This window comes from Antechinus flavipes, chromosome 5 (assembly GCF_016432865.1).
Source record: "Antechinus flavipes isolate AdamAnt ecotype Samford, QLD, Australia chromosome 5, AdamAnt_v2, whole genome shotgun sequence".
NCBI lineage: Eukaryota > Metazoa > Chordata > Mammalia > Dasyuromorphia > Dasyuridae > Antechinus > Antechinus flavipes.
In genome coordinates this window covers 272,304,166-272,592,523 of record NC_067402.1, presented here as the reverse complement: position 1 = coordinate 272,592,523, position 288,358 = coordinate 272,304,166, and the positions used below count along the sequence as shown (strand labels likewise).

Below are 288,358 nucleotides of genomic sequence, written 5' to 3'. Positions count from 1 at the left end.
AAATGTTTGAGGATCCCTGCTAGAGTCAGGGTAAGCAAAAGTCCTTGGTCTTTATTCTTGGTTTTTAGGAGTAGAAATGAACAGGATAAACGCAGGATTTCCATGACCTCCTTCTTCCTCATCTACCACCAAAGTCCCCCTGGCTTGTCTTACTCCACCCCCTAATCCCTCCTACGATACTCTGTTTAAATCAAAAGATCGAACCAGCACAGAATAGTGGGGAGGGCCATTTTCCAAGCATATGCTAATAGAGTATTGTCCAATGGGTAATTAGCCTTAAGTGCTCAGTTGTCCCACCTCAATGCATCAACTCAGAGTTTCAGCCCTTTACAAAGTCCCATCTTCCTAAATTCAAATGTGACCCCAGACACTCACTGGGCAAATCACTTCACCCTGTTTGTCTTAGTTTCCTCATCTGTAAAATGAACTGAAGAAGAAAATGGCAAACTACTCCAGTATCTTTGCCAAGAAAACCCCAAATGGGGTCATAAAGAGTTAGATACAGCTGAAAATGACTACGTAAAAACTATATTTTATCTGGTTTGACAATATTCAAGAGTGTTTGGAACCCTCGAGTGTTGTGGATAGAATGCTGGATTTGGAATCTTTATGACCTGCATTGAATCCTGCTTTAGCCACTTACCTGTTGTGACACTCTGGACCTCAGTTTTCTCATCTTTAATTTGAAAGAGTTGGACTTGATGGATCCATTTCAACTTGAAATGGAGCATTTATCTTAAGTGTTTATTATATGCCAAGCACTACATTTAAGCACTTAAGATATAAATATAAGCAATAAGACAGACCCTGCCCTGAAGGAACTTATATTCTAAAGAAAACAAACCAAAAAAAGGAAGGTTTAAAAGTTGGGGGTGGGGGGTGGGGATAGGAATGAGGAAGAGAAAGAACCCACATGAGATTTTTAGAAGTCTAAAGAGGCAGAAGCAGAGATGGCCTGAAAACTTACTAAAAATGAAGATTATTGAGAAACTCACCAGTCAGGGCAGAGATGAAGGGGAGGGATGTATCTTTCAGGGCGAGAAGAGCATTGAGTCGGGAGCTTTCAATCCATAAACCTATAAATAAATGAGGAAATGTCTGTACCGTGCTTTGCTGACCTTAAATCACTATATAAATGTTGACTATTCTTATTATCACTGAAAGAGCAGCTTCTGATCTGCATTGCTAAAGGGAGTTTCTTCACTTGAGTTCCCTGTGCCAATGAAATCATGATTCCCAACCAAAAAATCCAGAGGTATAGCAAAATATATGTACATATAGCAAAACCAAATGCCATGACTAATCGATAATATTCATATGGAAATGAGAAACTGTCAGCATTCACAAAAATTCTGACCTCCATGCTTTGGGTTTTTCAGTCCTTAAAGCTTACTGATAATTTACATACTGGCCCATGAAAACTTAACATCTCTATTCAATATTCATAACTAAATTAGCTGGCTGCAATCAGATTTGGGGGATCATCATAATTATTCTAAGAATTCACCATGCACATTGTGTTTAAAAGACACCAAATCTGTGATTCAGATTTCAATTAATTTTTTGGAGTTGAATGCTTCTGAAATCCCTTTCTGATAACAGGAACAAAAAGATTTTAATGATCTCCATGGAATAAAATATGGTTAAATACTATTCTGATGCTGAAATGGAGAGCTTGGGAGCTGCAGCCTGTTTAGAAAGCATTTTTCTGCTCCAGTATGAATTTACTGGTATGCAGCCCTTCACTTTTGTCATGAGTTGCTTGCATGAAAATAGGGGATTATTTATTGCTTCTTTGACTATTGGCAACTCTTAATTCCACACCTGATTAAACAGGCCTTGCTCACTCACTCATTTTCAGCTTCATCAGATGCAAAAGCTGTGATTTCAATCAATTTGAGAAGGGTTTATTAAGTAGCTACTCGATGCCAACTACTGGGGATAGAAATACACAGATGCACAAGAATAAAACAATCCTGCCCACAAGGAGCTTACATTCTGCAGGAGGAAAATACATTTATGAGCTGAGCTTGTGATTTTATTTGTAGAAGGAACACTTAGTAAGGAAATTTCTTCTACTATTGCTAAGTGGCGCAGTCTTAATAGGGCTGTCTAGAGAACTTCAAGATTAGCTGACTTACCCAGAGCCATAAAACCAGTACATATGAGTAGTTAGATTTCAAATTGAGTTTTCCTGGCTTTTCCGCTAACTCTCTAACCACTCTCTCACACTGCCTCTTGATACATAAGCAAGCAACCAAGAAGCATTTATTAAGCATCTGCTCTATGACAAGCACTATGGGTTAAAATACAAAATATGAAACAGTCCTTCTTGTTAAGGAGATTGTCAGTATAGAATGAGTAAGTGTCAAATATACGTGAATACAGATTTACAGATGAGGAAATTGAGGTGACTTATCGGAACCAAAATACAAATTAATTTCAGGAGGAGGGTAAAGCACTTATTATTACTGGAGAAATGGGAACACCTGTGGGAAGTGACGCCTTAGTTAAGCCTTGAAATGAGCAAGGAGAATATTCCAGTCATGGAGATGGCAAACAGCAATCAAGTCAATGCATCCTGGATCATTAGAGTATATGAAGGGATATATTATGGATTCAGTTTAGAAAGCTCATTTGGAGCCATATTATGGCAGATTATTAAATGCCAAAATGAAGGGACGGTATTTAAACTATTAATACTAGTCCCTTGTGAATTTTCTTAATGCCAGGGCATTAGTCACAGGGCATTTCTGTGACTAAAACTGACCCACAAACTGGAATAGGTCACTTGGAAGACTCCTTCCTTCCTTCCCTCTATCCACATAGGGTATCATACCCTTACCTACAGATGCTTTTTAAAATAATTTCTTTTTCCTCTTTTGCACCTTTGAACCCTCCCAAGATATCCTGGGACTTACTGACTAGATTTCTTTCTTAAGGACCAAACTGAAATCAATCTGATTCTCATTGGCCACCAATAGGTCCCAGGCCAAGCCCCATTTGGTCATTGTTTGGGTTCTGACTGGCTCTGATTGGATGTAAATAGCAATCATTTCTGCTTTGGCCAGAAACTTCGAGAGTCTTCCCCTCCCAGATTCATTCTTTTATTCATTTAGATTTGGGGGGGGGCGGATTCTTTGCTACAATTGCTATATAGCTTCAGTCACTAAATGGGTAAGAAGGTGAAGGTGTTCTTGAAATAGGGATCTTTTGGTTGGAGTGTCATGAATTATACACAAAAGGGAATAATGTGAGAAAGAATTGCAAAGGTAGAGAGAGGAATAAGGACCAGATTTGTGGTCTAAGCAACTCCCAGGTGAGAAAACTCCCATTAGCAATGCAGCTCAGTACTCTCCCTGAAGTTTATCAGCTTGGAAAGCTGCCTGGGGCCATTGAATGCTTCAGTACCCAGAATCCCATAATCAGCATGTATCAGAGGTAAGACTTGACCTTGGGCCTTTCACAATCCAAGTCTACTTCTCTATCCACTACACCATGATGCTCTTCAAGTTAGGCTGGCAGTCCCTTGTGGAGGATTCTAATCAAGAGTTTGGAAACACATCAAAAGATTTAAATGCACTAAAAACTCAGGAGGAGCCAATGTTTGGGATAAGACAGCTAATTTGATTTAAGGAGCACAACAGTCCTGCTGTCCATTACCCTAGTCAGATCACACATGGAGTATTGGGTCCAGATCTGGGACTTATGGAGGATGTAACCAAGATAGGAGCACCCAGAGGAGGACATCCAAGCTAGGGAAGGATCTTAAGACCATATCACAGGAGGAGCAACTGAAGGAACTAAGAAGAGAAGACTCAGAGAGACATAATGGCTGTTTTCAAATGTTTAGAAAAGGGATTTGACAGGCCCTAGAACTGGGGATAAATAATAGGTCAAAATTGAAAATATACACGTTTATGTCTCACAATGAAAACCTTTCCAACAATTAAATGAGCCCTGAAGTGGTTTGGTAGCCTGAATAATTAGCATCCCCACACACACACCCTTTGGAGGTCTTCAAGCAAACATTAAATGCCCACTTTCTTGACTTCTGAAATATAACAGAATCCTATAGAGATTCACAGTTTCACATGTAGTCCTTGTAGAATTTTAGAATTATTCAGACCAAGTCACATTTCAATTCTGGAGAACAACAAAAAAAGTCAATATGTGAAACTGGGGATCTCTCTGTTGAGGAGGGTTTTCGGTCTATTTCAAATCTAACACAATAGTTCCAGAGCTACCCTGATGTCTATGTCCCTTGTGAATAAAAAATGTAATTTCAAAGATGAATCACAGCAATAATCCACAAGAATCCTTATAATGACAAACGCTTATGGGATCATCCACTTCAAGCTGGAAAGGTTGGAGAGGGCAATAAGAGGTTAAGGGAATTGTCTGGATTTTCTATTTTAAGATAAGAGTTAATTTCAGGTATCCATCAAAAAGATTGGAAAATTAACACTAGCTAAAATAAACACCTTGGAAGTTTAGGAAAATCCAATGATTTGCCAAAGATTATGGGGTTAGACTTAAATCTAATTTGGGTAAGCTTTCTTTGATATTCTGAAATATTACAAGAGTTTGCTTATCCAAGTATTTCAAATGATGAACTGTTTCTTCTCAGAAGAATCAAGAAATGACTTTTCTTTATACTCAGAATGTTTAGTAAATTTGATGATGATGGAGTAATTTCCAACTTGATGTAATGCTTCATCATCTTATCAATTAGTCTCTCAACATTAACAGTATCAAGATAATTTTACATTAATTTCTTGGTATTTTCATTTGGCTTCATTAATTTAATGGACTGAGAATTTGGTATTGGGTTTCATTATTTCTGAATGTACAATCAATAATGTGGTTATTAAGCACAAGCAATTGTGTATAAACACATATCTATGCACATGCATATATGATTTCATTAGCATAGGAAATACCATTTACTAAAGCAGATGAGCAGCCGACTCATTAGAGAGTTGCAGGAATTGGGGGAAAGGATGGTAATGAGAGACAAAATAACTCCCTCAAGGTCACACAGCCAGTATGTCAGAGATGGGACTGGAACCCAGGTATTCTGACTCTGAGATTGGCCTCCAATCTACTATATTACATTGCCTCAAAGTGTTTGTGAAAACATGTAGGAGTTTGAAAGAAAAACCTGGATAGATATTAAATGCACCAAACTACAGTTTAAAAATTAATTGAGAAATCAATGTTTTGATGAATGACTTAGAATAATTTGAATCCATTTACGGGTAAAATATGTACATTAAGAAATTTTTTCCCACCTGCGACAAATACTTAAATTTTTGGTTCAACTATTGACAAAAAAAATTCAAAATTATATAAATCCTTTCTGATTCTAATTTGGGGGGAGTTAAAAAAGACCTTAGGATAATACTACAAGGTTCATAAAGATTTTGACTCAAAATAGCCCAAGTATGAAAATACACCAAGTATTATTATCCCTACTTTGTGCCCAATTCTGTACTAGGCATTGGAGGGCCTACGTGCTACTGCACTGTCCTCAAGTCCAGATTTTTTTTAAAGAAAAATTACAAATGTATATCTTATCATTAGAGTCTTACCTTCTGCGAATATAAAAGTTTAGGAATTTGTTGTTCCAGTCACCTCTGACTCTTCGTGACCTTTTTTGGTGTTTTCTTAGCAAAAGATACTGGAGTGGTTTGCCATTTTCTTCTCCAGCTCATTTTAGAGATGAGTAAACTGAGGCAAATAGGGTAAAATGACTTGGCTAAGGTCATTCAGTGAGTAAGTGTCCAAGGCCATATTTGAGTTCAGAAAGATGAGCCTTCCTGACTCTAAGCCCAGTACTATAGTACCCCCTTGCTGTCCCTTTTAGGAATTTAGGGTTAGTGTTAGCTACATGAGTCAGAAAAACTGAGTTAGAATGCTGCTTACTATCTATGTGACCCTGTACAAATCATTTAATTTTTCTGGACCTCAGTTTCCACATCTATCAACTAGGAGAGGCTCCTGATGATCTCTTTTCATTAAAAGAATTCCTGCAGATTATTTTTATTCAGAAGGGGACATAGACAAGCACAGAAGTGATGGAACTACCAGGTTAAATTTGAAACATCTTCTCAAAACTTAAAAGCTCTACCTAGTGAGGACTTAGTTTCATAGATAGTTCTCTTTTTTCTATTCTCTTTTCAATAGGGAAATGCTCTTGTTTGTTGATATGTCAAGTCTAGAATAATAAATAAAAAGGAAAATTACACTCTCAAAAATAACCACTCTAGTGTGGCATTCTTGGTATCATCTTTCAAAAGTTTTTGGAAAATTTATTAAATTTTCCACTACCAATCTTAAAGCTCTTTCCCTTGGCCTCCTGTATTTTTTATAATGTATGACAAAAAACATTTGTAAGTACTTGTTTTTAATACATGGTGAATGTCTAGGGAGAATCTGGCCATTTTTATTTGTAGTTTTATACATACTCATGCCCTCCAGTTGCAGGCTGAAAAAGGAAATTAAGATTTTCCCAAGATCCAACCAAGTATAATGTTCAAGCCCCAGGTTTAGCTTGCCTTCAGCTCTCATAGTCACGTAGGCATATAACGTTCCCCTTGGCCCACCTTAGCGAAGATTTCTTCTCAACCTCCAGGTAAACATTTAATATTGGTTTTTCTGTCTGTCTTCTGTGATTCATTGCTACACAAACCCCTCTAGGTAGATCTGGGGCAGTACATGAATCTACCAACAAACAGACCCATTTCATGGTACCACATATTCAGCCTTACTCATAAACTCAATATTCATGGCCTGGAATTCTGCCCAGGAGTGGAATAGCTATAACTTCTCTTCTGCTCCCTCCCACACACATTGTTTTCCTTCTATTTTCTTATAAATTTATATGTTGATTATTCAGTTATCTGGGGTTTTGCCATATAATCCAGAATAGTATATATCCTGAATCCCTCTCCATTGCAAAGTATGGTTTGCTTTTTCAGTCTTTAATTTCCCTCCTCTCCAAAGATCTGTTTCCAAACTTAGCACTTACATCTTTCTATCCATCACTTGCCTAGATGTTTTCCCTGTCTCTATACAGAGAGCTGCCCAGAATCATTTTTAGACCATCACTCACTTTGGCAGGGAAGCAGGCAGTTAATTAATGTCCTCCTTACTCCTACTTCTCCTTGTCTTTCTCCTCCTCCTCAGAGCCTATGACTTTTTCCCCTCTCCCTTTCAAAGGGTTTCAAAAGGAGCCCCTTCCCAACTGCAAATCCTCTATCCCAAGAAAAGAAAGATTCCATTCAGGTTTCCCAGGTCAATACAAGTAAGACTGTTACCAAGAAATGTGTTGCTTTCTCTGCCTATTCTCTCCTTGGTTGCACATACTTATTATCCTAGATGCATTGATGGATCAGGGGTTATTAGGGGGCTTGAAAAAGCCATACGTCTCCAAAGTGCCCATTAAATTACAGAACCCCACTTAGATTGAGCCATAATGATACCAGATGAGTCTAAGTAATTTCAGTCTGTATTTCATTAACTTTGCCTCTAACCCCAACACAAGGTGCAGGAAAAGTTTAGGGTGATAGTAGTTGACTTCTAGTGTTTGAAAAACTGGCACTTAGAAAAGAAATTAGATTTGTTTTCCTGATATTTAGAGACTGACAGAGAAGCATGACAAGTGAATTCATAAACAGCCATACAGGAATAAAAATTTCAAAATAATATGATATTTCTGCCCCTCTTTCAGAAAGACCTCTAGTGTAATTATTAAAAAGAAAGAAATAATCAAAGAACTTAGTAAAGAAGACATTATCAATATGGAAAAAGAACAAAATGGGAGAAGTAGGGAAGATCATATTTTTAAAATGCAAACAAAACTCAAGAAATTGAGTATATAATTAAGCATAAAGGCAGCTGTAATACATGCTTATCAATTAGTATAGGCTAATAAATTTAGGAATTTGAGCAAATTAAGACTCTTTACAAAAATAAAAATTATTTAAATCAATACATACTCACTAAATATATAGTAATTACTTATACTTTATGTATATATACTTTATATATACTATATAATTACATAGTAATTAGTATATACTTGTAATTCTAAACCCTGAAGATGTGAAGAAAGGCAAACATATGGTCCTTGCCTTCAAGGTATTTATGTTCTGATAGTGAAGACTACATGCAAACAGCTTTGTACATATAAGATACATGGTCAATCCCAATTAATCTGTTAACCAGCTGATTACTCCCAATATAAAACACACATATCCCAGATAGGATCACATGGGAATCTCTCTAAAATTTCAAAGACTATTGTTTTAGCTATACATACTATTTCTAAATCATAGAGATTATTATATATTGAATTACTTGCCATCTAGGAGTGAGGGAAGGGGGGAAATTGGAACACAATTGTAAGAGTCAATGTTGAAAAATTATCCTGCATATGTTTTGAAAATAAAAAGCTTCAATAATACAGAAATTTTTAAAAATAATAAGAAATGTTATTTTTATAAAGCAAATATGACCTTGAATCTAAAATCTGATAGGGACAACACTAAAAAAGAAAATTATAGGAGAATCTAATTAATGAATATATATAGAAATACTAAACAAAATAAAGTACCATATTTTTAAAAAATTATTCACCATGACCAAGTATGAGTTATACCAGAGATGTAAGGATGGTTTAAAATTAAGAAAATGATCATATCACCAAGTGCATAAAATCTATTCAGTAGTATTACTATAATACTTACAAAGTACTTACAAAGAGTAAGAAACAGAAATGAATTTAAACTAGGATTCCTTAAGACCAGAGAAAGTAAATTTTCTACTGTATCATGCTATTTCCTGAGTATTATTTATAAAGGCTCAAAAGTTATTTTTAAAATAATCCTCTTTATAACAATAAAATGACTATTCTACTTAATCTCTTCAATTAAGAATTTACTAAATGCCTTCTTATGCAAAGTTCTATGTTAGACATTAGAGATATAAGGATGAAAATAACTTACCTATATCCTCAGAGAGCTCACAATCTAATGGAGGAATATATGCTTGCAAAAATATATGTGCTACAAGGTAGGATATATTAAAGGTACAGTAGAAATTGATGGAAATTATGAAGGGCAATTTGAAGCAAAATAAATCACTTTCACTACAGATATCAAAAATACAACTCCCGAGTTGGATATTGAAGAAAGAAAAAGATTCCATTAGCAGATAGATATCTAATTAAGTCACCTAGATATGTTTAGCTTCTATTAAAGTAACTATAAAACTGCATTAACAGAAATGAAAGGAAAAACAAATAAATAAAAGTGAAAATAATGCTTCTACTGTTGATTACTAGAGTTAAAATTATCACATACTCTAAATTGTCATAGCTGGAATACCAATAAAAACGTCAATAGATTTCCTTATATAACTGGTTAAAATCATTACTAAAGTTACATTGAAAATAGTTTGTAGTAAACTGAAAAAAATAGATACCAATCATTTAAGAAACGATTGAACAAATTGTGGTATATAAATGTAATGGAATCTTATTGTGCTAGAAGAAATGACGAGTATGATCAATCCAGAGAATTATAGAAGAGTTGTGTGAACTGATGCAGAGTAAAATAAGCAAAACCAAGAGAAATACTTACAAAATGACTATAGTAATAATGAGGAGGGGAATTCTAAAAACTAATAACTCTGACTAAAACAACCATGACTCCAAAAGACTTAAGATAAAGCATGCTCCTAACTTCTTCAAAGAACAGTGATGAATTATAGATTCATAATGAAACGCATGCTTAGACATAGTATATTGATTTGCTTTTGCTGGCTTATGCATATTTGTTAGTTATTAGTGATAAATATGGAAAAAGCATCAATAAAATGTTTTTGCAATGCAAAGTAAAAAAAAAAAACAGAAGGGAATATCAATGAAACCAAAACTTACTATGTATTACTTTTCAAAACTATATAACAGTTTACAGTTTTTTTAAAAAGTGTCTTTGGGTAAAAAAAAAAAGAAAAGAAAAGAAAAATTAAGATGCAAGAATTTTGAGATTTCATTTGGAATTAAGACAAAGAAGGTAGACTTTTCCCTAGACTTCAGAATATATCATAAATGACAACATTAGGTTGTCAAATAAATGTCAAAAATGTCAAATAAATGTCAAACTAAATAGAGAACTAGACCCACAAAGTAGAGCAAAGATCTTATCAATAAAAGGAGTAATGTAAAAAATAAAATAAAATAAGAAACCAAACCATTGAAAAACCTCTGGAAAAGACAAAATTGTGAAAGGAGTCATTGTTAAATAAATGTTATTGAAGAAACGCATGTTGCTAGGATAGCCCCACCTTCAACCAGGAGATAAAATAAATTCTAGCTATGTAAGACTCAAATATAAGAAGTTCAAAAACAAATTAAAGGTTTTCTATTGTAGAGATGATTTTTTTCCTATTAAACAAATAAAATTATAATCAGTTTGAAGGGAGGAAGAAGGAAGTTTAGAAAATAGAGTAAGCCAAAAAGTAAATGAAGGTGAAATACTTTCCTCAGATGACTGCAGTTTAAAAGTCTTTTGTTTTTTATACCTAACAAATAGCTATTAGCTATCATTTTGTATAAAGATATATAATATATATAATTTTAGTTTTAGCAAATTAAATATGATGAATTAAGGGAGTAGGTGGCAAGTTTCCCATTGTATTATGTTGAGTTCATATTGTTTAGCAATTAACAGCTACATTGGTTTTTTAAAATTGTATCAAAATAAAGGGATAATGCACTGTTTTATGTAAATTTAATTAATAAAAATATTTGAATCACATAAAATGAAAAACTATATTATAAAGTAGATGAATTGAATTTTCCTTAAATTTTTTTCTGTACAATAAAATGTTGTGAAAATATCAATCAAGATTTATTAGACACCTACTATGTGTTTAGCTTTATAAGTGGTAGGGATGAAATAGACCAAAGGAAGACAGTCCCTATCTTCAAGGAAATTACAGGAAAAATAAGAGAATAGGAAATCTTTGCCAGCACGGGTATGAAACAACAATTTAAATTTTACAGATAGTGAGGAACTACATAGATATTGAAGAACAATATCCAATTCTTATTGAACAAATATCAAAAAATAAATAGACAATTTACAAAAGAGAATACACCTAATAGAGGTTACTTGGAAATTTTTTCAATTTGATAACTAAGAACATTTAAATTTAAATTAGGGACAGTCACGTGGGGCAGTGGATAGAACATCAGCCCTAAAGTCAGGAGGACCTGAGTTCAAATCTGACCTCACACACTTAACACTTCCTGGATTTTTGACCCTGGGCAAGTCACTTAACCCCAATTGCCTCAGGGAAAAAAAATAAATTAATACTTTTAAGTAATAATTCCCAAATAAGGAAACTTTCTATACCAATACATATTGAGCACCTATTTTGCAACTCTTAGTCAAAGCTAGAAAAGTGTCTAGATCACTGAGCAATTAAGTGACTTACCCAGGACCACACAACCAATCACATTTGGTATTTTTTTCTAGTTTCCAGACTAACCCTCCAAGACAGTTGTTTATTCAATTCCTCTTTGACAGGATTGTTGGGACACGTGTGTCCGTGTGTTGCTGGTGAATTTATAAATTGTTAGGTATTTTCTTTTTTTTGGAAAGCCTAGAAAATGCCAAATTTTACAGGCTTACCTCTACATAACATTCCCTCAGTCCCACTAGCCTTTTTTCTGTCTGCACTGCAAGCTTAATATGAGTCAACAATAGATGACAGCCAAAAAACTCGTGATTTTAGGCTACATTAAGAGAGACACCCTCCAAGAATAAAGAAGGAATAGTTCCACCTCTGCCCTGGTCTGATCACATCTAGAATATAATGTTTATTCCTCAGCAATTACATCCTAGAAATGATGGAGAGATAAATGGGATGGTGATAGGACACCAGCCCCTGGCAAGTAAGGATCAACAGAAAGATCTAGGTAGCCTTGAGAAGACTTAAGGGCTGTAATCTTAAGAAGTTGAAAGGCTGCAGAAATAGAATTTGGCCTCAGAGAGCAGATCTAGAAGTACCTAATAACATTTCCCAAAAGCAAATTTAGGTTTGATGTAATCAGAAATAATTTCTCAGCAATTAAACCTATTCAAAAGTGGAATTGACTTCCCAGGAGTTAAGTCCTTTTTCTTGGGAGTTCTTCCATCAAAGATTAAATGGCACTACGTCAAACTGTTTTGTAAAAATAGCAACCTTTTTGAAGGGTATGGGTTAAGCAAGATGGCCACTGAGATCCCTTGCAATTCTGAAATTTTAGGATTAGTCATACCCTTTCTAACTCAGTCTAACTGGATAAAGTAACATTGTTGTTAAGTTGTTTCAGGCCTGTGCAATTCTTCATGAACTCATTTATAGTTTTCTTGGCAAAGAAACTGTAGGGTTTTTTTGTTTTGTTTTTTACCTTCTCTAGCTCATTTTACAGATGAAGCAATGGAGGCAAGCAGGGTTAAGTGACTTGCCTAGGGTCACACAGGTAGTAAGCGTCTAAGATCATATTTGAACTCAGGTATCCACTGCACCATCTAGCTACCTACAGTAAGTAAGGGAGGGCTTAGTTTTAGGGAAGATGCTGAAGACCAAGAGTCCTTAGGGAATAATGGCAGGAGTCTGAAACATCAGGATGCATGGAAAAGTATAAAACCCAATGGTTCACCATCTTACTCAAAGGATTATAGTCGGTGATTCCTTTAGTTGCCGTGTCTCCTAACAACCAATATATCTCTCTCCAAAGAACAGCTCACATTTACTCTGAACACAATAGATTCCTAATAAATATTTATTAAACAAATAAATGAATGACCCAGTCATCCCATCATTGGTAATATCCTCTGACTGTTACCATAAAGGAAAAACAAAAGCATAAGTGTTCAAGGATATTTATAGCAGGGTTGTTGACAGTTGAAAAGAACTGAAAATAGCCTTTCCATACAATATAGAATAATGATTCCATACAATTCCAATAAAATGGCTGCATGAACGGGGGTTTATTAGTATAATGGAACATTAGGTTGTCAAATAAATGATAATTTCATCAATCACTTATTAAAAATGTAAGTCTATAATACTCTCAAGTGGTGAGGGGAGATTGGAGTTGGGAGGATTAGAGATTTCATGAAGGAAGTGCTCCCAGAGGCAAACTTAGAAGAGATGAATTTGAATAAGAAATTAGTAGTTTCTAGATATGGAGAATGGCCTGCAACACGATGGCAGGGAAGAAGATAGGGTCCAGATTGGGTAATAAGTGAGAGCCTGAAAGAAATTTGGGAAATCTTACACATCAGCACATTTTGTACATTTGCAATTAAAAAAAGAACAAAGGGGGACCTCAATTGAATAGCTAATCAATTATTGGGCATTTTATAAGTTTTAGGATAGTATTTTTAAGGATAAAGAGTTGTACATGCACATTTAATATCATTATCTCAACTTAAGTGTGTACTTACACACACACACACACACACACACACACACACACACACCCTCTTAAATCAAACTTTACTTGGGAATTAATATCATTTGCCACGCACTGTAAGTCTTAAGTAAAAAGGCCCACATTCAGTGCAATTAAAACAAGCCAAAGATACACAAAGGAGAAATCACACTGGTCATCAGGTATTTAGTCACTGAACTAGACACATTCTGTTGGAAATCATTGCTGGGTTGCCAAAGAAAGGAAATGTCACATTCCCTGCCTGTGTGTAGTTAAACCAATTTTCTCCCTGTACTGATTATGGGACACAAATGGCTTCTTTGTCAGGAAACATGTTTTTACAGAGGTTAAATGAAACATCAAAATCCAAATCACCCTGGTTGTAAACTCCCTGCTAACATTACTGCTTTCCTATTACAGGGATGCCCAGGGTCCCTGGCTAGAACAACAAGAAAATTATAAATTCCCCACAGTATTTCGTGATTGGAGTATTTCTTAATGTCTTAGAAATGAAGAATCAACTCGGGAATTTCTTTAAGCTACTTACGGCATGGCTCACATAGCATGTTTGCAAAGATAGCAAGGAAAACCATGAGAAATTATTTTTATTTCATAAGAATAAGGTGCCCCCTCTGGATTCTTCTGTAAATCTCTCTAGGGAAAGGCTCTTCTTTCTACTGCTGTATGATCTTAAGCAATTACTTTTATTCTCAGTTTTCACGTATTTAAGATGAGGAATTAGATTAAATCATTGATGTGAAACTCAAGAAATGATGGCCCTAAACTATACATAAAGATTCTTGCAGCCACTTATTGATTTAAAAAAATCACATATTCACATTGTTTTTGTTTGGTCATTTGAGTCATGTCTAATTCTTTGTTATCTCATTTGGGGTTTTCTTGGAGAGAATTATTAGAGTGGTTTATATTTCCTTCTCCAACCCATTTTATAGAAGAAAAAACTAAGATAAATGGGGTTAAATGACTTGCCCAGGATCACACAGCTAGTATATGTCTGGGAGCAGATTTGAATTCAGGAAGATGAGACTTTAGGTCTAAATAATCAGGATAATCCCTCCTTTCCTTCATAGCAATTCTGCCCTCTGTTATATGATCCTCCACCCCCTTTGTTAAGTTTTCTCTATCACTTTGCATGTACTTGCCCAAACTGTATATACACATTTGTGTATATGTCATGTCCCTCCAAAGTATCAAACTTCTTGAAGACAGTAACTTTCATCTTTGTCCTTGTATCCCCAGTCCCTTGTACATAGTGGGGGCTTTAATAGGTATTTATTGAATTACATTTGCATTTGATCATTAGGAATTCTGGAAAGATCACTGCTTTCTTTTATATCTCAGAGAGGAACCATAAACCACCCCCCAATAAAAGGAGGGAGGACTTTGAGCATCACCTTCCCTGAGCATCCTATAGGGGAAAATAGGCTAGGAGACATGAGCTCTGATCATAAAAAAGTAAATAAGACTCATTACAAAAATCAGCATATGGAGTTCTAATTGTCCAAAGACTCAATGAGCTAGTGTTGCGAGGTCGAGTAAATTAATGGGCCCCCGCCAATCAGAGAGGATGTTTTGGCAGGATTGCACTGGAGAAGCTGACGTGTTCAGAACAGGTGCTTTCATCCCCTAAAAGTGGGGAGGGGAAGCAGTGATTGCAGAGGTGAGAGGGAAATGGGAAGGAGCAACAGTAATCAGCACATGCATGATTGAAATGAATCTGTTGTCACATTCTGATAACTATAAAATCTTAAAATGGAATAGAATACGGCTGCTGGAAAGATTTTTCTTGCCGCTCTGATTGCCATCTTCTCCAGAACCAGGGCTGGTTCACTCTTGGGCTTACAGTGAACATGCACCTGCCCTCGGGCTCAAGCAGGGTGTCAAAATGGAAATTAAAATAAATAACCTATCAAGGCCCCAGTGTAGAGTTGGAAGAAGCTTTGGGAGTCTGAGCCTTTTACAGATAAGGAAACTGAGTCCCAAAGAAATTAAATGACTTGTCCAAGATGTGACCCTAGGACCTCTGGATCCAATAACCAGGACTTTTCCCACAATGTACAATATCAGTCAAAATTCATAATCAAATGTCAGGAGTAGAATTTGGGCCCCAGTTTTTGGTGATTGTTTGATGATCAGATGATAAATTAGGTTTAATACCACATTCTTCCCTATCTTCATTCATGGACCATTAAAAAGGCATAAGTACCTTCATCTGCCAAGGAAAATGTGCACACTTCCAGTTTGAAGAGTACAGAGTCTACTTTGGAGACATCAACCAGAGAAGTTACTATGTCTGGGTTTGTTTAGAATTGGAGCTTAGGAAGTAGAAAGAATATACTAGTTTGTTCAGAAAAATCTGGGGGTTCCAGTGGATTCTGAGCTCAATTTATTAATTTATATTTATATATTTGTTATATAATTTATATATTTATTATATTACATTATAGATAATATATTATTATATAATGTATCTATTTGTTAATTTTAATATATAATAACAGTACAGTATGGCAGCACCAAAGTCAATGCAATCTTGGAACTATTCTCACTCTTAGAAATAAGGTGACCATCCTGTTGGTCAAATGACATCTGTAGTCAGTGCAGAGTTCAGTTCTGGCCACCACTGGTTAAGAAGCTTATGCATAAGATGGCAAGTGTTCAGAAAAGGGCAAGGAGAGTCAAGAATATTCTTAGCCAGCAAGCATTTATTGGGTGTTTACTGTGTACCTGGCACTAGAGATAGAAAGACAAAATGAAATAGTCCTTATTCTTTAAGAGCTTATATTCTTCACTTGTATTCTATGTGTGTATTTTTATGTTACATTTTAAAAACTCAATCCAAGTACCCACTTTTTATTCAAAGCCTTTCTTTACACCTCCAAATATGAGGACTTTCTAACTCCCTCAGCTGTCTTATATGTCTTGTATGTACTCTATGTGTGTGTTTGTACTCTAAACTACCAAGTGTATATGTGTATATTTATATGCATATTATGTATATATATATATATATGTGTGTGTGTGTGTGTATGTATACAAATTTACATATTCTGCATATATAAGTCTTAATGAATTTTTTGCAGTAAGTTTTAAAGTTGTGGTACTAAGACTCTGGGGACACCCATACATATGCAGAATAAATACAAGTTATTTTAGATATATATGTCAAATATACTCAGACAGGGAAAGCTAGATGGTTCAATGGATAGAGCATTGGCCCTGAGTTCAAATCCAGCCTCAGATGCTTAATAATTCCTTGCTGTATGACTCTGGGCAAGTCACTTAGCCCCAATTGCCTCAACAACAATAAAATATATACTCACACAGAAAATTAATATAAGGTAGTTTAAAATATATTTATGGGTATATGCCATATATATACACACACAATAATAAATACAAGCTAATCTAGAATACATATATGTGTATGTCGTATATGTACATATATATGTAAATGTAACATGCAGAATAAATACAAAATAATTTAGAACAGATATGTTCACATATTTATTTAGAATACATTTGTATGTGTATAATATATATAGAACAAAAATAACTTAGAATAGTATGTAGTCACACATTTAGTATAGATATGAATACATTTGTATATATTATACATATATATACATAATAAATAATTTAAAATACACACAAAATAGTTTAGGGAGGGAAGAACAGGTGTTGGAGAGTGGTCATGCTTTGTGTACAAAGTGATATTTGAGCTATATTTTAAAGGAGGTGAAAAATTCCTTGAAGCAGAGGTCAAGAGGGGATACATTATAAGTGTGGAAGATAGCCAGTACAAACATGAGATACTGTTTGATAAATGGCAGAAAGACCAGTTTTTAATAAAGGCAGGAAGAAAAAGACTGGATGGAGTAGTGGGAAAACCAGGCGAGGCCAAATTGGGAAGAGTTTTAGACTCCAAACGGTTTTTGTTGGCTCTTAGAGGGAATAAAAGCTTCTTAAGATTTTAGAGTAAAGGGGTGAAATAATCAATGAGACCGTCACCTAAAGAACAGTGCTTTAGTAGCTGAGTGAAGGATGGATTGGAGTGAGGGGAGTCTTAAGGGGAGAACTGTTGAGAGACTAGTCCCACACATGAGAGGAAATAGTCCTGAATGAAGATGCTGGCTTTGGGAGTCAGTGAGAGGTTGGGAAGTTAGGATGAGATCTGACAACTGAATAGGTAAAAAATCAAGGGCGATACTGAAGTTGTAAATCTGAGAGACTAAAAGGATGGAGATGTCCTTGATAGTACGAGTTCAGAAGAGGGTGAGTTTGGGAAGGGGAGCAAAAACTGCTTTCCCCCTATTGAGTTTAAAATGCTTATAGAATATTTCATCTGAGATGTCCAAGAGGCAGTTGGTGATATGGGGCTAGTGCTTAGCAGAGATTAAGGCTGTATATATAGATCTGGCAGTCATCAGCATAGAGATGATAATTAAACCCATGGGAGCTGATGAAATCACAAAGTGAGAGTGTGTAGAGGAAGAAAAGAGAAGAAGCCCCAGGACAAGATTAGTTGAAGGAAGTGGCCGTGTTTAGTCTGAATTCAGGAGGGACAGAATAACTGTTTTCAAGTACCTGAAGGGCTGGCTCATGGCAGAAGAATTACATTCATTCTCTTTGGCCACTGAGTACAGCAGCAATGTAGGCAAGTTAAAAAGAGGCAGAACTTCCTAACAATTAGAGCTGAACAAAAATAGACAGGAGCTAGGGGGCTACCTTGTCCTGGAAGTTTCCAAGTAGATTCTGAATGGTCATTTGTTGGTTAAGTGATAGCCAAGATTCTTTCTTTTTCCCCAAAATGAGTTCAACTAACTGACCTCTGAGGAACTGTAAAATTCTGTTTTTCTCTAATATTCAGCCCTATGAAAGATGGTAAACATTGTAGTTTACAACAGGACCAATGTAGTTTTCTTAAACTTCTATGAAAAAAATGGATAAAAAATTGACATTGTAATGCTATTCTTTTCATTATATATTGTTTTATGCTCTCACCGCATGAGAAGGTTTATACAAGCTCCTAATTACACAAAGAAAAGATGGACTAGAAGGTCACCTTGTGAAATTCCACCTAATTTCTATAATCTCATGTTTTTCCCCTTTGAGAGACAAAAATTTGCCATTGACTGGATAAAATGTCATTTTATGCATGGGTAATTGTCTGCCAAAATGTTAATTCCAAAGAAATTAGCATGTCGTAGCATTATTGTGATTGTTATTATTATTATTACTACTACTACTTCTGGTTGTAATGTTAATTCAGCTTGTACTGTTTCTACTTTGGTTGGGGAAGAGCAGGAAGGGTGAGAAGCATTGGAAAGGATGGCAAAAGTAAAGCATTAAGGGAAAAAACTTTGCCATTCTAAGTGATGATCCTCTGATGACATAGTAGACTACTGATTTTGTTTTCTCTTTTTAACAGAAATGTATGTGACAGATGGAAATGTAGATAGCACAGATTTCAGAAAGAAGAATATAAGATGCAGTTTTAGAGTCAGGGTGAATCATAGCATTATAGATTTGGAACTGAAAGGGTCTTCAATGCCATTTTGATCAACCCCCTCAATAAATAAGGAAAGTGAAAATTGCCTAGGAAAGTTGTGACTTATCCAAGATCTTACAAGTGCTAAGTATTGAAGGCAGAATCTAAAGCCTGATCCTCTGAAGTGAAAGCTAGGTCTCTTTCCATGACCTCAGGATTTAAGATCATAGATTTAGAGCTGGGAGAAATCACAGAATTATAGAACTTACAGGCCATCTGGTCCAATTCCTTCCTTCTACAGGTGAAGAAACTGAAATTGGAAAGGTAAAATAATTTTTCCCCACTCACATAATTAAGTGGGAAAGTCAGGATTCAAACCAAGGTCCTTTTCCACCATACCACCACCATGCCTCCTGGGTTCTGGATCTCCCTTTGATTTATATTTTCCAGTGTCTCAGGAAACTCTTTATGAGTTATAGAGCAACTTTGGACAAGCCACTTAACCTCTCTGTGCCTCAGTTTCCTCATCTGTAAAAATGAATGGGCTAGATTAGATAACTTCTGAAATCCCCTACAGTTGTAAATAGTAATATAGAATAGAAAAAAATAGAAAATAGTAAATAGTAAAATGTGAATTTCTAATTTTCATGGGTAAAGGGAGTTTCCACACTCAGAGTTTCCTATGTAAATGAAATCACAATTCCATGCGCCCCACAAAAAATGGAGGTAGCAGCTATCATAAAAGAAAAATGACAAATGGAATCATTGCAAATGCCATTTCAAAACAGAAAGAAAACGGCTACTTTTTATCAGTCCAGTGTAGACTATCTAATAAACTCTAAATAGAACAATGGAAGCTTAACATTTGAGTAATTAGTTCTCTTTATGTGGAAGGCTATACATGTTTGCTAAAGAACAAAAACGAATGGCTGACTAAAAGACACTATGTCTGAAGAATGAGAAAAAAAAGATTGTCTAAATTATAGTGAAATGGCTGAGGTGAAAGATTCAATTGCATAATCATTATTGAATTGAGCAGGTTTGGATTCAAGCTGTGTCTGAAAGGATCTTCTCCAATTCCTCATCCCATTTTAGAGTTTTTAGAAATAAGCTTGGGCAGTGGCAGCAGACAGCCAGGAAGAAAGGCTAGGTATTTTTCCCTCATGAAATTTCACATGAAAAGGAGCCAAAAAGTTGGCCTACATAAGGTAGTGAGCTGGGTGCTAGGAGCTCAGAACAGAAGGCTCCAGCATGTCAGTAGTGGGACAGCCGTGCAAATGGAGTAAAGATGAGTAAACAGAGAGGAGAAGAGAAACCAGGTTGGTAAAAATCCACAGCAGTTTTTAAAATGAGAAGGCTTTGGACCAGATCTTGGAAAGTATCCATAGGTTTTCCCATTTTGCAAGATTATTTAGGGATCTCGGTCCAGAACTCTTAGGAACCTTAAAGATAAATAAGTAGATAGACTGACAGAAGGATAATTTTTAAGTGCTCCCCATGTACTATACACTATTCTAAGGTCCCCTCGCCTAAGTCTCTCATTTAACAAATCAAGAAACTGAGGCCCAAGAGGTTAAGTGACTTGCCTAAAATAGTAAGTGACTATCTTGAGCAAATTGATTCAGCTTTTAGTGAACTGCTAAGAATTTTTCTCTTACCTTTTCATGTGTTTTCTTCCTTGTTTTCCTACCTGTTTTACTTGGAAAATCCATCAGGCTAACTGTCAGGTAGGTCAACTTTGATGTTTAATGTAATATTGTAGAGGGAGAGGGTGTTGGTGGGGAAAATTATGTTTAAAAAGATGATTTGGGAACAGTAATAAATAATGCATCTGGAACAAAGCTTCTTAAACTCTATATGGAGTCTTCTAACTAGATGTGGAGGTCAAATTATGTTTTTGTTTTATCAGTAAATGCTTGGTTTGTATACCTATTTTATATATCTATGTAACCAGGGTTGTATAAAAATTTCCTGGGTGGAAAGTGATCACAAATGGAAAAATTTTTAGAAGCCCTGATCCAGAGGAATATAAATGCATGTTCACATTTATATACAGATTCATATATATATATACACATATGTGTATATATAGAGAGAAAAAACATAGATACACACAACACTGAAGCCAAAAAGCAAAAGTACTTGATCAATTTTATGCAGAGCTAAAAAACTGATTACCAAGGCTAAGCACAAAGGTGCTATGGTTTCAAGTACATTGATTTAAGGAAGGGGAAAAAGGACATTGCTCATAAGAATTTAATCTAAGAAAATGAACAGGTCTAAATGATGAAGGAACTCAAGCAAGGGCTTATGCATTTTCATTTTTACTTGTTACTGATTACAAGACTTTCTCATTGATCCAAGGGATAATGGAATGGCTGGTAGACCCACTAAGATTCTGTTGAAAATGCTTATTTTGGGAGGGGGAACGATTGGCCCAGTTCAAGAAAAATTCAGAAAGTCATTGTTTTCGAGTAATGGAGAATGAATATTACTGAATTATCATGGGTAAAGAATTCATCCTTAAGTGGCCAGTCTACTTCTGATGAACCTCTTTGAACACATTTAATCAGGCTGGACCTCAGCAAATAGACATAGTTCAATGTTAAGAATTTACATAAGGTTAATGAGTTACCAGAGGAAATAAAATAACTAATTCTATTGGGAATCTCAATTTTCCTCTCTCACAACTAGGTAAATATAACTATAAAATAAACAAAAAAGAAGTTAAAGAGATGGGAGGAATTTTAGAAAAGTTAGATATGATAAATCGCTGAAGAAAATTGAATAAGAATAGAAAGGAGTATACCTTTATCTCAGTTGTACGTAGCACCTTGGCCATTTATTATGGCATAAAAACCTCACAACCAAAGGCAGAAAAGCAAAAATATCAAATGCATCCTTTTAATGAATTTATACAAAACTTTTCTAACTGGCGGAACTTTATACAGATTCTTCAAGGATTGATCTATTAACTTAAATAAGAAACCACCATATGTGTTGCATGAAGAACATAGGGCTAAAGAATAATATGTACTCATTATATTCTTTTTAAAGCCTGGAACTTCCCTTTATGAGGTGTTCTTAATCTTGAATTTGGAAAGGGTTTTTTTTTTATATTTTGATCACTAGATAATTGGTTTCCTTCATAATTCTATGTATTTAATTTAAAAGCAGTATATAAAAAGAGTGGCGGTAGGAGATCCAGGTTAAGAACTCCTGCCCTAGGGTGAACCATAGGTGGTTTCAGTAATAATAGGAACAAGAAACTCTATAAATGCAGAGAGGAACAGAATTCCCTGATTTCCTTTAGTGCCAGAAAAGAAAAATATTTCCATGGATTGGCAATAGAAGCTTTTTTTAAGCTTTTGAAGTGCAAGACAGATACTTTATAAACCTGAAGTATAGTCAGAACCTAAGAGAAGAGAGACAAACATGTAAATTAGAGAGTGTTTTGTAGGGGGATACATATGTGTATGAGAGAGAGAGAGAGAGAGAGTAATGTAATGCAAGTTTAGTTCATTTCTATCTTTCAAGAGGAAAAATTATGTGCTTCAGTTGCCATGCAACATGTCCTGTTCTCACAGCTTTCTAATTTTATTTTCAGAAATCTACAGAGCAGATGAAGAAAGTCCCAACGATTATTCTTTCAGTCTCTTATAAAGGAGTCAAATTTATCGATGCGACAAATAAGGTATGTGAGGCTGGTGCAGCAGTAGATTAAGAACAGTGCCTGAGGCTACTTTATAAGTCAGTAGACACAAGGCTAAGGGCAGATTTCCAGTGTGGTTGCAAACACCTAACAGTATCATGGCCGTAGTGAATCAAGGACACCCGAGTTCAATTCCTACCCTGATGCTTCCTAGGTGGGTGATTATGGGCCAATCACCTAATAAAGGGGCATCCCAAAATCTTAGTGCTAATTTATATTTGCATATATTGTATAGATTAGATAGAATAAATAAAATAGATTAAATTTGAATAAAATTTTGGGGACATCCAGGTTATACAAAGTTCTTTACTTCCTTCATCCTTTTGTAGTCCTTATCACCTACCAGTTCTTCATCATTCCTCCAACCCCTTAAAAATTACCCAATTTATTTTTATATATTCTGTATGCCCTAGATCTTATACTATGGTGCAATAGAAAGATGCCCTGGTGAAATTCAGATTCCATTTCTATCACTTACTAGCTATATGGCCTTAGCCAAGTCACTTAATCAGTTTTTTCATTTGTAAAGGGATTAAACTAGAAATTCCTTCTGGATCTAGCATTATAACCCTTTAATACACTATGTCATCGATGGGGTTATAATCTGAAGGGGACAGAGGGAATTCCCATACCAGGAGTTCCCCATGCTAATGATATCCAAGATTACGTCTTTATTATAAGCAATGACCTGGGAGGGTCAAGAGAGATCAAATAGCCCAGTTTTTTTATAGATGAGAAAAGGGACCTACAAAGGTAAACTATTCAGATTTTAAACCTATTTCATAATCCTTTGTTTTCTACCATAGCCCATGAACCCTTCTCCCTAACTAGACATTCACTTTATTTTGAGTTTTTGTTAAGTAGTTTTTTCTTACAAAGATTCCCCTTCTTTCCTTCCCTTGCTTTTTAAAAAGGATCATAAGACTATAAGAATGCAAATTTAGAACTAAAAGAGGTCTTAGAGACTCTTGAGTCTGAACTCATTTGTAAAATGAGGAAACTGAGGTTTAAAGAAGTTCAGTAACTTGCCCACGTTAATACATGTGACTTTTCCTGAGGCACCCATCCCTCCCCCAGCCATTAGTATTTCTCTTCTACAAAAATGTGCTTATTGATTACTCTGTATTTTTTATCTATTCATATATATATTTGAATATTACTGCAAGTATTTTGTCTCTTCTATAGTTACAGGATGTTTTCTCCCAAGTGAATGTTTCTTGAGGGCAGGACCTGTTTCAGTTTTATCTTTGTATCCCCAGTGGTATATATATGGTAGCTACTTAATGAATGATTAATCATGAGCTCCATTATCACATATTATTATCTTTTATGCCATACTGGATTAAACACCAATTCTAATCCAATTGACCAATACTTCTGAGAAGAAAAAGGCACAATTTTTAAACCTTCTTTCTCAGAGAGAATGTCACTAAATAAAGAGCTTTGTACATGCACCTATATAGTCATTCATTTATATATACTCTTTTTTGATAGTTTCAACACATAAGCAGATCAACTGACTGGACACTAACAGTAAAATTTTCCATAGTTCACAATGATGTCACTTTGAAGATTTACAAAACCTTTTTCCCAAATAAAGCCATTCATTTCGACTTCACAGGAACACTGTAAAGCACAGGCGACTACAGATATTCTTATCTCCATTTTACAGATAAGATTAAGTGAAATCTCATAATCTTTCTGAGCTTTATTCCTCAACTGTAAAATGGGGATAAGGATATTTTAAAGAGAAAGGTTTTAGGTGCCTGTGGATCCTCATGTAAGAGTTAGGGGCAGTGTCCAAACCCAAGTCTTTCTGACTCAGCATTTCATTGATCAGATTTTTAAATAAAACTCAAGATTCAAGTAAAACATAAGCAGATAGAGAACTACTTGTGAGGTCAGAAAGAGCTGGATTGTGGACTATGGCACTAGACAAGTCACTAAAACTCTCAGGGCTCTAATTAACTCTTTAAAACTCTTAGTAACAGAAAAGGTGCCAGTCTGCATTGGTAAGGGTCTCACCTGTAAAATCCCTATGGCAGAAAAACTACAGGTTAAGTCCCTATCCCCCTATTTTACTTAATTTTGCAGATTGGAAGATGGACAAAAGAGCTTCAATACTCATCCTACTGAAAGACAGTCAAGAAAGGCTCAGAAAAATAATAATAGCTTAATGGGGCTGCACACCATCAAAAATTTGGGGTATATAGGGAAGCTATATTCTGTCATGTACCAGGGCTCCTTCCCTTTCATTGACAGCAAGAGGATATGACTCATGCACAAAGCTCCTGAGCCAGCACTGCCCTGCATCTCAGATGGCATCATCTTGGAGCCTCTCCTGGCAAAGTGAGATGCTTTTACCTATAATGGTACAGGCAAAATTTCACTTGCTTAAAGCTAAGCATAGTTTTATTGGCTGATTATATCATCAAGTTCAAATTATACAAATCCAGAACTTGGTGATCCCAATGTATTTCCTTCTCTAAAGCAACTACAGATCTTGGATCATGCAGCCAAGAATGGGGAATGCCGGTATGTTTTTGATTCTGGAATTATACCAGTTTATAATTATATAATGAGCAGGCAGCATGGTGTACTGGATAGAGACCAGGGAGTCAGGATTCAAGTCATGCTTCTGACACATATTGTTTGAATGATCCCATATGGATCGCCTCTCAGAGCTCCAGGTAAGTTAATGCCATTAGTCCATCTGAGTTCTAAAACTGCAGAGGAATAGTAAGAACAATAATAAAACCAAGAAATACAGGTGACTTATACATTGGCATTGGTGAAAGGAGTTTCCACACCAGGAGTTCCAGATGTAATCAGACTAGGACAGAATAAAATGGTACTTTCCCCATCATCATTCCAGTCATGATACCCTTCTTTTTTTGTTTCTTTTTTATTAAAGCTTTTTATTTACAAAGCATATGCATGAGTAATTTTTCAACACTGACCCTTGCAAGAATGTATGTGTATGTGTTCCAAATTTTCTTCCCCTTCTCCCCACTCCCTCCCCTAGATGGTAGGTAATCCAATACATGTTAAATATGTTAAAATATATGTTAAATTCAATATATGTATACATATTTATACAGTTATCTTGTTGCACAAAAAAATCAGATAATGATATCCTTCTTAAGGTAGCCTAAAATTAAGCTAACTTCTTTGGGTTCTGTGCCACAATAGGTTCATACTGAGTTTATAGCTTACAAAAATTCTAGTCACACATCTTTCTCTGCCTGCATTCTTACCTATATAGTTTATTTTTTTAACCCAAATATAGGATTATATGGATATAGCTATATATAGATATATCCTTATTAAATTTTATCTTATTAGAGTCAGCCCATAATTCTATCACCTCAGACTCCCTCTGGATTCTCTCTCTTATTTGTCATCTAGCTATTCCCAGTAGTTTTGTATCATCTGAGAATTTGATAAAAGTATCATATATGTCTTTTTCTAAGTCGCTGATAAAAATGCTAAAAGGTTCAGGACTAAAGACAGATCCTACATACACTCCATAAGAGATCTTCCTCCTGGTGGACAGGCCATCAACAATGAAGACTCTAGGTTTGGTTTTTCTAGCAATTAGGCATTCACATAGCTACAATCCATCTCTCCTTTGTGGGAAATTATTTTTCAGAAACGTTGCTGAAATATTGGAATTCTGTGACTATAGTATATTCCCCTGATTGATCAGATCGTCAAAAAAAAAAAAAAAAAAGCACCTACAATGTGCCAAGCATTATGCTTATACTGCGAGCTTCTGGAATCTAAGAATTGGCTTTTGCCTTTCTTTGAATTCCCAGGACTTAGTACAGTGCTAAATAAATACTAGCTGGTTGGCTAACTAATAACTGCTGTAACCATGTTTTTAAAAAGGTAAAGAAATGCAATTGGTCTAATAGAACCAGTTTTTGCTGGACTTTAGTGATCATCATTTCCTTCTTAAGTGTTCACAAGCCATGCAGTTAATGACACATCCCAGATTTAGAGCTAGAAGGGGCCTTGAAAATCATTTTTCCAACTCTCATTTTACCGATGAGAAAACTGAGGTACAAGGAGGTAAAGTTAATTTAGACTTCTAGATTTAGCACTAGAAGAGACCTCAGAGTCTTATCTAGTTCAATTCTCTAGTTTTTACAAATGAGGAAACTGAGACATAGAAATTAAGTGGACTTTTCAGGTATGTGGTAAATATCAGATGCAGAATCTGAACCCTGTACTTTCACTATTATATTTCACATATCTCCAGTCCCTTCACCACCTAACTAGTATGTGTTAGGGGCAATTCTTGAACCCAGGTTTTCCCGACTCCAAAACTACCCCATTTTGACACTTTCAGTAAGTTAATGCTATTAGTCCACCGGAGTTCTAGAACTGCAAAGGAAGAGTAAGAATAACAATAGCCAATCAATTGATTCTGGACAAGTAACTCAGTCTCTCTTACTTAGCTTCAATTTCCCCAATAGGGAAAACAACTCCCAGGATTGTCATGAGGATCAGATGAGATAACATAAACAAAATAATTATTTGTCAGCCTTAAGGCACCATATAAATGCTAACTTCATTATTATCATATCATAAATTATTATATCACATTATTTATGCTTATTATTTGAAAACTAAGAGGTTCTGATTTTTCCATACTTCTACAGTCAATATATGAGGTCAGATTTGAACCCAAGTCTTATGACTTCCAAATTTAATTGTTTTTCTACTGCATTAGGCCATCTTCTTCCTTCAGGATTATCTCAGTCCTATCATAAGTGAAAAACTTAAAACCATGTGCCAGTCTTTAACAAGAAATCTCTCAAGAGCCAGAGAGTCTGTGTGTGAATCCAGACTATCTTTTTGTCTTCTGGGCAACTTTGATCAAATCATGGAACTTTTCTGATGATTGCATTGTTCATGAATAAAAAGTGCAAAATCAAGTGTAAGGGATTCAGAATTGTTGAGTCTTTGAGATTCATTCTACATCTAGATCCTGTCATCCTAATCCTTTGCAGAAAAGTGAAAGGTGCTGCTGAACTCTGCTGCCTGGAAAGCATTAATGTCCAATAATGTGCTGATAAGTCAAGGAGTGATCATCATAATCATAGCTAAATTTATGGGGATTTGCAAAGTACTTTGCATATATTATCTCATTTTATCCTCACCTTGGGATGTAGGTATTATTAAAATCCCTATTTTGTATTTTTAAAAATTGGGGCTGAGAAAAGTGGACTTGTCCGGGATCACAAAGCTGGTGAGCATCTGTGGTGAATTTGAACTTAGTTCTTCCTGGATTCAAGTCCAGTGTTCTATTTTCTGTGCTACCTACCTGATTCCATGTAGAAGCTAAATCAAAAAGAGCACTATATCCTAAAGTCTTTGCAGAGTATTCCATCATTGTATAATACAAAGAAAAGTTTAAAGAGAAAGAAATAGGCATTGGGATATGGTGGGAAAGAACTCTGTGCTTGCTTTCCTCAAATCAGTGTAAATTGTTTAAGTTACAGTTAAGTTAAGTACAATTCACTCTCAGCTATTCTCTATACCATCTCCCTTGAAAAGCAATATTGCCAACAGTATCCTTTCCATCCTTACTCTGCCTTTAAGTGCATTGTCTCAATATGATGAAGAACACAGTGGATTTGAACTCAGAGATTTCTGTTCAAATTCTGCCCCTGCTGTGATCTTTAACAAGTCTCTTCATTTCCCCTACCCTCAGTTTCCTCATCTGTAAAGATGGCTTCTGAAGTTCCTTACAGCTTTAAATCTATAATCTTGTAATTATAATTAGCTTTACTTTTGTTGACCACTTACTTCATCATTTCCAGTTCTTTGCTTTTACCAAAAGTATTGCTATGAATATTTTGGTGTACATAGGTCCTTCATGTGTTTGATTTCCTTTGGTTCTATGGCTAGCAATAAAATATCTTGAACAAAGGATCAGAGCATTTCATTTCAGCCCAATTCCAAATTGCTTTCCAGAGTAGTGGGACCATTCATCATCTATAGTGTATCAGTTCTATCTCTATGGCTGTCTTCCCACAACCCTCTAACATCGATTATTCCCATCTTTTGTCATCTTTGCCAATTTTCCGAATGTGAAATGATTTGAATTTCTTTCATTTTTAGCAAACTGAAGCAAATTTCCACATGGTGGGTAATAATTATTGTGAGAATTATTTGTTGACTATTTTTTCAGTTAACAGCTTTTCTTCCTAGCTTAGTTGCATTGATTTTGTTGGTATAAAAGATTTTCAATTTCATTTGATCATTTTCCTCATTTAAAAAAAAAACAAATTTGCACTCAATTATCTCTGCAGTCCCTTCTAGCTCTGATGTTCTATTATTCTGTAATTCAATGAGCTTTTATTAGGTAGTTCTGCATGAAGAGTATGCCTAGTCTATTTGAACCAGTTTCCTTATCTGTAATATGGAGATGATAATCATTGTATAATCTCCCTTAGAGAATTGTGAAGCTCAAATGGCATAATGCACAGAATCTATGACTTACTTTATGAAAGTAAATTATCATGACTATAGAAGCTAAAAAGTTAGATGTTTTCCTTATCTAAAGTCAACCATTGTATCAGAAATATTTAATAGTGAGCAACAATACAGTGAAACCAATATAATGTCTTCAATGCATTCATACTGCCTGCATTTAAAACGCTATTCAATTCAACTTATTAAACACCCATTATATGTGCCAGGTATAATATAAGGTACTTGAACCCTGTATGAAAATAAAGATTCCAAATGGCAGAGATGAAAAAGGATTCAATTCCCAGTACAGGGGGTAGAGAGGCTGGACCTTAGATTTCATTATTGATTGGAAACTCCCAGATGATAAAATTTCCCCTTTATAATTCAAATCAGCCTTTGCTTTGCAATTTAGCATCTCAAGGGGCCAAGTTAGTGTTATCAGAGTTAACCACACATACATATCAACTTAGAAATCCATAAATTAGCATTATCTACATTCTATTGTATTTTTATTTTTTGTTGAATATTTCCCAATGAAGTTTTAATCTGGTTCACATTCAGGAAAGTTGCTAGATCCTTGTTTGATAACCTCTAGACTAAGAGATGAAGTAACTTATATGCCTAGGGTCACATAGTCATTATCAATGGAAGAATTTGAACCCAGATCTTCCTCACCTTAAAGCAAGCTCTTTATCTTTTAGGGATTGGTGCTTTTGTGGACTCAATGTGTAAGGAGTATCTGTGATAACTAAACTCCAGTCCCAACACATAATTAGCTGTGTAACAGTAGACTTGTCACTTTACTCCTGCTCAGTCTTGGTTTTCTCATCTTTAAAATATTCAAAACAATAATAAAATATAAATAAATAAAATATAAAATGTAAATAAATTATCCTTGCACTCCCTAATTCCTGAAGTTGGATTGAGGAAAACACTTTACCTTAAAAAGATATAGAAATAGGAATTGTATTTGTTATATATTTTATCATGGAAGGCAGCATGGCAGAGAGAATAGAGACATGATCTCAGAATCAGGAAAACTCCCTATGATACTCATTTAACATAGATAATTCTCTAAGACTGAGTTGCAGAAAAGGGCTCATGCAGGGTTACAGAGCTAGATCCCTTATGCCTTTTAAATCTTACCTCCAATTTCCCACAAAAAAAAAAAAAAAAAAAGTATAAGCCTTGTTTCGGGTCTAGCACAGTGCCTGATACATGGTACGTTATTTCATAGCTGTTTATTAGTTGACTATTCAAAATTCTAATTATTACTTTAAGCCATGATTTTACCATGGAGATTCTGTTATGGAAGTGTTAACTTAGCTTGACCCTCCTATATGAAATATAAGACTTATGAAATCCAACCCTATGTATGGAATATGAGAACAGTTTCATTTATTAATGTCCATTAAGCCTGTAATCAAGACAGAGCCTAAATGTGGGCATTTTTTCCTGGTAGTATATTGATGTCTTTCAGAACTCTTTCACATCCAAGTATTTGGACCCAAGTTCAACTCTGACTTCGGACACTTAGTAGCTGTGTTGCCCCTGAGCAAGTCACTTAACTCTGGCTCAGTTTTTTCATCTGTCAAATGAGCTAGAGAAAAGACACAGAAAACCATTCCAGGGTCATTGCCAAGAAAACTTTCCTTTGATGCTTATTCCCTGGATGATCTTGGAAAAAAACATTTAACATCTGTGAGTTTCAATTTCCTAATGAATGAGGAGTTTAGACTTCATGGCCTCCAAGATCTATAATCTAGTGGTCAGTCCTTATGGATTTATGGATAAAACTCTGAGGCTCAGAAACCTCACATGATTCATCTGAGGACACTTAGCTAATTAGTTAATTGTAGACTTTCAAGACTAGAACTTATACTTCTTAATTCTCAAGCTACTGTTCTTTCCACTGCCTCATTGATTTCTTTATTCCCAACAAGGAAGTTGGGTTTTTTTTTTAATGTATAAAGAGTAATTAGTGATTTTCTAATTTCCCTTTTTCTCCTATGAACACTGGCTTAGATGGTGAGAGACAGGGAAAAGTTTGTTTTCTCAAATAAGTTTTTTTCTGGTTTTTCAAACAACTAATTTGCATCTAAGTTCATTGGGTGTGGGTGGGGTAGGAACAAATACTTAGGAAGCAAATTATGAGATTTGAAATTCATTACCCAACAACTTGGGAAATGGAATCAGTCATCATGAAGTGAGCAGAGAGAAGCTGCAAATTATCTTAAATTAAAAATTGAGCTCAGAAAAAGATTTCACACAAAAATAGTTTAAATCCAATAAGCTTCAGCAAGGCTCATGACCCAGAGGTAGGAAGAGCATCAGACATCTGCAGACTGCCATAACTGAGTTCCCACAGTGCCCTCACCTCAATCTTCAGATTTAGCAGATCCCTCAAGAGAGAGCAGAAGGTGCGGACCGAGTACTTGGCTGGAAATTGGAAGATTTGTGTTTTATGCCAAATTCCTGTTCGGAATCGGAACGAAAAGGCCCTGAACCCACCAGGGCCGCAGTTTCTCCATCTGGGTAATTAAGAAGACAATAAAAATTTTCCCCCCAGATGCCTTGCTCAAATCAGCCCAAGACTAACAAGATAATTCGGAATGTTTGTGAAGTGGGAGAAGTAGGAAGCCCAAAAAAAGCCATCCTTTTGTTTTATGCAAATTTATCACCTTCTAAGAACTTGGGACCCAAATTAAGAGCAAATTAAGAGTTGTATACTGTGTGTGCCAGCTTTCAGGGCCTGCTCCCTAGGGAGTCTCCAGTTGGGCTTTTGAACATGATTCTGGCTCCTGGCCAGCCCTCACTGTTTGCCGTTACGGTTCCCCGGGTGGCATTCTGTGTGGGAAGGGCCTCAATCTCTGCCTCAGAGAAAACCAAACAGAATTGAGAGGAAATAGATGCCTTATTTTGCAGAAAGAGAAAGAAATGGGAATCATGGCTCCTTCTTCTTTACTGTAACCTGATCTTATGCAGAACAGCTGTATTCGTTAACTAGATCGGATAATTCTGTCGTAAACCCCCCCCCCCCCCGTCAGAAAGCAAATAGCTTTTTAAAAATAATTTTTCTTTATTTTATTTTTCAAAAGCCATGGGGGTTAAGTGACTTGCCCAGGATCACACAGCTATTACATGTCTGAGGTCAAATTTGAACTCGAGTTTTCTAAACTTCATCCCTAGAGTTTGACAGCTTCATTCCAGGATGACAAGACACCTTAATTTGTTATTTTTGATGAAGTTAAATTTATATATTGTGTTATCTAGCTGACCCAAGCAAACAGCTTTTCATGAAGAACACAGAAAGTGAAGGGATTTATGCATGGATATGTGACGGGTGGGATTTTTTTAATATAAAGATTATTTCTACTAGACACACTTATTCCTTTAAAAATTAATACAAAGAGTTAACAGAGAAAATCAATCTGACCGTGTCATTCACATCTAACTATTCCCAACCCTTCTCTTCCTCCTCAGCAATCAAAACCAAATGCCATCTCCTCCACTTGTTTCCCTCCTAAGGGAAGACATTTAAAAACTCTATAGATAAAGAATAAAGGAACTCAATTCATTGAAAATCATAGGGACAATTTTTCCTACAATTTAATTGCTCCCTAGCGCTCTGGCTTGTCTTATGGGTCCCCAGTTAATGTTCTAGAGAGTGCAAATGAAATACCAGTCTGGTTAAAACAATACACAAAAGAAAATATCTATGAATGTAATGAAATAATAGTACTCTTGGGAAAAGACAAATGTGAAGAATTCAGAGTAGCAGGCAAACACATGTCAACTCATATAGCAGGAAAGAAGGACCAGCAAGGCAGTCTAGAAAATGACTACAGCAAAGAATAACCAAGAAAAAGGAAAAAAGCAATGAAATTGAATCTTATATAATTATATTAACCAAGTTTGGCCCCAGGGAAGAATGGAGAAAATGGAACTCTTCCCCTTCTTCAATATAGAGATGAGGAGACTTGGGTAAATATCATTGGGGTTGGATGAAGGGTGCTGAATTTTTTAAAAATAATCTATTTTACAAAAACATAGTTTGTGGGGCAGGAAAAGTTGCAGATAGATTCATAAAGTTGTCTTAAGAACAAAAGGCATCTCTGAGCAAATTACTTTAACCTACCAGTGCTCTGGACATGGGCAGCTAGATAAAGCAGTGGATAGAATGCCAGACTGAGAGTCCAGGAGACTCCTTTTCCTGCATTCAGATGTGGTCTCATACTTACTAGCTATGTGACTCTGGGCAAGTTACTGTTTGCCTCAGTTTCCTCAAATGTAAAATGAAGTAGAAATGGACATCGTAAAACACTTTCTTCTTTGTCAAGAATACCCCAAATGAGGCTATAAAGAGGCTGATGCGATTGAAAATAATTGAACAACAGCAAGCTCTAGGTATCTTTCTAAGACTACAAGTTGCAAGAAAAGATACTGATTTGTATCAGTAAAACAATTTTCCTCACCCAAGAGTACCCTATACCAATGAAATCATAAGGCCAGTCCTCTTTCCATAGTTCTTTTCCCTATCACTAAAAATAAGAATTTTTTAAGTGCTTGTCTATGATAACTGAAATTTAAATTTAAAATTACTTAAAATTAAATTACTTTAAAAAATTAAAATTACCTAAAAGGCATTGTCCCTTTCAAGCCTGCATGATAACTTTGGGAAGTAGATGTTGTTATTGCTCTCATTTTACAGAGGATGAAACTGAGGCACAAAAAAGTCCAATCATTTGCCCATAGTCACATAGCTAAGAAGCATCTAAGACAAGATTGGGATCCAGGTCTTCCTGACTGTTTCCAAGGCCCTAACCATTGTGCATGCTGTCTCTATATTGCCAATGTGACTCTGTCCTAGGAAGGTGAAATCAATACAAGAGGTACCAGCTTGCCATAGTGACAGCAGTATCCAATGGGAAGGAGAAAGAAGATGAACTTAGAGACTTTACTTTTAGCAAACATTTTATTTTTTAAAAATACATAAATAAAATATTCATTTACAAATGCATTTTAGAACTTCACAAGATAATTTTTTTGCCCAGTTTGTCCATCACCAAGGACAGACAGGAACAATAGAATGAGTTTGTGACCTTCTGTGGTACTTCTGAGATTTTTGGAAGAGACCATTATCTGGTTGTAGGACTCCAGCTTTCGTCTGAGCTCATTTTGACTGGCATCATCCCTAGAGCTTGCCAGCTTCATTTCAGGATGAAAGACACCATATTTATTATTTTTGATGTAGTTAATTCTTTGATTGTTCCCCCACCAGTGCAGCTGTGCCGCGTGCAGAACATGAAGTGTTTATTGGTACTGTTGGCAGTGGACAGTTGTTTTTAAAGTATTTTTAGGTACCAAGAGGCAGGCTCCCTCCCTCATGGAAAGCTGCCTAAGATTTATTTCAGATTGTGCAATTAGAAAGTAATCTGGTTACAGAAGGAACTTTTTCAAGAGATAAGGGTTAAGAATGCAAAGAGACTACTCTAAGATAGCAGAGCTGGATTTTATGTGAACCTGTGGGCTTTTAGATTTCATCTCCAAGGCACCATGACAAAAAGAAGCATTTTTTTTTTGGCCTAGGAATGTTTGCTGCAGAGATAATGTGCTACACATGCTCCAGGCTCTGGAGAACTGCTATCTTCAGGAGTTCAAAATCAAAGTAAAATATGGGATTCAAGATATTTAAGTGCCAGGTTCTGAAGATAAAGCCACCCCCCCCCAAAAAAAAAAAAAAACAGTGTCTACCTCAAAAAACTTTCATTCCAATTTTTCCATTTCATTCCTGTCATCCTTTTTCTTGCTAAAGTTGTATAGATCATATTCAAGAACTTTCAATGACTCCCTATTGCCTCTATCATAAAAATTACAAACTCTTCATCATGGATCAAAACTATATAGTGAACCCTAAATAATCTAACTCTTTCCAGATTTATTGCCATAATGATACTCTACCCTCCAGTCAAATTGTCCTGCTTGCTTTTCCTCTGAACTCATATTCTATCTCTAGGCCTTTGCAGTCTGTTTCTCATGCCTTCCCTCCCCACTGCCACCCCTCAAAATGTCTACCTTCTTTTGAGATATATCATCACCCATGGAAAAATCTTTCTTTATCCCTTATTACTCTCCCCTTTCTTCTGAAAGAGAAGAGGTGAGGGTGAGAAGAGAGAAAAGAGGGAGAGGTAGGTAGGTAGATAGATGAGATAGATATACATATGCATTTGTATTATATATTTGCATAATAAGATTACAACGATAGGTGACATTTATATAGTATCTACTATTTTCCAGGCATTATGCTAATGAATTATATGCCACGTACATCCCTACACTCAGTTATACACACACATATACATACATATATTTCATATAAATATGACATCATTATAGTAGCTAGAATTTACAGAATACCTATTATTTGCCAGGTAATTGTGCTAATGAATTTATACACATATAGGTATGCCTATAAACAAATCCATACTTACATATATGTAATAAAATTATATTAATAGCTAGAATTTACATAGTAACTACTATGTGGCAAGCATTGTGCTAATATATATGCTATATATAGGATGAATATATATAATGAATATGTATCATCTGCATATAATGAATATATATTGTGTGCATGAGATCAATACTTGTAAGATACTTTTGCAAACCTTAAAATTCTATAAAATGCTATTATGATGATTATCTGTTTATATCTTCATATAAACAGCAAATTTACATAATAGAAAGTAAACTCATTCAGGGAAGGAACTATTTTTCATTTTGTCTTTGTATCTCTGTTCCTAAGACAGTGATTTGCATATACTAGTTATTTAATAAATTCTTAGATTGGTTTGGATGTAGTGAAATAATTTCAGCACGTAAAGCTACTACAAACGCCTAAATGTTGTTCATTTTTTCTTGTGACTAAAAAAAAAGTGGGAAATGTGGTCTTTTTTTCTTCTTCCAGAACATTATCGCTGAGCACGAAATCCGGAACATCTCCTGTGCTGCTCAGGATCCCGAGGATCTCTCCACATTTGCGTATATCACGAAAGACTTGAAATCAAATCACCATTACTGCCACGTGTTCACAGCCTTTGATGTGGTAAGTCCTGGAATTTTGTTTCTATTAAAAGTCCCTTTGAGTAACAGAACTGCTTTGCCCAGTATTACACCCAGATTGACTGTAGGTTGGGGCTTAGGTAGGATTCAGAAACTTTCCTCTGCAAATTAGTGTAAATTTCTTTCAGACATATATACCACACACACACACACACCAGATTCATGAGCTTCAGAAGTCTAATTTTCATTTGTTTGTTTTATTGTTTGTTTTTATTGCCCAAAATTTTTGGTTTATTATTGCTCCTTCCCCTGGTACCAAAGACAGCTCCTTTCCCCTGGTACCAAGGACAGTTCCTTTCCCCTGGTATCAAGGACAGCTCCTTCCTTTTTAACTTTTTTTTTCCAAGTCTCTTCCAAAATCCAGCTGGAAATTTGTATTATTTTCATTGCCTCCTACATTGTTTTGAGTTGTCTAATCCCATTAAAGCCAAAAACTAGCAACAACAAGAAGAAAAAAAGAAGTTGGCTACATAAGATGTATCCTTGACCCATATAATCATTCTGGAAGGGATTCTATAGAACGCAGAATGAAATCTGTTGAAGGATCCAAGGCTAATAGATCTCAGGTGTTATTAGTCCAATCCCTTCATTTTACAATGAGAAAATTGAGGCAAATAGAAATTAGATGGTTTACCTAAATTCACACAGTTCAAGCAGAGATGAGATATAAACTCAGGTACCAAGCCTCTGAGTTCAACCTTCTTTCCCACTGTATCATGGAAGATAAAGGATGGAGGAAATTTTTTCTGAGTGAAGGAGCGAGCCATCCAGCTTAGGTGACATAGAAGTTAAAGAACTGGACCTGAGTCAGGAGACTTGAGCTCAAATATGATCTCAGACACTAGGTGTGTGGCCCCAACACTTAGTGGCACTTATCTCCCATGGAGTTGTGAGGATTAAATGAGGTGATATTTGTAAAGCATTTTAAGAACATTGTATAAATGTTCTATCATTAAGGATCCTAAGCTGTTACGTTTTCTAAGACAGGACAGACAAGGTGTATGTCCTCCATCATCTCTCTTCCTCTTTTTATCTTTTTAAGTCCTTGTACAATGTTTCTTCAGCTTGAGTAATGAGGAATATTAAATTCCTTAATTTATTAAGTGCTTGTGAAATTTTTAAATAGGCTTAAATAGGGTGAAAAGTTATTTCCCCTTTCCATTTGGGGCACAAGGATGGTATCAAGATCTTCTCCTATCTCTCTACTTATCAGAGATTTGTGGACAAGCTCCTGCCTTAAAATGTAAATACGTGAGTATTAGGGAAGGGGGAGGGAAGGAGCAAGGTATTGAGTGAGGGGTCTTAACATGTTATCTTACACACACACACTCCCCTCAAACTGTTTCTTTTTTAAGAAGGTTTGTTTAGTTGATTTAGTTTGATTGAAGCTATTGTGTAGTAATTTTTCAGTCATGTCAAACTGGACCCCTTTTGAGATTTTCTTGACAAAAATACTTCAATGATTTGCAATTTTCTTTTCCAGCTCATTTTACAGATGAGAAAACTCAGTCAAACTGGGTAAAATGACTTGTCGAGGGTCACACTTCCAGAAAGTGTCTGAGGCCAGATTTGAATTCAGGTTTTCATGACTCTGGGCCCAGCATTCTATCCACTGTACCACTTACCTGCATTTATATAACTTATAAACAGATGATGTTTTCCAGAACCCTGGAAAAGCAAGTCACTTTAACCTCTCTGTGATCTGGGCAGCCCTCTAAATTGCAAAGCCATTTATAAAGAAATTCTCCTTACTGCTTCCCTAAAGAAATCAGATTTTTAGTATAATCCTGGAACAAGTCACCTAATCTCTCTCTGCCCCAGACACTTTACTCATCTCCTAAACCACAGAGAGGTGATAGGTCTTATAAGTTGAGGGACTCCCTACACCAGGAATTCCCTCAGGAGAGCTTTGCCCTATTAATGCATTAATTAAAGTTGCTCCATTCAATCCACAAAAGGATAAATTCTCTCCTTCTCCCTCCCTCCCTCCTGTTCACAACCCCATTAAACCTGGCAAATTAAGCAATTAGTCAGATCTTGCCATTCCCTGAAATGCAGTTGTTTTAATTTGCAATGAGAATTTAGTCTCTCTCCCCATTTCCAGATGTGTGCGTGTGAAAGAGAGAGAGAGAAAGAGAGAGAGAGAGAGAGAGAAGGAGGAAAGGAGGGAGGGAGGGAAGAAGGGAGAGAAGGAGGGAGGGAGAGAGAGAGAAAAAGAGAAAGAGAGAGAGAGAGAGAGAGAGAGAGAGAGAGAGAGAGAGAGAGAGAGAGAGAGTGTGTGTGTGTTTCAAGATTACCTCTCTTCTGACATCTCAGCTGGAAATTTGGCCTTTTTCTTTCACCCCCTTTCAAGAAAAGCCAGACTGGTTCTCAGGAACCAGCTCCAGATGGTCAAAAGTTGGCCCATTGCCTTGCCCCAGAGCAGAGCCTCAGCTCCCTGCTGTGATGTTAACAAGAAAAAAGCATTTTACCCAAAAACCTTGCACATCTCTCAGATGATGACCTCACTTTAATTACACTAAGATCTCCATTAAGAGGCACACTGACATCGACTCTATTTTAACTTCCTGACCAAACATAGCGATCCCTATACTAAAATCAGAAATTTCAACTTCAAAAAACAATCCTTTACATAGTTGTGTGAATACTTTTTTTTTCCTCACAGTGAATCTAAAGGGACAGCAAATTAGAACACTCAGATCTCCTCATGCCATTTAACTGGCTTGGAGTAACCTTGGAATCTGCAAACCCGAGTTCAAATTCTACTCTTGCTGTGTGACGCAGATTGTGACATCAGTGCTCTAGAAAGATGGTGATTTGCATTGATAGATGAGAATTCTTCATATCAGATCTATGAAATCACAACTGTCATAGCTTTTTCCCTTTGGGATTTCTCATAATTTAAAAATATATAAAATAAAATACATAGGATGGCAAAGGAAAACAATTATAATTGAAAAAGTTATCAAAACGTTGCTCATCCTTCATTCTCGGGGAACCTATGACATCTCAAGAGAGATGTCCTTATTTGTTCATGACTTGGATTTAAGTGAGAAAGAGTCACCAGCATCAGTCTCTCTGCCAAAGCCATCAAAATCCATAGCAAGACAACAAAAGTCAAGGTATTGACGAAGACTCCAATTATCAAATTATTCTTCGTAACTCAGAAAACTCCCTGAAATCTATCCATCAGAGGGCTTTCTGGGCCCCAGGTTAAGAATCCTTTATGTAACAAATGGAATATTGGTCTTAGAGTAAGGAAGATGTAGATTAAAGCCGTGCTTTTCACAGTGGCTTTGTGACTCTGAACAAGTCGTTTAATTTCAGTGTTCTAGGTAAATAAAATGCTAACTTGCACATAAGGTGCTGATTGGTCAAAGGAATTTCTTGACTGGCAATTCTCTGCACCAATGAAATCACAGGTCACGGTAAGATATGTGAGAAGGAGAAGAAGGAGGAGAAGAAAAGGGAGAGGGAGGAGGTATTTTGGGCATGAGGCAGAGTACGATTTCCCCAAGGATTATGCCTACTTGTATAACAATACCTCCTTGTCAGATTTGTAAGAGTCAAATGAAATAGTATGTATAAAAATCCTTTGCAAGCCTGGAAGCCCAATGTAAATGTGCCAGTTTTTGAGGATTATTGGAATTTTAAAACAACACAACTGTTAAAAATTATTTTTATATTCAATTGAGAAAAAATTAATTTTTTAAATGGAAAAAAATAATTAGTGAAAGTCACTGGGTGTTACAGTAGACTTGAAGTCAAGAAAACCCAGAATCAAAGGAGACAGCATATGTAAAATGCTTTGCAAACCTTAAAGGACAATATAAATAATTCCCAATATTATTAGTAGAAAGGTCTAGATTCATGACGCTTGGGGTAATGGCTTAAATTTTCTAGACCTCAGTTTTCTGTTTTGTAAAATGGGGATATAAATACTTGTACCATCTACTCCTTGGGAAAGTACTTTCTGAATCTTTTGTTTGTTTTTTGGGTGGTTAGTGACTTGCTTAGGATCACCCACCTGGGAAGTATTAAATGTCTGAGGGCAGATTTGAACTCAGATCCTCCTGACTTCAGGGCTGGTGCTCTGTCCATTGAGCCACCTAGCTTCCCCTGGGCTTCCTGAATCTTAACACTTATCCATATGAACTATATAAAAATGGTAAATTTGTCAGAATGTTCTAGAAACTCCAAAACTTTAGCTTTCCCCTTTTCTCCCCCACTGGCTTCCACCCTGCTGAAATCCACCATTTAAATAATCCTTGGGGAAACCATACTCTGCCTCATGCCCAAAATACCTGCAAAGGTGACCAGCTTGGACCTGGGGCCTTTGAGCAATCTTTAAAGGTGAGACAGCCTTTGTTTACCCTCCCCTTAATAAATTTAAACCACCATTTCTCCTCTTTGACCAGAGACCTTCTATCTTTATGTAGGGCAGCTATATATTCAGTCCAAGTTTTAAAGCCTTTTTAAATAAACATCTGTAGAAGTCTCTCACATGGCTCCTGATGGGGAATCGTGAAGAAATTCACAGCATAATGGCCCGACCACATCCCTAAATCAGCGAGGGCTTATTTTAAAAGAAAACGTAGTTCATTAGAGAGGCTGTTCACTGCCTGGCGGAGCCCATGGACATTTTGTAGGTCATTCTTCCAATATCTCTCGTTACCAACAAGGTCAATTGGCAGGTACATCATGTGCATAAATGAATATACCGCCCCTAATCATAATAACTGGACTGGAGGTAACACGCTGCAGGTTGCCATGTGCTCTATCTACATGATTTCCTTATTTCTATGAGACAATGGCTAGAGATTACACCTAGGATTTCATCAATATGAGGAAGTCCCAGGTGGGAAAATTCCCATTGCCAATCAAGGTCAGCACTTTTTTTTTTCAACTTAGAATCTTAAAGTGTCACCTGGAGGAACAAAAAGGGAAGTGATATTAAGCTCCTGCCGTGTGCCAGGAATTGTGCTAAGTATTTTACAATTATCACATCTGATCCTCACAAAAACCCTGAGAGATGGGTGCTAATATTGTACCCATTAGACAGTTAAGGAAACTCAGGTGGACTAGTGTTAAGGGACTTGCCCAGAGTCACATAGCCAATCAGAGGCGGGCATTTGAACCCGTCTTCCTGACTATTCTGTCATAGATGTAAATGCATATATTTAAAGTGGCACAATCATGTGTATCTATATCTCTTTATTAACATTAGATAATATAGCAGTTTAGCCTTATAATCAGAAATACTTGAAGTGAGTGCTTAAATGAAAGGACAAAGAATAAAATAAATCCTATTCACAGGAAGCTTATATTCCAATGAAAGAGGAAACATAGAGAGGGAAGAGAGGGATAGAAACAGATGGGAGGGAGAGGGAGAGAAAAAGAAAGACAGAAACAGAGACAGAGAGAGAGAGAGAGAAAGACAGGGAGGAAGGGAGAGACAGATAGAGAGACAGAGAGGAAGGAAAATCCAGCCTCAGACACTTACTAGCTGCATGATCTAGGCAAGTGACTTAACCCTCAGTATCCTTATCTGTAAAATGAGCTGGACAAGGAAATGGCAAACCATTTCAGTATCTTTGCCTAGAAAATCCCAAACAGGATCACAAAGAGTAAGATCTGACTGAAAAGACTGAACAACAAAAGATACAAGATAGTTCGGTGGCATTTGACCTCAGTCTTGAAGGGAGGAGCTCTCTGAGGTAGAGAGAAGGAGGGAGTACCCGACAAACATTCCAGTACAAATGCATGGAGGTGAGAGATTGAGTGCCTGACAAACAATCCAGTACAACTGCACGGAGGTGAGGAGCAGATAGAAAAGGCCAGTCCTGCTTCTAACATGGAACAATTCTGCTAGCACCAGCACCTAGCTCAGCACTGGCATACAGTAGGCACTTAATGCTTGCTGCAATATGTTGTTAGCTCTTCCACTAAAGTGCACTTAGCGTATAGGTTCTCTCCTGAGCAGAGATGACCCTGGATTCTTCAAGTCCATATCTGAAGCTCTTGAAGACCCCATCAAGATGGAAAGGCTTCAGGATGAGAGCCTATTTATCTACTAGCCAATCTAGCTAAATTTAGAGATGTATAATAATAATTGTCACACATTTACATGCTGCTTTAATTGCAAAGCATTTTGTATATATTATTTCATTTATATTCACAACAGGAGAGAGAGGCAATAGAAAAAAAGGCACTGAACTTGGAATGCCAAACTAAGGATGACATCAGCTATATGCTCCCCATAAGACCTTTTTCTCTCTGGATCTCAGTCTCCTCTCTTTGTAAAATGAAAGAGCTGGACTGAATCACTTCTGAGGTCTCTCCCAGACCTAGGTCTTTGGGCCTGTGAAATAACCCCGTGAGGACAGTGCTATTATGTTTTTATAAATGAATAAACTGAAGTTGAGAGAAATGACTTGTTCAGAGTCACAGAGCTAGTAATAGTAGGGAAAGCATTCAAACCCAGACTGTATCACGCTGCCTGGCTCAATTAAGCTTGAAGTTTGGTCATCAAATGATTCAGTTGTTCATACATATCACCCAAAAACCATCTGATAGATAAGGAGTGGAGGAGCCATTCTCTGCATCCCTACAGGAGTAGCCAGAAGAAGGAGACCACGACTCTCCTAAAGTGTGTGTCAACAAGTCAATTCTTTTTGATAATCCTCGAGCTGGTTTCCCATAAATAAAACTATGCTCACTGGATGAGAAATAATTCAGACACATCCTATTATAGGAATATCTAATTTTCTCACGCTCTAGAGACAGCTACATTCAGGAGATCTGAAGCATAAAAAAAAGATTATTTTCCCCTCCAACCAAAAAACAAAACAATAACACTGAAGAGACGTGACTTTGCAGCAAGACCCTCGTTAATTCTCACTTTGCTAATCCTCAGAATACATGTTGCCCTCACTGCCTTTGATATTTTTTAATCAAGCTTGTCTTTCCGTTGCCTTGCAATGGAAAAATTCAATCAAGGGAAGGTGCACCAGGAATTGTTTGAGGAATTGTCACGATGGTGGGTGCGTGAAGGACAATATTCCCCATCTTCCTCCTCCATACATTCTCAGAAAGATCTTATATATAACAGAGACTACATTTAGTGAAACACAAATATTAACCAAAAAAGCAATCTTGGCAGTAGCTAGGGAGTTGGGCTTAGATTCAGGAAAACATTAGTTGGAATCCACATCTAGTAGGAATATGAGCAAAGTCACTTCACTTCTCAGCATTTCTGAGCAGCTCTCGGAGACTAGAAGCTGGAAGGGCAAGTGCCATCTTGAACTAGTAGAAGTTCTCTCATCAAAAGTCCATGACTACCAATGAAATCAAAAAAGTCCAGTACTTAGCACTACACCTGGCCATAGGAGACACTTGATAAATGTTTATTGAATGAAAAGAATGTCAGTTTTTACAGAAAAGATCCCAGACAGAACAGAACAGTGGAATATTATCCTGATTCCTCTTGAAAGAAGAAATTCATTAGAATTACCTAATGTTTCAGATAGAAAGGATTTTAATTCTCCTCTATTACTAAAAGCATTCTTGTCCCCTGTCTTCACTGCAAGGGAACAGAAAGACAAATTGGGTTAAAATATGTTAGGTTCCTAGGTTTAGAGTTGGAAGTGATCTCTGAGGTCATCAAATATAATTCTTACCTTTACTATGGGGAAATAGATTAAGAAAAAGAAAATGACTTGCTTAGGGTCACACATATGGGGAAACTGAGATTAAGAAAAAGAAAATGGTAGATAGAACACCACCCCTGAAGTCAGGAGTACCTGAGTTCAAATCTGGCCTCAGACACTTAAATTTCCTAGCTGTGACCCTAGGCAAGTCATTTAACCTCAGTTTCCTCAGGAAAAAAAAAAAAAAAATGACTTACTTAGGATCACACAGTCAGCAAGAATCAAGAGACAGGATTAGAACCCAGGGTTTTCTCATTCTTTGCACCAGGCTGCCTCCTATTGGCTTGTGCCTTTCCTGGACCCATAGAGGCATCAAAATATTAAAAAATACATATATTTATTCATTAAAATATGGCAAGGTCCAGAAGTCTTAGCGCAATTTTAAGCTTTGCTTACAGCATCTTCTCCCATAAATTGACAGTCTTAGAAATACAATAGTTTAATATTGATTAGATCTAATGTCTTAAATTAGGTGAGTCCTTCAAACTTTACCTGCCTCCCTTTCCTCATCTGTAAAGTTGAATTAAAATACCTGGTCTCTGGACAAGTCACTTAGCCTAATTGTGCCTCAGTTTCCTCATCTGTAAAAGAAAGGGATTTAATTCTATAGCTTCTAAGATCCCTTTGAACTCTAAATCTAGGCTCCCATGAATCCATTCTCAAAAACTTAAAAGCTATGTGACCCTAAGCAAGTTACCTCTCTGGATCTCAGTTTCCTCTTCTGTAAAATAGAAGATTGGATTAGATGACCTAGTCCCCTAAAGCTACAATGCTATTTTTTAATGATTTAGTAAAGGCATATATATATATATATATAATATCAGGCATATCAATATATATTATATCAGGCATATCAAGAATCCAAAGGCGAGTTTACATGAACTGATGCTGAACAAAACAAGCAGAACCAGGAATACAATGTACACAACAACAACAAGAATGTGCAATGATCAACTATGAAAGACTTGGTTCTTCCCAGTGGTTCAGTGGTCCAAGAAAATCCCAATGAACTTTAGATAGAAAATGCCATCTGCATTTAGAGAAAGAACTAAGGAAACTGAATGTAAATCAGCACATGTGATGTTCACTTCTTTTTTCTGGTTTTTTTTTTTCCTCTCTCCCATAATTTTCCCTTTTTGCTCTGATTTTTTTCTCCTGACATGGTTCATAAATCAATGTATATTAAAAATAAACTTACTACAATAAAAAAAAAGAATCCGAAGGTGATAAAGGAGCTAGTTCTTGCTCTCAAGTTATTTACAATTTAATAACAACCCAGACATACACAAATAATATGTATGTGACAGGATTTGATAGGGATAAATAAAAGATATGAACAAAAATGCTTTCAGAAAAATTGAGAAAGGAGAGATCACTATCGGAGGACTGGGGAAATAGGATGGCAGGCATCTAAGCTTAATCTAAAACAAGAAAAGAATTTCAACAAGTATCCCCAGAACTTGGCACGATGCTTAATAAATGCTTGTTGATTGAGTGGGTGGAAAGAATGCATGTCAAGATTAGAGAATGGCCTATAAAAATATATGGAGGTATGAAAGGGCAACAAAAAAATCAGGAAATGCTAGAATTTCAATTTGGCTGAAATGTAAAAAACAGCATTAAGCCAAAAAGCAATGTTAAAAAGGTCAGCAAGATAGGCTAGGGAATCAGATTACAGGCAACCAATCTCAACCAGGAAAGGCATTTAATGCAGCTAGGGAGCCACTGAGAGTGTTCTGCCTCTGCTTTTAGAAAATTGTTGAATCTGCTGTGTAAAGAATAGATTAGAGGTGGAGAAAGAATGGAAGTAATAAGAGCAGTTGAAAGTCTATTACTTGAGAAGTAATGAGACAACGAATCAGTAATCTTAATTATATACATTCAAGATGATCTCCACTCAAAGTTATAATCACTAGCTAATCTTCCTTCTCCTCAAATCTCTTTGGAGTCAGCCCTAGATGATTCCAGTGCTTTTCAATCAGGTTTTCTAGGGGTTTGGAGGATGGAGTAGATCGTTATTTTACATTTTAATGTCAGATTATAAAAGAATACTATTTCCCTGCTATATAATATTTATATTTAAGGGGTGGCCAAGTACTTTCCAATTCAATGGTGTGTTGTGGGTGGTATCATTTTGCCCATTTGACAGATAAGGAAACTGAAGGAGTCAAAGAAATAGCAAAGTTTCTCCATGGTCATATAGCTAGTTAAGTGTCTGAGGAGGGAATTATACCCAAGATTTTCCTAATTCTTAGGGTGGTACTCTATCCAATGTGCCAGAGATCTCTGATCTATAAAAAAAATCCAGGTTCATCAAGACACAAATAGCTTACTCCACAAATCTGTGAAGGACATTCCAGCAAGATGATGTCAAGATCTGGGTAGGAGAGAGAGGAGAATGAAGAGCTGGGGCAGAAGTTACCATGAGACAAATGTAGGTTTGATAGAAGGAAGAGCTTTGAAACAATTGTAGCTGTCCAGATGTGAAATTAGCTATTCCTATTCTGGAAGTGCTTAGATGGAGGCTCAATGGCCACTTGTGATTATGCCATAAAAGGGCTTCTTCTCTGTGAGATGGGCGCCATTCTATGCCACAGATAATTGGGGAAATTATATATATATAAAATTTCCCCAATCATCTATATATAGCTAGAATAAGGAATAACAGATGAACTGACCAAGTATTTTTTATAGTTTAATTTTCTAGTTATAAATGTACATTCATTTTACACACATTTCTTTATAAATCATGTTGGGAGAGAAAAATCAGAACACAAGGGAAAAACCATAAGAGAGGGAAAAAAACAGAAGAAAAAAGTAAACATATCATGTGTTAATTTACATTCAGTCTCCAGGACTGACCAAGTATTGCACCCTAAATCACTTGAAAAATGGGCCAAAACTTAATGTGGTTCAGTAAGAAGAAGAATGAAGTCAGAAGACTTCAGGATGCAAATCTTGCCTTTGATACTTAATGCCTGTGTGATCTGGCATTTAACTACTCATCTAGGGCCCTTCCAACTTTTGCTGTATAATAGAGAGGAGAAAACCCAATCCTGTGCTAAGTGCAAAGTGTATGAAATCTCTTACAAAAGAGTTGAAGGCAGCAAGGGGGCACATTGATAGAGCACTGGACTCTACTCCACTCTACTGGACTGGAGTTAAAAAGATCTGAAATTTAAATCCAACCTCAGACTTATTAGTGTGCAATCCTGGGCAAGTCTCAACTCTGTCTGCCTCAGTTTCCTCATGTGTAAAATGATCTGGAGAAGGACATGGCAAATCACTCCAGTGTCTCTACCAAGAAAACCCCAAATGGGGTCATAAGGGAGGAAAAACACAGACAAGGCTTACGTAAGATCAAAAGCATTCAGGGAATAGTCATAGTCATAATGAGATCATGGATCCATTGCCCTACTCACACCTCCCACCTGTATCTTGGCATAATAACCCATTCAGTCCAATCTTGTTTAAACATATATATATAAATATACACACACACATACAAACTATAGTCTTATAGGATTAGAGTTTAGACCTATGATTTCACTAATATAAGGAACTTCCAAGTGAGGAAACCTCCTTCTACCAATGCAGGTTGGCATCTTACCAGTAATTTATGGTCTCCAATTTATGGAGAGTTGCCTATAGAACTGAGAGGGTAACTCACTTGCCCAGAGTCACATAGACTATATGTCAGAGGAGGATTTAAACCCATGTTTTCCTGGCTCCAAGACTAGCTTTCTCCACTAGGCCATGAAACTTTTCTACAGTCTAATATAACCATCATTTATCTTGAGAAGGATGGATGATCTTGAGGTACTACAACCTTTTCCATGCATGAACCTTATTCTATGTCCTAAGGCAGAGAAGTGGACAAATATATTTTACCTTTTTTTACGTCAGTCATTTCTCCATAAATCCTTCTTCCCTCTACCCTATAACAAGTAACCAATTATTCAACAATTTTTATTAAGTCCTTTCTTTCTTTGTACTCAGGACCTGTGCTAAGTGCAAGTACAATATACAGATTTGTATATTGTGCAAATACATAAATGAAACAGTTCTTGCCCTCAGGGATCTTACATTCTAATATGACAGACAACATATTCCAGATGGAGTCAGGTGGTCCTAGAAGGGAGGGCACTTGTTATGTGACAAAGAAAAAAACAAACAAACATATATTGGGAAGATTTCCAAACAAAAAAGAGTTGCTTTTTTAACCTTCAGTTATCCAGACTTATCAACAACTCCCTTCCTTTTTTTAGTATTCAATCAACAAGAACTTATTAAGCAACCACTATGTGCCAGGCACTGTGCAGAGACCTGGAAATACAATGACTAAAGAGAAAAGGCAGAAGTTCATATACTTAAGGAACTGAAATCCTGTCAAGTAGACAAAATATTCTGTCCTTAAACACTTATTTTAGCTGCATGACCCTAGTCAAATAATTTAAACTCTCTGGGCCTCAGTTTCCTTATCTGTAAAATGGGAGGGTGGTCTCTAAATTCCCTTCAAGTTGTAAATCTATTATTTTAAATGTCTGTCTACATACATACACACACACATATATATATACACACCCAGGATCACACAACTAGCATCTGAGGTCAGATTTGAACTCAGGTCCTCCTATCTCCAGGACCAGCACTCTACCCACTGTACCACCTAAATGCCCTATATACATGCATAGACACATACACAGTTCCCAGCACATAGTAAGCCCTTAACAAATGTTGGTCAATTATACTGATATACACATATACATGTATGAAAGTACTACAGAATATATATTTTACTTAATCAGAGTTTTACTGCAAATTCTACTGGGATTTCATCTTTTCTCATATATTCTTGATGAGTATCTTGAAATGGATCAGCTTCTCCTTCCTAAATACGCTCTCTATCCCCAAGACCTCTGACTAGTAATAGCATTCCTTGCAAAGTACAGTCAAGAGCATTTTTCCCATCCACCCTGGCTGGCCCACTTCTTTCATGAGTTGCCCGTGGCCCTGCCATGCTGAGCTGTGGCCCTGTCAATTCTCATAAAAGAAGCCTGGTCGAGGTAGGGGAGCACAGTGCCAGAGAAATTAGAAAAAAACAGGACTGTGTAATTCAGCAGGCTATGTTTTGCCCTCTTTTCTGAGTCTCTTATTAAGCCAACGGATGACAGTCCCTTTGGTATGAAGCCCAAAGTGATAAACCTTAGAAGGAATGAGGGGGGAAAAAATCTCCATATTCCAAATTTTCAATACCAAGCAGTCACCAAGCACTCTCTGCTCTGGAAAGTCTCAGCACCAGTTCAAGCTCATCAGTAATGGTGTCTCTATAGGAACTATAGAGACTAAATTTCTGAACATCCAGAAACCTGAGACAACATTTTACATTTTATCATCTTAATCTATCAAGTTTAGTTCCCTACTAATACCCTGGAGAGCGACACACAAAACTGGGGTGATGTCAATGAATTCTGTGACTTTACAGCATAGTCACAAAGTTATTTTACTCTGCGATGTGAGAGACTTTTAAAAAAAAATAGATTTAGCAAGAATAGAGAGAGAGCAAAAAGCCTGAAGAAATATGATGAGAAGAAAACTCTGTCCTCAAAAATAGTAATTATGACAATTCCCATATCTTTTACCCCATAATAGGTTTGGAAACTGAAAAGATCTTCGGAGGCCATTTGGTTCAATCCTTTCATTTTGCAGATAGGGAAACTGAGTCCTAAAGAAGCTAAGTGAGTTGTCTAATATTTCACAGGAATGTGAGCGAAGTGAGATTTGAACCACAGGCACTCCATCCCACTGCCAGCTCCAAACCTAGTACCTTCCACTATTAGGTTCCAACATCACTCGGTCTAATCATGAGCCTGCCTTTCAGTCCCTGTGAAAAACTTAAAGGAGCCACAGCAATCGTTTCAGGCTTGTCAACTCAGTTTCATCTCCAGGCTTCTGGAGAAATAGAGCCATGTATCATCTTCCTAATTCTTAGTTAAGGTTCTCTTCCTAAAGCTTGACAGTTTGTTGAGCTTCTCTAAAGATTCGTGTTAAAATCCTTAAATGTAGGTCACACTTCACATGCTTCCTACAGAGTTTGCCTGGAGGCTGCCCTTTAGCTGTCTGGAGCATTAGCTGGTCCTGGACAGGATGCCTGGGGAAACTGCAAAGTAGGCACCCCCTCCCTATATCCCCCAAGTGAGGTCACACGGAGGAGATGGACGTGCTGGGGCTAGTCAAACAGCGGCTAAGGGAAGTTTCCATCCTAACCAAGATAGTAGCAAAATAAGAGAAATATTTTACCCCCAAAATGCACATATATATAGGTATATTTTTTGATTCAAGAATTGCTATTCATGCATACTAGATCTAGCTTTTGCAATTAGACAACTGTCTCAGTAACTGTCGGTCAATGGGGAAACAATCAAGGCAGTGGACAATTATCTGCCTCCATTACTTATCACCTGTGTGGCAGTAGAACCCAGTGGATAGAGTACTGGATTTGGAACATGTTTTCCCGAGTCTGAATCCAGGGCCATGTTGTTTCTGAATTAACCAAGTTCCTGCTAACCCAAGTGCTATGTGTGATGGCCACAGGCACCCAGCATCCGAACTGCTAAATACTGTTAAACCCTGAACATAATTGTGCTTGGGGATTAAACTCTGGAACCAGCCAATCTCCCCAAACATCTCCCAGCTGAATCCTTTACTCAGCTGGCTGCCTCTGATGGTCGCTTTCTGACCCTGGGCTCTGCTTAAAAACTAAGTGCCTGAACTGTTAACCTGTTTCCCATGCAGCTGCATTTCCCTCTGTGTTTCTCATATGAAGAGGAAATCATTTGAAACAAGCCAGTAGTCCAAATAATGATCATCATTGACTTCCACCTTGAAGATACTAGTTTGTGGGTTTTTTAAGGGGATGGAAGGGGTTGGTTTTTCTAAGCATATTTTCTAAGCACTCAGTTTTTCTATCTGAAAATTAAAGGGATTTGACCAAATGGTCCCTGAGGTCCTTTCCGGCTCCAAATCTATGATCTAGACACTTCATTCACTTCTAGGATTATTGCAGGAAAGACTTGACAGGGTTAAAGATGTGTGTGTTATCATCATTTTTACTTTGGAAATTTTCCTCCCAATCACCCACATCAATGCACCAGACAGAAGGCTACAGTATCATGGACCATAGAGTCATAGACTTCATGTCAGCTGGAATCTTCAGAGGTCATCCAGTCCATCCTTCTACCCAGTGCACCATGGAGTCGTGCTTATAGCCCCCAAACATTTGGTCATCCAGCCTCTTCTTTAGATCACTGAATGAAATCAAGAGTCTACTTTTTTTAAGTGAATGTCTTAGGTAGATTCCAAAACCTCCTTGAAAATTATTCTAGCATTTGGAAACTTGGATTGTTAATGTACAAGTCTGCCTCGTCTATGGAAACAAGTGCTGATTCAATGTTGACTGGGGCTAGGGGTGGAAAGGGGGGAGGGATCCTTAGCAGGCTCTGAAAGCTTCCTTATTACCCCAAAATATACATATAGCATCAGAGGGCAACATCTCCTAAGCAAAAGCGGGGAAAGTACCCCAGTTAAGACTGCCACCTCTCATCAAATCAACATCCATCCTAATAATATCTATTTTATTTGTTCCCAGGATTCCATCTTACATCAAAGTACACAAAGTGCAAAAACTGTCAAGGCAATATCTTGGTTTTGGGCAATATTTTGGTTCATAGAGGCAGTTTGGGATTGTGGATTAGACTTGCAGTCTGAAAGATCTCAAATGCTTATGAGCTATGTGACCCTGGACAGTATCATATACTTTCTGGCTATCAGTTTCCTTGTCTGTAGAATGAGGGATCTGGACTCAATGGCCTCTAAAATCCCTTTTATCTTTAAACTAGGATCTTAAGATCAAAGATTTAAAATTTCTTCCTATATTCCTATAATTAGATGGCCTCTAGATATATGTCCCATTGGGGCCATATAATACCAATTCATATTTAACAGATGGGTAAACTAAGGTTCGGCAAGAGTTTTCCCTAGGGTCACATAGATAAGCCTCAAAGGCAGGATTTGGATCCAAAGCCTCTGACCTCAGAATTCTTTAAATTTCATCCTTCTTTCCTCCTTAGCCTTGGTCTGCCTCATTTTCCATGGGTCACTTTCATTAAGACCCTTTTACCCTACAGTTTTCTCCATTGCTTCCATTTCAGAAAGGAAATGTTTTACACTATTCCATTCCTATTTCCTTCTCCAGAAGAGTTAAAACTGAAATGAAATGTGGTATAGTAGCTTGAGCATTAGAGACCTGAGTTCAAAACCTAGCTCTTATATTTCCTAGTTGTGAAGCCTTAGGAGGGAGCCTGAGATGAGAGAAATAATAACGGCTAACATTTATATGCTACTTTCAGGTTTACAAAGCACTTTACAAATATTATCTGATTTGATCCTCACAAGAATCCTGAGAAGTAGATGCTGTTATCATCCCCATTTTATTTATGAGAAATTTGTGAGAATTTATGAGAAAACTGAGAGTGAAATGGCTTGCTCACATACACAGAACTAGGAATTATCCATAACTATATTCAAATTCAGGTCTTTCTGCCTATACACACACACACACACACACACACACACACACACACACACACACACACATTTATTTGTTTATATATTTATATATAATTTATTATATAATATATTTATATATCATTTATATTATATATGTATACATACATATATGGATATATTTATGTTATATGAATATAATAAATATATATAATATGTATTATACACACACACCCATTTGAAGTGGGAGCTATCAGAAGCAAGAAAGGTTTCCCTTAGAAGATTGCACTTAAGCTATACGTGGGAGGGAGCTGGAGTTTTTAAGAGGGGAGACACACCAAAAGGAACAACCCATAAGTGTAGAGATGAGAGATCATGTCTCATAGGGGAGTGATGGGAAATAAACCTGACAAAGTGGACTTCGGGACTTTGCCTCTAAGCCGCAGAAAGCTATTGGAATCACTGAACCTCTGAGTTTAAGTTTCTTTCTTTTTTAAGACTGGAGAAGTAACATTGATCCTCCCTATCTCACAAGCTTGTGGTGGGGAAAGTTCTTTGTAACCCAGAAAGCACTGCTTATATGTGAGTAATGGTTTCTAGGAGAGTTTGGTAGAAGAGCACTCTCGTCTGAGCGAGTATCCTTCCTGAGTTTTAAAAGAGAATGTCCACTTGAATTTCTTCCAGGACACCCCCATAGAAGAGCCTTGCTCCAGAATTCCATTTTGTTTCGAGCCCAGTGGTACAATGACTGACACAACCAAGCCTCAGTTTACCCATGTGAAAAATGAGGTCATTTGATTAGAGATATTATCTTTTCCAGGTCTCAATCCATGAACTTACATAAATACACAAGCTATCCCCAAAATTTAATTTAATTTTTTTAAAGAAATGCCAGGGAAAGTTCAGAAAGGGCTGATGCTCTCACCAAGATGGTCATAAAGTGCCAAATTTGTCCAGAGGGAGACCAGAAAATGTCAAGTCATGCAGACTTAATTGGGCGCCACTTACACAGTGTTTTTATGCCTGCTGCTGCAGCTGATTGTGTCTGAGTGACTAATGCCTTTCTCTGCAGCCAAAATGTTGGTTGTGTTTTAATGGAGATGCAGATGTTAAAGAAAAGCTTAGTCCCGTACTTCTCTGAAGGACTCTGTCTCCAGTGTGTGGGGGAAGTGGGGAAGGCATGAGAGATTATTGATAAGAATATTAATGATAACTAGCATTTATATGGTACTTTAAGGTTTAAGAGTGGTTCATAAATATTATTTCATTTTATCTTCTCAACAACCCTGGGAGGTTGGTACTATTTTATCCCCATATTATTGAGGCAGAGAGGGGTTAAGACCTGCCCAGGGTCATACATCTAGCTAAGTTCTGAGCCTGGATTTAAATTCAGCTCCAATAGGAATAAATGGACTTTTCCTTAAAATAGTTAGGAGCATATATTTAAAACCATCAGTAAGCATCATATGCAATGGGGAAAAACTGGAACCTTTCCCATTAAGATCTGGAGTGAAGCAAGGTTGCCCACTATCACCATTATTATTCAATATTGTTTTAGAAACACTAGCCTCTGCAATAAGAGTCGAGAAAGAGATTAAAGGAATTAGAGTAGGCAATGAGGAAACTAAACTCAACTCCAATTCTTTCTATCCACTGCACCAACTTGCAAACTTCCTTACTACCACATGGATGGGGGATTTTTCTACAACTTGGGGAGCCAGCAGACCTATCCCAGTAATAAATAGCAGAGCTGAGATTTGAATCCAGGGCTTCTGTCTCCCAGATTTTCCTGATTTCAGGGCTGATTCCCAGTGGGATATATCAGCTCTGCTTCTTATACTTTGTAATTACTTTTTATCTTATTTGCATTGATTTATCTGCATTCAACTTGTTCCTGTCTCTCTTCACCTTCAGGAAAAGGTAGGCTCCTAGGGAGCAGGGACTCTTTGTGCTTTTATCATTGTCTTTGGCACTGCTTCACCTGCTCCAGAGGAATTGGTAAAATATTGTTAAATTGGATTGAAGTGACTTTCTCCTAGTTGCCCTGAGTTATCAGCATGCAGAAAAAGCTTTAGTGATACCTTGTTCTGATAAGACTTTGAGGTCTTTTTCAACTTGATGATTCTTTGATTCCCTAAACATTTGAAGATTGGCAAGAAATGTCAATGTCATCTTGGAAAGTGTATTAAATGAAATCCCAGATCTAAACCCATTCCAATAAGACTATCTATGATCATAGCACCTTCTGTGTATATTTTCAAACCCCCTCCATTTAGCATCTGAAATACGTTATAAAGAGTAAATTTTAGAACCTTTACTGCCCTTCATTTGGCATCTGAAATACGGTATAAAGAGTAAATGTTAGAGCCTGTACTACTCATTAAATGGGTGACCTTCAATAAATTATTTAAATCCCTAGGGCCTCAGTTCCTTATCTGTAAAATGAATATAGCAAATAACCAAATGATCTCTGAAGTCTCCCCCAACCCCAGCTCTCAATCTATCCACAATTCTACAATTGGGAGAAGCACCAGCACCATATCTCATTCTTAAATTGTAAACTCTATGAGGGTACAGAATATTTTTTACCTAAGCTGTTCTTCCCTCTTCCCCAAGAGCTTAATACAGTGCTCTGCATAATTAACGTTTATTGAATTGAAAAGAGAAAAGAATTATTTTTCATCTGGCAAAAAGTTGAGGATCCCACAGGTTACAAACTAGGGTGTCTAATGAAAAACTAATCCCTTTCATCAAATTCTTCATTTTTTTTTAAAAGAAATACCAGTGAAAGTTCGGAAGGGATGATGCTGTCTTAAATTGGTCCTAGAATGTGTTGTTCTGGTTGGTGTTTTCTGAATTACTTAACATAAAGATGAAATAGTTCAAAGTCATATTTAGTCTACCTCTTCCTGTGTTGCCACCAAGTGTTTGCTGATATTTGTTGTCACTTGAAATGGACTTGTTTTTAAATGCTTTTTTCCCCTTTCATTTTTGCCACAGAATTTAGCCTACGAAATCATACTTACACTAGGACAAGCATTTGAAGTGGCCTACCAGCTCGCGCTCCAAGCAAGAAAAGGTGGGCATTCCTCAACGCTCCCAGAAAGCTTCGAAAACAAACCCGCCAAGCCCATTCCCAAGCCGCGAGTTAGTATTCGCAAGTCAGTGGTAAGTAGGAGGGGGTTCCCAAGTCTCTAAAGCCAGCCTGGGCATGTATTTATGCCTTCCCTTCTTTCCCTCCTCAAGCATCTGTGCTGTTTTAATAATACCACAGATATAGCCCATAATTCGCCCCCCTCACCACCCAGATTAGCTAGAAGTCAGTGGGCATCAGGGAAAGGGCATTAGTTAGAACCCAAGAGTTGGATTCAAATTCTAGCTTGGCAGCTAGTACCATGCCTTGTATTATTATGAGAAATACTTAATATCTGTTGAATATATAACCATGTGACCTTGGGAAAAGCAGTCTACAAGAGAGCACTTTATACTTCAGGGAAAGGAATATTGGCTCTGGATTTAGGGGAATTAAAATCAATTCTCACCTAGATTCCTTCTAGTAATGAATCTATGAGCCCGAGAGCCTTATTGAATTTAGCTTTCCACCTTTCCCTTGGTACCTGCTGTAGACTCCGTTTAATTTGGAAGATCATAGATTTAGAGCTAGAAGAAACCTCGGGGACCAGCTGGACTTCTTTGGTAATACTGAGGTCCAGAGTAGAGAAATGCCTCATAAAGATCATGGTCTCGTAGGTCTAAAGCTGTAGGGGATCTCCGAAGCACTCTGGTCCAATCCCATCATTTTCCAAATAAGTAAAATGAGTTCTAAAGCGGCTAGATCCAAGTCACAACATAAATGTCAAAGGTATAATTTGAAACTAGATCCTTTTGCTCCAAATCCAGCCTTTCTGTACCCTGTGCTGGTAAAAGCATCAAATGTCTGGCCTTCATCAGAGTAGCTAATGAATGTATAAAATGATTGCTGGAGTGGAGTGAACTGAATTCATCTTTGTACATGTATCCCCATTGCCTCATTCAATTTCTGGCAATAAAGTCTAGTCCTTTTCTGTCATATCTGACTCTTTGGGACCCCTTTTGGGGGCTTCTTGGCAGAGATACTGGAGTGGCTGGCCATTTCCTTCTCCAGCTCATTTTTCAGATAAGGAAGCTGAGGCAAACAGGGCTAAGTGAGTTGCCCAGGGTCACACAGCTAGGGGCAGATCTTCCTGAATCCAGGCCCAACACTCCATCCAATGGACCACTCTAGCTGCTGGCACACAGTAGGTGCTTAATAAATACTCGTTGACTGACTGAATTGCCTTCTATTATCAGCATGTAGATAGAGGCATTCGTTCTAGTTGGTATAGGTTGGACCTTAGATATAATATTACCATGGAACTTCTCTTCCTACATGTCCACACACATATACATAGGTATATATCCACATATATGTTTGTGTGTCTTGTACATATCTGTACATACACATGTATGTGTTTCTGTTCATATGTCTATGTGTGGTAATGGAGCTGAGAATGCAAAGTTTTCACGCTTATCCCTCCATTCTGTGATAGACACATGGGATTATAGAGCCAGGGCCTTTTAAAGAAACCTCGCACATCATTTAATCCAACCCCCCCTCACTTTACAGCTGGGGAAACTGAGTCCAGGGAGTTAAGTGCCATGCCCAAGATCATCCAGGCAGTGAGCACCAGGGCCAGTTCTCTTTCCATTGCTCCATACCACCTTAAAAATATACAGGAACCAATTTTTCAAAGCTTTCTCCATATAAATCTAAAACCATCACACGTCTAGGGGAAATCTAATATAAAAGATCACTGGTTTGGAAATCCAAGTGTAATTGCCTCCTGTTCCAGGATAAAACTCCCATCTCCACACAAAGCCAGTGTCCATAGTGGATCTGGACGTGCTTTGTAGAGAATGTTCAGTTTACCTAAGGGAGTTAGTCGCATCCCTACCACATGGATGGGCAGCCTTTGATCGGCTGCCCCCAGAGCTATGGGGTGAGACCCATCAACAGGTGTGGTCCTTTCTCTTTCTCCACTAACTAACCTCAGCAATGTTCCTCCCCTTCCCCATCCCGGTCCTAAAAACTATTGTGTGCCTCCTGATCCCTCTAAGGCCTTATCTTGGTAAGAGCAGCCCATAGTTGGGAGTTGCTTCTCAAACTAGCAGAGGCAGTGTGGAGTTGTTCATAAAAAGCTAGGAAGATCTGGTTTCAAAGGCTCTCTCTGAGACAGTTTGGCACTAGGCAGCTTTCTAAATCTGTGTCCTAGAGAAAGTGCTGAAATCCATTCTTTTCTTTTCTTTTCTTTTCTTTTTATCCTGAGGCAACTGGGGTTAAATGACTTGCCCAGGATCACACAGCTAGGAAATCTTAAGTGTCTGAGATCAGATTTGAACTCAGGCCCTCCCGACTTCAGGGCTGGTGCTCATCCACTGCGCCTTCTAGATGGCCCTGAAATCCATTCTAATGAGATCTCAAGTCCCCTCCCTAACAACAGTGCCATTTAGTATCCCCATAGAGACAATAGTGTAGTTCAATGAGAAGAGAATTGAAGTGGGATGGGGAGTGAGAGGGTGGTCCCATTACTCTGAGTCCAAGTTCTGCCATTCCAAATCCATTTTAGACATGCATATATTTCCTCTTCCCTTTACTTTTTTAATAAGCATTGATGTTGTTCAAATGCCACCGTTATAACATGATCTACAGGATCTATTCTCCTCCTAAATCTAGAAGCCCATTTGTGACCCCAATAAAGTAACTTAGCCCTCCGGACCTCAGTTTCTGTAAAATGAGGAGTCTGGGCTGAGGGGCCTCCAAGGTCCAGCTTTAAATCTATAATCCTCCAAACATATGGCAATCTAATAAAATCCCACATTTTATAGATGGGTAAATAGTTTCAGTGATTCCCCCCAAGGTCATAAGGATATCAAGCATCAGGGGTAGGATTTTGACCCCAGACCTTGAATTGGCGTTCTTTCTACTTTACCACCTTTTCTACTTTTGAAGTCCTTTCCCGGTCTAAATCTGTTCTATTATCTAATCTTTGATCTAGACAAGCAAGACCATCCCACGCAGGTATTGCAGTTTCCCAATCGCTGCACATCCAAACATATTCTCTCCCTCTCTCTCTCACACACACACACACATCTTCCAAGCTTCGGGGAAAAGTTTTCCCTGGTTAGAGGTGGCGATAATTAAAGATTACTGCCAACCCAACACGGTTCAGCTGCCTTTCTGAGGCCTTGGAGATGGATTGATAGATGATTAGCAAGTTTTCTGTGTGTTGCTCGGTTTTTCCCTTACACCTCTCTGCCCATTTTCACTGCTGGCTTGATAAAATTATTCATACCAAGTGCCTACATCCAACACTAATCGGGTCCCTTAAGACATCTTTCTGAGGAACATAAAAGATTGGGTGGCATAAGGGCTGATAGAATATTCATTGAAGGGCCTCCACCAGGGACGGTGAAAATGGAGGATGGAGATTGGTGCACATTCACAGCCTCAAGGTCCTATCTGCTGTACACACACACAACTGGTGTCATTGTTCACATTAATTTCCCTTGGCTCCAATTCCTTCTTGTTGAGGAAAATTTAGTTGCTCCTGAAAATATATATAATCTTCAGTGTAGCCTAGTAGGTACATAGCTCAAAATCTATTCTTAAGATTGCCAGATGGACACAAATCCCACAGCCCTGAAGCAGCAACACGAACCTCACAATAGCAGCAAATACAAAACGAACAAAGAATGACCTTGGTGGAAACTCTCCCTCATGCGTGTGTAAGACTTGATTTGGAGGCTGTCAGAGCAACCAAAAAATAAGATTGTGGATTGGTGATCAGAAGAGATTAGGGAAACTAAGGAACAGTCACCAACTAGAAACTCTCTTATCTAAATCTCATTTTCCAGATGAGTAAACCGAGACCCAAATTAGTTAATGAGACTTGCTGGAAACCTACTAGTGGCAAGAGCTAAGAATAGCACCTAGCTTTTCTGCTTTCTAGTTCAGGGAATCAGGGATCACAGGATTGAAAGTGAAAGAACTTAAAGATCATTTGGTCAAATCTTCATTTAATATCTTCAGGTAGTAAAGTGGCAACACAAGGATTCTAAACCAAGTCCCTCAAGTACAAATCCAGTGTTCCTTCCATTACGACTCACCATATCCTCCTCCTACCCCTATTCCTCTAAATGGCCAAAAGACGATAGAGTGTTTTGAGGAATCGCCTACATTGCCTTCTTAACCACCCCAAGGATCCCATCCTTGTTATACCCCAGCTTACAGGAAATGTCACCAACCTGATATTGTCTTTTATAGCATTTGACTTTGATTTTTCTCTGTATGTTATCATTTTACTGAAATCTCAATTTGGAATAGAATTGGTCCAAAATTACATTTTTCAACATCAAGATTCAACTGAATCTTGATGAGAGGCCTTAGGGAAAGGGCCCTGAGATTAGAACCTGTGAAAACTGGGTTTTATTCCTAAATCAGCATCTAATTCAATATTTTTTGTATTGGACATAGTATGGCCCAGTGAAAAGAATATTGGCCTGGGCTTTAGAGAAGTCAGCCTCAAATCTCACTGCTGATATATTCACAACTTCCATGATTTTGGGCAAGATATGACCTCCCTAAGACTCAGCCTCTTTTTGTATAAAACAAGTGGGCTTGGATTAAATGACTTTCAAGGTCCCTCCTAGTTCTACTCTATGATCCTATCATCCTAATCTCAAACTGCTGTTTACCAGCTGGGTTAACAGCTACTTTGTTGTTGTTTTTTTCCCAGTTTATTGGATTCTTTATTATCCCATTTGGAGTTTTGTTGGCAGATACTGGAGTGCTTTGCCATTTCCTTCTCCAGCTCATTTTACAAATGAGGAAACCGAGGCAAACAAGCTTAAATGCCCAGATCACACAGATAGAAATTTGCCATTTTTTCCTTTTTTGTGGATATATATTTAAAATTTTTACATTCAAAATAGAAAAAGAAAAAAAGATTGCCATGTGTACAGCAGAACAGTAGAGAAGATTCAAAATATGAAACAAATTTCCATTTCAAGAAAGCCTATCTATTAAACATTATATATTGTGTTCAGAATCGTTCATTTTTTCTTTGTTTCCTTGTAAGTTTTCTTTTGTTCTCTGCTGTGCACTTTTTACTTTATTCTTTGCCATTTCTTTCTCCAGCTCACCTTACAGATTGAGGAAACAGGCAAACAAGATTAAGTGACATACCCAGTATCACACAGCTAGTGATTTGTCATTTCCTCTTTTTTTTTTTTTATTTACATATTTATTTAAAACAAATACAAAACCAGAAAAAAGAAAATAGGAAAAAGCAGAAAAGGCAGGGAAAAGATTCCACGTACACAGTAGAACATAAGAGAGGATTCAAAATATGAAACAATAAATTTCCATTTCAAGAAAGCCTATCTAATAAACACTATACATTGAGTTTAGAACTGTCCATCTTTTCTGTTGCCTTGTAGATTTTCTTTTGTTCTCTGCTGTGCACTTTTTTTTTAATTTGACATTTCCTTCTCCAGCTCATCTTCTAAGTAAGGAAACAGGCAAACAAGATTAAGTGACTTACCCAGAGTCACACAGCTAATGATTTACCATTTCCTCTTTTTTTTTTTTGGTTTTTCAACTTAAATATTTAAAACTTAAATGCAAAATAGAAAAATAAAAAAAGCAGAAAAGGAAAAAAAAAGATTCCATTTCAGAGGATAAAGGAGGATTCAAAATATGAGATAACAAATTTCCATTTTAAGAAAGCCTATCTAATAAACACTATATGTTTCATTCTCCTTAGGTTCTCTTTTGTTCTCTGCTGTGCACTGATTTTATTTTTTGCCATTTCCTTCTCCAGTTCACTACAAGTTGGGGAAAATGAGGCACACATGGGTTAAGTGACTTGCCCGGAATCACACAGCTAGTAAGAATCTGAGGCCAGATTGGACCTGGCAAAGATGAGTCCTCGTGCCCTATGCACCGAGATGCTAACTAGTTGCCCTTCATTTCTCTAGGCAGTTTCCTCTTTTGTAAAAAAGAAGGGCTTGGACTTGATGCCTTCTAAGATTCCCTTCCAGCTCTTAAATCTGAGATCCTTTCCCGAGCCTCAGGGTCCCCATCTATCAAATGAGAACAACAATCTAACAAATAATAGTAATAGCAACAATTGCATTATTACTAACTGCTAGGGCGAGATTTTCAGGTGCAAAGTACTTTGTTTCAGGTGAGCTTGCTTCCCCTAAAGTAAAAATGCCCATGTCTTTGTTTTAAAGCAGATAGACCCTTCGGAACAAAAGACTCTCGCCAACCTACCCTGGATTGTAGAACCGGGACAGGAAGCCAAAAGGGGAATAAATACCAAGTATGAAACTACAATTTTCTGATACTAAACCGCCCTCTCGTCGTTGTTGTGCCTTGCACTCCAAGCAGTCACAGCCCAGCCTTCCTTTGTGGCGACTTTCCACCCCGCCAACGGGGAAGTCTGCGCTGCCCGCGTGGCCTTGTCACTCACAAAAGGCCCCACGCACCAGCTATTTCTGGCAATGTTCTTCCTGAACCAATGACCGAAGAATGCATCCAAGACTTTCCCATTGCAATCCGTAAGAGGAGGGAGTTGAGAGCCCCCCACCACCATTTCCCATCCTTCTCCTCCGGCCCTCCCCAGACACACACACATACACACACAGCATTTCTAGTGACTCTTGCCACCATGCTATCTTTGGTTGGTTATTTGGAGATTGTACTTTTTATTCTTCTTATTATTTTTAAAAGGGTCTCTAATGTTGCCGAAGAATACAAAAGTTTGGGCTTCTTTTTTCATTATTGGCAGTTTTAAAGGAACATCAGAAAAGATCTTGCACCATATAGTATTTGTAAACTCACTGAATTGCTACCTATCATTTATCGTAGGCAGACAAAAAAAAATCCCAATAATTGCCAAGAAATTCCATTTCCTAATTTCTATACTTGTGAGTTTTCTATGTCATCAGTTATGTCATGATAGCCTATAAAGATAGCCTTTAATCCTATAACAGAGTTAAATTTTAAGAATGGTTTTAAAAAAAGAGGAATTTATGCACAGATGTGTCTCTTGTATTAAATATTTTTATTAAAAGAATGTCTCACTGATGCAACAATAAGGAACAGAGGTTAAATGTTACAGGATATTTCTGCTTTATTTTGCATAATGAAATCTTTGCTGCTCCCACTTAAAAAAAAAAAAACTGGAGCAGTCATGGCCACGGGGGCACAAATTGCTCTGTGTAGGCAGAGAAACAGAAGTAGGCGAGTCACTGCATTAAAGAGAGCTAGCATTGAGATGGAGGATGTTGCCGATAGCCGTGAACCCTGCAAATATTTTTTAAAATCTTTATGGCGTGTACTTAAAAAAAACACACACACATTCGGGACCTAGGGACCTTGCTATCGAGATTTCTGTGGTGGAGACTGTGTTTGAGAAAAGTGTTGATAAAATTCTATTGCAAAAATCTTTTTTCTAAAAAAAAAAAAAAAAAGCAACAAAATGAAACACATGCAAAAAAAAACTAAAAAGAAGAAATTCCAAAGTAATAAAACTTTTCTTGAAATGAACAACAACAAAAAGAATTGACCATTTGCTTACTATTTGATGAAATAAAATTTACTTACATTTCTTTAAGGTATTTTAATTTTTTTAATGTCTCTGTGGAGTATTTGTATGATACCATAATGTATATTTATGTAGAACTGAATTATTAAAAAATACAGTACAATATCATTATAGACAAAACTGGCATTTTACTGTATATTGTTCTAACCAGTCAAATTGTGAATCATTTTGAAGTTCATTATAGCGATATTGATAAATTGTGTGGTTGTCTTAATGTTTTTTTTAATTAATTAACCTTATTTTAAATCTAACTGAGCTGCTCAGTTATGTTCATCACTTGGTGAATGCCAAAGATGAATAACTGAACTTCATTTTGAACTGGTCAATGATTACGATTTAGTTGAATATGATTATGGCTCAGAGTGATACCAACTTTTAATACCGTTATTAAATTACTTGAACAGAAGAGTTCCTTGTACATATCTCGCCTATTCACTGTCGATATGTATGTAGTCACTTGACAGTAAAAATAACACTAAAAAAAATATGGTACCCAAAGGAAATTGTATAGGAGCTAAGCAAATAATAGCCTCATTGCAACAGAATCATATGTGTAAATATGCTTGGGCTTCCAGTTATAAATTTTGTAATTTTGTCATTATTTATATCCTATAAAAGCACACATAATAAAAATGGAAGTTGTACAGTCACTGATGCTTGGCATCGTTCTGTGCCTCCCACTCCCAGATTTGGGGAGCAGCAAAAATAAAAGCCCACGCCTGAGGGGTTCCCCTTGGTTCCGAGTTTCCTCAGAATCCCCTTCTTTGCTCTTTCTGCTCAGGCTGACAAAGGAACACTGACACGCCTCCCTCTCTCGCCCTTGAATTAGAACTCACAGCCTGAGATGGCTCTGTATAGTTCCCCCTAAAAGGTGCATTCCCAAAGGCCGTTCTCTGCCAGTGAGGTGATGGGGACCACCTGGGTAGTTCTGTGGCACAGGTAGGCAAGTTTGGCATCAGAAAATTGCACTGGCACTTAGAAAACTCGCCATTTTTTCTTGAACAAGACGGATCAGAAAGCTTTAGGGTTCTAGAACTAGAAGGTATCTTCAAAAGGCCAGGGATTTCAGTCGTCTCATTTTATAGATGGGGAAACTGAGGCACCCTTAAGTGACTTGCCCAGAGGGTCACACAGCTGATAAGAACCTGAGGCAAGGATTTAGGAAAGGACACAAAATGACCCTGAAAGGCAACCTTCCTTCCAAGACTCACCCTCCACCCTCCCCTTCAACTCTTTTTTTTTTTTTTCTGGAATCAATACTCTTAATTAAACTGAATAACCCCTTATAAGGTGGGCAGGCACATGGCAGAACACAGCTGTGAAGAGCTTTCCTCAAATCACTGTCAAAATCAGAGGTTTACATTTGATATTCTGGGACCTACAGAAGAAAAGACCCCTGATACTGGCTCTTTTCATTCATTTAACACACATTTATTAAGCACCTACTGTTACAGGATCATGAGTGTGACTGAAAGGGATCTTCAAGACCATCGAGTCCCCTCCCCATTTCACAGATGGGGAAAGTGAAGCCCAAGAAAGTGAAGGGACTTGCCTAGGATCACACAAGTGGACAGAGAACTTGAGTCCATCGAGTTCAACCTTCTAATTTTACAGATTAGGAAACTGAAGCCCAGGAAGGTTGGCTTCCCTAAGGACAGGTGATAAAGTGTCAGAGGTGGGATCTAAACCAGTCTTTTGGTTCTAGGAAGTGAGGGGGCTTAAATTTTAAATCACTTACAAACCTAAATCTATAGTTCTAAGATTATTTATAAAAAGGAGATGGGAAAGACAAGTGAGTGGTCACCAAATCCTAAAACATCAATGAGCAAAACACATCTAGAGTCCAGATAGTACCGTTCTACTGTTCTTTCTCAGACCACATGAAACTAGGGCAGGCCAGCCAGAACTTTGCTTGGGGGGATTGAACCACTGTTCAAAGACTTGGATCTTTCAACAGTATAGAAAGAGCTTTGATAAGTCATTCTGGCTAGCTAAGTGCTAAACTCAAACAGGAAGATACTAGACAGCAAACTTCCCAGGTAAGCTTCTAATACTGCTCATTTCTCCCCAAATCACAGTTTGGGGAGTCTCTATCACCTCCCTTCCAACTGAACCTAGGTATATTTCAAGCTGCTTCACCCACAGATAAAAGTTACTATTTAACTTTTTTACTACTCTGAAGAAAAAAGGAAAAATTAATGAGCAGGATCTTGAGCATAATTTTCACCAATTTTACCAACTGGCAGAATATCCTCCATCAAAAAATACTTATTTAAGTACCTACTATGTGCTAAAATGAATTTATAAGCAAAAATGAAACTCCGCTTTCAGTAAGGTTACATCCTGAGAAGGTATATGTATATTTTTATGTATATATATGCATAAAAATATCTTTCCATTAATCAATAAATATTTCTTAAGTACCTACTATATAATAAATGCTGGGGATTCCAATACAAAAAAAAGCAGTTCTTACTTTCAGTAAGGTTACATCCTATCTAAGAAGACATACACAGAAAAGTATCTTTCATTCAATCAATAAGCATTAGTAAGTATCTATTGTGTACCAGGTCTCATAATGAGATTCCAGCACATAGCACAGTGGGCACTTAATAAATACTTGCTGACTTAAAAATACAAAAATGAGTTCAAATGTAATCTTTTTAAGGGCAGAAATGTCATTGTATTATCTAAATATCAATTATCACCAAGCATTGATGTCAGCATGAAATTGAGATCTTAACTTTAAAATAATTTTTTTAATTTGATTTACACAGACTTATTCCTTCTTTAAAAAGTTAGTCATTACAGATTTTAGCATTTGGGGATAATTCACCAAGCATTTTCTAGGCACACACAGAGACACTGGAAAAGTCTATTTACTTAATTTAACTTTCCAGTTCTCAATTTCATCGTTGACTGATGACTTCAAAGTCCTTTTCGTTGTAAATTTGAGATCCTATCTTCCTATTCACTCGTTCTCTAGATGACCTTGGGCAAATAATTTCATCTGTGCCTCAGTTGTAAAATGAGACCGTTGGTCTCCGTCTCTAGGGTCCCTTCCAGCTCTAGAGCCATGACCTTTAGAAGCCTCCCAGCCCATCCTTCTTGCCCCGCTGTTCCAGGCTGCCCCTCCAATGCCTCCTGCAGGAAAGTTGAATCCTGTATTTGACATGGTTCCATGCAAATGGCCTAGACTGGAGAAAGTGCAAGTGAACATATTGAGTGTCCTTAGAAGCCTAAAGGCTGGTTCTCATTGGATTCACTCTGATTTCTTTGGGGCCCTAGACCCATGAGTCAGAATTTGTTTTGATGACTAAATTAAGCCTAGTGCATGATATAGCGAGCTGTTCTTAGATCACTACCTAAAACGAATGAACATTCCATCTTCATTAAAGATTGTCAGTTGTTTTCAGGCCAGCATATGGACAGCTCAGCTAATGCCACCTGTGATCCATGCTTAGGGGATTATACTGACTTTGATCCAGGCCTGAATTTCTAGAGCCAAAATCTGTTTACATCAAGTCTTAGGTTGCAGGGAGTTTGAGAGAAAATAAATAAAACTTTGCTAAAAGAAATCAAGGAATGTAATGTTTTACAAGCTTTAGAGCTGAAAGGGATCTTAGAGGCCATGGAGTGCAACCCTTTTGTTTTACAGATGAGGAAATGGAGGGTAACATTCTTTCCACTATTCCACTCTAGTTGTCCTAAGTTTTACCTTGAAAGCAAAGGGAAGAAAAAAAAAAAAAACCAAATCAAAATATTTTACTCACTAATAAGCATTATTTCCCAATAATCTCAGGTGAAAGTCCTTATTCAATCAATTAGCATTTATTAAGCACCCACTATATGGTGATATAAAAATAAAAATGAAAAAGTTCCTGTACTCAAGGAAGGAAGAAAGGAAACAAGCAATTATTAAGATACTCTCATATACCAGGGACTGGAGCTTTATAAAGTGCTAAGCACTTGATAACAAATGTTACCTCATTTGATCCTCACCACAACCCTAAGAGGGAGATACTGTTATATGCCATTTGACAGAGGAGGAAACTAACTGAAGCAGGCAAAGTTTTGCCCAGGATTATACAACTGGCAAGTAGCTGAGGCAAGATTCAAATGTGGATCTTTTCTGACTCTCCCCGCAGCTAGCTTTGCTGCATGAAGAAGTTTACATTCTAAGCAGGAGGTAACATATTAATATATAGGTATCCTGACTACATACAGATTAGGTGCACAGTAACAGAGGCAACATTAGTAGTTAGTGGGATCAGGAGCCACTTTGTAGCACAAAAGACTTAAGTGGACTCTTGAAGGAAACTAGGCTTTCACATTGTCACTGATTCAGTAAGTGTAGGGAGCCTAACAATGTGCCCAGCACCGTGCTATAAACAGGTAGAAATCAGCCAACAGTAAAGGTCTGAGGGGCAGCTAGATGGTGCAGGGGATAGAGCTTCCTAGCTGTGTGACACTGGGCTAGTCACTTAATCCCAAATACCTTGCAAAACAAAACAAAATAAACAGTAAAGGTTTGCTATGTACTGAAGCACCAAAGCTACAAAGAGAAACATGGACCAGTTCCTGCCCTCAGAAAGCTTACCTTCTAATGGAGATATAGAACATGTAAACAGGTAAATTTACATATACATATATATTTATATACATATGTATATGTATATAAAGATATATACACTTTTAAAAACTATTTTGTATAATCCCAATTTATATATTATATATATATGATATATAGAGAATCAATTATTATATGTGTATATATTATATATAACATATTCATATATCACATATTATTACATATCATATATATGTCAATATATTGATATTATATATAAATTAGAGTTATACAAAGTAGTTTCAATAGGAAGAGAATATTAATAGGAAGGGGAAAGGATGATATTGAAAGGTCCCCTGTATAAGACAACACCCAAGTTGTCCTTGGAAGAAATCTGAAGGTTTTAAGGGATGAGGGTGAGGAGAGAGAATATTTCAACCTTAGCTAGAAGAGGGGTGGTCTCAATTCAGAGAAACAGTGCCAGGAGACAGAAAAGCATATAAAGGAACAGCTGGCAGGGCAGCTTAACTGGAACAGAGAATGGGAAAGATTAATATGAAATAAAATAGGAAAGGTAGGTAGGAGCCAGATTGTAGAGAATTTTAAAATGCCAGGTGGAAGACTTTGTGCAAAATTTTAAGTATCACTCAATATAAGTAAGGCACTTGTGAATATAAAAGTATAAGCAGCCAAACCCTATTTTCAATTTTTCTGGAGACAACAGACCTATGAGGAACTCTCAGTGTGTAGACTCCCTCCCCCAATGAGGATCAGTATCTTCTCTACGATCTTGGATCATAGATTTGGAACTAAGAAGTCATTCTCTCTCTGCCCCTTGCCAGCACAAAATTGCAGAGTTCTGTACATCACACCCTGCTGTCTCTCAATCCAATAATTTAATATGGGGGTGGGAGGGAATACACACACATGTGATAATATAACAAGTACAAAAGGGAAATCCAAGCAAAGTTCTTTGGGAAATACAAAAAAGAAAAAGTCATTTTCATCCAGGAAGTTTTAATGAAAGAGATTAACAATCAATCAAGTTGGGCCTTGTAAGAAGGGAGGGATTAAAATGGGTGGAGTTGGACTTCAGTCCAGATGTGAGCAAAGCCACAGAAGAAGGAGATGGTAGGGCAGGGATGGAGAATCAGGAATTGGGAACAGTCTGGTCTGGCTTAAAAATTAAGTAAAGGAAAGGGGCTGGCATGAAACAAGACTGCAAGAGATAGCTTGGAGGTAGCTTGTGGGAGGCCCTAGATATCCAGCTCAGTAACTTATACATGGCCATTTAATAGTTACTGGGGAGGCACTGGAGGTTCTGAGTATGGGAGGATTATGATCAGAGAAGGGATGACCAAAGATTATCCAGGTATTAATTAGTGTAAAGGACAGACCAGAGAAGACGCAGACTAAAGATCTTCCAAAGAATGGGTTGGCTGAGATGTCTCTGACAGCTCTTCCAGTACCATATCTATGGTACTGTTAGACTAAGTCACTTAACCTTCCTGGGTCTCGGTCACATCATCTGTAAAATGACTAGATTGCCTCAAAGATTTCGTATAGTTTCAAATCTAAGAACCCATTATCCTAAGATGACATCTAACACGATCAAACCACATCTTGAATGTAGCCAAACACTCCGCTTTATTTTATTTATTTCCAAAAGAAAATATAAATCAAAAATTTTAAAACCAAGAAAAATAAAATTAAAAAATATGCTTCTATCTGTATTTAGACTTCATCAGTTCTTTTTTCTGGGAATGGATGGGAATCTTCATCATAAGTCCTTCAATTTTCCTGAATCATTGTATTGCTGAGAAGAGCTAAATCTTCATGGCTGATCATCCTACAACATTGTCGTTACTGTGTAAAATTTTATCCTGGTGCCACTCATGTCACTTTGCTTCAGTTCACATAAGTCTTTCCTTGTTTTTCTGAGAGTATCTGACATTTCTCCTAGCACAATAGTATTCCCCCACAATCTTAAGCCACGGCTTGTTCAGTCATTTGCATACTAATAGGTATCCCCTCAATTTACATTTTTACCACCAGAAAAGAGAGGCCATAAGTATTTCTGTACATAAAGATCCTTTTCCTTTTTTTCCCCCCTTTTTGGGGGAATGGTATTGATAGGTCAAAGGGTATTCATGTTTTTATAGTCCTCTGAGTATAGTTTCAAATTGCTCTACATAATGGTTGAAAAATCAGTTCACAACTCCACCAACAATGTATTAGTGTCTCAATTTTCCCACTTGCCCTCCAACATTTGCCATTTTCCTTTTCTATCCTATTAGCCAATCTAATAGATGTGAGGTAGCACCTCAGATTGTTACTGGTTAAAGAAATGCAAGTTAAAACAAACACTCCATTTTAGAAAGAACATTGACCATATGGAATACAAAAGAAAGGGAATATTAGACTATGGCCTTCAAGAATCTGAAGGACCATCACGAGGAAGAGAAATTAGCTTTCTTTTGGGTCAGAAGAAAACTGAATCAGTAAGGCAACTTTAGGCTTCATGCAAGAATATTATGTTGTTTGGTCATTTTAATCATTGCCAACTCTTCATAACCCCATTTGGGGTTTTTTGGGGCAAAGATATTGGAGTGATTTTCCATTTCCTTCTCTAGCTCATTTTGCAGATGAGGAAACTGAGGCAAACAGGGTGACTTCCCTTAGGTCACATAGCTAGTAAATAAGTGTCTGAGGCTAGATTTGAACACAAGAAGATGAGTCTTCTTGACTCCAGGCCCAACATTCTATCTATTGTGCCACCTGACTTAACTGCCCAAGCAATTGTTAAATTGCTGAGAAAGCGTGGACCTGCATTAGTAGAAGTTGTCTATATAGCCAGGTTGTGATTAATGTGAAAAATGAACCCTGTGAAATGGTTGTATTCATATTACTTGAATTTACAACTATGTAAAATATGGTCATTGGTTGTAGTCCAATGGAATTATGCAATGTGAATTTGAATAATTCTACTGTTTCATTATTTGCACTGATCAAAACCTGGCTGTACTAGTAAAACTAAGGCTAGTCCTCTCCTGTGAAAAGGATTTGATTTGTTGTACTTGGTCCTAGAGGGAAGAATCAGAAGCAGTTTGGCAGAATTTGTAGAGACAAATGAAGATGTAAATTTGGCCATTTTTGTTTTTATTGACCCATGTAGGGAGCTTCTGCTGAGCTAGATGCATAAGGAATTACCGAGTCCAGATTAAACTCCTTCTGGAGCCGATAGTGACATAAGAAAGGAACACAAACTATAATATCATCTATTAAGTGCATTAAAGAACAGAAAAGAAGGTAGTAGGTGAGATCTTATAGACCACTGCCAAACAGGAAATCAGAGAAGATTTCATAAAAAATAGCATTTAAGTAGGACTTTACTGAAGAAAAGGAAGATATTAGAAAGAAGACAGGGGAAGGAACCAGGAACAAGACTTCATTGTCACCTTCTAGCCATTTCCAGACCAATTCACCGACACTCTAGGCTTTCTCCCTATTCTCATTTCCCTCCCATCAGATACTCAAATCATACCCCAAGAACCACCTTGGGCTTACAGGCAATCTTGAATCCCATCTCACACAGAATGAGGCTTTCAAATCACTAGTTGACCTTTTCCAAGCCAAACCACCCTGAGTGTATCCCAATTCACCCTCCAGTCTTTGAATTTCTTTGTGTTGTCTGTATGAAGACTGTCTTGTTTGCCTGTGTTCACATCCCTAAGCATAGTGCCTAGTATATAACTATTACTTAATAAATACCTTCTCATTCATTTGTTCATTTATTCATTCATTCACTCCAGACATAAGTAACAGTGGGAGAAGAGGCACAGAAGCAAGAGTTCAAGCTGTTTGAGACACCAAAAATATATCAATTCAATCTGAGTGTACGGTGCTTTAAAAAGAATAATATCGCAGAATTTGTTGGAAGAACCCTCAGCAGCCATCTAATTCAACTTGTGTCCCCAAAAAAAGAAAAATCCGCAGGACAGTGCCCATCCATTCTATTCTTGAAGCCCTCCCATGCGGAGAGAGCCACATCTCCCCAGGTAGCCCATTGCACTCAGGGAGCTCTCTTATATTACACAGTTGTTCCTGGCACAAAGTTAAATACTGGTTTTTGCAGCATCCCCCACCCCCCTTGCTCCTGGTTCTACCTTCTAAGACGAAAGGAAACAAATCCACTTCTTCCTCCATATGACAGCCATTCAAATATCTGAACAAAGCCATGCTGTGTCCCCAAATTACCTCTTCTCCAGGCCAAACTGTCCCCATTCCATCAGCAAGTCCTTACGTGATAAGGACTTGAGGTTCTTCTCCATCCAGGCGGACCTCCTCCAAACACTCTACACATTTTCAGTGTTCTCCTTAAACTGTGCAGCCCAGAAATATAAATGTCCCTTTCTTTCCCTGCCCCTTAGAATGGCAGTTTTAAGATAATGCTATAAAACCAAGGAGCTGGAAGGTGCTATATAGGGAATAGAGCACCAAGCCTGGAGTCAGGAAGACTCATATATCCGAGTTCAAATCTGATTTCAGACATTTACTAGCTGGGTGACAATAGGCAAGTCACTTAACCCTGTTTGCCTCAGTTTCCTCAACTGTAAAATGAGTTGGAGAAGGAAATGGCAAACTGTTCTAGTATCTTTGCCAAGAAAACCCCAAAGGGGATCAGAAAGAATAGAAAACAACTGAGTGATTGTGTAGAGTCTTGAAAATCAGGCAAAGAATGACATTTGGGGATGGTAATCTGAATAAGCATCATGGCCAAGGAGAAAGAGAGCAAAGACTCCTTACTGGAATCAAGAAGGCCCGAGTGCAAATCCTGCCTAATAGAGGATTATTATCCTCTAATAATAGATAAATATATCTTTATCTTTTATAAAAATAGTTTGTCTTTTTAGTATTATGGTTCCCTTTCAGAGTCTGTTGACAGACTCTTCAGAATAATAAGGAAACCAACTATATTGAAATGTCATTATTTTTTTAAAAATTGATACCTTGTCCAGCCCAAAAAGATACACAGCCATTCATAGACTAGGGCTACCACTGACTGGTTTAGGAACTCTACCATGCTCTACTTCTAACATAGGAGATTAGAAGTAAAAGATTATATTAGGATAATAGCAGTGGAAATTGAGATGTAAAAAATGTTATAGAGGTGAAATAGCTTTACTAATTGGTTATCTGGGAGAGGGATGAGTAACAGATAATCCCAAAGTCACAAATATGGTAGAAGTGAAGAGTTCTGATACCACAGAGAGAAACAAGATTTAGGCAGGGAAGGTAATGAGCTTAGTTTGGGACATGTGGAATTCTTGGTGTTGAAGGCGAGTTAAGTGCCAAGGCAGCTATGGATGACACTGAAAAGGAGGGGAGAGAAGAGATAGGGAGGTAAAAGGAAAATGTGGGTAGACCTCTGCATATTGATGACAGAGTAAAAGAAGGAGAAAAAGAGGAACACTATCTAAGACAGCAACTGGTAGAACAAGACAACCAGAGGAGGTACAATCAAGTTTTCAAAATGGGGGAGCAAAAAAAAAAAACGTATTAACCCTGGAGTTCAAAAATCAATGTTCAAATCCTACCTATGTTCCCTTGAATACATCATTTAATGTTCTTCCACCTCTGGGTCCTCATTTCTAAAATAAACACTTGGATTCCAGAAAGCAATCTGAAATTATGTTCCAAAAGCAATTAAAGTGACCCCAAAGAGATCTAAGAGGGAAAGGATCCACATATACAAAACTATTTCTTACAGCTTTTGTGGCGAAAAGAATTAGAAACTGAAGGGATGTCCATCAGTGGGAGGGCGGCCAAACAAGTTATAATATATAAATGCAAGTAAGAAGTGACAAAGGGAATGGTTTCAGGAAATTCTAGGAAGACTTTTATGATGTGAGTAGAACTAGGAGAACAATTTATACAGTCACAACAACATTATCAAGATAACCAACTTTGAAAGGCTTTGGAACTCTGATCAACACAATGACCAACTACAATTTCCAAAGGATTCATGTTGAAACCTACTAACATCCATCTCCACACAGAGAATGGGTGGCCTCAGAGTACAGATTGGAGCATATTTTCTTTTCTTCGTTTTTTCGAATCAATGCTGGTATTTGTTTCACATGTCAATACATATTTATAACGGGTTTTGTTTTTCATGTTTTTTCAATGAGTGATGGAGGATAGAGGGAAAGAAAATGGAACTGAAAAAAACCTGGATTAAAAAAAATTTTTTTTTTAATTAAGGGGTTGAACCAGATAATTTCTGAAATCCTTTCGTAAGGAAAAGGGTCCCTTCTTACTCTGATACTGAGGAGGGAAATAAAGAAAGGGCTGCCAAGAGAATCAGAGGACTTGACGGAGCTTATGTAGAAGCTGAGGTCATCTTCGTAGGGCAATGGAGCAAAGTATGGATTGGGAAGCTGGCCAGAGGAGGTTTGAGTCTAACTACTGTGAGGAAAGTGACAGAGTCATTGGTAGAGGAATTAAAGGAATCTGGCAGACCAAATTTCTATCTGTGACATGATTAGGATATAAAACAAAGCAGGCTATTAGAAACTATAATATGTAATGCAGTGAAGCAGGACCAATGAAGACTGAAATGAAAAGAAATCACCTATAGGCCCGAGTTATCAAGAAAAAGCTTTGGAGAAACCCACATTTGGCCTGGACCTTAGGGGATGAATAGGTTTAAAAGAGCTGGAGAGGAGTAACAGAGGGCACCATGAACAAAAGGTGAGAAATCAGCATAATCATGGCAGGTGGACAGTGAAGATCATACACAGTTCCTTTGCTTGGCAAGGACAGAATTCCAGAACTGGGAGAATATTCAGAAGGCATCACTTCCAATGCTATATCACATTACTAGTCAAGGAGTTAGGAGGTACTGAGCTCAAACCTACCTCAGACTTGGCTGTGAGACCTTGGACAAATCTTTTTAATTTCTCTCAAGCTCAGTTACCTCTTGGGGATAACTATCTATCTCTTGGGGTTGTTGTACAGATGAAGCAAAATAACATGGCTTGTAAAATGCTTTATGAACTTAAAACATTATATAAATGATAGCTGTTATTATGGCCCTGGAATTCTAGGACAGCTAGGCGGCACAGTGAATAGGGTGCTGGGCCTAGAGTCAACAAGAGCTGAATTCAAACTCAGCCACAGATACTCATTAGTTGTGTTATTCTGAACAAATCACTTAACTCTGTTTACCTCAGTTTTCTCATCTGGAAAATGAGCTAGAGAAAGGAATGGCAAACTATTCCAGTATCTTTACCAAGAAAACCCCAACTGGGATCACAAAGTATTGGATATGACTAAAAAATGACTAAAAACAACAACATTCTAGTTTATGGAGTTCTTTATAGGACCCAGTTTTAGAATCCACCAAAATAACTATCCTTCTTACCTGTGAACTTGATCAACACACCATCTGTGACTTTATATAAGTCATTATTTCACATGTTGAATAGAAAAGAGAGCTGGGGTACTGAGCTATGTACACTGACATCACTTAAACAGTTAAGTCACTTAATCACTATTCTTTGAGAAATCACTGCTCTTTAGTCAACCCATCGAGCTAATGTGCCCAGCCAACATCTCGCCATCATCTTCATGAGTATCTCATTTAAAAAAAAAAAAAAAACTTTTTCAAATGGCTTGTTGAAATCCAGGGCTACCATGCTTACAGGGATGCACTCTTTGATGTATCAGTCTAATAACCCCATCCAAAAAGAATGAGATGTTTTTCTGGTATGACTTGTCCTTATTGAACTCCTGTTGGGTTAAGTGATTTCCCATCCTATTCCAAGTGCTCAGAAAACATCCTTTGCATCTCCCTTAGTCTAGAATTTTCCCAAGAATCCAAGGCAAGTCCATTTTCTAGGTTCACAGCAAACAGCCATTGAAAATTCAAACATTTTTCCATCTTCAATCCTGAGACATCTCTCCAGTTTGCCATAGATGTTCAATTAGTGCCAATGACTGCTCGACGTTTACATTCACAAATTGTTTCAATAAATTCCACTAGAGCAGATACTAAAACTTATTTGAAATTTATTCTTCCCTGCCAACATATTTGCACAGATTTCTATACATAGTTGGCACTTAAATGCTAACCTACAAAAAATTGTAAGCACTTAATATTTATTGCCTTGTTTCCTGCCTCCCCTATCAAGATATTTTAAAAATAATTTATTATCCATATAATATCATTAGCATGTTAGTAATATTATGAAATGATGATAATATATTAATATTTCAATAATATAATCCTATTATAATATAAATACTTATACTATTAACCATATATCATATTTATATAATATAAATAATATGTTATCCATATATTGCATTTTTCCTTATTCATATATAATATTCATATTATATATGTTCGTATGTAATAAAGCTTATAACTCTCCCAAGTTTGTGTAATTAGGAAATTTAACAAAGATACATTTCTATCTATTCCTTTGGATCATATAAGATCACAGATTTAGAACTGGAAAGGATCTTAGATTTTATCTAGTCTAACCCCTTCATTTTTACAAATCAGTAAACTGAGACTCAGAGAGAAGCTGTAGCTCATCCAATGTCATACAGATAGTAAATATCAGAAACAGAATTTGAACTCAAGTCTTCTGAGACTCGATTCAATTCTCTTCCTACAGAGGTTCTCGTAAAAGAGAAAGGTCCCATTCTTACTTTGAACAAAAGAACTTAAGTGAATCTGAATTCAAATCCAGACTCTGTCCCATCACTAGCTTCCGTTTCTCCTCTGGAAATTGAAGGGCACAGACTAGGTGACTTCTAAGATTTCTACCTGGTTCTAAATGCTGTAGAATGGCAGTTCCCCAGCCACAGGGCAGAGGGTGAGAGCTTTCTGGGCTCCTTTCCCAGAATCCCCCCTCTGTCTTGGCTCCCCTTCTCAAGAAAGAGCTAAACTTACCTGGGGGAGGTTACCTCTGGGGGCCTGGGATTCTGCCGAGTTTCTCAGTCTTACTCCAAGACTGATTGCATGTGACTGAAGATAACTCACCAGTTGACCTCTGGGAATCAAGGACTACCAGAAAGGGTTGCTCCTTCTGAAGAGCAGAGGCAGATGGAGGACTGTGTGACCGCCAGATCTTATAAAACACAATGGACTCCACGTGTTGGTTGTTGCTAAAATTCTTTCAGGCAAATGTCATTTGAGAAATCTGTTAAGAGATGTGATATTTACCATGATAACGACTTACAAAATGACTAGTGTACAGTGTTATAAAAGGAAAGAACAGCCTGAGCAACAACAATAACAACAAAAAATCTTACATAATTATAATGCTGACATTACAGGCAATTAAGTGACTTACAGAGCCCAAAGTCAGGAAACCTCTGACAATATCTGCAGGGAAGGAAATAACAATAATAATAATAATAACCAAAAAAGTTGCATAATTGCAATTCTAATATTAGAGACAACTAGTGATCCACACAGTGCTGAGCCCGAGTTCAAATCCAGCCTCTGAAACTTACTAGCTAAGAAACTAAACTAGGAAAGTCATTTACCTCTGTTTGCCTCAATGTCCTCATCTGTAAAATGGGGATAATAGCATCTACCTCCCAGGGTTGTCATGAGGATCAAATGAGATAACAATTTTAAAACACTTTTAACACAGTGCCTAGCACACAGTAGGCACTTAATGAATGTTCTACAGCAATATTTTTTTTTTTAGCAGCTAAATACTGAATTACTTCTTTCTCAGCACATGCTGAACACTTTTTGCAACAAAAGAGAATTCTACCCAGGTAATAAAAGAAAAAGCTACAAAAGCAATATCAAGTTGATCCATAATTTAATTGTGCCCTGGATATGTTAGCACCTCAATCAAGCATGGCCACCAGCTGCTTCTGTTTGGAAGGTGTGAGCTGTCTGCAGCCAATTCATCAATGGTCCCCAGGAAGAGGTAGCATCAGCTATTTTGTGATCAGGGTGCCAGGTTAATTTCCTTCCTTTTCCAAAAATCAATGTTCAGTTGTCAGCAGAGGATATTTTGATCACCCAAAAGCTGAGAGCCAATGGACCAGGGGAAGGAGAAAAACCAAGGGGATAAATACTCAGCTGCCATTTTAAGTGTGAAAAATAATCTCTCATTTAGGATCTACACTCCCTGAGGATCTCATGGCATTTCAGGGACCAAAAGCCCAGTCAAAAAAACTCCACTCGTTTGGGGGGAAAGTCCCAACCAACACTAGTGTGGTAGTCGGTGCTCCTCCAGAGTCCAGGAACCAGAGTTCAAATCCACTGTTGCTTACACCAGTGTGACTTGCAGAAAATCACATAACTCCTCTGGGTCTCAGTTCCTTCATCTATAAAAACAAAGGGTTGGGATTGAACTACATTGTCTTTCCCTTCTAGATCCAGGACCCCATGACCTGACCCACTGAGTCTCGGTTTACTTATCTGTAAAATAAAATGAAAATTGGTTTGAAGCCCTTTCCAAGGTTTTTTAGTTCATATGTGGCTCAGTCTCAGAATAGTGATTTATGATTCTGGGAAAGTCATATCATATATTCTGGGTCTCCATCTCATTTGTAAAGTAAAGGCGTTAGATAGAATATAGATGTAAAACATGCTTCCTGAGGTCTGAATGTGGTCCACTACTAACACCTGAGCTTAGGGCATCTAGGTAGTACCTTCGAGCCTAACCAGGAAGACCCAAGTTCTTTGATACTTCCTAGCTGTGTGACCTTGGGTAAAGCACTTAACTGCCTCAGTTTCCTCATTTGTAAAATATTTTGGAGAAAGAAATGGCAAACCATTCCATTATCTAGCTTTGTGACCCTAGGCAAGTCACTTAACCCTGTTTGCCTCAGTTTCCTCATCTGCAAAATGAGCTGAAGAAGGAAATGGCAAATCACTCCAGTATCTTTGCCAAGAAAATCCCCTAGAGCACAAGAACATAAAACCCCAAACAGTTCTTGTGCTCTAGGGGTATATATTCTATTGGGGGACATGGGTGCGAAAGAAACAGGCAAAGTAAAATGGGTGTGGGAGCTTTTCTGAATGGGAGTATCCTGAAGGACCTCACATAGAAGGGGTCATTTGATTGAGCTTTCAGGAAGTGGGAGAAAGGCTGAAGAAAACTAGAATCATTCACTACTTTGGATAAAGAGTAGAGCAGCCCTGGCTTGGCATATGGGAATACTCTGAATCCAGAGTCATAAAATCTGAAGCTGGAAGGGGCCTTAGGGAACAGGGTGTGTTGTTGATGATGATGATGTTCAATCATATCTGAATCCACTTGGGATTTTCTTGGCAAAGATACTGGAGTGATTTGCCATTTCCTTCTTCAGCTCATTTTGCAGATGAGGAAACTGAGGCAAATAAGGTTAAGTGACTTGTCCAGGATCACACGGCTAGTAAATATCCGAGGTTGAACTTGATCTCAGATAGATGAGTCTTCCTGACTCCAGGCCAAGTGCTTCATCCACTACACCATCCATACAGGTTTTAAGTTCCTAAATGTATTTCTTTCTGGGGAGGTTCCTTCACCTATAAAATTACAGAACTAGTCACTATTATTTAGCAACTACCTGGCACTTAATAGACGCTTATTGAAAAAAATAAACAAGTTTTACCTCAGGCTGCAAAACACTAATGAAGACTTTCTATCAGAATTAAACCTTTAGGCACCCAAGGTGGAAAGAGAATAATATTATAAAGCAGATACATAAGCTTTAAAAAAAAAAATTTAAACCTCTGAAGAAAATTCAAACTTAAACAATTGAACTTACCACCTTTTCTGATAAGCCAGTTCCTTCTGCTTCCCTCTTCCCTTTCTGCTCCACCGAGTACCCAGCTGTAAAACCTTATTATCTATCTCCTTCCCCTCCTCTCTCCTTCCCAGGTCACATCCAGGCAACAAGTCCCCCCTGAATGAGTGACTCCTGACCTTTCAGAAAGCTTGAATTCTGTGTGTTCTGGAGCTCAGGTGGAGAGGACAAGAGTTTCACTTGGAGAGGATCAGTCCTGGGCTACTGAGTGAAACCATCTTATAGCAACCTTTGGCCTGGGAAGGGAAAGGACATCATTCATTGTGAAAAGTATATGCCATTGGAAATTGAGGGAATGAATGCCCATCAATTAAGGAATGGCTGAACAAGATGTAGTATATAATTGCAATGGAATACTATTGTGTAATTTAAAATGATGATCAGGATGATTTAAGAAAAAAAAAACAGGAAAGACTTTTATGAAACTGATACAAAGTGAAGTGAGCAAATCCAGGAGAATGTTGTACATAATACAGCAATATTGTACAATAAAGAACTGTGAATGCCGTTGCTATTCTCAGCAATACAATAATCCAAGACAATTCCAAAGGACTTATGATGAGAAATGCTATCCATCTCCAAAGAAAGAACTGATGGAGTTTGAATGCAGATTGAAGTATACTTTTTTAACTATTATTTTTGAGTTTTTAGTCTGCATTTTATTTTGCAACATGGCTAATATGAAAATGTTTTGCATGACTGCACAATGTATAATCTATATCAAAATGCTTGCCTTCTCGAGGAGGGGGAAGGGGAGGGACCAAGGGAGGGAGAGAATTTGGAACTCAAAATTTTAAAAAATGAATGTTAAAAATTGTTGTTTATATGTAATTGAGAAGAAATAAAATAAAAATTAAATATTAAGTTTAAAAAAAAAAATTTAAACCTCTGAAGAAAATTCAAACTTAAACAATTGAACTTACCACCTTTTCTGATAAGCCAGCTCCTTCTGCTTCCCTCTTCCCTTTCTGCTCCACCGAGTACCCAGCTGTAAAACCTTATTATCTATCTCCTTCCCCTCCTCTCTCCTTCCCAGGTCACATCCAGGCAACAAGTCCCCCCTGAATGAGTGACTCCTGACCTTTCAGAAAGCTTGAATTCTGTGTGTTCTGGAGCTCAGGTGGAGAGGACAAGAGTTTCACTTGGAGAGGATCAGTCCTGGGCTACTGAGTGAAACCATCTTATAGCAACCTTTGGCCTGGGAAGGGAAAGGACATCATTCATTGTGAAAAGTATATGCCATTGGAAATTGAGGGAATGAATGCCCATCAATTAAGGAATGGCTGAACAAGATGTAGTATATAATTGCAATGGAATACTATTGTGTAATTTAAAATGATGATCAGGATGATTTAAGAAAAAAAAAACAGGAAAGACTTTTATGAAACTGATACAAAGTGAAGTGAGCAAATCCAGGAGAATGTTGTACATAATACAGCAATATTGTACAATAAAGAACTGTGAATGCCGTTGCTATTCTCAGCAATACAATAATCCAAGACAATTCCAAAGGACTTATGATGAGAAATGCTATCCATCTCCAAAGAAAGAACTGATGGAGTTTGAATGCAGATTGAAGTATACTTTTTTAACTATTATTTTTGAGTTTTTAGTCTGCATTTTATTTTGCAACATGGCTAATATGAAAATGTTTTGCATGACTGCACAATGTATAATCTATATCAAAATGCTTGCCTTCTCGAGGAGGGGGAAGGGGAGGGACCAAGGGAGGGAGAGAATTTGGAACTCAAAATTTTAAAAAATGAATGTTAAAAATTGTTGTTTATATGTAATTGAGAAGAAATAAAATAAAAATTAAATATTAAGTTTAAAAAAAATTAAGTCTCTGGAGTTCCCTAAGAGGAAAACAAAAAAAAAAAAAAAAAAAAAGATTCTACTATTTGGTAGTTCTACTTGTTCTACTTGTGCCCTGAGTTAGCAGACGACTAATTATATGACTAGGGAAGTCATATAACATCTCTAATTCTCTTTGATAAAATGATGGAGTTGTCCTACATGAACTCCAAAGTCTTTGCCCTTTGTAATAATTTAAGCCTCTGAATCAAATCAGGGCTGAACTACTGAGCGGTTACTCTGGTACTTGTCACCTCCTCAAGGACAAGGACCATATATCCTTTGTGGTGTCCAAAGTCAGGCTTCCCCTGGAAATGAAGGACCTGCTGCTATCTCCTTGTGTGACCTTGGTCAAGCCCTTTAAAATCCCTGAACCTCAGTTTCTTCAAATGGAAATTGGTGGGGATTGATGGAGTCAGAAGAAGGACCCAAGTTTAAATCCTACATCTGACATAAAATAGCTGTGTTCTCCAGCAGTCTCAGTTTTCAACCTCGGTTAAATTAGGATGCTAAATGCTTGCTCTACCCTGCCTTCAATGCTACATAAGCATGTTCTGTTATTGTTTTCCTCAGTGCCTAGATAGTGCTCTGAACATAGTGCTGAATAAATGGTTACTGACGAGTAAATGGATGAGCCATCTGTTAAGTGACTTTTTCCTGTTAAAGCAGGAAGAGGAAAGGGCTGTAGAGCTTCTCCATAGCAAATCTATCACAGCTAACATTTAGCATGTTTAATAGATTTCCTAAATCAAGCCAAACTGCCCTGAGCAGCTTCTAGAGGAGTTGTAGAAGAAAGAATACAAATAGAGGTCAAAGATCCATAAGATTTAAAGATAGCAAGGAAGTTTTGAGATCATTTAATCTAAGCCGCTCGTTTTATAGATGTGAAAACTGAGGTTGAAGGAGGCTGAACAGACTTCCCAAAATTATGACCACGACAAGAGGGAAGGAGAAGGAATCCATAAGTTTTATCAGATTTGTCTAGACCAAGAGAGAGAGGGAAAAGGGAGACAGAGACAGAGACAGAAAAACACAGAGAAAGGGACAGAGAGACAGAAGCGGGGGGAGGGAGAGAGGGGAGAGAGACAAAGAGACAGAGACAAAGAAGGAAAGAAGGAAGGAAGGAAGGAAGGAAGGAAGGAAGGAAGGAAGGAAGGAAGGAAGGAAGGAAGGAAGGAAAGAAGGAAGGAAAGAAGGAAGGAAGGAGAGAGGGAAAGAGGGAGAGAAGAAGAAAGGAAGGAAGGGAAGGAGAGAGGGAAAGAGGGAGAGAAGAAGAGAGGAAGGAGGGAGGAAAAGGGAAGAAGGAAGAAGGGAGGGAGGGAAGGAAGGAGTTAAGATAAAGAGATGATTGGGGAGGCCGGATATAGATGTGTCCATCTGGTGTGCAAACTCACTGGAGTTTAATTCCCATGGTGTTAGATCAGCAATTCTTAACCTGAGGTCTGTGAAAATTTTTTCGATATTTTAATAATGATATTTCAATGTTTCTTTTGTCATCCTATGCATTTTGCTTTATTCATCTAAAATCATTATTCTGAGAAATCCATAAACTTTATCAGATTTGTTTAGACCAAGGGTGGGGAACCTTTTTTCTGCCAAGGGCCATTTGGATACTTATAACACCATTCCCTGGCCTTACAAAATTATCAACCTACAAAAGCAGTGGGAGGTTGTAGTACTTAGCTCTCAGCTCACCATCACCTGCAGGTGATTATGCAACTGATTTCTTGGGCCAGAGGTTCCCCAACCCCTTTATAAACAATTAACAATCTCTATTCACTTTTTTCTATGAATAGTGTTAAGCCAAACTCTTTTGAGTACTTGTGAATCTCATTCAGATTGGGTGGTATTCTGGGCCACTTTGTACAAGGTCTGAAAAAGTAATTTCATTGATTTAGGAAACTCCCAGTATGAAAACTCCCTCTACAAACACAAAATGACAACCTGAATTTTAACTTACTGTTCCAGAGAGTTGCTTGAACTCTGAGATGGACACACAGTCATGGACCAACAGGAGTCCTCAAACTTTTTAAATAGGGGGCCAATTCACTGTCCCTCAGACTGTTGGAGGGCCAGACTATAGTAAAAACAAAAACTTTGTTTTGTGGGCCTTTAAATAAAGAAACTTCATAGCCCTGGGTGAGGGGGATAAACATCCTCAGCTGCTGCATCTGGCCCGCTGGCCGTAGTTTGAGGAACCCTGAATTGTACCAGGTGACAAAGAAATCTTGTGGCAATCCATAGAACAAAAATTCTGCTCCAGAAAGCAGAATCACTAAATTTAAGTGGAAGTTGAAAAATAACAAGCTTAGATTTGAGTAAGAATCAACTTTCCCAACAATTACAGCTGCCTCAGAAGGCTTGGGGGGAAGGGAGGACCGTGTTCCCATTTAACTAGATGGATGAGAACTTCATAGGTATTGAGGGGATTTTTGTTCGTGTGTAGATTGCATAAGCTGACTTTTAAGGTCCCTTTCAACTCACCTTTTGAGATCTAAAAAAAAAGATGAGGAGGACCTCTCTAACTATAAGGAATGTCTCTTCCATTTGGACTTGCAGAAGATATGTCTAGGAGGCAGCTGAGTATCCAGTGAGTAAAGCCTGGAGTCGGGAAGACCTGAGTTTAAATAACTGAACAAATTACCTGTTTGCCTCAGTTTCCTTATCTGTACAAGAAGAATAGCACCCACCTCCTAAGGAATAAATGATGTAACATATAAAGTGTTTATAGAAAACTTATAGAAAACATATAAAAACTATAAAACTTATAGAAAACTTCCAAGCCTTATATAAATGCTCATTTTTACTATTCTAAGACAATTGGGACACCTTTATTTATCTCTCTATTTTAGGTCTCTCTTGACATTGATAGTAAGAGCATTTTGTTCTTGTTGGTTTTAGTCATTTTTCAGTCACGATCAACTCTTTGTGATCCCACTTGGGGTTTTCTTAGTAAAAAAATAATAGAGTGGTTTGCCATTTACTTTTTCAGCTCATTTTATAGATGAGTAAACTGAAGCAAACAGGGTGAAGTGACTTGCCCAGGATTACAGGCTATTAAGCGTCTGAGGGCCCAGTTGAACAAAGCCGGCATTCTAGGCTCTATGGCGCCACCCAGCTGCCTTCACCAGTTGAAGTATTTTCCATTGTTGAGTCTGTAGAAGAATTGACCCACGAAGATGCGTTGTTAGGAGATTGATTTTAAAGCTTCGTGTTCTTGACTAAATTAAATGCTTTTTAAAAATTAGCAAACAATTATCAAACAGCTTTTCTTCTCTATATCTTCCTATCAACTGTTTTTGTGAAAGAATGAATGAATACCAAAAATGTATTAATGTACCAAAACAGCTAGTTAATGGCTGGAGATACAAACACAAAAAGCAGGACAGTCACTGTCCTTAAAATGCTCACGTTCTTATACATGAAGACTATATCACATATAGAGAATTGGTTATAACACAGTATAATATACTACATAATTATGTAATATATTAGAGATATTATAATGTATTATAATATATTACTTATAATGTATTACAGATTACAATAATATATCACTTATGAAATATTGTAATTTATTACTTATAGAATATTAAAATAATGTATTACTTATAGAGCATTATAACAATATATTACTTATAATATAGAATATCATAAAGTATTACTTATAGAATACTATAATAACATATTACTTATAATAACGTATACTAATAATATACAGTCCACTGTGTGCCTGGTACTGAGTCTCACAACAACTCTGGGAAATAGGTGCCATTATTATGCTCATTTTACAATAGAGGACTCTGGTGTAGGAGAATGTTAAGTAGCTTATCCAAGGTCACACAGTTAATAAGTGTCTGAGGCTGGATTGGAACTGGATCTTCCTGACTCCAGACCCAGTGCCCCCTACCTCACTGGGAACTCACAGGGAAGGTGAATGTAGCCATAGAGCAATTGAGATTCTCCTTCTAGGAATGGCAGTGTTGAGCTGATTATTATTCCCAGAGAAAACAGGGAAAGCAGACACGGGAAGAGGAAGCGTATTCGGGCTATGATATGATGTCCCGATAGCTGGAGAGCAGCAGCCCACTTGAGTGAGTCCAGGTAGGAAGAACTCTCTATCGACCCCAGAGCAAGGGCTGGAGGTAAAGAGGAATTTCCTGAAGACAGCCAGGGAGATGTCTAGAGTTTGCTGCAGAAGTTTTTATAACTTTCCTATTCCCTGCTTCTTACATTGTGACCTCCTAAAGGTCGGAGACTTTTTTTTTTTTTTTTACTTATTTTGTATCCCCAGTATTTAGCACAGAAGCAGCAGTGGATGGTCCAATTCCTAGAGTCAGGAAGACCCAAATTCAATTATGGCCTCAAGACACTTCCTAGCTGTGTGATTCCGGACAAGACATTTTACCCTTTTTGCCTCAGTTTCCTCATCTGTAACATGGGAATAATAGCACCTATCTCCCAAGGTTAATATGAAGATCAAAGTATTTTTTACAGTAATAATTGGAAGCACTTAGTATGGTGCCTGATACACAGTAAGACCTATAATTGCTGGGTTATTTGATTAAAAATAATTTTGAGTGTAGCAAGTTCCATTGTCATCAAAGATGAAAAATGTTTTAAAAACGCAGAGACAAATTTGTTCCATCCTTTATCACTCTCCTTCCATCTTCATTTTCAGATACTATTGGAATGATTTGGCCCAGTGCCTGGCATACAATAAGCACTTAATAGATGCGTATCAGCTTGTTTAGTTAACTAAATATCACACTAAGCTTACTATAGACTTTTTTCCCTTAGTCCACATTATGTTATGAAGTGATCTTGCTTATAACCTTCTATTATCCTCCTCTATGAGATTTTGCAAATGAGTTGATATCCTAAATTCATTCTGCCCTCAGGGGCCAATTATTGTCACTTGGCAAGGAGACGAAGTGTTTGCTGAGTTGGTTTCTGAGTCCTTTGGGCCTCCCTGTTGTATTTACTTGCTTTATATCAATTAAACATCTGAAGAAAATGGTAACTATCAATGTCAATGTCTTCCTTTACCCATTTCTCATTTCTCAGCATCAACAAAGCATCTGAATGTCAGGCTGGAAATAGGATCATTGTGTTGCTTGTATTTTTCATCTAGCATCCTTTATGAAGACATGACAGTATGATAGTATCCTAAAGAAAGATGCATGGTCAGTATGTGGCTGCCACCCATTACCATGATGACTGACAAGTGGAACTCAAGGACATCCTAGTTATATATGCACAATCCTCTTTTTCTAGCCTCCGTTGATAGTTGACATTTTTCTAGTTTAAAGTCAAAAGAAAATCTTTTTTAAATGGCTATTTTCTGCTGTGAATGACTTCGGCATTCTCAGCAACACAATGACCCAAGACAATTCTGAAGGACTTATGATGAAGGGTACTGTCCATCTCCAAGGGAAGAATTGTGGAGTCTGAATGAAGATTGAAGATACTTTTTCTTTTTTTATTTTGAAGTCTGGGTTTTCTTTCACAGATTGGAAATGTGTATTACATGACTACACATGTGTGATTTATGTCAAACTGCCTGCCATAGAAGCAAGAGAGGGAAAATGTTTAAGGGAAAAATGTTGTTTTTACATGTAATTGGGGGAATAAAATAGTAAATAAAAATAATTTTTAAAAATAAATAAAAATGGATATTTTCAAGGTTAGTTATGAGCAGAAAGGAGGAGAGATTAGTGGATGAGAATAAAAGATAATAGATGAATAGCCAGGGACTACACTGGTTTTTATGAACTATTAAAAGCTGAAGAAAGGCTCTAGAAGACCATGAAGGGTTTCTCTGTGAAGGGTTTATGGAAATACATGAAGAATAGTCCAGGATAAGAGGGCATGAATGGACTGTGATCTGAAGAGTGGACGGAGTACTGAGTGACACATGAGAAGATCACAACTTCTTTGAAATGAATCAAAACTCCCAACTTTGTAGAGCCCAGGGGTCTACTCTCAGTTTGCAAGGAGTTCTGAGTGCTTCAAGTGTACTGTTGGGCTCCAGTTTGATCAGCTAGCTGAAACCAACAGACTCAAGTTCAAGTATGAAATGAATGTTCTCTGTATTGATAAATTCTAGCCCGGGGTGATCTCAAATTACAAAGGCAGAATTTTTATTCACTTCTGTCAGATAAGCAATATTCCCAGGTCTGGGAGGCCTGACCTCATAAATGAATTTACAACGAACACCCATGATTCATTTTCCTGAAGCGTAAAGAGAGATGAAAATTTCACAAGTCTTGGTCCTTCCACAACACCACTGAACTTGGGAGCAACCACTTCAAAGGCTGGCTCCCCAGAAGGGAGATGCATCAGAAGCCCAACTTCTTGAAGCTGTGACCTTTTCACATGACCACATTCTGCAAACTCAGTCTAGGGCTACTGCAGACAAACAACCCACCAGAGGCACATCTTCCTAATTTGGGAGTTTTAATAACTGTATAATACATTGGGGCTCCTTAGGGGAGAAAGGGTGACAAGTCATGAATCTATTCTAATTACTTATCTTCGGAGAATTGAATTAGAAACAAATCATTTTCTCTTTCTCTCTAACGGTAAATGAATTAGAATAGATGCTCATACTTGCTGACTTGAATGCTCCAGGGATATGTTTATAAGAACAAAGTTTGGTAGCAAGTTCTAAAAACTGAATAATGAGTAAAATTTTATTTTAAGCTCAAGGGGCATGCCAATAACAAAAAGAGTCAATAATTGTTAATTTGAGGAACTGAAAGAGACTGACGTAACAGTTTAGCTTTTATAGAATATAAGCTTACTTAGGGCATGTACTGTTTCATTTCTCTCCGCATCAGCAGTCTCACATACCAAAAAATCAATCAACAAAAAACATCTGCCAAGTGTCCAATATGTATACTACAGAGGGCACTGGGAAATAAGATTAAAAAATTGAGTCTCTGCCCTTGAGCTTAGAATAATAAAAAATAATAGTCTCTCTCTCTCTCTCTCTCTCTCTCTCTCTCTTCACACCTGCCTCCCTCCCTGGGGCTCACTCTTTGATGGGATGCTTCCTCCCAGAACCTCCATTTTAAGGTCACTTCCTTACTTTCCAACTTGAACCCTTGACTCTTCTGGATGTTTTCTTCCATTTCCCCACTCCCTACTCCTTTTTCAGCTTTCTCCTTCTTCCCCCTACGTGTCTTCTCCCATCAGAACGTAGCTCCTTGAGGACAGGGGCTGTCTCTACTTGCAATTGTAACCTCAATCCTGTGAAGAGTATGTGGTCTCTTCAGCAACTGGTGGTGATGACGGTGATTCTACAATGCAATTAAATTAAAACTCAAATCCACTTTTTTTGAGATATCAAGATGTGCTTGTGATATGTTTGATGTTCTAAAAAGCAAAATCAGGAATCAAGACTCAGAACAATATAGTTTCTGGCTCTGTCTTTTAACAGGGAAGTCCAAAAACTGAATAGCAACTCCTATTTCTAAGTCATTTTAAGGCTTAGCTTTCTGCCAAAAATAACAAGATAGGTAAATCTGACACCTTTTTCGTCTTACAGTGGGAACAACTGAGAATCAGTTGCCTGGTGGCATACCAAGGTACCTTATCCCTTGAAATGTTCAAGCAAGATGGAATTACCATCTGGTAGGAAGGGCACAGAAGGGAATTCTTCCCTGGCTGGAACATAGAACTAGAGAGACTCCTTGGGCCTATAATTAATAATAGGCTAAGTCCTTTTTAGAACCAAGCCCGCTATGAGCTATTCTCTTCCTCCTCATAGTGTCTTCTATTTAATGGCATCTTTCTCCTTACTCTCAATCTGTGAAATTGGTTTTAAGGTAGAAAAAGGATGTGAAAATGGAATGGTCAAGGACTTTCTAATTACCTTGATTTGCTTGACCTTACTATCCCGAAGAGATAACAGACCTGGAAATCAGATAAAACTGAACATTCTTTGATGGATGTGTCCAAAGTTTCTTGTGGTATTCGCATGCTGGAAATTCCTTGCAATACTGGCATCCTGAATTCAGAAATTCCCTTGCTCTTCCAGATGATATGAATCAGTCTGAGTTGGTTATCTCCCAGTTCCAAAAAACCCAGGCCAGAGATGACCTGATAAAAGACCAGTGATTACATCTACCCCATGATTTTTGTCTTCATAACCCCGCTGCCCATGACTACCTTGAGTTCAGTTCTGTGTTCCTATGTGTGCATGTCCACTTACTCAAGAGCAATCAAGTCACAGATAAAGAATAAAATAATAATAATAGCTAACATTAATATAGCACCTACTATAGGCAATATGCTAAGCACTTTACGATTCCATCTCATTTAGTCCTCACAATAACCCTGAGAGGTAGGTGTTCTTATTATCTTCGTTTTAAAGATGAGGAAACTGAGGCAGTCAAAGTTTAAGTGTTGGAGACCAGATTTGAACTACAAACCCATATGATCAAAAAGGCTTTGGTGATGGATAGAAGGCTTCTACACCTATTCTTCATATGATCCTCACCCCAAAGAAAGGTAAAGCAAAAAAACGGCATTATACCTATTTAACAGATGAGGAAACAGGCTCACACACTAATAAGAAGGAAAGTTCGGTTCCCTCTCCAATTCAAAAAAGCCCATAGGAACACATTAAAGCACCTAACGGCTGAGTCAACCACCCAAAGCACTGAATTAAAATCACTTCAAGACTGGGCTGAAATAACCCATTCAGAAAGAATCCTGCAGATATGAAAACACTCCTTAGTGGTTAGTGTGGCCATCCTCCTGCCTGAACAGCTTTCAGGACAGTCCAGTTATAAAACTGCCCTCCATCCACAAAAGGATCCTCCTTCCTGCCAACTGGGGACAGCCTGGTTAATTCCACCTGAGAGAAAGAGGCTGAAGGACACAAAGGCAGGCCCACCAGAAGAGACCAGCCGTCCAAAAGCGGCTCATAAATGGACAGTCTGGTGAGTTATTTTTTTTTTCAACCAGCCTGGACACAGCCCAGCCTGATGGTCAGTCTGTTTGCTTGTTTAAAAAAAAAAAAAGAAAAGAAAAGAAAAGAAAGAAAGAAAAAGAGAGAGAAAGAGAGAGACAGACATTTCAAACAGGATTCCAAAAGTTTATTCATACAAATAACATCTGTAAAATTCGTTTAAAAAATGTATAGCAAAGGGAAAACAAAAGGATTTGTGTACAAACTGGTAGCATTTGATAGACACTTACACAGTAAGAGGTTTACAACATGTGGTCAGAGAGAAAACAACTAGAGGATAAGGTGGGATTCCCGATACAAACACCAGAATGATCAGGAGGGATTGCTTCCAAGGTCCCAGAAGAGCTCCAAAACAAAGCCCCTCTGGATTCACTGTTCAGGACAACATAAGGGGCCAGCCCTTCTGTCATTATATATAATCATGTCATTCTGTGCTCTTTCCTTTATTATCCTATTTTGGAAGCCCTGGAGGAGGAAAGGTATCTTGATGGGAGAAAAGGCACATAAACAAATAACCCTTAAAGCAAAACTGTACAAACGTGCTTTAAAAGTATTGTATCTTAAAAGCAATAACAACAATGAGAAATGACGTAGTATAGTGGAGAGGACTCCCAAGTCCAGAGTCAGGAAATCCTAGTTTCAAATCTTGCCTCAGACAGTTAGTAGGCTGTGAGACCCTAGGCAAGTCAGCTACGTCTCTGTGCCTCTGTTTCCTGCTCTATAAAATGAGAAGGCTGGACTAAGCGGCTTCCAACTTTCTTCCGGCTCTAAATTTATAATTCCACTAACAGGCTGTGCCCAGCTTTGTGTAAAAGAGCTGTTTCTGGAAAAGCCCATGTGGAAATACTGCTACATATCCAATTTTTACCAGACAAAAGAGAAATGACAATTTACATGCTAACTAGTTCCTGTTTTAAAGGGAAAGACAACATCAATAATTTCAGATTTTCATATTTTGGTTTGGGCTAAAATGGGATATACCTGAGGCTCCTTTTCTCTTCTCACCATGAGAGAGAACTTAGCTCATGGAAAACTCCAGAGAGCTTGGGGTGTTCTTAGCCTCCCTCTCCTTCAATGAGCTCTAAAGTTGTCCTGAATTCCGCACATCCATGCTACAAATACGTGTCATGATGTATTTCCTTGGTCACAAGTCCCTCAGCTTAGCACTGACAACAGAGAGCTTGTCAGTTCCACACCCATGGGTGACGTTGGTCACTGTGTCAAAGATCCCACTACAGAACTAGTTTCTCATATGGTCTTAAGACTGGCAAACTGCATTTTAATAATGCAAAAAAGCTTGGCATTTTTAATTCACATGGCTAGCCATATTTCTGGAATAATTTGAAGAGGACCAAGGGCTTCTCCCTCAGATATGACAGTGACAGCCCTATTGATCTCCAATTTATAGACTACAAAACTGAGGCTCCAAACAGTAAAGGGAGTTGCCCACGGGTGAGGGGCAAAACTCCAGCTCTGCTGGTCTCATTTCACAGCTTTCATGATGAAAGAACTCTGGGCTTGCAGAAAAGAACCTGAGCGTTTGGGCCCTCAATTAGCCACTATGGGACCTTGGGCAGTGTCCCCATCTAGAGGACTCCATGAGGGAGCTCTTTTGTATAAAGATACTCCCCTCCTGCTTCTTTCCCATCCTGGTTTGGCTGCACCATTAGCAGATTTCAAGAGTCCTGATATAGTCATGGTCCCCCAATAAGGAACAATCCTCTTAAGCCATTCCTTTACACATGAACCAAATCCTATGGAGTTCTTTGTTGGTTTAAAAAAAAAAATAACAGCATTTATAATCTCACTGAGATGGAAGGAACTTCCAATGACCACCTGGTTCATTTTGTAGATAAAGAAACTTAAGACCCAAAGAGATTAGCAGAACAGTCACATTCAGGACACTTTCCCTTAATAAAGATGGGTTTCCCCTCCCCAAAGCTATTTTCCAGTAGAAAGGTATTCACCCACCCAAAATAAATGGATTCTAATAAATTTGAGTTCAGATAATGAAGGATTCTGACCAGGATGTAGAGATGACGGGATCAAGAACTCAAGACATCAGTCCCAAATCACATTTCTAGAGTCTGCTGATAGCTGGCCCATACTCCAGGGAAGTGGGAGTGGAAGGAAGTGAAAATATGTGGATTAATAGATTTGGTTTTTCCTCATCCTTCCATAATAACTGCTTTCTAAAGGAGCAAGTTTGAAATCTAAAGATTCATTTTACTGAGTCAATCTAAATCAACATTTCAAACAAAAGACATTTTTAAAGCAGTTTTTTGGGGGGATAGCCCAGATCTGTGATTTCACTGTAAAGGCCCCTGGTATGAAAACTCCCTTCAGTATACTGCCACTTCCAGCTGTTTGAGGCACTGATAGGTTAATGACTTTCCCCTTCACGGCAGAGGCAGGAAGTGACCTCATGTCTTCCTGACCCCAAAGCCAGTTGGGTCTCCCGCCACTACAGAACACTGCTTCTCATAAAGCACATTTATGGGATACAAATCATAATAATTTAAAAGATAGCCTCCTCTTAAATGCCTTCCCCCACAAGAGGAAGGGAGGGAGGTAAGAGTTGATCTGTGAAAGCACCTTCCTAGAATGACCCTCCAAATCTGAAAGGCATTTCCCCTGCTTCCCAAATATCTACTTTTTTTCTGAGTCTCATTAATTATGTCAACCAATTTGAAAATGTCTGAAAATAGAATTATATCAACAGTGTAACAAGCTACATAAATTTCCTTTTGCATCTGAAAGTACAAACTGTTAACAACAATAATGATTATGGAAAACAAGATTAAAGGTGTGCTCATTTGGGGAAAAATCTACATAAACATTATTCATCTGACAACAAGCACTTGTAATGAGTTCAATACTGCAAAATGATTCACAGTTTAGTATCCTTGACATACAGAGTCTGATTGGGACATCCCCACCCCCCATTCCACCTAGCCACAAGCAGTCACAGATGCCTTACTTACACTGGGCAGAGCACTATCATTCTAAAGCTTGGAGTACATATAAAATTCCAAGATTATCAACAGTCACATATGTTTTGAAACTAGGAGACACGTGTATGGTCTTGAGGTTGGTTCCATTTGTGTAGAAGGTCTGTAACGATTCACCGGTGTCCACGTTCCACCACTATCAAAAGACAAAAGAAATTCTCAGATTCAGTTAATGGTCTCCACAATGAATGACAAAATCAGAGAATCCAAGAGCTAGAAAGGACCTTAGCGGCTTCCTTGTTCAACCCATAGTTACAATAAAGAGCGTTGTGTCCCTGCTAACTGCCATCCATGCCTTCACTCCCCTTCCACTCCCAAGCCCACTTAAAACCAACACAACTGCAGGTGGCAGGGCCCTCACGTGGAGAGGGCATCTGAAGGGCAATGTGGGGTAGGGAAGACCTGGGTTCAAAGCTTGATTCTGGCATTTGATCTAGTATAAAATTGACAAACTTGAGCCTCAACCTCCTTCGCTGCAAAGTAAGACTATTCCTATTACACACAATGGCAGTCTCACTGGGTTGTGAGTTCAGTCAGATTGCATAGAAAGCATTCTGTAATGTTAAAGTGCTACCTAAAGGTCAGCTATTGTCAATCTGATGTTAGGAGGAGGTTCTGATGGAGCTGGTCCAAAGATGTTTGCTATGCTCTTATTGGGCATATGCTAGGCTATGCTCTTATTATATACTTCATGCTTTTTAAACTCTTAGCCAAGTGAATAAAATGACCTCTTGCTGTAACTTCAATTAAAATAATTTGTCATTTACCAGTCAGCCTCCCCCGGTCCCATAGTGACTGCGACACAAATCAATCCGGCACCAAGCATGGATTAAGTGCCTGTTATGTGCCAGGCTTTGTGCTAAATACTAGTGTTACAAAGACAAGAAGGAGATGCTTCCTGTTCTCCTAGAGATCAGAGACTGATAAGGGAGACATGAAAACAACTATGACAGAGACAGGGTCTGCAGTAAAGGAAGCAACCGTCTGAAGGAAGCAGGGATTCTAGAAGAGAGAGCAAGGAGGCTCTCTCCAGCCACGATGGCATGGTCTGTGGGATGATCACACCCCACAGTGAAACTTTCACCTCCCAGACTGTTTGTGGAGTTGGGGTCTGAGTCCAGGAAGACTGGGGGAAGCTCGGCTGATTGGGAACGCCCAGAGTGAGAAGGAAGCAGCACGCCAAGTCGGCTGGCTGCAGGAGAGAGGAGCTCCACATCTGGGGTTCCAGGTCAGAGGGGAGAGCTGGAGGGAAGCTAGAGGCACCACCTCCTCACCCCACGATTCAAGGTGCTTACACTAATAGTTCTTAATTAAAAAATAATAATAATAATGAACTGGTAATGAGGAAAGAACCCAAGCATAGAAACTTACTATGGGAACAAGAAAGACTGGGGATCATCTTCAGAGGACACTGAAGTAAAAAAAGAAAAAAAAAAAAAGCCTCTTCTACTCCAAAGAGTAATGTTAAATAGCTTCCTGCCCAGAGAGAACTTACAAAAAACTCAAAAAAAAAAACTTCAAAAACCAAGTAAGAGTGCTTTGAAGAATAATTTTAAAAAAGAACCATCTAAGAAAAAGACTATGGGAAAAAAAATTAACCAATTAGAAAAGGAGATACAATCTTAAAAATGAAAATAATTCTTTGACAATTAGGACTGGGCAAGGGGAAGCCATTAAAGCTATAAGAGACTACAAAATAACAAAACAAAATATAAAGAATGAAAAAAATAGAACAGAATCTAAAACATAAGAAAAACAACATATCTGGAGAACAGATCAAAAAGAGAAAATATAAAGAATAATTGGAAAATATAAAGAATAAAAACTGTGACCAATTGTCCTGAAGAACAGGAGGGAAAAGTACAAATTGAAAAAATTCACTGATCACCACTTCTAAGAGATCCTTTGTGGAAAACATTTAGGAATATTATTGCCAAGTTTCAAAATCCTCAGATCAAAGAGAATATTTTGCAAGAAAAAAACAAACAAAACCAATTCAAATATGCTGGAACTATAATTAGAATTATACAGGATTTACCAGCAGCCATAATAAAAGACTGCAGGTCCTGTAATAATATATACCAGCAATCAAAAGAACTAAGCCTATAGCCAAAAATATATCCAGCAAAATTATCCATAATATTGAATGAAAAAAATGGATATTCAACAAACTTATTTCCAAGGAACTCAACATGAATAAATCATTTGTGATTTTTACACAGAAACATATATCATATGTGATTGACATCAGTAACTGCACTGCTCAAAAGAAAGATTGGGGCCAAGTTAAACATGATCTGATTCTAAAATGCAAAACTGTTATGGAATGATCTGTAAGGAATGATCAGCAGGATAAATACAGAGAGGCTTGGAGAGACCTACATGGACTGATGCTAAGTGAGATGAGCAGAACCAGGAGATCATTATACACTTCGACAACGATATTGTATGAGGATGTATTCTGATGCAAGTGGATTTCTATGACAAAGAGCCCTAACTGAGTTTCAATGGATAAATAATGGACAGAAACAGCTACACCCAAAGAAGGAACACTGGGAAATGAATGTGAACTATTTGCATTTTTGATTTTCTTCCCGAGTTATTTTTACCTTCTGAATCCAATTCTCCCTGTGCAACAGGAGAACTGTTCGGTTCTGCAAATATGTATTGTATCTAGGATATACTGCAACATATTTAATATATATAGGACTGCTTGCCATCTTGGGGGGGTGGGGGGGTGGGGGGAGGGAGGGGAAAAAACGAAACATAAGCGAGTGCAAGGGATAATGTTGTAAAAAAATTACCCTGGCATGGATTCTGTCAATACAAAATTATTATTAAAAAAATTAAAAAAATAAAATGCAAAACTGTCTAGGAAAAGGTTAAAAAAAAAACTTTACACAAATGAAGTGCAGATGAAGAACTGGCAGAGCCATTAAAGGAGGGAAGAAGGCTCATAGTTTTGAAAACCCATTCACATTGGGAATGGGTTCCATACACACACACACACACACACACACACACACACACCATGAAGCATATAGCGCCCTCCAAAATCTATAAAGAAATCAGGGAGGAGGAAATAGGATAAAGGATGTATACAAAGATGTATAGATTTATGGCAGCAGGACAAAATTGTAGATTAATAGGAAAGGGATAAAGGGGGGAAGGGTGATATAGGATAAGATGGAATACAAAAGGGTGTTTAATTAACAAGAGTGGGATAAGATCTATAGGTTAATGGGAATGGAATAAAGAGGGAAAGAAAGGGTAGAGAGAGAAGATAAGGAAGAGATCCTTGAATGGAGGAGGTAGGGGTGGACAAAGAGGGTTAAGGAGAAGCAAAATTAAAGTAGAAGAGATAGCAGGGAAATAAGAGATATACAAGGATCAGGAGTAGAATTTATTGGGGGAAAAAAGTAGGATTGGTAATCATTGATCTTAGACAAAGCCAAAGATTCAACCAAGAGACTAACATCATATGTCAGTCATATTAATATTGTTTTAGAGCCATGTTTACACATGGATAAATGTGTGTGCATATACATATACAAACATATGTGTGTCTGAATATATGTGGATATGTATGCGTGTAAATATATATATGTGTACATAGATAAATATATATATGTGTGAATATATATGTGGATATGAATATATTTTATATATATGTAGATGTATGTATGTCTGTATGGAGAGTGAAGAGAAAGAGAGAGTATATATGTATATATAAATGGAAGCAAAAAAAGATGGGCATTCATGAATATAATTTCTTCCATTATTGGGTATTCTTTCTTGAAATGAAAACTTATCGATATATACTTTGAATCCTCCCTGATATTCTGCTGGGCATATGACAATGTTTTGTTTGTTGTTGTTGTTTTTTATTTTCCTTTTCTTTTATTATTATTATTTTTTCTTTATTTCCTATTTAGTTCAAAATAACTACAGAAAATAAAATGCTTGGGAGTTGACCTACTAACACATGAACTATGTGAGCATAATTATAAAACACTTTTCATATAAATTAAGTCAGATATAAACAATTGGGAAAATAGTAATTGTTCAAGGGTAGGTCAAGAGTGAAGGAAGATGGCCTAGCAATACCAGCTCTCAAATTATATTATAAAATGGTAATCATCAAAAAAAAAAAATCTGGTACTGGCTAAGGAACAGTGATAGATCAACAGAATAGATTAGGTATACAATACATAGCAGTAAATGACTACAGCAATGTATTTTTTGATAAACCCAAACATCTAAGTTCTTGAGAAAGGAACTCACTATGACAAAAACTTCTGAAAAAACTGTAACAATTTGAGAAATTAGGTATAAACTATCATCTAACACCATATACACCAAGAGAAGGTCAAAATAGGAACATGCTTTAGATATAAAAAGCAATGCCGTAAGTAAGCAAATTAGGGAAGCATGGAAATTTTTACCTATTAGATCTATGAATAAGGGAAGAATGACCAAACAAGAACTAGAGAACATTAGAGAATGTAAAATGGATAATTTTGATTATATTAAATTTAAAAGGGTAACAAAACTAATACAGCCAACATGAGAAGGAAAGCAAGAAACTGGGAGGAGAGAATTTTATAGCAAGGTTCTCTGATAAAAGTTTCATTTCTCAAATATAGAAAACTCAAGCAAATTTATAAGAATATGAGTCATTCCCCAACTGACAGTCAAAGAATGTGAACAGTAAGTTTTCAAAAGAAGAAATCAAAATATACGAAAAAAAAAATGCTCTAAACCACTGCTCATCGAAGTGAGTAGAAGCAGGAGAGCATGTATACAGCCACAAGATATGATGATCAATTCTGATGGACATGGCTCTTTTCAATAATGAGGTACTTCAGGTCATTTCCAATGAAGAGAGCTGTCTGTACTCAGAGAGAGGACTATGGGGACTGAGTGTGGATCACAACATAGTATTTTCATTTTTTGTTGTTGCTGTTTGCCTGCATTTTGTTTTCTTTCTCATTTTTTTCCTTTTTGATTTGATTTTTCTTATACAGCATGATAATTCGTGGAAATGTGCATAGAAGAATTGAACGTGTTTAACATATATTCAATTACTTGCTGTATAGGGCAGGAGGTGGGGGAAGGAAGGGAGGGCAAAACTGAAACACAAGGTTTTGCAAGGGTGAATGTTGAAAATTATCGATGCATGTTTTGAAAATAAAATGCTATAATTTAAAAGAAACGAAAGAAAAGAAAGAAATCACTGCTCATCAGAGAAATGCATACAAAAACAATGCTTGAGATACTATCCCATACCTGTAAGATTGGCTAATATGACAGAAAAGGAAAATGACAAAAGTTGGAAGGAAAGTGGAAAAATTGGGATATTAATGCACTGCTGGTATAGTTGTGAACCAATCCAACCATTCTGGAGAGCCACCTGTAACTTTGTTGAAAGAGATACAAAATTATGCATATCCTTTGATCCACCAATATCGCTTCTAAGACTATATCTTAAAGGAAAAAAAAAGGAAAGGGATATATATATGTATGTAAAATTATGGTGGCAAAGAACTGGAAATTGTAAGGATACTAACATGACTGTGATAGAATATTGTTGGGTTATAAGCAATGATTAATAGGTCATTTTTAGAAAACCCAGGAATACTTATAATAACTCATGCAGAATGAAGTGAGCAGAATGAGAACACTACATGTACACAGTAACGGCAATATTATACAATGATTAGTTATGAATGACTTAGCTATTCTCAGCAATAAAATGATCCAAAACAATTCTAAAGGAGTCATGATTAAAAAATGCTATCCACCTCCAGAGAAAAAATTGGTGGAGTATGTATGCAGATCAAAGCATACTTTTTTAACTTTATTTTTCTTGGCTTGTTTGGTTTTGGGCTTTTTTTTTTTTTTGGTAACATTAAAGTGGATACATGTTTTGCATCATGGTACATGTATGATCTGTATCAAATTGCTTGTTTTCTCAAGAATAGGGGAAGGCAGGGAGGGTAAGAGAAAATTTGGAACTCAAAATAAAGATGAATGTAAAAAAATTTTTGACTATGTTATTGAGAAAAATAAAATACATTAAGAAAGACAATAATTTTTTAATTCTACCACTGGCACAAGCAGGCTAACTGACCCTGATCAAGCGGCTTCACCTCTAAGGCCCCAAGCTACTCTCTGAGACTTACAGCTGCAGTAAGGGTAAGGGATTGATCAATTTGGAATCTACATGATGGTAACATAAAAAGTATTTTAAAAATGAGTTTTTCCAAAGCTGCACTTCTTTAAAATTCTCCTACGATAATGAGCATTTTTTTTCCCTTGCACTGGTCAGAATCATAGCAGCCTGAGTGCCATTTTATGTTCCTATTCTACAACCCAGCCTGGGCAAACTACAAGCCCTTATTTCTTTAATGCTATCATTAGCAACAACTTGGGGAGTTAAGGATTCTCGGCTCCCAGACACCTCCTTTATCTTCCTGACATTCCATTTCAAAGCCTCCACGCTAAGGAGTAAACAGGCTCCGAAGGCCCATGTTCTCAGACGGCAGAGAAGCCATTTCTTTTCCTTTTAATTTGCTCCATCAGTTTGGATAAATTCCTGAGGCTGTGTAAATGCAGCCAGTACCTTATCATCACAGTGGCTGTTCCACTTTAAAAGACCAGCAGAGAAGAACCACCCAGGGATGGTCAAACAGCTCAGGTCTAAGCTCCCAGGTGAGCAGAAGTTCTGGCTCCGTAGGTGGCCCCTGTGCTCCCAGCCTGAACAAAATCCTGGGGCACAAGAACCTGGGCCTAGACAGTCAGATCGCTACCACTTTACAGAAGCTGTTGTCTCTGACGGGCCCACACCGCAAGGAGGCCTGCACGTACTGACAGTCCTTGCTTTGTTTTAGGGTTCTGAGTGCTTCTGCACGCCGTAAGCCAGGTGAATTCTGACGGAGCGGGAGAGGGACAGCATTCTTGTGACACTGTGCCAGAAGCCCCCACCAGAAAGTGTCTCCTATGTTGGAGACAGGGGACAAAACCTGGGATGCTTCCTGCTCATCTCCACCTCTTAGAACCCCTTGGCTTTTCATTCAAAGCTCAGCCCCAGCGCCACCTGACAGGAGGCCTTTCTTGACTCATTTAACCAAAGCAGCCCTGGATTTTCTTTGTGTAGGTTCTGCACATGTCTAGAAATGTACAAATTATTGCCACAGACTCCCCTCTCCCTGATGGCAAGCACTGTTCTGTGCTTGGCCCCCAGCACCGCATGTGGCCCGCAGCAGGCACTTAATAAATGCTTAGTGACGGGTTACTTCCCATGTGATCTTAAACGCGTCACTTCCCTATCACTCTCATCCTCTGGGAAGCCCAAGTGTTGGGCCTTGTTAAGGTCCAAGACACCAGGGCAGAGGCACTCTGCCCCAAGCACCCAAACAGCCCCCGGATGGAAACCTCCCGGCCTCTTTCTTCCTCTTTCACTGTGCCTGGTCTCATCACGCAGGCCCGCTGGGAGAGCTGTGCGTGTGTGTGTGGGTGAGTGTGTGTGTGTATATGTGTGTGTGTGAGTGTGTGTGTGTGTGTGCGCGAGAGTGTGAATATGTGAGTGTGAGTGTGTGTGAGTGCGAGTATGTATGTATGCGCGTGTGAGTGTGAGTGTGAATGAGTGTGTGTGTGTGTGTGTGTGTGTGTGCGCGCACACTCATGCATGTGTGTCAGAGTACCACAAGGCTCCCACCAACCATCCACAACCCCAATTCCCCTGGGTCTGACTCCAGTCAGCAGGTAGGCCACATCACCCTCCCTAAGCCACACTGGGTATGCAAAAAAGTTCATTTACTTGGATTCTGTTAAATTCAGAACAAACACTTAATGCTTATTATATTCAATTCAAATTCTAAAAAAGTCTCTAAATGAATGCGCGCCCATACCAAGGTGGCCCTAGTTTTGTAATCTCCCTAACTATTTCTCAGCCGTACCTGAGGCGTCGCTGAGGCAGGGAGCTCCCAGGGAGCACCGAGAGGCTCAGTGGCCACCTCGTGTCATAAAACCGGTACAGGCGAGCTTCCCTAAGCCCTGTCCTAGCCGCCCGCCCCAGAGGATGACTGTGGGGCCCCTTCTGGGCCCAGCTCCCGGCTCCCACCTGCTCGGCCCGCACGTACCTTCAGAGAAGCCCCCGCAGACACCAGTGTTCTGCCATCAGGAGAAAAGCGGAGGTCGGTCACCCAGCCCACGAAGGCCGTCTCCCCTTTCTCCACAGTCACGGGGACACAGGAATGGAGCCGCTGGCCAGTGGACACATTCCAAATCTACACATGGGAAAGAGCAGCAGCAGCTGTTGGACAAACCTCCGAATTCAGAGCTGGAGACCCCCTCCCCCTCCGGGGACCTCCCACCCTGGCGGCGGATGTCCCACCACAGAATTCTCCGACCACAGCACCAGGGACACAGAAGAGAAAGCTGATAGGACTCAACTTTTCCTGCACAAGACGTGCAAGCACAACACAAACGTATTTTGAAGGGAGACCTCAGAGACATAGAGACAAGGGTTCGCGACTCTATTCTGACAGACGCCCTGTGGAAAACACACACAGAAACGTGCAGACTGTGTGCCTGTGGTGCATGAACCACAAGTATCAGTGTTACATACACCTGCACAGACACCCTGTCTGCCTGTGATTTCCGGTGCGGGGAGCTCCTGCCACAGACACACTGCAGGGTGAGAACGCCGAGAGCCTGGACGGCTCGCCAGGACTCCACGCAGGCGTGGGCCTGGGACCCAGGCCTGTGCTCCGCTTCCGCTGAAGCCCCCCCATATATCTGCATATAACTGCACTCTACAGCCAAGTCTGTGCCAACAAGCGCCACCAAAGAAGAAAAACCCGGAGGGACAAAGACTTCCCTGAGCATTGACCATGAGCCAGGACAGACTAAACACTCGGGACAGCAAGAGAAGAGCAAGGCAGCCTTGGATCTCGATGAGTGAGGCAACACAGATAGGAGGGCAGGTGGAAAGTCTACCGGCTTAGGGAACAGTGGCAAGACAGATGGCAATGCCAGGGAAGCCAGAGGGCACAGCATCCAAGGCACAGAAAGAGACTAGCAAGAGACTGGACTGAAAAAGAAGGCTGGTTCTAGTCATGTGGCAGAAATAAGGAATACAGATGGCCTGCCCCATGCTGCACCGGTCCCCACGGTCCGTCTCGTTCAGGGTTGGGCGGCTGGGTTTTTAACACTGGGTCTATGTCATTCATGCTCGAAGTGCCACAGCCACCACCAGGAGCCAACCCTACTGCTAACCCACTCAGCACAGAACCGTGGACCTGCTCCATATCTGAGCAGGGCTGGTAGCTGCTTAACCACCACCAGCCTTCCCCTCCCCAGAAGCAGGTCTGGAGGCCAACACATAGCCACATAATAATATTAAAAGTTCCACAGGAAAGTCTCTTTCACATTTCGCACTGATTTAGGGCTGGACAAGGACATGAGTTACCAAACTTAAAAAGGTATTGGTGGGTCGAGCATGCCCTGTGGTCTTTGCTCCCTTCAAGAAGCACTTTCACATAAACTAATGGGTTTTAGCCCAGCCCAAAAGGCCCTTAGTTCTTCAGTGAGACAGGTTTGAGAGACACATGCACTTCTTGAACCACAGAGACACAAGAGCTATCTAGCTGCAAACACACCCAAACACTTGCAGGCTCACCGTCTGACATGCCCATCTCTTCTCCACCAATTAGCAAGCTGAGCATACAAGCAGACCTGCCGGGACAGACAACACCCTGCCCTACATGCCTGTTTCATGTCAAAGGGTTCAGAAAGAGTTAGGGCTTTCTTTTTCTATAAAAAGTCATCATTTGCCATTTGATGAGAAGACAAAGGAACATTTTTAGAAATCATTTCTGCCAATACAAACTGAGCCCAGTTGTCTTGACAGTGAGGATGACTCCTCTAAGCTCCTACCACCACGGCCTGAAGACAGAAAGCAACAACGAATGATGGGGTCTGCCCCTCACCCCCTGCCAAGGAACGAAAAGCTTGACTCTTGATGGCAAATGGATCATCCTCTGACATGAAGCGAGATTGTGAAAATAGTGTGCATGGGGATGAAATCAGCCAGCTCAAAAGCAGGGGAAGGTCATAAGGGCGCCGACCCTGAAACAACAGGCAGGAAAGGCAGAAGGAAGGTGGCCCCAAAAGCCATACCCGGATTTCTCCATTGTCGTCTCCCGTGGCCAGGAGGGCACTATCCCCAGAGAAGACGGAGCACCGCACACAGCCTTCATGACCCCTCAGCTCGTGAAGAGGGGAATGGCTCTCAAAGCTCCAAATCTAAAGAGGAAAAAAAAGTTATTTAAGAAAATAGATAATCTTCCATAAGCAGCAGAAAAACTATTTAGAGTATCCCCGAATTGCATGACTAGTTTTAGAGATGTATCAGAATAATGACTTGACAAAGAGAAAATAATCAAAACAGACAAGATTTAGGGCCTCAGGACATATGTACTTTGATCCCAGCACATACACAACACAAAAAACCATTTTATTTATCAGGGTAGAGGAAGTCCTTCCACCAAAGAAAATCCTAATCCAGCTATGACTTAGTATAGAATTCTTAAAAAGTAGCATGAAGCTCAGAGAGGTTAAAAGCCTCTCCTCAGTGGTAAGATCTGAACTCAGGTCTTTCTGACTCCACATCTAGCACTCGAACAACTTGCTACTTAAGACCAAATCACCCACACAAACCCAATTCACCAAAATACCTTTGCAGTCTTGTCAGCAGAGGTAGATGAAAACTTGGTGGCGTCGGGAGAAATATCACAAGACAAAACAGTACCTTGGTGGCAAACAAAGTCCTTCTCTACTTTGCCAGTAAGGATATTCCAAACCTTTGAGAAAAAAAGAGGGGGAAGAGGAGGAAGAAATGCAACAAGAATGCTGTGAATCTGTGAGTCCACTCAGGAACAGAAGAGATCGATTTTGGCCACGACCCACGAGCTGTTATTTTTCTCAATCAGTTAATCTAAAGAGCTAGAAGCCCATGAGTCTGACCAAATCCCTGCTTGTACCTTCTCACTGCTGGGAGGACTCTAAAGAACTAAAGGAAGAAGGAAAAGATGCCAAAAGACATGTGGCTTCCCAACACCACAAACATTCCGGTCCCCGACTTAATGAGGTTTCTAAAAAGTAATCCAGGGGACGGGCCAGTATGCCAACAGTTATCATGGTCACTCAGGGTTCCAGTTACCTTCACTGTACCATCAAATGACCAGGTCAGGAGCCGAGAATTCTGCAGGAGCTTAAAGTCCTTCACGGGTTCTCGATGAGCTTTAAGAAATACAAATTCCTCTGAATGCCAGTTCCACACCTGCATGACAAGGAAATAAAGTCATCTCTCAGGAAGGAGACTCAGATGGATATCTTTGTGCTGAGGTGGAAATACTGACCATCCTAGCTTTAAACCAACACTCACTGAAACTTACCTCAGCCTTCTGAGATCTAAGCATTGAGCCCAGATCAATTTTCCTTCCTTTCAATCACTCCTCATTATGTAGCTTTTTCAAAATCTCAAACGGGCAATTTCTCAGAAATCTTGAAGAGTTTTATTCTAAAGATCTACACACTTCTAGGAACATTTCCTCACTTTAAAAGATCTTGAGCAGGGGAAAGCAGGGGAGTGCAGCTCTAACTTCAAAGAGAAAAGCACCAGGACAACTGCAGGGCTTCATCCTGGCTGGGAGACCTTGAACTTCAAGCTGGTTATAAAACTTCACCTTCCAGCAGAAAAGACAGGCAAACAGCTGCCTGACAAAAATTCATCTGCTTCATTCCTATTTGTGGTCTGTTTTTACTCATTTCAAAGACATCTAGAGAAGAAAGGTAAGCATGTGCTGACTTCAGGGCTCAAATATGAATACACGCAGGGCTACGTTAGACAGCCAATCTCCAATTTTCCAATTGCAAAATTCTCCCATCTTATTCTTCTAATAGATTCCCGTCCCCCAAAAAAGAGCTCATTTATGACTCTGGGAGTGGGGATGGGGAGAGGCAAAATTTAGGCTTTTTTTTTTAAGATTCTAAGAAGTTGAAGTTAAATAACGAAGCCAAAATATTTTTGAAAATATTAAAGCTTAAATTTTAGACCCCCAATTTTTCATTAAAATGAGTCTTTTCAAAGTTGTAAGGATCTCATACCCCAAATATGGTCATTTTATTCTTCAAAGAAATAGTGATAGCATCTCACTTTGCTGTTTGAGTCATCTTTCAGTTATTTCTGACTCTTCCCCCACTGGGGGTTCTCTTGGCAAGGATAATGGTCCTTTTCCTGGGCAAGGTCTATTTCCTTCTTTTTTTAGCTGGCAGGGCAAAGCGGCTGGCCAGGCTCACCCAGCTAGATAGCATCTAAGGCCAGATCTGGATTCTGAAGGGCGAGTCTTCCCAACTCTAGGCTCTCTGAAACCCCCAGCAGCCCTATCTCCCTTTACAGAGTACCTGAAGGCCTTGCTGTGAGGCTACAGTACAAGCACAGACAGGAACACTTTTCCATTCTACAGAAGAGAAAACTGAGGTCCAAAGAGGTTTTGTGGCCACTACATAGAATGAATTAAATACTGCTTCTGCATTCAAACCTAAGACCTCTGCCTCCTGCTGCTGCACTCTGCTGCCTCAGGATGGCATTAGGACCTGACCTGTTATTTCATTCCCAGGTGAGGAAATTCCCTCCATCAATTCAGGTCAACACCCTCTCCACAATTCAGTCTTAGAGCAAGGGGTCTTCACTTGGAGCTGAAATAATGATATTTCACTATAATTGGTCTCCATTGTAATCCTTCGTGTTTTATCTTCGGCACCTAAAGCACACCAGATTTGGTGAAGAGATCCATAGAATCACCGGATGATGATCAGAGGGACCAGGAGACCTGCAGCATGGTGCAGAGCCCTGGTCGCTGAGGTGCCTGGAGCAGTAAAAGAGGCCCTAGGCAGCCTGGAGCATGGAGTCCAGGACTTGAGTTAAATCCTACCTGTTGACTCCAGATAAGTCACTTCACTTCCCTCTCAGCCTCCATTTCCTTATCTGCAAAATGGGGTCAATAACAGCCTCCCAAATGAGATAACAAGTGTAAAAGGCCTTGCAAAGTATTATATACACAGGAGCTGTTCTTACTGGCCAGCATAAAATGGCCAGGACATGGGTATAAGGCAGGCCTGAGGCCAGCTCTTCCTGGCTTGGAGGCCAACTATATCCACTAAGTCAGGATACGTCTGCTCCCTCCAAAAGGGGGAAATGAAGTCATGGTGATTAGATATCTCGACTGCTAAGAAAAAAGACAGGAAAATTCACTACAGGACTCAAGATCTGTAAGGAAAGCCGAGCAGCCACTTACGAGGGCTACTTGTCTTGGCTGGTAGCTGTGTGCCTGTGGGCAAAGAGCTTCACTGGACCTCAGTTTCCTCTCATCTCTGAAGTGAAAAGACTGGACTAAACCATCTCCTCTCCTTTCTAGCTCTCGATGCTATTGTGAGCCTATTCTTAGAATCCTATTCTGAGAAAAGAATGCCTCTGAATGGAAACTACCCCCTAAAAGGAGCTCTTCTTAAGAGAAAACTATCTATGGTTCTACACTGAAAAAAAAGCCAGTATCAATTATCTGTTACTCTCATATGCTCATAAGAGGTCCTGAGCCACAAAAGATCTCAGAGGTCATCGAATCCAGATGGCTCATTTCACAGACGGGGAGACTGAAGTCTTGTGACTTGCCCACGATCACAGAAGTAGAAAGCATCGGCAGTGCATTTTGAACTCAAGGCCTCTGACTCCAGGGTTAATGCTCTTTTCATTATAACTTGAGTTGAACTACAGTGTTGTGCAAGACAGAAGTGGGGAGAATAATGGGGTCTCTCTAGGAACCACCAGCATATCCCCTCCCTACCATCAATTCTGCTCACAGCCTAAGGGCAAAAATTGGAAATTTTTAAATCCATAATCATACTTAACCGTACTTAGGCATCTTGAAGTTAACCAATGACATTCATGGGGGCATGGATTTCAAGGGGGAAGGGATTTCAATGACCTTCCTTCGTTTTACAGACCAGAGAACTAAGAGCCTAGGAAATAAAATGGCTCACCCCCAGTCACTCAGGGGTAGAAGTGCCCTACAACTAAAGCCAAGTGCATCTCACTGCCTGCCCAAGCTTCACTCAGTTAAAATCAATGTCACATTACTAGATGGACAAAGTTAACCAAAAAAATGATGACAAGTGTTGGAAGGGCTATAGGAAAATGTGTCCATTAAACATCTGGTTGGTGGAGCTGTGGACTGGATCAGCCATTCTGAAAAGTGGCATGGAACTTTGCCCTCAAAAGTTACTAAACTTCACTTTGACCCAAAATTACCTCTGCTAGGCCTTTCTCCAAAGACATCCAACAGCTACTGTGTAAAAATATCTCTACCAGTTCTCTCTATATCGAAAAAGAACTGGAAATTAAGAGGGGCCCATCCTTTGGGGGAGGGAGTAGACAAACAAATCAAAGTATGAATGTATTTGAATACTATGACGCTATAAGAAATGATGAAGGGTACAGTTTCAGACAAACCTTGGAAGATTTGAATGAATTGATGCTGAGTGAAGGAAGCAGATTTAAACAGTAACAGGACAGTTTACATAGCAACAATATTAGAGGACTCCAGGGGAGACCCATAATGATACTTTAAGTCACCCTCCTGCCAAGAAGGGATGGACACAGGGTACAAAAGGAGACATAGTTTTAGACATGGCCAAAGGAGGAATTTGCCTTGCCTTACTATATATTTGTTATAAGGATTTTGTTTTTCTTTTTCTCCTCCCAATGGAGAAAAAAAGGAATAAAGAAAAAAGATTTTTATTTTTTTAAATGCAATTTAATACAATAATAAACTTCACTGGAACTAACCTAAAGCCAAAAAAAGTTTGAAAAACATCTTGTTCTCTCGTTTTATAATCAGAGAAACCAAGGCTCAGTTTCAAGATTCAAACCTGGATTCCCTAACTCCAAAATCAGAGTGTTTTACATTGCAAGTATCTTAACTGAATAGTACAGAAAACATATATGTCCATTTATATGAAAGGGAAAAGACCAATCAATCCAGATTCATTACTGGTTCCATCCAAATGGCAGTGTATTCCCTTTGTATAAGCTATAATAGCCCACCTCCCAACGTGTGCCTTTTAGAATCCCTGGATTTATACAACTGTTAATGTGTTCCCCTCCAAATTACCTTGTATTTATTTTGCATGCGTGTACATGTAGTCTCTCCTAATACAAGATAAGCTCCTTGAGGGCAGGAATCATTTCATCTCTATTTTCAGTGCCTAGCAGAGTGCTCGGCATATGATATGTGCATAATAAATGCCTTTTAATAGATTTGTTTTTGTGTCTCTAGACAAGTGTGGGGCACACAGCAAGCACTTAATAAATGCTTGTTGAGCTCCAGTCCCTGACCCAGTGCCTAGAACACAAAAGGTCCTTAATATTTAGTGAGGCCTGGATGGATTGATTGAAATGATGTCTACTGGGCTACAAGTCATGCTAGATGGAGTCTGGCTGAATCCTCTTTTGTTCATTCTCTCCATCAGAGGCTCTAAGATAAGCTGCTTCATCTACAACACCCAAGGAAGGAATTCTACTAAACTAGGCACTCCCATCCGCAAGTACATGCACCTCCAATGCATACAAGAAGCTTTTAAACAGTATACAGAGAATACCAAGTAAATAACTATATCATCCTTTTAAAATTAATCTCCTAATTTGATTTCTTATTTGCAAATACATGGTATGTATCTAGAATTTATTTCCTTCCATGTTAGATATGAGGTCTGCTGAAAACCAAGGGGCTCAGAGACCAAAAAAGAGTGGGAAATACTGCACATAAGTTTTTCACAGAATTTGTGAATTCGAAATACAGTTTACAGATAGGACCACCCCTGAATAAATGACTGCAGAAAATGTGCCAGATCTGGCTTTTTGACACTTTTAGTGTCCACATGCCAAGAAAAGTAAACCTACATCTCACAAAGTTTTGATTCCCCCTTCAACCAACTCACCTGAACTGTAGAATCATCCGAGCTTGAAATAAGGGTCCTCCCATCCAAAGTGAACTGGACACGTCGTACAGCTTTCTCGTGTCCCATTCGAGATCGAAACTCTCTTCCATTGGGGAGCTCTAAAATCTTCAAAGTAGAAAAGCACACCCAGATTACTCAGAGGAAAGCCAGGCATTTATGTGACCCCAGTGACTTAGGCAGAAGGTGATACCAGGGCTCACCCATCAGGTGAGCCTAGACTCCAGACTGTGTCTCTGAAGAGAGCATAGTGTTTGAGATGGATGGGAGAAGAAAGAAAGATGAATTTCTATGTGAGGCATCCTCTCTCAACCTCTCTGGAGCTCAGTTAGGTAAAATGAGGAGACTGGGCTGGGTAGGCTTGGGGATCCCTTTGTGCTCTAAATCCATAATTATATATTCATACACACACACACACACACACACATATGTATATATACATATATATATATATATATATGTATGTATGTATGTATGTCCATTCTTCTCTTTGGGGCTCACTTTCCTCATCCATAAAAATGAGAGAGTTGTGCTTGATGGCTTCAAAGACCTCTGCCAGCTCTGGATCAAAGAACTCTGAATCGAGCTGCCTCCAACGACAAAGAGGAGGCCCTTGCAGGGGATGTGGCAGAGGACAGGCCCATTTAGGTTCTCGTTGGACTAGATAATAATAATACTAATAAAGGCGGCCCCTGCTCTGTAGCCTGGAGTCTTCAAGAGCTACTGAAAGTATTGAAACAACTTGTCCAAGGTCATGTCACCAATGGATCAGAGGGAGGTCTGGAACATAGGCCTGCTTGCCCCCAGACCAGTTCTTCATCTACTATTACTATATTTCTCTAATACTAATTATGGTACTTGATATGATACTTAAGAATTTAGCAAAGTTTAGAGTTCCATAAAGGCTTTCAGATGTTTTCTATGTTCTGATTGGCCATGCTGGTTTTTTTCTCCTCTGAACAACTTCTTGTTTATTGTTGCTAAGTTATTTTTCAGTGGTGTCTGACTCTTCGAGACCCCATTTAGGATTTTCTTGGCAGAAATACTGGCATGGTTAGCCATTTCCTTCTCCAGCTCTCTTTACAAATAAGAAAACTAAGGAGAATCGCACAGCTAGGCAGTGTCTAAGACTGGGTTTGAACTCAGGAACAGGAATCTTCCCGACTCCAGGCCCAGTGCTATCTATTCACGCTACCACCTAATCACTTTCTCTAAACAGTATTATTAGCCACATGGGATAGTTCTCTGGGAGGAGGAGGGAGAGGGCTACCAGGAGTATTTATGATGATGTCAAAAACCAAAGATATCAATAAAAATTTATGTTCTGAAAAATTAAAAAGTTTGGATAGACTTTTATAAGCATGTCCTCATTTAATCCTTAATTAATTAATTAATTATTCTATCTAGAAGGTTTTACACAATGGAGAATATATGGTATTTACTGAGAACAGTGAGAAAAACCCACTGGATGCAACAGCAGACGACCTGGGCTATATCCCAGCTCTGCTATTCATTCTGTGGGGCACAGGGCAAGTCTTTTAAAATCAATGGACTTCTGGTTTTTTATTTATAAAATGAGATTTCAAATGAGAAAGATCACTTCCAAGATCAATTTTAGCTTGAAATCCTAAGATTCCCATTTTAGATAAAGGACTTGCCCAGACAATTTCCATCCATTCAATTCAATCCACCTCATTTCCTTAAGTCCAACACTCCCCCCACTCTACCATCCTGACCTTATCATTGGATAAGCAGCTGAGATCCCTTCCAACTATTAGAGCCCTAGAAACCAGCCAAGATGGCGGAGAAGGCAGAGTTTCCTCGTGTCCATGACCCAGCCCTAGCTACAACTACTTCAAAAGAAATCTAAGAAGAGCACCAGGTTGAGGAGAGTGATGGGCAAGTCTGAGGAAAAACCATCTTTCAAATGCAACGTCATAAATTCAACCTGGAAGCAAGTGATCAGACAGGGGTGATCTGCACCAGCCTCTGACCTCCAAACAGACTCATAGGGCAGTCCTTCTGATGTATAGAAGGGATTCTGGATTTAACTATGAAAGCCTGTGAAGGAGAAATGTTAACATTCATATTCAAAATAACCAAGTCCACTGCCCAGCTAGAAGCTGATCTTCCAAGCTGAAGAGATACGGGCAGGAAGGCACTTGGTAACTAGTGACTGATGGACAAACAGACAGTGATTGAGACAGATACAGCATACACCTATCTGCCGGACTTGAGATCCTGGGCAAACTTTTTGCTAAGACATTTTGAAAGCCAGAGAGAACAAGGGGGAGGGGGTAAAAAAATCTGGCTAAGGGCCAGGAAAACCTGAACTCAAATCCTCACCACATGATGCGGGGCAAGTTGTTCATTAAACCCTACAGTGACCCAGCAGTCCTTTTTCATGATAAGCTAACATGGTAACTCCTATGCCCTGGGAGACAAGAACTCCTCAATGGGAGCTCACTGAACCATTTACAGCACCCCATCCAGGCCCCATTTCCACACCACAGAAAAAGAAAGCTAGGGAAAGAAAAACAGAAGAAGTTATGTCCAGTATACACAAGCACAGTAAGAAACAAAAACGAGAAGCAGGTGAGGGGAATGAAGTCATCCCTACTGGTCCTTTTTTCACACACCCTGCAAATGACCTTCTACTGAAGTGCACAGGTGCAGAGAAGGAAGAGAAAAGCTGGGAGATGGGGAAGTAGAATCCCTCACTGGCATCAGAACAGCACCAGATGGAGGAGTGATGAACAAATCGCCCATTGATGATGGATCAAAGGCCTCCTTCTGCAGGAGGCAGGGTCTGGTCTATCTCCCCACCTCTATGGGTGCCTTCCTTTCAATTGCTTTCCATCTACTATGTATGCACTTACTTACCTGTTTGTGTACTGGCTGTCTCCCACATTAGAATGTAAGCTCTGAGGGCAGAGATTGTTTTTACTTGCTCTTTATAGCCTTAGTATTTAGAACAGTGCCTGGCACTTAGAAACATCAATGGACAAATTATTAAATTAAGATATCCTGAAGTACTTTAAGGTACACTAAGCACTTGCCTAAGGCAGTGGAAAGTCACCTGAGCTCTGCGGGCTTCAGTTTTCTTTCCTGGAGTTAGACTAGATGATCTCAATTCTACCTCAAAGATGCTCTGATGATATAAAAAGCATTAATGATATCATCATTCCCACTGTACAGCTGAGCAAACCAAGAAAGTCTAAGCCAAGGCTCAGAGAAATCACACAGAGAGAATATGAACTCAATCCTCAAAGCCAGGGCTCTTTCCACTACACAGACCAAATCCACCCAATCCAATCCAACAAGCATTTTTATTTACACCCCTCCGAAGGACCAGGCCCTGTGTTAGAACCTGGAAATACAAGGACAAAAACCAAAACAGATCCCGATCTCAAAAGAGTTTCCCAAGAATCTCGAGGGAACCTTGAGAAGATGAATTGGATGAATTGGCAGAGATTGAGAAGCAAACAAACAAAAACAGAGGAAGGCCAAAAGTAGAGTTGTCAGTTTGAAAAATTCACATCCAACCGGATTACAAAAGCTTTTAGAACCTTAACGAAGCAGCAACAGATGGCCAAATTATGGCTAAGATTCTCATCGCCAAGGAGAGACATATTCTTTCTATAAAACTAAAGGATCCCAAATCCTTAAGGCCAGAAAAGTCAGAACTTACCTTTACAGACCCATCCTCTTCTCCTAATGCCACATAGCGCAGGCCTGGACTCAGACAACAACAGCTAATTCGAGATTTCTGGGCTTCAGTCAGATAATCGGTATGACCTGTTTTCCCATTAATTAGCTAGAATGCAAAATAAAACAGAGCAAGTGATTAAATGGTAATTGCTGCTGTGTTCTCTAGTACACAATTTCAATTGGAAAAGAAGGAGGGAAAAAAATCCAGAATGTGCACACAGAACGTGGCCCACCAGGGCTCCCAGAGGAACAACAAAACCCTCTGTTCATCCCAGCAGCTGCTTTTAGCACCTCAGGCTTGCATTTACCTTCCTGTTTATAGCAGTGCTGATGCGCCAATACATTTTCATAAAATGAAATGAGCTTCTAAAGGTTTCCCAAGCTGCTGCCATACCTACCACCTGAGACGTATCTGAATGCTTTGGGGGTCTGCAACTGGCTTCTCCGGCTTAGAAAAGTCAGGTCTGCCATTGTTCATAAAGCTGACTTTAATACAGGATAGAATATGTTGAAATATTCAAGACTTTTCCAGAGCATACCTACTGCTGTTCAAAAAGGTGAACCTGGTCTGAGGCAACTGTGATTCAAAAGGCAAAATCCAAATGTAAAATGGAATCTCTACCTTTCAGATGAGCCACTGAACATAATAATTGCATTTTGGGAGGAGGCAGAGAGGCGTCCACAGGCACAAGCTGGAAGACAGAAGTAGTCCCAAAATGACTGGGCCACAATGGAGGTTCCTAACTTTTGGGATGCCCTGACTCCTTTCATACTCAGGTTACTAAAGCCTAGATGGATCCCTACACAGAATCACGTTTTTAAATGCAGAAAACAGAATCCAATGGATTATCAAGTAAACCAATTCTACTGAAATAAAGAAGTAATTTTTTTTTCTCAATAAGTTCAAGAGTGTCCTGAAATCTATCCATGGATCATTCTGAGCTAGACAGGAACTACTTCAATTTGTAACAGATACAAAAGTAAGCAGAATTCAGATTAGATATAATCTCTGAAAACCTGCTCTTCCCTAGCTCTGCTAAGGCACCAGCCTTTTCCTAGCACCCTTAAACAAAATCTTATTGTCTTTTGGTTCCCTTATTCTGGTTACCTCGTCGTATCAGCCTCACTCCCTATATATGCACCAGTGCTGAAGACAGAAACACAGAGAATTAATTCAACATTTAATTATTTTGTACTCCATGCTTCTTAACATATAGCACTGTACGAGGTAGTAGTGATACAAAGAGAGCAAATTTCACAGTTCCTCACCTCAAGGAACTTATCATCTAATGGGGAAAATGTGACAGGAATATGATTAAAGATACAGAAGAGACTGTGATATGGGCAACCCAAACAACAGAAATGATGACAGATTGAATTGGAAGAAACCTTAGCTCATCTAATCCTTTTTACAGATGAGAAAACTGAGGCCTAAAGAATTTGACAACTACCCAAGTATTATTACCAGATAAGCATCAGAGCTGGGCCCTCACTAGCTCTCTCTTTGGACCATGCGGCCTCCTGGGAAGTACGGAGAAAGTGGCACCTGAACTGGAACTTGAAAGATGAGAAGGATTTCTCTCTGACTTCTTAAAGGAAGCCCCTCTCCTCTTGTCTATTTCAAACTATGAAGACGTACAGTTAAGAAAGCATTTGTAAAGGAAACAGTGACTTCTTTGAACAGCTGACATTGCTAGCTCCCCATTCCTTTCCTTTTATTTCAGTAACACTAAATCTTTTACAACATGAGACACGGAACAATCTTTGTTTCAGGTACAAAGCATACAGGGAAATCATTTTAACACTATTACTGCCTGTATCCTATTTTACAGAACTGTAATTTCACACATTCTCTATTTAAATGGAAGTCACAGCTACTGAAAAACAAAATCTTTCTTCTCCCCAAAGTCAGTTTCACAAATCTTTTTAAAAAAAGAAACAAAAAAAATTTCACTGTGATCTTTCCCATGAAAAGTAATGTAACACAAGGGATAGAAAGCTAGACTCAGATTCGGGAAGACTTAGATTCAAGTCCTACCTGACACTGGTTGTGTCACCTGACTGTGGGCAAGTCATTTGTCTCTCCGTGACCCAATGGGACTTTGCATACAGGGACTGATGACAGACATTTTCTCACCAGGTCAAAAAAAAAAAAAAAATCAGACAAAAAATAAAAGTGAAATGAGAGCAACAAATTAAATAAGTTACCTCAGGGAGGTAATTTCTTCAACATTCCTAGGGCAATTATTCAAGACCATTCTACAAAATGCTACTGAAAGGGCTACAGTTTGCCAAGCTCTATGCTTAGGTGCTGGGGATTCAAGGGCAAAAATCCCTGCCCCAATCTTGCTGAGACTTCTCACATGACAGCCAAACATCACTATTAATTCAACAACTGTCCTCCCCTTAAACCCTAAGAAAGCCTCCCCTAGGACACCGAGCAGCACCTCTCGACCAACAGTCCTGATTCCAGCCCAGTCCTCAGGAGCTGTGACCTACTTCCCATAGGTGTCGCTACCGAGGACCCCAAGAAGAAGTGCTCACCACCAAAATCCTTGGCACTGCCACATGGCTCTATATCAGAAAGAAATAGGATCTTCCTAATGAAAATGACCTTAAAGAAGAGGCACGACCATCAGCTTTTAGAACCCCTAGCACCTTCCATCTAACTTGCAGCTGAAATCTCTTCAGTGGGCTATCTCCCCCAGGTTGGAAAAGGAGCTCCTGGGGAGTAGGAACTGCTTCTCCTTTTGTATGTGTGCCCCCCAGTTTCCAGTGGGGAGGGGACGTGTAGCAAGGAAGCACTTAATGCCTTTTCATTCCTTCCTTAATTCCTATTTAGGAATTTCTGCTCTCAGCTGTCTTCATTCAGCCAAAAAGAAGCGCAGGACCCTAACTCAGCTCAAGCTCCCCGCCTCCCCCTCCCTTTTTCCCCTCCCCCAAATTACCTAATGCTTATTTATCTATTTTCCATATCCTTATATGTACTCATGTAGTGTCCCCCGTTAAAACACAAGCTCCTTGAGGGCAAGGACAGTTTCATTTCTGCTTCCATCTCCCAGCGCCTCATCCAAGAAGTACTTTACAGATGCCTGATTCAAATGCCAGCTGAATCAGATACATTTAGAATCAGAGCTTTAAAAACTAGAAGGAACTTCAGAAGTCACTTTGTCCAAGCTCCTCATTTTCCAGATGATGAAATGGAAGTCCATGGAAGAAGCAGGTATCTGCCTCGGAAGAGAGGATTCCCTCTCCAAACACATCCAGATCCCTGGCTTATGTCTCGCTCATCCGTCCATTTCCCCAACACATCCTGAAGCCCCTGACCCGGGGCACTGTGACGCTGCCACCAGAAGCAGGGGCAGCAGGGGTGGTGGGAAAGCATACGTCACCAGTCATTCCCTGTCTCTGCATCCTGAAGGCTCTCTTGAGATGTTCTATCACTAAACTGAAGTCAGCAGCATACGAATACCTAAGTGCTCTCTGGGCTTCATTTTCTCAAGATTTGTTACTTTCTCAAGAAAGTAACTGGATTCGGTGAGCATGTGTCAAGCCACCACAATGTTCCAGGTACTGCAGCTACAAAAACAAACCCTGCCCTTAAGAAGCTGACATTCTGCTGGGGGATACAGCATGCGAACTGCTAAGTAAATTTAATGCCATATGAGAAGGAAGGGCACAAAAATGCTTCCTGGAGAAAGAGGCAGCTGAACTGAGCCATGAAGGAAAGTACAGACTCTAGGAAACGAAGGAGATAACGGAGCATGTTCCAGGCAGGGCGCCAGCCTGGGCAGTGGCAGGCAGACACAAGAAAGCCAGTTCAAAAAATCAGCAAGCAGACCAGACTGGCTGGGGAAGGGGGAGGGGGGGGGGGGAACAGCACGGCAGCAGAACAAAGAAGACATGAAGAGGAATCACACGTCCCAAGGAATGTAGTGTAAAATGAGGCTGGAAATGGAGGCCCACAGGGTTAGAGCTCCAAGTGAAACTAAAGGCCATCCAGTTCAACCTTCTCACTTTATAGATGAGAAAAGGAGGGTGATTAAAAGGCTTGCCCAAGAGGCAAGCAAGGGGAACATGGAGGACTGGGCCTAGAGTCAGGAAGACTTGAGTTCGAATTTAACCTCAAACTCTTGTTAGCTGTGTGAACATGGGCAAGTCACTTACTCTGTCTGCTACAGTTTCCTCAACTATAAAATGGGAATGAAAATAATAATATCAATCTCCTAGGGTTGTTGTGAGGATCCAATTAGATAAAATTATAGTGCTGGCACAGGATAGGCACCTGTTTCCTTCTCCAAATCACGCAGCTGCCCCTCTAAGTGGTAAAACCTGTGTTCGAAACCAATTGAATGACTAGATTCTTTCAACTGGAGTGAAACTGTGAAGAGTTTAAATGGCAAGCCAAAATGCTGTGTTTTCTTTAATATATTAGAGGTAACAGAAAAACCACTGTTGATTCTTGAACAGGAGATGAGAATAAGATCTGGGCTACATTTTTTGAGTACTTTTTTTTGGGGGGGGCAGTTACATGAAAAAACAATTTAAAAAGGAAGCATGTATAAGCAGACAGACCATAAGAGTGACTACACCAATCAGACCAGTTCTCAGGGGGGTTTTGGTATGCCATGGATCGCCCCCTTTAGCCTTCAGTCTAGCATAATACATGGACCCCTTCTCAGGGAATAAGATCAAAAAGCAAAGCAACTGTGTTGAAATCCAGTTGCCAAGACTTTTTTTTAAATGCACAGACCACGAACCAAAAACCACTACTCTAGATGAAATCACTGCCTTTCTGAAAAAGACACTGATAGGAAAACTAACTTTCACACTATCTCTCATGATTTGAAAGACTCATTGTAGTTTCTCAGAATGGCCACTAGAATGCCTCACTATGATATGGACAGGACACTGGGTTCTCACAGGCTATGTCTTACCCCAAAGTTCAAGGACAAGCTTAATGACGGACTGGCCAGCTGCTGTCTATGACCTAGAGTGGCAAAATTTTGAGAGGCTCAGCACCAAAATGTTGGCCACCAGATGCTAAATCTTTTATTCTCTGCAAAACTTAACACTATTTACAAAGGTCTACATCAGGGGTTCCTAACCTGGTGTCCATGGACCCTAAGGGATCCACAGAAATCCCCTGAAATTTATTCAGGGGCCCATGAACTTGAATGTAAAAAAAAAAAAAAAACATTTATTTCAACATAACTGTTTCCTATGTATTCTATCTAGTTCATTCAAAAGCATGACTGAAGAGGATCCACTGGCCAGACACTACCAAATCGGTCCATACATAAGAAAAGTTCCAAGGAGAAGTTCCCACACTGATGAAACCATGGACCCTTGTGGCACTGATGTATTATTCATTCATTCACACAATCAATAAGCATTGACTAAGAATCTACCATGTTCATTCATTTCTGAGTCCTCTTTAAAAAAAAATACTCACTTGCAGGCGTCTGACGTTGTCAATTGCAAGAATCATCACTTCATCCTCTCGGAATACAACATCTACTTCCTGCTTTAACATGACAGCAGAATTCTTACATACTTTCTTTGTCTCCCAGAGCTGGTTAAAGCAAATATAAGAATTTAATCAATAGATGAATTGAATGAATGACTAGATATATAAATAAACAAATAAGTAGATAAATGAGGAAAGAAAGGAGGAGAGAAAAGGGAGAGAAGGGGAAAAGGGGAAGGGAGAGGGAAAACAGGAAAAAAAGAAAAGAAGAAGAAAGAGAAAAAGAAGGGAGACGAAGGAAGGAGGGAGAAAGGAAAGATTACAAAGCAGGGGTAAATAAACCTGGTCTGTTTTCTACAGAGAGAAATTGTGTATGAAGGACATTATCTAAGAGACACAGATCTAGAAAAGATGAACTGATCAGATAGTAAGAAGGAAAAGTAATGAATAGTCCATGTACCTGCTATCTAGGCAAAGCCAAAAAAGGAGAAGCATATTGGATAGAAGGCTTCTCAATGATTTATGGAAGAAAAAAGACAGGAAAAGGAAGCTAATGATGATGGTTAAGAATGATAGCATTTACACAGCCCCCACTATGTTTGAAAAACTGCTATATCCCTTGAGGAGACTATATCCCATATCGCTCCCAAACCTTGCAAAAAATCTCAAAATGTTCGATCTTCAGAACAGGACCAAACAAGTATATTTGATATGCAATTTTAAAGGCCTGGGCAAACACTCTGTTGTCTGTCACCAGTTTCTCAGTTTGCCAAAAATGTAGGCCTCCTGGAGAGACTTACACAAACTGATGCTGAATGAAATGAGCAGGGCCAGGAGATCATTATATACTTCAACAACAATACTATATGATGATCAGTTCTGATGAATGTGGCCATCTTTAACTTTGAGATGAACCAAATCAGTTCCAACGGAGCAGTAATGAACTGAATCAGCTACACCCAGCGAAAGAACTCTGGGAGATGACTAAGAACCATTACATTGAATTCCCAATTCCTTTATTTTTGCCTGACGGCATTTTGCGTTTCCTACACGGGCTAATTATATAATGTTTCAGAGTCCGATTCGTTTTGTACAGCAAAATAACGATTTGGTCATGTATACTTATTTTGTATTTAATTTATACTTTAATATATTTAACATCTACTGGTCATCCTGCCATCCAGGGGAGGGGGTGGGGGGAAGGAGGGGAAAAATTGGAACAAAAGGTTTGGCAATTGTCAATGCTGTAAAATTACCCATGCATATAACTTGTAAATAAAAAGCTATTAAAAATAAAATAAATAAATTCACACAAAAAAAGTAGGCCTCAAATCTTCTAGAAAAGAAAATCTGAATTGACTCACCCTGATTGTTTGATCATCAGAAGCCGTTAAAAATGAAGATCCGTCAGGAGAAAATGCTACACAGTGAACCCAACTCAGGTGTCCTCGACAATCTGCAACTTTTATACCCGTATCCATATTCCATAACTACAAGGCAAAGAAATTCAGAAGGAGATGAGGAAGACAGCACAGGTTCTCCGATCTCCAAAGGCAGCAGAGATGCTGGCTGGGGGCAGGTGTCCTCCACACTGCTCAGGCCTGTTCTCAGCATTTGTTCCTTGCTCCCAGATCCCCAACTTCTAGCACTGGCCCTCATCTTCTTGTAAATTAATCATCTATACACCAGTCTCATAAAATACCCTGTTTGGCAGAGGTTCAATTATTAAAATTTGAATAACAATCATGATTCAGAGTTTCAGAACTTATACAAAATAAAAAGAAGGATTTTTTCCATGATCTTTACTCAGTGAGCTCTGTAAGACTCAAATATTAAAATTTTTCCTTATTATGCCAGTCTGAGTCAGCATGATGAGGATGATAACAATAAAAAGAACATAGTCTCTATATAACACTTTAAAGTTTGTAAAACACTCTACAATCATCTTTTTTGTTTCTCACAACAACCTGGGAAATAGGCACTATTATTATCTCCATTGTATAGACGAAGAAATTGAGGCAGAAAGAAACTGGAAAATGAATGGATGCCCATCATTTGGGGAATAGCTGAATAAATTATGATATCTGAATGTTATGGAATATTATTGTTCTATAAGAAACGATCAGCAGGATGATTTCAGAGAGGCTTGGAGACTTATATGAACTGATGCTAATTATATACAGCAACAGCAAGATTATGTGATGATCAATTCTGATGGATGTGGCACTTTTCAACAGCAAGGTGATTCAGGCCAGTTCCAATGGTTTTGTGATGGAAAGAGCCATCTGCACCCAGAGAGAAGACTGGGAACTTAAGTGTGGATCATGACATAGTATTTTCACTTTTTCTTGTTATTTGCTTGAATTATGTTTTGTTTCTCTTTTTTTTTCTTTTTCCTTTCCTTTTTCTTGTGCAGTGTGATAATTGTGGAAATCTGTATAGAAGAATTGCTCATGTTTAACCTATATTGAATTACTTGGTGTCTAGGAGAGAGGGTAGGGGAAAGAGAGAGAGAGAAAAAAAAATTGGAACACAAGGTTTTACAAGGGTGAATATTTAAAACCATGCATGTGTTTTGAAAATAAAAAGCTCTATAAAAAAGGGGGAAAAAAAAGAAATTGAGGCAGAGTTTGTAAGTGACTTACAAAGGGTCACATAGCTTTTAAGTGTCAGAGACAGAATCTGAATTCATATTTTCCTCACTCAATTCCACACTCTGCAATACTAGTAGCCTTAAAGTAATGGGATTCATCTCCTAATCAAAAAATCTCCTTTAAAATCCCATTTACGCTCATTTTGTGCTTATTTGTCACCTAGCAAACCCAATTGGGCCCAAGGAGGGCCCAATTTTTTGTGGAAAATTTCTCTCCAGGGAAGAAGGGAGTGCTGACAAACCAGACAGGGAGCTTGGAAGGAAATGGGGCTCTGTTATCAGATATAGTTCAACTATCTGTTATGTATTCAAGTAAGTGCCAGCCACTATATTAACTGCTGAGAGACACAGAGCCAGAAATCAAAGTATCTGCTCAAAAGGAATTTATATTTACATTTTATTGGAAGAAATAATATGTATAAGTGTCTAGACATGTAGCATTTAAATATTCTACTTACCTAACTGCCTGCCTCTATCTCCTCCATCTATCTATCAACCTGTGTACCCTCCTAGCTCTGTATCCATGCATCTATGGATAAGGGATAAGGACTGAAGCTGTGATTTCCCAATGGAGACCCAGTCCAAACTCACTGACAAACCTCAGGGACTCTATCAAGCACAGCGGCAGCAGCCAGCTTGGAGATCGATGCCCAGCAAAAACTCTGGGATAACCACAATAGCTCACATTTCAACAGGCCTTTCAGCTTGACATACACTTTCCACATAACAATCCTGAGAGAGGGCACCCAAGCAGTCTCATCCCCATTTCCCAGATGTGCTTCTGACTCCACCAACTTTACCACTGCAACTCAGCAGCCTTCTCATTCTGGAATATCCCACCACTTTGCTAGCCCCCTTCTCCCATCATTGAGTACCTTCTGGGGCCTCCAATTTAGGGACAGATCCAAGCTAGACAGGTTTCATCTTCCTCCTGGCTATGCTTCTGACTCCTAAATTTTGCCACCATGTCCCTGTGGAGGTACCATCTCCCTCTCCTCCATATTCTCCAGCCCTTACAATTCCTAATCTTTTCCTTCCTGTATCTCCCCCATTAGAATACAAGTTCCTGGGAGGGGAGAAGAAGAGGGGTAAGGACTATTTCTTTTGGCTTGCATTTATCTCCTCAAAACTTTGACCAGTGCCTAGCATATAGTGTTTAATAAATGTTTGCTGCTTGCCTACCAGATGAGCAAGTTCAGGACCTAAGAGGTTGTGATTTAGCACACATGCAGAAATAGGCAGATACTCTGCCCCTCAAATCTCCTTCCTCCAACTCCTCCTGTGTTCTCCCCAATTTCAAGCTGCTTAGATCTTGATGTAAGGGTCGTATTCTCACCATAGGAGAGTCTCTCCAAGAACATCATTCCTACTTTCCTAGGCAATATTTGAGCTCTGTAGCACCTGCCAGTTCTCACATGTACATTCATTCACATAAGAAAAAACTCATGGAGAGAGAGGTTCCTGGGCCTTGCTTCGTCCCTCACAACAGTTTGCACCTGAGTGACTTTTCTCTATTCCTCCATAGGAGAGTATGCTCCTCCTAGAAGAGCTCACTGAAATCACTCACTGAAGAAGAGCTTCTAGCAGAGTGAGAAAGGGCTAAGTGTGGCCTAAGCCTTAAGGGAAGGCTCCATATTGGTCTATGACCAACCCAAAGCCATGAACAAAATCAGGGAGTGGCAGCAATTGGGCACAATGACAGGAAGTTGAACTAGGAGTGAAGAAATTTGGAGAGTCTGAATCTGGCCTCAGACACTCACTAGCTGTGAGTCTCTGAGTAGACAAGGTTACTTCCCCTGAGCCTCAGCTTTCCTATCTGCAAAATGAAAGGACCATCACCTACTACCCAGAGTTACTGTGAGAACTGGATCAAAAGATTTCTGCAAACACAAAAACAAACACAAATGTCAGAAATGATGATGAATGAGGAAAGCAGTGCCGAGATGAGGACAGAAGATTGCCATAAATGCTGGCAACATTAATGGTAACAAAGAAAGCAGGTCTGAAATGAGGACCTAGGCCGCCAACCATGAATGCTAGTGACCACAATGACTGTGACCACCGTGGCAGCCGCTGGCCTGCACAAAGCTCACTGTCGAGTGCAGACTATTACATGAAAAGGCAATGAGAGAGTGCTTCTCAGAGCAGGGGTAAGAGTCAGACTTGATGGACATGAGGTCCTTTCTGGCCTGAAGGCAACCTAATCTTCTCTATCAGTTATGTCAAATGGGGTCACAAAAAGTCAATCATGACTGAACAACAACAAATGTTAAAATATGTATATACACTCATTAAATCTCAAAATATGAGTTATTATTGCTGTTAAATGGGAAAATTTCCCAGTTTCCCAAACCTGAAATATTCTAATAATTGTAATTTCTTCCCTTAAGTTTCCCTTCCCTTAAGTTGTTCACAAGGAGGTTCTGATTCAGGAACTGGGGAGGGGGGCAAGGAGAGAGCAGCAAAGGCAGAAGAAACACAGTCATTTCCATCAATAAAATATTCTTTTTTTTTTCAATAAAGAGAAGAAAATTCAAATGTTTTAAAGGAGACACAAATATCATAGTCCTGTCGCTCCCTACCTAAAAGAATATACACTTTTTAAAAACTAACTGTAGATAATCTCATGACTTTTTGTCAGTCCTCATCTTATCTGTGTGATATTTCTGCAGCCTGCTCTCTCCCCTTGAGGACAGAGCTCTGGGGCTAGGAATCAGGAAGATCTGGATTCAAATCTGGCCTCAGACATTTACTGGATGTGTGATCCTGGGCAAATCACTTAACCACCTCTGTTTCCACAACTATAAAATTGGGATAGTAGCATCTATTTCATAAGGCTGTTATAAGGATCCCATGATACATGCTTCTCTTTGCAGATGTTAGGGTGCTATAGTGATTAACTGTCTGACAGCCCCTTCTCCGTCTCCTTAGCCAGCTCATCCTCTGTGCTTATCTGCCCCAGGCCTTCCTCTCTGCTCCCTCTATACCATCTCTTAGAATGCTCTCACCAGCTCCCAGCAGTGGAAGCAATGATCATTCTGCTGCAGGAGCTTCTCAGCTCTACAAGCCCAGCCCTGATCTCTTTCCTGAGTTTCCCAGTGCCTACTGGAGGTCTCATACACCTGCATCTCCCACACACATCTCAAAATCAACATTTCTGAAACAGAATTCCTTCCCCCAAACCCTCCCTCCCCCAGCATCTCTCACTGTCATTGGTACCACTGTCCTCCCAGTCGCTCAGCCTGGGCCCCTCGCTATGATCTAGACTCTCCTCTCACGTTCATTTTTGGCTCCCAAATACGCCCTCTCCTGGGAAGAAGGGTTGGTTTTTTGTGTATCTCCAACACGCAGCAGAGTGGCTGGTACACATTTAACAGATGCATGCCTACAGACTGAAGCTCATGCTTTGCTAAAGAATCCTCCTTTTTTGTCTGTTACAGTATGGCATCCTCTTCCTATGTTATAGTATTTGTATTTGCAGATGACTGGTAGGTTGCAAGAGAAAAAAGAAAAAATTCACACTGAAAACACAGATGAAAGAAAGGAATGAGGAACTCAGCGTTTCCTGAGCAATCCTGGCCTGTGACAATGCAAGAAATTCATTCTCATTTCAAGAAACAAGTGGAACAGCTGGGCAGGCAGGTCTGGCCACAAGGCAGCCTGGGCTCAGAGCCCGGCCAGGCCCTCTTCCAGGCACAGGCCTTAAGAGAGCACCCAGCCCAGAAGCAGACGCCAAGGCCCCTCTCTTCCCCCCTCCCCCGTTCTGGTTCTCTGCCTTGCCTGCCTGCCCTTCTCAGCCATCCGGGAAATCTGAATGGGACTCATGAGTCTTCATTTTTCTCCTTGAAACACTGACCTGAGCATACATTATTTAATGTAAATTATACTTTGTTCCGTGGAGAGAAACTGGCAGAGCCCCTCTCTCCATAAGGATGGAGTTAAAGTTTTAATGCTTCCTTGAAGAACTGCAACAAGCCTTGTATTTCAATAAACACCCACCACCAGACTCTGGCTGTGGACAAAACCAACCTCTCCATTCCTTTCAAACACATGGAGGGCCACTTCTCTTATGTGGTCAGCAGAAACCATGAAGTGCCTATTGTGTGCTAGCTAATGGACTAGGTCCAGAGGATACAGAGACAAAAATGAAAAATGGTGTCTGCCCTCCTAAAGTTTATACTCAACAAAAAAGACCCTTGGAGAAAGGAGAGGAGGAGCATACATCTCTCTCATTCCCCTCACCTACAGGGAAAATGAAAAACATCTGAAAGACAGATTTGCTTGTAGCTGCAACACAGCTGCAAGTTTCTGTGATTGATTTTGACCCTTCGGTTCCCATAAGATCCTTCATCTTCTCCTCCAAGGGGTTGGAAAGGGATTCTGAGTCAGAAGTCGAACTTTCCTACCCAGAAGCAGCATGGCTTCTGTGGATAAAAGACTAGGCCTGGAGTCAGAAGATCTTGGATTCAAATCTCACCTCAGCTATGGATCAGTGTGCAAGCTTTGGATCTGGGCAAGTCACTTAACCTCTTTCAGACTCACTAACCTCCCAGATCTCTTCCAGATCTAAAACTAGGATCTTGCAGCCCACCCAACCTGAGGGGAGAGGGCCCAACAAGTTCAAAGGATTCAGCAACTCACCTCCACGCAGTAGTGGGACAGGGCTACCACGGCAAGGTGACTCTTGGGAAAGAAATCACAGTACCGGATGGTGCTGCTATAACCAGTATGGATTTCTCCTACCAGGTTCCTGCTATGAACATCAAAAACCTGCAAATAAAATTAAAATAAATTTTTATTTTTGTTCAAGCATAAGCCAACCCAAATGAGAATTGATCATCTGCAGTCACTTTGAACACAAAAAAGGAGATGCCACTCAAGCAAAAGGCAACCTTTCCCCAGGCTGTCCCTGTCATTCTTCAGAACTCTGGCCCTACCTCCATGGAAAGAAGTCTGCCCCAAACCCCCAGGCACTAGGCCTCTCCTGTCCTTCCCTAAAATTACTTGTGCAGATTGCAAATGGGCTTCTCTTGTGAACATACAGTGTTTCCCTCTTGTAGAATGTAAGTGCTTTGAAGGTAAGAGATGTTTTACATTTGCTTTGTATTTAATAAATACTTCTTGGTAAAGTGATATCCCAAATTCCTAGCAAAGCCTGACAAATAATAGATGTTTTAAAAATGTTATCATTATTAAAACTACTGACCAATATATTTAAGAAGGATGAATTCCTTTATGCATTTAGAAGCATTTATTATGTGCCTACTATGTTTTACATTGAAAATACAAAACCAAAAATGTTTCCATCATCAAAAACAAACTGTTCGGTTTGACATTCAAAGCCCTTCACCACCCAGCCTCTTCCTACCTCTTCAGTCCTCCTACACTTCACTCCCCAATACAGGCTCTTTAATCACAAAAAAGACCCTTCATCTTTCAGTTCTGAGAATTCCCTCCAGCTGTCCCCCATTCCTGGAAGCTTCTCCCTCCTCCACTTTCACTCCTAACCTCTCTGGCTTCCTTTAAATTCCAACTAAAATCTCATCTCAACAGGAAGCCTTTCTCAATCTCTCAATTCTAGTGCTTAACCTCCATTAATTATTTCCTATTCTTCCTGGATCACTGTCTTGTCACAGAAGAGGGGCTTCTGTAGCTCAATGAAACCTTATAAGCTATGCTGTGCAGAGTGACCAAAGATAGTGGCAAATTCTGACAAAAGATAATCTACTAGAGAAGAAAATGGCAAACCACTCTAGTATCTTTGCCAAGAAAACTCCATGGACAGTATTAAAATGATAAAAGAGATGACCCTAAGGTTGGAAGGTGTCCAACATGTTATTGGAGAAGAACAGAGGAAACTACAAGTAGCCCCAATACTAATGAAGGGGCTGGGCCAAAGCCAAAAGGAAGCTCAACTGTGGATACATCTGGTGACTAAAGGAAAATCAAATGTTGTAAAGATCAATACTGCACAGGAACATGGGATGTAGCATCTATGAACCCAGGTAAGCTGGATGTGGTCAAACAAGAGATGAGAATATTGACTTCTTGCTTATTAGTGAATTCTGGGTTCATTGGGTAAATGTAACACAGGTAATCATTACATATACCACTATGGGCAAGAATCTCTTAGAAGAAATGGAATAGTCCTCACAGTCAATAAAATGGTGAGAAAAGCAGTACTAAGGTATAATCTCAAAAGGAATTAAATAATATCTGTTTGAATCCAAGCAAACCAGACAACATCACAGTAATACAAGTCGGTGCTCCAACCACTGATGTCAAAGAGAACAATGTTGACCAGTTCTATAAAGACTTACAATAAAATGTCACATTCATTAAAGGGGATTGGAAGGTTAATGCAAGAAATTGAAAGATAATTTGGAATAACAGGGAAGTTTAACCATGGAGTGCAAAATGAGGGGGAAGAGAGACTAACAGATTTGTCAAGATAACTACTTGGTCATAGTAAACATTCTTTTTCAACAACCCAAAAGGTAACTCTATGCATGAACATCAGCATGAATGTCAGCATTGACAACATGAATATCAAAATCTGATTGATTATATGTTTCACAGCCAAAACTATCAATTAAAACAAGACCTAAAGCTGATTGTTGTGACCATGAGCTTCTTAGTGAAAATGTCAGACTTACAGAAAGTAGGGGAAACCATCAGACCATATAGGTAAGACCTAGATGACATTTCTTATGAGTATAAATTGGAGATGATGAATATATTTCAAGGACTAGATCTGAGAGATAGATTGCCTGAAAAGCTATGGTCAGAGGTTTGCAATATTGTACAGGAAGCAGCAACATAAAACAATCCAAAGAAAAAGGAGAGCAAGAAAGCAAAATGGCTGTCTGAAGAGGCTTTACAAAAAGCTAAGGAAAGAAGAAAAGTAAAAGGGAAATAAGAAAAAGAAAGATATACTTAACTGATTGCAGAATTTCAGAGAATAACAGGGAGAAATAAGAAGGTTTTATTAAATAAGCAATGTAAAGAAATCAACAGAATGAGAAAGACAAAGAGACCTCTTCAAGAAAATAAATATCAAGGGAATGTTTCATGCAAAATGGATAAATAAAAGACAATGTGGTAGGGATTTAACAGAAACAGAAGAGGTGACAAGTAAATATAGAATTATACAAGAAAGATCTTAATTTCACTAATAACCATGCTGGTGTAGTTACTGACCTCGAGCCAGATATCCTGGAGAATGAAATCAATTGGACTAGGGAGGTATTGCTAATAGTTAGGCTAGTGGAGGTGACAGAATTCCAGCTGAGTTATTTAAAATCATAAAAGATAATGTGGCTAAAGTTGCTTTCAATATGCCAGCAGATTTGGCAAATTCAACAGTGATCACTGGACTGAAAAAGATAAGTTTACATCCCAAACCTAAAGGACAATGCCGAAGTACATTCCAATTATCAAACAATTGTACTCATTTCATTCACCAACAAGATTATATTTAAGATTCTGCAAGCTAGCCTTCAGCAATATATGACCTGAGATTTACCAGAAGAGTAGGATGGTTTTCAAAAAGACAGAGGAACTAGAGACTAGAGACAATTTAGAGACTAAATTATCAACATTTGCTGAATTATGGAGAAAACAAGCAAATTCCATAAAAGCATCTACTTCTACTTCATTTGCTACACTAAAGCTTTTGACTGTGTGGATCATGACAAAATGTAGCAAATCTTCCAAGAGATGAGTGTATGAGATCATGAGATCATCTTATTTACCACCTGAGAAGCCCATATGTGAGTCAAGAAACAACACTTAGAACCAAACATGGAACAACTGATACAGTTTAAGATTTGAAGAGGAGCATGAAAAGGCTGTATACAATCATTTTATTTAACTTTTATACAGAGCACATCATGCAAAATGCCAGGCTGGATTTATCAACAAGAATTAAGGTTGTCCAATGAGATGAACCAAATCAGCTCCAATTGAGCAGTAATGAATTGAACTAGCTACACCCAGCAAAAGAACTCTGGGAGATGATTGAACCACTACATAGAATTCCCAATCCCTCTATTTTTGTCCACCTGCATTTTTTATTTTCTTCACAGGGTAATTGTACACTATTTCAAAGTCTGATTCCTTTTGTACAGCAAAATAACTATGTGGACATATATACATATATTGTATTTAATTTATACTTTAACATATATTTAACATGTATTGGTCAACCTGTCATCTGGGGGAGAGGATGGGGGAAGGAGGGGAAAAGTGGGAACAAAAGGTTTTGCAACTGTCAATGCTGAAAAAATTACCCATGCATATATCTTGTAAATAAAAAGCTATAATAAAAAAAATTTTTTTAAAGCATTAAGGTTGCTGGGAGAAATATCAGCAATCTCTGATATGTATATACCATTCTGATAGCAGAAAGTGAAGAGGAATTAGGAAACTTCTTGATGAGAATAAAAGAGAAGAATGTGAAAACTACTTGAAGCTTAACATCAAAAAAAATTAAGATCTTGGTAACTAGTCCTATCATTTCTTGACAAAGAGAGGAAGAAGAAATGGAAGCAGTGTCAGATTTTATACTCTTGGGCTCAAAGATTATTGTGGATGGTGACTGCAGCCATGAAATTCAAGGACACTTCTTGGAACAAAAGCTATAGTAAATCTGGACAGCATACTAAGAAGTAGATACAATCCCTTGCTGTCAAAGGTCTGTATAGTCAAAGTTACAGTTTTTCCAGTAGCAATGTATGATGGTAAGAGCTGAATCATAAAGAGAGCTGAGCAACACCGAATCGACTTTTTGAATTCTGGTTCTTGAGAAGATTTTTGAAAATCACTCGAACAAGGAGATCAAATCAGTCAATACTTAAAGAAACTAATTCAGATTATTCACTGAAGTCAAATATAGAAGCTCAAGTTTAACTACTTTGGCCACATAATGGGAAGACCAGACTCTTTGGAAAAGACCCTGATATTGGGAAAGATTGAAGGCAAATGGAAAAGAGAACAAACGGCAGAGAATGAGATGGATAGAGAGTCTCATGGAAATAATGAACACGAACTGGACAGACTTGGAGAGATAAAGGAGTACAGAAGGGTCTGGTAACTTAAAGAGTCAGGGAAAATTGAACAACTGAACAACATAGGGAGTCTAAGAAGTACTTTAACGAGAGCTGAACCACCTTTGGGCAACTACACAGTCCTTTCAATAATCCCAATCTACTCTTTGCTACAAAAACCCACTCCCTGTAATATCATATATGACTTCAGAGCATAGACTGTGGATTTGGAGGAAAAAAATTACATCATGAATAACTTAAAGGATGAAAGAAAGATACATAATGAACTCTAAAGAAATGGCTGCCATGAAGCCCCTCTCCCCAAGAAACAATGAAAAAGACATCTAAAATGCTCTAGTTCACTACTGATTAGAGACATGCAAATTAAAACAACTCTAAGGTACCACTTCACATCTCTCAGATTGACTAATATGACAGAAAACAAAAATAATAAATATTGGAAAACTCATGAGAAAACCAGAACACTAATGCATTCTTGGTGGGGTTTTGAACTGATCCAACCATTCAGAAGAGCAATTTGGAACTATGCCCAAAGAACTGTCAAACTGGGCATAACTTTTGAGCCAGCAATACCACTACTAAGTCTGTATCCCAAAGAGATCATAAAAAGGGACAAAGATCCACATGTACAAAAACAACTCCAAACAATAAGGTGAGCAACAATAACTTCAGGGCCCAGAAGGGGAAGCCTGCCTCCTACCTCTCAGACAGAGGTGAGGAACTAATGCAGGATGAGGTATACATTCTCAAACAAGGACAAGTACCTGTCTTGCTTGTCTGTAATTCTTTGTTTTAAGAGGAAACTGTTTTGTAAGTAAGCAGTGACTAGAAGGCAACTGTATTTTTTTAAATCATCAACAATTTTTTTTAAAAGGGAGAGAAATAATACAAAATCCTATCAAGAATATTAATGACTAGAAGAACAGGCAGGTTGGCCATGAAAAGGCACAGCCTAAGGTATCCACAATCACTTCTGAGATTTCAAAGAACAAGAAAGACCTCTAGTGAGTCAAATAAACTCATTTCTAAGGGATCTTGGAGAGCTCCAGACAAAGATCAAACAGGATGAGAACATTTGGAGGGGCCGCAATCCACACTGCATGATTCCAGGTAATTAGTGAGAGTCCGCTATGTGCTGATTTATCCCAAAGACAAAAAATGTCTTGGTGAATGAAGACCTCTGTAATAAGGCTAAACAAAAACTTTCAAAAAAGCAATTAATTCAACCATTTTTAGTATGTTGCTAAAGCAAAGAAATGACTTCCCTGTGTCCAAGACATTTCCCCATGGGAAGACTGAAAAACAAACTATTTTTGACTTATTCACGCTTCCTTTCAATGTCTAAGAAGTTTCTAAGCCACTGAATATATTCTTTCAAGACTTCTATTTTTAAAAAAATTAAGTACTTTATACCAATTTTCACTTGATGACAATTTAAGGCTGAACTGCAATCCTGGAGGGAAAGAAATTCAGGCCCATATTGGTAATTGTGGAAGTTGCAACATTATCATATTCCTGAGAGCATCCTGGTTGTTTATTTATCCCTGCAAAAGAAAGGGGGCAGTGAACGGTATCCCTGAGAGGGGGCAGACCCTACGACCCTACAAAGACCAGATAACATCATAAAGAAGCTGCCTGAAGGATTGTGGGAGCTGAAATATTACCAAGAAAAGGTGATTCTTCTATGCCCAAAGGGCTATCAAACTGTGCATACCCTTTGATCCAGCAGTGTGTCTAATGGGACTATATCTCAAAGAGATCATAAAGTAGGAAAAAGGACTTACATGTGCAAAAATGTTCATGGCAGCCCTTTTTGTAGTAGCAAGGAACTGGAAACTGAGTGGATGATCATTAATTGGAGAGTGGCTGAATAAGTTATGGTATATGAATGTTATGGAATATTATTGTTCTACAAGAAACAATTGGCAGAATAATTTCAAAGAGGCCTAGAAAGACTTACATGAATTGATGCTAAGTGAAGCGAGCAGAAGAAAGTGAACATTGTACACAGTAACAACAAAATTATGTGATGAACTTAATTCTTTTCAACCATGCAGTGATTCAAGGCAATTCCAATAGACTTGGGATGGAAAATGCTATTCACATCTAAAGAGAGAACTATGGAGACTAAATGTGGATCAAAGCACAGTATTTTCACCTTTTTATTGTTTGTTTGTTTTTCTTTCTTGTGATTTTCTTTCTTTTCATCTGATTTTTCTTGTACAACATGACAAATATGTAAATGTTTAAAAGAATTGCACATATTTAACCTATATCAGATTGCTTGTTGTCTTGGGGAAGAAAGAGATAAGGAAAAAAGGGAGAAAAATTCACAACACAAAGTTTTACAAAAATTAATGTTGAAGACTATCTTTACATGTATTTGGAAAAATAAAATACTATTGGACGAAAAAAAGAAAGAACCTCCAAAAAAAGGAAGAAAGAAAGAAAAGGTGACTCCTGAAAATGATCTGAAAAAGAGAATAGTTGGTGAGAGATAAATAGCTGCAGCAGTAAAGGGAAAGGCCCAACATGAGGAGCAAGATGACAGCTCAAAGGGTCACAGGAAAGGAGGCAGGTGCAGCAATGAGGAATAAAAGAAGAAAGACCAATCAAATGAGAAAAGTAGAGTTCTCATAGTGCCATGGGCAATCCTAATAAAGGATCTGAAAATTAAGACTTAATTTTCTTTCACTTGTTCATTCAGTCAACAGCTTTAATTTAACATAAAAAATGCAGTATGATGATTTCAGAAGCAGGGAAGGCAGTTTATGCTTAATAATAGATTGTATTCTTTATTATATTTCAAGGCTTGCAAAACCCTTTGCCTACACTATTTCATGTGATGCTCACAATCACCTGTGAAAATAGCTACCATAGGCACTATTGGTCCTATTTTACAAAAGAAGTAACTAAGATTAAGAGAAGCGACTTGCCCAAAATCCCATAGGTGTTCTCTTGGATATATTATTTAACATCAATAAATTTTGCAAAGAATTACTGGTATACACACACACACACACACACACGCACACACGTACACAAGAAAAAAATCTTCCTAAGTTTTCCTCCTCAGGTGTAGGGTCCTGCTCCCTCTATATTTGTGTTGTTACACAGTTGTCTCAATGAATCACCTTTCTGTGTGCAACTGCATACATGATTCTCTGACCATTCTTAAATTTTCATGACACAGGTTCAGAGGGTCTCAGATCTGGAGCTCAACAGAACTTATGGGACCATCAGGTCATTCCCTGGTTTTACAGAGGAAAACACTGGGTTCCTAAAAAGTCACAGGACCCAGAATCAAAAACTAGAGGTGAAGAACTAGAAGAAACTTTAGAGGTCATTAGTTGAAGACCCATATTTTACATTTTCACCTGGGGCCAGGGACACCCGAGTTCAAATCTGATCTCCGACACTTACTAGCTGTATGATTCTAAGCAAGTCACTTAATCCTGTTTGCCTCAATATGTTCAACTGTTAAATGGGGATAGAAATAGCCCCTCCCTGCCAGGGTTGTTTTAAGGCTCCAATGAGACAATATTTGTAAAACATACAACACAGTAATCTGATGCACAGTTGGTACTTATTATAAGTTTAATTTTACATTTCCCTTTAATTACTGTTACAGAGACAATGTTGCCCAATAGACAGAGGATTGGATTGAGACTTGAGAGATTCAGATCTTAATTCTGAATCTATGGTTTATGAGGTTCATGGCTCTAATCTGCAACTAAGAATATGTCTGTGTGCAGTCTTGGAGAAGGCTTCCAATGACCCTGCTTCCACATCTGTAAAAATGAGCACCACCTGTTCTGCCTCTCACATCAGTTAGTTGTCAAACAAGATAATGGGTATGAAAGCTCTTTGAACGTTAAAAACACTACAGGTATGAAATGAAACCCTGCTGGCACAGTGGGGAGGAGTTCAAGAGTTCAGTCACAGGTTCAAATCCCATCTCAGATCTGTATCATATATAAGGTGTGAAAACCTGGGCAAATCATCTGATCTCTAACTGCCCCAGAAAAATCCCTTAGCACAGGTTTACAGAAGAGAGTTACTAATCTGGTACTGGATGCAGTCTTCGCATTGTGTATTCCCCACACTAATTAAATTATGGATCTGGACTCAAAATAATGCAGAAGACTTTGCTACATTATCAAGAGTTTGTAACTTTTTTTATTTCTTCCCCCCACCTTTAACAGTCAGTGTGGGGAAGTCTATGTACCCCTTCTCAGAATTCTGTTTTTAAATACAGAAAATAAAAAAATACAGAAAAGGAGATAATTTTAAATACAGAAAAAAATAAAAAAACTCTCACCAGAATTCTGTTTTTAAATACAGAAAATTTTAAAAAAACATGGTATTACAAAGAAATCCAATTATATTCAAATATGGTTATAAAAATATTTTTAAAAACAAGTTCCTGGACCCTAAGTTCAAAGCCCCTGGATGAGATAGAGACAGGATTTCCTTGTTCTATAGTTTCCTACAGATCACCTCCTATTGCTGATGAGTGACTTGGCCAGCATCACATAACTACTTTTCCTTACTTTTTCTTTATTGTATCCAAGAATATCTATACCATACATACGTGGGAATAAAGAGAAGCCACCCAGATGTACCTTTCAGCAATGAAAAGGAAAACATTTCATTGATCACTTTACATGTGTTCATACATACCAAGAGCCTGTTGGCAGCAGCTGCCATCACTCGCATCCCATCGCTGGACCAGGAGCAACATTTCACCATCACATCCACATCTTCCTGACGTCCATCAGAATTCAGGAAGTGCTGCCTCACATCAATGCTACTCCATTCATTGGCTGAACTCACATCCCAAAGCTTTGATTTTAAAAAAGATTTAAGTTTTTAAAAATTTCTAATAACTAAATTCTGTCCACCCATCACCCCTGAGTTCTTTTTCTAAATGAAGCACTACTTTTTATTAGATTTTTCATCAAAGTCCCCATTTTCATCTCTTCTGAAAGTAAAATAGTGGAAGCAGGTCGACAACTGGAAATGCAACATCAGAGAAGAGGAGGTGGGGCTGGACCAGTCAGCAACTTCTCTGAACCTCACAGCTACCCCGGGCACTAAGAGGGATGGTTACTTGCCCAAGGACACAATGCACAGGCTGTGTATCACTTCTGGGTGTCTCCCAACTTCTAGGCTGGCTCTCTATCTATTAAACTTTCCTACCTCTCAATGAGCAGGATGTAAATGTAAATAAAGTAAGTTAGCACTGCAATGCAAAGATAGCCAGTCCTGAAGTGAGGAAGACCTGGAATTCAAACCTGGCCTCAGATACTTACTAGCTTTATAACACTGGACCAGTCACTTGACTCTGCCTCAGTTTCTCATCTGTAAAAGGAGCTGGAGAAGGAAAAGACAAACCACTCCAGTCTTTGCCAAGAATGGGTCACAAAGAGTTGGACATGCCTAGAAAATGCCTGAGCATTCCAGAAAGTGGTAAGCCTTCAAGAATAAGTGGAAAAGAAGGAACTTCACAAGCTCTTATAATTCCCTTTGCTACCTCCCTGCCTTTGCAAAGCCTATAATACCTGCCTTCCTCTTCTGGGCTTCCTTCTAAGACTAAGCTCTCCACCTTCTCTGGGAAGCCCTTCCTGATGCCCCTGGTAGGCCTTTCTCCAGCCTCACAGATTCTTGCATTTACTGTCACTTCACAGGTATGAGCGTCAGAAGACAGAGAGTGTTCTGTTTCTATGTATCCCCAACACAAGGCATAGGGCCTTGCATGAAGCAGGGTTTTAATAAATGCTTGCTGAATTGAACTGAATTAAATAGGTAAATTATGTGATGAAAATGGCACTGGAGGGAAATTGTTCTGGCAGCTCTGAGACCTGGAAAGCAAAGCCCAGGAGAGAAAAGAACCATTTTAAGAAACTGTTCACAGGCATTAAAGCCTGAGCTTAGATTCCAAGGAAAAGGGAAGGAAAGGAAGGATCCCAAAGTCACCCAATGGTAAGAAATAGCCATACTTTATGAGGCTTGAGGGACAGAGAAGAATCTAAAACTAATCCAAGGAGATAAACCAATGTTTGCCAGGCCTAGACTGAGAGGGTGACCAGCCTGGCAGGACCTGCCTTGTTAATGCCAGATCACAGGGTGCTGAGACCACTGATTTGGAGTCAGAAGGAACTTCATCTAATCCAACCTCCTCATTTTTCAGATGGGGAAACTCAAGACTACAATGATGCATTCAATGTAGGGCATCAGTGGAGACATAAAAGTCAGTAACTGTTAATAAATATTCTTTGACTTAATCCATCTGTTACTGCTCAGTCAAACCTGTGAACTCACTATTATGGAACTCCCAACAAGGAAAGTCCCTCCATGAATGCAGGAAGGCACCTGATCTACAAAGAAGCAACCTGCCTAAGGTAGTCAATGGCAGCATTTGAATCCAGGTCTTTTTGTCTCTGAAACCAATTTCCCATGCACTGTGCCATATTATCTTTAAAAGTCTCTTAAAGTACCAATCCCATACAATTGAAAATGTTATATACTCTAATATATTCTTCAGCTGATGAACCCAAAGTATATGTGCTTCAAGAATAAGACTGTAAACTACTCCCGGGAGTCTGTTATGACTAACAGTGACATTGACCAGGCTCAGGGGAAAAGGTTGATGGAAAAATCGATCAATGGCTCTTATTTTTAAATCTAAGAACTTTCCAATAAATCAGAATATCCAATGAAATTGTCATCCATTTTGAACACAAACAAAAGCACACCTTCAACGTTCCATCCGCTGAGCAGCTGGCCAAATATTTATCGTCCGGCGAGAATCGGCAGTGGTTCACAGAATTTGCATGACCAAACAGGGTATTCCGACACTCCTTCTTATTCAGATCCCAGAGCTACGTAGAAGTAGAAACAAAAAGGTTTAGTGATAATATGAGAATCATACAGAATCTCCAGGCTAATAGAGACCTTAGAGGCCAACAAATCCAGCCCATATCAGAGTAGAAATCTCCTTTACAACCAAGTCAACCAGTGGTCATCCAGCCTCTACCTGAAGACCTCCAGCAATGGAGAGTCCACCACCTTCCACAGCAATACATTCCACTGTCAGACAAGTCAAACTGATATGGACTTTCTCCTTTACACCAAGACTAAATCTGTTTCTTTTGTTTTTCTTAAGCTAAACAAAGATATTTAATTCATAGTATTCCAGAGGTGCCATGAACTAGAATACCTAGCACTGGGACAGCACTTAGATGAGAATCTAAGGGACGCTAGGGAACGATAAGATTTACCTACCCCATTAGTTTGAGCACTAAATAACTGGCTAGACAGTTACTGCCTACTTTAACTAACTAGTTTAGAACAGTTACGCTTTTGCTTCTGAGGCAACATTCAAATGGAAGGTGCATCTCAGCGACTGGAATTACCCACAGATGTTTCTAAAAGGCAATCTATAGCAAAAGCTATTATTTAACTCCAGAAATGGATGTTTCTGGTACTTCTCAATACAAATCTTCAATCTAGTAACTTAACTGTTTAACTGCAGTTACTACACTTTGGGAGAAAAACTCATAAGAGTTCCCAGAGTGAAACTTGCCACTTGGAAATCACTTGGAAATGAAAAAAGTCAAAATGCTCTCTTTCAAGACCTCTGGGAGATTTAATCCCTGGGTCTCACATTCTCAGATAAGTATATAATATCCTTCTTTCGGTGATTATTAATTACAAGACCTTAACATACAGTGATATGCCCTGCAGCACAGTGGTTAGGGTGCTGGGCACAGAGTCAAGAAGGTCTAACCAGTTCAAATCCCACATTAGATACTCACTAAGCTTACAAAGCCTGGGGCAATCCCTTAATCTTTCTCTGCCTCACTCTAAGAACTCTTTCACCTCAAAATGTAAGATCCTATTGTTTAAATATAAAGAATTAAGGGAGGCATTTTGAGCCATACTAATAAATTCAAAAAAATTTAAGTCATACTAATAAATTTAAAAATTATCTCAACATTTACACTTACTTTGAGGAAGTAGTCATTGGAGCCAGTGGCTAAGAGAAGGTGATGCTCCATATTGGTAAAGTGACAGCAGTTGACCTGCTCTGTGTGCTCATCATAGGTGTGTACCAGATCTCCAGTCCTTGAATTCCAAATCTAAACAGGATGAAAAAAATACCAAGGTAGCAAAGTGACTTTTCTTTGTACCGCTCAGAGACTCATGACAATTCAACCTTCTCAAAGGAAAAGCAAGGCCCTCAACGATCCCGAATTCATGTTTTATGCAGAGTTGATGCTGTGCGGGGCATAAGCATCAATCTGCTTAGAGTCAAACAGAGGCAAAGAAGGAAATGTCCCCACTAGCCTACCCAGGAGAGTCTTTTTAGACATAATTACAATTTTCCTGAAAACACTGATTAATGAACCAACAAGTATTTGCTAATGCTTAACTGTGTGCTGAGCCCGGGAAATGAGAAGAGAAAACCCGAGGCTTGTCCCTTAGGAGACAATATATGGATACAGTCTGTATATACATAATATCTGACCATATAGAGAGGAGGAGATGGGGGGGAGGGGGGGCGGGAAGAAGTAGGACAAAGAGAGGGAAGGAGGAAGGAAGAGAGACAAAATATACATAGAACTGACAGAAAGAGACCCTCAGAAAAGAAAGTTAGCATCCGAGAAGCAAGGAAAGGCAGCCTACAGAAGATGGGGCTTCAGCAGAGTGCTGCAAGGAATTCAGGACAAGTTAAAGAGTTCTGGATTTAGCATCAAAGGACCTGGGTTCCAATCCTCACTTTGCCTCTTACTATGTCTGAGCCCTTCTCTGCCTTTGATTGCATCTGTAAGATTCAAGGATTGGACCAGGAGATCTCCGAGCACTACTTGCTTTAATCATCTCTTTTCATCATGCTATTGCAATGATATATTAACAGCAATAATAATAGTTATCCTCTATATAGTGCTCTAAGCTCTGCAAAGAGCTTTCCAATTATTACCTCATTCGAGCCTGATGACTACCCTGAGAGAAGATGCTGTCATTGTCGCCCTTTTACAGATGAGGAAACTAAGACAAACAGCAGTTCAGTGACTTGCCCAGTCACATGGCCAGTCAGTGTGAGGCTGAATTTGAACTCAGATCTTCCTGACTCCAGGTGCAGTGCGCACTGAGGCGCCCCCTAGCGGCCTCTACGTTTGTACTGCACCCACACAAATCAAAACTGGGTAGTTCACTCAGTGCCTCTGTCAACCAATGAAGACTGAGAACTCCCCCGGTGAATTTCAGGAAGGATTTCAGCTTTCTCGGGGCCAAGTCAGACCGGGCCCAACTCAGGGTCACTAAGATTCTGCTTTTCATTCATTGTTCATTTGTTTCAGTCATGTTTTCCTGGCCTAGATACTGGGGGGGCGGGCGGAGAGGGAGGTGGAGATTTCTACCATTTCCTTTACCGAGGAGGTCACTGAGGCAGGCAGGGCGAAATGACTTGCCAGGGCCACACAGCAGGTAAGTGAGGCCAGATTGGCACTCCAGCAGATGAGCCTTCCCCACTCTGGACCCTGGCTGTGCACTACGGCGCCACCTAGCGGCCTCCCCAATGTGGACCCTGGCTGTGCACTACGGCGCCACCTAGCGGCCTCCCCAAAATGGACCCTGGGATCTGCATTACAGCACCACCTAGCGGCCTCCCCAATGTGGACCCTGGGATCTGCACTACGGCGCCTCCTAGCGGCCTCTGGGGTACATGGCAGGTGCTTACTAAAGACTTATTGACAGAACTGGAGCCAGAGGCCAGGGGACTTCGGCCCCCGAGCAGATCACCCAATCACAGGGTGCAGCTCCAGAAAGGCCCTCGGGTGCCTCTAGCTCAGAGGTTCTTAACCTGGAGTCCCCACAGATGTATTTTTTAAAATTTTGACAATTATGTCAATATAATTGGTTTCCGTTCTATTTTCTTATTTCCTTAAAAAAATCCTTAATCTCCCAATTTTACGGATGAGGAAACGAAGGCCCAGACTCTAGTGGTAACTCATAACTTGCATAGCAGGACACTGTTTCCAAATCCAAGATTCTCTGCCCCAGGTCACACGGCAGGGTCTGAAGATGAGCCTCTCAGATGGCTCGGTGAAGCATCCTGACAGGTGGTGGGTGGGCGTGTGCAAAGCCCCCAGGGAGCTCTCCTGGGTCCCCTCCCTGCTGAGAAGGTCACGGAATACAAGAAGCCGCTACATGATCCCAGGACCAGAGGCCACCTCACCAATGGGCCTGGACAGAACTAGTCTAGGCCAGGACCAGAACCCATCCATCCCTGCTCTCTCCCCGCAGGCGGCCTGTGGAGAAGATGCCAGCCTCAGCTTCTCTATCGTGCCGTGTGGAGACATCCTGGCTACAGACCAAATGGAAAGAGTAGCGAGCAAATCCATGACTTTCCCTCTGTATACACGGAGTCCTGTGACAAGCTGTACTTTGATTATGATCCATTAGGGACTACACATTGAATGAAACTCTTTCACAAATCACACGCTGCACAACAAGACAGGCCAACACTTTAATACAAATTAACATTTTACTTAAAAGTATATGCAGAAGAGTAATTTAAGAATATGCACATTCATCTTTGCCTCTGGAGTTTCAATAACCTCCGAAAACCATCTACATGTGGAATAAGCTAAGAATCTCTGGTGTTCCACAAAGCAATGAAACCACTTTCCAGTGTGCCATCTCGCAGCAGGCAGAACAGATTCACGTCCACAAGAAAAACATTAAAAGAGTCCAGAAGATTTAAAGCCAGAAGTCTTGGGGACCACTTCGCCTAGAGATTCTCTGCCTTTTCGGTATCATAGACCCCTCTGGCATTCTGACAAAGTTTTTGGATCCCCTTCTCAAAATCAGATGTTATTAAAATTCATAAGTGAAGGAAATGCTAAATTTCTGTTAAAGTTTAGAGAAAATAAAGATGTCATTTTTATGCCATTGAACATCAAAGATGGGATAAGTCCATGGAATGACCCCCCAGAATAAGAAACTTTTATTTAATCTAGTCAAACCCCTTCATTTTATAGACAATGAAACTGAGGTCTAAGATGGTCGATTATTATCCTTGTTGACTAAACATCAATAATCATAAGTAGCAGAATCACAACGTGACCCAAGTCTTCCAGCTCCAATTTCAGTGATCTACACCAGAGCTTCCTAAACTTTTTCCATTTGCAATCCTTTTTTGCCTGAGAAATTTTTACATGACCCTGGGTATGTAGGTATATAAAATAGGTATGCAAATCAAACATTTAAGGAAAATAAATCATAATTTTGCAACTCTCCACATTCAGTTACAAGACTCCATTTGGGGGTCACAAACCACAATTTAACAAACTGGGATCTACACCACCTGCTTTCACCTTTCTATTATGAAATACATAATCCAGTAATTCAAGGTTCTCTAATTTCATTAGTGTAGGCAGTCCCTTCATCAATGCACACTGTACAACTTGGAAAGTGGGCTTTAAGAGTTACTGTGACCAAAAAACGTACCAGCCTGTGACCAACCAGATAATGGGTGTGAGCTTCCCTAGGTCAATCCATAAACAAGACATGCAGTCTATCACCAGGCTTATACTCAAAGCCTTTCCAGCTTTTACTCTCTTTTACTCAAAGCCTTTGAGATTCCCAGCACCACCTAGGATCATTTCCAGTCCATGGCAAGTAATCAGAGAAGGACTTTTAGAGGAATAAAGACAATACAGGAAGGGAAAACCACCCATGACACTGTAACCTCAAGCCACCAGACAAAGCATCTGCCTACCTTTACTTTCTTATCCACTGAACAGGTTGCTATGAATCTATCATCCTTGGAGAAAGCACAACAAAGCACATCATCTTCATGAGCCTCGACTTCCAGGAGTCTCTCTCCTGTTTCTGCTTTCAGAACCTGCATAAGCATAAAAAAATAAAAAAAATAAAAAAAAAAACCCACAATCAGTTCTTCCATCATCGTCAACTTACTGAACCTAAGGGGGGGAGGGAGAAAGGAACTGGGATCCTACAATGAAATTTTTGTCAAAGCATCATCTTAACATATTAACTGCAGAGATGAAGTAAGTGCTGGCAAACAACTACTCAAAAATATTCATTTTTTCTGGTAAAAAAATGACTCCCTTCATTTTAGTGAACAATCTGTCATTTATTAGCTATCATTAAGACATCTGTACACTTCAGAAAGTAGAAGGGCATAATTGTAGGGGAACTATTCTCTACCATTTTCCAAGCAGAAAGCTCAGTCTTTCCAGGACTCAAAAAATGAAAACTGCAATGCTGACCCCTGCAGGACGCAGAATTAAATGCATGTCAGGAAAAATCATGATAGTGATGATGATGATGATGATGATGACTACTACGAAAATAACAATGACAGGGAAGCCTTAAGGCATGACCAATAAAAAGGGCAAAGTGGAGGCAGAAGGCCTAGTTTCTGGTCACACACACACACACACACACAGCAATTCTAGTCAAGTAACTTCCATCAATCAAGCTTTATCAAAGGTTCAACCTATCTTAGCACCAGGTACTGTGCTAAACAAAGGAGATATTTAAAAAAGCAAAAACAGGGCCTGCCCTCAAAGAGCTCACATTCTAATGGGGGAAATAGCATGCAAACAAACAGGGATAAATTCAGTGCCTATACAACTCTCCACGCCTATCAATTACAGAGCAAATTCAGACTTGCATGAGGAGAGACTGCTTTCCTAGGTAGAAAAAAAAAAAATCACAGGTTTTATAGCTCCCCAAGTTTAAAACACTTTAAAATTATCTCACTTAAGCCTCCTGACAACCCTGTGAGTAATGGCTATTATCATCCTCAATTTACAGTTGAGGAAACCGAGGCAGATGGGTAACTGATTTGTCCAGAGTCACAACAGCTAATAAGTATCTGAGATTGGATTTGAAGTCAGATCTTCCAGACTCCCAGTCTAGCACTCTATCCACCAGATAAATGTCTATAAAAATTCAAAACATTCAATCCTGTATCCTTCAGAATTGAAGCCACCATCACAAGAATATCTACTTTTATTGAAAAATGAATGAAATCATTTGGAATCATGGTACAAAAGTCAGAAAACTTAAGATCCAGAGCTCCTACCGATAGGCATATACCCCAGGGAAATCAAAGATGGGCAATGATATAATAGCACTCTTTCTGGCAGACACATACATGCACACACACACAACTCATTAACTCACACTCTCTGTCTCTGTCTCTCTCTGTTTCTGTCTCTGTGTGTGTCTCTCTCACACATTCTCTCTCTCAAAAAAAGGGGTTGTCCATCAATTAGAGAATGACAATGTAATGCAGAATTATGTTGTCATTAAAAATGATGAAAGTATGAAATTCAGAGAAATATAAGCCAAATGGCATGAAACAGTACAGAGTTGGAAGAAGCAGAAAGAAAACATCCCCAATGACTCCAATGATGTAAATGATAACAACACTAAAAGGAAGCCAGACTGAGAACTGGAGGGACAAAGCATGCCCCCTACTGAGTAGAAAGGGAAGGGGCTACAGATGCAGAATGGTACATAGTCATGATATAAAAGGGTTTTGCTTAACCATTCCATGCAAGAGAGGAATGGTTTTATGTACCCATACAAGAGAAGGTACATATGACTGAGATGTTAAAGGAAAAAGCTCAACATTAATTTTTAAAAATAAACACCTTGCAAATGTCATGAACTCACTTTAGAAAATAACACAGGCCAGTTGCTGTTTACAGGCAGAACCACCCTCAGAGTTACAGATAGTGCATCAAGCTGAAACCACTGGAGTTACTGCTCACTCTCCTTCCAGCCCATTTTTCATAGAGAAGGTAGAAGACAGATGTGGGTAGAAGAGCGAAGAGAGCTGCTACATATGCCTGGGGATTTGGGGGATGGCTAGACTGATGGGAGAACTAAACTGAGGAGGTGTGGAAGCCCCCTCCACACCAGCCAGCAAGTTCATGAGCAGGTCAGAAAGAGGCAGGGGAGGGCTTCAAAGATAAGACTGTCCTTAAAAATCTCCAGAGGAAAAGATGATGTAACGTCCCTGAGAGCCAAGCCTGTTCCCAGGTGGGGGCTTCTGATGCTTGTCTCCTCACCTTGTAGGATCAACACCATCTCCTCCCCAGTGAGCCTCCCGCCTCTCACAGACACCAGCTCTGTCTCACCTGTAAGGTTTTATCAGCACCACAGGAAGCAATCCTCTGCCCATCCTCTGAAAAGCAGGCGTGGTAAACAGCATCTGTGTGGGGGCGGACAACTAAACGGGAGAGTTTCTTGATGTTTTTTTTGTTTCTAGATACAAAGAAGTAGAAGCTCCAGTAAATGAGAGTCCTTGGCAACCACACTTTCTAATATAACTGAATCATCTTCTGATACATAGGAACCTGTTTCACCCTCCTTAGAAATACATTTCTCATCTTTGAATAGAACATACCCAATGCAGATTTCAAATGTAGAATACCAAAAGAAATAAAATTTTAAAAATTTAATTCTTGTCTAAAAATGTAGCTACTAATTCAGTTTCAATTGATCAAAGATGGACAGAAGCAGCTACACCCAAAGAAAGAACACTGGGAAATGAATATAAACTGCTTGCATTTTTGTTTTTCTTCCCGTGTTATTTATACCTTCTGAATTCAATTCTCCCTGTGCAACAAGAAAACTGTTCAGTTCTGCATACATATATTGTATCTAGGATATACTGTAACCTATTCAACATGTAAAGGAATGCTTGCCATCTGGGGGAGGGGGTGGAGGGAGGGAGGGGAAAAATCGGAACAGAAGTGAATGCAAGGGATAATGCTGTAAAAAATTACCCTGGCATGGGTTCTACAATAAAAAGTTATTTTAAAAAAATTTTTTTAAATAAATAAATAAAAATGTAGCTACATAAATAAGTAGTTGGTGCTAGGTACTCTAAATTTTATCCCAATGCAAGTAAATTAAGAAACCAATTGCATTTTACTTTTTATTCTGGTTTGGTTATTGTTGTTCATTATTAATGATTCATTAGATTACTAATAATAAAACGAAAGCTGGTGAGCTGAGAATTGTGGGAAGGAAGTCTTGGAAGCAGAAAGTTTCAGGGCTCACTTCTCCATTTACCACTATCACAGCTGGCTGGAGGGCAGCGGCTTAGGCCCTTACTTCCTCACAACCAAAGCCATTCTCTCCAATTCTAAATCACAAGCAAGATCTGAATAGGGAGCTTGGCAAAAAGATGAAATCGCCTTTGTGAACAATAACAACTGCAGCACAAAAGCAAAATAGAGGGCAGAGTTCTGGGCGTCCACTTGGGAACAGCTTAAACACCCGAGATCCATCCATTGAGATGATATAAACAAAATAGCCTCAGAAGTCCCTTCCAGATCTGGAATTTTGTGATTAGTTCCATGATATATAAAATCACAAGCTGGTTGTAATCTGTTTTGTGAAAAGCATTTCCCACACTAGGAATTCCCTATAGGGGCAAAACTGAGATTCTTTGCCTAACTGTGTATTTTCAAAAATAATCATACATAAACAAAAAAAATTAATTGTATAAGCAACCTACCCACCAAAATCCACACTGATTTTTCAATCTCCTCTACTCAAGGGAGCATATAGAAAAAAAAAAAAGGATGCACTGGAATAAAACACTATACTTATAATCAGGAAGACCGAGATGTAAATCCTTCCATGGGCACTACTAACTGTGTTTTCTGAGCAAACGTCAGTTTGCTCATCTGAAACATGGGGTTAATAACAGTATCTTTTTTCCAGGTTTTATAGAATCAAATGAAATTATCTGCGTCCTGTACTTTGCCGACTATAAAACTCCAGCTATTATCTGCAATCTGTCCCTGAGAGACAACACATGCATAGACAGGTCAATACTAAGTAGATACAGGAATGGAAGGAGGGCCTGGGCAGCTGGGACCAGAAAAGGCCTCAGGAAAGGAGGTACCCTAAAGCTGAGTCAGGAATGGGGCAAAGCCACACACCAAGGACGATGGATCAAGGAGCTCAGTCCGAGGACTGTATGGGGAGATCCTCAGGAATAGTTCAGTGGGAGACATGAGGAGCAGTGAGCCAGATATCTGGTATTGAGGCAGCTGCTGACACAATGGGTGAAGCACACTTCTTTACCAGCTCATCTGTATCTGATGATACAGATAATGATATTTTGGAGTCAGACCAGATTTCAAATCCTGCCTCCTATCCTGACTGGCTGGACCTTCATTTCTGCTCACCCCACTGTAAAGTGGGAATCGTCACAGTCCCCAACTCCTGAGGTTAAGCTCTGAGCACAATGCCTGGCTCTCCCCCCTTTCCCTATTCTGGGAATCTAGGAAGAAAACAGAGCCAAGGATGATGCTGTGGGAGAAAGCTGCATGAAAAGATTGGGAGCTAAGGGAGCAAAGGCAGCAAAGGGAGAAAGGAGAACCAGCACTGAAAGGACACACAGGGAAGGACAAAAGACCCAGGAACAGGTGCAGACAGAAGGGAGGGCAGGGGGCCTCAAAGGGCAGGCCGTGGTCCTGAGAGAGCAGGAAGAAAGAGGGCCACTGAAGGGGGAAAACTGGAGATGACCAGGGAACGATTGGGAAGGCTATTGTAGGAAACCAACAGAAAGAGATCATGGGATCGGGGAGCAGGGAGAAAGAAGGAGTCCAAGAGTGGAAGGGGAGGGGGAACTTCCTTTTTTTTTTCTTCCTCTCTGCTAACTTTGTTTTTTTTTTTTTTTTTTTTAAATAAGTTTTTATTGATAGAATGCATGCCAGGGTAATTTTTTACAGCATTATCCCTTGCATTCACTTCTGTTCCGATTTTTCCCCTCCCTCCCTCCACCCCTTCCCCCAGATGGCAAGCAGTCCTTTACATGTTGAATGGGTTGCAGTATATCCTAGATACAATATATGTGTGCAGAACCGAACAGTTTTCTTGTTGCACAGGGAGAATTGAATTCAGAAGGTAAAAATAACCAGGAAAAAAAACAAAAATGCAAGCAGTTTATATTCATTTCCCAGTGTTCTTTCTCTGGGTGTAGCTGCTTCTGTCCATCTTTGATCAATTAAGGCTCTCTTTATCGAAGAGATCCACTACCATCAAAATACATCGTCAAACAGTATCGTTGTTGAGGTATATAATGATCTCCTGGTTCTGCTCATTTCACTCAGCATCAGTTCATGTAAGTCTCCCCAGTCCTCTCTGTATTCATCCGGCTGATCATTCCTTACAGAACAATAATATTCCATAACATTCATATACCACAATTTACTCAACCATTCTCCAATTGATGGACATCCTTTCATTTTCCAGCTTCTAGCCACTACAAACAGGGCTGCCACAAACATTTTGGCACATACAGCTCCCTTTCCTTGCTTTAGTATCTCTTTGGGGTATAAGCCCAGTAAAAACACTGCTGGATCAAAGGGTATGCACAGTTTGATAACTTTTTGAGCATAGTTCCAAATTGCTCTCCAGAATGGCTGGATGTGGGAACTTTCCTTTTTAAAGGAAACAGGGAGTGTGCAACAGGAGAACTGTTCGGTTCTGCAAATATGTATTGTATCTAGGATATACTGCAACATATTTAACATATATAGAACTGCTTGCCATTTTTTTTGGGGGGGTGGAGGGAGGGAGGGGAAAAAATTGAAACATAAGCGAGTGCAAGGGATAATGTTGTAAAAAATTACCCTGGCATGAATTCTGTCAATACAAAGTTATTATTAAATAAAATAAAATTTAAATTTAAAAAAATAAAATAAAATAAAAGAAATAGGGAGGTTGCGTATTGAGGAGCCCTGGATATATTCAAGTTTACAAATTGTTTTCCTCAAACTCATTCACTCTAGCATCGCTTAAGTCCCGAATGCACACCAGGCACTATCTGGAGAGGGACAAAGAGGAAGACACATGCACCATAAATACAAGGCAGACCCACCAAGGAAGCAGACAGTGCAAGGATCAGCACCCCCAAGTCACAGATGAGCAAAGGGAGGCCTACTCCAAGTCACCAGCTAGCTGAGGATCTGGGGCTGCTCAAACCCCACTCTTGGGACTCATGCCCTGAGCTCTTCCAACTGCCTATTTCCCCACCTCCCATGACTGATAGAATGAGTTTCTTCTCCTCCCCGAAGGAGCTTGTTTCGGTCTCAGAGAGCCAGCCACAAAACCAGGAGTCCCTGTACGGCCTTGGCAGGACACAGAATGTTCTCGGCATCTGTTGGTCCTTCCCGGGCTCCAAGCTTCAGAGAAGAGGCCAGACTTGCACTGGAAAGTGGCATTCCTAGACCATGGACTCCCATCTCTCTCCCTCACTATCCTAACTTTCATGGAAGTTTTTGAATGGCTGGGATTCTTTTTAAAAACTGACTCTTAAAAAGCCAAAGCAACTTATTTAACATGTATTGAACTACCTGTCATCTAGGGGAGGGGAGAGGAGAAAGGAGAGGAAAATTTAGAACAGAAGGTTTTGCAAGAGTCAGTATTAAAAAATTACCCATCCATATGTTTTGTAAATAAAAAGCTATAATAAAATTTAATAAATAAATTAATAAATAAATAAATAAATAAATGAGAAGAATGACCTCTGAGGATTTTTCCAGATCAGAATCTATGATCTTTATATGTTCTAAGATTTCTATTTATTAATCTATAAATAAAACCTGTAGCTTTGCTTTGAAAAAAAAATAAATAAAAGCCAAAGCATCCTTCAGGATCTCAAAATCCTCTCTCAGTATTTGCCACTTAGAAATCTGTGGCATGATTTTAACTTCACCTGTTTTCAGAGTCTGTCTTAACTAACTTACATCCATTCCAAGTAAAGCCTCCCTTTGTCGACCTCCTGCTTGGCTCGTAATTTGGCTTGCCGATATACTTCAGAAGTTTCGGGCTCACAGAGACCTAGCTGCACAATATTGGGAAATGGCTGGCGTCCAAGAAGGTGTCCATTGAGAGATAAAAACTCTTGAAAATTCTCACGAATGGTGCAATCCTGTGGCAAATTAAAATCACTCAGAAATGAAAGCAGATCTAAAATTTGCTCTTTCTCTAAATATCTCTGTGGTCTCATTTTTTAGGCTTGAAGGAAACATTCTTTTCTCTGAACTAATGTGCAGTGATCTCTCTCAGAATGGTTTTTAATAGATCTAGTAAAAGCTTGATTAGCCAGGTACCTACATTTAGGCCAGTTTTATTTTCTTAAGACAAGAAATAATCCTCTTAAAGTTGCCCCAAATAATCACCATAACAAGCATAAAAATAATAACAATTGTCATAACAATTATAATACTCTAGATCCCCATAACCTATCCTAACTTCAAGAAAAACCAAGAAGACAGGCCAACAATCAAATTTATAGAGAAAGATGATCAACTTGAAGAACAAAAGCTGATTTAATTGTTTTCACAATTAACAAAATTAATGCTGTTAATTAACAAAAATCTATTTTCTCTTTTCATGCCACCTCCTCATACCCAATAAATATTTATTAAGTGACTACTATATGTCAAGCCCTGTCCTGGGGACACAAAGACAAATCAAAAATTGGCTCCTTTCCTCAAAGAGCTTTCACTTTAAAGGAATATTTTCTTATCCCATTTATTCTACTTAGTCCCATTATTAAAGCTAGATCACAACATCCAAGCAAGTCATTCAAGCTCTCACTTTTCACTTGGGTACATACCTTCTTATCCAATAGATGGCCATACTGCATAAACTCATGTATCAGATGAGCAGGTCCCACAAGCTCAGTCTTTGCTTTAATCCAATCCAGGGAAAACAATAGATCACAAAGCTCCTAAAATAAAGGGGAAGACAGTTTAGATTTCCAAAAGAGAGACACCCATGTACCTACACATAATGTGTGGATACCTGTCAAATGCAATAAGCAACGCAAAAACAACTAAAGAAGTTACTGATATGGCTTTAATGAGTCAATTTAACTCTATTTACACTCATTTAAAGAGTTTAAAAAGTTAAATTAATATTGCAAAACCCTGAAACATAGAGGTACCAATGTAAGCAAGGCATCCAATTGATTTTTCAATCTAATGAAGGAAGTAACAGAGCTTTAATTAGGACACAAAGAATGGGGACTTTGCCAAAGAGCACCAAAATTCAAAGATGCAAACAACACTAAAGCTCCTTCAACCTCAGAAACAACTGTAAAGCCCAGAAAGGGATGGCTCTTTGGGAGAAGTGGAAGCAAAAATGTCAAATATTGGTGATGTTAAAAAAAAAAAAGTTTTCCATCATTTTTCTTTAAAAAGGCTAGCATCGCTACTGGGCTTATATCCCAAAGAGATACTAAAGAAGGGAAAGGGACCTGTATGTGCCAAAATGTTTGTGGCAGCCCAGTTTGTAGTGGCTTGAAACTGGAAAATGAATGGATGCCCATCAATTGGAGAATGGCTGGGTAAATTGTGGCATATGAATATTATGGAATATTATTGTTCTGTAAGAAATGACCAGCCGGATGAATACAGAGAGGCTTGGAGAGACTTTCATGAACTGATGCTGAGTGAAATGAGCAGAAGAAGAGATCATTATATACTTCTACAACGATACTGTATGCAGATGTTTGTTGATGACCTTCAAGTTCTTAAGTTTTACAAAACTACTTTATTTTTTCTCATTTTAGTATTATTATTATTATAGTTTTTTATTTACAAAACATACATATGGGTAATTTTTCAACATTGACCCTTGCAAAATCTTCTCTTCCAAATTTTCCCCTGCTTCTCCTCATCCCCTCCCCTAGATGGCAAGTAGTCTAATATATGTTAAATATGTTAAAATATATGTTATATCCAATATATGTATACATACTTATAGTTATCTTGCTGCACAAGAAGAATTGGATCTAGAAAAAAAGAAAAACCCTGAGAAGGAAAACAAAAATGCAAGCCAACAATAACAAAAAGAGTGAAAATGCTATGTTGTGATCCACACTTATTTCCCATTGTTCTTTCTCTGAGTGTAGATGACTCTCTTCATTGCTGAACAATTGGAACTGGTTTGAATCATCTCATTGTTGAAGAGAAACACGTCTATCAGAACTGATCTTTGTATAGTTTCCTTGTTGAAGTGTATAATGATCTCCTGGTTCTGCTCATTTCACTCAGCATCAGTTCATGTAAGTCTCTCCAGGCCTGGTCATTTCTTACAGAACAATATTACCTAACATTCATATACATATCATTTATTCAGCTATTCTTCAGCTGATGGGCATCCACTCAGTTTCCAGTTTCTGGCCACTACAAAAAGGGCTGCCACAAACATTTTATAAAACTACTTTAAAAAAAAAAAAAGAACTCAAGTGTCCAAACTCAGGTTCAAAGTGTATAAAAACGAGTAGCATCCTCAGATCTCTGCTTAAGGGGATGCAATGGGGTGACTGCAGCTTTCCCACTCTGCTCTGAACAGCATCTCTTGGCTGAGCTCTTCTACCACCCACCATAGGCCTCCTAGCAAAAGAGACAACTGTAGCACAAGGCGCCAGAAATTCCCTCTTCCCATTTTTAAATCAGAGATTGAAGAAAGCAGGGCAGAAATGAAGGACAGAAAATCTGAAAAATGAAGTCCTGTTTTCCTTGGCATGATATGTGGTTTTGACAAAGGTCTCAAACCCCAAGGATACAGGCAGGAAAGAACCAAGACTCCTCTAGTCTGTCTGTGGCTACAGCCTTCAGCTGCTCAGAAGCCGCACCTAGAGCCACTGGCAGCCCCTGCTGCTGGATTCCTGAGGGATTCTTCGGGGTCTCAGAACCTAGCAACACTTCCCTCCACAGATCACTTCACTGGCCACCTCCACTATTCAGAATATAACCAAGAATGAGGAATGAAGCAAAGCGGATGTCCAGGCACAAGCATCGAAAGTAGATCTCTCTCCTCCTCCAACCCAATCTCCCCGCCCAACTGCCCAAGTGGTATTCCTAAAGCAAGATTGCTCCGGGTCATACCTTATCAATAAACAGAAATGCCCCTGTTTGGCATTTAAAGTCCTTCACTTCTGGCCTCAACCCCCTGTTCAGATTGATTACATACCTCTCTATCCTTATGCACTGCAGCCCAATGAGCCCATCTGCCACTACTCCCCTCTCCCCCTCCAAGTCCTGCTTCCTCCATCAGCTCCTTGGAATCACTTTCTTCAAAGTTCAGTTCACATGGCCTGTCCTTCATGAAGCCTTTTCTGATCCTCCCAGCTACTGGTGTGCTTCCCTACCCCCAAACCCTTCATCCTTACTCTGTCCCGTTTGTGTTTAGGTTTACATATATGTGCTGTTTCTCCCAATAAAATGAAAACTCTCTGAGGATAGGAGATTGTTTAATTCTAGCCTGAGTCTTTAGCTCTAACCTGTACCCAGCATATATAACAGGTGCTTGACTGAAATGAAATGCTAATGGCCTTGCTAACATTATGAAATCAAAGATGTCAGACCTGGATCTGAGCTGCAAGAGGCCTCAGATATGATCTCTTCTGACTCCACTGTTAAACAGATGAGGAAACTCAGGCCTGGTGCAGTGACTTGACCAATGTCATGGCAGTCAAGGATCAAATAAACTGACATAGACACAACACTATGCAAACTTTAAAGGGACGAGATCTGTAGAAGGGGATTGTTTTCAACTGTTTTTGGAAGCCCTTATCATGTCAAAACAATTCCTAAAATGAGCAATGTTTGTCTGTCTCACTGGGAGACCCTGACCCCATGAGAAGATGTAGTTCTGAGTTCTCTAGCATCAGCCTGACCATGAAAACGTGATGGGACGGAGAGAGACAGTGAAGAAATAAAAGTGAGACTAACTTACTTGGCGCATGTTGGCATTCGCCATGTGATACACCAGAAAGTTGTACCAGTACATGGAGTCTTCTTGTTCAGAAGCAAGAGAGTGCACCTTGTAATATCTCTGGAACTGAGTCACAACCTTTCTGTGCAATTCCTGTAACAAGAATGAAACACTTCAGGGGTGGGGAGAAGAGGTGTCTATCAACAAACTAGAGTTTACTTTTACAATTGTAATGGAATACTATTGCATCACAAGAAATGACAAAAGGGATAGTTTCAGAGAAAATCAGATGGATTTGTATGAATTGATGCAGTAAAGTAAGCTAAAGCAGGAAAGCAATTTAAATAATAACAACACTGTTAAAGACAAACAACTTTGAAAAACTTAAGACTTCTGATCAATGCAATGACCAACCATTACTCTAAAGGACTGATAATAATCTATGCTCATCTCTTGACACAGAGATGACAAATTTAGGATGCAGTCTGAGACATTATTTTTAACAAGGCCAGTTTGGGAATTTGCTGTGCTTGACAATGCATATTTGTTTCAAAGCACTTTTATCTTTCCTTTTTTTTCTCTTCATTAGGGATAGGAGAAGATGAGAGACAAAATAAATTTTTTAAGAAAAAAATCATTTTTAAAAACCAATTTCAGTAAACACATAATCTTCAAGAATCTTCTGTGTTCCTCACCAGGGATGGCTCTAATGTCAAGACAAAATCATCCTCATAAAGATATAACTTTGCCTTTTAATACATGAAGAATTACATGGGAAGAGAAAATTAGGACTCTCACAAATATTTGGACACTAGCCAAAAACAACTGTTCAAAGGTGAGCATCCAAAAAAAAAAAAAAAGAAGAGGAAAAAGCTGTGCCATTCAAAGTCACAAAGACCTTAGTACCTGGAGCTGGTCACGGTTCTTCTCCATGAGGAAATCGACCTGAAGATCATGTAAATAATAACGGAATGATTTTCCATTTCGGTCATAAAACAGGAGGGATTTATTAATGAATTCTTGTAGGATGTCTTCAACTTCTTCAGTCTCCATGTCCCAAAGAATACATAATACCTGAGAAACATTGGGAGCACTTCAGGCATCCAGAAGCAATAGTTACAGGAATGTAGGGAAGGGGGCTACACAGTAAAATTGGATCACAGCTTGAATGGATGCAGGCAGCTACCAACTGCTTCTCTGGAGAGAAAGCAACAGGATACTAAGGAAGCAGCATTCCTTCTCACTTCAATGGAACCACTTCAAAATTTGTGGAAAAGAAATGGACGCCTAAAACTGGTCATCTGGATGAGCTTCATGTATATCTTACATACCCATACACACAACTTCCTGCAACATTGTTAAAGAATGGGTATACTTATATTCGCAGCTGCTCTCCCATTCTACTCCTAATTCAGGAAGTCTGTCCTGATCAGGAGCCTGTAGTTCTTCAGGCTCCTACAATAAGAGAAAACCTCAAGCACATCCTCTGACATTTACATTCCAGCTATGTGGCTCTGACAAAGAGGTCGAGAGCAAAAAGGTTCCATCAACATTCAAATTAGCATTATTCATGGAAGAATAATAACAAAAAACACTACAAGTGGGGAACTACTGATTGGGGAATGTTTAGCAAACTATAACATGCTAATCAATCAGTTAAAAAGTGTTCATTAATCCCCTATTATATGGCAGACATTACATTAGGTGTTAGGGACACAAAGAAACAGTCCATGGACTCACATAGCGTATAGTTTTTCAGGACAAAAAACACACAAATATGTTTGTGTATATCTGGGTCTGTGCACATATCGTATATGTATATATACACAAGTGTGCATAGGTGCATACACACAAGTGTGCATGTGTGCACTATCTATGTATATAAAAACATACAAAGTAAGTTCATAAATACAACATATCTTTGAGAGCAGCAGGAACAAGGTCTAAAAGCTGGGAAAGATTAGGAAAGGCTTTGAGGGGGAAGGTGATGCTTGAACTGAGCCTTAAAGGAAATCAAGGATTCTAAGAGGTAAAGGGGAAGAAGGAAAGCACACCTCTAGGAAAGAGAGACAGTCCATCAAAAGGACAGCAGGCTGGTTGGCTGCAAGAGAAAGGGCATGAATGGGAGTTATGTATAAATCTGAAAGGCAGGTTGGAACCAAGTTTTGAAAGTGCTTAAATGTCTAACAAAAGAGATAAAAGGGAGCCTGATGAAATTTAGTAAGTAGAAAAGCAAGAATCAGAAAAAATTAGGAAAAACACTTGGGCAAAACTAATGTAAATTATTCATACCTTTTGACCCAGGGACCCCACATACTAGGTATAAGACATCATATCAATAGCAGTACTCTTCATTAGTTGGAAAAGATGGAAACTCAGGGCATGCCCATCAATTACAGAATGCCTAACAAATTGTGATACGGGAATGTGGAGGAATTTAATTGTGCCATATGCAGTGACAAAGAGGAATTCAGAGAAATCTGAGAAGATTCATGGAAAATGAGATTGCAAAGAAAGCAGAATCAAGAGAATAACAAACATAATCACTGTAATTATGTAAATGAAGCAATACTAGGTACAAAACATGGCCTTATGTAGTCAGGCTGTTTTTCCCATTATTTTGCTTAATTACTCAAGCTCTCTCTCCCTATCTACATTGTAATTCTTCTGTGTACATCTGTATATGTTTATGTTGCCTCCAGGGAAGCTGGATGGTGTAATGCATAGAGCTTCCTGAATGGAGTCAGGAAGACTCATGTTTGGAGTTCAATTCTGGCCTCAGACACTTCCTAGCTTTGTAACTCTGGGCAAGTCACTTAACTCTGACAGCCTCAATGTCCACATCTGGAAAATGAGCTGAAGAAAGAAATGCAAACTATTTCGTATCTCTGCCAAGAAAATCCCAATGGGGTCACGAAGAGTCTCACACAAGCGAAATGACTGAATAACAAATATTGCCTCCTCTGTTAAAATACAAACTACTGAGAGGAGGATAGTTTTCCTTCTCTGCAATAATAACAAGCACTTAGCACTTATGGTGTGCCTGGCACATTTTACATACAAAAAAGGCAAAATTCAGTCCCCATGCTCAAAGAAGTGAAATTCTCGTGGGACAGAGACAACAAAAACATGAAGGATATATTCAGGGTCAATGGAAGTAGACCCGAAGCCTAACATGGTACCTGATATGGCCTCCCTATTTCCTCTAAGTCTCAGTGAAAATCCCACTTTCTGTAAAGAGCCCTTCTTGGTACTCTTAACTTTAATGTCTTCCCAAGCTCTGAAATTACCTCTGATTTGTCCTGTCTATATCTGATTTGTCCTTATTTCTTAGCAATAATGTCTCCCTTTTTGAGTGTAAGCTTCTTAAGAGAAGGAGCTGTTTTGTGTCTTTTCTTTGTATCCTCAGCATTTAACACAATGCCTGGCACATATTAAGTGCTTAATAAATGCTGGCTGACTGGACTCAATAAATGCTGGCTAACTGACTTATTATAAGGAAGAAACCAAGGAAGGAATTAGGCATGGGAAGCTATTAAAAAATGGCTATGATGTTTAAAAAAAAAAAAAAAAAGGAAGGGAGGGAGGGGAATCAATAGAAAAATGGAGAAATCTCTTTCAAGAATGATTACATACCATAATAATCCAATAACAAGACCCAAGAATTCCAAAGAGGCCCTAACTCTGACCCATCAAACCACCCACCTGTGCTTACCTTAGTAGGTACTCTTACATCCTTCTGCAGGATGGAAAGGTCCTTATAATACTTCTGAAGGGCTTCATTCAGTCTTTCCACACTTATGGACATGGCTTCATCCAGGGCTTCATAGTCATAAGATGAAGACTTCCTAATTCTTTTAAACTGCTTGTTCTGAAGTTGCCTGAGGTAGTATCCCCACCGATTGGGGAAATCACGTAATAGGGCACCAATTAAAGACACTACAAGAGGGGAACCTGGAAAAAAAAAAGGAAAGAAAACCAACAATGTCAAACCTTTTAAAAGAAAACCATTAGCAAAGAGACAGACAGGCAGGCAGGCAGGCAGGTGGACCTGTCTCAAGCCAGGTATTTCCCTTCTACACCAGAACAGAGAAAAGAAAATTTAATTCTACCTCCACAAGGCTGCTCACTCATTGCCCTCCCCATCTCTGTCCCCATGATCATCCCCCTAGATTCGATCATCATCAAAGCTCCCTTGAACCACAACAACAGCCTCCAAATAAGAGGATGGTAACTTCTACTCTCTTGCTGCCCTTCTATCCATCTTTTATATCATAACCAGAAAAACCAGTAGATGACACTCAGACCCAGCCTACAAAGGAAGGAAGCAGCACATGGCAACTGCCTTCCAAGCTATCTCTGCAGGCCAGAGCCAGAGGCTCTCCTCTCACCTGTTCTGGGTGGCTATGGGTACCTCAAGGCTTCTGAACAGAGAAAGAGATAGGATCAGGTGTTTGAGTAGCCAATTGAGTATCAATTGGATAGATGTGTGGAGGATGGATTACAACAAGAAGAAGCAAGATACAGGAAGCCCAGTTAGACAAGAAATAATAAAACTTTGAATTAGGGATGACTTCATGACTAAATTACTTAATGGCACCATTAAAAAACCCCAAGGATGAAGGAGAAGGCATACTGAAATTAATTAGTAACATTCCCATGTTGATCTAAATGAGGGGGCCCCTCATCTCTCAAATCAATATGTTCCTCCTTAAAGGAATTTACCTTTGCACTCCCTCACGATGCTATGAGCTTGTTCGGGCAGATCTGTTTTTTTCATATTAACAAAGAGCGACAAGATTTCCAATCCTTTCTCTTTTCTTAAGCCACTCTCCACAGGGACTACATATTTGGGACCTGTAATGGGAGCAAAAGAAAAAGAAATAAACCCCAAGGCACAGCTCAATAAACAGAGTCAAAAAGTAAAAGACACTGGGCAACCAGCACAGAGACACTTACCCATCACTGAGTCAGTCACACTTTTATCTCTGCTGGTGAGAAGGATCTGATGGTGATTGTCAAAAGCTTTTAGCACCCACGAATCCCATATGTCGTCCAAGATCAAAAGAGACCTAGGATAGAAAGCAAACTCTCAGGACTCCTGAGAGCACTCGGGGTATTTCCTTCTAAAAAGTTAACAGCGACCATAATATGAGAAGCTAGGTGGGGGCTGGCCTCAAATCCTGCCTTTGGCACTCATCAGCTCTTTATGATCCTGAGCAAATCCCTTCACTTCTCATTGCTTCAGGCAAGACAGGCAGGCAGGCAACAAGCACTGACTTAGCTCCTGTGTATTTCATTAAGCAAAAGAGAAATTAATACAAGGAAAAAGATCTAGTTTTTTATATTCTAATAGGAAAAAGCATCACATTAAAAAAGCTGAACAGCAGAAAGATGCAAAGCGAGGTACTCATGGTGGAGTGGGGATGGGGGTGCTTCCCTCCTCATGGGCAAAGGGGAAAAACCTTATCAAGGTTGCCCCACAGCAATGAAATCATAAGTTCAATCAAAAAACATGCCTTCATATAATCAGCAAGAATGTTCTTCTAGATGCAAATTATTTACCGTTATATGGAAAATGGTTCAAATAATTAAATAATAAGGAAAACAAAGAATAACTCTGTGATTTCACCTAACACCCAGCAATTAGCCAAGAATTTTAATGACAGTCCACTGAGAGCCCAGAAAACTTTCCTGCCAGAGATAGACTTTTTGTATTTTCCTGAACTTCTTTTTAATCACCCAGAAAATTACTTCTCACTGAGGGTAATCAAATAGAGTTTAGTAAGAAGATTTTGTTTAACCCCTAAGGCTCTGTACCAGATTGGGAATTGACCCTGACAGTGAAAAAGTGAAAGGAAGGAAGGAAGCAGCACTTATTAAGCACTTATTAGGTACCAGGCACCATGTTAAATGCTATACAGATATCACTTTGGCTGATCCTCACAACAACTCAATTGGGAAGTTCTTCCAAACTGAACCAGGACTTCCATCCATTATTTCCAGTTTTGCTTTCAGAGACAAACTGATCAAGCTTAATCTCTCTTCTAGATAAAATCATAAATCAAGAACTTTAAGGGATTAGATGCTAACACTCTCGTTTTATACATGAAACCCAGAAGGACTTGCCTAGTACCACGAGCTCAAAAAGGAGACAAGACTCAAATCCAAGTCCACTCTATGCACTCTTCTCCTCCTGTTTTTTTATTGACAGAAGACCCAAAGGCCGGTGTCAAAACCAGCTCCCCTTAATCCATATAATCCTAAGAAATGATGAGGAAAAACCAAGAGTGAGGCCCCCATCCTCAATTTCTACCTTGGGCACTTGCGTAGCATCAAGAAATGAAGGCGGTCTTTGGCTTCTTCAAGGTTCAATGGGAGTCTCTGGGAAAAAGCACCATCCTGATCCAGTCTTGTGCACAGATTCTGGAGTTTCATCAGGAGCCCAGATTTGTCTTGTTTGCCAATGGAGACCCAATGCACACCTCCTGGAAAGCATGCTGGGAAAGACAGTAAGCAAGACACAAAGGTCAAACTATGATTTGAAGAAGCTTTCAATATAGAGCACTGCACTAACAAAAGGCAGCTCTATACCCTTGCTTCTTTGAAAAAGGAGGAAATAATAGAAGATCAGGTCATTCTAGGGAGGAAGGGACTTGTTGGGGTATTTGTGGGAATGTCTCTATCCTCTCAGCATGGCTGCCTCAGGCACTATGGAATGAGAGCTGGCCAGAGAGTCAACTCTCTGCATATTAGACTGAGAGACATCTTTGATTTTGGACATGGCCAATGTGAAAAATTTGTCGTCTGATTATATAGGTTTGTAATAAAGCTTCTATTTTTCGTTCTTTCTCAAGAAGGAAACAGGAAGGGGGAAGTAGATTTTTGTTAATTTTTTCAAAAAATTATTTTAAAAAAAGAAAAACCTGTGTTCATTCCTACATGCTAACATAGAATGGTACAATCCTGGGCCAGTTACTTTGTCTCTTAGAGCCTCAAGGTAACTCTCTAAGGCTGGATCCCCTAATCTGGAGCCCATGAGTTTTGGGAAGTTTTTAAATTATTCTGATCATTGTATTTCATCCGTTCTTCTATAATCCTGCACATCATACAAGTAAAATTTAAAATAATGCAATTTGTATTATTCTGCAAAGGGGCCCCTAAGCTTCATCTAATTCTGCCAAAATCATCCAAAGTCACTTGGCATTAAAAATTAAGGGTAGAAATTAAGGCCATGCAGAGTGGATAATCAGCTGTAGGAGGGGTAGTTCTTTCACTAGGAATTATCTATACAGTTGAAATCACAAGTCCAAACCAAAAAATTTTTTCTTCCTATCAAAACAAACTAAATCAGTTTTCTAAGGGGGAAATGAAGGGGGGTAAATAGGAAAAACGTTTTTAGCTGCTAGTGACTCTTCCCCACCTTTCCACCCAAAAAGATATTTTATTTGTTTTTATATGTGTGTGTGTGTGTGTGTGTGTGTAGTTGATGCCTCCTCTGTTAAAATGTAAGCTCACTAGCAGAGGGATTGCTTCATTCTTTGTATCTGCATTCTTAGTGTTTATGCCAGTACCCACACATAGTAGGAGCTTCACAACCATCCTTTCAGAAGCTTCCAAATTAGTCTAAGATATCCTTCTCCTAATCCCTTGTGCTCCCTTCCCTCCAGCTAGATCTCTGAATAAGGCAGTAGAAGCAGCCAATCTCATCCCTCATCCTAACTATCACCAGATAAATTAAGGCAGAGAATAGCCTCAAGTTCTCAGGTCATAAAGCTCCCCCAGCACAACTTGATCAGCCTGGCTCAATGAGGTCTTCAGGAGCAGCTCCTGTTCAGCATCTCAGCAGGAAGCAGCTCAAAGATGGACATGAAAGCCCTTCCCCCATAACTAAGCACCCAACAGCCTTGAGATGCTGCCACCTAAGAATCCTCCAATGATCTCATGAGCTGGAGACTCTCTCTCCCACATCAGGAGAGAGGGCTTCTCTAAATGAGAAAGAAGACAGGCAGCATAAATGCTTCAGAGAGAGACTAAGCCTTCAAGTGGGCACTGGGAGTAAAGGATGACTCGCTGAACAAGAAATCAGGAAAAAGGATTGGCCTTAGATCTGCCCCTTGACACTTACAAACCACACAACCATATCTGGTCATCAAGCATTTAACAACACACACTACGAGCCAGGCACTGTGCTCAGGGTTGTCCTAGCCCTTGGAGCTCCCCTTCTAATGGGGGAGACCACATGCAAAGAATTATGTACACACAGGACATACCCAGTGCAGAAGGAGGGGGATCTCAGAATCAGGAGCACCTGTGGGGAGAGAAGAGAGAGGAGCCTCCTGGCAGAGAGGGGGATTGGAGTCAAGTCCCAAAGGAAGCAAGGAAGCCAAGAGGTGGAAGAACGGAGTGCAGGCATTCCAAGCCCAAGAGACAGACAGAGACAAGGGTCGGGCCGTGACAGTGGCTCATGTGCAAGGAAGCACAGCACGAGAAGACCAGCAAGGAAGGGAAGAGCTAGGTTATGAAGGCTTTAGAAACCACAATGGATCTCCTGGATCACCAGGAGGTAACAAGGAGCCACTGCTCTTCACTGAACAAAGCAGGGAAGAGGCATTAGTAATATATTTTAAATTACAAAATTTTAAAATACAAAGTTAATTTGTACAATCCTCAGAGACCAAAAGTCGTGATATACAGGATCCATTAAGAGTTAACAGATTTACTTAATTTAAAATAAAAAATAAAAACTAAAAATACATTGGTAATTAAGAGAAAATGCCGCTGGCACACCAACAAAAGGCTCTCTTTTACCAAGAGGGCACACTAGAGGGCATACGTACCTCAGATTCAGAAACAAAAAGGAAGGTGAGATATACCTAACTCTTCCTATACTGGCTGCCCAGTGATGAGGGAATGGCCAAATGCCCGGTGTGAGGAGATAAGACAGAGTACAGTGGTCCCCTAAAGGAAGACTAGCAGGACGAGAAAAGCCAAGACAAATGGGGAGGCTCAAAGAAATCAAGAGAACAAGACCCAAAAGGAAGGTAGTGATAGGGAGGCTCTAACCTGGACCCACTGAGGACAAATGAGGACATAGAATAGAGAGACCCCAGAGAGGGGCTTTGTGTAGAGGGGCAGAGGAGAGTCGTTCTGGAAGCCTAGAAGCAGCTACAGATGCATGTCTACATACACACATATACATACATGCATATATCAAATATGCAACATTTATTAATAGTGATTTTTGTTTAATAACAAGCTCCAAGACTTCATTACTCAATGTGTGCACGGTGTCCATGCAGCCATGTGAGCATTTAGATTTCTGTCCAAGAAAATATATGAAGAACACTTTATATCTCTCAAGAAAGAAGTTGGCAACTCTGACTACAGATCATTCACTATGTTTTTGAGACATTTTGTCAGACCTTTTTGCTGAGTTGCTTTTCTTTGTGGCACAAAGGAAAGAGAGCTCAGATGAGTCAGGAAGTCCTGAGTTCAAGTCCAGTCTTAGACACTTACTACTTGGTATAGCTTTGGGCAATCAATTCACCTATCTCAGTGTTCATCTATAAAATAGAAGTAAATAATAGCACCCTACCTTCCAGGGTTGTTGTGAGAATCAAATAACTTTTCAAGAAGTAGCTAGCACAATGCACTGTTGTTAGATGCTACCATTCCGGAGAGCAATTTGGAACTATACCCAAAGGATGATAGAACTGTGCATATCCTTTGACCCATCAATATCACTTACTGGGTCTGTATCCCAGAGAACAAAAAAAAAAAAGGAAAAGGACCTATATGTACAGCAACTCTTTATTTGGTAACAAAGAATTAGAAATTGAAGGGATACCCATCAATTGGGGAATGGCTAAGAAAATTATGGTATGTGATTGTCATAGAATACTACCGTGCTATTAAGAAACAACTAGCAGGATACTTTCAGGAACATGAATTGATGCAAAGGGGAATACTATATACAGTACCAGCTATATTATATAATTGCTATTCTCAGCAACACAATGAACCAAGACAATTCCAAAGGACTCATGGAGAAAAATTTGATTCCTCCTACAGAGAAAGAACTAATGGAGTTTAAATGCAGATTGAAATATAATTTTTTACTTCCTTTAATATTCTTGGGGGTTTTTTGGTCTGCATTTTCTTTTGCAAAGTGGTTACTATGGAAATGTTTTGCATGACTACACATGTATAATCTATATCAAATTGCTTGCCTTCTCAAGGAGGGCAAGGGGAAAATAAGAGGGAGAGATCTAAAACTCAAAAGATTTTTAAAAATCAACGTTAAAAGATTTTTTTAATATGTAAACATTTTGAGAAAAAAATTAAACATAAAAAGTAGTTATCACAATGCCTAGCATAGAGAAGTTACTATATAAATGCTTATTCCATTCTTCTATTCCCCTTTGTTACAAGGAAGTCTGCACTACAAGGTACAGTGAGGATGACTTAAGTAGTCAAAAAATGAGTAGGGTATTAAAAACAAAAGATGTAAATAAAATTATATATATTATATATGTATAATAAACTATATATATATATACACATACATACACACACTATAATGTATATATTTATATATTGCATAGTGGTCATTTTCTTTTAAGTAATTACTTCCAATACATATTATATTTTTATATAGCATTCCCCAAACAGGGTACAATTAAAAATAAGCCAGCCACAGAATTTTTACCATACCATATAAAATAATGCCCATAAATCTTACTTTAGGAAAATAAATAAAGCCAATAATCCTCACATCACTGTATGATACTTAGCTAAGAAGGTGTTTATCATTTGTTGCAGCAAACAACCTAAACATCTTTGTTTTGGGCATAAGAGGATGCAAATTAGCCTTGACTAAGAGCTCAGACTTGTTCTTAGCTCTTTTTGGCCCAAATCAACTTGCCCTGACTACTGTCTATCTGATGCTCAGCTGGCAGAAATGAAATTCTGTGACTATCATTAAGCAGAACCTCCCTGCCCTGCTCCCCACACCCCCCTTCACTAAGGCAAACAAAGTGATTCAGTACAAAGCAATCTAACCTGAAAGTCTACTATCTATCAAAAAGATAGGCAAGGACTGGATAACAGTCAGAAGGCCTAGATTTTAAGTTCAGCTCTGCTACTTAGTCTCTAAAATCTGACTCCCAGATTTTAGAAAATATAGCCTGAGAGTTAGAAGGGACCTCTAAATGACACATCATCTCCTGGGCCTCAGTTTCCGCCTTTGTAAAATGAGATGGTCTCCAAGATTTTCTTCTGGTTCTAACCTTATGATAATAAGGAAGGAAGTGATTTACTGATACATTGAGAGAATGGGAAGGGGGAGAAGGAAAGGAAGGAAAGAGGGAAATAGAAAGAATTTGGTAATCAGAAATCTAAAGATTAATGTTCTTAGATTCTGGAGAGAATATGTTTAGCAAAGAATACAAAATACTTTGAGTAAATACTTGAGAGGCAGTGAGAAGGCTGGCATACAGACTGTAGCTGGAGCTAAAGATTGGTTTCATCATCTCTGGAAAATAATTAGATTAGTACCTGAAAAAATTCACTAAACTGCACATGGCTTGTCCCAGCAATATCACTACTAGACTCAACAGAGGAAAAAGGACCCAAATAGTAACAAAAACATTTATGAGCAGCACTTGTTTTTTAATAGCCAAGTGATTTCCATCAATTAGAAAAAAGCTTCTTAAACTGGGGATCTTGATCAGTTACATGAGGTCATGTAACTGCATGCGGGGGTTAAGAAATTATGATTATCACAAATGTTTGATATACATACCTAATGATCCGAAGTCATATAAAAATTTCTTGGGGAAAAAGGAATCTCAAGTAGAAAAAGTTTAAGAAGTCCAGAATTAGAAAACAGGTAAACAAATTGTGTATACGAATACATAATGTTCCTTCATAAGAAGGAACAAAAAAGAATTCTGAGAAACTGGGAAGACCCGTATAAACTGAAGCAAAGCAAAGCCAGCAGAACCAGTAGACTAAGCGTCATGATGACCACAATAACATAAAGAAAAGCACCAATGGAAGACTTTGCAGCTCTGAGCCATGCAGTCACCAATCCTGACTTCAGAAGATGGAGAGATGAAGCATGGCTCCCATTTATAAGTAGGCAGGTGGTGAACTATAGAAGCAAAGTAAGACACAGGCTGACATGCTGATTTGTTTCAATTGTTTGTCACAGGAAGGGTTCTACTGGAATAGGGTCATTTTAGTGTAAGAACTCTACCCAAATGACCAGCAGGATGAATACAGAGAGGACTGGTGAGACTTACATGAACTGATGCTAAGCAAAATAAGCAGAACCAGGAGATCATTATATACCTTAACAACAATACTGTTTGAGGATGTATTTTGATGGAAGTATATCTCTTCAATAAAGAGAGCTAATTCAGTTTCAATTGATCCAAGGATGGACAGAAGCAGTTACACCCAAAGAAAGAACACTGGGAAATGAATATAAGCTGCTTGCATTTTTGTTTTTCTTCCCGGGTTATTTTTATCTTCTGAATCCAATTCTCCCTGTGCGACAAGAAAACTGTCCAGTTCTGCACACATATATTGTATCTAGGATATACTGTAATCTATTCAACATGTAAAGGACTGCTTGCCATCTAGGGGAGGGAGTGGAGGGAGGTAGAAGAAAAATCGGAACAGAAATGAGTGCAAGGAATAGTGCTGTAAAAAATTACTCTGGCATAGGTTTTGTCAATAAAAAGTTATTTTAAAAAAATTAAATTTAATTAAAAAATAAAATTAAAAAAAAAAGAACTCTACCCAAAAAAGTGTTTTTTTCAATCAATAAATATTTATTAAGCATATTCTGTGCTAAATTATGACAATACAAAGAAAGGTAAAAGATGGTGTCTATCCCTGAGTAGCTCAAAATATAACAGGGGAGACAGGGAGCAAACAAGTGCGCACAAACAAGACAAAGAGGAAGCGAGTAAGGGAAGGCAAGTAAGGAAATTAAGAGGGATTGAAAAAGACTTCTTGTAGAAGGTGGGATTTTAATTGGGGATTGAAGGAAGTCTAGGAAAAAAATGAACTCAAAAGACAAGAATCTTCCTTGGCAAAAAGCGATTCTCATTTTCCTGACATTTCAAAACTGGACACTCCATTACTGACTGTAGCTACTATGACATAATATAATTTTTTTTAAATCTAGGCCTGAGCCTTATTCTTTATTATTTAGGCTCAACTTTGGCATAAACTGAGAAATAGGCTAAGCTATGAAGATCAGATGAACTACTCGGAAAAGTCACCAAGAATTCATATAGTTAAAAACTAGTTTCAAGAGAAGGAGGGAAGAAAAAAGAAAGAAGAGGAAGGAGGAGGAGAAAATCAGCTGAATTGCCCACATTCATACAGCTCATTAATGCCAAAGGAAGGAGAATATGACTAAAATCTAATTCAAATTTTCTAGAATCAAAGTACAACAAAAACAAAAAAAAGATGTTTTTTGAACACCTACTCTCTACACAAGGCACTACACAGACCGAGCACTAAAGACAGATCTACAAAAAGCACCTAGCAATACTTAGTTATGGAAGAAGTACTTGGTCTGTGTGAACTTAGTCAAGTTACTTCACCTATTTTTGGACTTCATGAGCCCTAAGGTCCTTTCTAAATGAATATGATCCTAAGTCTGGGGCTCCAAAAGTCATCATAAGTGCCCAGTCACAGGCACAGAATAAATACCTATTAAAGGATTTACAGAAAAATAATACAATGCAATTGGAAGTATTGGATATGGAGTCTGAGGTCCTGAGTTTGAATCCCAGGCTTAACACTTATTACTTAGGTGATGCTGAGAAATCCTTTCCCTTGCCTAGACCTCCATTTTTTTATATGAAATAGAGAGGTTGGCCTGAGTGGCTTCTAAGGCCTTCTCCAACACCAGCCTGTGATCCTACTGATATGGGTGCAGGTCATGAAGCCAAGTATGGGATCTTCCCCAAGCACCTCTCTTGAGTACTTTTCAACCTCCCATGCCCCTTTCAGATTACTTGTGAGTGTTTCTTGGGAGCAGGGATTGTATTTTTGCTTGGATTTGTATTCCCAATATCACACAAAGACTGGCACAAAGTAAGCACTTAATAAATCCTGTACGTACATTTTTCTTTTGTCAATCTAAGAAAGGTCAAAGCTAGAGGTGGGGATTTGGAAATCAGATCCACTAGCCTCATGGACATAAATAAGGCTACAAGGGTGGAGTGTTCTCCTTAGTTCGATTTCCTAGAGGTCTCTGGGAGCAGCCTTCCCTTCAATCAGAGTAATCACCACAAGTACAGCCAGGTGTTCAAGTCCAAATCCTTTATTGTCTCTTTCAAAGTCTTGTCTCCTTTCCTGGGGCCCAGTTAGCTTTCTTAGAGGCCTATCTCTCTTCTTGGTTCTGAGAGCCTGAGCTCCTGCCACCAGTCCTTTGCTTTCTCTGCCTCTGCCAGCTTCTTCTGTGGCTCTCAGTCCCTGCTTATATGCTCCACACTGAGTATAAGCCAATCATTATATCACTAGGAAACCATTATTTGTTGTAGGATTAAATCAATCACACTGAACTATGCTAAACTAGATTACTATTGTCTCTATCAATTCCACTGACTTAGCTCCTAGTTTCAAGTTCAGAGTTCCAGCCCATAACACAGAGTATTCCTCCAGGTCCTGAATGACCTTAAGAGTCAAGTGAGGGCCAAAAAAGTCAGAGACTTGCCTGTAGCTTTACCCAGGTAAGCAGAAGAACAAGGGCCGGAACCCAAAAGCCCAGTGCCAAAAGCAACTCTTTCCAAAGTACCACACTGCTATTCTTGGGCTGACTGCCAGAGTTTAGGAAATATAGCCTGAGAGTTAGAAGAGACCTCAGAGATCAAGTTCAACCCCCTCATTTTATAGTTAAAGAAAACAAGATTCAAAGAAGTTATTTTCCCAAGATCCCAATGCAACAAGTGTGAGAGGCAGGCATTGAATCCAGATTGCCAATTTCCAAAAAGTCAGTGATCTCGTGACTCCCAAAAGATCATACATAATACAATGATTTTAAATGAATTTTTTTCTATCGTTTTGTTAGTAAGATAAAAAAGTTGATGATTTGTATTGGCTCATTTTATTCCCTGCTGTTTTACTGAAGTTACTAATCATTCTAATCCACTTTTTAAAATTAAAGATAGGATTTTCCAAATTATACTGTCCACAAGTTGGGCTCCTCTCAGTCATAGCTTAGTGAATGGGGCCATCAGTAACAGATCCTGAAGGAGTACACATAATCAGTACAAAAGTGGATGCGGACTGAGCAGAAGAGCTATTAGAGGCTGGGATAAGAGGTGTGGAGGAGGGAACTGCCCCCAACCTCAAAGGAGCTGATGGTCATTTGCATCAAAAGCAAAAAAAGTCAGAGAGGTTGAGAACTGAAAACAAAAGGTTTATAGATGTGACCAGGAGTTCACCCCTGGGAAAGGTCCCCAAGAATAATTCATATAGTTATCAGTTAACACTGACTGTAAAACTCTACCCCTGAGTATAATGAAATCTCACTTCCATACCCAAATCACAAAAAAACTATCAAAAAAGTCACGTGTCACTGTGTCACTGAAACTAATTTATTATATCCTTCTTCAGGAAGGATCCTCATATCAAGAATCAATTTCTAATACTTAATACCATTATTAGGCCTATATCCCAAAGATCATAGGGAAGGGAAAAGGATCAATTTCTACACAACTATATTTTACGGCAACTCTTTTTGTTGTGATAAAGAAATGGAAACTGGAGGATTGCCCATCCATTGGCAAATGGCTAAACAAATTATGATAAATGACCGTGAGGATATACTACTGAGCTATAAGAAATGATGAAGAAGATGGTTTCAGAAAAGCCTAGGAAGACATAAAGTAATGTAAAGTGAAATGAGCAGAATAAAAAGAACACTACACAATAATAGCAATAGTAAAACAACTGTGAAAGATTTAGCTATTCTGTTCAATACAATGATCTGAAACAATTCCAAAGGACCCCTGATGAAAAATACTATTCACCTCCAAAGAGAATACTAATGAATTCATTGTCCATTAGTTGTAATGCGACTGCAATTGAGTGCTCATCGAAGCATATTATTTCTGATTTCTTTATTTTTCTTGTTTTTTCTTTCACAACATGGCAAACATGAAAATGCGTTTGACACAACTTCATATGTGTAATGGGTATTGCATTTCTCTCTCAAAGGATGGAAGACAGGTAGAAGGGAGAAAATTTGTAATCTAAAAGTTGACTTAAAAAAATAAAAATAATCAACTTCTGAAGGGAACAACATTCCCCATTCTTCCTCCAAAAGGGAAAAATGCCTTCCTTCAGAAGAATTTGTGTCCTGGAATAAACAAACAGTAAGTTGAGTATCAGAGAACCTGGATTTGAGTTCTGGTACTGTCACTTACTACTTGTGTGACTTTCTCTGAGCAAATTACTCCCTTTCTCTGGGCCTCAGTTTTCTCATCTGTATTATGGACTGGATTAATTTTGATCAATCAATAAGCATTCATTAAGTGCATTTTACATGCCAGAAACTTTGCTAGTCACTGGAAATAAAAAGGCAAATAGAAATAGCCTCTATACTCATGAAACTTATATTCTACCCAGGAGAAAGCATGTACACAAAAAAGAATATACAAAATAAAAATGAGATAACTACCAGGTAACTTGAGAGTAGGGGGAAAATAAGACATAGATGTGATTTCAGGAGTATATAAATTCTACTGTAGAAACTCCCTCCCCAGATGAAAGCCACCTTAAATGATTTAATCATCTTAAAGAATTGCCTGGCCGCTGGGAAAATTGGAAATTAGTAAGGCAGAAACTAGGCATTAACCTACACTTAACACTGTACACCAAGATAAAGTCAAAATGGATTCATGACCTAGGCATAAAGAATGAGATTATAAATAAATTAGAGGAACACAGGATAGTTTATCTCTCAGACCTGTGGAAGAGGAAGGAATTCATGACCAAAGAAGATCCAGAGATCATTATTGATCACAAAATAGAAAATTTTGATTATATCAAAAGTTTTTGTACAAACAAAACTAATGCAGACAAGATTAGAAGGGAAGCAATAAACTGGGAAAACATTTTTACAGTCAAAGGTTCTGATAAAGACCTCATTTCCAAAATATATAGAGAATTGACTCTAATTTATAAGAAATCAAGCCATTCTCCAATTGATAAATAAATGGTCAAAGGATATGAACAGACAATATTTAGATGAAAAAACTGAAACTATTTCTGGCCATATGAAAAGACAGTCCAAGTCATTATTAATCAGAGAAATGCAAATTAAGACAACTCTGAGATACCACTACACACCTGTCAGATTGGCTAGAATGACAGGGAAAGATAATGCGGAATGTTAGAGGGAATGTGGGAAAACTGAGATACTGATACATTGTTGGTGGAATTGTGAATACATCCAGCCATACCGGAGAGCAATTTGGAACTATGCCCAAAAAGTTATCAAACTGTGCATACTCTTTGATCCAGCAATGTTACTACTGGGCTTATATCCCAAAGAGATCTTACAGAAGGGAAAGGGACCTGTATGTGCCAAAATGTTTGTGGCAGCCCTCTTTGTAGTGGCCAGAAACTGGAAACTGAGTGGATGTCCATCAATTGGAAAATGGCTGAATAAATTGTGGTATATGAACATTATGGAATATTATTGTTCTGTAAGAAATGACCAGCAGGATGATTTCAGAAGGGCCTAGAGAGACTTACATGAACTGATGCTGAGTGAAATGAGCAGGACCAGGAGATCATTATATACTTCAACAACAATACTATATGATGATCAATTCTGATGCATGTGGCTATCTCCAGGAATGAGATGAACCAAATCAGTTCCAATAGTGCAGTAATGAATTGAACCAGCTACACCCAACGAAAGAACTCTGGGAGATGACTATGAACCACTACATAGAATTCCCAATCCCTCTATTTTTGTCCGCCTGCATTTTTGATTTCCTTCAGAGGTTAATTGTACACTATTTCAAAGTCCGATTCTTTTTGAACAACAAAATAACTGTATGGACATGTATACATATATTGTATTTAACTTACACTTTAACATATTTAACATGTATTGGTCAAACTGCATGGGGGAGGAGGGAGCAGATGGGGAAGGAGGGAAAAATTGGAACAAAAGGTTTGGCAATTGTCAATGCTGAAAAATTACCCATGCATAATAAAAAGCTATAATAAAAAATAATAATAATTAAAAAAAAAAAAAGAATTGCCTGGCCCCCAGAACATACTATTGGTAGAGTTGTGAATTAGTACAACCATTCAGAAAATTCTGTTGGAACCATGTTCAAAGTCACAAAACCATGTTTAAGTCCAGGTTTGTTGCTATCAGACATACCTCCTAGAGAGATCAAAGAAAAAGGAAAAGGACTCATATGTGAATAAATATTTATGGAATCTCTTTTTGTTATAACAAAGTAATAGGAACTAAAAAGGGGAGAGGGGACAGGATGCCCATCAAGCAGGAAACAGCTAAACAAATCTTAAGCTATAAATGTAACATTTTTATTGCATAATAGGAAATTATAAAAGGAGCAATACCAGATGAACTGATGTAGACTGAAATAAGCAGAACCTGGAAAACATTATAACTAAAAACTACCTTAAAAGACACACACACACACAAAAAAAAAACAGGTCAATACAATAGCTGCCATGATTTCAGGGGACTTTGTTATCCACCACCTATTGATATGGAGGTAAAGGGCTCCAAGTAGCAGAATAAGATAAATATTTTTGGATATAACAAATATGGAAATCTGTTTTACCTGACTATGCAGACTTATAAAATTTTCGTTTTTCTTTTTTTGCAATGGGATGGGGAGAAAGAGTAAATAGTGTTACCAAAAAAAAAAAAAAGAAGAAGAAAAAAAAAGTCACTGACGCACTTTTTAAAAAAACATATAAAAGAGAATGAAACAGAATGAAAGCTAGAAGGAATCATAATCAAATTGAACTTGTTTGAAAATTAAGGTGAAATTTTATTTTTTTACACACACTCACACACGCAAATACATACACACATACACATATATACATTCTACATATAAATGTACTGTATATCTATATAACATATATAGATATTGATACAGATATAGATATATATTTATATAGGTAAATAATATGTAGGTATGTGTCTATACGTATATATGTGTGTGTATATACATGCTATATTAAAAGTTATTGTACTTCAAAGAGAATTAAAGTGTAATGTACAATCTTTTTCTATTGTACTAGGTATATGGAGATGTTAATTTTATTTTGTTTTGTTAAGCTCTGAATAAAAAAAAGTAAAGCTCTGACTTCAATCCACCACGGTATCCTATCTCTCATAATATAATGAGGAATAAAAATTTCACAGGACTTAAGATCCCTTAGCCAAATGACTTCTAAGATATTTTTCAACTCAATGATTCTGAGAATTCCAGTTTATAGTGATCTGATCAAATCTGTCAGCCAACCCTCCCCAAATTATATAATTTCAAAGTAATCATTCCTGAAAAATACATTATTAGCCATCATTCTCTCAAGACTTGAGCACTTACTTTGTAAGAGATTGTGGTCCCGGACAGCTTCTGCGGCTAAGACAGATTTCCCACAGCCTGCCATTCCATAGACTACGACCCATCCAGGTTCACCATCAAGCTTATAAAGCTTTTCCTGGATCGACTTCACCAGCTTCTTCCTGGTCACAAACACAACAGGCCTCTGCGGTACACCACCTTCACACAACACTGTCTTCACTGAAAATCAAAACAATGAGAACATAAATAAAACAGTCAAAAAGTTACAGAGGCAACATCACTAAATCACTGCACCATACCTCATATTTTCAGTACATTTACAGGTCCCCAATCAATTCCACAAGAGGCGAATACTCTATTCCTGAAACTATGGATTGGTCCACTATTATTCTAAAAATAATGAAATTCAGCAAAAAGGGACTAAACTGAGCATACTCTTTGATATAGAGATCACACTACAACATATATTCTCCAAGTAGATCAAAAACAAAAGATACCACGGACATCAAAGTATCATAACAGCCCTTCAGTGTTAATAAAAAACTGGAGAAAAAGATGATGCCCATTGATTGGGGAATAGTTAAACAAAATATGGTACAAGAATGTAATGGAATATTATTGCACCACGATAAAAGACAGCAAGAAAATAAGGGTAGATTTATATGATGTGATGTGAAGAAATCAAAACCAAGGAAACCATATATACTTTAACTATAACAGTGTAAATAATCAAAAATTTGAATTTTGTTTTATTATAACCAATCAGGCTCTCAAAGATGAGATAAAGTCCATTTCTTGCCCTTTATTAGAGAGGTGGGGGCCTATAGGTATAAATACTGCAGATACTGTGCTTGTTACTTTTGCTGAACTGTTTTTTCTTTTCTTCTTCTCTTTTCTCATATAAGGAAGAACATGAAAGGTGGTTAAAAGAGAATGATAAATTTACTGGAAAGAAAAGCAATGTAAAAACAAAAGATAACTATAAAAATTTCAAATAATAAAAGAAACTGAAATATAAATCTTTTTTTTCTTTCTTTCTTTCTTTTTTTTTTTTTTTTTTGCTGAGGCAATCGGGGTTAAGTGACTTGCCCAGAGTCACACAGCTAGGAAGTATTAAGTGTCTGAGGATGGATTTGAACTCAGGTCCTGACTTCAGAACCAGTGCTCTATCCACTGTACCATCTAGCTGCCCCCTGAAATATCAATTTAAAAGAAAGTACAAATGAATAAACTTCAAAGCCATGACTTCATATTTTTGGTCTCTGTCCTAAACTTTCTCAATTTCTCTGCACATAGGGCTGGATGGAAACTTCAGAGACTTCACCCAGGAAATGTGGTTTGACCAGAAACTGAAACAGGAGACAGGTGCAAAAAATCCCAGATGAAGAAAACAGCAAATGAATAACAAAAAAAACAATAAAGGTCCCTGTGAAGAAAAAAGCAGTTCAGAAGAAGGGAAAAAGGTTGGAGAAGAGAAAATAAGATAAGATTATATATCTGTCACCAATAGCTAGTGCAGCCTAAATTTGATATGAGATGAAACTTAAGAAAGGGAATGGTTCTGGGCATCCTTTCACTTAATGACTGTTAATTGGAGATGGCCACTCTCAAGCTACTTTTTGTCAACTTGTAAACTAAATCAGCCCTGATTTCTTACAAATGAGAAGACAGAATAATTTGGAAGCTTCCAGCTCAGCCCCAAAGGACAAAGAAAATGAGCCAGTGACTAATGTCATTTACGCAGATGAAAAACCACAGCACATTTCCTTCAGTAAAGGCAAAAGAAGCTCCCTGGGCCAGCCATATCTATCCTCTACTCCCTGACTTCCCTGACTACTTCAGCTAAGCTGTTCTTTCTCTGATACCGACACCTGGAAAGGAGAACATGAAGGTACCGGTGTCTACCAGAACCCTCTTTAGGAATGCAGGACTTCAAGTAGATGAAAGTATCTGTCCTATAAAGCAATTACAAAAACTAGAATGAGGAAAGCTGCAGCACAGAGATAAATGATACAACTGCAAAGTAACGTCTCTTATAAGTGAAATTATCCCACAGGAAACAGGTTCTGTAACCTCAAGGAGTTTAAACAGTGAGCCCAAGTTCCTGGTCTTTGTGTAATTAGCTGCCTAATAAACAGATGTAAAATTGATCCATTACACTTCCCCTCCCAATTTAAAAAGCTCTAAGTTCCATCGCTTTCCTTGAAATTCACATGATATAATTATTCAAATTCTGCCTCTGAATTAGGGAGTTAAGTTACTTTCCCTCTCTGCCTCTCTGTTTCTTCAACTGTAAATGAAGTGACTAGATTAAGTGGCCTCCAATGTCCTTTACAGCCCAAGAGTCACTTTCCCTCTTGAGGCCTCCTCTTTCCTAACTATAAAATAAAAGGAATGGACTCAACTACTTCTAACGTCCCTTCCAACTTTCAATCGATGACCCTCCGATTTGAAAGAACGTCTATGAACATCTACATGGCCCCCAAATTCACTCTAGCTCTATCCCTGACTGAGGAAGGCATTGGGGGAGGGAAGATGTGTGGCTTTGGGCAAGTACTCCACTTTTCTGACGCTCAGATTCCTCATCGATTAAATAAGGGAAATTGGGTTTGATGACCCTCTAAGGTACCTGATGGGCCAAACCTTTTAATCCTATAATGCAGTACCACTGGGGATGAACCTCTTCACACTATCCTAGCTAGTGTCCAAGCAGTCAGTTTTTCTGCCCACGCAGGGCCTGCTCACTGACATGGCCTTCAGAGGCTCGCTTTTCTCATCTATAAAATAAAGGGGTTGGATTTGATGGCCTATAAGATCCCTCTTAGCACTAATCTTATAAACTTTGCATCTTATGAGACAAAATGCTAGCATTTTAGTGCTTCTTGACAGAACATGAGCCAGATCACAGATACTAACCATATGAAGTCACCCCATCTGCTGAATCCTTTCCATTATGTGAACTAAGAGGGATACCGTCTTGAAGAAGGAAAGCCAAATCTTTGTAACCTTCATGTAGCAGAGCATTGTAGAAAGATATGTATGAATTATTATCTTTTTCAAGTAACACCCTAATCAGCATAGCTGCTCTCTTCTTTTGGGTAGGCTAAAAAGAAAAAAACAAAAGAAAACTTAGCACATATGATAAGGACTCCCCCCACACACATATACACACACAAACAAGCCTTCAGGATAAATTCTGAAAACTTCTAAGGCAACAAAAGTAGCCTTAGAACAAGAGTCCTTAATCTTTTTTTGTGTCATGGATCCCTTTGGTAGCCTAATGAAATTTAGGGACTCATTTCAGAATGTTTTAAAATAATTAAAGGTCAAATTTCAGTTAAAGGTTAGTGAAAATAAAATCATAATTTTTTTCCCATCCAAGTTCACAGACATCCCCATCCCAAAATCTATTCACTGTCCTGGGGAGTGGGGAAAAGTTGGGGGGGGGGGGGAGGGAAGAAGGGAAGGAACAATAAGAACTTCTACAGAGGATAATTAATAGAAGGACCAAAATGTAGTACTATCTTAAAAACTGAGCTGCACCACTGATACTGTACATCTTTTTATCCATAAAACAAGGATAATGGAAATAGAATGAAAATTTTATTTCAAAATAAAATTATAATATCTGCTTATAATTATTTATAAATTTGAGTCCAAACTGTATTTGAACAGGTACAATTTATTGTAAATTATTAAAAAATTATTTTAAAACTCTTACATCAAATAACATACTTAGTCCTTCTCATTTTAAGAAGGGAAGAGGGGAAAGAAGGAAATGTACCTGATCTCTTATTTTCTCCTCCTCTGATAAGCTAAGAACTCGATCAGAAATCATGTGATCCATGAGGTAGGAAGTCTTGATGTCTCTTTCCAGGGCTTCCTTGTGCTGTAACAAACAGTTCCGAGCTTTGGCATCCATCCTCCTCCAAGCTGATCTTCCTTCTCAGGACGGTCAAACATGAGCTGTAATCAAGATACCAAAAAGCTGGAGTCGGAGGGCAGTCCCACCCCAGCTGGTTTCCTCCACCAGGAAGATTAAAACTAGCCTCTGGAATTGTCTGGGCCATTTACAAGGTGGAAATCCTATCACTACCAGCTCTTTGTCTGTTAGGAAAAGCTTTCTCATGTGCTCAGCATTCCCAGCTGGGCTACAGAGCAAGACAAAACAAGAGGAAACCCTTCCCCCACACATGCATACTCTGATGTCATCCCTTGGACTCAGGGCAAAAGAAGGTACAGTAAAAAATCAGGCTTCCACAATCTGCTTTCCATATTCCTGAGAGCCAACAACAGAGCTGTATATATAACATTCAATAGCAGTGAAAGCTCCTGTTTCTAAGTTAATCAAAATTTCCCCCCAAGTTTAGTACAGCAACATTCTAAAATGGTTATTAACAAATGACCATGTTTAAAAGAAATATCACCAAATGAGGTAGGGGCCCAAAATAGAAATGTGACCACTTGTCTGCATTTGTCAATGTTCATACAAATGCAGATGGCTGGAATTAATCAAAGCTTCTTTTGTGAAAACAGGAGAAAAACCTAGAGGTCTGGAAGTGAAGAGTTTTAGGAGCTTCTGAAATTCTGCTAAATATTTTAATTTAGGAATATTTCAAAAAACACATATAATGTGATGGAAAGATCATCAGCTTGGGACTTGGGACCTGATTTAAATTCTAACATTAGCTGTGATCGAAGCAAGTCACAGAACTTTTCTGAGCCTCAATTTCTTCAACTGTGAAATGGGGAATAACATTTATGCTACTGATCTACATCACAGCACTGCTCTGTGGAAAGTCCTTTGCCATAACAGTAACACTTCACCTTTATAAAATACTTTAAGATTTGCATAGTGATCCTCACTCTAATAATTATGTTAAATAGATGCTACTATTATTCTTAATACAAAGATGAGGAAACTGAGTCTGAAACAGACTTGCCCAGAGTAGGTCTGTCTATCTTTGTCTCTCACAGATACATATCCCCACCGCCCCAACAGTAGGATTTAACACAGTTCTTCCTTACTCCAGCTAAGGGGCACAGGGAATGGAGCAATGGGCCTAAAGTAAAGAACTCTCATCTTCCCCAGTTCAAATCTGACCTCAGACACTTATTAACTGTGTGACTCTGCACAAGTCACAACCCTATTTGCCTCAATTTTCTCATCTGTAAAATGAACTGGCAAAACACTCCAGTATTTTTTGACAAGAAAATCCCAGATGGGGATCATAAACATGGGGGAAAATGATTTGTACACAACTAAACAATAATTTACTTACTCCAAGTACAGCACTCTGCACTGAACAACCTAGCTTCTTCTTAGGGTGCCATATAAATGAGTTATTTTGTGTCTAATTTGAATTTAACTGAGGAAGTCAAAGCTATGGCCTTGCTCAATGGAAAGAGTTTCCCCTCTGAGCACATCTCAGTTTTCTGCCCCTCCTTCTCTCCAGTATTCACAGAATGTACAAAGGTAACAGGCAATAGCAAAAGTGAAATTGCTAGGCCAGTATTTCCTCAAACCTATTTGCACAGGGAACATAACAATATGTATACAGCCAGAATCCATAAATGCTGGTTAGGGGAGTTCGGGATATGAAATACCAGACTGAGAGAGATCAGAGAGGTTTGGCTGAAAAATTGTCCCTGGAAATAAAAAAATGTCTTCCTACTAAACCCAAGTTTTGTCACTTAGGAACAAGCCAAAACATGCTACCTGTGTGAAGTGGAGACAGCTGGGTTCTGCCATTCTTGTCAATGTAGGCAAGTAGCTTACTAAAAATAAAGAGTAGTTCCTCCTACTATGTACCAGGTTCAAAAGTGAAAAAATGTTTACCTTCAAAGACCTTATAGTCTAGAAGTGAGTTCTAAGGTCTGCTCTTCATCCTCAAATGCTAGTGTTCTCTCGCCTGAAATTCCTACGTTCAGTATATGTCAATATAGATATATAGTATGTGTGTGTAATTAAAGATACACATTATGTATCATAATAACATATAGAAATGTTATGTATCTGTATTATGTATAGATCATGTATATGTGTTATGTGTACATGTATATAAATTATATACCTGTATTGAATATATTATGCATTGTATTATGTATATATGTAGAGCTCAAATTATGTATGTTTTAGGTGTGTAATGTATGTTATAGATACAAAGTATAGATCTATATTGTGTATGTTATGCATATCTAAGCTTTATACATGTATATAAAGATGAAATTATGTATCGTTTTATATATTACTATCACATACTGCATATATTATGTATATGAATAATGTACACAGATACACAAATCATGAATATGTGTTATGCATATTGTGCACTACCTATGCATATATTATGTATCTAAAGAAACACCAATTATGATTTGTATTATGCATAGAGTGTCTGTATGTCACATGTATATAATGTAAATACATATGTATATATGGTAACATTTTACACATATAGATACAGAGATAGACAAGTAAACACATACATAAGCAACACTTTACAGCATTTCTGAAGTTTGCAAAGCGCTTTCCTTTTAGCTCATTTGAGACATTACTGTTTCCCCTCAGAACGCAAGCCCCCCGAGCGAGGGCTCGTTTCCTTGTTTTCCTCTCGGTAGCCCCCGAGCCTGTGCCTGGCATTTAATGGGTGTTGCCCGATTGCCTGACCGGCCTCGGGGCAGGGGAAGATGAGCAGACGGCCACGTCCGCCCCGCCGGCCCCTGGGCACCCACCTTTCCCGGGAGGATACGTCCCTTCTCCGCAGCCCGCCTGCAGGTGCCGGTCCAGGACAAGGCACAGCCTCTCCCGGAGAGGCCGCGGGGCGCACCGTCCTCGAGGGTTTTTTCCCAGCTCTCGGACCCCCGAGCCCGGGACGGCGGGAAATTCTCCCGGACGCGCGGCTAGGGGCCGGGTTCCCGCCGGTATGCTTTGGAGGGAGGGGAGAGATCCAAGTCCAAAAGGAGCCTTTTACAAAGTAACTTCCTCCTCCAGGCTCCGATCACAGATCGGTCTCGGGTCCTTTTCTACGGGAGACAGAAAGCAGCAGTTACCGCCGCCTTCCCTCATCTAAGAGGGAGGAGACGCGGCCAAGGCCACACGCAACCTTCCACGCTCCGCCCCGCGGCCAAGAGGAGGAGGGGAAAGCAAGCGCGCACTCGCGAGCACCAGCCCGGAGCTTGCCGCAGCCGGGAGCGTGCACACGAGTGCCAGCGGGGACCAGGCTGCGCGCGCAACCAAACCTGGGCTTGGTTTTCAGGGGTGTGTGGTGTTCGTGTCTCGGCCTCCACAGACGATGTAATTGTTTTTGCTGCGCGCACCTGACGAGCTGCTGCGGCCCCGCTTTAAAACCCCGATCTCCGCAGCCCACAGTGTAATTATTACTCAGTCCTCCCAGACTGTGCGAGCAACCACACGTTTGCCTCTCAAAGGGTCTGTGGCGTTTGCTCCTGGGCCTCCACGGCCCAAATGTTATTGTCAGGCTGTTCGGGCTGCGCGCGCATTCACACGCGAGCTTGCTTTTCAAGATGTCTGTGGCGCTCACGCCCAGATTTTCACAGCACACAATGTGAGGGTTCAGGTTGCGCGCGCAGCTAAACCCCGGCTTCTCTTGGTGGGAGGGGGAGAAGGAGAGGTTTCGGGTCGCGCACGCACGCGCTCTGCATTTAGTCATCGCCTGGAGGACCAGAAAGCGGAGAGGGGCGGGGTGGATACACAGTGGAGCGCGCGCGGCGGGGACGAGCCCAGAGCGAGCGCGAGCGGCCCCGCCCCCCCTCCCCCGGCTCCCAGTGAAGAAGGAGGAGCGGCGCTGCCGGCTGCAGCTGCGGACGCCCTGACAGACAGACAGACGGACGGACTAACGTACGGACAGACGGATGCTCTAAGGTAAAGAAGCGGGCGGGAAGGCCCTCGGGGGCCCGGGCGGGGGAGGCTGCGATGCCCGCCCCCCACCCCGGCCTCGTCACGGTCAGCGGCCGCCCGTGTCCCCCCCCAGGACCCACGGACATGTCCGAGGCGAAGCATCGAAAGAAGGCGGGCGCCAAGGGGGCGCCCCCGGAGCCGGGCCGACGCGGCGAGGCCGGGCAGCCCCCGGAGCCGGCCCGGGGAGCGGGAGGTGGCGGCGGCGGCGGCGGCGGCTGGGCAGACCCACGGACCGTGCTGTGCCTGCTCTCCCTGGGGACCAGCCTGGCCTTGGCCTGGTAAGTGGGGGGATACCCCGGCACCCCCGTCCGTCCGTGCATCCATCCCTGCACCCCCACCCCGAGCCTCGTGAAGTAGCAGCCGTCGCAGGCTGGCGCATCCGGGCCCGCCCCTCTGTACAAAGGGGGAAACTGAGGCCCACAGAAAGAACACTCCCTACCTCGGAAAAAAAAAAGCTTCTCAGTGTCCTTATTTCTAAAGAGGGGGAGCAGAATCCGGAGGTGTCTCTCCAAGCCTCGGTTTCTTCATTTGTAAAATGAGGGGGTTGGACTGGATGATCCCTAAAATCCCTTCCTGTGTTAGCTCTGAAAGCCCCTCTGGTCCTCGTAGCTCTTTCTTCGGCCTTTGGGATTGACAGTGACCCTGCTCCCTCCTCCTTCACGTCACAGCTTCCTGTGGCTTCTCCCCCCACCTCCTCCCATCCCCCGCCCCTGACCAGGCATCTGCTTTGCTGGAGCTTCCGGGGGTGCTCAGTAACAGGCGCTCCCAGAAGGTCTCTTTGTCAGCTCCTAGGCACGCATCTATCCATGCCTCTGGTTCTCCAGACTCGGATCTCCAGATGTCTCTTGGACATCTGCAGCTGGGTGGCTTGTAGACATCTTAGACTCAGCCCATCTTCTCCTCCATCCTTCTGAACTTGCCTCTCATGGTCAAAGGTACCACCTCCCTCCCAGTCACCAAGTACCAAAGCTAGATCCATCCTTACTTCCTCACTCTCACTCCCCTACGGCGGCCAAGTGACTCCACGCCCTCTGGGACACTTACACTACCCTGGTGCAGCCCTCCTCTCCTCACCCCTGTACTATGGTAATAACTGCTGGTTGATCTGCCTTCTCACTACTTGAGTCCAACCCCTACTGCACTGACAAAGTGATCTTCCTACAACACAGGTCTGACCACATCACCCTCTTAATCAATTCCAGTAGTATCCTGTCATCTCCAGGCACAAATATAAAATCCTCTGCCTTCTAAAGCCCTTGGTTACCTGCTTTTTCCTGCATCTACAGTCTTACCTTCCATCCTTCATCCACTAAAGATCTCTTGTGGGTCAAACGCTTTAATCTTCTAGTCTAGTACATCTTACTCCCTTATAAATACTTTACTGTCCAGTAACATTGGCTTCCTTTGTGTTCCTCACACCAGACATTGCCTAACTCTGGGCATTTTCACTGGCCGTTCTCTCCTATACCTGGAATGTTCTTTCTTTTCATTGTTCTTTCCTGTCTTCTTTGAAGTCTCAGTTAAAATAACATCTTCTACAAAAAGTCGCTCCCAGCCCTCCTTCATATTAGTTCTTCCTCAGATACTATCTTCAAATGATCCTATGTATCTATCTATACCTACATACATACATACATACATAAAACTCCATCTTCTAAAAGAAGTGTTTCTCATCCCTCTTTCATATTAGTGAACTCCTCAGATATTATCTTCAAGTGATCCTATATATCTTTACATAGATAGCATTCCATCTTCTACAAGGTCTTTCTCATTCCTCCTTCATGTTAGTGAATTCCTTACTAATATTCCTCAGATATTATCTTCAAGTGATCCTATATATCTATACATAGATAACATTCCATCTTCTACAAGTTTTTCTCAGCCCTCCTTCATATTAGTGTCTTCCTCAGATATTATCTTCAAGTGATCCAATATATCTACCTATAGATAAATACGTAGATAGATTTTAGATATACATGGTTGTCTATATTTTTTACTTTTCCCCCTTAGATTGTGAGCCCCTTGAGGACAAGACCTTTTTTTTTTGCCTGTCGTTGTATTCCCAATACTTAGCACAATGCGTAGCACATAGTTGATACTTAATAAATGCTTGTTGACTTAACTAGTCTGACTTGGCTGTTCTAGATGTGCCTCCTCTTTACAGAGGGGAAAGAGTACTGGTTCTAAAGTGAGAAGACCCAGTTTCAGAATTCACTCTGACATTTCATGTGTGACTTTGGATCAGTCACTTCACATTTCTAAGCCTAAGTTTCCTCATTTTTAAAAAGAGGGAATTATACTAGTTGGTCTAAGGTTCTTTCTAGCTATGTCCATGACCATAGAATCACAGAATTTCAGAGTAAAATTTCAGCAGACCTTTAGTCAAAGACTTTCAGAAAAGAAATCCCCACTAGACCACACCCAACAAGTATTTATCCCACTTCTGCTTGAAGAATCATGTAGTCCACAACTGTACATACTGCCATGGACTTTAACTATATTTGGCCTCAAATGCCAGTCAGCAAGCTTTACTTTTTTTTTTTTTTTTATTTCTTTGTTTTCTGTTTTTTTGTTGTTGTTTTTGTTTTTCCTCAGGCCTGTGATTTTATGGCTGTGATTTCAAGTCTTCCTGGTAAGACTTTCTCTGTTAGCACAGATCAACACCTGTTCTCATTTCCTAGGTTTCACAAGCTAGGTTTCACTAAGGTTAAGTCACCTGCCCTAGGCCTCCCAGGCAGTTTGTGACAGAAGCAGGACCTTGGTCTTGCAGGCTCTGAAGCCAGCTTTCCACCCACTATGCCAGACTTTTGTTAAGGGCCTTTTACGTACCAGTTACTCTGCTAGGAGCTGGAGATTGAAAGACAAAAATGAGACTATTCCTGCCTTCCAAGGGTTTACATGTTATCATGAAGATACATAAGGATATTTAGGAAATTTTAAATGACAGAGGTAAGAAAAGTGGAAGAATCAGAAAAAGCATCTTGAAGACCAAGTCTTGAATGAAGCTGGGGATTGCAATAGACAGAAGTGAGGTTGGAGAACATTCCAAGCCTCGAGTGGGTCTGTGCCAAAGGAACTAGAAAAATGGAGTGCTACATCACATCTGGAGAAGGGAAATTGGCTAGTTTGGCTGATTGGCAAATGACAGATAGTAATGTGTAATCACAGCCTACAAAGATTGACTGGAGCCAACTTGTGAAGGCCATTTGTATTTTATCCTAGTGGCAATAGGGAACTCTTGAAGTCTCTTGCACAAGGGAAGGATTAAACCTGTGTTTGAGGAAGCTTCTTTTGGAAGTTTTTGTAGGCAATAGATTAGATAGTGGGGAGGCCAGATACAAGAACAATATTTCGGAAGTTATTGCAATACTCTAGATAATAATGGCAACTAGCATTTGTACAGGCATACCTCATTTTATTGCACTTTCCAGGTATTGCATTTTTTACATGTTGAACGTTTGTGGCAACCCTGAATTGAGTAAGTCTGTTGACGCTCTTTTTTTATTATTACATACTTTTGGCATGTCTCTTTGTCACATTTTAGTAATTGCAATATTTCAGACTTTTTTAGTATTATCATATCTGTTATGGCAATAGGTGATCAGTGATCTTTGATGTCACTGTTGTAATTGTTTTGGGACAACACTAACCATGCCATATAACACATCAGACTTCTTTGATAAACATGTGTTCTCACTGCGCCACCAGAGCTGTCCCCTTGTCTCTTTCTTTTCTGACCTCCCTAGTCTCTGCGACATGACAATATTGAAATTAGGCCAATAAATAACCCTACAAACATTTCTTAGGATTCATGTGGGAAAAAAAGTCAGTATTCAGGGAAAAGATCATTTTTGTCATATTTTAAGAAACTGCCATCGCCTTCTCATTCTTCAGGCGTCATCAGCATCAAGGCAAGAGCCTCTAGCAGCAAAAAAAAGTTAAAGCTCATTGAAGGCTCAGATGATAGTTAGCATTTTTAAGCAGTAAGGTATTTTTAAGGTATATACATTTTTAGACATATACTATTGCATATTTAATATATCACAGTGTAGTATAAATGTAACTTGCATATATATATGTGTGTGTGTATATATATATACATATATATATATATTTATACTGCCAAAATTTATGTGACTCGCTTCATTGTGATGCTCACTTTATTGCAGTGGTCTGGATCCAAGCCCACAATATTTCTGAGGTATGCCTATAAAGGGTTTGAAAGTTCATAAAGCACTTTACAAACATCTCATTTAATCTTCACAATCCTGTAAGGCAGGTGCTATTATTATCTGTATTTTAAAGGTAAGGAAACTGAGGCAGATAGAAGTTAAATGTCTTACTCAGGATGACAGTGCTGACTCGAGGTCCAACTCTCTGTATACTATGGTGCTATTTTGCTGCATGGTAGAGAGAAAGAATGCAAAGAAGTAGAGTCATGTGTGACCAGCCCAAAGTCTTTTCTTATCTAAGGATGTTATTGGAGAGAAAGTAAAAAATGTGAATAATGTTGAGGCACAACTGATTTGGATGAAACATGAAGGGCACTTTTAGGTTGTGAACCTGGATGAATATGCCCACAGAAACAAGAATTAGGAACACTAATGCACTGTGGATAGAGCTGTGAACTGGACCGACCATTCTGGAGAACAATTTGGAACTATGCCTAAAGGCTATACAATTACTCATACCCTTTGATTCTACAGCAATGGCACTACTATTTCAAAAGAGATTGAAGAAAAAGGAAAAGGGATCTATATTTACAAAAATAGAGCAGCTCTTTTGTGATGGCAAGGAATTGGAAACTGAGGGGATGTCCATCAATTGGGGAATGGTTAAATAAGTTGTGATGTATGGTTGTGTTAGGATACTATTGTGCTATAAGAAATGACATGATAGTTCAGAAAAATCTAGGAAGAAGACCTAAGTGAACTGATGCAAAGTGAAATGAGCAGAACCAGGAACACTTTGTTCACAGTACCAGCAATTATGTAATAATAAATTAATTATCAAAAATTTAGTGTTTCTGATCCATACAATGATCCACAAAAACTCCAAAGGACACATGATGAAAAATTCTGTCCCTATCCAGAGAGATAATTAATAAACTGGGTGTATTTTGAAGAATATTGATTTTTCTCTTTAATCTTCTTGCTTTTTCCCCCACAAAGGGCTGATATGGAAATATGTTTTGCATGACTTCATATATAAAATGATATTGCATTTTTTTACTTCTCAATGGTTTGGGGGGCAGATAGAGGAAAATGATTTGGAATTGAAAATAAAAATAAATTAACAGAGGGGAAAAAAACAGAAATAAGAGAAGGAATTAGGTTTAGGAGAAAAATAGTGAATTCTTTTTCAGACATATTGAATTTGAAATGACTATAGGTATAGGGCATGCAAGTAGAGGTGTCTAGCAGTTAGTACACAAAACTACAATTCAGAAGATAGATGAGGCTAAACAGATTTAGGCGTCAGCTGCAGAAAAATAGTGGTTGAATTCTCAAAAACTAATGAGGTCATTGAAAATGTAGAAAGAGGAGAGAGAACAGTGGATAGCACCTTTTCACTTTATTATTACAGGCCACTGTTCACAGTGCCACGCACATCCCCAAATTGCTACAAGCCAGCTTTTTTTTTCCTTTGTGGTTTCATACGTTATCTTTTTTTTGCAACTAATTTTCTTTTTTATAGTATTTTATTTTTCAGCTATATTTGAATTACATTTCCAATTACATGTAAAGATTGTGTTTATTTTTGTAAGATTTTGAATTCCAAATTTTTTTCTCCCTCCTTTAGCTTTCCCTACCCGAAACAACAAGCAATCTGATATAGGTTCTACATGTACAATACTTTAACATATTTCCATATTTCATGTTGTGAAAGAAAAATCAGAACAAAAGGGAAAAAACCATGAGGAAGAAAAAGCAAACCAAAAAAAAAAAAAAAAGATTAATATAGTATGCTTAGATCTTAATTCAGCATCCACAGTTCTCTCTGGATGCAAATGGTATTTTCCATTCCAAGTCTATTAGAACTGTCTTAGATCAATGTGTTGCTGAAAAGAGCTTAGTCTCACACTTTATCTTTGCATGTGGCAGGTTTCTCTATCTCATCTGGAGAGTCAAGCTCCTGAACAATGATAATACATGATAACATGTCACATATTATATATGATAAATTTTGTAGTGATTTTAAGTTGAGAGAATGCTTTCCTCATGACAATCCTCTGAGGCACATAGAGCAAAATGTTTGCTATCGATCACCTTATCCTTTACTCAATTTAGAGAGATTTATAGAATTTTTTAATAGCTTATACAAATATTGGTGTCTTTTTATCTGCAAACACTGCTGCTTATGTCAAAGTCTGTTGATAGATTTAAGCAGATCTTGATAAAAGTAGACATATTTTGTTGAATTTTCCAATTATTTTCTGTGGTGAACCTAAAAGTTAAAAAAAATCGAGCATCAGCCTTTGCTTTTTTAAACAAATTCAAATGATCTTTCTGTTTTGTTTTTTTCAAGAGTTAGTGAAGACAAATGAAATTTTAGGAAATAGTCAAGTCAAATCAAACATACATTAAGCACTTGATATGTCAAGTTCAATTAAATTTTTACACACTAGCTTAGTTGTCTTATCCTAAGCATGTCACTGAATTTCTGCCTACCTCAGTTTACTCATTTATGAGATGGAGCTAATAATAGCACATACCTCCTAGATTTGTTGGGAGATAAAATGGAATATTTGTAAAGCACATTGCAAATCCTATGTAAATGCTTGTTATTATTATTATTTTTATGTGCCAAGCACTGTGCTAATTGCTGGAATAACTATAAAATTGTTATTATTTTATTGGTTGGTTTTTCCAAGTTTTTTCTTATATTTATTTCATGTAAAATAAATATAAAATAAACTGACTTTGTTACATCCTGGGTTTTGGGAGAATTTAGAGTAAGACAGGAGCTTTGAGGTCATCAGGTATAAAATAATTTTCATTCCTGGGTATTTTAAACTCTGTTTTTTTCTGGAATTTATTATTATATTATTATATGAATTATAATATTATTATTATAACTTTGAAGTTATACTTTTTGAAAGTAGGTATGCTAATATATTTAGGTAATATACATTGTATTTATTTGTGCATTTGTTCTCCAGTTAGCATTAATGCCAACTAAGGCACTCCAAAGGGAGTGCTCCTACCTGCAAAATCATGGATCCTTAAATTACTAAGGGAGGGGAAGGGGGCGTAGAGATTTCTGTTGTATTACCACAGGTCTCTTGTTAATTGAGGTCAGAAATCATATCCATCTTTCTTTTCTGCTATATTTAGCACAGTGTATTTAAAACTTACAACAAGTACTTAATGCTTGTCAAGTAATGGAATTAAATTTTTATTATGATGCCTGACTTTGTTTCTATATTCCATTTAGGCAAGATACCCCATTATTAAATAACCTTTTATTTTTTTCTATATAGGATATTTGATTTTCATCCAGGAACATAAAATGCAGCCATTCCTATTACAGAAAATAGATTGTCACCCCTTTACCATACATTAACATCTTAGTGAGTTGCCATTGGAGCTCAATAATTTGAAAGATTTAGCATCTCCTTTAGTAAAATCTGATGCTGCTTATTATCCCTTGTGATCCAGAGTTCCCCAAAAATACACTCTTAATTGAAAGCTCATATTTAGTTTTATGACTTCACAAAGTGCTACTCTGTCAAATAAATTTCATTTGTACAGGAAACCCTAATAGAAAACTAGAGTGCAAAGACAAATATATTTAAAAGGATCTATTTCTCCTTAGAGATTTACCAGGTTGTGCCTACTGTAGACAAACATGCTACACTCCATATTTCAAAGCTCTGTGATTTTATCAGCACTATAACTCCTTACATTGTACATTGCAACTACTCTCTGACTTAGTAGAGAGTTGCTATGGCCAGCCTGATGATGAGGGTCTTCAGATTTAGCTATATTGGTCCTCAGAGAACCAACAATTTAATTTGCCACAAGGACTTCAACTTACATTCTGATGAATGTCTTTCAAGAGTTCATAGTCAAGACCATGCCAAAAAGAGACACAGGATGACTTTCAAAATTGCTGGATTCCTTAGGAAGATTTTATTTAAACTCAACTTTTCCTGAAAGACATATTGCTGGAATGCATGAGATATTTTTTAAATGTGGGTGTAAATCCCATCTGCCCAAAAGGTTTTGCCAGGCATACAAGCAAGTGTATTTTTAATTATAAGGAGATAGTCTTCTATATGTTTTTGGGTTTTTTTGCTAAGTTTGCAGATATGTTTATAAGGAATCACATAATGCCCTCTATGGTATCAAGATTAGTGATTTAACTTCTCAAAATGAGTTTCATTAACTATCCTATTTCCCTTCCTAATGGAACATGTGCCCAGGCTTGTAGCTGCTCTGTAAGAAATACAATTTCAGAATGGAGATCCTTTCCAAAATGGAGTTATGAGTTGATTTGGTTGGCCTTTGAGGGTTTTTGAAATGTCTGATGATAAGTCTGGGCACATCTGGTAGATTGTATAAGACAATGACAAGCTAAAAAATGGCCAAATGAGAGTAAACAGAATAGTTAGGGAACCAGAAACCATGTCATGCAAAAATGTAAGAATAGAAGGAACTAAAGATGTTGGGGTGAGAGAAGAACTGAGGCTATGTGGAAACAAAGTTATTTGAAATCTGTCATATGGAAAGAACATCCAGATTGTTCTGCTTGGTGTTAAGAGACTAGAACTACAAGTTATAGGTAAAAGTGTGGAAATTTCAGCTCTGTGTAAAGAAAAACTGCAACAATCAGAAACATCCCAGGATAGAATTGTTTTTCTTTATGAAGCAGTTGTTTCCCCTCTCTGAAAGTCTTCAAGCAAAGACCAGATGTTTAATTATCAGGAATACTGGAGAAAGGATTAAGTGGCCCCAACAGCTTTGCCTAGTGGAAAACTTTATATTGACTGTGGAATAAAAGATAACAAAATCAAAGGAAAATATTTAAAGAGAGACTGAATATTTAAAAAATATTTTTTCAATAAAAAAATTTCATTTTGACAGCATCTTAAGACAAAAAAGTTACATTAAAATAAACTTTATATCTTTCAAATATAGTGAATGGAAAACTGGTTTTTAAGATCAGAAAATGGGTTCAGGTCCCACATGCCGGCTGTGTCACCATCAAATATGTGGTCCACAACTCTCCTGAATATGGCTCAAGCCAGACCAAAATGTAATTGGGAAATATTTAACAAAATAAATAAAAATGCGATGAAACTTAGATAATATTAACATGTGGTTTTCTACATTAAGATGAGACCCATGGGTATCTTTATACACGGCTTAGTGGCTCATGTTTCCATTTGAATTTGATATCACTGCCATAGGCAGCTCTCAGAGAAAGTGACAACTAGCATTGATAAAGTTCCCTGTACCATTAAAGTCACAAGTCCAGTCCACATCTTTGTCTAAAAACTAAATATTTGGAAAATATTTGCCAGTGTTGCTTTGGCCTGTTTTATCATGTAACAAAGAATTTTCTTAGTTGCCTCAATAATACACATTGGATGGGGCCGCTAGGTGGCCCAGTGGATAGAGCACCAGCCCTGAAGTCAGGAGGACCTGAGTTCAAATGTGGCCTCAGACACTTAACACTTCCTAGCTGTGTGACCCTGAACAAGTCATTTAACACCAATTGCCTCAAAGGGAAAAAAAATGAAAGGAATAATGCACACTGGAGCTATACCAATAATATCACTCCTGAGATTCACAACCACCTACTTATATATACTTAAATATAATTTAAGCTCCTTACAAGCTGGTACTATTTTAGCCTTTCTTCCCTGGCACATGGAAGGTGTTTAATGCTTGCCAAATTGACTTAAATTTAATTCATGCCACTAATTGGCACTTGTGACACTAATTCATGCCATTTAATTCTGTAGCCAACCCCATTTTGAGACTATTAATGTGTTGTCTGTCTCTCAAGAAGTTGAGTTTTCTGAACAATAAGAGAGTTGGAAGGCATAAAACAGGCCAGTTATGATCTATAATTAGCATTCTATAGCAAGAGTTTAATAGTTTCTTGAATTAATACTGGAATAAATTTAACTGTAATATCTTAAACATCTTTGATATCCTCCCTCCTCCTGCTAATGTACATTGTAACCTCTCCACATATTAGTAAACAAATTTCTGAGTTGCTGTAGCCTCATATCAGGTCTTATCTAGAAATGAAGCTTATCTCAAATGAGCTCTCCACAGCAGAAAATTGAGAAGTATCTAATTTAGCTCTGAAAATGTTATTTTTCTTTTGTTAAAGAACTTTAAATTTTTTCTCATTCTTCATATTATATCTTTGCCCTCTTTAAGGCACTAGTTTGTGATGGCTTGTTCTAGGTTAGACAGCATCAAGAATCATTTTTGAACCAAGAGTCACATTACTTCTCTCTTCCTACCACGTTCCCTCATGCTGCAGGGCAGCTTTCTCTTGCAGTTACTTGTGTGATGAAATTTTAACCATATGAAATCCCTTCAGGAGGTCTTTCTGAAGAGGAAGGGTGGTTGCGACACTTTTTTTTTTTTTTTTTAAACTATTTTGATGAAATTCTTTCCAGAATGTATAATACCCTTTCCTACCTTCTTGAAAAGAATCTACTATCATTTTTTTTTAACCAGTTCTTGGTGATTGAAGGGATATGAGATAGACAGTTGAATGACTTTGGAATAGAAACTTTTTTTAAACAAGTTATGAAAGTCATTCTTAGTCATTTTCTTCTTTTTACTGAAGGCAAAGAATATAAAAACTTCCCAATCTTCTAGTACAGGTTGTATGTAGAGAATGATGTTTTACCCCTACTCTTGACTGTTTCTCCCGGTCTGCTGCAGAAAATAATTAAAATTTGCCCCCCTCCCTGAAACTTCATAATAGCATTCTCAATATCATCGGGTACCTCGATATAGAACACATGACAACAGAAATTATGGCTTGCTTTCTGCTTGTAATTAGACAATTAGACATAGTATGGTGCTCCTACAGTCTTACAGTCATTTCCATTGAATAATTATCACTTACAGTAATAGTGCTTACAATAGCAGTCTCCATCATTACATTTTTTCCTGGATAATGTTCTTTTTTCTCTTGCCCAAAATAGTAAAATATGACTTAACCTGCCCTGCCTTAACATAAAGTTCATGAAGACTCCCCTCCTTAAACTGACCCATGCTAGAGTAACCATTATTCAAGATACTTTGTCTTTATCACTAATACAATAGACCTCCAGACAGTTCCTTATTTGCCCCTCTCATTTATAGATCATCTGGGTAAACTTTGTCCTTAGAACATGAACAAGAATTGTCTTTCATTATTTCAAGAACTCATTGCTAGGATGTTTGGGGCTGTGGGACTTAATTCAGAAGATATTAGATTATTAGATATTTAACAAATATCTATAGTTAAGCACCGATCATATGCTAGGCAAAGATCACAGAGTCTACCATGCTCGTTTTATGGATAAGGAAGGTGACACTAAAATAGGTGAAGAAATGTACCCACAATCACACAGGTAGTAACTGGCAAAGCATGACTCTGACTCCATATCTTATCCTTTTTCTTTACTGTTGTGTGCTAATCCAGTTAGACTTTGGATCCTCAAACCAACCCTGAAATGATTATCCCTATTTATAATTAGGAAATTGAGGCAAATAAGTTAAATGACTTGGCCTTTGGCAAAATTTGAATTTAAATCTCTCCTGACTCTAGGCCAACACTGTCCACTGCAGTGTTACCTAGCTCCCACCTTCAATTAGAATCTGATGAGTGTGTGTAATTAAAGAGTAGAGCAGACTTTAGAAAGAGAGAGAGATGACTTCCAACTGGAGAAATTTAGGGCTTCCTAGAAAAGATGGGACCTGAATTCTGTTAAGATTTAAAATATTTCAAGTGATAGAAATGGTTTACATTCCAAATTCAGAGGAGAACAGGAACAGTGGCAAGTAGAGTTCAGAGAAAGGAAAGAAACAAAGTCCATGAGGGGAAATAGTATGAAATATACTTCAGAAGATTAGTGTTGGACTTTCTTGTGTTATGAAAAGAGCATGGAACTAGGAAATTAGCATCTGAATCTTAGCTTCTGGAAGTTTTCTTCAAATCACAGAATTAGAAAGAATTTGGGAAGACCCCTTGTTAAGCCCTTACCAGCCTCTGCTTAACAATCGCCAGCCAAGGAAATCTTATCAACTCTTGAAGCAGGCCAGCTGTAATTATTAGGAAGTTTAAATCAGTGTCTATCTCTCATTGTCTTTCACCCTTTGCTCCAAGTTCTCCCCTCTAGGAACATGCTGAACAAGTCTGTCCCGTCTTTCATATGATAGCCCATCATGTACTTGAAGATGTCATGACCCTCTGAAATCCTCTCTTTCTCAGTACAAACATACTTGTTTTTTCATTCAACTTTTCTTGCTAGCAATGTAATCTTGAGTCAATCGATTTCTTAACTTATAAAATGAGAGGACTGAACTAAAGCTCTAAGATTCTTTGAGGTCCCTAACATACAATAATTATGTGGCTAGAGATGTGGATGAAGATTACTTTTACTCCAGCAGTTTCTGCTGACATGACATTAGACCACATTGTTCTTCAGATTCATCCCATTGTTGGATTTTGAACTGAATTATAAGCACAAATAGAATTGTAATTGCATCTTTATGTGTTAATTGAAATTGAAAGCCTTGTGTCTATGGGACAAAAATTCTTCAGAAAATCTTTTCTGTAATTGGATTTTATATTCTGAATAATTCCCTGCTAGGATCAGTAAGATAACACTGAAGACCAAGTAAAAAGTATTTGCACATACTACTTTCTCAGGCAGGAGAAGAATATTTCAGTTAAGTTTTAATTCTGGTGGTCAGACATAGATTAGATTGGAGTCTGTGAGCTTGAGGACAATGAAATTTTTCCATCCTGGAATGATTTTATTTTACAGATGCCTGCAGCTTTAGAAAGATGAAAGAACAATCTTTATTCAACTGTAAAGCAAAGTAGAACTTGATTCAGCTCTCAGAATAATAGAGTTGGCTGGCATTGCTAAAATAGACTAAAACAAACTATATTGTTAAAGTTAAGGCAGCTAGAGTGCCAGGCCTAGATTTAGGAGATTGTGACCTCAGATACCTAATTAGCTATGTGACCAGGACAAGTCACTTTACGATGTTTACCTCAGTTTTCTTATCTGTTAAATGAGCTAGAGAAGGAAATGGCAAACCACTCAAGTACCTTTACCAAGAAAACCTCAAATGAATACACAAAGTCAAACATGACTAAACATTGTAAACAACATTATAAAAGTGTTCATAGGATACATCAGTCAGAAATATTTTCTGAAAAAAGTGCTGCCATAATTTAATTGACATTTCAAAGTTGTAATCTAGCTTGTGTTGTGATTCACTTATAAATACTGAAACCATTCTTCCTAAAACATATAGTTTGGTTAACAGCACTTAATTATAAAAATACTTTCTTTTTCAGTGATCATTGGACCAAAAACAAAGCAGCCCTCACAACTTTATACTGAGGAACCATGCATATATAATATGGGTCTAATTATTCTACTATGAGTGGATTTGTTGACTTCAGAAACAGTACTCCACACCTTTAAGATACTGAAAAATCTAAAAAGAATTTCAATAACATGTTCTTCCAAGTCTTAATATGAACTGAATACATGAATTGATATATTGCAATGATTCCTATGCATTTTCTTTTGAAACTCTTTTGTAGAGCATATAAAAATGTCCATATCCTTTCAGTATTTTTGCACTTCTTCCTTGTCAATATAGAGTTAAACTTGTCAATAAGTATTAAACACCTACTCTTTGCCAAGTACTATGCTATACATCAGGGGTTCAAATAGAATGAATGAAGCAAAACTAACTGAGAAAGTGCTTACATTCTGCTGGGAGTGACAAATACATTCATAAAGATATACAAAACAACTCTAAAGAGAATAAAGATAATATAATTCAAAACAACATAGTTTAAGATAAAGAGCCCCAGTAGTTAGAGGGATCAAGGAAAGCTCCATGTGGAAGGCAGTGCTTAAGATGAGTTGTAAAGGAAGAGAGAGGTGTTCAGGGAGAACTAACACCTCCTGTGTGAGGGCTTGCCTTAGAGCTGTTCATCCACCTCAAGTTCTTCTTCCAACCAATTCCAACCAAGAAGCCATAGCCACAGTGGCCACACCCTGGTAAAACTGTCTTGGCAGACAAACCAAACCAGGTTGTGGGTAATGAACAGGCCTCAAATCTGTTGGTGACTTTGGGAGGTACCTGCCCCAAGCGTGTGAAGTCTTCTCCCAGCAGAATGGGCACTGTGTTAACTTACAGTTTGGTCAGATCCCGAAGACACTAAGATCATCCACTGCATCCTGAGAATCACCAGTCACCTTGATTTTTGTCTTGCAACTAGACTGCAGGGACTGGAAGAGAAAATTATATTGATGACTTTGTACAACTCTATGTCACTTCAATGCAACTAATGCCCAAACGGTGAGAATGGTGGTGTTTTCATCAAAAGAAGGCAGGTTTGGAAGAGGGTTGGATTTGGGAGAAGGGATAATGAGTTCTGTTTTAGAGCTATTGCATTCAGTGTGTCTCTGGAACATCCAGTTTGAAATGTCCACTAAGCAGTTGGTACTGTAATACGCAGGGACTGAAAATGTACTTCTGTGTGTCATGTGCATCAATATAATTAAATACATTGGAGAAGGAGAAGGGGAAGAGGGAACCTTGGGGAATCCCCCCAGTTGGGGGATATGATATGAATAGTGAGAAGCCAAGGAGTCTGAGAAGTAGAGAAGAGAGAGCAGTTTCAGTTAAGTGCTGGTCAGATGCTACATGGTAGAGATGTCTTATGCTTTCAAGGACACTATTAAAGTGTCCCTTCCCCCAGGAATTCAGATCTGCCCTATACTATCATTAATCCTTCTGCCTTGTTGTCTTTTCTCTCATTTCTTCTATCTCCTATTAATTTCGAACTTTCACACAAACACTTTGTATATGTGTTATCCACATTCAGAGGACTCCTATCATCTTTACACCAATCCAGTCACAAGATGTTGAATGTAATATTCTGGTCTTTGCTTCCTCAACTTTGTTTAAAACCCTGAAGAAGAGTTAAGAAAACATATCTGCTTCCCTTTTTTTTTTTTTTTTTTGCAGAGGTGGGAAATAGTAGGCATGGAGTATTGCACATTCTGTCAGATTCAGCTGATATTGAACTGATTTTTTAAAAAATATTCTTTGTTACAAGAAATGGCTTACTGAGTATATGGGGAGGACATGTTAAAAATGAAGATGAATGACCTGGTCTGGTATAAAAGCTTGAACCCTGTTTCTGGAGGAAGCTGAGGTTAGAGGATTTCAGAGCTGTAGTGGGGTAGGCTGATCTAGTCTCTGCTTTAAGTCTAGCATCAATATGGTGAGCACTTGGAGCCCATCAGGTTGCTTAAGGAAGAGTGAACCAGTCTAAATCAGAGACAGTATTGGGATTAGACATACGTGACCCCTGCATTTCTAGACTAGATGAGATAGGGAGACCTAGCGCCCTCCAATCCTCCAAAAAATAGAAAGAAGAAAAGGCGGGAAGAAGGGAGAAAGGAAGAAGATATAAAGATCAAAAATGCATATTTGTTGAGTTGATTATTGGTAGATTATGTGAGACTACTTTGCACTTACTTCAGCTCCCTCCCCAAACTATTCCAGAAGCCCAAGGATCCTAAGAACCTTGTGACCAAATAGTTGAGGGTTCACTATTTCTAGAAACTTGATCATTTCAGTACAGGATTGTGCCCTCTTAACTAGCTAAAATTAGTAATATCTAACCTCTAATTTTTGGAGGCAGATTGGGATTTTGTCCAAACACACATATATATACAATATATCTTTCTTTGACTTTCTGACATATATTTTCACTGCGTATTTGGTTTTTGAGAGGTAATTAAAGTTAAGTGACTTGCCCAGGGTCACACAGCTAGGAAATATTAAATGTCTGAGGGCACATTTGAACTCAATTCCTCACTTCAGGGCTGGTGCTCTTATCTACTGCACTACCTAGCTGCCCCTGCTAGTTAAGTGTTAAGTGTCTTTGGCCACATTTGAACTCAGGTCCTCGACTCCAGGGCTTGGTACTCTGTCTATTATGCCATCTAGCTGTTCCTCTCACTACATATTTAGGTATGGTTACTTGGGTAAAAGAAAAAAAAAAGTCAAGAAATGATAACCCTAAGGGAGATGTTAATAAGATTTTAGCTTGAAGAAAGTAAACAGTCTGAGTAGGATAATCAGATTTCATAGAAGTCACTTGGAGACTCTCTTGTTTCATTACATCACTAAATTTAAGTGTTCAGACAAACACTCCTAGAATTCAATAATGCCCTCTTAATTTTATCTCTTCTATTAGTTTCCTCTCCTGCATTCCCATGGCCACCACTAATACAAACCCTTTTTACTATTACATGATTTCCATTCTCTCCACTCACCAAACCATCCCCAACTCTCTTGCCAGATATTCTTTCTTCAAGAGATGGTAGTATTTCTCTGCTCAGAACTTCTAAATGGGTTCCTATTCCACCCAGCATTTAGATCCTTCATAGTTTCTTCCTGCCTGTTCTCCCTCTTCTTCTCCCACCTCCTCTTGTCCATGGTGGATTTGTATATCCTCTAAAGGCCAACTCGATCACAGGGTCAGAGGTAGAATGGTTCAATTTCCCTGTACAAAGGAGAAAACTGAGACCCAGGAGTTTAAAGGATTTCTCAATGACACACAAATATTAAGCAGCACCATCAGAATTTGACTCAGAATTCATCCCTGGCTACTAAAACCTGCCATGCCTACAGTTACCACCTTCCAACCACCCCAGACAGCCAAGACCACCTACCTTTGCCTTTATCTCACTGAGGACATTGTTGAATGTGTAGCGTGTGCTTCTTATGTAGCTACTTCTGTATGTGTCATTCCTGCTTCCTAGACCATACATTAAATAAGACTTTTTAGTTAAACTATGTATCTCCCTGAATGTTTGGTATAGTGCTATACACAAGTAGGAACTGGATGTGTGTTTAGTTTGATTGAATTGAATAATTTTCATAGTTTAGAAATTACAAGTTTTATGATCACTTTTAACTATTTAATCTAATGTTCAGTTATCAGTTAAAAGAATTTTGTGTTTAATAATTATACCAAGTCTGATAAGATTTTCTTGCAGCTTCATATAATACAGATTTTCTTCTAAATCTAAGAGGCAGCATGGTACTGTAAAGAGCCCTGGCTGAAGAGTCAGAGGGATTCAAATCCTACCTTAGCTACTCACTGTAGCCTCAGAGACCTTGGGCAAGTAAACATAAGGCCCACTGGCCCTCAGCAATAAAAAGGGATAATACCCAAATCTTGTGGATTTGGAGTGTGTTTTGCAATCTTAATGCAACATTGTTTCTTTTTGAAATGTGTAGTATACAGTCCTATTATTATTGTTTTCTTATCTTTTGCAGGTTTGTATTTCAACAGTCAGAAAAGTTTGATAATGTAGAAAATAAATACCAGCTACTGAAATTGGAAGCCACAGAATTCCATAGCCTTCAAAGTCAAGTCGATTTAATTTCTGAAAAGGTAATCATTTCAACATAGGAAAGTATGGGCAAAGATTCCTGTGCTTAAAAATATGAAAGTATTTTATCCAAATGTACACCTGAAGGGTTTTACATAAATGTCTAATTTTTCTTTATAGTATTGGATTCATACAAAAAGCAAAAGTTTATTAGATCCTTGTTGGAGAAGAGAAGCAGAAAATACAATGAGTTTTGTTTTAAATATGTTGAATTTGAGGTTCTGGTGGGACATTTGGGTAAAACTAACCAACAGGAAGTTGGAAATGGGGGACTGGAACATGGAGAAAAATGGGAACTAGAGATGTAGATTTGGAACTCTTCCATACTAAATTGAAGACATGAGAATATAAAGTTCCTTACAGAAAGGAGATGCTTTTAAAAAAAAAAAAAAAAAAAAAAGCTTCAGGAAAAACATGGGGGAGTGCCTAAAACTAAAGGATTAAGGCAGATGGATAAAAGGGTGTAGACAGAAAATTCATAAGAAAACCACAAGAGTGTAGGAACAGGACCCCAAGAGAAGAGAGTTTCAAGAAGAGGAGGGAGGGAATCAGTAATGACAAATGCTGCAGAGAGACAAAGGGGAAAGGAAATAGAAAAGACCACTGGATTGGGCAACAGAGAATTCATTGATGACTCTCTAGAGAATCTTTTATGTAGAATATGGAAACCAGATTGATAGAGAATGAGGAATGGAAAAGTAGTAAAGTGGAAGCATTGAGTGTAAAGTACTCACTCAAGAAGAATGCCAGTAAAAGGAAAGATGAAACAGTATTTCCAAGAGGAGTAACTTAGGAGTAAAAAAGGATTTTTTTTTTAAGGAATATATTAAATCTATATAGCCTAAAGTGAAAAAGCTAATAGAAAGGGAGATGTTTAAGATGCAAAAGAGAAGATCTTAGATAAAGAACAAATTACAAGAAAGGTAGAAAGGATTGAGATGAAGGCCATCAGGTTTGCACTTGGAAAGAGCCATATTACTCCCTTTTATGCAAAAGGAAAGAGTGGGGAGAAAGACATCACATGTAATTGTTGTGGACAAAGAAATTCTGGTCACATGGCTTCATTATATTCAAATTCAATGCAGTGTTTAAGACTGAGAAGGTGTGGGACACGAGGAAAGTACACAATATTTGAAACATTTTTATGGTCACAGGATTGCTACATAATCCTGAGGGACTGATGTTGGTTTTCAGCATGTTTAAGACTTGAGATAATAGCAGAATATCCAAACAGAGCTATCCAATATCTAATTAGAGAGATCCCGATGAGAGAATTTGAAGATTTGGGAATTAGCTATAAAGGTAATATTCTAAATTATGAAAATGAGTGACCTCCATGAGAGAAATCTTAAAGCAATGACTCACACCAAGCCTTTGATCAAAGGGTGCCCTTGAACAATTGGAGACACCAGGAGAGAGGCCATGATCCTGCAGGCTTCATTAATGAAATCTGGGTTAGCACAGGGCTGGTTATCTCCTATACCATCTCTTTGTGTATGAGAAATAAATTCTGTATGTCCCCAAAGCTATCGGTTATTAAAAGCCACCTCTTTGACCTATAAATTCTAGGTACTAAAAATTATCAATCTATGAGGAGGTTTACCAGTGTGCCAGAGGTATGTCAGAATTCAAACATAAGCATACTTTATTATTAGGTAAGTATTAAAGAATCTGAGAAAGAGCATCACCTCAGTATAGTCAATTAAAAGCCGGACTCAGACTCAGGAAATAGGCACATACTGGTTACAGGTGGTCATTTAAACTCTTAATGCCCCCATACAACTCTCCTAAGAATTAAATTGAAGAGCAAGGGGCAATTTGCAACTGTCCCTACACCAACAAAATCCCAGATCTAGACCAAAAATTATAGGGGCTTTCAATCTTACTAACTTTCTATATTCATTTTTGCATTTGTTTGTAATTTCTACAAAATATAACTTTCAGGTAATTTCTCTTTAAGAAGTTTGGAAAACTACAAAGAAAAATGTTTTTCTGGAAAAAAATGTTTTTATCCAAATGAATACCCAACATGAAAGTTAGAGGCATCTAAAGAAACTATACAACTTACCTAAATCACTTTTATACCCCCCCCCAAAAAAAAAGATAAAAAGGAATTAAGTTGAAATTCTCTTTTAATATCATTTATTACAATACCTCTAAGATCTCAAGAAGGGTGCAGATATATGTTTTTCTACATTGGAATATAATCTATTAATTTTGACAGAATTCATAAAACTAAACAATTACTAAATTAACACACCTTTATGAGTCTCAGTGTTCTGAGACTGATGTGCTTATATTTTAGAGTATCTTCAAAACTTGAACTTTGTACATCTCTTATGTTCCTGATTGTTAATGTGTGTGTTTCTCCACCATTAACTGCTATTAAGTAGACTGGGAATTGTTTTGTGTTATAAATGCAGCTTGAGTCTACTGAAAGTGTCCTGCAGGAAACTACATCAGCCATATCTTTGATGACCCAATTTGAGCAGGAAGTGTCCAGTCTCCATAACGTCATCAATGACATTAAGAACAGTGAGCAGATGCTCATGCAAAGGATGCAGACTGTTAATATGAAATTTAAGAATGTTACAGATTCCTGGAAAAGAAACCTAGATGACATGAATGCTCATACTGGCGGTTTAAAATCTGAAGCCAAACGTATGCATTCTCATGTTACTGGCCAAATTAACCTGGCTGAACAAGGCATCAAATTGCTTACTGAAAGGCTCAAAGATTTGGAAGACAGCACAATGAGAAATATCAGAACCATCAAGAGGCAAGAAGAAGATGACCTTTTACAAGTGGAAGAGCAATTAGTGTCTGATACAAAAGCAGTTGAACAATTAGAAGAGGAACAGAGGAGTCTCTTTGCTAGAGAAATAGATCTGAGCAATAAGCTTACGGACTATGAGCCTAAAGTGGAAGAATGTAAGACCCATTTACCAGCCCTTGAAAGTGCTGTTCACTCAGTTCTGAAGGTCTCCCAAGATCTGATAGGAACAGAAAAGAAAATGGAAGATTTGACCATGAAGATGTTTAATATGGAAGATGGTATGCTGAAAGCAGTGTCAGATATTATGGATATGCAGAAAGCCCTTGAAGGAATGCAGTATGATAATAGCATGCTGAAAATGCAAAATGAACTACATTTTCTAAAAGGCAAAGTTCAAGAGTTCATAGCATCTTCAAGTATTAGGGAAAAGGGAATTTTAGAATATGATCTAGAAAATAAAGGAATTGGCGAACAGTAAATTTGGCCAATTCACGTTAAGTGGAAGTGTGTTATCTCATACATTTATAACATGTTTTGTAGTTATTTTGATACATGGGAAGAATGCCTCACTTGTGCAGCATGATTGCAGAACAAGGGCACATCTCATTCACATATCTTCTAGATAACCCAAATGTAGCCATTTAAACACCAGAACTTCCCAAAAATCATAACCATTTTCACTTAGATTTCTAAAATAGATGACATATTTCTCTACCTTCTTAAATAGAATGTAGTTGATATAATTGAGCCTCTAAGTTGTCATTAAAAGCATGAGCTATTTTACTGGACTGAAATAGAGTTGTGGCCTCAGGCAGCCACAGACTGCTATGATTTTTGAGTCATTGTGTATATTATTATGTGGTGTAGTGGTAAGAGCTCTAGACTAGGAGTCAGAAGACTGGGTTTGAGTTCCAGCTCTCCCACTACAAGAGGCAAATTGCTGGAACTCTGAGCCTCATTTCCTTTTCCTTTCTGTAAATTGGGAATGAGGGTACCTCTCCTGCCTCCCTTACATCAGTGTCATTGTGAATATGGTGCCTTGTCAACAGTGGTAACAATCATTTCTTATTATTGATATGCCTACTTCTAGCAGCACCCCTCACCTCCATTGCTTCAGGCTCTGTGGGTTAGGAAATGAGACAAACGTACCTGGTATGTGTAGAAAGAGTGAAGAAATAAGTGCAGGGGGTGAGCTTTGAAGGATTCATTGAGTTGATTGCATGAATATTAGTGCATGGACAATTCTGTGTCATCCATTCTAGCTAAGCAGATCTTGTTTGCTCACATCTTGGTTCTTATCTGTGTTCTGTATGCTTGAGCTTATCAGATAAATGAAGTAATATCATATTTATTACTCAGATAAACTAAATAAATCCATGGATTGTATGGGGGGAATATATTAAATAATAAAAACAGTAAAAAAAAAGTTTAGAGACTACTTTTGCCTTTTTCAAATATTTTACCTCAGAGTATTATTCCAGGTATTATTCAGATTATCCAAATGAATTATTTTTTCCATTTGTTAAGTAGAATTGACACAGAAAAACAGGGTCTTAATATACTGAGAGAGATGAACTGAGTCTTTTTTGTTTGTTTTGTTTTGTTTTGTATTGTATTTTATTAAAGCTTTTTAATCTACAAAACATATGCATGGGTAATTTTTTTAACATTGACCCTTGCAAAGCCTTCTGAAATGAACTGACTTGTTAAGATTGAGTGGTTATAAGACATAAATTTAATTTTATCTTTAAATTTCTTGATTTCTAATGTTAAAGTTCTGTATACTAACAAAATTGTGTTCTTTGTTTACATCATATTAAATTTAACATAAGAAAATTTACAAGCTGAAACAGTCTGGATTTAAAATGGTTAGAAGATTAGAATATCAGCTAAGATTATCATTACATTTTTTCAGCCCCTATTCTTCCTCCTCCATTTATCATCATAGATCTTTTTTAATGACTTAATCAAAACTCCTAGTATACATACTCTCTCTGCAAGTGGATATCTTTTTAATTATATATTTTTGTGTGTGTTGCCAAATGTAGTACAACTTAAGTTACAAGCTTGGACATAATTTAAGTAAATCTTACTCAGCGTTTAGAACCAAAGAACCCCACCATACTTTATAGATATTATGAGGAATTTGACAATATTATTATAAATTGTGAAGTAGATCAAATTATAATTCATATAATCAATAAATAACTATACCATTTATAGGGTATGGGACCCAGTATATGCATTCAATGAGGATTTGCAAATTTGTTTTTTTTAAAGGATTAGTCTTAATGCACACAATTCTTCCCCTCCTTCCCATTCATTTATTTCATTCAGCTATTGAAATTTCAACATACTATAACAAATATAGAATTATATTATTTATCTTCCCTTTAAGAAAATAATTCACATATTTTAAGACTTACTTTTAAAAAATCCTTTCACCTACAATGCTCCCATTAAACTTTTACCCTGATGTCTCATGGTGCATAGGGATGTAAAAATCAATCAAGGTATTCTTGATTGCTGGGTGAGCAGAAGGCAAGCTCTGATAGATCCTTGGAAGATGGAAAAGGCCTAGCAAAAAAGTACCCATATCTCGAACAAGGAAGATCCCAGCAAAATTTGTAGTACCTTATTGTCAGAAAGTGGTTATCAGGTGGAGAATATTTTCAGCCACAGCAGCTCCTGAACACTAAATTACAGAGGATTTATCAATTTACTTGGGTGGTACTCATACCGATAGAATTGTGGGTACTGGAAATAGTCAAGTAGATAGTAAGGAATTCTGTATTCATTTTAAAAGCTCATAAAAGATTTCCATTCACCATGGTTTTTTTTTTTTTTTCATCTTCTTTACCACAAAATAAATCACACAAAAGAGAATAGAAAGGAAAGATCTTTTGCTACATACAGTTTTAAAAAACACTTCTAAATATTTTACTATAAATTTTCCAAATGTAGACTCTTTTCTAATGATTAGTACAACTGACCAGGTGGCCTTATTAGATATTCCATCACTCCAAAGAAAACTGTAAACAAATTTAGGGTTAATAGCATTAAAATTTAAGCTTAGTAGTCCCCTGATTTATAACAATAAACTCGTAATTGAATCCACAATTCTGATCAAGGCTTGATACAGAATTGAACAATAAAATGAAACTTTATGTCTGTTTGCATTACAAGGCAGATTATGGAACTTTGGGTAAAAAAAAGCATGCCCATCCCCCTCAAAAAATGAAGCATTTTACATAACCCACATGTGAAAATGCCCTGTTAATTTTAATTGTCTCATCTCATTTACAGAGTATTAGGTACAGGAAAGATCTTGAAAGGCATCATCTAGCCCTTTCATATTTCAATCAAGAAATTAAAGTTTAAAGGAGAAATGACTCTTCTAAGGTCATATGGCAAATTATCAACGCCAGAACTTAAAATCTCAATCTTCTGATTCCCACTTGATATTTCTTTCTATCCCATGATGCTAATTACATAAGTCCTAAACATTTTAGGCCAGCATCTCTAGTCATAGTTGATTAGAGATGGAGTCAACAAATGTTAATAAAGTTCATTCTATATGCAAGCCAAGCACTAAAGAAGCAAAACCAAAAAATACTGATGGATATTCTACTGGGATATACATGTAAACAAATAAAATGAGAAGGGAGAAAACAACTGAAATGATCAGGAAAGATTTCCTCTAAGAGAAAGAGCTGAACCTGAGAAGTTTAAACTACCAAGAAGCAGAGATGAGGGAGTGCATTCCAGACTTCTGGGATAGACCATACAAAGGCATGATGATGGGAGATGACATGTAAGGTTTGGGCTGGAGAAATATAAAATGCATTAAGCAGAGTCATGAGATAAGTTTGGAAAAGTGGGCTCTGGTCGATCTTTAAATTTTAGGGTGAATATTTTACACTGATAAAGGCATTGTAGATCATTTTACATGGTCAGACATTTTCTTTGAAAATTATTTTTGATAGCTAAGTGGAAACAGACTTATGAAATTTTACAATAGTTCAGCCAAGAGTTTAAGGACTTAAACTGAACAGATTTGGCACTGGAGAGAAGGAAACAGAAGCAAGATACATTGTGGAAAGAGAATCTATGAGACTTGGGAATTAATTGGCTATAGAGGGTTAGGGAGAGTGGAAATTTCAGAATAACTCTTAGATGGTGAACTTGGATAACTGAGATAATGATGGTCCTCTCAATAGAAGTAGTAAAGCTAGAAAGATGATAAATTCCGTTCAAGTTCCCTAATCTTTAGAAATGATCTGTTGTAACTTGGGATGAAAAGGAGACCTTGAGGTTGTTGACTCATCAGAGATGACCTGGGAAATAAATGCCAAGGCTCTAGATTCACAATCTATTCACACCAATGGTATCAAATTTATTTAGAAATCATTGATTTAGAAAATCACATTAGTATTATTTACGTTATGTTGCATTTTTATGTTATTAAACACATCCCAATTACATTTTGATCTAGTGCAGACAATTCTGGAGTTTTGCAGGTAACAAGTTTGACACCTCTGCTTTACACCATCCTACCATCTTACTTACTTCTACCTTTGTGCCTTCACATTGAAGCAAAGTGAAATACTTCCCTCTCAATCTACCTTAACACTTTTACATTTGCTGATTTATTCTTTGCTTATGTATTTTGTAAACCTAGCAGCAAATCTCTCTGTGTGAGAACAGCCTCTACACCAGCATCAGAGAGCATCCTTCCTTCGCAAAATTCTCTAGTTTCTAAATAAAGCCTTTTAGGTTTCAGATATATTAACAGAACATCAGAGGGCGCCAATTTCTGCAATAATCTACTAAAGAAGAGGCCCCAGTCAGATGGCAAAAATGTAGTGCATTTGAAGGCATATGTCCAAATTCAGAAATGCACTAGATAAAAATAAATGGAAGACTAAAGCAGTGCTAGTCTGGAATGCTTCCTTCCCATCTATTTTCAAGATTGTAGCAGAATGGATAGGTGATGTTTTAGTGCTACCTGTGCAGAGAAACACCTCTACCTGCCAGCCTTATATAGAAAGCTTAAACTTGATTTTTACAGAAATTTGACCAGTTTATCAACAATCTCATAATTTTCCCTAACCACCCATTATTCTATTGTGATGCTGAGCACCTGAAGCAAAGCAAATCATACAACTATAATATTCATCCCTCTTGACACTTTTCAACGAGTAGAAATAACTGATCTTAGAAATTCAGTGGTCAGCTTATACACACTGGTAAATATTGGCAGTAGCAGCAGCCACTCTGCTGCTGTTGTAGAAAAATCTTTACATCAGGATTCAGAAGACTTGGGCTCAGGCTGAGCCATTTACAAGCTGTATGATTTTAAATAAGTTATCTAACCTTTTCAGAATTCTACTTCTTATCCACAGAATGAAGGAATTGGATTAGGCCATTGCTAACATCCTTTCTAATTAAGAATTATATGATTCTCTTTGAGTAGCAGAGACTTACCCTTCGAGGTTGCCCATAGTTCATTGAGCCTGACAGATTTGTGGTGACAAATTAAACTCATCAAGATCATTCAGTTGAATGAGTTCTGCTGTATTTGCAAATCCACTCTGGGAGATGCAACAATGATTATAATTTTTTTGGCCCATTCAGTAGTTCTCAAGGTAAACAACCTTTTATATACCAGGGATTCTGTTGTGGGCAAGATGCATAATTCCAGAGGACTCATGATAAAACAAGCTTTTGGTTCCCAGACAGCTTATATATTCAGAGTACAGATGGAAGGAAGTTTTGAGGGTTTTTTGGTTTTGGTTTTGGTTTTTTTGGCACATGGCTAATATGGGAATTTGTTTTACTTGACCTTGCATGTTTGTAACAGGTTTTGTTTTTCTTGCTTTTGGAATATGGGAAGCTAGGAGGGAAAGAGGAAAAGGGGAGGGGTGAAGATATAGTGAAAGAATTGAGAATTGAAAATAAAATAATAGAATTCATAGAATAAATGTAGGTTGAATGAATAGATGACTGAACAAATAAGACATGTCCCACAATTTTAATTTATTTTATTAATTCAGTTTTAACTTTTAGATTTTCAAGGAACTACCAATCTGTAGTCTTTTTTATTTATTTATACTGGCAGAAATTGCATAATTTTTTTTTTAAATTAGAGCAAGGAGAAACATTTGGCTTGCCAAGAAAAATTTTGGCTTAATGTCACACAAGTTCAATGTCAGATAACATGATGGAAAACTGAAGCATATGTATTGATTCTTTGGCTCCATCATTGAAATTGCTCATTCAAAAAGAGGCATTGCCATCTGCTTTGCTACACATCTACCACATCTAACTTGCAGAAGATACTTTTAGTATGTATTGTTTCCCTTAGAATGTGAGCTCCTTGAGAGCAAGGATTTGTAACAAAGTAGGCACTTACTAAATGCTTTATTCTAAACAAATTAATGTGAATTCCCATAGGTTTGTGTTGGAGAATCCATCATAATACCTTAATCCATCATAATACCAGATAGAGATTTCTTTCTTTCCTTTCTAGTCATTAGAAGACATCTTTCTTACTACTATCTAGCCATAAACTAGTGGCCTTCTTTTGAGTTTGGGTATTTGAAACGTGTATATGTTTTAATCTTTTAAAGTAGTTGACTCCTAAAGAGAGAGAAAAAGGCTGGGAATTGTTATTTAAGTGAATTAATACTTTGTTTTCTGTATCTGAAAAGAGTCCAGGATAGAAACTACTATATTGACACTTCTTAGAATTCAGTGCCTAATGTGTTTTGATAAATTCATGTATTTATTGCAGTTTCTTTCAAATATTCAATCAGTAAGCATCCATAATTCAAAGACAATCAAGAATTAATATTCATGTAAGTTTCTGTGAATTTTCTTATTCTCATAGTTTATTGCAACTGTCATGGAGAAAAGGACAGCTTCCTATAATAAATCCATCTACTCTTAAAGGTTTTTAATTTATGTATTCTTCTATCAGTTTCCAGGTTGGCAAAGGAAAAAGCTGCAGAAAAAGTTAATAATAATAGCTTTAAATTGAGTTCAAATGTTGGGTTTATCATTTGTAATCCTTGTTGTATTTTATTTTCCTATAGTGTCAGAAGTCTGAAGCTATGATAAAACAGTTGAAGGATTTTCAGATCATTGCTCATCTAAAACGTCTTCAGGAAGATGTTTATAACTTGAAAACTTGGTCCAACAGGATAACTGAGAAAAGGGATAAATTGAACAACAACATGACAGCTCTTTATCAAGCAGTTACAAACACAGACCAGAGTACAAGTTTCCTGGCAAAAGAGGTTTCCCTCAAGATTACAGCTGTCAAAACCGATATAAGGCGTATTTCAGGGTTAGTAACTGATGTCACTTCATTAACAGAATCTGTACAAGACCTGGAAAGCAAATTAGAAAAAGCAGAACAAAATACAATCAAAAACATAGGTGATCTTCTTTCCAGTAGCATTGACAGAACAGCAAAACTAAGGAGTTTAGCATCTGAAAATTCAGAAAGAATTCAGGTTGCTAGGAAGATGCTTTCTGAACTGAAGAGTGATTTCACCAAGCATTCAGATAGACTTTTAAACTTAGAAAGTGACAGGGCTAAAATTCTGAAGACAGTGAATTTTGCTAATGATTTAAAGCCTAAGGTTTATAACCTCAAAAAGGATTTTTCTCGTTTGGAACCAATGATAAATGATTTAACCTTACGAATTGGGAGATTAGTTGCTGACTTACTACAAAGAGAAAAAGAAATTGCTTTCTTAAATGAAAAAATATCTAATTTAACTATAGTTCAAACTGAGATTAAGGATGTAAAGGAGGAAATAACCAAAATTTCAGATATAAATTAATCCAGGGATTTTTAACCTGTTTTGTGTCATGTTTTTAAATGCATAAAGTACATAAGACTGCAAAGGAAACCAACTATACCAAAATTTTTTAAAAAATAATAACTCACGTAACCCTGGTTAAGAATATCTGAATTAGTTGGGTTTTTTTGACTAAGTTGCCTAAATTGGAAAAAAAAAAAAAAAACCCGAAAATGGAATATCATATTGCAAACTGATTTAAAAAAAAATTTAAATTTAATACTTAAAATTTTGGAAGTTTTTAAATTTTCGTGTATTTGATAAAATGTGTCGTAAAATAAAGGTGTTTTTAGTGAGCTTGTGTAACAGTTGAGTACTTCAGTTTTTCAGCAAGTAAGCATGTACTCTCATGTTTCTATACAGATGTCAAAATTTTATTGGGAGACTTTAGTGACTTCTGACAGAATTCAGTCTCTGGCATGAATCTCCCCATTGCCAGCTTTGTTACATGATCTGCCCCCTTCAGACCCAATGTTTCACTCAGTTCTCAAAGCCATAGCTTTTTATACATTTGTTAACGTATAACTAGCTAATCATAACCAGGATTCATTTTCAGATTATCAATCAATTAACAGATCCTCAGAGAACTTGATAATCCAGGTGATTTAGAGATGTACATAGATAGCTATACAGAACATATAAATACAAGGAATGAAGGTGGGTGATCATGACAATTTTCATGTTGAAAACTATCACAAAAACATTATTTATTCATGCGTGTAATAAGGTACAACATGTTTTTGCCTCCTATTAAAGACTCAAGATTTAGATATCTTGATTGAAATAGTCTGCTGATTGTGAAATTATGTGGTTGTGATTGTGAAAACTTAGTTCCGTAGACAGGTCTATAAAACTGGAATTATTTAATCCTCAGAGTGGACTACTACCAGAAAGAGTGTCTGCTGACTTAAAAGCCAAACTTCCATTTCTGGAATTCTGTAAGAATTATGTCCTAGAAAGAAATTGCCATAGGGTAGAATGAGTTGTGAGATCTTAGAGGTCAGATCTTGGGGTCACACCCTAATTCTCATATTGACAAGCTGTGTTATGTGACCATAGGTAAGTCACTTCAACCTCCATTTGGGAGGAAGGGGGAAAATATTTGCCTTACCTGCCTCCTAGGATCATTGTGAGGGAAGCTTGTACATCTCATTAGGGGCTTTGATTCCAGAATCACCTATTGGGTCTTTGCTGTGAATGGCACCTCAGAATCTGTAAGGACTGTAGACACAAATAGATAGAAATAATCACTCATCATTATCAGGTTAGCTCTTTAGTTGGACAATTTTTATTCATACTTGAAGAATCACAAAGCTTCTAAGCCAAACAACAATAAGGTGAATGGCTTCCCTGTAACCCCAGGGAATTTAACCAGGGAATCCCAGGTCTTCAAAATCAGAAAGATATCCAACTAAAGACTGATTTCTTGTGTCTTAAATGGGACCATCACCATTTTTTTTAAATAGCAAGAACTCACACCAATAGAATTCTTTTAAGATTGGCAAAACATTTCCTCCACCATCCTATGAATTAAAAGAGGGCAAATGAGGAAATTGAGGCTCAGATAAATGAAGTGATTTGCCCACGATCACATAACTTGTCAGTTTTGGAGCTTGAATTTAAACCCAGATGTCCTTGAGCATGCCCTTTCCCCTGCCCCACACTGACTATCCAGAAGAAAATATGATGTGAATGATAGTGTCACAGCCCCTTTTAATCTTAAAAAAAAAAAACAAAAAACAACTTATCTTCTGATTTAGGAATAGATTAGATTCATCAGGGCAGGTTCATCAGGGCAGGAAAAGGGAGAAAGATACCATCTCCCTTCTTGCTTCTATCCCTTGCTGTAAGTGAGAGTGTCACCAAAAAAAGTCACAAAAGAGACAGGCAGGTCCAAGTCTCCTTAAACTCTCTTACAGAGTACATATGAATGAAGTACCTCACTGACTTGAAGTCACACATTTTTGACAACCCTCCCTCCACCTCAGTTAGAAATTCTCAGTTAGAAACAAGGAAATGGAGAGTATATTCAGCTCCATAAGAGGCATCTCAGTCTAGTACGACAAGGATCACACCTGATTTCCTGATCACTTCTAAATCTCCAGCAGAGGTTACCATGCATTGGCCCCTCATTTGAATGACAGTAAAAATGTAATTGAAGCATTTGAATGCATTTTGAAAAATTTATTGAATCCTTTTCAAGAAGTTTTGGGATTATGTTTAAAACAATGTGAAATATAATTTGTCATTTTTGTGCCATCCTACTTGAGGCATGAATAATATATCAGATTCAAGCTATGTCCAAAAGTTTTTGGTTTATGAATGCTTCAGATCTCATTGTTATATGTGGGAATTTGTTTTGCTTGACTGTACCTGTTTGTAATGAGTTTTGTTTTTCTGGCCTTTCTGATTGGAAGAAAAGAAGGCAGTTCTTTGTTCAAAAATAAAATAAAACTTAATTTAAAAAAAAGGTAGAGAATTTTTTTAAGATTGCATTGTTTTTCTTGGTCTCTCAGATAATGATTATCATTAGAAAAGAAAGAGGAAAAGTCATGGCAGGATTGCTAGAATACAAATCTGGGAAATTTTGTAGACATGGACCTGGATTTCAGCAAGATATTTATTAAGACTTTTCCATTATATAGAGAATTCAGGACTTCTGGTCAATAATCATCAAGGCAGTTTGCAATGAAATGACTCCTCTCTGAAAAAGTAGTTTCAGTTTAAATGCTGGGGGAATGGCCATCACATATCAAAAGATAAAAGTGGATAATGAGGAAGTAAAGACTAAAGATAAAAACTTTTATAAGAAACTTGGGGAGATAAGAGAAACAATAGGAACATAATGGACTAGAAGAATGTAGATCAAGGGAGATATTGCCAAAAAAAAAAAAAAAAAAAAAAAAAAGGGAAAGCCTCAGTGGATGGGAGAGCTATTGAAGATAAAGAAAGGTAAAGTGGCTTCTAAAGGAGGCATGAGTTAGACATACTGAGCAAGAAGAATAAGTGCTTTTTACAACTACTTGCCTGTGGTAGTCATACTTTGAATGTAAAATTCTGATTTTTTTGTATTTTTCTAAATTTATTAACGATCTGGACACTTTCTAGCAAACATTCAAAGAGCAACCCATCCACAAAATTATTTCTCTTCAAACAGTTAATCAGTTTTTAATAATAAAGGGATAGCATGTCCTTTAACGTTGGGAGAATGGTACTAAAACTAAACAGTGGATTGACCAGAGTTTTCTTGATCTTTACTGTTGACTTTATATTGTCATCATTGTATAATTAGGATCTTTTTTTTTCTACTGCATTAATTCATGCAAAACTTCTTGTTTCTCTAAATTTTTCATATCAGTCATTCATTCCTTTCATTAATTCCTTCCTTATATTTAAAAAGAAACTAAATACGGACTAAACAAACATACTTCCCTTCAGTCAATAAGTGTAAGACACATTTCCTCCAATAAAAGTTTCATCATCTGGAATTCTTTCAGGAAACAGTCAATCTGAATTGTTGTAAATTCAACAAAAATTGATTAAGCACTTAGGAAACTTGATTCTGGAGGCTCAAAGACAAAAAAAGAAAGAAACTCCACTCAGTTCTTCATCCCAAGGACCACACATTCTACTAGGGAATATGGCGGGTATGCAGTGATCAGAAGGTCATTTGAAAAGGGAAAACACACGAATAATTTGAGGGATTTTGGAAAGTTTCTAGAAAGAACTAAATAAATAAGCCCTGACAAATGGATTCTGAGAAATCAAGATGAAGAGACAATGCATTATATGCCTAAGACATAGCATTATGAGTTCAGAGAATTCTTAATACTCAAATTGGAAAAATATAGATTATATAAAAGAGACAGGTATAGCATATATAGACTCTGAAGGTCTTTAAACCAGTGTCCCCATTTGCACTGATAAATTATCTCCTCAAAGTTCCAGGGAAAACGGATGGATTCTGAGCACAGCTTGTGATTCTCCACCAGTGTACTTCCCACTATGATTATTATCCATTAATATCAATGTCAGCTAGACAGATTTGATTTTTTGAAAGTGATATTAAAGTAATAAAGTAATAATAAAGTAATAGAGTAAAGGACAATTAGGACAAACATCCCCAAAGGTCTGTGATACTCTCCCACAAGTACATACAGAGTCCAGAGGAAGAGATTTGTTAAAGGGATAACACAGCTCCTAAAAGTCCTCAGGATAAGCAATAGTGTAGGTTTTTTTGCTGCTTTCTAAGTAGTGTGATTGTCTTTTTCTGTTATTGAAGTCACTATCATTGATCAAGGGATGCTGATAGGACCTTGCCGGAAGGAAGGGAGGAAGAGATCCAGACTTGGACTAAGGTGCTCCATTTCTTTCATCTCCCAAGCACCCCCACCCTCAAACCAACCTCAGGGATTTGATTGCACTCTCTTTCTTTAGGTGCTCTTGAAATCACTGGTGGCCACTGGATCAGTGGTCTTTCAGCCAAGGCAAACAGTCATCCTTTTGAACCAAATGTGGAGGCTATTTTCACATCTATTGAACAATGAAGATGAGCTCTCACTTGAGAAATGTCTCGTTACCAATGACTTTGAATGGGATGGAGTAATTGTCTAGGTTCCAGCTTCTTAAATTATGATTTGTGACCCTATAGTGGGGTTTTATAATTGAATGTGGAGGCCATGAAGTTATGATTTATTATCAGTATATGTTTGATTTGTTGTACACCTATCTCATCCCCACTCTAAGTGCCTTGCTGCCCCAGCCAGACTGGCCAGCCCGCTCTGGTGGTAGGTGTTATGCACTTATTAGAGATGGCCAACTCTCTCCCCATTTGAGCCATTTATAATGGCCATGAAAACTGGGCTCCTGCAATTTTCTAAATCTTAGACTATAGAAAGCCTGGACTCTGGAGAAGTGTACTTGAAACAAGGTATTAACTTAGTGGAATTGATGAGATAATGGTTCTCTAGTTCACATATATTTAGTATGATATAATGATATAATCACTCTAGTTTGATATAATGATATAATCACTCTAGATTGGCTTATACTCAGCATACTGTAATGATGTAATTGTAATAGGGTATTTAAACTGGGGACAAAGTCAGACTGAGACAGAGATTGGCTGAGACTGGCAGACTGACAGACTGCTGGAGGAGACTGGATCAAACAAACTGGGTCAGATAGACCAGGTCAGATTATGATAGACACAGACTGTGAAAGAGACAATAAAGACTTTGGACTCTATTCTCGTCCATTCTCATGGTGTCTATCCTGCTGAGACCAAGGCCCATCTGGAGGGCCTCCAGAAAGCTAGTCCGAACATTACATTAGATTACAAATACATCAATGCAGCTGGGCACCTTCTAACTATAAACTTTGATGTTGGGGTATTTATCTTGGTCGATCAGAAACCTTTTTCTTTACTTCTCCCTACTTTGTTTCAGATAAAAAGACTAATAAGACTTCAGATTCAAAAATATAAACTGCATAAGTATAATCAATCAAAAAGCATTTATGGGCCAGGTACTTGGTATACAAAGAAGAGTGACAATTCTTGTCTTCAAAAGAGGTAAATCAGTCTCATTATAGCAACATGCCAAACAACTTACATAACTTGCTCAAATCATTTATTGCTTTTCCCCTGCCAGGGATCTGGAACAGCCTGGAGGGGTGCCACCAAAAAAAAAAAAAAAAATCTGCTAAGGTAGGAACAGAATCTCTACTTTAGTGAAATCATCTAACTTTTGAGATGTGGAATGTTGATTTTGAAAGGTGCCTAAAACAGAATCCTATATCACATGCCAATTCCCATTTGGCCCCGTATGCCATGGTTCTCAACAAGTGTTTACTGCCTAAATCTAGACTGAAAGATCAAATCTAAAATCATCACTGTCACATACCAAGTTTCTTCAGATGTGGTCCCAAAAGACTTGTGTTGTGCTTAAATTTTATAGTCTTTTAAATACTAATGAGTAAGGGTAAAAAAATCTCAAGTGCATCACTTAAATCATAATAACAAAGCTTTTTCTTTGAAACAAATCTGTTATTTCCTTGGGAACTTTCAGTTAGGAAAGTATCTACTCTGAAACTTGTCATCTTTGACTTACTTAGATCACTGAAAGACTAAGTAATTTTCCATTGCCAAAACTGGTACTTGAACCCAGTTCTTATAATTATCCATTATGACACTACCCAGTAAATTAGAAAGGACAGCTACATGATGCCCTGGACTGAGAATTGGGAATACTTATTCGTGAGTTCAAATCCAGCCTCAGTCTCTTACTAGCTGTTGTCAAGTTGCTTCACCTTGTGTCTCAGTTTCCTCATCTGTAAAATGATCTGAAAAAGAAAATAGTAAACCATTTTAAAATCTTTGCCAAGAAAACTCCAAATGGGCTCATGAACAGTGGGACACAACAAATTGTTAGAATAACTAGTTAACAAAAATTGTAGATTTTCTTTAAGAATTTTCAAATTACTTATGGAGGTTGCCATGTAAAGTTTTTACAAGCAATGGCTCAAACACTACATATGATCATCTCAAACAATACTATTTAAATTGAGTCTGCTTTTGTAACTAGGTTAAAATGCTAACAAGGCATAATTTAAAATTAAAAATCTTACAAACCTCAAAAGTATTTTATGTAGAGGCTAAAAATAATTTCAACTTGGACTATCTTTATTTTAATCTTCAGAACCAACCAGAATCCTCATCAGTAGAGTAAGCTTAAAGGGAAACGCTAGAAACCAAGGATGTTTTAGTAATTCCCATTCGAGCTATCTAATGAATTCTTATTTGTAAAAGTGATTTATTTTGACCCTATTTTATTCTAAATTGAGTTAAGAGCCTGAAAGATTTCTGAAATATCAGAAATCATGTGGTACTAAAAATTTCATGTTTACAGATGGAAAAATAACTTGCCTAAAGTCATTGGCATAAATAGCAAGGCCAAGGAGTCAAAATGTTCTCTTGGCAATATACTCAGATTTCCTCCCACAATGTGACTTCTGCCTCTGAGTTAAATGTTACCATATTTCATATACCAATAAACTTAAATCAATAATAACCATTATATAATCCCAATAAAGTAGAATTACCCATATTGACTTAACTCTGATTCATCTAGTTAAGAACATGACTTCTCTGGGTTTATGCCTTCTTCCTGGGCTTTTATACAGAATAGCAATTATTTCTGTGCTCACAGGTGCCAAGAGGTCAAATTCTATTGCTTTAGGTAACATTAAACCATATACACATTCTCTCACAAGTTCCACAAAAACAGCACTGCCAAAAATCATGCTAAAAATCAGGATTATAAATCAAATGTTCTTGGGACCTGCAGTTTAATCCAGTGGAAACCCAGATTTTTTCACTCTTTCAGGATGAAAAAGGACAAGCAGAAAGACGCAAGGCCTTGGTCTTGCTTCCAACAAGGAATAATTATCATTATAGTACATGGGTTTTAAGTGGCAAATTCACTAATTCTGTCAGGGCTTTAGGCAACTTTTTTATTGTTTATTTTTAATATACATTGCTTTATAAATCACGTTGGGAGAGAAAAATCAGAGCAAAAAGTAAAAACCATAGGATAAAAAAAAAAAAAAAGAAAAAAGAAGTGGACATAGCATGTGTTGATTTACATTCAGTCTCTTAGATCTCTTTTTCTGGATGCAGATGGCATTTTCTGTCCAAAGTCTATTGGGTTGCTTTGAATGACAAACACTGAGAACCAAGTCTTTCATAGTTGATTATTGCACACTGTTACTGTTACTATTGTACAATGTATTTCTGGTTCTCCTTGTTTTGCTCAGCGTTAGTTCATGTAAATCTTTCCAGGTTGTTCATCATTTTTTTTTGGAACAATAATATTCCATTACCATCATATACCACAACTTATTCAGCCATTCTCTAATTAGAACAGAATTGATGGGCAAGCACTCAAGTGTCTAGTATCCTTGCTACTACAAAAAGGGCTGCCACAAATATTTTGCACTTGTGGGTCATTTTCCCTTCCTTTATGATTTCCTTGGGATACAGATCCAGGTAATGGCACTGCGAGGGTCAAAGGGTATGCAGTTTTATAGCCCTTTGGACGTAGCTCCAAATTGCTTTGCAGAATGGATTTCACAACTCCATCAACAATGCATTGTCCCAGTTTTCCCAAATTCCCTCTACATTTATTTTTTTCTCATCACCTTAACCAAAATCTGACGTGTGAGGTGATACCCCAAGTTGTTTTGAGTTTCTCTAATGAATAGGGATTTAGATTTTTAAGTTATAAATGGCTTTGATTTCATATGAAAATTGTCTGTTCGTCTCTAGGTAACTATTAAAACAAAATTGCAGAAGCTTAATATGAATTGATGGGCAGTTAGGTGACTCAGTGGCTAGAGATCTGGACCTGGAGTCTGGAAGACTTATCCTCCTAATCTGTTCTAATCTGATTTCACTTACTAGCTATGTGACTCTGGGTAAAGACACTTTAAGTCCAAATGAGGTTACAAAGAGTCAGGCAAAACTGAAAAGGAAAATAACAGTAGTGGAGGAGCTATACTATTGGTGAAGCTATGAACTGGTCACCCTGGGAAGCAGTTCTTCATTTAACTGTCCATCTACACCCTTTGATCCAAGAATACCCAAAAGTTTTATAAGCGCCAAGATGACATAGAAGAAAGGGAAAAGGCTTGTATGTACAAAAATTCTAATAATTCTGTTAGGAAATAACTAGAAACATAACTCCAACTAGGGGTATGCTTAAATAAATCTAAATACAATTAAAACACTGCACAAGAAATGACAAAAGAGGGTAGCTAGACCTGAAGTCAAGAAGATCCAAGTTCAAATCTGGCCTCAGACACTTAACACTTCCTAGCTGTGTGACCCCGGTCAAGTCATTTAACCCCAATTGCCTAAACAAACAAAAAAAGAAATGACAAAAGGGATTAGAATTCAGAAACTTTTAGAAATTAATGCACAGTATAGTGAAGAAAAATGTTTGATGTGGTGAAAAAATAAGTTAAGGATCTGATCCCACAATGATCAAATTGGGAATGAAATATGCTCTCCAGGGCCTATCAGAAAGGTGGAAGAAAATACACGTACATTTTCTGACATGGCAATGAATGGATTTGTTTTCCTGGCTGCTTTTTAAGAGGGTTTTTTCCCCCCAATCTTATCTTATGGATAAGAATAAAATGCAAACCAAAGACTGGAGCATTTAAAAAATGTTTAACGGAAGACAGATAAGGAGGATAACTTTGAAACTAATATGTAAGAAATCCAAGCTTTGTAAGATCAATGTGGGGTTCCATATGCAATCCTATTTCTGTCAATAACAATTCAGAATATTAAAAAAAAAAAATACAAGTTAAATGTGTCATTTCAAATAAAAGTAAAAATCAGATCCCCAAAAGGCAAGACTCACGAATAGTTGGTTTATTGCAACAATTACATTTTGAAACCCTTGGTTCAGGCAAGGGCACAACTGATAATTACATCAGGAATAGACAGTCTACACAGTCAAATATATAAAAGTTTCTTTTATATTTGCTCAACACTGGTCAGCAAACAGAATCAGTCCATAGTTAGTCTTGATTCATTCATCTACTGTGTCAACCCAAGCTTCTTCTTCAGAGACTCTGGCATTTCAGGTGGAGGAGGACGGGGAAGTCTGAAGTAGACTTTCACGGAGTCATAGATGAACCACTGTAGTGCAGTCAGGGTACCAATCATGATGATACGGGCAAAGAGTCCTTTCCATACACCTAATGAAAACGACACACAAAGTACATTGAAATGGAGGGGGAAATTCAATCCTGTGGAGGAATTCTGTCCAAGAGATAAAATTCTACCTTTGAATCCAAGCCTTTGGAGGACTTGTGACGCTGAGCTGCCCTTCTCCTTGTTCAGCACAGACACCACGGAGTCAGCAGGGTGAGAGACGATGGCACAGAAGACACCAGCTGGAAGAAGAGGACAGTTACCAACTCTGCCAGGGTTTGGGGTCACCTGGCCAACATTGCAGCACGAAGCTCCCTATGCTTTGTATACTGGAAAGGGACAACTGCTGATCTGTAATTTCTCCACAGCGATTAACGAGCCCAAATCACAATCCCCAATCACAAGAGTGTTATCTGTGTGTCAATGATTTTCAAGAATTTGACAAACACTCAAAGACAATTTTTAAAAAACATTTGTTCCTGAGGGCTCATCAGGCAAAAGAAGGAATGACAGTGAACTGGCCTAATTGCCTTCACCTGAGAAGCAAGGTGACCTACCTAGCTTGCCCCAAAGTCACACAAATAAAGGTGACTTTTGAACCAGTTGCCTCAGTCAGAACACGAAAAGAATATCATTTGGAAGAATTAAATTGGCCAACGACTTTGAGATCTGATAACTAAGAAGCTGCTTATCTTTGCCTTGTCAAAGATTCACAAGCACTTACCTATGTAACCTGCCACAAACGTCACCACCAGTTGCTCTCCTTTCGTGCACTCACTCCGGGGCTTCGGAACAACGTACTTGTACAGGGCCTCGACGGTGCGCTCAAAGCAAGCAAACTTCATCATGGTGTATGGGATCTGTCTCATCCACAAAGGAGCAACGCCCTTGTAGAATCTGTAAGTCCCAAGTAGTTAGTGGAACAGAAAACTACATTTTAAAAACCAAGTTTTTATTTTGACATGTCTGTCCGCATACCAGTCAAGTCCTGATAGTTAAAAAATGACAGACTGCCATTTCTATCAGAACGTATGACTAATATGCAGGTGTATTGATCTCACATGCCAATGACTCAAGCACCTTTGACAGTACAACCGGTAAAGTTGCTGGATGCCTCTTGACTGGAACTACAAGAAACGAACGTTAGCAAGCAGAACTCAGAACAAGAGTTGGCATCCACAAAGGTGGATCTAAGGAAGCATGTTGGCTACTCACCTGACCTAAAATAAACGCTTTTGATTTGATTTCAAATATATACATATTCATACACAAAAACTGGATGAGCCATCTAAAATGACAACTCAGACTAGTCCAAGTACCAACAAAACAGATTTAGAAATTAACAATTTAAACTTTAAAAGCAGTTAAAGAGTTTGAGAACATAAGGCAGCAACAAGCATTAGGTGCCTACTATGTGGGCAGGCATTGTGCATAAATTAATGCAAATAACATCATTTAATTTCTTTTCTAGTTTATAAGAGCATTATTGCCAATAAGTCTCTGAGGCATAGAGTGTCTTCTGGCTTCCTTTTACAGATAAGCAGACCAGAGGCTCAGAAACAAAGGAACTTGAGTTTTCCACTGCTACTGCTTCTTCCAAGTGGCCTCCAATTTGAAATTGAGACTTGGGGCCAAGTCTTTCAATCTCAAAAGCTGACATAAACTGCTGAATTACAAACTCAATTAGAGCCACTGGTTAGTAATCAATGTAGTTAACTATTAGCCCTAATAGAGCTTTGGGGAACTGCTATATTTTATGTGCCCAAAATATAGAAAATCATTGAAAGGATAAAACACTAGAAACTACACAAACAGATTCCACTTTTAGACCAATCACTTACGCAAAAAGGCCCTCTTCTTTAAACATTTTAGGAGCAGCCTCCCTCAGGGTGTTGGCATAACCTGGCTGGGTCTGAATTCTGACCTTGGCAGCTTCCATAGGAGCCAGGGCAATATCAGCAAAGAATTCAGCACTGGCTGAGGCAGCTAAATACAGGGATGTACGCCAGAGGTAAGTATTTTCCTAAAACACCAAAATGAGAAATTAAGTCCAAGAGAATCCATCTTTTGACTTTCTGTCTCACTTGTTTTCATAATACTTCTAAAATTATCATTTTGAAAACAAGCACAGGGAGAGCTACACTCATAATTACACTTCTGACATGTAAGACATCATGATGCAATGACTTTTTTTTTTTGCTGAGGCAATTGGGGTTAAGTGACTTGCCCAGGGTCCCACAGCTAAGAAGTGTTAAGTGTCTGAGACTGGATTTGAACTCAGGTCTTCCTGACTTCAAGGCCAGTGCTCTCTATCACTCAGCCACCTAGCTGTCCTGATGCAATGACTTAACTTGTCAATTTTCCATTCTCTAAATGTTGGCAAGGAATCAGGGTACATTCTGATGTCTTATATTATGGCATAGGTTTCTTCTGGTTAGACAGGTCAAAGGGCCAAGTTTATTGAAGAAGCAGCAATATGGTGTAGGAACAATAACTTTGGATTTCATCATTAACCAGGTTTATGGCCTTGGGCAAAATTACATCTTTAAATTTTCGTTTCTGATTTTGTAAAAATTACAATAGTTCCATGAATGTTTAAAGTTAAAATTATTTACCTCACCAAGAATGTTGCTATACAAGACTTTGAAGACTTCATAAAAACCAAATTTGCAGAGTCCCTGCATAGAGTAGCCAATGAACGTTGGAGCCCATCCTTTAGCCAGACCACGAACACCATCTTCTCTAAGCGTGACGGAGAAACCATTAAAGATGCCCTTGTACTTCTGCGGGTCCACCTTAAAAAAGCCACAAAATAAATTGATTTAACATCTCCAAAAACCTCCAAATTCAATCACAAAATACTAACACTTCTGAAGGAAACTTACTTTCACTAGTAGCTCACTAAAATATGGACATGCTGTCCTTTTCTAATTTAGTTACTATAAAGGATAATGCAGCACTGAGTTAGTTCACTATGATACTTAGTCATAAAATACTTAAGTATAAATATTTTTTTAACTCTGACTAAAAAGCACAAAGTATATTTATAACATATATATCCCTATGATTTATATAACAAAGGATTATCAAAGAAAACTTTTTGATAATACAAATCAAAATGTTAATGTATTTTTAAACACATGCCAGCAAAAATGCAAACAATTTTGAACATACCAGCAGTTATATAAAGTTCAGCTTCTGAGAATATTGTGAACTCAAAATTAATGAGCAAAAAGGTTTAATTTTTTTAAATGAATGTGCTTCAATTATTAAACACGCCACAAAACACAGATCAGTATGTCACTGAAAAGAATTGATCACATTCCTTCAGATAATCTCTACAATTATCTAATACAAAAATCTTAGCTCACTACTACTTTTAGTGCTAGAATACTTCACCTTCCTCTTACTCCTAATACTTCACCTTTCTCTCTCTCTCTCTCTCTCTCTTTCTTACTGGTAAGTGGACTTCTAATCCTGTTTGGGATAAATAAATTTTTAATAATTTATTACTTTAATTTTTAACACTCGATCACTTGATTTTTAAAAAAATTAAGCACAAAAATCCTATGTACAAATAAGAGACAACTTTTTAATTAGAAAATATATCCAGAAATCCTATATAATAAAACTGGGACTACCTAAGTAACACTCCAAATACAGTTAAAACAAGATAGACAACATAGAAGTTGGTGAACTAGGGTTAGGGATAAGAAAAAGGAGCCAAATGATTGGAAATTCATTTTAACTGCTTTGAGAAAAGTGGCAAAAGGATCAAGTTAAAAAAAAGAAGGCACCTCCCAAAATTTTTCCTTAAAAAGGACCTGGGAAGGTTTCAAACATCTCAGTGGAGGTGAAATTTTTTAAGACCAAGTAAGAAAAATAACTCTTTTGACAAAGTTCATCTTGAATTTGAAAAAGTTAGTCATGAACATCCAAATTAACAGCAGAATTTTTTTTGCTCTTTTTTTCTTGCTTGCTTTTAAAGCATTTTATGTTATTAAAATCTTGCTATAAATCCCAAAGCTTTCACAGAGTCAACTAAGTACAAACCTGCATTCTGCATTTCACTAAGTCGAGGGGTACAACAGCAGTGTGTGTCAGGCCACAACTTAAGACCCCACCAACGCCACAGAGTGCATAAAACTTCATGGAGCCATATTCACAACTGTATTCTGCAGCAGAAACAAGACACACCATGCTTTTTAATAGAAAAACTCATGTTACTAGAGAGCCACTTACCTTCTGGCCAATTAGGATTTGCACACAGCTTGTTAGTAGAGGCCCACACTCGCCACTCTCATAGTCATGCAGCAAGGATGGACTGGAGTCCAACATGCCAAACCAACCTGCATTCTGCATTTAACCAGATCTAGGGGAACCACTGCTGTGTGTGTTGTGCCACAGCTAATAATTCCTCCGAGGCCACAAAGGACAAAGAATCTGCCAGATCCATATTCGCAGCTATATTGCTCTGTTTTCATTTAAAGAAAAAAAAATCAATTTTTTTCTCTAGACATCACAACATTACAAGTGATAGAAAAATATTTCTATACAGACTCATAATTGACTAATCTATTACACTTATGAAAATTAAGTCTTTGCCTCAATTTACAATTCAGTGATTAAGATTATCCATTTGACATACAAAGTTAGCAATAAAACTAACAGTAATCAATTCTTAAACATTGGCAAAGCCAGCTTTACTATTTTAAAAAAGATAACTAGGGAAGTATAAGATATACATCAATTCCCAAAGAAAAGAGAAAGCAAACTGGTTTGTATCTAGCACAAGATGCTTCACCCCCAGTGTATACCAATAGTCCCAGTCTTTTTACACACAGGACTAAGTAAATACACCAAAAACTTAAACTAGAATATGGACAATAATCTAGATAGGCCTGTGTAGGGAAAAAAAAAAAAAAGGCAGAAAAGGAGCAGATGAAAGGAAAAGAAGCCCAGTAGTTACAGATCCACTCCAGGGGGCTAATTGTCCCTGCTGGTTTAAAGTTGTCACAGAAGCTCTACAGGGATTTAAAACACATGATTAAGTCCAACATCCATTATGACAAAGGGGTAGGATCAATTATTTTTTCTACAAGATAACTACTTTCTTACAAAATGATTCCATGCTCAGAATAAATCTTCACTTCTTGTCAAATAAATTAACAAAGTCAGAACAACCTATAGATTTGCTTTACTTAATTGTTCTTAAATGTTTCCCCCATGAGACTATGAGGCTACTTGAGAATAGAGACTGTATTATTTGGCCGCTTCTTGTATTCTCAGCTTAGCACAATGCCTGGCACAAAATACTTAATAAAAGCCTGGACCCTAAGGGACTAACACAACCTCAAAAATGTATCAGGCTTTAGTTAGTGGTACAAAGAATGCCAGGTTGAGAAGCTCCCTATACAAAGGCAGAATAAGTGCTAATCTTAAATGGTCCAGGACTTTCTCAAGGTCACACATTAAATCAATGTCAGATGGGATGACAAGCTCAAGGCCAATTCAGAGCCACTACTGACTTACAATGCCTGACATAATTAAAGCTTGCTTTATTACACTTAAAACAAAGTTCCAAGGAATGGGGGTATTACTCAGAAATCACAGCAATTGGGGGAAAAACCATACATGGCTATGTGCGAAATTTATTGATTAGTTATGAGATGCATCCTGCACCCTATCTATTGATACTACCTCGTCATATTGTATTCATGCCTGCGGAGGTAGATGGCATTATCATTCCCATCTTACAAATGAGGAAACTGAGGCAGAAGTTAGGTGACTTGCCCAGAGTCACAGCCAGTAGCTATCAGAGATTGGATGTGAATTCAAATCTTCCAGGTTGCAAGTTGAGCGTGCTATCCGCTACATTCCACTTATATGTGGATTCAGTCGATCAGGTGTAAAGGATTTCTATTTAGTGTTATTAGTGTAAGTGGGAGAATGTACTGATTTGAGAAAAATGCTTAAAAACAAATACAGCAGCTCCCACAGAAGGTTCTGGGGAGCTGAAGGAGCTCTTGAGGGGGAGGCCTTCTTGTTAAGGCCCGAGGCGGAGCCAGGGGATTCCCCATCCGGCTCCCCGTGTGACCTTGCACCAAACCCTCTGCTCCAGGAGGCCTTTCTCAGCTCCTTGCTGGCAAGCCCTCCGTACGAAGCACAGCCCTTGTAAAAACGGAGGTGAGAGCAGCAGCTAGGGCAGTGACCTCTCTGGGCCTCAGCCTCAGTTTCCTCCTACGCTAGAACTCGCGGTTTTAAGTCAACGACCTCCGAGGGCCTCCGAGCACTACCACCCCCCACCACCACCCCCTCTTCGAGCCCGGAAGCTCCCCTGTTTCAGTTTCCTCTTCTGTAAAATGCCGGGCCTGGGTACTCGGATTTTGAGTCCCCGGGTCAAATCCTGCCTCAGTGTCTTAAGTCTGTGAAGGACAGGGGTTAGGCCAGAAGGTCGCTGAGTCCCTTCCCGGCCTCGAGGATGAGGTCCTCCCAGTACCCCGGGCCCAGGGCGGGAGCGGTCCGATGACCTCCCCAAGGTCACCGGGCCGGGCCGGGCCGGGCGTCTCACCTTCTACGGCGGCGGCGGCCAGGCTGCGCGGGCGAAGGCGGCGGGACGCGCCCGAAGACCCCGCGGGGCTGGGGTCGGCTTCATATTGCACGAGCTGCAAGTGCGGCGCGTGGAAGGGGTTGGCGCGCGCCAGATGCGCCACGGACGAGTACATCCTCCTGCGGGAACAAGGCCGGAGACGCCGCGCTGACTGACGGAAGCCGACAAGGGCCCCGCCAATGTCACCCAGGCCGCGACGCGCGCGGTCCGCGCGGCCACCCGCCCCACCCCCACGGCCCTCCCGCACTCCATGGCCCGCGCCTGGAGCCCGAGACCCAGACCGCCAGCCCGGGCCTCCCCTGCGGCACCGCCCGCTCACCTAAGATGGCGGAGACACAAATATCCGTCCGCTCCGGCAGGCTGCGGCTCACAGAGAATGAACGTCCTCCCCTTCCTAAAGTCTGTGTCCTCCGTCCGGCGTCACCATGACGCAGGGCCCAACATCATCGCGCCGCGAACCCGCCGATTGGCGAAATACGGCTCCGTCGGTCAAAACGTCAGCGCGTGGCCTCGCCCCGTCCCCGGGGATGCCCGCCCCTTGCGCTAGAGACCTTGCTTTTTGCGCAGGCGCGCCCTTGAGGAGCTTCAAGTGACGCGGAAGCCCGCCGCTCGCTTTATGTCTTTGCCCTCTGAGCCCAGAGTGCCAGAGTTGACCGGTTTGACGGACTCTGACTCCTGACGACACACAATTTACATCCAGGGGAAAAGTCCCTCAATTACATCCTTACTCCCTTTCTTAGATAAATTGTCTTTTTCACTTTCTCCGGACGATTCAATTACTTAGATTATTTTGTAATTGATCAAAAATGCCACCTCTTCCTCACCGCCTCCCCCCTCCCGCGCTTCTATTGGTCCCTACCCCAACCAGCCCTCAGCCTCACTCCCCCGAAGCATGACCGAGACTTACCCGCTCCCCGGTACGTACCAGACGGTACCCCATCCTATCCAAGGCTTTGTCCTTCCTGCTGTCGAGACAGTCTTCCTAAAGCGCAAATCCGACCGTATTTACTCTCCTGTTCCAAAACCTTCAGGGGCTCCCAATTGCCTGCGTGAAGAATTAAAAATCCCAATTTTTTTAGTACGGGACTTCAATCCTGTCACCACCACCTTAGACAAATCCCAATGTCTAGTCTGCCTCGGTTTCTTCTCCTGCAAAATGGGGCTAATACCACCACCCACCTCTCAGGCGGTATGAAATATTTGTAAAGCACTTTGTGAATTTTTTTTTTTTTTTTTTTTTTTTTTTTTTTGCTGAGGCAATTGGGGTTAAGTGACTTGCCTAGAGTTACACAGCTAGGAATTATAAAGTGTCTGAGGGGTGATTTGAATTCAAGTCCTCCTGACTTCAGGGCTGATACTCTATCCACTATCACCTAGCTGACCTCCACTTTTTGAATCTTAAAGCTTACATTCATCCTGTTGTTATGACAGTAATAATAATAGTAATACTACAATGTGCTGTACTTGCAATATGCCTTGTGAAGAGGGCTTTTTCATTCGCAGTAATTGTACCCATAAGGAAGTTCGGTGATGCCATGGTTAGAATGCTGAACAGCACCTAGCCCAGTGCCAGGCATACAACAGGGAGGATCTTAATAAATGCTAGATGACCTATGTGGAATTGTGGAATTTGAACCTAGTTTCGACCGGCTGCCCCAAGCCTTCATCAGCTGCTGTCAGCTATAAAAAGTAGATAATGATGGTACCTACTTCATCCTGGAGGTTGCAGGGAGGATTAATGAGACATTTCAGGCGGTGCTTTGCCAGTTAACTTTGTATCCCCAGAGGCTGGTAATACTACTTGATGGATGCTTGCGATGGCTTGATTTGGAATCAGAAAACGTGGCTTCAAATCTTACTTTGACAAAAGTCACCCATGTGATTTTTTGGCAATTTCCTTACCCTCCAAAGGGTTTAGTTTCCTCCTCCTTGAAATCAGGGTATTGAACTAGCTGGTCTCTAAGATCTGTTTCTATGGTATTATGAAATGGATATTCCCCAAGGAATGGGATAGATTCCATTTCCCAGGTTTGAAGGCTCCATCTCCAGCTATCCTGTATTTCTATAAACCATTCATCATGCCTGGAATGCACACTCCCACTTCATAGGCTCATTTTAGGATCCTTTTCTTCCTTCAAGGCTCTGCCAAGATAAACTGCTTCTTCCATGAAGACATCCCAGGTACACCTAGTTGGTGCTGTCTTTACTCAATTCTCCTTCTGAAAATCTATATTCAGTTATGTGAAGGGCTTTCATTTGGAAGAGAAATTGGAGTAATAATTCTTGATTTTAGAGAACAAAACTAGAAATACAGAGGTAGATTTTGCAAAAAGGACTTAGGATTGATTTAAGGAAAAACTGATCAACAAACATTTATCCAAAAGTGGAATTACCTACCTGTTTCTGTAGATAAATTGATAGATCTATATATCTATATCTCTGTATGTGCATGATACATACATGCAGAGAGAAAGAGAGACAGAGAGAGAGATTTGTATGGATATTTGTGTCTCTCTATATGTTGTTTTCAGCAATGTTGCCAGATACTTTCAAGGAGAATAGATACAGCATCAATACCAGCTGCCACATTGATGGTAAATTATTCAACTAGAAAAGACCACAAGACAATGAATGCTGAACAGCACCTAGCCCAGTGCCAGGCATACAATAGGGAGGATCTTAATAAATGCTAGATGACCTATGTGGAATTGTGGAATTTGAACCTAGATCTAGGTTTTCTTTCACAACATGATTTTTATGGAAATGTTTTGCATAACTTCACAAATATCTTCTTAATGAGGTGGGGATGGGGAGGAAGGGAGAGAATCTGGAACTCAAAGTTTCAAAAAATAAATGTAAAAAATGTTTTACATACAACAAATATATGACTTATCTAATATATTTTAATTATATTCATTTATTTATGCATAATATATTTTATATATTATATACATATGTAATGTAATATATAATATATAAATAAAATAAATATATAGCTTGCTGTCTTGGAATTCAAAATCTTAAAAAAAATTTTGAAAACTATCTCTACATATAATTAGAAAAATAAGTACTATTGAAAAAAAAATGAAATAAAGTTAGTCTTTCATGAAAAAAAAAATCCCATTACTAGTGGTTTAATTATTATACATTACATATATTATCACTATTTACAGATAAGGAAACTGTGCCTTAAAAAAGGTTAGGTGGCTTAGCCAAGGTCACAGAGTTAAGAATGGAATCCAGAGGGCTCTGGAAAAAGCTGAGTACAATAAAACGCTATTAACTGCCACGTCAGAAACAAAAATAAGGAACAAAGAATAGAGGCAGAAGCCTGTTGTTTATAAAAACAAAACCCCAAAACTAAAATAGTTTTAGAAAGAAATTTATTAGGTCATTCGGTAGAGGAGAATGAACCAGAAAAAAGATGTGATTTCTTTTCCCCAGATGCTGGAAGATTTACATCATATAGGATGTTGACAAGGAATTCCCACCCAGGAACACAGAAAGCTCATGTATGCAGTAAAGTTTGTTGAATTGTTGGTGGAGTTGTGAACCATTCTGGAGAGCAATTTGGAATTATATCCAAAGGGCTATCAAACTCTGCATATTCTTTGATTCAACAGTGGAAAAGGACTCACATGTGTGAAAATGTTTGTGGCAGCCCTTTTTGTTGTGGCAAGAAACTGGAAACTGAGTGGATGCCTATCCGTTGGAGAATGGCTGAATAAGTTGTGATATATGAATGTTATGGAATATTATTGTTCTGTAAGAAACGATCAGCAGGATGATTTTAGAGAGGCTTGGAGAGACTTACATAAACTGATGCAAATGAAGTGAGCAGAATCAGTAGATCATTATACACGGTAACAAGATTATGTAATGATCAACTGTGACAGATGTGGCTCTTTTCAACAGTGAGGTGATTCAGGTCTTGTGAAAGAGAGAGCCATCTCCACCCAGACAGTAGACTGTGGGAACTGAGTGTGGATCATGACATAGTATTTTCACCTTTTTTATTGTTCTTTGTGTGCTTGCTTTCTCTTTCTCGTTTTTTTTTCTTTTTGATCTGATTTTTCTTGTTCAGTACGATAAATGTGGAAATATGTATAGTAGAATTGTTCATATTTAACATATATTGGATTATTTGCTGTCTATGGGAGGGGGTGGGAAGAGGGCAAAAAATTTGGAACACAAAATTTTGCAAGGGTGAATGTTGAAAACTATCTTTACATGTATTTTGAAGATAAAAAGCTATTATTAAAAAAAAAAAAAAAAAAAAAAAAAGGTCTGTTGAGAGGACAGCCTGAAAACAAGGAAGATTGAAATAAGTTTGAATAACCAAAGCAGAAGTTTGGAGTGAATCCCTGAGAAGCTGCTGGATATGGAAATCCAAAACAAAAATGTTTTGGGTCAATATGGGACCTGGGGGAAGTGAAAAATTGTAGCTTCTGTATTGAGTGGGAGAGTGAATTGTAAGTTGTATGTATGTGCAAGCAAATGATGTATATTAATACATGGAGTTGTTTAAAAGTGGTTTGCAGATGAACAACATGGAGAGAGATCTCCGGAATCTGTCTCCACACTCCACCCTTCTCTAAGGAAAACTATGGTTTCAGACTTGAGAGGAAGGAATAAAATAACCATTAAACAGGTACTGACTGTGGGCTAGGTACTAAGCTAAACACCTTAAAAAGATTTCACTAGATGCTTAAAACAAACCTGCCAGTTAGGTGCTATTATTTTTCCTGTTTTTACATTTGTGAAAACTGAGACAGGCAGAAGCTGAATAGCTGTTCTTGTATGTATTTTTGTAATTAGAACCTTTTATTCTTTCTTTGATGCCTCTGACCCTATTTCTGTGTCAGAGGCTATCTTCAATTTGGTAACTTGGATTATTAAATACATTAATAAACATTTTTGGTGGCTAAACTATTAGTAAACATTTTAGTACATATTAATAATTCAATATGTTACTAAATAATAAACATATGGTAGTTTTTAGCACTAGAATGTTTGTAAGTGATGGGAACCTTCTGGCCATGTATGATTCAGTGCTAAAAGGCTGGCATTTCTTTGAAAGGTGATCCTCTCATTGGAGATGGTTCAGTGGAACTTTAAAGGGAGATGCCTCTGCCCTATATCTCTCCAAAATGCATAAACAGCCTCCTGTAGTGAGCACAATACCTGGAGCCCTTTTGCAATGTGAGGAAATGTATGGTCCGATTAGAAAATTGTAAGAGCTGTATTTTTATTCCTGTTCTTGCTGTTATCTTCTTAGTAAATATCCTGCTATTAAAGCTAATTGATGTTAACTTTTAATCAATGATATTAAGATGTCAATAGCTTAACTGATCTTAGTTAGACATGTAAGATAGATACATAGATACATAGATAAATGGATGGATGGATGGATGGGTAGATAGATAGGGAGGTAGGGAGAAAGGGAGGTAGGGAGGTAGGTAGGGAGGTAGATAAGGAGGTACACCAATGGAGAGTATGTTGGAACTAGACTCAGAAACACAATTTAAATCCAGCCTCAGATGCTTACTAGTTATGTGATCCTGGGCAAATCATTCAACCTCAGTTTCCTCCTCTATAATGTGAAGTTAATAATAGTACTTAGCTCCCAGGGTGTGGATCGATTAAGATAATATTTGTGAAGTGCTTAGCACAATACTTGCCACATAGTAGACACTAGATAAATGTTAGCTGTTATTATTTAGATGATAAAACATTTATTAAATGCTACTATGTGTATTAAATGCTACTAAATGCCACTATGTATTCCTAGTGAGGAATACAAATATAAGCAAGTTCAACAGCCCCTATCTTTAAAGAGTTTATATTTCACTCAGAGGAAGACAATTCATACAAGAATCCTAGAAGGGGATGGGAAGGAAAAGTATCCACATGAGTCAATGCATTAGTGGAAGAGAAAGAAGAGAAATTGATAGGGTGTTTAGGTATGAATGAGGTGAAATATATATGAGATCTTTGCAAAAATGATTGCCCAGGGAAGAAATTACCAAGGAGCCAAGAAAGCAGGTTTCTAAGGTTGGGATCTTAGAAGGCTACACACAATTGGGTCTTCTCTGCCCAAGAGGAGAATATGGATTAGACTTGTAATTTTATTGGTAAATTGCCAAATGAGAGACTCTCTAGGCAAGGTGGACCCTGTTCTGCATCTTAGCCTTAGAGAATTGTCTAGAGCAGGGCTTCTTTTCCCACCCAAGACCTCTTTTCACCTAAGAAATTTTTCTGTAATCCCAGATATATAAACAGATGAGGAAAAGGAAGAATTTGGAGGGAAGTATGGGAGCTAACCACTGGCATTATTATTATTCATATTGATTATTACTGATGATAATATTGGGGTGAATATACCACATGGGAACTTGTGAACCCCAGATACTTAGAGGTACATGCAGAAACCTGCGGAGTAATGAAAGTTAGTAACCTTGCTCTGTGGATACAACCAGCCAATAAAGCAGGGATTGGAAAGGTGAGTCAAGACCCTGTCTACGCTATTTATACATATAGTGGACAGAGCTCCAGGTCTGAAGTCAGACTCATCTTTCTTAATTCAAATTTGACCTCAGATATTTATTAACTGTGTGATCCTGGACAAGTCACTTTAATTCTTTTTACTTCACTTTCCCCATCTGTTAAATGAAATGGAGAAGGAAATGGCAAACTACTCCACTATCTTTGCCAAGAAAATTTCAAAACGGGTCATGAAGAGGAGGATATGACTGAAATGACTAAACAGCAATATATAAATGTATCCCAACTTCTTATTACAGATAAGCAAAATGTAGACATGGCCTAACTTAACCAGGTCACACAGCTAGTTAGTAGCTAGTTAAAACACAGTTTGTTACATTCTCTATTTTAGGGTTTTTTTCCTTTAGTGAACAACAACATGTAAATGTATTCCAATTTCTTTTTACAGATAAGTAAATTATAAGCTTTAGGATCTAATTCAACCAGGTCACACCCAACGAGTTAGTAGCTAGTTAAAACACATAGTCTGTAACATTCTTGCTTTTAGGGTTTTTTCCTTTAGGTTCTCAGTATGTCGATCAGTACTTAAGTTTCCTTGTTGATTTTAGGAGAGACTGAAATTCACTCTTCTGGCCCAAGAATACAAATTAGCTCTAATAACATAAAGGTATTTTTTAAGCTATTTGACTAGCCAGAGCAGTACTCCTGGACATTACTATGGTTTTACCCTCTCCTAGGAAGGTCACCTCTTCTTGAATATCCTTCAGAGACTTTTTTTCAAGGCTGAATTCCAATGGAATGGAAACACCCAAGAGTTCTTTGGCTGCCTGCCCAAACTCAAAGCACATGTCCCACTATGTACTTGCCAACGCTACTTTAAGAGAGCCTGTTTTGGCTCAATCTTAGCTGTGACAAAGTGGTTTGTGGAGCAACGACATTCTCTGCGTATTTTACTCTGGGTCTGCAACTACAGGTATAATGCACTATTCACATCAGGAATATACTGAATCAAGCTACTATTTATTTCCATCTTCTGCTTTCTTCCAGACAGATTTAGAGGCTGGAGTTTGCAGAACTTACTCAAATTCTTTTGGAACCTCTGTGTTTATTCCTCTTTGCAAATGGCTCCAAGCCAATTGGACTCAGAGAAATGTGATTTCTTTGACCAGGAGATCCTGGATTTATGGTAGCTCTTGGATAAAAGCATGCAGAATGAATGAATGGCTTCCCACAGCAGCCCTTGATATATTCTCAAGCTTAATTTGTAAATTAAATTTTTATTTAATTTGTAAAACTTAACTAGCACAGCTACCACAATTGCTACAATTGAGCCTTAGTCTCTGTCCAAAACGACAATATGAACTAGACTTGTAATTTGTATACCACCAAATGAGGAAACCCTTTCTGTTAAGAAAAGGTGCTTTCTCTGAATCTTAGTCTTAAGAGAACTGTCTAGTGCAGGGCTTCTTAAATTTTTTCCACTCGAGACTTCTTTTTGCCAAGAAATTTTTATACAACCGCAGATATATAAAATAAGTATAAAAACCAAACATTTATTGATAATAAATCATAATTTTGCTACTGCTGCATTCAGTTTCAAGACCCTATTTGAGGTCATAATTCACAGTTTAAGAAACTGGGGTCTAGAACACTAAGAGATTTTTATCAGAATGATTTACTTACCCAGGGACATATAGAATCAGAAGCAGGTCTTCCTGGATCCAAAGGTATTTCTCTACCAACTGTACCATTCTGTCTTTCTTGCTCAAAGTAGATGTTTCTAATATATGTGTGTTGTACAGAATGGAAAGAGAAACTAGGTTTGTATCCTAAAGAGATTTTTAAAAAAGGGAAGGGGGACAGGAACTATATGTCATTTTATAAAATTTATAAAATATAAAAAAAAATTATAGCAGCTCTTTTTCTGATAGCAAGAATTGGAATTTGAAACCATCACCTGGGGAATAGTTGAATAAGTTGTATATGATCATGGTGGAATATTATTCTGTTATAAGAAATGAGGAGGGATGAGTTTAGAAAAGCCACTTAGAAAGGCATATATATCAAAGGATATGAACAGACAATTTTCAGAGGATGAAATTGAAACTATTATCACTCATATGAAAGAGTGTTCCAAATCATTATTGATCAGAGAAATGCAAATTAAGACAACTCTGAGATACCACTACACACCTGTCAGATTGGCTAAGATGACAGGAAAAAATAATGATGAATGTTGGAGGGGATGCGGGAAAACTGGGACACTGATGCATTGTTGGTGGAGTTGTGAACAAATCCAACCATTCTGGAGAGCAATCTGGAATTATGCCCAAAAAATTATCAAATTGTGCATACCCTTTGATCCAGCAGTGTTTCTATTGGGCTTATATCCCAAAGAAATACTAAAGAAGGGAAAGGGACCTGTATGTGCCAAAATGTTTGTAGCAGCCCTATTTGTAGTGGCTAGAAACTGGAAAATGAATGGATGCCCATCCATTGGAGAATGGCTGGGTAAATTGTGGTATATGAATGTTATGGAATATTATTGTTCTGTAAGAAATGACCAGCAGGATGAATACAGAGAGGACTGGCGAGACTTACATGAACTGATGCTAAGTGAAATGAGCAGAACCAGGAGATCATTATACACTTCGACAACGATATTGTATGAGGACATATTCTGATGGAAGTGGATTTCTTTGACAAAGAGACCTAACTAAGTTTCAATTGATAAATGACGGACATAAGCAGCTACACCCAAAGAACGAACACTGGGAAACAAATGTGAACTATCTGCATTTTAGTTTTTCTTCCCGGGTTATTTCTACCTTCTGAATCCAATTCTCCCTATGCAACAAGAGAACTGTTCGGTTCTGCAAACATATATTGTATCTAGGATATACTGCAACATATCCAACATATAAAGGACTGCTTGCCATCTAGGGGAGGGGGGGAGGGAGGGAGGGGGAAAAAAAAATCAGAAAAGAAACGAGTGCAAGGAATAATGTTGTCATTATAAAGTAATCATTAAATAAAAAAAAAAATACAAGTTAAAAAAAAAAAAAGAAAGGCATATATATATATAACACAGAGTGAAGTGAGCAGAACCAGAACACTTTACACAATAACAGCAATATTATATGATGAATTGTGAATGACTTAGCGGTTTTTAGTAATACAATGAGCCAAGACAGTTCTAAAGGACTCATGATGTAAAATGTGATCCACCTCCAAAGAAAGAACTGATGGAGTCTGAATGCAGATTGAAATATACTATTTTTTTACACTTTCTTTACTTTTTTCATTTTTGTGTTTTTTTTAAATCCACAAGATTGATATGAAAATGTTTTACACTACTGCACGTACATAACCTATATCAAATTGCTTGCTCAAGAAAAGGGGAAGAGAGGAGAGAGGGAGAGAATTTAGAATTCAGAATATTTTTTAAAAGTTAAATTTTTTGCATGTAACTGTAAAATTGTAAAACAGCATTCAGAATTCAAAAAAAAAAGTAATTAAAAGAAAGCAAGCATGAATTTTTGTTTTCCTTCTCAAGTTTTTTACCTTCTTTCTAGCTCCGATGTTTCTTGAGCAGCAAGATAACTGTATTATGTATATATATATTGTATTTAATATATACTTTAACATATTTAAAATGTATTGGACCACCTGCCATCTAAGAGAGGGGATGGGGGAAAGGAGGGGAAAAGTTGGAATAGAAGGTTTTGACCCTTGAAAAATAAAAAGGTATAATAAAAAAAATTTTTTAAGAAAATAAAAAATAAAAGAAAGAAAGCATTTACTGGGGTAGCTAAATGGCATAGTGGACAGAGTACCAATTCTGCAATCAGGAAGTTCAAATTTGCTCTCAGACACTTAACACTTACTAGTTGTGTGACCTGGGCAAGTCACTTAATCCCAATTGCCTCCTTACCCTTCCAAAAAAGCATGCACATACATAAGACTAAGTTATTACATGTTTGTAAACATAATGCTGACTCCTATTCTTTTTCTAAATGATAATTTTTTATTTTCAAAACATATGCAAAGATAGTTTTCAACATTCACCCTTGCAAAACCTTGTGTTCCAATTTTTTTCCCTTCTTTCCCCCCATCTTTTCCTCCAGACAGCAAGTAATCCAATATATGTTAAACATGTGCAATTGTTATAAACATTTTCCCACATTTGACATGCTGCACAAGAAAAATCCAATCAAAAAGGGAAAAAAATAGAAAAGGAAAAAAAAGCAAGCAAACAACAAAAAAAGTGAGGTGAAAATGTTATATTGTGATCCACACTTAGTTTCCATAGCCCTCTCTCTGGGTGCAGATGGCTCTCTCCATCACAAGATCATTAGAACTGGTCTTACCTTGCTGGCAGAAAGAGCCACTTGCATCACAATTGATTGTCATATAATACTGATGTTGCCATGTACACAATGATCTCCTGGTCCTGCTCATTTCATTCACCATCAGTTCATGTCAGTCTCTCCAGGCCTCTCTGAAATCTCCTCCTGGTTGTTTCTTACAGAACAATAATATTCCATAACATTCATATACCACAATTCATTCAGCTATTCTCCATCTGATGGGCATCCATTCAGTTTCCAATTTCTTGCCACTACAAAAAAGTCTGCCACAATCATTTTTGCACATGTGGGTCTCTTTCCCTCTTTTAAGATCTCTTTGGGATATAAGCCCAGTAGAAACACTGCTGGGTCAAAGGGTATGCACAGTTTGATAGCCTTTTGGGTATAATTCCAAATTGCTTTCCAGAATGTCTGGATCAGTTCACAACTCCAGCAATGTATTACTGTTCCAATTTTCCTACACGTGCTCCATCATTTATCATTATCTCTTCCTGTCACCTTGAGAAGTGTGTAATGGTACCTCAGAATTATCTTAATTTTCATTTTTCTAATCAAGTGATTTAAACATTTTTTTCATGTGATTAGAAATGGTTTTAATTTCATCATCTGAAAATTGTTCATATCCTTTGACCAGTTATCAATTTGGAGAATAGCTTGTATTCTTATAAATCTAAATCGATTCTCAATATTTTTTAGAAATGAGGCCTTTATTCTGATTCCTATTCTGATCAACCTTCTGATTCAGGCCCTAACTGCTTACAGGGATCCTCAAACTACGGCCACGAACCACATGCAGCAGCTGAGAACGTTTATCCCCCTCACCCAGGGCTATGAAGTTTCTTTATTTAAAGGCCCACAAAACAAAGTTTTTGTTTTTACTATAGTCCAGCCCTCCAACAGTCTGAGGGACAGTGAACTGACCCCAATTTAAAAAGTTTGAGGATCCCTAGCCCCTTAAAACATTTAGCTACTTGGATAAAATATAATTTCCTCCCTCCTAACTACCTTATAATTTTTTATATGCCTTATAATTGTCTTATGAGATATTTGTTAAAATGTTTAGTACGATGTCTGGCATATAGCAGGCATTTAATAAATGCTGGCTCCTTTCTCTTTCTTGATACTCTTTATTTTATTCCTGCCTCCCCCAATAGAATATAAGCTTCTTGGGAGTAAGCATGGTTTTATTCTTTGTACTTGTGTGCCTAGTACCTAACACAATGTCTGACACTTAATAGGGCCTTTATAAGCATTTGTCGATTATTAATTTTTTTTTACATATAGCACTTAGTCAATGTCTGGCTCCTAGGAGACATTCTTAAATTACCCTAAATAATAAAACTGCTATTGAGAAACTGAATAGCAAGATCCATAGAATATTGGACCTGAATTTAAGTTCTGTCTCTGATACTGATCTTGAATACATCTTTTAACTTTTCTGAACCTGTTTCCTCCAAAGACTCTTCCAGCTCTAAATCTATAATCGCATGGTCCATCTTTATTTTGTAGCAATAAATTAATCAATCCACAAGCACCTATCATGTGCCAGACACTGCTGGATCGGAGGTTCACAGACAAAAAACGAAATAATCCCTGTCCCCGAGGAGCTCAATTTCTATCAGAAGGACATGTACACCTGGAAGTTTATAGAAAATACATATAATGAAAATATAATATAATCGAGGAGGAAAGTACAAGGTTCTACCCCTCTTGCATATAAATAGTTTGCTGAAAGGAACATATTGGTAACTTTTGAATGAAGAAAAAAGTTGAAATCAGTTTATGGTAAGTGCAAAGTATTGCCTCTTTTGTATGTGAACAGTTTGGTTTCTATTAAGAAGCAAATAAACAACAACACAAAAAACAACTCTTTGTACCCCCCCAAAAAAAAATTTCTAATAAAATACAGAGGAAAGGCACACTGTCAAAAGGATGTGAAGAACTATACCTTAAATCAGGACTTCTTAAACATTTTTCACTCATGGCTCCTTTTCACCTATTTTTACATGACCCTGGGTACATAAAATAGATATATAAATCAAACATTTACTGACAATAAATCATCATTTTGCAACCTCCACATTCAGTAACAAGACCCCATATGGGGTCATAAACCACAGTTTAAGAAACTGTTGCTTAATTAATATATTGAAACAGCCTATTAGAGGACAGAAAAATTACTAAGGTTTCAAATATCGTGGTCCCTCAGCTTATTTGTACACGACTTTTTTTTTTAAGAGTTTATAGGAGGGTATGTTATTGTCTTTAGTGGATGGCAGAGTACATTCAGGTGGGAGAAACTTCCAGTGCAAAGTACTGTCACAGGAGGTGGGAGTTAGGTCTTAAAACAAAAGAGGCCAGTTTGATGGGATTGTAGAATATGAAAAGCATCTCTGAATTACCTTTTTAAATAACTAAAGGAAATGCTAGATTTCAGTTAGAGATAAATGAAAATAAAGATGTAATATTTTTTTTTCCTCATCCAAGTTCAGTGTTTTGTCTAGAAAGCTACTCCGCTGGCTTACAGGAACTACCTGTCCTTTTATTTTCTTGGAAGACTTGTAAGAATAATAATGAATTAAAAGAACTTGTCACTGACTTCATCAACAATAAAAAAATTGTCCTATAATATGGTTTGAAGTTTAGGTAGGTAGGTGGTACAGTGGATGAAATTCTGGGCCTGAAATCAGGAAAATACATTTTCATGAGTTCAAATCTGGCCTCAGGAACTTACTGTGTGACAAGCCATTTAACCCAGATTGCCCATGTTCTCATTTGTAAAAATGAGTTGGAGAAGGAAATGGCAAACCACTCCAGTATTCTCACCAAAAACAAAACCCAAATGAGATCATGAAGAGTCAGACAGGACTGAAATTATAGAACAATTACAAAAACAAAGATTCAGCAGTAGATGCTTTTATGTGGATTCCCTAAAGTCCAGTTTCTTTAACTGTGGTTCACTGCACGTGAGGGTTGTGAAATTCATTTTATCATCAGTAAATGTTTGATTTTGTCTATCTATTTTATATACCTCTATAATCAGAGTCATGTAAAAATTTCTTGAGCAAAAAAGGGTCATTAGTGGAAAAGCTTTTAAGATACCCTGGCCTAAAAGAACCAAGGCTACAAAGTCCTAAAGCCTAGAGAGTAAGAGTGGATGGTCACATGCCCATGTAGGTTTATATATAAATATATGCAGCATAGGGGATAGTTCAATAGCAGGTAGTTAGAACAGAAGTAGCCACGTGTGAGGAACAGAGAGAATACCAGTTTGATCGGACTCTAGAATGTGAAGAGCCTTGTCTAATGGGGATACAAAGATGGCGCCAGGTAGTGAAGAGCTTTAAAAGTCAAATACAGGAATTTGTACGGCAATGGGAGGCACTAGAGTGGATTTGGATTGGGAACTAAGGGGAATCATTTTGGAAGCTGGGCAAAGGAGAGAGGGAGAACAGTTAGGAAGCCAGAGGTAATTATATTCTGTGTGAAGATGTTTCTGATTTTAATCAGATTCCAGACATAACCAGCAACATTTGACAACTAATTAATGCAAGGACATTGCATGTGATTGCAGTCTGCACACTGAAAGGATTCTATGGATTCCTTGAGTTATTTAGAATTCAAAATTCTTCACAACCTGACCATCTACCACCTTTCCAATCTCCTCTCTTGTGTTCTCTTGATCTGGTCACTAGTTTTTGAACAACTCACTTCATCTCCTAATTAAAGGGCATTTTCATTGTTGGTTCCCTGTGCCTGAAAATTTCCTTCATCTCTGCCTCTTCTTTTAAGCCAAAAATAAAATCCCATTTTTTATGAGAATCTTCTCGACCTCCCTTAATGCCAGTGTCCTATCGATTTCCTCCTATTTGTTAATCTGTATTTTATTGCATTTGTACATAGTTGTTTAAATGGTTTCTTTCCCAATAGATTGCAAGTTCCATTAGAATAGCAACTGGTTTTTACCTTTTTGTAACCCCCCACACCCTAACTTAGCACATAGTAGGTGCTTACTGGCTCACTACAATGGAAAATTTACTACAGGCAATGATTATCAGAGTGAGTCGTTTCATGCTTGACAGTGGGAAAAAATGCTGGATTTGGTGCCCAAAGAATTTCTTCTCTGCTTTTGTGTGATGTAGGGAAAATTCTTTAACCTTTGTGCCTCAGTTTCCCTGTGTAAAAGTATTGTGGCTTTGCTGGTGTTATTAGTATTCTTTTTTGAAGAAAATAAATGGCACTAATAGAAATGTAGGCTATATTATTCCCTTGCTATCTGGGATTGCTTGAAAGTATTAGGACAGTTAGGTAGCACAATAGATGGAGTTCACACATTTACTAGCTCAAAGTATAGACCCAGGGCAAGTCACTTAATCCTCTTTGCCTCAATTTCTTCATCTGTAAAATGAGCTGGAGAAGGAAATAACTCACTCCAGTATCTTTGTCAAAAAAAACCCACAAAGCCAGACAAGACTAAATAACAATATGATTTAATGGATGTATTTTGTTTTTACATTGCCTTTATTCCCAAATATATCCCTCCCTTTTTCCTATCCAAGAAACCATCTCTTATAACCAAGATTTATCAAAAAGAGAAAATAGTTCAGCATAATTAAAGGTGTGCTGGTCAATGTTGAACAATCAGCTCTCTTGGGAAGGGGGGAGAAGAAAGTAGACCATAACATAGCTTTCAGTTTAATCTGTATTATTAACACTTTCTCCATCCTGTTAAGGACAATAACCAAAACAATAAATCAAAATCTATCTTGTTGTGTGTCCTGATTTTTGAGGCATAAAATGCTCGAGTTGAAAATTTAACAATAAGCTCTCAGGCTACCCTTGTTGCCAGGGTGCTGGCTCCAGCATACCCCTGAGCATAATCAACCAGTTCATCAGACATAATCCAATTCCCCCTTTGTATGGCTTTAAGTAGACCTGTGCTATGGTTAAACCTTTTTATTTTTAAATTTTTTTTTTTTTACTTTTTTTTTTTTTTTCTAAAAAGGGCATTTCCACATACAAAGTAGAACAGACAAGACTGCATAGGAAAAATCAATCTCTATTATGTACAACTTGCTTTTTACAAAGTATCTCAAATTCTAACTTGTTTTCAAAGCTATCCTGCTTGCCTGTGTTTCCTGTATTCTGAGCTTCCATCTGTTATCTTCTGTGCTTTTGCTTTTAAATACCTCAATGATGCTTTTCTGGCTTTTTTTTTCCTCCTTTTCAATTAACTCTATCACTAATCTTCCCAAAGAAAAAACAAAAACCTCTCCCCACACCCCTTGTAAAAATAAGCTATTATCTACTTTTGAGAACACTCTGGTCCATAAGCCAAGAGGTATAATCATTCAGGTACTGTGCTAAGCACTGGCTAACAGTTCTAAGATACTTAGTGATTATACATGCAATATATTTAAGAATGCCTTGAACCTAGTTAAGTTTTTTTAATGGGGGAGAGAGACTTAAAGAGTAAAGACAGCTAGCTATCTGGAAAACCTGACTATTCAGAATGCTTTAACTAATTTATATAAAGTATATATACACACATGCTTATATCTACAGCTCTACAACTATTTATCTACCTCTGGAATTCCAGATGAAAAACACCTTTTCTTTTTTTCACTAAAGCAGACTGACAGCTGTTCCCTTGTTTTTAGTCTTAAGGACATGTTCTGGACAATGAAGGGCCGAGTACTGCCTAGGGTCAGAGAGCCAGCAACCAAAAGGCAAAATTTGAACTTACCTTCTTAACTCCGAAGTCACCTTCTTATGCCCTATGCTATATTGACTCCAATAGATATTAGGAGTCCTATGCTATCTACAAACAGAAAACAGTCCAGAAAGTGCTAGGAATTTTCTGCTCTCAAATAAAAACAATTTATTAATATTAAGGATAAAATATCCTTAATTCATCGCATTAGTAAACTCTGTTATTTGAATATAATAATTGTAGCTTCAGGTGACACGGGAGAGACTGTGGGTCTTGGAGTCAGGAACTCATCTTCCCGAGTTCAAATCTGGACTTAAGAAACTTATTAGCTTAGGTAATAACACATATTTACTAGATGAACACATCACTTAAACCTGTTTGCCTCAGTTTTCTTGTCTGTAAAATGAGCAGGAGAAAGAAATGGCAAACCACTCCACTATCTCTGCCAAGAAAAACCTAAATGGGGTCACATTGAAAAACTGAACAGCAAGTTATAGCTCACATTTATAGGTCACATTATGGCTGATGTGATTTATGGCTCATTCTCATGAAATCCCAAAAGTCCCAATGGTACAGAGAAGTTATTCAAACCTGCTAGTGCCCGCGTGTGCTATCCCCGGGTTCTTAAACGCCCTGGAAGTGAACATACTCCACATACATGGCAAGACAGTGGAAGAAGTCATTGGCAGCGATACCCCACCCAGAACTTAGTCCCCAGAGACATTTGAATTTGACCAACTTCTAGCTCTCCACTTGGAGGTCTTGAGTTTTCCTACAAGCACCAGGTGAACAGTATTTGACTCAAGTACACTAAAAAACCCCAAAGACAAAACAGACACCCCTCCCCCATATATGAAAATACCTAATCGAGCTTTATTCCTTGTAGGCAAAGAGAAACAAGGTACATACCTGCCATTTAGGGAAATATTTGAAGAAATTCTGAGTATAACAGAATATTGTTATACCATAAGAAATGAAAAAAAAGAAGTTTCAGAGAAGCATGGCAAAACTTCATATAAACTGATCCAGTGAGGTGAGCAGAACCAGAATAACGTAACTCATTTTTACAACTTGGAAAAGCAAAGTAATTTGAAAACTCGACCAAAGCAATTAACCAGAGCTCCACATCTCACAAAGCAAGGTGCCCAAGCTGCCATCTTCTTACACAGAGGTTATTACCACCAACTGCAGAATCAGACAAACATTTTCAGACATGACCGCCTGGATTTATTACTTGAAGAGCAGAAATTAAACTGGTCATGTCATGAAAAACCACCTGTTTTGCTTGTCTTTTAAAGAACCAGTTTTATATAAACATAAAAAAGGATTAAGATTTTTTAAAATGCTTTGCTCCAATGTGACCTGTAATTATTCCCAATCTACAAAGGAAAAAAAAACTAAATTTCAGAAGTGTCACACAGCTAGAAAGTGTCGGGGTCCAGACTCAAAGCTCATTGCTCTGTAAGAAACAAAATGTCATACCAAGAACTTCCCTACCTCACTGATAATCATCAGCTGGATTTTATTTTACATTCTTGAAAGAATGGGTGTCCAGGCCAGTAGACAACTTCTTGAAACCACAAAAGCAGTCTTTTATTTCCTATCCCCAAGTGCATGTCCCTCTCCAGAATCCCCATTAATTGGGTGTTATAGAAATTAACGATCGTGAATCTCCACCAGAAATTACATAAACCAGTTCCTACCTTCAAGGAGCTTTCATTCTAATGGGAGCAAGGAATACATGTAAAAACCAGAGGAGAAAGGGGCCAAAGTCCTGAGGGTTCTTTTTCAAATATAAACCCCTCACCCTAGATCATGTTTCTCAGTCCAGGTCTCAGCCTCCCATTTCTGTGCTTTCAATTTTCTAATTTGTTTCATTTCCCTATTAATTCAGTTTTCAAAAGCACCATCCAATTCTCTCACACCTTTACCCAACATCATCCTGCTTCTCTTAACATATTGAATAAATTAGGGGTAATTTTGGACTGTTATTTCCTAGAGTCTTAGTACTTGGGATGCACCATAGAAGCTAGTGTACAATCCCTAAATAAAATATAAATCATTTTTAATAAGCTTTCTGAATTTTTTTTTAAATAAGGCAACTGGGGTGAAGTGACTTGCCTAGGGTCACACAACTAGCATCATGCCCTGGAATGTCATGAACTCAAGTCCTCCTGACTCCAGGGCCAGTATTCTATCCACTGAACCATCTAGCTGCCCCTGAATATTTGAATAAAACATTAATTTAGTACTTTAAAAAACTCACTAGTGAGTCTCCCATCTAAGCCTCATAATACCTCATTGATCCCATTCTCATTAAGTCATCCTTCAAGCCTTCATTGTGCTGAAGGAAATGAGCTTGGGTCCCTGAAGGCTGTACAAACAAGCAAGAAACGTGATGGGAAAACTGAAGATGCAAAAGTGAATTGCCTGGTCCTAAAGGTGGGGTTTGAACACGTCCAGATTAAAACACCAAGTAATTACAAATGGGGTCACTTAATCCTATGTTCGATTAACTGGCTGGGGATTGATATCCATTGCATTACTTAAAATAAACCCATTTTTCTTGGATAAAAACTACCTATCACAAAAACAAGTATTATTAATCTACATGTGTTCCCCAGTGACACCTAGTGGTCTGTCCTAAAGGTACATAAAACTGAAAATATTGACAGATAATAAATCCCCAGTTACATGATCCACAGTTTAAGAAACTTGGGTATAGGAATTCCCAGGCAATCAACAATTTAGTGACCACTTATTGTATGGCAATCATTCTCTTATGAAATGGGAATACAAAACCCAAAAAACCTCTATCCAATCCCTCCTCACAAGTTGGAATTATTTCATTTTGGTATTGCATCTTCAGCACCTCTCAAAGAACCTGGTATACAAAAAAGGTATTTGATAAATGCTCAATTGATCCCTCTACCAATGAAGATTCCATGCCCCTGCCCCCTTCTACAACTTAAGTCTCAGAGGGTTAGCAGGGATTCTAAAGGGCCCAAATAACTTATCCAGGGTCTTAAAAACAGGATTTGAAGCCATATTCTTCGGGATTAGGAGGACATCTTGCTAACCACTGCACGAGGCTGGCTGCACAGAAAATAGCTCACACTACTATGTATCTGGCAGTGTTCTAAGTATCTTTCAATTTCCTTTCCATCCTCCCATTAGCCCTATGAGGCAGGTGGCTATTATTATCTCCATTTTCCAGGTGAGAAAAAAAGAAACAAAAAGGGAGTTAAGTTTGCCCCGGGACACACAGATGGAAAGTTATCTGAGGCCATGCTAAGTCTTCCCAACTCCAGGCCCAGTGCTCGCCAGTGTTCAAAATTTTTTTAGTTGTGTCCGACTCTTTGTGACTGCATTTGGGTTTTCTTGGTGGAGATACCAGAGTGGTCAGCCATTTCCTTCTCTAGCTCACTTTACAGATGGGGAAACTGAGGCAGACAAAGTCAAATGACTTGCCCAGAGTCACAAAGTAGGAAATATCTGAGGTTGGATTTGAACTCGGTAAAGAGTCCTCCTGACTCCAGGTCAGTTTTTCAGTGGAAAAGATAATGGGTGACATTTATATAGTGTCCAAAGGTTTGCAAAGATCTATTATGCAGCATCTTGTTGAGCTCCCAAGAATCTGTGAGCTATTCATAACAGGAGATGACATCCTTATGTCACAGACAAAAATGGGTGGCTCTGACCAGTTACATGACTTGCCATTAGTCACTCACTAGTCTAGTATGGGCTCTGAACCCATTCCAACTATAATTCAGTACCCCTCAGTGCATCACTGACCCTGCAGAGGCTTAGTAAGTTCTCCAGTGAAAGGTTCTGAATTGATATGGCTTCTCAGATCATATTACAATGGGTGAACAAGTGCACAAAGTATGAGGTAGCTGATTCCATCTTACAGATGTATGAGAGCCTACTACAGCCCTACTACAGCCCGGGGGCCATGAAACAGTCTTGCCAAATGAAAGGGAAACCTTGGTATCGTATCATAAACACTATGCCATGTTGCACATACCCTTTACTACTGAGCTCAAATATTTACCTTATAGCAAGGGTCTTCAATCTTTCCTGTCATGTAACTCTGCCAGGTTGGTGAAACCTATAGACCACTTCTCAGATTATAAACACATAAAACAGGATTACAAAGGAAACCAGTTCTACTGAAATCTAGGCATTCACCTATGCATAGGTACACACATGTTTACAGACTCCAAGATCAGATCACCTGATCAGACATCAAAGATTGAGAAACAGTCCCATAGATCCCCAAATGTGCACATATACACTCCCTCACTTCTCTGTGACTTTCTGGATATCCCCACTGCTGATCCCTTGCTCAATATCTCTAAGAAGTGGGGAACCTCTCAGACTGTTAGCCTGCAAAGTTCATAGAGAGTCGCCAATCTGGCAATCAGTTCAACACTCAAGTTTCTACTCTCAGGACAGCGAGTGCATGCAAGCTATGCTGCTCTGGCCACCAGGAATCCAGGGCCATCTCCACAACATGGAAGACAGAGTAATATTAGATCAAAACAATCTAACTTGAGTTATATTGCCTTGGACAACTTACCTTGTTAACTTAATGGTTCTCCATTTTGAACTAGGCTGATGGATCAAAGGACTAGTTTTTATCGCAGATGGTTGATTTATTTTACAGGAACAGGTGAGAGGAACTGCTCTCAGATCAGATTCTGACAAATAAGAACTGCTCAGTAAGACAGAAATGAAAACCTAGCCATATACCATGCTATTGCTATCAATGTCTTTGAATTTGAAAATAAAAATTGAACAGAGGGCTAGCTAATCAAGAAGCAAGCAAAGTTAAAAAAAAAAAAAAAGAAGCCATGTGATTTGGTGGCAGCAGCTCTGGCTGCTGAAAAGCTGAGTTCAAGTCTTTTCTCTGAGACTATGTGATATTGGACAAGTCAGTTTTTCTGGAACTTATTTCCTCATTTTATGAAATGAAGGGGCTGAACTAGATAGTCTCTCATCCCTTTACAGCTGTTAAGTCTAAGTCTATGAATATACAATTCTCAACTCCCAAATTTCAAAAGGCTTCATAGGTGAGATTCCAAAAGGGAAATATGCATTAAGAATATGAATGAGTCATATAAAGCTCAAGAATAAGATTCTTGACACATTCCCAATCTACTCTGATAAGTAAAAAGGAAGGTATTTTAAAAGACCAATGAATATTAAAAGTTGAAGTTTAAAGGATACATACAAAAGATAAGGATAGGTTATCTGAAGCTAAATATGAGAGGGGAAAAGCACAGTAAGAAGAGAATCAGGAGGTAACTTTGTGTTAAGTTTTCAGTACTAAAGGCAACAAATTGTGTAAAAATAAACATGGCAAGAAAATCAAGAAAGGGATGAGACTCACAGCAAGCATTAAATGGAAATGTAATAGAGATAAAAACTAAAAATGAAGAAATCATTGCTTTCAACTTCATACTCTACCAAGAGGAAGGAGGGAGAGGGACACACAACTCACATGTGTGTATATGTAGACATTAACATTTAATGGAAAACATGAAGTGTATCTGGAGTTTGGCAAGGCAGTTAACAAGTTTCTCAAAATATTCTTGAGGTTAAAAGGCTGAGATATAGATTAGATAATGTAATTACATAGGTTTGCATCTGGTTAACCAAATAAATACAAATTGTTACAAGTTCAATTTGAAAAGAAGTCTCCAGTGAAAGTTTGTATACTTCTTTCCTTACAAACTTAAATATTCAATGATTTCTGTGGCTGATTTAAACAAAGGCATAGATGGAACAATGAGGTTGATAGGTGACACAAAGCTAGGAGGAACAAAGAATGACAAAAAAAAGTACCAAAATAGACTTGAAATAGTGGAACTAAAATAAAATTAAAAATACAAAGTTATAATAAAGGCAAGAAAAACTTCGGAATTTAAATGGCTTCCTAATGTGTAATCTTAAGCAGCATTAATTAAAAAAAAAAAAAATTTGTGGTAGCAAAGTAATGGAGGTGATCGTCTGACAGTATGTACTATGCTCAGGTCAAACATCTGGAAGTAGTCTATGTTCAATTCTGGAGCTGTGGTTCAGGAAGGACATTGCTAAGATATGGCCTATCTAAAAGTAAACAAGATGCTCAAAATTCCAGAAAAGCTTATTATTTGTTTAACCTTGGGAAAAGATTTGATGGGGAAATGACAACTACTTCTAAATATTTTAAGAACTGCCACATTGGAAACTAAGGGGAGAATCATTAATTGAGGAATTCCCAAACAAAGTATGTGGCCCATGAAGGTGACGGAATACCACTGTGCAGTAAGAAATGAAAGGGGATGGCTTTAGAGAAACCTAGGAAGGTTTATATGCATTGATGCAGAGTAAAGTGAGCAGAATCAGAGAGCTATATATACAAACAGCAATACTGTAATAAAAAAGTAACTTTTAAAGTCTTGGTAAAACTTGGATCAACACAATCATCAACCATAGTTCCAGAGGACTGAGGATGAAGTCAACTACTGAATTTTGAGCAGAATGGACAAGGCGATTTCTTTTACTTCACTTAAGTTTATTGCAAAGCTTCCTTCCCATATGGGAGGTGGCAAACAAAAGGGGAAAAGGGAGAAAAGACAAATTTTTATTACTTGAAAAAAATATTTTTAAAAGATTTATCACATGGAAGAGATACTAGAAACTTGTATCTTCAGAAGCAATAACCAAATCCAGTAAACAAACTGAAATTAAAGAAAAAAAGATTTTAAGAAAAGCCCTTACATCTAGTTGGAACTATAAATTTAAAATGGACTGCCCTCAAGGGAAGTGAGTTTCTATCCTAGAAACCTTGAAGCACAGATCAGAGAACATTTGCTGGGGAAGATGTAGATAGGACTTATAATTCCAGTACAGTGTGGAAAAGATGGCCAGAGGTTATTTATGATTCATTCCTACTCCTTACCCTTTATTTTTTGACTATACCTTTAAACTCCAATGTTCCTTTGCTCCAATGTTATACTTTTTAAGGTATAGATGACACAAGTTCTAATCAAGTTTTCCACTTAGAAATTTCAGTACATACAGACAGTGAAGTGTTCTGTTCCAAGGATTCTCTGGACTTTTATCCAATTTGTATTCTTTCTGATTGCTGAACAGACTCAAGGAACACAGTTCCAACAAATCAAGCTCCTTCTTGGGAAGTTAAAAAATTAGAGACCTTAGTAATTAAATTATTTCAATTTCTATACGAAGAATTGAGGCCCAAGGATAAGAATTGATCAGTTGTAACAATTTGTTAGTGATAAATCATGTTTCAGTATAAGTAGTAATTCATCATATCCTCCTGCTGGCACTTCAAACTCTGCTATAGGAGGATGTATCTTGACCTTAATATCAGTTCTAAGGAGAAGCCTGAAGACACCCTATAAAAGTAATTTTTCTATACAAAGTTGGTCAAAAATAATGAACCCCAAAAGGCCTATATTGGTGTCATATATAACAAAGCTCATTAGAATGTACTGTTCCCACTACTTCTTTTATAATTCATTGCATTACAGCTGACAAGATGAATATGTAAACTTCAGTCATATTTTGGGTGACAAAGCCAAATGAAAAAGTATATAACTGCATTTAAAGTTCATGAGCATCTCTGCAATTGCTGCTGGCTTGCTCTCAGATATCTTAAGGAAAGATCAAGTCCGGAACTCAAATTTATGTTTCTTTTCCTGCAAATGCAGAGACTATGGCCAATTTTTTCCTCAGGGATAAAGAAAACTTACTATTTTTAACAGAACATTCTTATTGTCAAGGAGGTTAAATTAAGCCAGTGTTACTGCATTACGTTATTCAAATACTTTGTCAATTAATTCCTGTGAGATTTTCCCAAATTCAAAGGCAAAACCAAATAAAGGACATGTTGAAGGCTACCAGTCCAACCTCTTGGTGGCAATTTGATTGGTAACTAAAAAATAACAAATAATAAAAACTAACCACAGGTACATCAAAACATAAAACAAAACAACTCATGAACCTATTATAAATGCTGTAGAGTCACATTAAGGATATTAAAGCAAAAGTGAGACTTAGAACAACCCTGATAACGAGATCACTTATTGGAAGACAATTTTCTGGTATGTCATATAAAGGAGTAATTGTTGCTACATAAACATTGAAAAGCATTAACCCTAAGGTTAGATCAAAAACTCTTTTAGTTACCAGGTCCAACAGCAGGACTTAAGAAAGACTGAAGGGACTATTAACAAGTTCAAAGCACCTAGAAAGAAGGAACTATGATAGGGGAAAAGAACCAATAGTGGAGATTGATCGTTATTTCCTATAACAACCAGGAACATGAACAATATATATATATATTTATGATCTAATGAATGAATGACTTATTTAAGTATCAAAAATGAAATGTGGAATGATACATTAATGTAAGAACTGAAATTGTTTTTAAAAAAATTATATCATATCATGATTCACAAATATCCCAAGAGAATATTTATTTCTGGGGATTGTTTAAAGAACTTACCTATGCTATCTGAAAAGCACTTACTACAATGACAAGACTAGAGGTAATTTATTTTTTATTTATCAGATTATATTGTAAAGTATTAATGACTACTTCTACAATTTAATCAGAAATGCTTTAAATTTACCGCTCAGACACATTTACTCTAGTGGCATAAAACAGACAAAGACAAAACAGAGTACACGGGGTTTTGTTTGTTTTTGGAAATTGACTAGATGCTTAAGTGAGTCCTATCTGTGCTATTTTGGATCACATTTTTCCTATAAGAGAATTGATCATATGCTATATACAACACTTAAGTCATGTTGATTTTCCTAGCTTTTTAAAACATCAAATGTGTTCCTTAACAATTTCTAAAGGAAGAACATAAGACCTAAACACGTTAACTAAATGAAAAAAAATTTAAAAACAAAACGAGACTACAACCAAGTATCAACTCCTATGCTGGTGGAAAAGGGCAGAACATGTTCTCTTGAAGTGAAGTACTTTAACAGAAAGAAGCAATTTCATTCTAATTAGCAAATATTTCTAGGTTAAGAGTTGGTATTTCAGCCCCTTTACTCAAAAATTAAGAGTACCTGGTCTTGACCATAAAAGTAAAATGCCTATAAGATTATCTACAAACTAAATATTAGATTATGTCCAGTTCAGATCAAAATTTAGTGCCCATCTAAACATATGTCTTTAGTTTATTCTTTTATTAGAAATGTCAGTCTTTATAAGACATGGTATTTTAAAATAACTTATTTGTATAAAGTATACTATATGACCAATGGTTGTATATTTCAAATTCAAAAACACAAGTTTTAATTTTTACACATTTCCCTTGATCCTACCAAAATCTCAGCTGTCTACTTAACCAAGTTATATATGAGGTAAATTTCAATTTTAAAAAATAAGACAACTACAAAAGAGTGAATACATAGCATTATAATGCCCTCCTCACATCAAGAGTATCGAACTTCATGAGTAAAGGATGGAGTATCCAAGAAAGTAACAATGCAATTTAAAAATAAACATTTATGAAACACATTATAATCAGATTACATTACGTAAAGGGCAAAAAGAATTGGCAAAATTTGCTTAATGAAATGAGTCTAGTTTAACAGTTAATTTAAGTCAAACAGATGGAAGAAATTTAAGCATGGTACTATATAAATTTCCTAAATTCTTTGCACATATACACAGTTGTGCGCACACACACACACACACACATCCTTTTTCATCTAGATGTTATTTTAGTAGTAAACTGGAATTGATTAAATCAACCAAGTGTCAATAAGAAATAAATGTTTCTGGGGGAAACAAGGATTAAGGTTTGAACTACAGTGCTCTAGTAACAGGTTTCTCAAATGTATAAATGTAACACTAAAAAATGACCTTCAGGTAAAACCTGATTCTACGCTTAGGTGAATTTACTAATAGAACTCATGATACTAAGAAATCTGTATAAAAATGAGTACAACAGGATTACAGTAACATTACTAAAAAGTTACATAAGCGATTATTGCTGTACTTTTTCAAATAAACAATGTCAAATACTTGGCTGTAGTTATAGAAAACACAACCTCCAATGAATTTCCCTTTATCCTGCATAAGATTATGTTTCACATTGCTTCTCTAAACATTCTGTCCAGAAGAAATATTTTTTAAAAATCTTTTCTGCATGAAGTAAGAGCATTTAAAACATTTAGCTTCACATTATTCTACCATATTTTGCCCTTCTCATTTACCCAAAACACAAAACAAATATACATTTTTCTCAAAAAAGAATTAAGATGCTCACATTAAAAAAATAAAGCCTACAAAAAAGTTTCAGAGAGCTAAAAAAAGATTACTCATATGGCACAAGGTGATCTCCTACTAGTCCAAGGTCCAAAACACTTAAACTGGAGTCCATTTGTACTGTCTTGTTCATTTTCAATGCAATATTAAATTTAAGAAGTTGAAAACACATTATTTCTAAAAGTAGATCTTGAGCCAACAAGAGTTCTTTCTATAGTTATTAAAAATAGGAGACCAAATTGGTTGAGTGTGCCATCGAGATAACACTCAGTTGGCCTTTGCCTGAAAAGCATTAGAATCATCATTAAGAAAACTAGAAAAAGGATTTCCTTGGTTGGTTTCCATAGCTTGATAGACCAAAAACAAGAAAACTGCCACAATAACAAAAAGCAAAATCTTTATCCACATGGGAATGGAGCGTCCTTTTCTTGTCTTTTCTGTCTTGTCATCAGCCAAGGGAGCATATTTGGGGATATATTTTGATGAAAATGTTCCCTCCATCCTGAAGTCACCAAGTTCTAACGGTCTGCCAGCAGCCCCTTTGATAGGTCTGCGACAACTAGCACTGTGATGGAGGGGAAAAAAAAGAGAATCTAAGTCATGATTTATGTAAATAACTTACATGAGTTTCCTAAGAGTAAAATAGAAGACAAGTTTTCTGATGTACATATCTATCAATGACTCAGTTCTTTTTTCTCCATACTTCAATTTTATTCAGTTAGCAAAATGGCATTAAAGAACATTAGAGGAGAAAAACAGTTGTTTGTGTGAGTATCTTTTCTATTATAATTTTAAAACATTTTAAAAGAACTTTTCCTATGGGAGAAAAAAAATCAGACTTTATTTATAGAGGAAAATACTGAATATTAATTAATGTTGCATGAAGTTCAATGTCTTTTAAAAACTAGTAAAATTATTAAATTTTAGGACCTTTGCCATTGTATCTGAAAAAAAAAATCACACCAGTAAAATTTGGAGTACTTAGGTATGACATTAGAATAAGAAGAATAATCAAGTCATTTGGTCAAGAGCAGCAATTCAATACAAATAAAACTCAACCTTTTCTGTTTCTAGAATACTATCAAGACTATTTTTCTTAAGGAAAAAAAAAAGACAATAAAAGCAAAGGAAAAAAGAAAAAAACACACAACCTCCTCAAAACAACTGCAAGTCAGGTAAAATACTTATATACCTAAAGATCTTATTGCTTACCTTTAGAAAGTGAAGACCAGATAATATCTAAGACCTCTTTCAACTCTAAAATTCCATAAATAAGTCTAAGTACACTTGTGAGTTATGGACTGAAAGATATTGTTCCTCTATAGAAAAAATTAAGACTGCTTTCATATTGTTATCAGCTGCACGTATGTGAATACAAAGAAATTCTCAAGTAGTAGGTCTAAGTACCTAATTCCTGTTGGTGTAGCTGCTTCAAAGGGAAACATTTCTTTAAGAATATCTCTTTCAATTCTTCTTTCTTCTGTTACTGTCATTTCTCCCACCTATAGTTTAAAAAAAAAAAAAAAAAGGTAAAAATCTTTTATATTAGCTTGGATAATTAAAATGGATATACACTAAAGAAACCCAAAGTGATGAGTTTTTTGTTTGCCCATGTATGTATAGTTATAACTTCTAGTTAAACTCTGGCTAAAAACTTCATTTTTCAAATTAGCTTAGCAGTTCTCATCTTCAAAACTCTAATTGATTTTTAAAGAAAATTATTGTTTCATAAATAAAAACAAAATTATACAAACTCTTCCCCAACCCCAAACATCAAGAATTCATATAAATGTATTGAGTACATCATTCAATCTGGCATGATCACCCACAAAGAAAGTAAAGAAAATTTGTTTTCTCTTGTTTCATTAGGTATATATTTGAGACAGAATGAAATATAAGTTGCAAAAAGCAATTAAAAGCATACAGTATATTGAATTTTTCTTCAAGTATGAGGGTAAAGTAGCAATCCCAGCCTCTCCTTATTAGGCAACATGCACATGTTTACTTATGAAGAAATAAGGAAAGATTTCCTTCATTTGCTAATGTTTTCAATTTGAATGATCAAGATCAAGCACACTTGGTTTTCTCTAGTAGTAGTTAAAAAAAAAAAAAAGGTTGATAAAACAGTGGTAAGATACCATGCAGGTTAGTATAGTTATGGAAGATATTAAAGCTGGGTTAAAAAGGGATTAAACAACTTCAAAGCCATCCACAGTCTTTTAACAGCACTAGCTAATGAAAAGTAATATCACCAATTTTAAAGCACCCATCTATCACACTTTGAACTTCTATCCACAGCAAAGAGAACAAAGAGAAAGTCCACAAAGCATCAAAATGCTCCCCTTCTTCCTCTCCCATAAAACAGACACTTCAGAGGCATAAAGCAGCAAGACACTAGTATTAGTTTTGTCATTAGACTGGAAGATTAGTTTAACACTACCCTAGTTACTATAAAATTACCATTTTTCTCTGAAAATCTGTTATGTTGTGTATATATATATATATAAAAAAACCTCTTTGTAAAATACTAAAACTTCACTAATTTTAATTACTGGTACAACCCAATAAATAAAGCTTTGGGCCCCTCCCACTGCAGGATACAAATACAAACATTTCCTCCCCAAAAAGAGGAATGACAACATTTCATCTAAACTTTAATCATTTACTTCAGCTCTTGTCAATGGTTTCTTTGGTGTTCTTCTGGGTATGTCTGAGAATTCACTGATTGGCAGAATAGGAGCTGCATGCTTGAAATTTCCAGTCACCCTATTGACAACCTGCCAAGATTTAAATTATTCAGACTCAGAATTAGCCAAGTACAACAAAGATTTTAAAAATAATAATAATAATAAAACTGAAGTTGTAAGGTTTATAATAATTAAATGCTAGCAACTCTTAAAAATAAAAACAGGCAACATAGCCTTGAAATAAATATAATTTTAAAAGCATGGTACATGTTGAGGTATAGCACTTCTCAAAAAATTATTTCAGCCTTTGCACAAAAGATAAGTTCAGATTAGCTGTTTATAAAAACTGCTTACTTAGGAAACAGGTTTTTTAAAAAATAAACTCAAATTGGGCTAAACAGAATTTTCAACAACATATAAATTTAAAATCTGTCAGGAATCACCACCTCCCCAGTTTTTAATTATCAGTCAATTTACAGAAGAAGGCCGCTTGCATAACTTATGAAACATATTTACTAAGTTCTCGTTGCTTGAAGCCATTATAGTTTCAGCTATAGGAAGACTCTCTGAAATTACTGCACCATCTACACGCAACTGTTCTGCAGTTTCCACCTGTTAGTTTGAAAACAAAACAAAAACAATAAATGTAAAATAAGCACTAAAGCCCTGCCAATCTGACAAACCATTCTAAACAATAAGCCTTTCATCACCCTTTTTCTTGGAGTTCTTCTCGACCCTCTTGTAGGCTCCCTAGTTAATCCCTGCAGGGGTCCACTTTTTGAAGATCCACTTGTCCAGAGAGTCTCAGTAAGTCCAGCTTGAGAATAGCTCTATTTCAAGCATCAACAAGTTAGAAAGCCATATACCAACATTAAACACCAATACCTTAACTAACAGCTCTATTATCACTCAGCAAAAAAAAAAAAAAAAAAAAATTACCAAGCCACCTGATTCCCAAAGCAATGCTTATTATTGGCCAACATAAAGTCATCAAATGGCTCCATCAATATTTGTGCAAGCTAAGTTATAGAATATTTCACATTTTTAGAAAAATTCCTCCATTAATTGTACTGACAATCTGATCTTATTAGACAGTACAAAAATAAATCAGAATAAAGTAAAAAACCAATTCTAACACAATGTCTGATAACCAAATATTCTCAAGGAAGGAGGTGGGGAAATATGACAAAAATAATCATGGTACTTCAACATTACAATTGGCTAATTCAACTCAATGGTAAAGATTTCATGAATTAATTTTGTTTTTAGTTTTGACAACAAAATTCATCTTTAACTCTTTCAACAACCTCATAAAACCAAACCAAACCACAAATTCCCTTGTCGCTCTATCACAGGGGAAAGGATCACTTCCTAGATCAAAGTAAATTTCCAATGAAAACATAAAAGTTTTATCATTAAACTTTAGGGAATATTATCAAATTACACATGATTTTTTTCTACATTCAGCAATTAAGCAGGTACAGTACAGATGATACATATCCATTTATAATCTATAAACACCTCTTTTAAAAGGTTTCCAGCTGTCCCTAGAAACAAATCCTGGATCATTATATACTTCAACAACAATACTATATGATGATCAATTCTGATGGACGTGGCTTTCTTCAACAATGAGATGAACCAAATCAATTCCATTTGTTCAATAATGAATACAACCAGATACACCCAGTGAAAGAATTCTGGGAAATGAGTGTGAATCATTACATAGAATTCCCAATCCCTCTTATTTTTGTCCGCCTGCATTTTTGATTTCCTTCTCAAGTTAATTTTACATTATTTCAAAGTCTGATTTTTCTTGTACAGCAAAATAACTGTATAGATATATGTGTGTGTGTATATGTATGCGTGTGTGTGTGTATATATGTATGTGTGTGTGTGTGTGTATGTGTATATATAGTATTTAACATATACTTTAACATTTAATATGTAATGGTCTACCTGCCATCTGGGGGAGAGAGTAGGGGGAAGGAGGAAAAAGTTGGAATGGAAGTTTTTGGAAGGGTCAATACTGAAAAATTATCCATGCATATAACTTGTAAATAAAAAGCAATTAAAAAAAAAAGAAACAAACAAGTCCTGAAATTGTACAACATTACAGAATCAGCCCAGGCAACATACATGTGTGGCCCAAATATGTTGTAGGTTGTTTCTTGCCACAGAAGTATGCAGAGGGCATTCATGCCATTTCCTCAATAGCACACATTAGCAATAATCCCTTAGGGAAAAATTTTAAACTATTTTTTGAAATTCCGCAGTATTTACTCAATGATGTTATGAGGTAATATTCAGAGAAGAACAGAAATTTTTAGTACCATCTGCTTATGTTATGATGTGTCCAAATTAGTAATTTAGATAATTAATGTCTGTTATCCTCAACTGAGATATAGGTATGATAAATATGATGTTCTTCCATGGGGCCTGACACATTTTTCAATTATTTTATTCTTCTTGTGCCAAAATCCATAAAATTCTAATAATCTGAATTAAAGACATTTTAAATAATGATGCATCTACTAGTTTAAGAATCAGTTTCAAATAAAAAAAAAAAAAATGAAATCCAGAGTAATTCCAGCTAAGCTGTAAATTGATTTCCTTCCCCATTCTATTACTTTATAGACAAAGTAAACCTAAAACTAATCTACTTCTTAAGGCATTCTATAGATGACAGCATTTTTTGGAAGGTTCTGATATTTCATATCAGTAATGATAACAGCTCACATATAATTCATATATTATACAAAGACCTTAACTCAGTGAATTTTCATAACTCTAAGATCTAACTTATAGATGAAGGAACTAAGCAACACAAAATTAAGTTCTAGATATATGGAAGCAGCAAAATTGAGTTTTCTCTCTTATGTGCAAACTTTTGTTAGGTTCCTTATCTCTTTAATAATAACAATAATAACAACAATTTTACATAGTGCTTTTTTTGGGGGGGGGGCTGAAGCACTTAATGTTAAGTGACTTGCCCAGGGTCACACAGCTAGGACACACTTTAAGTGTCATGAGGCCAGATTTGAACTCAGGTCCTCCTGACTTCAGGATTGGTGCTCTATCCACTGTTGCCCCTTTACATAGTGCTTTAATGCTTTGCAAAGTATTTTTATCACAATAAATCTGTAAAAAAGGTAGTATAAATAAAATTATCCTCATATTATCATATTATAGATAAGGAGGTTCTATCATTTGCCAATCAATGATCACTTAGCTGGTAAGTGTCTGAGGTGGGAGATTCAAATTTACCCCAGACTCTAAATCCAGGATTGTCTGAGCATCCACTAAGCCACACTACCCCTCAAGGGGATACCATCTGTCTTCTGCCACATTCTCCAAAGGCTGATTTTAATTATTTTTTTAAAAAGCACTATTATTAAGGTATGATTTCTTCATTCAGATGACCCATCATAGTATGGAGATGTAATCTTGCATTCCTAGAGGTAGTATCTGTCTAGATCAGACTGTATATTTGGAATGGGAAAATTAAGCTAAATTGTTAAATCTCAAATACACATGGAAAAGTGATGAACAATTGTTCAACTCTGAAAGTAGTCACAAAAACTCTCAAAGATCATGTACGGAGAACATAGAAAGATAGCAATAATCATCAGGAAAAAACAGATCTTAGACAACATCATTATTAAATGCAATTAAGATAAAGGAAGTTAAAAAAAATGATTTGGAAAACATAAAATGATGCCAGACTTAAGCAGTATGCTAGTGTATAGGTTTGCTGTGGGGTTCCAGAATGTTTCAATAAGAAAACAGGGAATTCAATCTTCCTTTAACTTCCTCATTTTGGAAAGGCTAGAAAGACTACTTTGTGATAGATCAGTAGGATATGCTGTGTGGTCAAGCAGACAAGCATTAACCCTAAGAGTTGGGAGAATTAAGTTCCAATCTTAGCTCTGTAAACTAACCAACTATGTGACCCTGACTTGCCCAGGGTCACATCAGCAGCAGCATTAAATGCATACCTTTTTAAAGTTTACAATGCACATTCCATGTATCACATTTCATTTTAACTTCCAGTTTTCAGTTTCTTTGTGAAATGAAGGGTTAGACAGTAGGTCCCTATGGTCCCTCTTCCAGCTCTGCAACTATCATTCTATGCATCCTAAGTCCAGGAAAAGTGATCGAATTAGTTTGAAAACTGGTCCTTTTGTAGGATGGTAGGGGGAACAAATTTTATTAAGTGTCTACTTTGTGCTATCCAGAGCTTTACAAATATTATCTCATTTGATCTTTGCTCAACTCTGTGAGCAAAGTGTTATTATGATCGCTACAACACAGGTGACGAAAAGGCAGGAAACAGATTGTAGCCCTGGATTACACAGCAACTAAGTGTCAGAGACCGCTTTTGAACTCAGGACTTCCTGACTGGGGCCAGAGCTATGTGTAGGTGTTGAGGCATTCCTGAATACTTTATATAGAATCAAGAGGTGCTCACTCTGAATAAACAGAAAAGTAATTTTAAAATTTCCTAGATATCATATAAACTCAAGTAAAAACAATTTAATCTAAAGGCCACCCTGTATGTGTGTAGGTATTTAAAACAAATTGTTCACTGAATGCTACTTTGCATTTCCATACACGAGAGTGTATTTTGGGACCACTCTCTGTCTCTACAAAGACTCTTTTGTTTGGCTCTTCATTTTCACTTGCTTTTCCTCTTCATTGGTCATTAGTAGCACACACTTTATTGTTTTTCTGGTTCTGTTTTCTAGTTTTCATTATTTCATTACGGTTTCTCCCCATCTCTGAGATTTCTTTATATTCTTTTATACATGTAATCTTAATTACATTTTAGCATGCCATTCCATTAATATATAACATTTATTATTGGATATTAAGATGCTTTTTTTCCAAAAATTCCACTTATTGTAATTCTACCAATAATGAACAATTATGTTTAGTTCCACAATTCTACCAGCACTGAGTTTCATTTTAAAAATTTATTTACACTGATTTGGTGGATTTGTAGTCATATCTCAACATTATTTTCATTTATAATTATCTGATAACTAGTAAGGTACATATTGTTTAAAGTAACTACTAGGCTTCCATTTAAATTTTTTCATTATTTATCTGCTGTGGCTTGGGAATAATTTTAAATATTTCCTTATATGTTTAAAAAGTCAAGTTTTCACTTGTCCTATTTGCTATAGAATTATTCCCAGTCTGTTATTTTTCTCTTAATTCTATTGCTGTTGTGTCCAAATTACTTTAAAAATTCAATTATACTGTTAAAACCAATACTTAATACTCGTGTCTATTAACAGACAACTTAGTATAAAATCATTTGTTTTTATAAGATTATTCACTTTCCCGAAAAAGCTTACCACCTCATTTTTGGAAAAGACATATCTACATACTAGTAAAGTCTGAAAAAATTTCCTTTAATGGTATTCTCAATTAAAAGTATTTGGCTTTTTAAAAATTTTTCCTCATGAACTAGAGATTGTTAGGCAAAGAAGGTAACAGGGATCTCATGGGATTCACAAAAAGAAAAGGGAAGCATGTTATCGAAAACTGGGACAAAGATCAAAGGAAGAAAAAAAAAAAAACCCAGAAGCCATGTTGTGGAATTACAGACCACTAGGCCAGAAGGAACAAATAGATGAGTAAAGCTGAGCTGCTCTTGGGCAGATTTCAAAAAGTAAAGGACAAAGGACAGGTTGGTTTAAAACAATGGGAATGTATAAAGATCTCTGGAAAAGCTGATATGAAGATCTCAAGGTTTTACTGGAATTCAAACTTGACACTTATTAGCAATGCCATGTGGCAGCCAAAAATAACAACAACAAAAACCTAATCTGATTTTAGAATGAATTAATTAAAAAAAAAAAAAAAACTTAGAATGAAAGAGTTGATGACTATAGAATATCCCAAGGAAGGCCAATATTTTTCTGAGATGTTTCAAAAGCAAGTCACCAAAAACATTAGAATTAGGAATTCTGTTTAACACTAGGAAAGAGACATCTTGAGTAGGAAAGCAATTTATATATATATATAATATATATATATATATATTATATATATATATATATATATATATATATATATATATATATATATATAAAAGCAAATATAATCAATCCTGGAAGACTGATACATTACTAATGAATCAAAGGTCTAAGATGACAGATTTTCACTCAGCCCAAAGAAAAGTTTCTTAACAAAATTTTCCAAATGTCAAAAGGGAAAGTTTTGGGAAAGCTCTTTAGCCCTGGATGTCCACTTTTCAAGGAATCTGAGACAGGAATCCTATTAAGGTATGGGTTAGGGTAGGTGAATGGGTGAACTTAAATAAGCTTCAGTTTCCCTATAAATTTCAGGCTTATGATTTTCCTATCAACATAATGGCAGAGCCTCATAATAAAGAAAGCATGCCAAAATAGAATTCAAAGGTAAACTTAAGACTCAGGAGATAGTGCAATTTATTGTGTGGCTTAGGGGTATAATAAAAGTAAAAGTAATGAAATGTGAAGATCTCAATTCTAAAATAACCTATCAAAATTCTTTAAATAGGATAAATGTTGGAAGGGAGGTGGGAAAACTGACACAAATGCACTGTTGGTAGAATTATGAACTGATCCAACCATTTTAGAGAATAATTTGATCTATACCCAAAGGGCTATCTAGCAATACCATTGCTATGTCTGTACACCAGAGATTTTAAAAAATAAAGGAAAAAAAAATGGGATATATTTATAAAAAAAAATCCTTTTGTAATGGCTAAGAATTGGAAATTGAGGAAGATGCCAGAAAAAGCTGTAATATATGAATATAATGGAATATTATTATGCTATGAGAAATGACAAACAGGTTGATTTCGGAAAAATCTGGAAATATCTAATGAAGTTAGGCCAAATTAAGTAAACAGAATCAGGAAAAATTTTTTTCCCTTTGGGTCTGTGTCTTCTTTCACAATATATATTGTAATATTGTACTCAAGACTACTAAGTTTGCAGGACTGAACATGTATAATCTTTATCAAATTGCTTGCTGTATCAGACAGGGAGAAGGTTTGGAATTCAAAATTAAAAAAAAAAATATGTAATGTTAAAAACTGTCTTTACATATAATTGGGGAAAAAACATTTTAAAAATAGATAAATTGATAGATACATAATATACAGGAAGCATAAATCCATAACCTTTGGCTTTTGCACATATCATATTTTTTTTAAAAAACCAAAACACCACAAGCATATAAATCTAAACATAATAGGAAAAAATAGTGCAATTCATACAAATTGAGATAGTTACGAGCCAGTCAACAGTAAGATGATTAAAGGATTAAGCACATATGCAAAATATATGGAAAATGGCATATATCTACGTCAATTTCCCACACCTCTGAGCATTGCATTATATGCTGCCAACTTGTTAAGCAAAAAAACCTCAAAATGAATTTCAATGATTTTTACTCTATATGTTTTAAAGCCTGACCACCCCACATTTTCCAAATTCATAATTTCTTTCATTTTTAAGACAAGGTCCTACATAAAGTTCCACGAATTAAGGCAATTTCCTTTCACATGACACTCTAGTCCAGTTACCTTAGTTTCAAAACCAAATTTCTCAAACTGTTCATTTTGTTTGTCACACTGAATGATAGCCCACACCCTTCCCCATCTTCCCTACGTTCTCTGCTAGCTGATCTTCTACTCTGCGTTTCCTTGGCTGCTTTATTTAAGTCTGCTATGGAAATACAGAAAACCTTCATTCAAGTCCTGTCTGACTGTGGCATTTCTTAAAGATTAAATTATAGAATATCAAGAGCTTCGTATACAGTAACAACAGTATTGTTTTAAGAATGACTTTGAATGTTTGTAGCAGCCCTGTTTGTAGTGGCTAGAAACTGGAAAATGAATGGATGCCCATCAATTGGAGAATGGCTGGGTAAATTGTGGTATATGAATGTTATGGAATATTATTGTTCTGTAAGAAATGACCAGCAGGATGAATACAGAGAGGACTGGCGAGACTTACATGAACTGATGCTAAGTGAAATGAGCAGAACTAGGAGATCATTATACACTTCGACAACGATATTGTATGAGGACATATTTTGATGGAAGTGAATTTCTTTGACAAAGAGACCTGAGTTTCAATTGATAAATGATGGACAAAAGCAGCTACACCCAAAGAAAGAACACTGGGAAACGAATGTAAACTATCTGCATTTTTGTTTTTCTTCCCGGGTTATTTATACCTTCTGAATCCAATTCTCCCTATGCAACAAGAGAACTGTTCGGTTCTGCAAACATATATTGTATCTAGGATATACTGCAACATATCCAACATATAAAGGACTGCTTGCCATCTAGGGGAGGGGGTGGAGGGAGGGAGGGAAAAAAAAAATCGGAACAGAAACGAGTGTCAATATAAAGTAATTATTAAATAAAAATTAAAAAAAAGTTATTAGCCAAATATTAAAAAAAAAAAAAAAGAATGACTTTGAACAAGTATGTTATTTTGTCTATCATAAAAATACCCAAATTAACCATAAAGGATGTATGAAGATGCTATCTTCATCCAGAGAAGAATGATAGACACTTCTCTAGAGGAAGAGGGCAGAAGAAAAAAAAAATTAATTTACATACTTTTGCTGTGTATCTGAAAGGAATAGTAAGCTGTATATAGATTTGCAGTTTCGTGTACAATCATTTTTTTAAATTATACTATATGATGGAAATGCTTGTTTTATTCCATTTTTAAAAATGTTACAGAGAGTTTACAGGCTTCACCAAATGAGAAGTTGAAACCCAGAGGTCCCCAGATTGAGATATCAAAAGTCTGGACTAAAAAAACAAACAGCCAAACATAATAAAACTGTTATGACCACTCACTCTCTGAAGAGACCAGATTTCTGCAAATGACCTAAGAGCCAGTGTTTTCCCTCAAAAAGGAAACATGATCACAGAAGACAGTGAGGAAAAAAAAGAAAAGAAAATTTTAGAGAATTAAAATTGGTTCTATCCATCTGATACAAACAAGATTCTGGGAAATGTGGCATGGGCTATCAAGATCACATGATTATTAGTGAATAAGTGAAGAGATCTGGTTTCACTGTCTAGTAATCTATTAGTCAATAAGTATTTATGAAGCATATACTATATACTTGGCAGTGTGCTGGGCTATGGGGATAAAAGGACAAAGGAAGTTCAGATTTTAATGGGAAAGGCAAGTATATGTAAATATATACGCAGTTTACGTACAAAGTGGAATTCTCTAGAGAAACCTAAGAGAGAGGACACCCACAGTTGGAGGGAATCAGGAAAGGTTTGATGCACTCTTGGATGGCCTCAAATCCAGCCCACTGGGGCAGATGGGCTTCTGCCAGATGGAGGAGCGACTATCCTAGCCTCTGGCCAAATCACTGTGTAGGAGGGCAAAGGATGTACAATGAGGCTGGACAAGGTTGGACAAGAATAAGTAAGAATTTATCTTTGGTCTTAATAAACTAGATAGTAAATGTGCAGGTAGGAATAGGGAAAGAGGGGGTTAAAAGCCAGAGCCTTCCAGGAAAAGAAGAAAGCCTCTAGCAGGGGCCCAAAAAAAGAGGCGGCACAGAAATGAGAAAGCAACCTCTGCACTGATGGGCAAAGCCAGACCAGCTACAACTTGAGTTTGTAAGGGATTTAGGACCTCTCCAGACTGGCAGTAGTACCAACTCAAATTTACCTTAAGTCAAACATGACTAAGTCAATTTAAAGAAAAATGTAAAGTGTGTATTAAGTTATTTTTGGCTAGATCAGAATTGTGCCCTTTAATTTTTTTTAAATTGCCTTTGGGATTTGTTTTCCTCTCATTCTACTATTAAAATTCCTTTAAAGTATTTTGAGTTTGCCCTAGCAAATGAGACATGTGCACATCTCAACCAAAGACATGCCAGGTTCCCTGTGGCTGAGGGACATCTTGGAACCAGAAGACAACAAGAGACAAAGAGGGACAGAAATGGAGCCAAGTGTGCAGCTAGGTCTCTTCCCTTCTAGTTTATTCTTTCAGAAATGTAAAAATACAAAAGATCTCTAAATTTTAAATTGATGATATTCCAAAAATTCATGTTAAATCTTAAAACAACAACAAACTCAACTGTTAAAAAATAAACATAGTAAATAATGCTGGACTTGGCATCAAAAAGACCCAGGCTCAATTCCTGCCTCTTGCACTTGGATAACCTCAAGAAAGACCTTTAGTGTCAACCCTCTGAGAGGGTTGATCAGGATGACTTTTAGGGACCTTTCCAGCTCTCAATCTTCGATCCCATAAGCCCATATTGAAATATGTTAAAATGGCAGATTCCTACAAATATTTTAACTTGAAATGTAGTGCTACAATAATAATAGCTTCCATTTATGTAGGGCCTTAAAGTTTGCTGAGTCCTTAATCTAGACTATTTCATTGAATCCTTTAAGAATTCTTTGAAATCCAACTTTTTGTCTATCTTCTAAACTCCACCTGGAAAGCCAGATTCCTATTCCTGGCCCTTTCTGCCCAACTCAATCCTATCTAACCCCCAATATGAAAAGTCTTTTCCTCCATCTTAATAGTATTCTTCCTAATTACACATAAAGATAGTTTTCAACATTCATTTTATAAGATTTTGAGTTCAAAATTCTTTTTCCTCTATCTCTTCCTTTTCCCATCCCCAAGACAGAAAGCAATCTGAAATAGATCTACTAACATATTAAACAAATTTCCACATTAGTCATGTTGTGGAAAAAACTCAGAACAGAGGAAAACCATTAGAAAGGAAAAAAAAAAAAAAGTGAAGATGGTATGCTTCAATTTGCAATCAGACTCCTAAGTGTTTTTTATCTGGAATTGACAGCATTTTCCATCGTGACTCTTTTGGAATTGTCTTGGATAATTGTATTGCTGAGGAGAGCTGTCTACCACAGTTGATTATGACATACAATGTTCTCCCTGTTTTGTTCACTTCACTCAGCATCAGTTATTGTAATCCTTCTAAGAAACCAGTCTTTTTGAAATTCCAACACTGCCATCAGTGTCTATAAAATATATCATTAAGTTTTAAATTTTAGTACCAAAAAAAAAAAAAGAATTGAGACCAAGCATTGTCTGTATTTCACCAATGAAGACAGGACAAGACTTGCTCAAGGATACAAGATTAGCAACAAGAGACAGGAACCCTGTCGCCTGGCCCATGTAACAATGTCTTGTGGGGGTGCATTCATTATTCAACTCGGGACACCAGGAACACAAAGCAGAAATCTAGGCTGCTTCCACTCCCACTGCAAAGGTGGTGATAAACTTTGGGGTGAGAAGTGGACTCAGCCCCAGGGCTGAGAAGGTAGGGAAGAGGGCCTGAACCTATGGGGAAAGTCTGAGGCCTCTCCAGGGCCTTCTACCAACAGGTCACAGGGGAGAGGGACACATGGGGCTTCTGAAATGAGAAAAACGTCTCCAGACCATGGCACGACCCGCCTTGGCAATGGTGAGTTTTTCCATGGTGGCAGTTGCAGGTCTGTCCTGCCAAGCGTCACTATGAAGGGCTGAAAATGCTCTCTGGCCCAAATCAGACAGACAGCTGAGGACTGTTTCTGTTTTATGATACGAGTGCAGCTGACCATTCCTCAGTGCCACAGGGTGGACTGTCAGTATGCTTTGCTTTAAAAATTAACACAGAACTGACACAGAAGACACTGAACTCTTGATGTTTGCACAGAAATTGCAACTGCATACTGAACACATGACAAGAATCCACTTTTGAGGCTATTTAATTAGACAACATTTTAGTAGTAAAATGGTTCTACTGTCAACAATTTATGACACTTGTCAAGACCTATATCTCCTCCACTAAAGGAAAAATTAAGTGGGATGAACAATGCCAAAAAATTAAATATATATCTAAGTGGCTGGATCATAAAACTAAAGGTACTTACCTGATTATGTTCAACTCTTCTTTGCTTGAGGGTTACTGGAGTCTTTGCCTTGCCTTTTAATGGTTCTCTCTTCTCAAGCTTGAGTTCTAGAAATAACACCAAAAGCAATATTAATCTTTGGCACTTAACTCTTTAATTCACCTTGCTATTTCTTTCAAATCAATCTAATTGATAGCAGTTTTTAAAAATCCAACCACTTCCACTTCATTCCTATCCCTAAAAATGAAAATCTAAAAGGCAGTTCAAATGCAGATCTGTCCAAAATTTAAGCCTTAAGTTGCTTCGTCTCATTTGATTGTATCCTATTTATCTTTCTCAAGCAAATAACCACTTCTTATTATTTTTTCATCTCCCCATCATTTTCTCTGAGACCAAACTCCGTGCTCTACAAAGCACTTTAATTGAAACAACTTGAAAACTTTAAAGGAAAATAAACTAAAAATTGCATAATTGTGTACTCAAGAAATAAGTGATTATTATAAAATGATTTTAGCCTTTCCTTCAGTCAACCAGCAAATGGTCATTGACGGCAGTAACTCAAACTACTTATATGGTCTTTAAGGCAAACTACCATCCTCTGGGGTTGTAACCCACTGAGGTTTGGGGGTAAATTGTACACAATGACAAAACCATTCACAGAACACTGTGAATATCTTGAGAAATTAATTTTAATGTATCCATTAGCTAGATATGGAGATTAAAAACAGGATATATCTATTTGATAAATTCCTTTCCTCAAGGAGTTTGTAATCTATCAAGATCCTAATTGGCTTATAACCTTCCTGGTCATACGCTCTCTTCTTAAAACTGTTAAACTAATATAGCCAATTTCATTTTCCTAGTCATAAATTTTGCTGCCACTGTTTAAACTTTAATGAATCAGAAAACTACACGTTCAAATCTCTAATGACTCAGCTTACACTATTTCTTTCTTTAGCCTCTTAATGAAACAATGAAAAATCGTACCCAGATGTCAATAAAGCAAATGGAAAAAAAAAAAAAAACAAAACATGCAACTACTTGTTAAACCATCCCCCATCCCTGAAATGGATGCAGTTGGGTAAAGTCATCTTAAGCTTTTTGAATCTTAAATGTGATTGTTATGTAATGTCAAAATTATAAATAAAACTGATTTTTACCAAGGCAATTCTACTTTTATTTTAAATTGAGGCACTACATTGTTCCCTCCCCCAAGAATAATAGTAACTTTATATCTGGACAAGAGCTATTTAAAGTGAGGCAGTATAGTAAAGTGGAAGACAGAACAGATTTGGATGCCCTGAATTTGAATTTTGGCTTTTGTTTGGGTGACAATAGCACAACCCTTCCTGATTTGTTTTTTTATCTGTAAAATTTAAAGATTGGATTGGATTGTTTTTAACTCTAAATAGAGAGTCCCTTTGGGTTTCTCAAATTTTAGGTATTTGGGTCTTGTTTTTGGTTTTTGACTAGACAGGAAGTAGAACAGAAAAATTGTAAAAAGTCAAGAGTCAGTATGTATAAACAGAAGTTAAATGGGCTCAAATGAATTTAATTCCTCACAAATTTTGATAACATTTAGAAAACACTTAAAGGAGTAATGAAGACAGTTTATACAATAGGAAAATCAAAAGTGATAATAATGTGAATTTGTTAACACACGTTTTCAATTCAAAGGAAACACTACAAGATGTCAAATTTACTCCAAGGAATTGCGAAAGGGATCCATGTTGAATAGGATATGATTTAGTGAAATTCCAAAAAAACACACACATGCTACATGGTTTTGAAGGCCACACAATATTTTTCAAGTTTTAAAACTTTATTGAATTTGTGGAGGCACTCTACATTATTACAACTTAATTGCACAGCGCTCTGCAAAGTAGCACATACAGCATTTCAGAGAAGACAAAAAATGAACAAAAAACATTCCTTACAAAATCCAGACAGATAAAAGGTAATAAAACATATTTTAAAAAATCTAAGACTGGTTGGATTCTGGGACAGCAAATGCCCAGGCGATCATATTTAATAATTATTGTTTTATATATTGTTTTATATATTCTTCCATATACAAATATTTTAGATTGTTCAATAAAAAAATTCTAGGCACTTTTGATGGGTCAACAATTCACTTGCTATTAACTTATTCTACAGATAATTCTTTTGGTACATTTAAGACCAAGTTACCATTTATTTCCCATAAAACAGAAAAATAGGGGGTTCAGTTACTAAATACATATTTCCAAAAACAAAACATGTAAAAAAAAAAATCATGCTTTTGTAGAACTAGCTACATAAACATACTTTTGGCACCACCATCATTTCACATACCAAATATTTCAAACTTATTTTGGAAATTAATTTTAACTTTAATTACAAAGTTTTACTTATGAAGCACAAAACAAGGTGAAGGAAAAATATCAAAAAATAATAATTCTGATCTTTCTAATACAAAACATTGTTGTTGAAAATACACAGTATTATTGTGGATAATTATTTATAGAAAACCTATGACTTTTTTTTCCCTTGTGATAGACTTGTGACCCAGTTGTGGTACAAGAGGATAAGATAAAGGGGATGGAAGAAAGGGACTGTGGGAATGGAAGGTATTTTGAGACAGCCGATTTCTGACAATAAAAACTACTTTTTCCTGCTTATTTAACCTTAAATTCCTATTCGAATGTGTCATTTTAACTACAGGGGAAGAATGAAGGAAAAACAAGATGGATGTCTATCTGCTTTCTCCAAAGTTATACTAATGATATACAATTTCAACAATATACAAGTTTGCATGGTGCTATTAAGCAGGTAAGACTTCTAATATGGAAAAGAGACAAGCTAAGTAAAGTTTGGAGCTCTTCACTAGAAGTAGGCCACTGTAACTTATCAAAGCATATATTAAAATGTGGAGGAGTTGTAATTTGTTGTGGTAGAAAACAGTGACAACAGTGAAATTACAAATGTTTAAAAGTACTGAAATACAATGAAGATTTTAATTTTGTTTCTTAGTTGTAAAAACTGGAATGTACACAATTATGAAAGGTGCTAAACTTGAAAGTTTCATAATTTTATAGAAATAAGTTTCAAAAGGAAAGTATTAAAGTAAACCCACCAAATTTTGAAAGGAATAATTACTAATACTCTGTAAACCATAAATCATAAAAGTGACAACTTAGGAATGGAGTTTTTAATCTGTGCAAAGAAAAAAGGATTGCGTTGAGTTTGGCCTGTATCGGGTGGAAATTGCTAGCCAAGACTCTAGGGCTTTTTATGCCTTATCATCCCGGGAAAGATCCCTCCTTACAATTTCATCACTGTCTCTTCCCACGCTTTTTAATAACTTTCTGTACTTCTCCTCCAAACAATGTTCCCCCTCTGAGAGGAAGCACTAGCAGCTTGTTCTTTTGAGCGGGGCTGACTTTGTCATTGTTCAGCCAGAGATGCCGACGCCCCATGGTAGAAGATCCCATGGTACTGGCAGCCATCCTCACTTCATCAAAGGCAGCATCACAGAGAAATGAGGCTGCATCATATGTTTTGTTTAGAGTTCTAAGTGCCTCAGGTATCTGACTAGGATCAGAGTTGAGAATGTTTGCAACCTGACTGATACTTGTTTGTATGGCCCGAGCAACAAAAGCCGTATGGGCTGCAATCTGCAGGGCTCCTGCTGCAGCTTCATATGTTTTACAAAAGGCAAGATCAAGCTGATTGTTACAAGCGTGAGAGGCTGCTGGAGAAGTGACTTCAGAAGTCAATTCTAAGATTTCAGCATCCACTTTCGGAACTGACAACATGTGTGATGTCTCTTTAGCAGAAACTGGATATTTGCTCGCCACTGATGGAATCTGCCTATCAATTTGACTCCATTCCTCATCAATTACCTTTAAAATAGAGTCATGGAGGGGAAAAGATGGTTCTATGCTGCTTAATGTGTCATGCTGACATTCCTTAGGAGTTTCTATGCCTAAGGTACTGAGTGACTGAGAAATAACAGCTTTTGCAAAGGCAGAAGGAGCTATACTATGTTGAGAAGGACAAAGAAAACCTGAATCCTGTTCCTTTGCTGATCTCTCATGCAGTCTAGGGCATTTGGGGGGAGAACACATGGATTCGGTTTCTTGAAACTGAGATGGGCCAGCCTCTTTATGTAGGTTTTCCACATTGGCCAAGTTAGAGTTAGAAATTCCATCTAAGTTACTTGCTCCTGCCTTTATGAACAGAGCATTTACATAATCTTTGATGGCCTGAGCTAGAGATGGAGTAATTCCTTGCGAGTTCTCTAAAATATCTGGCTTTTCTCTATTCTGGAAGAGGACTGAGTGTGCTAGGTTACACGCCCTCTCAGTAAAAGAACCAAACTCAGCCTTATTTTCACCACAAATGTTTTGTAAGTGATCTCCTAGGCTCTTGGGAGTGGGGTCTTTAAGTGCAAGAGAACATGAGGGCCTCACTGCAGCTGAGGACAATGTGGCAAATGGTTCAGGCTGGGAAGATAGTGAACTTTTCCCCAAGAATCTTTCCTGGCTGTACTTAGAAGAATTGAAAATATCCTCCCCTGAAACTACTTTTTCTGCTTGTCCTATGCCAAGTAAGCTTGAGGTATTCAGAGATTCCCTGAATGGGTCTCTATTAGAACTATGTCCTCTTTTAGCTGCCTGTAATTCAGTCCAGCCCAAGGGAGGACGGGCACGAATTTCAGGAAAAGAAACTGCCTGAAAAAATCCACCAGAGGGAGAGGTTGGAAGTTCAGAAATACGGACAGACTCCCTAGTGGACTTCACTTTCTTGTGTTCTTTCTTCTTCCCTGTAGAAGCAAAAGAGGCAGGAAATTTAAGTATAGTTGGTGGATGACCTGGTTCTCTTTTTTTTTTGCCTCCTTGCTAAAATATTATGGAAAGAAAAGCCTTTATTATTATTTTTTTTTTTTTGGTGGGGAGGAGGGGGCAAAACCACAGCTTTCTATATAGTCTAATAAATTAATTAGTATAAGAATGTGGGCTACCCAGGTCAAATTACCAATTAGGAATAAAGGGAAAATAGGAGATATTAAACACTACTGTATTTAAACTAGGTTTTAGAACATCCATCCTTCTATTCATATCACTTTTAAAAAAATCTGAATAACTTTCTATTCATATAACCTGTCAGATTCATTGACAAGTACATAATAATCAGAATAGAATAATCTTAAGTTCAAGTGGTCATAAAGAACATTACTTGTCACATTACTTTATTAAGAACAATAGGGGCAAAAGTTCTGCTTTTGGGCTACCCTGAAATAATTTTATCTAGTTGTACTACTCTGCCCAAATCCCAAACAAAAGTTACATGCTCTTTCACAATTTTAAAGTTTACCTTCTTCATTGTCACTGTATCTATCGGAGTCATCATTTCCATTCTGTTTAGCATTTTCTGCTGATGAAGACACTGCTGGCAGAGGTGTGGAAGATCTGGATTCTGGAACATGTTCTCTCAATTTTAGCAATTTTTTCTCATATAGTTTCCTGGTAGTTCCTACATTGAAATAAAACTTGTTTAGTAACTGTTGTCATGCGGTCCCTTATTTCATCATTATTTTTGCTTGTTTTTTACACTTCTTTTCCTACTAGTATTTAGTTTCTAATTTAACTGATCTAAACAGTTAAAAATAAACTTGATAAATATGCTGTGTAAATCAAAAGCATAGCACATTGAAACTAACCCTATTTAGATATCTTTTTTCTTTTGACCCTATCAAATCTTTCTCAACATGTTTACGATTCCAAGTTATTTTCCTGTCTTCAATTTCTATTACTGTAATTCCTCTTATGTAAAACTCCCTCAAATTCAACCAATTCTGTCTTTTTTTTTTATAAATGTACTTATAATAAAAATCATAATAAAAAAATTAACATTTAATTTTTTGACACACTAGTTTTGTATGTTCAATTATATCATAACCTCTTAGGTTAATCACTAGGCATGCCACTAAGCATTTTGTATTGAGAATGGGTATGTACAGTCATACATAAACTGTACCCATGCTAATTTTCTTAACTTTTGTAGTTAACACATATATCAAACTTAAATAAACTACAAGATAATTTAATGTCATTATTATAAATAAAGTCTTGAGCTTTTAGTGTCCAAATTTTATATATATTTTTTAAATTTTTATAGCCTTTGTGTTATATGTGTTTCTAGATAAGTATTAATTGTAACAAATTTCTTTCAGAAACCCAACACCTAAATTAGACTTCCTATGAAAATCCCTAAAATGATCAGCTTTGATTCTCATTATCTGGCATTTCAAGAAAACATATTTACCAAAAATGCTTATACTAGAAAAGTCACATAACAATCTGTTTAATCTGGGATTTTTAACTAGGAGGTCTATGGATAGATTTCAAGGTTGTCGGTGTATCTGGATGGGAGGACATATAGGATGGATATTCATTTTTATTTTCACTAACCATTCTGAGAAAAGGCTTATAGGTTTCTTCAAAGTACCAAAAGCATAGCCACAAAAAATGGTTAGGAATTCCTGGTTTAAACTTTATATCTAGGGGCAGCTAGGTGGTGCAGTGGATACAGCACCAGTCCTGAAGTCAGGAAGACCCGAGTCCAAATCTGGCCTCAGACACTTAACTTCCTAGCTGTGTGACCCTGGGTAAGTTGCTTAATGCCAATTGCCTCAGCAAAAACAAAAAACCAAAGTTCACACCTATCAGATTAGTAAAATAAGTGAAAAAGGGCTTTGAGAAAATGAGCTATTGGCACATTAATGCACTGTTGGTGGAACTGTAAACTGACCCAGGCATTCTGAAAAACTGCATATACCATTTGACTCAATACTACTACTACTGCATTTAAAATTAAAAGAGAATATAAACAGAAAAAGGACCCACATGTACAAAAATAATTATAACAGCTTTGTTTTGTGATAGTGAAGAACTGGAAATAGAAGGGGTGACCATTAACTGGGAAATGGCTGGACAAGGTAAGATACATGAATGAGAAAGTATATTGTGGTGTTACAAAATAAGATGGTGGTAAGGGAAAAACAATAATCAGGAGAATGATTTACACAATAACTATATTATAAGACACAACTCTGAAAGACTCAAAAACTTTGAACTTAAGAACCAATCACAATTCCAGACGACTCATGATGAAACTTACCTCCTAAGAGAGCTGATGGATTCAGAGTGCAGAATGCCACAAACAGAGAGAACCTAGCCAAGGTAAGAATTTAATTTTGCTTAACTCTACCTGTTTGTAAAAGGACTTTTGTTTTTCTTACTTTCTCAGGGAATAGAAAATGGAAGTATGGAGAGAAGATAGATTTTTGGGAAAATAAATGTTAACTATGTGCCACTGGAATAAAATTGTTGCCCAGTATATAGTATGACTACTATTCTCTCAAGTCATTTACACCAAAATGAAGCGAAATAAAACTTACACCTAACCTTATTTTAATTATTTAGTGGGCACATATTAATGGCCTATTTTTTAAAATCAGGTGTTGTTAGATGCTAGATACAGGAACAAAAGTGAAATACTCTCAAGGTTTCATCTATTGAAGGGAAAGGATGTACACATATCTGATGAGAACACACTTACAGTAGGTATTAAGGAAAGGAAGGGGTGGTCTGGAAAAGCCACATATAAAAGGGGATCCTCTAACATAGGTAAGAAGCAGGATAAAACTCCAGGGCCAGCCTATGGGCCCAAAGATAGGAATCCAAGAAATCAAATGCTGTGGAGGTCAAGCTAGCTGGAAGATACAGTGTGTGAAAGGTAACATGCAAGGAGTCTGAAAAGGTAGACTGGAGTCAAATTATGAAGGACTTTTTTGACCCTCAAGGTAATAGAGTAGTTACTAAAGTTTTACAACTAGCAGAGTACAAGGGACAAGCATTAATTTGACTCATAATTAATTAAATAATTGGGTGAAAATAACTCTAGTCTGCTTAAATATAGCAAAAAGGAAGAAAAAGTACCATGGTACACAAAGCATTATAAAAAGTCATTCTGACAATGAACTATTCCTGTCTATGGCTTTGCAAGTGATTGTTTTCTAAAGCTGCCAGAGTCTATGGCAATCATTCCTGTGACTTCCCCCTCCCACCAGCACATTATCAATAGAAATAAGGTGATTCTGTAATTGCGAATATCTTCTTTCAATTTGTAATGGAGGAACAGTATTATATCATGACCTAATAAATTAGATGGAGTCCCAACTTTCTAGTCAATTTTAACTTAAGACAGTAAATCCTGGCATGTATGGTATACTAACCTTAGAAAAAAAATTACTCAATACTTAAAGGCCTACAAAGTGCTTTCTTCATAAAATTCCGTGAGGGAAACAGTGCAATACCATTAACCCAGTTTTACAGATAAAGAAATTGAAGGTTGGAATCCTAAAATAATTTCAGCAAATAAAATAATAAATTTAATAATAACTTTAAGGTTTGCAAAGCTTTTTATAAATTTGTCACTTGATCCTCACAAGAATGCTGCGAGGTAGTTGCTGTTAGTATGTCTGTTATAGATGTAAAAACTGAACCTGAGAGAGGTTAAGTGACTTTTCCAAAACCACAAAGCTATCGTCTGAGGCAGAACTTGAACTCAGGTTTTCATCTGTCACCTCTATATAATGCAATACTCTTTGCGCTGCTCCACCACTGAGGGAGACCTTGCTTTATTGCTCCCCCATATTTTATATTCATTTTCTGTCCACTTATATGTATACATAACATTTCCCCAACTGAAAATAGGCTCCTAAAAGTTGAGAAAATCATAATCTGTCTTTGGGTTTATCAAATAAATGGTTTGCCTAGAGTCCTACACAGTGAGTAGATGGGTTGAACACTTGTTTCTACCATTTCAGTGTCAAGGCTTTTTCTCACTAGGGCACTGGACTAAAATAAAATAAAGGGGCCTTGGATTCTAATCCAGGTGCTGTACTACTACTGTGTGACCATATTTTAGTCCTTCAGTCTCAGGTTCCTTTTCCATTGATATCTGCACAAGGACATATTTACCCTGTATGTTTCAAAGACGTCGGACATAAAGTATCCTTGTTAATAACACACACCTAGTGCTTCAAAATCCACAAAATACTTTCTTGCCAATATCCCTAAGAGGTAAATTGCCTAATGTCATTATCCTGATTTTATAGAGGAAACAACTGAGGCACACAGAATTGATCCTCTGGCACTCAGTTAAATTTATTTGGCAGAGTCAAGACTAGAGTGCTCTTGACTTTAAATCTAGGTATCACACAGAAAAGCACTTCAGAAAATATAAAGCACTATAGAAAGTACTATTTCTCCACTAAAATCTAATAGGTCTTATCAATTTGAAAAAAGCTTCAATTCAAAGTTCAGAACTGATGACAGACTGTTTTTGTTGTTGTTGTTTGTTTCCTGAAGTCCAGCCAAACTAGTCTTATCACATTTAGATAGCAAATGATTTGGGAGATTAGGGGACAGTTGGCATACAATTTTAAGTTATCTGAGGCAATCTGTATTGCTAGAAGTACCCATAGTTTAAAAAAAAAAAAAAAAAGCCAGATTTTAGGTAGAACATTAAAGTTTAAAAAAAAAAGTGAGTGTGTGTGTGTGTGTGTGTGTGTAGCACTTAGCACAGAGCTTTACAGACAGAAAGGTTCCTAACAAATATTTTTGAATACCTGATTTATATATATTAATATGCATATTGAATATAGTGAGAGATACTTGTATCTCTCACTAAAATGTAAACATGAAGACAGATGGGATTTTGGCTTTCTGTTGTATTTCCAACATATTGTACATTACTTCAAGCACACATGTTAAGTGATTACTAAATCCCAGTTAATGTAATGAGATCAGATAATAAGTACTGTCTACTTTTGACTCAAATGAAAACTTAAGGCAACAATTTGGTACAGTCTGAAAATGAAAAGAATTAGATTAACGTACCCACAATAGGGCCAGGATTTACTCCATATTTCACCAGTTGACACAACAGCTCTTCATTTGAGAGTTCAGTTACATCGAGATCATCTTTCTCCTCTGATCTGGGTTTGTCAGTTTTCTTTGTGGCTTTCTGTAAACAACAGTATATTCTTTATAAATATCTATAATTCTTTTCCACATAAATTAATAAAATATCCATTTATTTTCATAGCACACTCTATACACAATTATATTGGAAGTAAAAATAAGTTTATACAGTAATCTATTCCTAGAATATATTTTAACATTTAAATGATTTTTTAAAAAAAGGCAAAGTATAAGAATTTAATGAATTAAGTCCTGAGTCTACAAGCTTAATAGCTGAGTGTGTATACTAAATTTTTAAAAAATCTTAGTCGAAATGGTCAATTAGTCTTGTGGATTGGAGAAGACCAGTTTCCATCCCAATCATAAAGAGGAGAAATGCCTTCAAATTAAGGAACACAACTGTCTTCATTTCAAATACCATCAAGGTTATGTTTATGCTTAAGATTCTGCAAGTGAGGCTTCAGCAAAAATAAAAATGGAGAATTACCAGAAGAACAGGATGATTTTCCAACTAGAAACCACACTTCCAACATTGGTTAGATAATAGAGCAAGCATGGGAGTTTCGGCGGGGGGAAAGCCATACAAACTACATAAATTTGACTGGATCACAACAAAATGTGCAAAAGTCCTCAAAAATATGGGAATATCCGTTCATTTTTCTTGTCTTCTGAGGAACCTATATGTGGGCCAAGAAGCAAATCAGAACCAAACATGGAACAACTGATTGATTTAAGACAGGAAAAGAAGTACAAGACTATATTTTTTCCACCTTAAGAGCATAGCTTGGGAAACTTCAGGTTCAATGAATGAAAAGCCAGAATTAAAGCTGCCAGAAAAATATCAATAATTTCAGATGCCACTTTCATGGCAAGAAGTGAAATTAAGAAGCCTCTTAATGAGAGTGAAAGAAGAGTATGTAAAAGCTGGATTGAGGCTGACCATCCCAAAAAACTAAGATCTTGGCAACTGGTCCTATTACTTCCTGGCAAAGAGAGGGACAAGAAAAGGAAGCAGTGTCAGTTTTTATTCTCAGGCTCAAATTAAGACATTTGCACCTTGGAAGGAAAGCTGTGGCAAATATGGACAACATACAACAAAGAGACTTTACCTTGCTGACACAGTCAAAGTTGTGGTTTTCCAGTAGCAATGTATGGCTGTGCAAGTTGGACTCTATGGAAGCCTGAGGGCCACAAAATTGATGTGTTCTTTTCAAAGAAGGCTCCCCTCTTTACCTTTGGAATGTTATATGCCTTTATTTCAACAATGCTAAAACAGTTCTCAAATTTCGCTTAAGAAACTGTATTTCTCTTTTTTTTCAAATTTGATGGAAAATCTAACTGAAGATTTTATGATCAGATGTCATTATTAAACAAATTATTAATCATCTTGAAATATCTAGGTCATATAGGAGATTGAAAGGGATGGACTGGGAGTTGAGATACATCTGAGTTAAAACATATTGCTGTGCGATCCTAGACAACTCAACTAATCTCGCAGCAAGTTTTCTCATTTATAAAACTGAAATAGTACTTACCTCACTAATATATATAAAGTGCTTTGCAAAACTTAAAAAAAAAAAAAAAAGACTAAATATTTGATCTGTTAGTATAAGGCAACAAGAATGAAGTGAATAGTGCACTAAATTGAAGTTCAAATCCTATTTCATATAGGTAAATAGTATGTAATTTAGAGCAAATCATTTAATCTTTGTGATTCAGTTTCCTTTATATATAAAGGAATGACTCAAGGGGTTTAAAAAAAATCTTTTCTAGCTCTGTATCTTTGATCCTACATACTCATCTCATTCACCAGATTTCAAATTAATTTCAAAGTAAAAGGCAATTTTGAATGAAAGAAAATATTTAAAGGAATGTGAAGACTGGGAATTTATTTTGCTTGCCTTCATATATTTCTTATAAATGTTTTACTCTCCCCACCACAATGGAAGGGGGAAAGAAAATTAATTGCTCGTTTACTGAAATTTTTAAAAACCTACAAAAACACAGCATCATTCGAGTATAAACTCTTGAAGTGATTTGAAGGGGATGACATAGCTAAATATTTGAGCTATTATTATTATTATTATTATTTTGGCTGAGGCAATTGGGGTTAAGTGACTTGCCCAGGGTCACACAGCTAGGAAGTGTTCTGCATCTGAGGTCACATGTAAACTCGGGTCCTCCTTGAATTTAGGGCTGGTGCTCTATCTACTGCAACACTTAGCTGTCCCTGTCATTTATTTTTAAAAGTCTCATTTCATACCTTAAAATTTAGGCTCCTCTCATTTTCAAATTTAATAAAAAGGAGAGTCTAAAAAAAACTATTGGTAAAACATTGTAATCTGTATTGTTAAGCATTTTTTTCTATAAGTCATATTTATATATTTATAGCTTTAAGCATTAGGATCACTCACTTAAAGATGTTAGGGACACCTAAGGACATCCAGTCTAATACTCTGATATTTTACAGATAAGGAAACAGAAAAACCCAGTGAAGTTCAATGATTTGCCCAAGGTCACAAAAGCCAGTTTACGACAGTTGTGATTTGAACCCAGTCCTCTAACGTCAAATATCTTTCAAGAATATACCAAGTCAATTCTTTTGCCTGGGTCAACACATTAAAAAAAAAAAAAAAACCCATCAGAAAGCTTATTTGAATTTTACCACAGTAAACTTCACTCATCTAATAGTCATTCCTCCAATATCAACCACAGTATTGGGAATTAGGAAACATCAAGTATAAACATAAGATACAAAAAAAGAAAATGATGAAAGAAAACCTTTCAAAGACTTGTAAAAACTGGTAGAGTGAAAGGAGTAGAACCAGGAAAACAATTTATACAGAGTAGAAGTTGTAAGGTAGTATAGTGACCAGTGATGAAGCAGGAAAAAATTTCTGGATATGGCCAATATGAAATTTGTTTTGTTTACTGTGAATGTGTTACATAGGAATTTTGCTTTTCTCTCTTTTTTTTCCAAGGAGAGGGAGAAAGAGGAGTAAAAAGAAAATACTTGTTAATTTAAAAAGAATTAAAAGGTTGTTTTTTTTTTTTTAAAGTGATCTATGTATCTTACTAATTAACTAGATTTCTGTTAAAATCTTTGGACCTTAAGTTTCCTCATTTATAAATTAAAGGCTTTGGTGACCTTTAAGGTTATTTCCAGCTCTAAATATATAATCTTATTATTAATCTCTCAGACCTTCATTCTAAACCCATTTATTCTTATTTTAAACACAAATAAAGGATACTCAGCTGACAAAACAATTCACTTTTATATGGTACTTCATAATTTACAAAGTGTTTTCTTCACTATCTCCATTTATAATTGAAGAAATTGAGACAGAACTTATAGATTTGTCCCAAATCACATTAATAACAGGGACAATACCAGAGTGTTATTAACTCCAAGTTTAATGCCCTTTCCATTCATTATACCATTCATTTTGACAAATCATAAAGAATAGGCAAAATTATATTCGAAATAGAAACACTTCTACCAAAAATATTCATTTGTTTAGAGTTGTAAAATAACTCATTTTCTGATGCTGTTATATAAATGAGGTATTATACTAGGTAATGTTTCAGCATTTCTAATTTACTTTAATAATGGATATCACCATTACAATAGCCACAACTAAGCAACACAACTGTTATTAGAAGACAATAGGTAACTTTCTATTAAACTAATAGAAGGGAATGGTAGAAATAAAAGATATGCTTACTCACTTCATAATGTAAAAATCTGTAGAACAAAAGATCAGAAGAAAAAAAAGAAACTGGGAAAAGTTATCATCAAAGTAATATATAAAAACTTGATATCTAAAATACAGAAGCAAATTGAAAATTTACAAAGTCTACTACCAGACCTCAATTGCTAAATGGTCAAGGGAGTTTATTATATTATATGATTATATATACATAATGTATAATATAGCATATACATATAACATATAATATTAATAATTACTTGGGGAAATAACCCTAATAATAAAAAAGTGGCATATTATGCAATGAACGGCCAACTCACATTCAACTGGTAAGACTAAATAAAAACAATGACCTTTACTAAATGCTGATGGAATAATAAACAGATCTCTCTCATAGAGAGAAATTTGGCAGCAGCACACACACACACCTTTAATCCAATTAACTTCATTGTTGGGAATATATCCTGAAAGTGTTATATAAATTATACTAATTTGAAGGGAGAAACCTACGATGCAAATAAAAGCAATATGCATGAACATAAAATACCAAAACTTTTATAAAATGACAATAAATAATAATAAAACAATTAAGATTTACTGGGAGTGACTAGAGCATACTGATGTTTTCTAACGTTAAAACTTACTGCTTTTCAAAGAAATGGCCCTGTAGTGTCTACTCCAAGAAAAAGGATTACAGAGATTAAGAAAATGTGCCAGTAGAGGGAGTATCCATGATTCACAAAAGTGATAGTTTGTATCAAATAACCCAAAATTAGCTGGAAAGCTTCAGGAAGGATGTTCAGCGTGTTTTACCTCAACTTTTCATTTCCAGCTTCTGGCATATTGCTTTGTACACAACTAGCATTGAATATTACTTTATAAAAGATGAGTTGTAAATACTCAATTCACCAAAATAAACTGCACTATACTTTCTTTTTCAAGCTTTTGTTGGAAATAATCCACAAAGCAAGTATTGTTTTAAAACACTGTCAGTCAAGGAGAAGGTCAAATGTAAACAGGTTATAAACAATTATCTCCAATTCATTATGAATGCTGGTCAAAAATCTACTATTCCCTTGTCAGTCAATAGAGATGGAATAAATATGTAGAAAAACTTGCTAGGTGGTGCCATGAGCTTTTAGTTTGACCTGAATTTATAAGGCCTCAGACACTAGTTGTGTGAACCTGGCCAAGTTCCTTAACTGCTGGAAACCTCAATTTCTCAATTGTAAAATGGAAATTATTTAATAGCATCTACCCTACCAGAGTAGTTGTAAAAATCAAAGAGATAATATTTATAAAGTGAAGGAACTAGTACATAGCAGGTGCTTAATAAATCCTTGTTTCCTTCCTTCTGTTAAAAAATGTATAATATACATAGTATAAACTACATATGTAGCACTTTGAAGATAAAGCTTCTACTACTACACTCCACTTGAAAAAAATACAGCTAAAATAAAATGATATTTTGGACGAAGGGTTCCTTGGAGATCCAGATATCAATATCAAAAAATAAGCCACTGTATCTCGAAAACTTCTCTCAACACCATCTTGCTTTTCTCAATTTTAGAAAAATATTTATATTATATAATGTTTATTAGATAATATATCTTTTCTCAATTCCTTTTATCTTTCTTGTCCCAATTTAATTCTCCACACCTATACTTCATCCAAACTCTAAAATCCTACTGATGGTACTGGTGATGGTCTTCTGAAATAGGTGTTTGGGTTTTCTTTTTTAAGTCTACCAATCACAGTGACCCATACCACTATGAACATGCCACAAAAGTCCTCAATAGCAATATCCTTGCAATTCTTAGGATAGCAATCTGGAAAGCATGGCCTTGATGCTATTTATAGAGGTTTCAGTCTAGTGAGGTCTTGAAATAAAACACTACAAAATGCTATCAACTCACAAGTGTGTTAAAATTTAGCACTCTTCTACATATATTTTCAAGGAAACAGTTTTGCTGGTTTCCAAGTAGTCAATATTGTATGATTTATTTTCATGAAAGAGAACGGCAACTTGCCACTCAAGTCTAACTATTAGGAATATACTTCATAATTGCACATAAAGGTTTAATTTAGTCACTATCTTGATAATTCAACACCTAGGAATACTGAGATGATCCTAACTGCAGACAATCCGAAGTACAAACCAAAGCTAACTGCTGCCTTTTAAAACCAAGCTCTCAATATGCAAATATTTTCCTCTGATAACATACTAAAGATATTTAAGAAAATATGGAAGACAGAGTGAGAACTGGAAACTTAAATAAATTTTTCTTTCATTCCCAACATTCTTCTCATAAAGTCAATCACATGCAATAAAATAAACAGTACAGTCTGCAAGCAGAAAACTGGTCTACCAAGAATAAATTTTCACTTATGCTGAAATTCTATTGAAAAACAAACAAAAAAATCACCTTCAAAACCTATTATTTTACTTGCTCAAGGATGCAGCAAGGGAGTTCCTGTTCATTAACAAACCTCTAAGATCCCATCTAACTTTATGACAGGATAAAGGTCCACCACAACCACCACCGGAATGGCTCCTCTGTATCTCCAGCTCTGCACTACCATCTATTGGACATCTCTACTTGCATGTCTAGGTAGCAGCTTCCAGCTTTTAATCTTTTTAAAATTTCCAAGTTTCTCTCTTTCCTGACATATCATTATAGTTATTTTGAACAATTCAAAGAATAAGGAATTGTCTGAAGGGTCTGCAACTAGGTTAGATGTAGATAGCAAAGTGGGCATATAACAGAAGCAACAACTCTTTTTGGAAATAGTATTAATAAAACCACTACCAAATAAAAAAATCAAAGAACCAAATTTAATTTAGTTTCTTTTAAGAATAGGGACAACACATGCAGAGTGATATTAATTCCAAGTTTAATGCCCTTTCCATTCATTTCCACAAATCATAAAGAATGGGCAGAATGATATTTGAGACAGAAAGACTTCTATCAAAAATATTCATTTTAGAGTTGTAAAATAGATCGTTTTCTGGTGCTAGCATATAAATGAGGCATTATACTATGTAATGTTTCTGCATTTCTAATTTACTTTAACAGATGTCATCATTACAATAGCCACTTTTTTTTTTTAACAATAGCTTTAAAAAAAAAAAATCATACTTGTAGACCAAACACATTGTTGCACAGATTACTTTAGGGGTAACTTCTTAAATATTAAGAACCATGCATTTTGATCTTACTGAGCCCAGAACATATATTAGGATATTTTTTTTTGCACAAGTTTAACATATATTGGATTACTTGCTATCTAGAGAAGGGATTTTTTTCTTGGCCAGGATGAATGTTGAGAATTATCTATGCATGTTTTGAAAATAAAAAGCTTTAATTAAAAAAAGAAAAAAAAAGAATATATTCTTTATATTGGGAAGATAAGTTATCTAATGAGGTTATGCTTATCAGCACAGAGCAGTTAAATAAAATACAGATTATAATCAAAAAAGAACCACTTTGGAGGACAATAAAAACCACTTAGATAATTTTGTGGATTTAAAAAACATGTTTAATATTTAGCATGTATTGGACTACCTGCCATCTAGGGAAGGGAGTGAGGAAGAGGTAAAAATTTGGAACAGAAAGTTTTGCAAGGATCAATGTTGAAAAATTACTCATGCATATGTTTTGTAAAATTTTAATAATTTTTTTAAAAATGTTTATTCACTTTAAGATTTATTGTCTGTTTTAAGAAGTAATATTAAATAATGTTAAACTTGTTGCTATTACGAGTTTATAAAATCTCTCCAATGAAGATGCCCTTCATTGTGGCATGGAGGTAAGTTGAATGCTATTTCAGTGAAAGCTACTTTCAAGCCAGCCAGTTTAGAAGCCAGGAGCCTTCTGATAAGACCATCATCACCAGAGGACCAATTTTGCTAAATTCAAGAGATTTGAGTGGCAAAAACCAACTCTATTAAACCACAATAAAATGTAAATTCCTCGGAAAGCACGAGGGGCCAGTTCATTTTTGTCTCTTGTACCCCTGTTCCTAACACAGGGAGAGTTGAAAACAGCACTTTATAAATGCTTAGTAACAAAATTCTAGACCTTTAAGTGTTTATATTCAAATACTGAAAGAAAATTTCACTTCCTATAAAATTGAGAGCACTTCAATTATCTAAATACTGACTTCTCCAAATATTGGTTGTTGTTTTTTTTTTCTTCAAATATTGTTTTTAAAGTAACGGACGGCCTTATTCAAATGTCCTTATTGAGGAGTAAAGCAGACTACCCTAACCTTTTCATTTACTTGCATATTGTAATACAACTGAAGTAGTCCTTGGCTTGAAGGCACCCCACCCCCCTTCGCCCCAGGAGAACTCCACTTGCCACTTTGGGAGAACTGTACTTAATTGTTAGGACATCATCTCGAAGGGGGCCAAAGGGGCTCTGCCTCGGGATGCGGCCCGTGTCTTTGCACAGGTAAATAACCCTATTTATAGGTCCGTTTTAATGGGTCGAGATGGGAGGGGAAGATGTCTGCAGGTGGGGGCCCCTCCTGGGAGCGGTCTTTAAGTAAGGCAAAGGACCACTCCCTCCCAGGGATTCCCGTTCCGCTAAGTCATGCCAGGAGGCTCCGGAGTCTGGTCCAACTCTGCAATCCAACCACCAAAAGAAAGGAGCTTCCCCCAAGCACGACTTTCGAGCAGAGCCATGCGATTCCTGCAGAAATACTTTTAAAAATAAACCGCAGACCTCCCAGCGCTCGGGCAGGCGGGGGTGTAAAAAGGCGGGAATTTCGGAGCTCGATTTTAAACTGGTGTCTGGAGCCCGCAGCTCGCCCAGCGCCCTGCAGGGCGCGCTCCGAGCCCAGCCCCGCAGTTAGGAAAGCGGGAAAAGGCAACAGAGCGGCGGGCCGGACGCCCCCCGCGCCGCCCCAGGGAGGTTGCACACCGCCCCTCCCTCTTCCCCCCGCCGCCGCTCCCCCGGCCTGCCATGGGCTCGGAACGATCCCCTCCTTTTCCACCGGGCTCCCAGACGGGTAATGTCAAGTGACTCTGGACCCCCCAACCTTAGAGACCGGTGCCCCCCTAAAAAAAAAGGCGCCTCACGACACCACCTCACTCGGGGTCTTTCTAGAGTTCGAGGCGCCCAAAACCTCAGAAAACTGAGGCCCACAGAACCGTGTCTGTAGAGCTGCTCTTTCCCAAACCCCTCACTCACAGCTAGAGAAACAGATCTCGGCTCGTAAACTCGGGAGCCCGCCCACCCCCAGTTTACGGTGGCTGCGGAGCGTCCTAGATGGAAGCCCCCCGTCAGGGGAAACTGAGGCCCCTGGCGGGGCCGGGGCTCGCCCCCTCGGCCACAAAGGGCCGATCTTGGTCACGCCGGCGGGGGGAGGGGGCCCTCCGCCAGTGGGGGCGGGGAGGAGAATGGGAAGACGACACGGGGCTTTGTCAAGGCGGGGGAAGGGAACGCTCCGTACCCCGGGGGGGTGGGGGGGAGAGGAGGGTTCTGAGACAAGGCCCGCCCTTCTCAACCGAGGACAGTCTGCATAGCGGGGAATGGAGATGGAAGGGGGGGGTCCCTCCCAGGGTAGCGGGGGTCCTGGGTCCCGGCGGGGGGAGGAGAGGGGGCCCGTACCCTTCCAGCGGCGGCGCCTCCTCCTCGCCCGCGGCCCGCAGCGCCCAGCACCGGCGTGGGCTCGCGCTCATCGTCGCTGGAGAAGTCCGGGGGCGCGCGGCTGTTGGCGGCCGTAGCCGGCGGCGGGGGCTGAGCGGATGGTGGCGGGGGCCGGTTGCGCGCCGTGAGATGCTGCAGGTAGAGCTGCACGTAGACGTCCTTGCGCTGTTCGCCCGCCGGCAGCGTCACATTGTTGGCGAGCAGCTCGTTCTTGAGCCGCTCTTTCGTCAGCACCGACGGGTCCTCCAAGAACTCAGGCATCTCCTCGGCGGCTGCCCCGCGCTCTTCCCCGTGCCCCGCACGCGTACTCCTCAGCGGCCTCGGGCCTTTCAGGAAGGGCGCCCGGTGCTCCGACGGTCAGAGCAGGAGCTGGAGGCTGCAGGAAGCCCGGTTGTGCGCGCCCAGCCCCAGCCACTCCGCTCTGCCTCTAACACTCGCACACACTCACAGTCCGGGCGAGCGCCGAGAGACGCCCGCGTCGCCCACGCCCCAAGAAGGCGCCTGACCATTGGCTGGCGGCTGCAGGAAGCGTGGCGCCCATTGGCCGCCGCCGCGCGCGGGTTCCATTAGAGGCGCTGCCAGGCGAGCCAACCTCGAGACACGCAGTTTGAAAGGCGCCCGGGCTGGAGCGGTTGCTTCTGGCCCGGCCGCGCGGCTCTGGCCCTGCCCAGCTTCTCGGCAGAGCCCAGTGTGATCATGACGGTGATCGGCGACCGTGGGGTCGTTGATAGATGACGGCCACTACCCCTTTTACAGTAGGAGAAACTGAGGCTCGGAGTGTAAGGGCTTCAGGAACTAATGGAGGGCGAGTGACACCCCAGACCTAAGCGAAGGGAGCTTAGGGTCCTCCTTTGGCAATGTTGAAGTGCTATTTTACATATGAGGGAACTGAGCAGAGAACATTTATATGTCGTGAGATCGTAGAGACAAAGATCTAGAGTTGGAAAGGGATTTTTCATTAACTTACTATTTATTTAGCCCCTATTGTGTGCTGATTACAGTGATTTTGACTCAAAATCACAGCCCTGAGACTGGCCGTCTAGTCCAACCCCTACATTTTACAGATGAGGAAACTGAGGCACAGAAGTGACTTGTTCAAGGCCACCCAGGTAGTCGATGTCTGAGGCCAGATTAGGGGATGGGGTATGTGCTGGCTGGAAGGGGCTCCAAGGCCTAGACCCTGACCAGACAAGGCAGAGGTCAGGAGGAGGGAAGGGACCGACACCGGGCTTGTGACCCTTTCAGGCGTTTCGGACCCCATTTCAGAACAGTGACTTTAAGTGTACTAAATACGTAATATCAGAGAGGAAACCAATTATGTGGAAATAGTTAACTAAAGTTTTTTTTTAAGCATTCCCTCAGTCTGGACACAGCCAGATTACTAAATCCAAAAGGACAGGGGCTGGACCTGCCCTTGCTGTCCGCAGCCCTCTCTTTCCTCCCTCCTCCTCCCCAAAGGAAGCGTCGGTGCCACTTACTGGGCTGCCTGGAGGTTACAAAGGGTTAGACAGCCGTCATACGTCCAGAAGTGCACCTTGGTTGGATGCTGGTCATGATATCGGTCAGAGTGGTCCCCAAGTAAATGTGAGGAGAGGATGCAAAGCTGAATACCCCTTCTTGGGGAAATCCTGCACTACGGAACCAGCGCCTACAATTTCATTGATATAGAGAACTTTCCAGTAAAAAACTTCCTATAGAAAAATAATAAAAGAAACTTCCCCTACCGCTGTTGGTCTATGTTTTCACAAATTTATAGTCTTAAAAGGACTACCTATTTTCCAAAATAAATTGTTGCGCAATAGCTGATCTACGTGGATAGAGGGAGTTTTCTTGAATTAAGCACTGAGAAGTTAGGGAATAAAAATGAAAAAGTAAACCTCCCAAAGAACTTAAATTCTAAAAGAAGGAGCCTATATTTAGGGATTT

The 288,358-nt window shown here is 38.0% G+C and overlaps 5 protein-coding genes and 1 non-coding gene across 16 annotated transcripts in view; 2 read left to right on the top strand and 4 right to left on the bottom strand.

Moving 5' to 3' along the window:
• ANKS1B (ankyrin repeat and sterile alpha motif domain containing 1B) overlaps positions 1–63,945 on the top strand; it is a 1,349,660-nt gene extending 1,285,715 nt beyond the window's left edge. For 3 of the 5 annotated variants that reach the window (XM_052001623.1, XM_052001624.1, XM_052001626.1), the window contains 5 exons: positions 20,723–20,734; positions 22,615–22,701; positions 36,176–36,313; positions 55,605–55,772; positions 61,920–63,945. In XM_052001623.1, coding sequence (XP_051857583.1) covers positions 20,723–20,734; positions 22,615–22,701; positions 36,176–36,313; positions 55,605–55,772; positions 61,920–62,030 — 516 coding nt within the window. In that variant the 3' untranslated portion in view covers positions 62,031–63,945. The remainder of the gene's footprint in view (positions 1–20,722; positions 20,735–22,614; positions 22,702–36,175; positions 36,314–55,604; positions 55,773–61,919) is intronic. The other 2 variants (XM_052001625.1, XM_052001627.1) reach the window with 1 other exon arrangement.
• Positions 63,946–90,636: 26,691 nt separating this feature from the next.
• APAF1 (apoptotic peptidase activating factor 1) lies at positions 90,637–180,073 on the bottom strand. Its single transcript, XM_052001616.1, has 27 exons — positions 179,679–180,073; positions 176,728–176,909; positions 175,860–176,046; positions 172,965–173,162; positions 159,641–159,824; positions 158,284–158,396; positions 158,050–158,181; positions 157,040–157,278; positions 154,231–154,398; positions 153,346–153,477; positions 150,218–150,331; positions 149,343–149,527; positions 144,711–144,837; positions 142,313–142,438; positions 138,537–138,668; positions 137,283–137,408; positions 135,208–135,369; positions 126,098–126,226; positions 120,168–120,293; positions 118,789–118,908; positions 113,314–113,439; positions 109,605–109,730; positions 104,770–104,889; positions 104,285–104,410; positions 103,728–103,853; positions 101,687–101,833; positions 90,637–93,678 (listed from the first exon to the last, which is right to left on the bottom strand). The coding sequence occupies exons 2-27, from the start codon at positions 176,863–176,865 to the stop codon at positions 93,532–93,534; spliced, it is 3,756 nt and encodes a 1,251-aa protein (XP_051857576.1). The 5' UTR covers positions 176,866–176,909; positions 179,679–180,073; the 3' UTR covers positions 90,637–93,531.
• A 646-nt stretch (positions 180,074–180,719) lies between these two features.
• On the top strand, positions 180,720–211,670 carry IKBIP (IKBKB interacting protein). Of its 3 annotated transcripts, XM_052001618.1 has the most exons (4): positions 180,724–180,828; positions 180,938–181,142; positions 198,438–198,555; positions 200,977–202,755. In XM_052001618.1, exons 2-4 carry the CDS (start codon positions 180,949–180,951, stop codon positions 201,805–201,807), a joined length of 1,143 nt encoding a protein of 380 aa, XP_051857578.1. In that variant the 5' UTR covers positions 180,724–180,828; positions 180,938–180,948; the 3' UTR covers positions 201,808–202,755. The 3 variants fall into 3 exon arrangements, with proteins under 3 accessions (XP_051857579.1, XP_051857578.1, XP_051857577.1); XM_052001619.1 differs by lacking the exon at positions 200,977–202,755 and adding an exon at positions 208,427–211,670 and having other exon boundaries at positions 180,720–181,142; XM_052001617.1 differs by having other exon boundaries at positions 180,737–181,142.
• A 6,954-nt stretch (positions 211,671–218,624) lies between these two features.
• On the bottom strand, positions 218,625–225,971 carry SLC25A3 (solute carrier family 25 member 3). Of its 2 annotated transcripts, none has more exons than XM_052001621.1 (8): positions 225,854–225,971; positions 225,496–225,653; positions 223,274–223,398; positions 221,540–221,719; positions 220,766–220,947; positions 219,649–219,821; positions 219,056–219,166; positions 218,625–218,968 (listed from the first exon to the last, which is right to left on the bottom strand). In XM_052001621.1, the coding sequence occupies exons 2-8, from the start codon at positions 225,647–225,649 to the stop codon at positions 218,808–218,810; spliced, it is 1,086 nt and encodes a 361-aa protein (XP_051857581.1). In that variant the 5' UTR covers positions 225,650–225,653; positions 225,854–225,971; the 3' UTR covers positions 218,625–218,807. The 2 variants fall into 2 exon arrangements, with proteins under 2 accessions (XP_051857581.1, XP_051857582.1); XM_052001622.1 differs by lacking the exon at positions 223,274–223,398 and adding an exon at positions 222,978–223,099.
• On the bottom strand, positions 219,890–220,129 carry LOC127539512 (small nucleolar RNA SNORA53). The gene has a single exon (XR_007947947.1). It is a non-coding gene; the product is annotated as a small nucleolar RNA SNORA53 (small nucleolar RNA).
• Positions 225,972–240,882: 14,911 nt separating the features above from the next.
• On the bottom strand, positions 240,883–286,910 carry TMPO (thymopoietin). Of its 4 annotated transcripts, XM_052001607.1 has the most exons (9): positions 286,394–286,895; positions 276,982–277,108; positions 272,390–272,548; positions 267,053–267,138; positions 255,825–255,944; positions 255,631–255,726; positions 255,094–255,204; positions 253,835–253,929; positions 240,883–252,992 (listed from the first exon to the last, which is right to left on the bottom strand). In XM_052001607.1, the coding sequence occupies exons 1-9, from the start codon at positions 286,691–286,693 to the stop codon at positions 252,695–252,697; spliced, it is 1,392 nt and encodes a 463-aa protein (XP_051857567.1). In that variant the 5' UTR covers positions 286,694–286,895; the 3' UTR covers positions 240,883–252,694. The 4 variants fall into 4 exon arrangements, with proteins under 4 accessions (XP_051857567.1, XP_051857569.1, XP_051857570.1 ...); XM_052001609.1 differs by lacking the exons at positions 255,631–255,726; positions 255,825–255,944 and having other exon boundaries at positions 286,394–286,896; XM_052001610.1 differs by lacking the exons at positions 255,094–255,204; positions 255,631–255,726; positions 255,825–255,944.
• Positions 286,911–288,358: the final 1,448 nt, after the last annotated feature.

Coding starts and splice junctions, on each gene's coding strand:
- APAF1 (XM_052001616.1), bottom strand. CDS start 176,865: ATGGATGCCAAAGCTCGGAACTGTTTGTTACAGCACAAGGAAGCCCTG. Junction 142,439..144,710: donor GTGCTGATAAAACCTTACAG/GTGAGACAGAGC, acceptor ATGCTTATGCAG/GTTCTGAAAGCAGAAACAGG. Junction 109,731..113,313: donor AAGAGGATGGGTCTGTAAAG/GTAAGTTCTGAC, acceptor TCTACTTTGAAG/ATTTTAGAGCTCCCCAATGG.
- IKBIP (XM_052001617.1), top strand. CDS start 180,880: ATGCCCGCCCCCCACCCCGGCCTCGTCACGGTCAGCGGCCGCCCGTGT. Junction 181,143..198,437: donor ACCAGCCTGGCCTTGGCCTG/GTAAGTGGGGGG, acceptor TATCTTTTGCAG/GTTTGTATTTCAACAGTCAG. Junction 198,556..200,976: donor TCGATTTAATTTCTGAAAAG/GTAATCATTTCA, acceptor TTATAAATGCAG/CTTGAGTCTACTGAAAGTGT.
- SLC25A3 (XM_052001621.1), bottom strand. CDS start 225,649: ATGTACTCGTCCGTGGCGCATCTGGCGCGCGCCAACCCCTTCCACGCG. Junction 219,822..220,765: donor AAAGAAGAGGGCCTTTTTGC/GTAAGTGATTGG, acceptor TGGGACTTACAG/ATTCTACAAGGGCGTTGCTC. Junction 218,969..219,055: donor CCAAAGGCTTGGATTCAAAG/GTAGAATTTTAT, acceptor CGTTTTCATTAG/GTGTATGGAAAGGACTCTTT.
- TMPO (XM_052001606.1), bottom strand. CDS start 286,693: ATGCCTGAGTTCTTGGAGGACCCGTCGGTGCTGACGAAAGAGCGGCTC. Junction 277,109..286,393: donor GAGGCGCCGCCGCTGGAAGG/GTACGGGCCCCC, acceptor TGTTGTTTACAG/AAAGCCACAAAGAAAACTGA. Junction 271,839..272,389: donor ATACAGTGACAATGAAGAAG/GTAAACTTTAAA, acceptor TTGCTTCTACAG/GGAAGAAGAAAGAACACAAG.